Source organism: Homo sapiens, chromosome X, assembly GCF_000001405.40.
Source record: "Homo sapiens chromosome X, GRCh38.p14 Primary Assembly".
Taxonomy (NCBI): Eukaryota; Metazoa; Chordata; class Mammalia; order Primates; family Hominidae; genus Homo; species Homo sapiens.
The window spans coordinates 49,862,893-50,151,250 of record NC_000023.11 but is presented as its reverse complement, the minus strand read 5'-3'; the positions used below and the strand labels follow the sequence as shown (position 1 = coordinate 50,151,250).

Genomic DNA, 288,358 nt, shown 5'->3' with positions numbered 1-288,358 from the left:
TTAGAGGCCATCCCCAACAGGGGCTCTAGCCATGTGGCTCCCTCCATAGGCCCTCTCACAAATGGTAGCTTACTTCTTCAACACGAGACACTCTTTTTTAAGGACTCACCTGACTGGGCCAGGCCTGCCCAGGATGATCTTCCCTTTTATTAGCCCAAAGTCAATTGATTAGAAATCTTAATTATAGTGGCAGAATTCCTTCACCTTTGCCATACAGAGTAACCTAATTATGGGAGTAACTTCCCATCATGTTCACAGGTTCTGCCTACAGTCAAGAGGAGGAAACTCTACAATAAGTGTATACCAGGAACAGGAATATTGGGGACCATCTTAGGATTCTGAGAACCACAGAGGCCTAGCTCTGACATTTGATTTCATTAATTTATGGAATTATTGCTATGGATGCATTTACATCTGCAGTTTTGCTATTCCTCCCAAGTAGCTGGGGTTATAGGTGCCCACCACTATGCCCAGCTAATTTTTGTATTTTTAGTAAAGATGGGGTTTCGCCATATTGGCCAGGCTGGTCTCAAACTCCTGACCTCAGGTGATCCACCCACCTCGGCCTCCCAAAGTGCTAGGATTACAGGCGTGAGCCACCATGCCCGCCCAAGTTGCATACTCTTTAACGATCTATCTTTGAGTTCACTGATTCTTTCTCCTGCCATCTCAAATCTATTCATGAGCCCCTCTGGTGAAATTTCATTCCAAATATTATACTTTTCAACACTAGCTCGTTATATATATAATTAAGCACAACTTCCAATTAATCATAGGCTGATCATTAAGCTATGCTGACTCAGTGGCAACTCCTAGAAACCTTGGCTTCAATTTAAAAATGTTTAAATTTCTAGGGTTCAAATACGTTTAAAATAGTAGAAACTATGTTTAAAGAATTAAAGTATTATGACATATATATAGACTCTGCAAAATGAGTCCAAGTAAGCCACTATATTAGTCAGGGTTCTCTAGAGGGACAGAACTAATATATATGTAATATTATACAGATTATTATATATGGGGGGGAGTTTATTATTAATTTACACAATCACAAGTTCCCACAATAGGCTCTCTGCAAGCTTGAGGAGCAAGGAGAGGCAGTCTGAGCCTCAAAACTGAAGAAATTAGAATCTGATGTTCAAGGGCAGGAAGCATCCAGCATGGGAGAAAGATGTAGGCTGGGAGGCTAGGCCAGTCTCGCCTTTCACATTTTTCGACCTGCTTTATATTCACTGGCAGCTGATTAGAGTGTGCCCACCAGATTAAGGGTGGGTCTGCCTTCCCCAGCCCACTGACTCAAATGTTTATCTCCTTTGGCAACACCCTCACAGACACGCCCAGGATCAATACTTTGCTTTCTTCAATCCAATCAAGTTGCCACTCAGTATTAACCATCATAGCCACTAAAAGGACAAACAGAAATGATAACAACCACTGGGGACAGAAATCAGAATCTAGAGTTTGTACAATATATTATCTAAAATATCCCATTTTCAACCAAAATATGAGATTTACAAAGAAATAGGAGAGTGCTAACTATACACTATGTCATCATACTTTTCTTTAATTCTTTAATATTGTTTTTGGGTAGGATAATATTTTCCATGCTCCTCACTCAGCCATTCTGAAAATCCCCACAATGTTTATTAAGAAGTAGAAATTTTATATATATAAAAAGCATAATTATACATTATAAAGAAGTAGAAATTTTATGTATAAAATATAATTATGTATATAAATTATAAAACAGTAGACATTTTATATATAAAATTTCTTCTTTTTAATTTCTTCACTTCTTTATAATTTCTTTACAATTATATATAATTTCTATAATTTCTTAAGAAATTATAAAGAAGTAGAAATTTTATATCTAAATAAATTATGTATATATTTATATATTTATATATAATAATATATATAAAATTTCTATTTCCTTATAATTTCTACTTCTTTTTTTTTATACTTTAAGTTCTAGGGTACATGTGCACAACGTGCGGGTTTGTTACATATGTATACATGTGCCGTGTTGGTGTGCTGCACCCATTAACTTGTCATTTACATTAGGTATATCTCCTAATGCTATCCCTCCCCCCTCCCCCCACCCCACGACAGGCCCCGGTGTGTGATGTTCCCCTTCCTGTGTCCAAGTGTTTTCATTGTTCAATTATATAATAATATATATAAAATTTATATTTCCTTATAATTTCTACTTCTTTATTGATATTCTCTATTTGATGAAACATTGTCATCATACTTTAATTCTTTAAAAGTAGTTTCTACTAGTTTTTAAAACATATTTTTAAAAGCTGCTTTGAAATCTGTCTCCTAAGTCAACATCTGGGTCCTCCCAAGAAAGATTCTATTACTGCTTTTTCCCTGTGTACAGTTAGCACTTTACTATTTCTTTCTTTTTTTTTTTTTGAGATAGAGTCTGGCTCTTCTCGCCCAGACTGGAGTGCAATGGCGCGATCTCGGCTCACTGCAACCTCTGCCTCCTGGGTTCAAGCGATTCTCCTGCCTCAGCCTCCTTAGTAGCTGGGGCTACAGGCACCCGCCACCACACTCAGCTAATGTCTGTATTTTTAGTAGAGAGGGGGTTTCACCATGTTGGCCAGGCTGGTCTCAAACTCCTGACCCCGGGTGATCCGCCCACCTCAGCCTCCCAAAGTGCTGGGATTACAGGCGTGAGCCACCGCGCCTGGCTGCACTTTCCTATTTCTTTGTAAATCTCACATTTGGTTGAAAATTGGATATTTTAGATAATATATTGTACAAACTCTGGATTCTGATTTCTGTCCCCAGTGGTTATCATTTCTGTTTGTTCATTTAGTGGCTTGCTTAGACTCATTTTGTAGAGGCTATCTTGTCTGCAGTATGTAGCTACTGATGTCCGCTCATTTTTTTTTAAAAAATTGTATTCTTAAGCCTGGCTTTCTGGAGGTTACCACCGAGTCAGCATAGCTTAATGGTCAGCCTATGATTAATCAGAAGTTGTGCTTAAGCGTTTTTAGCCGCTAGGACTTCCACCATTTGCCGATTACTTCGTGTGTGGTTTGGTAAATGTGTTCAAAGTTCAGGTGGTTTACAAAACTGCCCAAGCTTTTGTTTTCTTTGTGTGCAAGACCTCATGTTCAGCATGGAATCAGTAGATGCTAGAGCCCTCTCTGTCTCCCCTGAGCAAGTGTGCTACCTTGTGCAAGCACACAGATTTACAGACCACCAGGGATATGTGAAAGCCCGCTATGCCTGTCTTGTTCCCCAGATGTCCTTGTTAAATTTCTGAATAGTCTGCTAGTCTGTTGCTTTCCCCAACCTGTAGAGAAACCTCAGATCAGCTGTGATGTTTGCCAGACTCCCACTGTTCTAATCAAGACTTCATGGTTTTTCTTGAATAACTGCTTCTCAATTTGTTGGATGCATTTGATAACATTTCTAATGTTGTGCTTGATCATGTTCCCTGGTTTTACTGTTGTTTTTTGGAGGGAAAATATTTTCCAAGCTCCTTACTAAGCCATTCTGAAAATCCCCACAATTATTTATGAATTGTTGATTGAGATTCTGTCTTCATGAACACAGATATTGAAATTTTCAAGTAGCCCCCAAAAATAGAGGCATTGCTATCTAAAATCATAAGGCAATATGAGAAATCGCTGTACTTTCCACTCAATTTTGCTGTGAACCTAAAACTGCTCTAAAAATTAAAGTCTGCTAAAAAAAATAAGATAAAGGTTGTTTCTTCATTTCTTAAAAGCACAAAACAAAAAAAATCTGTCAAAATCATTCTTTAATATTCAACTTATAAAAGACAAATATTAGGAGGCCAGGCACGGTGGCTCACCCCTGTAATTGCAGCAGTTTGGGAGGCCAAGGTAGGCGGTTGCTTGTACACAGGAGTTCAAGACCAGCTGGGGCAACATGGCAAAACCCCATCTCTACAAAAAAATGCAAAAATTCACTGGGTGTGGTGGCGCGTGCCTGTAGTCCCAGCTACCTGGGAGGCTGAGGTGGGAGGATCTCTCGAGCACAGGAGGCAGAGGTTGCAGTGAGCCAAGATCATGCCACTGCACTCCAGCCAGGTCAACAGAGTGAAACCCTGTCTCAAAAAACAAAAGCAAAAGCAAAAACAAAAACAAATTAGGTAATCTGATGGTTCTTGGCCACTGTGAGATACCTTCGTTTTCATGTTTTTGTCTTATAGATGCCTTTTGTTGTTGTTGTTTGTTTTTTGTTTTTTTTGAGACAGAGTTTTTGCTCTGTTGCCCAGGCTGGAGTACAATGGCACGATCTCAGCTCATTGCAACCTCTGCCTCCAGGGTTCAAGCGATTCCCCTGCCTCAGCCTCCCGAGTAGCTGGGATTACGCGTGCCCGCCACCACAGCTGGCTAATTTTTTGTATTTTTAGTAGAGACAAGGTTTCACCATGTCGGCCAGGTAGGTCTCAAACTCTTGACCTCAGTTGATCCACCTGCCTTGGCCTCCCAAAGTGCTAGGATTACAGGCAGGAGCCACCGTGCCTAGCTGTCTTGATTTTTTGATGCAGTCAAAATTATTTAGCACTCCACCCTGGGCAACAGAGTGAAACCCTGTCTCAAAAAACAAAAACAAAAACAAACATTAGGTAATTTGAAGGTTCTTGGCCACCATGAGATACTTTTGTTTTCATGTTTTTGTCTTATAGATGCCTTGTTTTTTGGATGCAGTCAATATTATTTATCTGTATCTGTATGTTTTATGCTTACCCTACCTCATGGCTTACAGCCCTCTCCTGTATTTTCTTTTTTACTTATACAATTTCATATTATATGTTCAGGCCTTTAATCTATCTAAAATTTACTTTTATGAAAATTGTGAGATGAAGATCTAACTTTACTTTTCCTAAACGGATAACCAGTTTTCCTAATACCATTTATTGAATACTTCATCCTTTTTCCTTTGTCGAAAACTGGACTCCTGTACATATTTGGATCTATTTCGGACTCCATTCTGATCCACTTATTTATTTGTAAAGCTTGTTCCATTATCACATCATTTTAATTACTAAACTTTTTTTTTTTTTTTTTTTGAGATAGAGTTTCACTCTTGTTGCCCAAGCTGGAGTGCAATGGCACGGTCTCGGCTCACTGCAACCTCTGCCTCCTGGGTTCAAGCAATTCTCCTGCCTCAGCCTCCCGAGTAGCTGAGATTACAGGTGCATGCCACAATGCCTGGCTAATTTTTTTTTTTTTTTGTATTTTTAGTAGAGACGGGATTTCACCATGTTGGTCAGGCTGGTGTTGAACTCCTGACCTCAGGTGATCCACCCACCTCAGCCTCCCAAAGTGCTGGATTACAGGGGTGAGCCACCACGCCCAGCCTCATTCTAATTACTGCCCTTCTATTCTAGGTTTTGAAATCTGGTAGGGTGAGTTTCCTCCCACTGTTCTTTTCTCAAAATCATCTCAGCTATTTTTGAATATTTTCTCTTCCAGGTGGTTTTTAGAATTACTCTGTTGGGTTCTATTTAAAAAAATCATTACAATTTTTACTGGGATGAAATTTACAGATTTTTAAGGTAGTTGACATTTTTACAAAAGTGAGTTAAATTACCGTGTTGAATTATAACACAGCTTTCACTTCATTCAGATACTATTTTTATGACCTTCAGTAAAGTTTTATATTTTTCTGCATCTAGATTTTGTACATTTACTACTAGGTTCTTTCCCTAAGCATTTTAGAGTTCTGGAAGTTATTGTGACTGAGATTTTCATCTATTACATTTTTCTGGTATATTATTGCTGATGTATAATATAAAAACATTTCTTTGTATGTTGCTCTTGTATTTTGCCACTTTGTTGAATTATATTTATTGGTTCTAATGGCTTCTACGTTAATTGCCTTGAATTTTTAACGTAAATAATGATAGTTTTAACAAATAATGACGATTTCATATTTTTCTTTTTAATATTGATATCTCTTTGGCCAAAGGTAATTTACTCATTCATTTGATATTTATTGGGTAGCTGCTGTGTGCCAGGCATTGTCCTACACTCTGGGGATACAAAACAGACAAGCTTTCCACCCTCTAGAGCTTATATTCTATTCAGGAGAAACTGACAATCTATGAAAGGTATAAAAAGATAAAAAGGTCAATCACCTTTGGCAAAATATTCCAAAACTTAGTGGCTTAAAATAGCAACAAGGATTTATTACTGGCTGGGAACCATGGTTCACGTCTATAATCCCAACACTTTGGGAGGCGGAGGCAGGAGGATTGCTTGAGACCAGGAGTTCAAGAGCAGCCTGGGCAACAAAGACAGACCTCATCTCTAAAAAAAAAAAAAAAGAAAAAAAAAAAAAACCCACGAAACTAACCTGTGCGTGGTGGCGCACACCAACTGAGGTGGGAGGATCACTTAAGCCCGGGAGTTTGAGACTGCAAGAAGCAGTGATCATGCCACTGCACTCGAGCCCCGGCAACAGAGCGAGACCCTGTCATAAAAAATATATATATATATATTTATTATCATACACAATTTATGCTGGCCAGAAATCTGGGGAAAGCTTAACTAGGTGATTCTGGCTCTGTTTCTTATGAGATTACAGTCAAGATGTCAATGGCATTTGCCATCCTCTGAAGGCATGTCTGGAGCTGAAGGATATATTACCAAGGTAGCTCCCTCATATAGCTGGCAAATTGGTGCTGCACATTGGCAGGAGGCCTCAGTTCCTCATAACATGGACCTCTCCACAGGCTTGCTTAAGCGTCCCCATCACATAGCAGCAGACTTTCCGCAGAAAGAGTAGTCCGAGAGGGAAATACAGAAGCCATAATGTCTTTTATGATCTAGCCTTAGAAGTCACACTCCATCACTTCCACAATATACTATTGGTTACACAGGTCAATCCTATGCAGTGTGGAATGGGGCTACACAATAGTATGAATACCAGGAGGGAGGAATTATTGGGGGCCATCCTGGAGGCTAGTGACATGGTTTGGATTTGTGTCCCCACCCAAATCTCATATTGAATTGTAATCCCCAGTGTTGAAGGAGGGGCCTGGTGGGAGGTGACTGGATCATGAGGGTGGATTTCCTCCTTGCTGTTCTTGTGATAGTGAGTTCTCATTAGATCTGGTTGTTTAAAAGTGTGTAGCACCTCCCCCTTCACTCTCTCTTCCTCTGTCTCATGTAAGATGTGCCTGCTTCTCCTTCACTTTCTATGATTGTATGTTTCCTGAGGCCTCCCTAGCCGTGCTTCCTGAACAACCTGCAGAACTGTGAGTCAACTAAATGTCTTTTCTTTATAAGTTACCCAGTCTGAGGTGCTTCTTTATAGCAATGTGAGAACAAACTAATACAACTGGCTACCACAGACTATCCATACATTTTTAGGGAAACGTAAGCCATAAAATAGAGAGTGTTAGCAGTGAAATGCAGAGAAATAGAGGCCAGGACATAGCCTCATGAAGAAGAAGGGAGGATTGTAAAGGAAGGAAACTCTAAGATAGTGATCCTTAAACACTATCCAACTTTTGATGGATAGTGATCCACCAAACTCAATGTGTTTTTATAGCAAATAATTTGTAACACCCTTTTGTTACCTTGAAGTGAAATTTGTGGATAAATAACCTACCTATCCATATAATTTGAAAAGATGAATGCTTGAGGGACAGTGAGGAGGCCAGTGTGGCTGGAGGGAAGTGAATGAGGGAAAGAACAGTAATGGAAAAAACAAGGCTAACAATGGGGATCAGCAGGTGGGAGAGCACCAGATCAGTGAGGGTCACCAGATCAGTGAGGATCTTGGAATCCAGAGTTAGCACTTCAGCTTTTCTAATAAATGAAACAGGAAGCCATCAGAGGGTTCTGAGTAGAGGAGTGATGTTACTTGTCAACTTATGTGACATATGCTTTAAAAGGAACATTCTGGCTGCTCTATGGAGAGACACACTAAAAGGAGTCAAGAGTGGAACAAGGAGTGCAGCTGGCAGGCTCTTGCAATCATCCAGTTAAAGGTGATTCATGGTGGCTTGCAGCAGAGCAATGGCCATGGGCATGGTCAAAGTGGGTTGAGTCTGGATAAATATTTTGAAGGTAGAACATTAGGACTCGCTGACAGACCAGATATAGAGTGTGAAGGAGAGAGCAAGCACTTACAAATATATGGACTGTTCTATAAGTTCACAAAATCCCAGATCTCTGTCCCTTTAGATGCCCTGACAGCACTATGCGTGTGACATATTTTAGTGGTAGGATTAAGGCAACCATCATGCAGTAGCCTCTGAACACTGGACTGCTTGGGAAACTTAAGCTAAGAGAAATCTGTCCAGTAGGCTGGTTAAATCCTTGTAGTCTATGCATATACATGTGTAGTGCCCATATAATATTTCTAGCCAATCCACATGTCTTGAACATCATCAGTTGAACATCATTCATTTCACCAAGGAAAAATCACTTGTGATTTTCCTTATGCTATTTCACAGCCTCTGGTGTCAATTGGAAATATCTTAAGTATTTGTGGCAGCCCACTGAAGTATGGGCTTCTTCAAAGAAACAACACATGGAGTGTGTATTCCTAATTAAGATCTTTTGGATGTTAACCAGATATCTGGTTAGTATTAACATCCTAGAAGCCTTGGATAACAAGGCTTAGCTATAACAAGGATATAAATATAAGTGGTTAGTGTATATATAATATATATTCTGTACAATATTATATCCTATTATCTATAATAGATTATAGATATTCTATAATATATTATGTAATTAATATATAATCAATATATTGTAATATTTATGTATTATATATTATAAATAATATAATAAGCTATCATATTATACTAGACTATATTAATATAATATATGTTATAATATTTATATATAATATAATTTTCTATAATTATATATCACATATAATACATTATAATATCATATTATATTTATATATTACATTATATATTATATAATATATATTACCTTAATATATTAAATACTATATAATATAATCAATATATTATGTAATATAAAGGTATGTTTATATATACATATAAGACAGAACATGTGTGTGTGTGTGTGTGTGTGTGTGTGTGTGTGTGCATCCCATTAAATTCTCTTTCTTGAAGTATTTAAAAGCAGGCTTCTGTAAAATTTAACTCCATTTGGCCTCACCTCTAAGGTACGGAAGCTCTCCATTTCTATGGACCTTGATGCTGTCACAAGTTGGGCTCTGAGAACTTACATTCTTGTTGGGAGGGTATGGGCCCGTTAACTGAACAAGGCTGCAATCCCTTCCCACTTTGTGTTAGTCTAAGGTCCAAGAGTTCTCAGAAAAAAATCCCAGTGATGTTTTTCTGCACCACTATCCCACCTCTGCTCCATGCCCATCTCCATCAGGGCTTGTTTTTCCACTTCCTTTGCAAGAGCCAGGATGAACTCTACAATGCATCCAAGGGGCAGCTGGCTGCCATTCCTCACTCCTCTCTGCTCACCTCCCTCTGGTGCCCTGCAGCTCTGCCTCTGGGCGGGAGGGAATGTGAAGGATGGGATGGATTTGCTTAGGTAAAGAGGAGAAAGAGCAATTTAAACTGGGGAAGAGCATGATCGAAGGCACAGAAGTGGAACCGTGAATGGGCCGGGAGAGGAAACAATCCCACAGGATTGGAGCTGAAAGCCCCAACAGAGAAGTGGGAGATAAGGCTGAAACAGAGGGGACGGCCATGTCATGGAGGGACCTGAAAGCTTAGCTAAGGTATTCGGCCTTTCTTTCAGTAATAATAGTAGTAATCTGCTTGTTGAATGTCTCCGGTGTGCCAATCTCCGTCCTGGGCCCTTTTCCTGCACTTTCTCATGTAATCTCCATATTAAGGTAGAGATTATTTTCCCAGTTTTACATTTTAAGGAAACTGAGGCCCAGAGAAGTTAAAATTCCTTGCTCAAGGTTACCTAGCTAGTGAGTGGTACAGCCCAGACTTGAACCTAGGCTGTCTGGTTCTTGTCATAATTTAAACGAGTCACTCTCCTGGTTAAGAACCTTTGAGACTTTGGAAAGCTGAGGCAAAAACTTGAATTGAATCTGAAGGTTCAGTGGGATGCTAGGTTGATGATCTCCCTCATCCTTAACAGCCACCTGCTTCTCTTCCTTCCCCTCCAGAAACTCTGGTCCATCCTGAGGAGCTACCCCAGTCCTAGCATTATTTCTGCATAACTGGGAGCCCTGAGACCTGCTGTCTCACCTGCACAACCTCACCTACCAGGGAGAGGCATTTCTGCCCAGCCAGGGTGGCAAGTACTATGTGTATTCCTAGGTCCACTTTACTTCAGTAGCAGGGATGAGGACAAGGAGCCCTTCCTGATGGACCAGCAGCTGATACAAGGCATCAATCACCGCACTGATTACCTCCATCCCATTCTACCTCTCAAGGGTATGGCCACAAAGTATTTGTCACTCAAGATTGGCCTACATGCTATAGTACAGTCGGACATCTTTGAGCTCAGGACTAGGGGGAGTTCTTTGTGTCTTTCTCATCTCCCTCTTTAGAGTTCCCGCACAGGACACTCAATCATTTGGGGGCTTTCCATCTGGCCATGTGATCAAGCTCATGGCCTGGAGGCGGGGAGTAGCCAGACTGGATCACACACCCTTCCTGCACTGTGAGCCCCCAGCATGAGAACTAAAAGATGTCCAGATGCTCAGATGCCAGCATCCAGGCCCACCAACTGGGGCTGGCCTGTGGATCCCCTTCTCAAGACCTCTCCCTCAGGAATCCAATCTATGAGGTCCTGAAAGCCCAGCATTGTCTGGTCTGCCTATGTAGAGCTTCAAGTCCAGAGGGAACAAGGCTGAGGAGAGAGATGAGGATGAAGAGAGGCAGGAGGCCTGTCCCAGAGGAAGACAGCAGTTCTCACCTGCATCCCCACTCCTAGGGCAGCAGAGCACAGCTGGGAGCTGAGAGCTACATTCTCTGGGAGTGGCCTATAAGACTGAGACCTCACTGGGTACCTCCTGTTGGCCCATGTCATGACAAGCCTACGTACCCTGTCCTTTTCTCCAGGGTACGAAGGGCATGGAAGTGGCAAAGTGAAGGGCAAAATAGCTATTTCATAGCAGGCAGTAGCACATAGATTCTGTAGAACAGGTAGATGCTGTTTGCTGAGGGAAGAGGACAAGTAGGTTCTTGCTGGCTCTCAGCTTGAGACTTGTGCAGCCCCTTGTGCACAAGATACAAACTTGTGCAACAGTTTGTATCTGTTATTCTTGATTATTTATATTAAATCAATATGTAAGGCTACTGAAAAGACTTTTGTTGGTGGTGGTCTTATTTGTTTGTTTGTTTGTTTGAGACAAGGTCTGGCTCTGTTGCCCCGACTGGAGTGCAGTGGCAGGATCTTGGCTCACTACAACCTATGCCTCCTGGGCTCAAGCCATCCTTCCACCTCAGCCTCTCAAGTAGCTGGGATTAGAGGTGCACACCACCATGTCCGGCTAATTTTTGTATTTTTTGTACAGACTGGGTTTTCCATGTTGCCCAGGCTGGTCTCGAACTTGTGAGCTCAAACGATCTGCCCGCCTTGGCCTCCAAAGTACTGGGATTACAGGCGTGAGCCACTGCACCCTGCCTAAAAAGACTGTTTGTCATTCCTTGACTCCTTCTTCTTACTTCACTATTTCCTAGTAAAATTGACACTGGCCTCCAGATTGTAAGCATTCCCATTGCCTTCATTGCTTCTGTAATTCTCTTCAGACCCCAGGTATCAACTTGCTACAAAGGCCCAGTCTTTTGCTTTGGTTTTTCCACTCAATACTTGAGCAACATGCTGGAACTGGGACCCTCTTGCAACTTTACTCCGGTCCCTGAGTTGATCCCCGATCCTCTGCCTGGCTCTCACCAAATTCTTCCCAAGTGGGGAGAATCCTGCTGCCATTTTTCCAGGGCTCTCCCGTGAGTGGGCCAATTATTAAAAACCCCAAGTCTAGCACCTACTTACCTTAGAAAGGAGATGGAATGAGGCCAGGCGCTGTAGCTCACACCTGTAATCCCAGCACTTTGGGAGGCTGAGGCGGGTGGATCATGAGGTCAGGAGATCGAGACCATCCTGGCCAACATGGTGAAACTCCATCTGTACTAAAAATACAAAAATTAGCCAGGCGTGATGGTGCGTGCCTGTTATCCCAGCTACTCAAGAGGCTGAAGCAGCAGAATTGCTTGAACCAGGGAGCTGGAGGTTGCCGTGAGCCAAGGTCGCGCCACAGCACTCCAGCCTGGTGACAGAGCGAGACTCCGCCTCAAAAAAAAAAAAAAAAAAAAAGAAAGAAAGGAGATGGAATGAATATCAGGATAGTTGTTTAATGGGATTTCCATGCAAGAAAACCACGATAAGAGGCATCTGAGAGAAGAAGACTGAAAAGATGGTTCATGACTTGGGCACAAAGTCTTAAGGCCATATTCCAGTGATAGAAAGTCCCTCTGACATTTGTCATGGAGGTGAGGATTAAGTTCCTTGAGATTTTATGTAAAGTAACTGACAGTCGCAGGTGCCTAACAAATGCTAGCTTCCTTCTTCCTATCTTCCCTATGCCTTCAGGTCAGGTCCAATATTTCCACCATCTATCCTAGCTTCAGCCTTGCTCTGCACAGTAGGACACTGTGTCTCAAAATGCCCAACCAGCTTGTAGCCTAATAACTCTTTTTTTTTTTTTTTTGGAGAGGGAGTCTTGCTCTATTGCACAGGCTAGAGGCTAGAGTGCAGTGGTGCAATCTCAGCTCACTGCAACCTCTGCCTCCCAGGTTCAAGCAATTCTCCTGCCTCAGCCTCCAGAGTAGCTGGGACTACAGGCATAAAACCACACTCGGCTAATTTTTATGGTTTTAGTAGAGACAGGGTTTCGCCATGTTGGCCAGGCTGGTCTCAAACTCCTGACTTCAAGTGATCTGCCTGCCTCGACCTCCCAAAGTTGTGGGATTACAGGCATGAGCCACCTCGCCCAGCCTGCAGTCTGGTAACTCTTGACCCAGTCCTACCCATTCAAAAAGTTCAGTGGTTAGCATCCTCAGCCCTCTTTGGCTTAGCTAAATTCAAAGAATCTGAACCTAATTATCATTATATTCTCTATCCCTATATGCTTTCAGTTTTGCAAAATATTTTCCCATCCATCATTTCATCACTTTTTCCTAGGAATGCTGTGAAATACCAGCTGAGGCTTTTCCCTGCTTGAGTGTAGTCTAAGAGGTATAGTGACTAGTCTACACTGTAGTTGTGCTGACAGGCAGTAGCAGGTAGATTCTTTCTGATAGTTTCAAATGTCCCAACTTAAGACCTTTCTTGAGTTTCATGTTTATGTGAGGGTTTGAATATTGATTTTTAATGAGATATCTTGTGTTACATTCTGATTGTTTAAAGCAGTACATGCTCATTGTAGGACATTTGCATACAGAACAGTATAAGGAAGAAAAATTTTTAAATCCCCCAGCATCCACCATTTGGACACAAGTATTGTTTCTTTCCAGACTTTTCCAGTAGCATGAATAATAGTTACTGTAATAAGTAGTGATATTTAGTGAGTACTTACTATATGCAAGCACTATACTAAGGGTTTTGCATTTATTATCTCATTTTAATCTTTACAAAAACCCTATGAGGTACATACATAGTATTATTGTCCTTGCTAAAACTGATGAATTAGGCCAGGTTCGGTGGCTCACGCCTGTAATCCCAGCACTTTGGGAGGCTAAGGCAGGAGGATTGCTTGATCTCAGGAGTTCGAGACCAGCCTGGGTTACATGGTGAAACCCTGTCTCTACAAAAAAAAAAAATAGCATGCCTTGGTGGCACACAGTTGTAGTCCCAGCTACTTGAGGAACTGAGGTGGGAAGATAGCTTGAGCCCAGGAAGTCGATGCTGCAGTGAAACAGGATCTTAACACTGCATTCCAGCCTGGGTGAAAAAGTGAGACCCTGTCTCAAAAAAAAAAAAAAAACTGACGAATTGAGGCACAGAGAGTTTAAGTTACTTGACCTAAGTTACCACAACTATTGACACTAGAGTCGGAATGCAGGAGATCTGCCCCAGGAGCCCTGCTCCTACCCTATGCTATGTGGCCATGTGTGTCAGACAGATACTACCTAGTTCTTCTTGCAATAAGGTAAGAAGGTCATGCAAAAAAGAGACTTGAAAGTATTCATTTACCCTTCTTTGCTACACCCATTCCTTTTCACCAGAGCCGCAGGGTCTCAGACATGTTCCCCTTCTAGAGAATAGGCTAGAAGCCATGAATTGCCCTGAAGCATGCAAGCATGCAATGGGAGGAGGACAGAGGAAGGAAATTAGGGGCTGCATGAGAAGGCCTGCAAGTTGAAGGAAACTGATAGCAGACAGAGTAAACCACAAGTAGCCCATATCTTCCTAGAGGTCACAGTCTGGAACAGACACTTTTGGCAAGCATTCTTCTTTCTCTCTTTTTTTTCTTTTTTTTGAGAGAGAGTCTCGCTCTGTCGCCCAGGCTGGAGTGTAGTGCCACAATCTTGGTTCACTGCAATCTTCGCCTCCTGGGTTCAAGTGAGCACGTTTGGCTAATTTTTGTATTTTTAGTAGAGATGAGGTTTCACCATGTTGGCGAGGCTGGTTTCAAACTCCTGACCTCAAGTGATCTGCCCACCTCAGCCTCCCAAAGTGCTGGGATTACAGGTGTGAGCCACCATGCCTGGCCAATTTTATTCTTCTATCTTCTTGCTAATAGCAGCCCAACATTGATCAAGTGTTTGACAGAGATCTCTTGATCTCAGGAGGTGAGTCAGCACTAGATGAGCCATAATCAGTTTACAACAGTTACAGCAGTGCTCTTCCCCCTCACCAGTGATTGATCTCAGTTCTGGCCAGTGAAGTATAAAAGGAGGTCAGCTACGGAACTTCTGGGAAAGGTTTATGTCCCCACCTGGTGACCCAGTTGACTCCTAGAAGACTTTCCTATATATCTCATTAGGGACACGAGGCTCAAAGTCAGCAGAGAACATAAAATCCTTGCAACTGTGTGAGACAGACTATAAACACTACTGAACCTGAGGTAAAGCCTCAAAGGGTGGGAGGAGTTAAATGGCCAGATTATGGAGAGGGAGAAGGATTCCAAAATGATGCTAAATGGAACAAGCATACTGAGCTTGGCCAGGGTATGAGGTACTATGATCAATCCAACTTGGATCATGTGTCCACCACTCAGAGCCCAAAGAATAAAAACTATTACCAGAAAAAAAGAACAGGTAGCAGGCAGGCAGGAAAAATAGATGGCCATTATTGGGATCCTCCACTATTTCTGTCGTCATGCCTTCTCATACATTATCTGCTTTGGGGGGGTCTGCCAAGCCCCTAATCCCCCTTCTCTAAGAACCAGATCTCTCCCAGCCACCAGCCACAGGGGTGGGTTCCTGGCAGCTGTGTCGCAACCCTGACTCCTGGGTGGAACTGATTGAACCACACAGCATCCCTGATCTAAACTGGGACAAGCAGATTCTACCCTGAAAATTTAGAATTGGATTCAGAGATGCCAGTCAGCACTTTTGGTCACTTAAACCCAAGACTTATAAATCCAATCGCTGTGGAGAAGCTATATTTAGTCAAGGTCATGGAAAAGCAGAGAAATCAGGATCATGAAGAGACTGGAGTGGATATGGATAGACAAAAGAACACACAGACTGAGAGGGACAGAACTGCCTTGATTCCTGGTGAGTTTCCAGTTCATGGCTTTAGTCCCTCCTGACACATGGCTACACTTACTGACCTTGTGTTCCATGAAACTCCTTATATCCTATAATAAGCCTTCCTATTAACTAAGCTAGCTCAAGTAGGTTTCTGTTGCTAGCAACCAGAAGAGCCTTGATTGAAGATACTATATTATTTGGTCCTCAGATCAAATGAAATCAAAGTAGTCATCATCCTCATTGTACAGATGAAGAAACTGAGGACCCCCAGAAGTCAGCCATACAACAGAATATGGTTTCCAATGAGGTATGCCTCATGGAGGCTGTGCAACATTGGGCAACTTCCAGAACATCATCGGACCTATGTCTGAAAATGCCTGTGAGTAATCTTTACATTGCTTAAGCACCTGAAATTAAAAACCCATGTAAAATCTCAGGAATATGCTATTCAGGTTTTTGTCTGATGGAAAACCTCCCATAACAAGAGTTTGACGCCATTGGATCCTACTCTGTGTACCCAGGGCCACCTATGCTTCTCTATTATAGCACTTCTAACATTGTATAGAAATTGCCTGTTTACTTGTCTGTTTCACCCCCCAGAGAGTGATTTCTGGAGATCATTGTGTAGCTGTTCCTGGCACAAATCAGGTGCTCAAGAAATTTATGTTGAATGAATAAAAGAACAAATATCAGCTTTTGTTTGGTTTCCTTCCTGACTACATCCTGTCTGAATATTGCACATGACACAGTTGGACACTTGGGAAACAATGCTTGTTGGTAGAAAGAGCATCGAAGGGACACATGGCTTCCAGGGTCAGCTCTGTCACAAATGAGAGAGGTGTATGACATTAGGAAAGTCAGTCCCCATCTGAAAAACCAGGGGGTTGGATTTTATGGTCTCTGGAGTGGAAATTTATCATTTTGTGACATCCTTGAGCCCTCTTCCTTTGTCTGAGCCCTCTGCTACTTTATGAGCTCACAATTTCCCAAAGCAGGAACCAGACATCTGCATTCCTGCTTCCCTTGCCAACAGGTTACAAGCATATGACTTAGAGCCTACTGAACCCAATAGAGATTTGGAAGAGAATTCAATTTGGAAGAGCATGCCATGAAAGAGGCACTGCTCAGAGTCCACTGTGGAGGATGTGGAGGAGAGACAGCCAGCTTTCACAGGCAGTGGTGCTAAATTGTGTTGCAGTGATGCATCAGGCCTGCATTGGTGTTGAAGCTACACCAAGCCTACCTACAGAGAGCAATAGTGCCTCTCCCAGAGGAGCTCAACTGGGCTATTGTTTTTGGAGACAAAATTTATTTGGTTCTGTGGACAATTCAAATTTTCTGAGTTACTTAATATACTTAAATTCTTATTTTTCTACTAAAACTAGCTAGAGTGAGTTCTATTGTTTGTTTGTCACCAAGAACCCTGACCAATAGAGTCTTTGAGACTCCTACTAGCACTAAGATTTTTTCCTAGGCCCTCTCTCTTCAGAAATGACCCTACAAGGCCGGGCATGGTGGCTCACATCTGTAATCCCAGCACTTTGGGAGGCTGAGGCAAGAGGATTGCTTGAGCCCAGGAGTTTGAGACCAGCCTGGGCAACATAGCAAGACCCCATCTCTACATAAATAAATAAATAAATTAATTAATAAATTAATTAATTAATAACCCTACAAGTCCCCAGTGTTTGGCCCAAGAGGTAGAGACAGTTGTACTAGTTAGGGAAACTGTAAGCAGTTCTGTATAACTAGACAGGAAACTTCTAGAGGGCAGTGGTAAGGCCAATGAGTAGGCAGGCATCAGATCAGAAAAACCTTAGTAAGCCTTGGTGCTGAAGGATTTTGGAGTTTATTTTTCAGAACAGCAGTTTTCAAACGTTTTGTCTTTAGGACCCTTTCACAGTAAATGCCTAAAAATTATTGAGGACCCCCCAGAAGCTTTTGTTTATATGGGCTGTATCTAGTGATTTTTACTACATTAGAAATTAAACTGAAAAAATTTTTAAGTATTTACTTATTCATTTTAAAATAACAACAATGGGCCAGGCATGGTGGCTCACACCTGTAATCCCAGCACTTCGGGAGGCCGAGGCGGGTAGATCACTTGAGGTTAGGAGTTCGAGACCAGCCTGGCCAACATGGTAAAATCTCGTCTGTACTAAAAATACAAAAATTAGCTGGGTGTGGTGGCATGCCTCTGTAACCCCAGCTACTTGGGAGGCTGAGACAGGAGAATTGCTTGAACCCAGGAGGCGGAGGTTGCAGTGAGCCTAGATTATGCCACTGCACTCCAGCCTGGGCAACAGAGTGAGACACTATCTCAAAAATAAAATAACAACAATAAACTATATATTAGCTATATTTTAGCATGAATAGCATTTTGTGAAAAATAACAATATTTTCTGTTTTCCAAAACTGAAAAGTAAGTGAGAAAAGTGGTATTGTTTTACATATTTCCAGATCTCTTTAATAGATGACAGTTGGATTCCTATATCTGCTTCTAAATTCAGGCCAGGTGTGGTGGCTTATGCCTGTAATCTCAGCACTTTTGGAGGCTGAGACTGAGACGGGTGGATCACTTGAGTTCAGGAGTTCAACACCAGCCTGGCCCAACATGTTGAAACCCTGTCTCTACTAAAAATACAAAAATTAGCTGGGTTTGTTGGCACATGCCTGTAATCCAAGCTACTGGGAAAACTGAAGCAGGAAAATCGCTTGAATCTGGGAGGCGGAGGTTGCAGTGAGCCGAGATTGTGCCACTGCACTCCAGCCTAGGCAATAGAGCAAGACTCCATCTCAAAAAAAAAAAAAAAAAAAAAGAGAAAGGAAAATAAATAAATAAATTCAATCTGTTGCATTATGTTGTTTTCGTTAAAGTATATGAAAAAGAATCTGGCTTCACACAGATAGGTGGTTAGAAAAAGGAGGACCTTGTGGACCTGCTTAATGAATCTCAAGGACTCTCAAGGACTCTTGGATCCTATTTTGGGAACCCTTGGTTCAGAGTTATAGGAATTCAATAAAAGCTTCTAAAAGAGAGTGGCAAGAGTGGATTTGTTTTAGGAAAGTGATTCTGGCCGCAGGGTTGCCGGGACAGCACACATTGTATTCTATGTGAATGGTACCCCCAGTAAGATCATAGCCTTGACGTAAGAGAATTAGAGGGAAGTCAAGAAGGACAATTAAGAGGTCATTGTGTTAGTCCAGGAAGGAGATGATCTTGCCTTGTTTGGCTGTGGATATAGAGAGTAGGGGACAGAAGTTGAATTCAGATCCCTCTGACTTCAATACCCATGCTCTTCTCTCAATACCAGTGACCTCCAAGCACAATCAGTTAAAAAATATTGAGAAACAAATTGAAAATATCTCAATTTGAAATTCTAAAATAAGATAAAAATGAAATAAATATTATTTTTAGAGGTCTTAACTATCATGATAGCTTCTTACTGTCAGTAACTGATAATCTTGAGTTACAAAATCCAAGCACTTAGGGCAAGATTTCTTTCTAATGATCATGAGTGTATATCCAGATTTCAAAACATCTTAGAAGTGCTGAATGTATGCCAAGTTTTCATAATGACAAAAAAAAAAAAAGGCTGAATGTTGGGGTCAATGTCTTGTCAGATCTCATTAGATTATCAATGCCCTTAACTTGTAGTGTGACTGATAAAGTTCACTTAGTAGGAGTTTAAGTGCCAGCTCTTTGACCTGATTGGTTGTTTTGGGTTTTCTTTGTTTTCTTTTGTCTTGCATGAGTTTACATTATTATCATTATTATTATTATTATTATTATTATTTTGAGATAGAGTTTCACTCTTCTTGCCCAGACTGGAGTGCAATGGCGCGATCTCGGCTCACCAAAACTTCCGCCTCCTGGGTTCCAGCGATTCTCCTGCCTCAGCCTCCCAAGTAGCTGGAATTATGGGCATGCGCCATCACGCCAGGCTAATTTTTGTATTTTTAGTAGAGATGCGGTTTCTCCATGTTGGTCAGGCTGGTCATGAACTCCCGACCTCAGGTGATTCACCTGTCTTGGCCTCCCAAAGTGCTGGGATTACAGACGTGAGCCACCACGCCCGGCCACATTATTTTATCTTTAATCCATAGCTTCTTTGCAGGTCTCTTCTGAAGCAATTTGTCCATTTTGTGAGCATTAGTTTTAAAAAAACCGAAGTAAATAAATAAATCCATAATTCCACTTACCTGAGCTCATGTGAATAGAAAAATGTTCCCAAAAAATCAGAGAGAGTATGGCACTCTTAATCCCTACCCCCGTTGGAACTCCCACTCTTTTCTGAAGATACCTCACCTATAGTACATAACAGGTCACCATCCTGCATAAGGGCTGAGTAAAAGTGCTACTATCAATCCTTATATTAAATATTAATAATGTATAGTTTCTTTTTTATTTTTTTACTATATTTTAAGTTTTAGGGTACATGTGCACAACGTGCAGGTTAGTTACATATGTATACATGTGCCATGTTGGTGTGCTGCACCCATTAACTCATCACTTAACATTAGGTATATCTCCTAATGCTATCCCTCCTCCCTCCCCCAACCCCATGACAGGCCCCAGTGTGTGATGTTCCCCTTCCTGTGTCCATGTGTTCTCATTGTTCAATTCCCACCTATGAGTGAGAACATGCAGTGTTTGGTTTTTTGTCCTTGCGATAGTTTGCTGAGAATGATGGTTTCCAGCTTCATCCATGTCCCTACAAAGGACATGAACTCATCCTTTTTTATGGCTGCATAATATTCCATCGTGTATATGTGCCACATTTTCTTAATCCAGTCTATCATTATTAGACATTTGGGTTGGTTCCAAGTCTTTGCTATTGTGAATAGTGCCGCAATAAACATATGTGTGCATGTGTCTTTATAGCAGCATGATTTATAATACTTTGGGTATATACCCAGTAATGGGATGGCTGGGTCAAATGGTATTTCTAGTTCTAGATCCCTGAGGAATCGCCACACTGACTTCCACGATGGTTGAACTAGTTTACAGTCCCACCAACAGTGTAAAAGTGTTCCTATTTCTCCACATCCTCTCCAGCACCTGTTGTTTCCTGACTTTTTAATGATCGCCATTCTAACTGCATAGTTTCTTGTACTTTATTATTTATTTCTTATTCTTTATAGATTCAAGTTAAAACTGAATATTAAACAAATTCTAATATTTACTCACTACAATTCAATGAATTGCCTTGAACTCCTCAATTTGGAACCCTCTGTTATGTGCTATTGTAAACTAAAAGTAACATCCTAAGCCCCTCAACTGACTGAACAGACCTCCTCTTGGCCAAGGGAGCCCCAGAGAAAAACAAAAACTGAGTTCCTGGCCATGATAGGATGGGAGGTCAGACTTGCCGCATTACACCCCCTCCCTTTTATGGTTTAGACACAACAGCTGACCAGCATTAATGTTAAAATAGAGATCATAAGACTGACAGGACAGGCTCTTTGTGACAATAAGATACCAAATTATAAACAGGACCTAAGGCCATGCCAGGCAAGGGTGAAGTCATGTACTCCTCACACTTAAAGAATAAACTCTGTTCTCACTGCTGCAAGGTTTTTCTTTTTCTCTAGCAACTAAACAAGCACTGGCTTCAAAATAAGCAATATTAAAACAATTGCAGCTAATCCACCACCAGACACTGACTGACCCCTTCTTCCACAAACCATAATTACAGCTTATTGAACAACGGACTGATTTCAGTAACTTTCTCCTGATAAGAGACCATTAGCCATAGACTGGTTCTGGCTGGTTTACAGAGGCTGCACACTTGAGCACCTCCATGTCCCTGGTTCACCTTTTCAAGTATGGGGCCTAATTATAATACATTTAAATGTTGTCTCCACTCCAAAGTGACCATGGATTATATGTTATATACATGGTTTGTTCAATACACATGCATCAGGACCACCTTCATGAATATTCATAGCTCTTCATGTAACCTGCTAAATATGTATACTTGGCCAACTTGTTCACCTTAAATTCCTGTACAAACCCTTCTCCTTTGAGGTGCCTGCCTCTGGTCTTTTCCACAGGCTATGTTTCCCAGCCTGTGTAATGACCACTTTGCAGGCTGTAATCCCTTATAAAAAATAGTCTCCTTTTCTGGCCAGGCGCAGTGGCTCACGCCTGTAATCCCAGTACTTTGGGAGGCCTAGGCAGGTAGATCATTTGAGGCCAGGAGTTCGAGACCAGCCTGGGCAAAATAGCGAAACCCCATCTACAAAAAATACATATATACAAAAAGTAGTCGGGTGTGGTGGCACATACCTGCAGCCCCATCCACTTGGGAGGCTGAGGCACAAGAATCACTTGAGCCCAGGTGGTGGAGGTTGCAGTGAGCTGAGATCACACCATTGCACTCCAGCCTGGGCAACAGAGGGAAACTCTATCAAAAGGGAAGAAAGAAAAGAAAAGAAAAAAAGAAAGAGAAAGAAAGAAAGAGAAAGGGGAAAAAAGAAAGAGAAAGAAAGAAAGAAAAAAGAAAGAAAGAAAGAAAGAAAGAAAGAAAGAAAGAAAGAAAGAAAGAAAGAAAAAGAAAGAAAGAAAGAAAAAGAAGAAGGAAGGGAGGGAGGGAAGAGAGAAAGAAAGGGAAAGAAAAGAAAAGAAAAGAAAGAAAAGAAAAGAAATGGATCTATCGTGCCTAGAATTAGCATTAGTTCTGATGCTTATTTGTTCTACTACAAGTGCCTCTCTCACCAGAGATTTTGTTTTTCAGACCTACAGGTATTCTCCCCCACTGACACTGATACTGAATTCAGAAATTAACAATCTTTTCAGAGGTACCTGCTTATCTTTGAGAACCAAAAGCAGCAAAAGTCAATGTGGGTTTCCGAATAAAACACATACGTACTTGTTCTGTGCTTATCATTTGCTCTAGGCATTTTCACACACATTAGCTTTAATCACACACCTTTAATCTTTGCAACAGGTCTGTGCAATAGATGTTCATAGCACACACACAGTACAACACAGTTCTCCTAGCACAATGCCTGGCACAGGTGAGTTCTCAACAAATATTTGTTGACTTAATCTTTCATTCAAATGTAAAGTTACCCTGCATGAGTAAGAATTGGAAGAATCAAACAAAATGCATGAGATCAGTAATCTGCAGAAATAAACTCTTTCTCAGAAAGTGGTACAATGTTAGTAGCTTCTACAATGGAAAGATCCAAAATAATGGTGGCTTCAATAAGATGGGAGTTTATTTTTCCCGCACATAAAGGTCTAAGCCATTACGGTGGCTCTACTCTTTAAAATTGTCAGGGATCCAACCTGCTTCTGTCTTCTTGCTCCATCCACTCTCTGACATTACTCTCATCTTCATGGTCAGATTGGCTCACCACTTACCTTCATTCTAGTCAATGAGAAGGGTGAAAGCTGACATGTATAAATTGTGGGAAGAAACACCCTTAGAGTGGAGATGGCTGCATCAGGATCGTAGAACTTGATAATAATCTCAGATCTTGTTACACAGCTCCCTTTGTTTACTACTGTGGAACAGAAGCAGCATTTGAGATTTCCGAAGTCATCTTTCTTTTTGAGGAGAGAATACACTGAACATTCAATCCGTAGGTTCCACTGACTTCGCAGGTGTGTTCCCCAATATTGCACCTTGCTCTGTTGGGCAGTCTGTTGGGATTTTACCCAGTGCAAGTCAGGCTCCCAGATCTCTTTTCTCATTCATTCATCCATTCATTCAACCAATATTTAATAAGCATCACCTATAGGCCAGGTGTTGTAGCAGTCACTGGACCACTCTGGGATTGAATGAGAGCATTGAATTCTTAACCCACCTAGCTGAAGATGGAGCTCAGCTTTTAGTGATCACTGAAAGCATGGAATTTTTTGGGATTTGGTACAGAAAGAAAGATCCATCAAGCTGGTGGCATTGACTAATTGTCACATCCACAAAGCACAGCACTTAATCCACTTCTAGTGGAATCCTTGTGAAGGGTTCTAAGCATCACCTTCTTCATACCTCCCAAAATCTGAAAGGTTTTAATACCTTCCTCATGTTATGTTTAAATAAATAAATCTGTGGCTCATCCTGTAGTCCCAGCACTTTGGGAGGCTGAATGGCCAGGATCACTTTAGCCTAGGAGTTCAAGGCGGCAGTGAGCCATGATCGCAGCACTGCACTCCAGCCTGGGTGACAGAGCAAGACCCTGTCTCAAATAAATAAATACATTTGTGAAAGCCATTTTAAAATGATACACAGTTGCATCCCAGATAACTTAAGGTGGCACTTTATAGTATCAATTTTAGGAGATTTATTTGATGCATTTAATACAACTGGTAACTGCAAAATCTATTTTGTCTGTGTAAGTGAAAAATACAAGCAGTTATCTGGTTAACTCTATGAAACTCTATGCACATATTTAGTGTATAATCTATCTTCATTACATCTGGCAAGATATTCTGCCTTAGCACTCAATTATATTCTTTTCCTCTCCTTTTCTATTTGCTATGCTTTAATTCTAAGGACCATATGAGAGTGGAATATATTACCTTTTTGAAATGACAAAAATCTGTGTAGGCAAATTATTTCCTTAAATTGATGACCAAATGTTTTTTTTTTTAAATATCATTTATAATCTTGTCACAGTCCACTTAGCAAAGTTTGGTTGGATTTTAGTAAGGATTATCTTCCAGAGTAGACCTATGTTTCCTCTCACCCTTGGATAGGTGAGGAGTAACCATATTGGTACAGAATTTCATGCACATGAGATGTGCCAAACAGTGAGATAATTTAAGATTTTGTAAACAAATGGACAAACATACTCCTGGTTAGATCAAGACAGCCTCTAGGATCCAGTTTCTTTTACTAATTTACTGATTAGTAAATTTTACCAATCTTTTGTTACACGGGAGGAAGTCCTGACTTCGCCACTTATTAAGAGCAAAAATTGCCTACTTACCATAGGCAAGTAACTTAACTATACTTTGCCTCAATTTCCTTATCTGTAAAATGGGGATAATAGTAGTGTCTCTTGTTAAAAATAAATGAGATAATGCATGTAAAGTGCTTTGCACAGTACATGATAATGAGTAAGTACTTAATAGATATTAGTTATTATTATTATTGAGTTTTCAGCAAAGGGAATCTAGTTGATTGCTAGATTCGAAACAGTGTGGAGCTGTTGGTCATATATAATAGGACGAGGCAGACTATCCCTATAGACCACTGGGAATGACAACTAAATTAACAAACGATTTTAGCACTCTAAGGAAAGGATGTGTCAACAGAAGATGAGGGGCCAGCATAGAAAAATGAGGGTTCCAAAAGATAAAATAGATTGGGTGTTTATCCAGTACTATCCTAGGGAAAAGAGATGCTGGATATAGGAGATAAATGTTTCAATCAGTGTGCTGGTTTCTCAAGAGCCTGAGTGACAGAGCCTCTCCAAATGACTCCTTTTCTCTTGTTTTGACTCCACATTGACCAAGCAAACTTCTGATTTTACTTCCCAAGTAGCTTGATTCTAGTTTGGGGAATGGCCCTGGCTAGGGCCACAAACACTGTGGTAACTACAAGTGGATCTTCACAACTGTGGAGTAATAAGTGGGTATTCAGGTTTAAATAACCTGTCTAGTGTTAACAGAAGCCATCACCAAAAGTATAAGAATCTGTGAATGTACTGAAAATATATTTGGGGGTGGAGGAGTGATGAGAGATAAAAGACAAGACCCTTGGTTGATAACAAAATTGGGGTGCTGCCCTTGGGTGTCCCAGATTAAGTGACCATCCTCCCCCTTGAAAAACAATAAGATGATCTGTACTAGGAAATGTCTGCCTCTTAAGCACCTGAATAATGAGGGCTACCTATGAACAACACTGTATTCTGATTCATTTCAGGTCAACAAATATTTTCTGAGTGCCTACTCTATGCCAGGCTGGATACTTAAACACTAGGAATACAAAATTCTTGAAGGGTGACCAAGAATTTCCCAGGCAATAAAGGGCTGTAAAGGTGTTCCAGGCAAAGGAACAACATAGGCAAAAGCATGGAAGCATGAAACATCATGCAGGGTGCTAGGGAATTACAAGCATTCTAGTACCTGCACTTATAGGGTCCGTTCAGTTACTCACACATTGGGAGCCAGTGTGGTGCAGCAAAAGGAGTATAGAATGCACCTGCATCAATGAATGATGTTGGCAAGAACCTGCCCCTTTTGTGAGCCCGTTTTCCTTATAAGTGAAATGAAGTTGAAAATCCCTCCCTTAAAGGATTGCTGTGGGTGTGCACTAGAGGTAATGTATGCCCAACACGTGCCACATAGGGGGCACTCAATAAATATCAATGATACTGGTTTTTTAAACTTGTCCTGACTTTTTTATATTTGAGCTTTACTTTTTTATTGTAAATAAGGAACAAATCTACTTTACAAGCACTTAAAGGGCAGTTTTGGCCTCTCTATTAATCATTATTATTATTTTTTATTATTAGAGACGAGGTCTCCCTATGTTGCCCAAGCTGGTCTCAAACTCCTGGGCTCAAGCGATCCGCCCACCTCAGCCTCCCAAAGTGTTGGGATTACACCATGCCCGGTCAGCCACTCTAAATTAAATATAAAGGCACTGTTGAAGGAGATCTTTGAGTTATAATGGGATAGTTCTGAAAGTGGTTGCTCAGTTCTGAAGAGGTCTCTTAGATACAGTAAGTCCCACTATAATGGGACATATACAGTCCTCAAAATCATAATGCTATGCAGATTTGTGCAATACAAACCACAGGGCTTATGGGGGAAAATAGGGTTAGGGGTACAGTGCTCAAAGCCTTCATCCATGATATGCACAAAAAGATAAGAACCTAATAAAAATGGTAGCCCAGTTTCACATAGGTTAAATACTTGAGAAATAAGGAAGTATTGCTAGTAGCCTCGAAAGTTTGCTTGTGGAAGCAGTTGTTGAAGGGGTGCAGTTTGTGAGCTGTGAAATGGAAAAAGAAAAAAGGTCATCTGAAATGAGAAGGAAAGTTGTAATACCAGGTGTAGGTGTTATCTTCCCTCCCTCCCCTGTACAGTATCTTTGTATAGTTTTTGGTTTTGAACTGTTTTGTTTTTGTTTGTTTTAACTTATTGCTCTAGGGATCACAGTATATACGTAACTTGTTACATCCTCCTAGTATTGATATTTTACCTCTTCAAGTGAAATATACGTCCATATAGGTTCTTTTCTGCTCCTACTTTATCATTCACTTATCCTAAATATTTCCTTTACCTACATTGTGAACCACATCAGACAACCTAATTTTGCTTTCAATAATCTAACATAGTCTTTAAAGCTCAAGAGGAGATGGCTAGTCTATGGTATTTACATGTATTTTTGCCCATTCTGTTTATCTTTCTTCATTCTCAATGTTTCAAGCTTTCTTTCATTGTCATATCCTTTCTATATGAAGGACTTCTTTTGGTCATTCTTTTAAGGCAGTTCTGCTGGTGAAAAATTCTGCTGATTTTCCTTTATCTGAGAATGTCTTTATTTCACTTTCATTCCTGAAGAAAACTTTTGATAGATAAAGAATTTTAGGCAGCTGGAGGCCATCATCCTAAGCAAATCAACGCAGGAACAGAAAACCAAATACTTCAGGTTCTCACTTATAAGTGGGAGCCAAACATTGGGTACTTATGGATGTAAAGATGGAAACAATAGACACTGGGGACTACTAGACAGGGGCAAGGGTAGAAAAACGACCTATTGAGTACTGTGCTCACTACCTGGGTGACAGGATCATTCATACCCCAAACCTCAGCATCATGCAATATACCCTTGTTACAAACCTGCACGTTTTACCCCCTGAACCTAAAATAAAAGTTGAAATTTTTTTAAAAAAAGAATTCTGGGTTGACAGTTCTTTGCTTACAGCACTTGAAAAGTTTCGCGCCACATCCTTCTGGTTTCCATGATTTCTGATAAGAACTCCACTGTCATTCGAATCTGTGTTCTTGTGTAGGGCTGTTTTTCAAGATTTCTTTTGTCTTTAATTTTCATAAGTTTTAGTATGATGTGTCTGGAATTGATTTGAGTTCAACCTGTTTGATTTTCTCTTGGCTTCTTGAATCTTCTCTTCTTCTTGAATCTTCTTTACAATTTTGCCAAAATTGTAAAAATTTCAGCCATCATTCTTTGAATATTTTTCAGCCCGATTTTTAGCTTTTCCTTTGGGACTCCAATGATGTGAACGTTAAATCTTTTATTATTGTTCCACAGTTCTCTAGGCTCTGTTCATTTTTTAAAAAATCTGTCTTCTGTCTGTTAGTTTAACTGGATGATTTCAATTGATCTAGGATATTGACTCTTGCCTTTATTGTTGCCATTCTGCTATTCAGTCATTACAGTGAGTTTTAAATATTTTGGTTATCGTATTTTTCAGTTCCAATATTTCCATTTTGTTCTTTATATCTCATGTTTCTTTGCTTGAGACTTTCTATTTTGTCATTTGTTTTAAGACTATTTGCTGGCTGGACACAGTGGCTCATGCCTGTAGTCCTGGCACTTTGGGAGACTGAGGCAGGTGGATCACTTGAGGTCAGGAGTTCCAGACCAGCCTGGGCAGCATGGTGAAACCTCGTCTCTACAAAAAATACAAAAATTGGCCAGGTGTGGTGGTGTGTGCCTGAAGTCCCAGCTACTTGGGAGGCTGAGATGGGAGGATCGCTCAAGCCCAGGAGGTGGAGGTTGCAGTGAGCCCTGATGGTACCACTGCACTCCAGCCTGGGTGACAGAGCAAGACCCTGTGTCACAAAAAAGATACTATTTTCTGTCTACAAAAAAAGTCATTCCAAATCTAATCATAGGAGTAGGTTAGAAATAAATATATGGAAAAAGATTCACCAATCAAAAGAAAGCTGGCATTGCTATATATACTAAATGTCAGATAACATAGACTTCATAATGGACAAGTCCCTTGAAAAACACAAACTACCAAAACTCACCTGAGACAAAACAGATAATCTTAATAGTTCTATAACTATTAAAGAAATTGAATCAGTAATTTTTAAATCTTCAGAAAAAGAAAGATTCAGGCCCAGATGGTTTTTCCAGAGACTCCAACCAATCATTTACAGAAGAAGTGCATTAATTCTCTACATTCTCTCCAAGGGGAAGAGTTCTTATTCATGACATCAAAAGCACAATCCATAAAGAAAAAATGAATCAAATAAACATTTTTAAAATTAAAAACTTTTGCTCTGTGAAGAATCTTAAGTGGATGACAAACAAACCATCGACTAGGAGGAAATATTTGCAAATCCCAGATCTGACAAATAATTCATAATTACAGAATATATAAAGAACTCTTTAAATTAAACAAGAAAACAAAGGATGCAATTAGAAGATTGGCAGAAGGCTTGAACAGACATCTCACCAAACAAGATGATAAGGTTCGAAAAACACATGAAAAGATGTTCAGCATTACTAGTCATTAGTGAAATGCAAATTAAAACTACAATGAGATATAACTACATACTTAGAATGGCTAATATGAAATATACTGACAATACTAAGTGCTGACCAGGATATGGAGTAACTGGAATTCTCATACATTTCCATTGGAAATGAAAAACGAGAACGCTACTGTAGAAAACAGTCTGATGATTTCTTACCATATGACCCAGCAATTATGCTCCTAGAAAAATTTATCCTAGAGAAATGCAAACTTGTATTCATACACAAAAAAACTTGCACACAAATACTCATAGCAGCTTTATGTGTAATAGCCAAAAAACTAGAAACAATGCAATGTCCTTTAGCGGGTGGATGGTTAAACAAACTGTACATCCATACAATGAATTACAACGCGGCAATAAAAAGGACCAAACTGTTGATGCAGGCAACAACTTGGGTGAATCTCCAGAGAATTACGCTGAGTGAAAGAACGATAATCTGAAAAGATTACATACTCTGTGATTCATTCATACAACATTCTCAAAATGACAAAATTAAAGAGATGGAGAACATCTAAAAATAGAGAAGGAGCGGGAGTACGTGTATAAACAGCACAGGGAGTTCCTTTGTGGTGACAAAACACTTCTGTGTCTTGATTGTGATGGGAGCTAGAGCCATCTGTACATGTCGTAAAATGTAATGCAGTTATACACAAAGACATATAAAAATGAATGCATGCAAAAAAATGTAAAATCTGAGTAAGGGCTGTGGTACATAATTGTATTGAGTCACTTCATTTCCTAGTTTTGAAATGCACTTTAATTTCATAAGATATCACCCTTGGGGCCAGGTGTGGTGGCTCATGCCTATAATCCCAGCACTTTGGGAGGCCAGCGAAGGGGGATCTCTTGAGCCCAGGAGTTCAAGATCAGCCTAGGCATCGTGGCAAAACCCTGTCCCTATAAAAAAATTAAAAAAAAAAATTATCTAGATACGGTGGCACATGCCTCCAGTCTCAACTACTAGGGAGGCTGAGGTGGGAGGATCGCTTGAGCCTGGGAGGTTGAGATTGCAGTGAGCTGTGATTGTGCCACTGCACTCCAGCCTGGGTGACAGAGCAAGACCTTGTCTCAAAAAGTATATATATCCCCATTGGGGAAACTGGGTAAGGGGCCACAGCTCTATGCTAATTCTGCAATTTCTCATGAGTCTATAATAATTAAGAAATAAAAAGTTATCTCATTGTGGTTTTTGATTTACATTTTTCTGATGATTAGTGATGCTGAGCGTCTTTCCATATACCTATTGGCCATTTGTATTTCATCTTTGGGAAAATGTCCATTCAGATCCTTTGCCCAGTTTTTGTTTGCTTGTTAGCTTTGTATTTCCTATTGAGTTGTATGAGTTCCTTATATATTTTGGATATTAACCCCTTATTGGATATATGGCTTACAAATATTTTCTCCTGTACTGTAGGTTGTCTTTTATTTTGTTGATTTTTTCTTTGCCATGAAGAAGCTTTTTAGTTTGATGTAATCCCACTTGTTTATTTTTACTTTTGTTGCCTGTGCTTTTGGTGTCAAATCCAAAAAGTCATTGCCAAGACCAATGTTAAGGAGCTTTTTCCGTAAGTTTTCTTCTAAGAGTTTTACAGTTTCAGGTCTTATAATTAAGTATCTAATCAATTTTGAGTTGATTTTTGTGTATGGTCTAAGATCCAATTTCATTTTTATTGCATGTGGATATCCAGTTTTCCCAACATCATTTATTAAAGAGACTATCCTTTCCCCATTGTGTATTCTTGGTGCCTTTGTCTAAAATTAGCTAACTATATATATGTGGGTTTATTTCTGGGCTCTTTGTTCTATTCCCTTGGTCTATGTGTCTGTTTTTATGCCAGTACCATGCTGTTTTGATTACTATAGCACTGTAATATCATTTGAAATCAAGAAATGTGATGCTTCCAGCTTTGTTCTTGCTCAAGACTGCTTTAGCTATTCAGGATCTTTGTGGTTTCATACAAATTTTAGAATTGTTTTTCCTATTTCTGTGAAAAATTCCATTAAATTTTTGATAGGGATTGCAATGAGATATCACCTGACACCTCTTCAGATGGCTATTATCAAAAAAAAAAAAAAAACAAAAAAACAAAAGGTAAGTGTTAGCAACGATAGAGTACAGAGAACCTTTGTACACTGTTAGTGGGAATGTAAATTAGTACAATCTTTATGGAAAACAGTATGGAAGTTCCTCAAAAAATTAAAAATAGAATTACTGTGTGATCCAGCAACCCCACTTCTGGGTATATATCCAAAGGAAGTGAAATCAGTATGTCAAAGTGGTAGCTGCACTCCCATGCAGCATTATCCGTAACAGCCAACATATGGAAACAACCTAAGTGTCCATTAACAGATGAGTGGATAAAGATAATGTGGTGTGTATATATACACAAGAGTATTATTCAGCCTTAAAAAAGAAGGAAATCCTGCCATTTGAGGCAACATATATGAACTCTGAGGACATTATGCTAAGTGAAATAAGCCAGACACAGAAAGACAAATGCTGTTACGATCTCATTCATATGTGGAATCTAAAAAAAAGTCAAACTCATAGTAACAGAGAGTAGAATGATGATTACCAGGGATTTGAAAGTGGTTGAAGGTGGAGAGACTGGTCAAAGGGTGCAAGATTAATATGTACTAGAGACTTAATTAATGTACAGCATGTTGACTATACTTAATAATAATGTACTGTATATTTGAAAGTTACAAAGAGAGTAGATCTCAAGTGTTCTCACCACACAAAAAGAAAAGGTAACTCTGTGAGGTGATGGATATATCAATTAGCTTGATTGTAGTAATCATTTCACAATGTATACATATATCAAAACGTCATGTTTTACACTCTAAATATATACAATTTTTATTTGTCATTCATTCCTCAGTAAAGCAGGAAAAAAATGTTAAAAAAAAGAGAAGAAATCTACAGCTGGCTAGTTAAAGCTATCTCCTAGTGTTCTAATACTCATTTGGCCCTTGTTTCCCAAAGAGTATTAGCCCAAGGGTGGCGTTCAAGGGCATTAACCTTCCACCAGTGTCTCAGTGTCCCTAGAGAACCTTTGATCTTGAGGCACTACCAGACTGAAGAAATTGAATATTGAATATTTGGGCAGGTTCTTCCCCCTAAGATAAGGGTTCTTAACATTTAGTCCATAAACCAGGCTTTTCAAGTCTGTCGATGACTCATTTGATGTTTTAGAACGGTGTTTTGGTGTTTATTTAAAAGTTATTCAGGCACATGATAAAATATTTGCAAAGTACGGGAAGTTAAAATTTAAAATTAAAAGCTCCCTGGTCCCAGAACTCTAGTCCTTCTACTCAAATATAATTTTACTTTTGACAGTTTTTGTGTATTCTTCCAGGAAAAAAAAAAAAGACACAAATGGTTGTATGTTATATTCAGTTTTTTGCAGTTACACTTAACAGTGCATCATTGAGATCATTCTACTTCAGCACTACACTCTGCCTCTTGCTTTTAAATAGTCCTTAATGTTCTTAATATTAATGGATGAACTGTGTTTTATTTAACCAAACATTTTATTTTTTTTGAGACAGGGTGTTGCTCTGTTACCCAGGCTGGAGTGCAGTGGCACAATCATGGCTCACTGCAGCCTCGATCTCTCAGGCTCAAGTGATCCTCCTACCCCAGCCTCTCAAGTAGCTAGGACTACAGGCATGCACCATGATGCTGGACTAATTTTTTAAAATATTTTGTAAAGACAGGGTCCCACCATGTTGGGCGGGCTGGTCTCAGACTCCTGGGCTCAAGCGATCCTCCCACCTCAGCCTCCCAAAGTGCTGGGATTACAGGCATGAGCCACCAAGCCTGGCTTAACCAAACTTTAATGATGGACATTTAGTTTTTGCCATTATGAAAAAATTCTGCAGTAAACATCCTCACATGCTTACATCATGACATGCTTTTGAGCATATATCCATACAGTAAACTCCTAGCAGTAGTATTGTTGAGTCAAAGATAAATACATGGTAAGTTCTGATGCACACTGCAAAATTGTCCCCAAAGAACCTATACCAAGATGAGCTTCTTCCAACAGTAGAGGATAGCATCTATTCCTCCTCATGCTTTGTCAAACACAAGCATTACCCAACTTTTTTGTTTTTTACCATTCTGGTAGGTAACAAATGGCATCTCCTTGCTTATTGCTGGAGATAACTAGCTTTGCATGATTATGATTCTTCTGTAGCTCCTCTCTAATCTTTCCTATTTGTTGTCTTTTATTTTAAAAGAAATAATTGTATTGCTTTTTCTTACACAAGTAATAAATAACATTCATTGTAAAAAGAAAAGTGATATCGAAGTATAAAGAGTCAAAAAGGGAAAGCCCTTTATCTCCCCAACCCTACAGTCTCACTTCCCTCCTTAGAGCTGCAGAGACACTGCTGTGTGCCCGAGTGTCACTCTGCTAGAAACACAAGCACCAGGCACTCATTCTGTTTCCTCTGAGTCATGATTGGGATGCTTGTGACAGGGGCATGGCTAAGGTTCAGCTTTTACAATATCCAGGAAGGAAGGGTTTGCCGAGCAAATCAGCAGTAATAAAGACTGCAAAGACCTATTTACAATAGCAAAGACATGGAATCAACCTAGGTGCCCATCAACAGTGGAATGGATAAAGGAAGTCTGGTACCTACACACCATGGAATACTTTGCAGCCATAAAAAAATGAAATCATGTCCTTTGCAGCAACATGGATGCAGCCGGAGGCCATAATCCTAAGCAAATTAATGCAGGAACAGGAAACCAAATATTGCATGTTCTCACTTGTAAGTGGGAGCTAAACATTGGGTACACATGGACATAAAGATGGCAACAATAGACACTGAAGACTGTTAGAGGTAGGAGAGAGGGAGGGGGTAAGGGTTGAAACTATCTATTGGGTACTATGTTCACTACCTGGGTGATGGGATCATTGTGCCCCAAACCTCAGCATCATGCAATATACCCATGTAACAAACCTGCACATGTAACCTTTAAATCTAAAATAGTAATTGAAGAAAAAGACTGCAAAGAAAATGACTAAGCAATTTATATGAACAAAATGGCTTAAAAGTCCTTCAAAAGCTTTAAAGGTACCATTTCCCTACAATCAACATGCAAACTATAAATAATGTGTTTATGAAATCAGAATCCAGAAACACTTCAAAGAATCAAAGCTTAGTTAATGTATTTCCTATATGCTTTGAAAGTAGTAAGATGGTATTTAAATAGGGAGAAGGAGAAGGAATCAGTAATAAAAGACAAGGGCAGAGTCCACATATCTAGAAACATACTGGGATAAATTATTTGAGCCTTAGTTTCCTCACATCAATGGGAATAATTATAAGATATCTAGCTTATAGGGCTACTGTAATAAATAATTATCTATGCAAGTGCTTAACACAGAGCTAGGCATGGAATAAGTACTCAATAAATAGTAGTTACTCTTAGCTATTGTTAAAACTCTTTCCTGGAAGAGAGAAGGTACTGTGGGTGGGAAGCTCAGAATGAATCAAAGTGTCAATTGTGAATTGTAACGGCCCAATGAGTTTATTTTGCCTGCTGCCCAGATACAGCGGATTTATCAAGACAGGAGAATTGCAATAGAGAAAGAGTTTAATTCACACAGAGCTGACTGAATGGGAGACTAGAGTTTTATTATTACTCAAATCAAAAATTTGGAGACTAGGGTTTTTCAAGGACAAAGGCAGGGGGCTACGGAGTGGGGAGTGCTGCTTGGTCAGGTCAAAGATGAAATCACAGGGAGTTGAAATTGTCCTCTTGCACTGAGTTGTTTCCTGAGTGGGGCCACAGGGCCAGTTGCCAAATCCAGGTGGAGCGGTCAGCTGTCAGAAATGCAAAAACCTGAAAAGACATCTCAAAAGGCCAATCTTAGATTCTACAATAGTGATGTAATCTGCAAGAGTAATTGGGGAAGTTGCAAATATTGTGGCTAATTTGTTAGTCCTACAAAGGTAGTCTGGTCCCCAGGCAAGAAAGAGGTTTGTTTCAGGGAGGGGTTGTTATTGTCTTTGTTTCAAAGTTAAACTATAAATTAGGCAAGACACAGTGGCTCATGCCTGTAATACCAGCACTTTGGGAGGCTGGCGGGTGGGTCACTTGAGGTCAAGAGTTCCAGACCAGCCTGGCCAACATGGTGAAACTAATAATAAATAAATCTCGACTAATAATAAATAAATCTCTATAATAAATAAATCTCTACTAAAAATACAAAAATTAGCCAGGCGTGATGGCACATGCCTGTAATCCCAGCTACTTGGGAGGCTGGGGCATGAGAATTGCTTGAACCCAGGAGGCGGAGGTTGCAGTGAGCCAAGATTACACCACTAAACTCCAGCCCGGGCAAGATGGAGTCAGTTAGATCAGATCTCTGTCACTGTCATCATTTTCTCACTTATAATTTCTGCAAGGGTAGCTTCAGAATGAGGATGGTGTACTTAGAAGGACAACAGTAAGATGGGACTAGAAGTGGAAGATTCATTCACGCAGTAAATGGCAAATGCAATGATTGTGGAAAGATACTAAAGCAGTGTGGGAAATGGAGATGTTTTAGGCAAAAATTAATGTGAACATTGGGCAGAACAGTGTAGGGTGGGGAAATTGTTGGGGTAGGGGGCAGTAGGAGGCTGTTGCAGTACAGGAGAGAGCTAGAGGCTATACTAACAAAGGAGGAACCAGATCACAAAAACGTTATGAATTAACAGTCCCCAGGCCTTGATGCCTGTCTGTATGAAGTAGGAGAAGAGAAGGAAGTAGAAAAACCTGTATTTGTTTGTTGAATGGATAGAGTTAGTCGGAGGGGCTGGTTTTACTCTTACTCTAGGTGGAGATCTGAGACTGTGTTACCCGTGGAGGGTGTCCAGGTTCTTGTTGTTTTGAACAAAGAATTGGACAAAATGCACAAACAAAGCAAGGAAAGAATGAAGCAACAAAAGCAGAGATTTACTGAAAACAAAAGTACACTACACAGGGTGGGAATGGCCCGAGCATAGGGCCATTACAGACTTTTCTGGGATTTAAATACTCTCTAGAGGTTTCCCATTGGTTGCTTGATATACACCCTATGTAAATGAAGTAGTGGCCCATGATCAGTCTGATTGGTTGTGGAAAGCAACTATCAGAGGCTGAAATGAAGTTACAAAGTTACACACCTATGCAAACGTCTGATTGGTTGCAGAAAGCAACCAATCAGAGATATTTTCAATTTTCCATCTGCCAGGCAGAATACTCGGAGAGGGGGATAGGGTGGGGCGGTGCGTGGAGTAGGGGGAGGTTGCAAAAGGAGTAGCCTCGCATCCTTTTGTTACTTAGGTGCGGAAAGTTGGGGTTTTCCTTTTAATTTAGTTCTAGGAAGTCAGCATTAATTGGCCTTAGGTTCCCTGCTTCCAGGCCCTATTCTCCTGCCTCAACTGGAAGTCTGTCCCCTACACATTGAGTATGTGTGGGGTGACTGCAGAAGATTCCAATTAGTAAGGCTTGACTAGAGGTAAACCAACAAGGCCAAGGTCTCTGGATCTCCTTTTCAGAACTCCTGGAATCAAAACAGTTCCAATTCAGAATGGCTGACATGGCTGTTACATGAGACGTCCCTTTAAACTCTCTTTTGTTATGAAGTAATCACAGATGCTAATTTGGGAACACTCACTACCTCCCAGTAAACCACAAATAAAATTCTAAGGTCCCCCAACCATCTGAATGGACTTTCTCCTCAGCCAGGGCACTCTTTTAAAATTTAACCTGAGAGACTGGTTCAGGCCATGACAGAAAGTGAGGGGGTTGGACATGCCTTATTATACCTCTCCAGCGTTAACATCAACAGGGACCTTTAAGTCTGATAAGAAGCATTTACAATCTATTCTCTCTGAAGCAGGCCACCTGGAGACTTCATTTACATGATTAAACTTTGGTCTCCACAACTTCTTATCTTAACTCTGACATTCCTTTCTATTGATCCCAGGTCTTTAGATAAACTCAGCCAATTGTCAACCAGAAAATTTTTAAGTCTACCTAGAAGCCCACTTCCCCCACCCCAGCTTTGAGTTGTCCCGCCTTTCTGGACCAAACCAATGTATTTCTTAAATGTATTTGATTGAAGTCTCATGTCTCCCTAAAATGTGTAAAACCAAACTGCACCCTAGCCACCTTGGGCACATGTTCTCTGGATCTCCTGAGGTCTGCGTCATGGGCCATGGTCACTCATATTTGTCTCAGAATAAATCTTTTCAAATATTTTACAGAGTTTGACTCTTTTCATCAACATTTTTTTTTTTTTTTTTTTTTTACCTAAAGAGTCAGACAATTTTTTTTTTAACCTACAGATTCAGCACTGTTCTAAATCCTCAGTCCCATGCCTATTGGAACGGGAGCTTGCTACATCAAGAAGGCTGCTTCAAGGGCCTGACTCCAATATGGCTACTATTCCAACCTATGGCCTCTGGCTCAGACTAGTTACAGTTCAGAGAGCTAGACCCTTGCTGCCCAGAGTGTGGTCCAAGGACCAGCAGCACTGGCATTACCTGGGAGCTCATTAGAACTGCAGAATCTTAGGCTCTACCCTAGACCCACTGAATCAGAATCTGCATTTTAACAAATCCCCACATTAAAGTCTAGAAATACCAACCTAGAGCATGGTTTTGAATTAGTTTTTAATTTTTTTTTTCGTTTTTTTTTTTAGTGAGGAAGAAAAACAACTTTAAATGTAAATGTAAAGTGATGGTATGATGAGTCCCAGTTTCAGAAATTAGAAAAATAGTAAATCATAGAATTGAGGAAACATGGTAGTTATATATTCAATAAATCAATTCAATAAATCTATTACTTTTAGGCTGGGCATGGTGGCTCACACCTGTAATCACTGCACTTTGGGAGCCATGGCAGGAGGATCACTTGTGTCTGTAAGTTTGAGACCACCCTGTCTCTACAAAAAATAAAATAAAAAATTAGCCAGGTGTGGTGGTACAGGTACATGCCCATGGTCCCAGCTACTTGGGAGGCTGAGATGGGAGGATCACTTGAGCCTGGGAGGTTGAGGCCACCGCGCGCCATGATCACGCCACTGCACTCAAGCCTGGGTGACACGACGACACCCTGTCTCAAAAAAAAAAAAAAAAATTCTATTACTTTTGTAACACAGGTAGTGATGATGATGATAGTTAACATTAACATTGATTGAGCACTTAACTTTGTCTCAGGTACTATACTAATTGCTTTCCAGATATTATTTCATGCAACCTTCAGAAATATCTATAGCCTAACAACAAGCCTATAAAGCAGGTACTATTATCATCCCCGTTTAATAGATGAGGAAACTGAGGCATGGATGCTTAATTGACTTGCCCAAGTTCACAAAGCTATTAAGTATTGGAGCCATGTTGTCAGTGCAGTATATCTGACTTCAGAGGCCACAGGCTATAATCACTATGTTGTATGGCCAGCTGAGATCTCACTGATCTTCAGAGAGTTTGGTAAAATCAGATCAAACACCCTCTTTACATGCCCTTACAATTCCTGCCCCACTCCCCTATCATTGGTGTTTTAAAGTGCCCTCACCCTCAGGTCCCTTCATGTAGCTCAGGCTTAAAATACACCCTCCACCACTTGAAGCTCCAATTGCATTATTTCTTTGAGATGTTCTATATATTTTCTGTCATTCTTAATGTGAAAAGCAGGCTGTCTTTTAAAAGCTATTCTGTTTTTTAAAAAGTAATTCTTTCAAAGAATATTTAATGAGATGGAAAACACAATGGAATGTTAATGTAACCATTCCTCAAGAAGTTTAGAGCACTACAGTCCCACTTTTGTGTAACCCACGCATATTTTTGCTGAAGTTGAAATCACAGCTAGGGTATAATTTGGTGCCTCACTTTTGGCATTTCTCATTGGATCATTATTAATCTCAGACGTTTGTCATCATCCCAGAGTCCATTTGCATTCCCTTGCTCCTTCCACGCAAATCATATAGCCTATGGTTTGGGTTCTATTGCTGTGCTTTAGTAAAGGAGAACTTGAGTCTGTGATTTGTGGCAGTCACAGGTTCTAGTTCACTTCTTCTACCTGCTCCCCAGAGCCATCATTTCCTCTTACCTCCCTGAGGGAGTTTGCAGGTGAAAACAGAGTTGCTGAGAAAGTCACATGGCCTGGGGAACGTCTACAAGGACAGAGCTCCTTTGGGCTTAGAGCCAGGCCCTGAAACAGGCTGGAGCTGGCTCAAAACAGGCTGGAGATCAGGAAGTCAAAAGCCTAGGGGAGAAATCATTCTGAAGGAAAAGACATCTGTGGAAAGCAATTCGCTCCAAGAAATGTTAAATGAGAGGAAAAAAGAATATAAGGCACTATGGTTCAGCATTATTCCAATTCTATTTGTGTGTGTATATACACTGTCATATATAGAAAAATAATAAAAATAAATTTACCCAAATATTAACCATGGTATCTCTGAGTGAAGGAACTGCAGGTAATTTTACTTTCTTCATTATGATTTTGAAACCTTTTAGAACTTTTCTTTAAAAATTTCTAATTTTTTCTTACAATAAACCTACTTTTTATTTTTTTTGAGATGGGGTCTCACTTTGTTGCCCAGGCTGGAGTGCTGTGGTGTGATCATGGCTCCCTGCAGCCTTGACCTCCCAGGCTCAAGTGATCCTCCTGCCTCAGCCTCCTGAGTAGCTGGGACTACCAGTGTGCGCCACCACACCCGGCTAATTTTTTTTATTTTTAGTAGAGACAAGGTCTCACTGTGTTACCCAGGCTGGTCTCAAACTCCTGAGCTCAAACAGTCCTTCCACTTTGGTCTCCCAAAGAGAGGCAGAAGAACAGGGCCTGGAGGTAAGGAACCTATGGACTTCCTAGAACTAAATTAAATGGAAACACTTTACCTATGACAGGAAATATCCTCTTCATTTACACAGGGCGTACACCAAGTAACCAATGGAAACCTCTAAAGGGTATCTAAACCCCAGAAAATTCTGTACCGGGGCTCTTGAGTCTCTATGCTCAGACCCGCTCCCACCCTATGGAATGTACTTTCATTTTCGATAAATCTCTGCTTTTGTTGCTTCATTTTTTCCTTGCTTTGTTTGTGCGTTTTTTCCAATTCTTTGCTCAAGACGCCAAGAACATGGACACCCTCCGCCCGTAAAAAAAGTGCTGGGATTATAGGCATGAGCCACCATGCCTGGCCCAATATGTTTATTTTATAATCAGAGAAAAATGAACACAATTGTTTTTAAATTCAGGTTCCTTCCACGTGTCCCAATGTTATCTGTTGAGCAGCTGCAAACTGAGAAAAGTGGGTTTTGATCTGTAGATTATAATGGCTTCACCCAACAAAGATTTCTTAGCCTGTTCATGCTGCCAAAACCAAATATCATAGGCTAGGTGACCTAAATCACTGGAATTTATTTTCTTAGAGTCCTGGAGGCTTGAAGTCTGAGACCAAGGTGCCAGCAAAGTTTATTTCTGATGAGGGCTCTCTTCTTGGCTTACAGATGGCTATCTTCTCACTATAGAAACCACCTTTGCAAAAATTATAACAGTAAGAAAATTATGACAGTGAAAGAGATCCGATCTAACCAACTCCATCTTACCTCTAACCTCCAAACTGCCCTTGGTTATTCCTAGGCATGGGCCAATCTAACTTTGGAAGAAATTTATAGTTTAAATGATAACAGCCCTTCCCACAAACCAAACCACTTTTGTAAAACAAATGAAAGACAACCAGATTTCTGGAGGTCACAAGATTTGCAACTTCCTCAATTACTCCTGTAATTAACATTACTATTGTGGAACCTAAAACTGGCCTTTTGAAATGTCTCTTCAGGCTTTTGCATTTCTGATAACTGGATGGCCCCACCCTGACCCTCAACCAGTCCTGTGGCCCTCACCTAGAAGCAGACTCTACACACAAGGACCATTTTTCACACCCCTGCCCTCCAAACTGCCTTTGAAAAACCGTAGCCTCCAAATTTTTGAGGAGGCTTATTTGAGTAATAATAAAACTCTGGTCTTCCATTTAGCTGGCTCTACTTGTATTAAATGCTTTCTCTATTGTAATTCCCCTGTCTTGATAAATTGACTCTATCTGAGTAGCAGGCAAGAAGAACCCACTGGGCAGTTGCACCACGTCCTCATGTGGCCTTTCTCAGTGCCTCCATGGGGTGGGGAGGGGGGAGGGAGAGAGAGAGAGAGAGAACACAAGAGTGAGGAGTGAGCATGTACTCTGATGTCTCTTCTTATAGGAACACTAATCCTATTACATCAATGACCCCATCCTATGATCCCATTTAACCTTCTTTCTTTACTCCAAATACAGCCACACTGGAGGTTAGGGCTTCGTCATATAAATTTTGGTGAGGCACAAACATTCAGCTCATGACAGAAGGAAAGGGAAGGGATATGCATACTGTAAACCAAAAAGTTTACACCTGAGACAAGTCTCAATCAACTTAGAAGTTTATTTTGCCAAAGTTAAGGACATATCCATGACACACCCTCAGGAGATCCTGACAACATGTGCTCAAGGTGGTAGGGCTACAACTTGGTTCTATATATTTACGGAGACATAAGACATCAATCAATACATGTAAGATGTACATTGGTTCAGTCCAGAAAGGTAGGACAACTGGAAGCAGGAGCTTCCAGGTAATAGGTGAATTCAAAGATTTTCTGATTGGTAATTTGTTATTATCTAAAGACCTGGAATCAATAGAAAGGAATGTCTAGGTTATGATAGGGGGTTGAAGAGATCAAGGTTTTGTCTTGCAGATGAAGCTTCCAGGTAGCAGGCTTCAGAGAGAATAGATTGTAAATGTTTCTTATCAGACTTAAAGAGTCTGTTCTATCAGACTTAAGGTCTCTGTGTTGATGTTAGTGCTGGTCAGCTGTGCCTGAATTCCAAAAGGAAGGAGGGAATAATAAGGCATATCCAACTTCCCCTTCCCATCATGGCCTGAAGTAGTTTTTCAGGTTAATTTTGGAATGCCCTTGGCTGAGAGAAGGGGTCCATTCAAATGGTTGGGGGGCTTAGAATTTTATTTTTGGTTTACAGTACCTATTATATTTCAGGCAGCTTCACACATAATCTCATGAAATTCTCACAGCCATCTCATAAGATAGGTGTTACTGTTTCCCATTGTGTATGTTGTAATAGCAATAGTAAAATTTATTAAGCACGTACCATGTGGCAGGCACAGGGCTATGGGGGATCCTTGTTAAGTAGTGGAAAAACACTTACTGAAACTGTTGCCTGCGATTATGTGGAAAGTAGAGTGTAGGTGATGAATGTGGTTATTTAGTTAACAAGATTTCCAAGCAAAGTGTTGAAGCTGTGGGCTGGTTTTTTCTTGATGCTTATAGTAAAATGTGAGAGGAGAGACATAAATTGAGGGAAGCACTTTTAAACCCAAAAGAAATCAGTACTTGATTCTTAGTCTCTCCAGATGGCAAAAGATGCTAAAATTAAGAAATGGCTTCCAAGCACTGCTAGGAAAGCATGGCATAGAGAAAAAGCCAACAGCAACTGGACAATCTTTTGTTAAAATCTCAGATCAAAGGATCAGAGTGGTATTCAGTCACACAAAGGGCCCTTTCAAGAGATTAAAGGTGTGGCTCCAAGAACCTCTCAAACAATAGGGCCTCTTAGGAAACGTAAGAGTTGTGTACCTAAGCCATCACAGAAGGAGTCCAAGGTAAAGAAGGGCTTATCTCAAACAGATCTGTGGGTATGTCTTTTTCTAATGGAGCAAACTCCAGTTAAATCCACTGAAGATTCGAAAGTTTTGGAGGAAGTTATTTAAGCAGAAACACTGTTAGCTTGGATGGAGACAGACAGCATACAAAATTAAAGATAGCTGCTGGACCCCTAAAATTCTACTGGCAGGGAGCAGTCTGATAAACTACTTAGCTGCACACATGTGCTACCTTTTGTGGAAAAGGAAGGACAATTCAGAAGGCAGAACCAAGAGACCAAACAGGACTTAAGAACTAATGAAGGAACATCCAACATTTGCCCAGCTGGATTTCACAATTGTCATGGACCAGTGCATGCCTCCCATTTCCCCGCTCCTTTTCAAATGGAAATGTCTATAGCAGTTATCTTAAGCCTTCCCAACATTTTATGTTGGTTTTATGGGAGGTAGATTACATGTCTCTTTCATTTTACAGATCAACAAATTGAGAAGAATTTTGCCTAAAACATTGCATCTTCACCTGGACCTGATTTAGATCATGAGATTCTAGACTTTAAGCAGATGCTACAATGGGATGAGATTTTGAGGAATATTGAGAAAGAAATGAATGTATTTTGCGTGTGAGAGAGACATGAATCATTGGAAGTCAAGGAGTAGACTGTGGCAGAAAGACTCTAACATGGCCTGTGTGATTTCTGCCTCCTGGAATTCATGTTCTTGTGTAATCCTCCTCCCCTTGAGTGTGGGCAAGATGCTGTGATTATGTTACATAATCTTGCAAGGTGTCTCTTGTTAGGAGACTCACTTCCTTGCTTCATCTTCCTTTGATGAAGCAAGTGGTCATGTCGGGGAGGTTCACTATGACAAGCATGTTGGTAAATTTTTTTTTTTAGTTTCCCACATTACACTGATGTAATGATGGTTAATTTTATGTCAATGTGGCTATGTTTTGGTACCCAGATATTTGATCAAAGTTTATTCTGGATGTTTCTGTGAGGGTGGTTTTAGATGAGACTAACATTTAAATCAATGTGCTTTGAGTAAAGCAGATTTCTTAATGAGGGTGGACTTCCTCCAAACAGTTGAAAGCCTGAATAGAACAAAATCCTGACTTCCCCAGAACAAGAGTGAATTCTGCCAGTTCATGGCCTTTGAACTTGAACTGCAACACCAGTTCTTCTCTGGGTCTTCAGCCTGCCAGACCACCATGAAGATTTTGAACTTGCCAACTTCCATAATTACATGAGCCAATTCCTTAAAATAAATCTCTCAATATACACATGCATATGCATACACACATGCACACACACACACACACACACACACACACATCCTAGGGATTCTTTTTCTCTGGAAAACTCCGACTAATACAGCAAGAAACTGAGTGGCAACAGGTCAACAGCAAGCTAGGAACTGAGGCCTTTGGTCTGATAGCCCACAAGGAATTTAATGCCACCAACAATCGTATGAGCTTAGAAGTGGATTCTTGCCCAGTTGAGCCTCTGATGAGAGACCGGCCCTGACCAACACCTTGACTGCAGCCTTATGGAGGACCCAGCTAAGCCATGCCAAGACTCCTGACCCACAGAAACTGTGAAGTAATAATTATGTGTTGTTTAAAGCTGCTAAGTTTCTGGTAATAGTGTTACCCAGTAACAAATAACTAATACAAGAAGATATGGAAACTTGAGGATTCCTGTCTATAAACTGAGTTTGATTGGCCTTTACTTTTTCTTTCAAGGGCTCTCCTAGGTTCCAGCAAGTCAGCCCTGTGTAATGCTTCCTTTGCAGAAATATCCCGTGGCAATATTTGAAACATTGTGGTATTGTAGAAAACAACTCAGGAGTCATACAGCTCTGGACTTGAATGCCATCTCACCGCTTACTATCTGTGTGACCCAGAGCAAGTCACTTCACCTACCCACTGGCATACACTTCCCTTTCTTTATCTAACATAAACGGGTTTAATAACAGTATCTACTTCTCAAGGTTGTTGTGGGGGATTAAGCAAAACCATGGAAGTGAAGCATGAAGTCTAGTGCTTGAAACAGAGCACCCAACACACAGAACTTTTAAGAATAACTTGCAGAGGATTCCTAAGCCTGTAAAACTCCAAGGACAAACATTGTTCTCTCTGCCTGCGCCAGATCCAGGGCCACTTGGTCATCTGGGGCAACGGCTGGTAGTGGTATGATAAAAGTCTGGTTGCCATAGTCACCATTTTCTCAAGCTAGAGAAAGCCTAGAATCCCCAGGCCCAATAAATATTTGCTGGAGGCATACAGGGAAAACAAATCAACAAAAACTTCACTAGACTGCAAGTACTGTGAAGACAAGGCCCGTGTCTGTGTTGTTATTTGCTGCTATATTCCCAGCACTCAGCACAGTGCCTAGAACATAATATACGTTCAATAAATAGCTGCTGAATAAGTGAACAAATGAATGAATGAATGGCTACCTCATATATGGAGCATGAAGAGAAGTACACTGGGTGTTTATTTCCAACAAGGGGCACCTCCACCTGAATGGCTCCTCAGAGATCCTTGATAAGAGAGCACTGCAGTAAGCCGGGGGCTCCCCTCAGGCCAAATTATTTCTACTGCTGTCCTGGAGAACTGCTAATTTCCCCCAAAGAGAGGCAGACAGCTGTGAGAAGAGGGGCTTTGGTTATCTCACTAGAGTGAAGTAGAAAGGGAAATTCCCTTTTTTGAGAACCTACTGGGTACCAACCAGGCACTGCTAAGCTTTTCACACACATTACGTGTCTTATTTATTTCTTACCACAGTTCTCTGGGTTAGGTATTAGTATCTCCATTTGGCAGAAGAGACAATTGAGAGACAGAGAGGTTGGGTGCTTTGCCCAGACCACACAGCAAGTAAGTGGCAGAGCTAGGATATGAACTTAGGTCTGTCAGACTCCAAAGCCCATGCTCTTTCTACTACACCAGTATTGGAACCTAGCAGGAGCCACAGCCTTTTAGGAAGTCAAAGGGGAGGAAGCCTATCTTATTAGACTATGTGCGTCAATTTCTATCACAGTAGCTGTTCAAATAGCAGAGACTCAATAAATGTTTAATGAATGAGCCCATCAGTGAAGAATTCTTCCCATTCACTCAATACATATTTATAATGTTTATAGTGTGTCTGGTAAGTCTAAGTAGAATCTGGGGATACAAGGGTGAAAAAAACCTATGGAACTAGCAGGGTGTGGTGGCTCACTCCTACAGTCCAGTCCCAGCTACTTGGAGGTTGAGGTGGGAGGATCGCTTGAGCCCAGGAGTTGGAGGCTGCAGTGAGCTATGACACCACTGCACTCCAGCTTGGTGACAGAGTAAGACCCCATTTCTAAAACAAACAAACAAACAAAAAGCCTATGGAACTTACATTGTAATTGGGGGAAGATATACTATAAACAAACAAAAAAAATATCAGATAATGATGACTTCTCCAAAGAAAAAAATGAGCATGATGCAATTAAAAATGGCTGGGGGGTCAGGGAAGCCCTCTGTAAGAAAAGACATTTAAATTGATTGACAAGAAGGAGCCAGTCATGTGAAGGTCTGGGGGAAGTACATTTGAGAAAGCTAAAACATACAGTGCAAAGATCCTGGGGTGGAATACATTTGGTGTGTGTGTGTAACTGAAAAAAAAAAAGATACTGTGCTGGGGGCAAGTGAGAGAAGAGGGTGAGTGGTAAGAGAGGAGGCGTGTTAGTTTGCTGGGGCTGCTATAACAAAGTACCATAAACTGGGGGCTTCAACAAGAGAAATGTACTGTCTCACAGTTCTGGAGGCTACAAGTCCAAGATCAAGGTGTCAGCAGAGTCGGTTCCTTCTGGGGGGCTAGGAGGGATAATCTGTCTCACGCCTCTCCCCCAGCATCTGGTAGATTTTTGGTGATCTTTGCTGTTCTTTGGCTTGTAGAAGCATCACCCCATCTCTGCCTTCATCTTCACATGATGTTCTCCGTGCATCCAAATTTCCCCTTCTTATCAGGACAAGAGTCATATTGAATTAGGGGCCCACCCTATGCCAGTATGACCTCATTCTAACTTAATTACATCTGCAACAACCTTGTTTCCAAATAAGGTCACATTTAGAGATAATGAGGACTTCAACATGAATTTTTGGAGGACACACTTCAACACATCAAGTTAGCAAGCCATACCACATGAAGGACGTGGAAAACCTGAGAGACCAGGGGAAGGGGTTGGATTTGCCTTGGATATAATGGGAAGTCACCAAAAGGTTTCAAATCCAGCAAGTGACATGATCTGATTAATGTTTTAAAAGGATAATTCTGGCTGCTGTGTTAGATTATGAGAGAAAACAGCCCCCGATGCCAGCATGAGTCATATGGCCCCCCCGCTAGGGATGGAAATTCTCATCATAACATCCACTTACTGGACCTGAGGCTTTAGTTTTCATTGTTCATCATTAGTTCATAGGAAAAACAAATTTAGCTTCCAATTGATGAGATGAACACATCCTTATAATCACATATAAAAATATTATTTCCTTTCCTGGATCTTTACTTTACTTGTAAAAAAATAATAAAAGTAATACAAGCTCTTGGTAAAACTCCAAATAATACTAAGGGAGGCAAATTAATAAATACAGGACTCCAGACACTGCTCCTCAACCCCCACCCATTTCCACTTCTCAATTTCTTCACATTCACATTTTAAAAGAAATCTCTTTGGAGATCCCCTTCCTAGAATTGTTTCTAATCATCTATATGTCTCTATACAGATTCTTACCCACAGTAAATTTTTAACACCAGGCCAACTGCCCAACTTCACCAGGCAAGCTTCTGTTACCTTCTTCCCATAAATTGGCCTGAAAATGTTCAGGATGAACAGGAGCACTGAGCCACAAAATTAGTAGTAGATCATTGGGCTTGGGGTCAAAGACATTGAGTTCCAGTTTCTGTTACATCACTTCCTGCCTCTGAGTTACTGAGCAAATCACAACCAAGTCTTGGGTTCTTCATATTTTGCCTATATCACAGGGTTGTAGTAAAGTTCAAGGATGTTTGTGTAATAAAGCACTTCTGGTATATTATTGCTAATGAAGACAACCCTCATTTCCACATACACACAGTCATATCTGTTGGTATCCACTTATAGACAAGGGAGTTTTTATTTTGTAACTAGAACTAGCAAGAGGCATCATGCTTGAGGACAAGGTGAGGGCGGATGGGGTACAAGGAACTTTGTCAGGCTGGGTGATCTCTGGGGCAAGGGTTTTCTGAGTGTCTTTGTAGGCTCAGATGTGGCCAAATGGGAGTTGGAACAGGGAGGAATAAAGTGAGTGTGTCCCTCTTGAAAACCATAAATGACAAGACTGGTTTGAGTGTACCTGGGATGCCCTGATTTAGTGACATATTCAGAGTCTCAAAGGGAAAAATAGTCAGGAAACATTGTGGTGGGAGAGGTTCCAAGATTCTGTTAATATAAAGGAGAGGCTGCCAAGCCCGCAAACATTGGACTTGAAGGGGTAAAAATATCTTATCACTAGAAAAGACTGCTGGCCATCACTTTGGGAGACCAAGTCAGGTGGAGCTCTCGAGCTCAGAAGTCTGAGACCAGCCTGGGCAACATGGTGAAACCCCATCTCTACAAAAAATACAAAACTTAGCTGGGTGTGGTGGGGCATGCCTGTAGTGCCAGCTACTCAGGAGGCTGAGGTGGGAGGATTGCTTGAGCCCAGGAGGTTGAGGTTTCAGCAAGCTATGATCAGCCACTGCACTCCAGCCTGGGCAATAGAGCAAGACCCTGTCTCAACAACAAAAAGACTGCTGGTTTATGCCATTCAAAATGGACTATTTTGGATTGTCATGCAGGGAATGGATCTGTTTTTTCCTTTTATTGTATCCCTAGTACTTAGTATAGTACATGGCACTGAGTAGGAGCTCATTAAATATTGGTTGAATGAAGTGACTATTCCTCATACATTAGCTCTTTTAGCTCACAGGACCAAATGAATAACAATGATGTTCATATAGCCAATTTGTAAAGCCCAGTGAGTACCTACTTTCAATTTATCATCTTGATGGTCCAATGAGGCAGGTTTTATCATCATTCTTAATTTGCAGATGAGGTTACTGAGGTCCAGAAAGGTCAAGTCATGTGCCTAAAATCACTTGGTGAAGAAGTAAAAGAGCCTGAAATAAGCATGCCCTCCATCACTCACACAGGGTTGTACTTCAATGGTGATGATCAGGTTGTGACTTGTAATGTAAGAGCCAGAACCCCCTGTGGCCGGGTAAGTGTAGTGTGCCCAGAAGGTGGTATACAACCAGGTAAGAGACATATCTCCAGGCAGGAAACAGGAACTAAGCAGTCCAGCTTTGCACCACCAGCCAGTGTTCAGCAAGCACTGTATTCTCTGAGGTCCTGCTCTGTGCTAGGCACTACACTTGATGCTTGGGATACAATAGTGAACAAGCAGAAGGACAAGGAGTTCTCTCAGGTGGTGGCAGGTGTTAAGATGGTGCCCACACACAGGAGGCTGATATGACTTTAGGGTGAGATGAAGCCTGGAATGCTCTTCCAGGGTTTTCCAAATACTAGCTCAAGGTCTGGAGCCAAACTGTCCAGGAATCTCTTTTTTAATACCCAGATGATTCTGATGTACAGCTAGGTTTGGGAGCCACCAATATGGGTGAGCTAGGCTGATTTCATGGTACATCACGAAGGCTCTCTCCCATTTTTCCCAAACTTTTAGATGAAAAGTTCTACTTTCAGCTCAGCTGGGCTCTGGAGGCACACTTGAGCCAGAATATTAAAAAGGGGATGATCTCCACCACACCCCTAGGCCAGTGAGGTAACTAGGAAAACTGCCTCCAAGGCAAGGAGAATCTTGTGGAACACAAAGCCATACTGTGAGATGCAGAAGCCCCTTTTCAAGAGGAGGCTGTTCATCCAAGGCCAAACATAGAGATCCTGAGTTTTGTTTCATCAAGGAAGGTAGCTGGTCACAGTGGTTCATGCCTGTAATCCCAGCACTTTGGGAGGCTGAGGTGGGAGGATCGCTTGAGCCCAGGACTTTATAGATCAACCTGGGCAACACAGTGAGACTCTGTCTTCAAAAAAATAATAAAAGAAAGGTAGCCAATTCCTCAAGGTAGTAAACCTTGAGTCCAGGTCCTCTGGCATCAAATCCTATGCTTATTCCCTCTTCTCTACCTTCTCTTCTATCTGCAACCTCTGGAATGAAGATGCTCAAATGGTCGATTTAGAGACACTAGCAGTGGGCAACATATAGGTATAGAAAATCCTCAACCTGGCAGCTTGAGGAGGCCCCAGTGAACCTCTTACCCTGAACGTTGCTCTCTTCTCAGAGCTCTATTTTTGTTTTTGATATATGAATTTTTTACTTGAGGTTGTTTGAGCATTTCTCTTATCCCACAACCCAGTGGCAGTTGAGAGGGCTTATTATGAGGGAGGAAAGAGAGTCCAGGGGAGGGGCCTTGGGAGCTCAAGGGGAGGGCAGAGCCTGAGATGCTAGGAAAAGAGCTTGGGAGGCCTGGAGCTAGACTCCAAAGGACAGGAGCTGAAGATCCCTGAGGAACAGAACCACCGCACTTCTTGGTTGCCCTGGGAGAGTCCTAGTTTATGCCTGTTGTCCCTCCCACTGTCAAAAGTGCCCCAGTCATACAGCAAATGATATGGCCACCCCTACTGAGGGAGGAATTAGAGCCCTTCTTTCCTCAATGTTTTCACCTGGGACATTGCTTAGAAAAAGAAACTACAACTTTCAGATACCAGGACAGTAAGCTCCTTACAGGCAGGGACTGCCTTGTGGTTGATTTCTTTAAAAACAATAAGAAAAGCATAAAGTGTATTATATACATTAAGAGAATGTCTGATAAAGGAAGAAATACTCATATGATTGAATTTTGCATTCCCAGCACCGAGCTACATATATGAATTAATGCTTCCTGCCCTGCCTACCCCTCACAGTTCCCCTCCGGCCAGACCTCAGCCACATCAGTATTTTAATGATTGCACTGACATCTGGTGGTTATTTCCAGCTTTTTCTCTGGGCTGCTCCTGTAAGAGATGATGGATAGGTCTGTACTTCATACTCCATCAAAGCACCTTTTATCTGAGCTCTACAGTGACTAGACATGACACTCTGATTCACAGCAAGTTGTTGATAGCTGGTAACAGATGTAATGCTATTTCTTAAAAGGTATAGAGATTAGAGGCAGGAATGACGGTAGTGTGGAAGGGGTACGGTAAAATGATAAATAACATCAATAACTGAAATTTTGTGGGATTTTAGGCTTATGAGGGAGTCATTTTCACACAGAGGTGTCCTTCCTGAAATGACACCAACTAGGCCAAAGGCATTAAAGTTCTCAGTAGCAACAAGAAATCAAGTCAACACCAGTGCAGGTGTGATCAAATGTCAACTAGGGAAATTCTTAAAGTAAAACTTGGACACATGGTACACTGTCTTCCTAGTACTGCCTGGCTAACAGAGAGCAGGAGTGAGTGGGGGAGTGAGACACAGGAAAAATAGAGTGAGAAAGTAGGAAAGCTGTACTTCAAAGTGTAGCTTTCCGTGTTCCAGCAAGGCATGAAAATGTCCACAGATACAGCAACCTCCCCATACCTCACCCCACTTTAATCTACAGGGTAACTTCAGAGGATTTCGTACAGAAGACATTTTAATCCCAATACACCATAAAGAGGGTACTAAGAATCCTAGTATTCATGGGAGGACCGTTTTGATTACCCATCCTCCTCCTTGTACAAAGTAGCTGTAGGCAAGAGGCCTGTCAAAGCCCACGACCTTACATCATTAAGAGCTCAAAGAGAGAGAAAAATACAGCTCCCAGCCAATTCTCACATCATCAGGAAAGTATCACCAATGTATGAGACAGGAACATTTAAGTAGCCACAATGAATGAGGTATCCGGGTATCTGGAACATCTCCAAAAACGCAAGCTGCCTCTTATTTGCCTCCTTATGGTAAAGAGTATTACTGAGTCTGTAAATGTGAAAATAACTATTTAATAAATCTTTTTAAGCAGTGGGCCTGCCAGTAGGGGTTTGCAGTTGTGTTTTGTGCTACCCTCCCCTGAACCTTCCACTCTGCCCCTGTGGTTTTCTGATCAGAAATCAATAGCTACCAAGTTTAGGGTCTTTAGAAACACACCAGACACCAGGGTGGATAAGGCTGTGCTTTATTACATGCATAATTACAAATCTGTGCTAAGTGAAAATGTATAAAGCAATGGCGACCTGGGTTTAAGCCACACAGAGAAAGGGCTGGACAATCCATTAACCCTTCTGCCAATGTCCATTCCATTGCTTTTAACATGATTGTTTCCATTTCTTACAATTTGCATAGCACTTACTTGTCAACTTGCTTTGAATTCATTGTCTCAGTTTATCCTCACAACAACCCTGTGAGGTAGGTAGGGCAATTAACACTATCCCCATTTTGCAGATGGGAACACTGAGGCACAGAGCGGTTAAGATCTCGAGGCTAGTTAGTAGAAGCATAGGGAATAGAAATCAGGTCTCCTAACTCCCCAGTCCACATCTTCCTTTTTAGACTATGTTGTTCCGCATGACTAGGGAGTAGAATAAAGCGAGCAGTGAGCCATAGCTCTGGTTCAGGCTATGCCTAGGAACAGGCGAGAATAAAGCTAAGAAAGCATGGCTAAGGGCTAGCAACACTCAGATAAACAACTGCTCTGGACAGCTCAGCACCAAACTTCCTGCGGAAACTTGGGCTCTATTAGCTTTGGTTGAAGCTACTTTCTGGATGCCTAGTTACTGCTGATGTCTAGACATTAGCTTCAGCTGAACTTTCACCAACTCTCAGGCATTAAAATGTCGAGTCAGACAGGTTTTCTTTGGCTACTGCAGTTGGAGCCAGCCCTACAAAGAGCTTACTACAGAGAAATTCAAATAGTGGCCCATGGGCCGGAACCCAGCCCCTCTGATCTTCCTGGCCTCATTGGCTCACTCAACAGGTGGTAGTTTTCCCATAGCCAGAAATGAATGGGCAGAGGTAAGAACAGGAGGCTGGCCTTGGTCAAATGAAGAAGAGTCACCCACATGACATCACTGTCCCCCTTAGCTGACGTGAGCAAGGTACTGACTGGGCCACCTCCTTTCTGGCCTATACCTGGTTAGCAGCATAGCTTCAAAAGAGTTTAAGAGAACAAAATATTAAACACATCATTTTAAAATCCTGAATGGAATAAATTCTTAATCATCACAAAGTCCCAAAGGACCAAATATATAATAAAAAGTAAATACATACTTATAAAAAAAAGCTGAGTGCTAAAAAGCCAGGAAAATGGGAGAGAAAGGAAGAAGAGGGGACAAAGTGAAATGGAGGAAGGAAAAGGAACACACTGGAAGGACCATGTATTTTGAGGTACCCTTAATGTGACAGTGAGGCTGAACATTCCCCTCTCAGGCCACACTCTCTTCTCGATTTTGCCAGATGGCATTTCACTCACCAAATCTTAGACTGCCCCTGAATTCCAACAGATTTGTACTAGTAAGTAATATAGTTTAGCAGTAAATACTTCATATGTCTGCCTTGAGATGCTAAAGCCCTCATCACCCCCGACAAGTATCAATGGCTTTGGCCCTCACAGAGGAGCAAAGCCCTGTTGGTCCCATCAACTCAGACGTATCTTCCAGTTTCTGTTCTCAGAACAATCCTCTCCCTCCCACAAAGTCCACATTCAAAACAACATGCCTATAATAAAAGAAAGAGAAATCTGAATTCAGCGCATGGTGAGGGGAGAGAAAGACAATGAGACAGACAGCAAGGTGGGACGAGGCAGAGAGAAGAGAGGCAGAGATCTTTTTTTTTTTTAAACTCTCATATTTTTATATTATCACATGCTGTTTTTCTTCAAAAGGCCAAACTTTAGGCAAAGCATTCATTCAATAAGTGTGCACACAGAGGCTGAAGGCCCTTTGGCAGGAACTAAGAGGTAGGAATTTATGACTGTAAGACTGGGCTGGGTGACCCGATAGGTCCCATCCAAGAAATGCAAACTCCACACGTCATATACTTTCTTTCTTGGGTGATTTGGCAAAATTAGACTACACCATGGAAAAACCAATTTTGTTCCCTACATCTATTCAAACCTTTACCCAGATCCAGATGTTTAGAAATGAGAATGTGGCCAGCAAACGTTTGGGGAGTAACTTAAAGTTGCTAACACCCATTGTTCTCAGAAATTCTCTCCTTGGAGCAAGCAACTGAAATATGAAACAGAGCAGAGTCAGCGATCACCCCAGGACAACTACACTGATTGAACTTCAAATTGACACAGCTACTGAGCTCTGATCTGAGGAACTCTTACTTTTTTTTCCATATATAAGGATGTACGAGGAGGCAGAAATATAAATTTAAAAAAATTTGCTATCAAAATTCAAGACAATCTATCTAAACCTTATAGTTTAGGAAATGGCAACAGATGCCACATTTCTTCATGAGCAGATGTCTTGGGTCGGCCCTATCCATAAAACCAGACTGCCCTTGAGCCAAACACTGCTTTGAACCACTCATTTGCTTAGAAAGCCTGGCCTTTGAAGCATTGCTTGACTTTTTCTCCCCTTGAGGCACACAATCAAGCAGTTTATAAATGCCAGAACATATGTTGTAGGGGTGTGGGATGGCTTTCCTTCCACCATCTTACACCATTCAAATATTTTCTTACCAGGGCTTTTTCTATGGCCATAACTTTTAGTTTCTTCTCCAAAGGGAACCCAGGCAATCCCAGAGGTGGCTAAAAAAATCAAGGTTTGGCTGGGTGCGGTGGCTCACACCTATAATCCCAGCACTTTGGGAGGCCGAGATGGGTGGATCACGAGGTCAAGAGATCGAGACCATCCTGGCCAACATGGTGAAACCCCGTCTCTACTAAAAATACAAAAGTTAGCTGGGCATGGTGGTGTGCGCCTGTAGTCCCACCTACTTGGGAGACTGAGGCAGGGGAATTGCTTGGACCCGGGAGGCAGGAGGCAGAGGTTACAGTGAGCCGAGATTGTGCCACTGCACTCCCACCTGGTGATAGAGCAAGACGACTCCTCAAAAAACAAAAAAACAAAAAACAAGGTTTTAGGACACTTAAGTTCAGACTACATATTTAGACATCAATTCTTTTTTTTAAAAAAGGACTCAATATTCTACCTCCCACTTACTTTCTAAATTCCTAATTTTTCTCCGGGTTTTTAAGAGCTCAATGTTCTATGCACCACCCAAAAGATGTTTTCCTGCTTCCTCTGAACTGATGGGTGGCTTGCATTTGGCTCTGATCCAGTGCAGGGGACCCAGTTCCTCACAAGACAGTGTGGTCAGTCATCAGTAAGTACTTTGGCAATATAAAATATGCTGGCTGTTTCAAGTTCTCACCATTGTCTTTGCTATCATTATTAAAAACTCAAGTTCAAAGATTGCACTGTTCATTATTTAAAAACAAAACAAAACAAAACAAGAGATAGTGTGGGATAACAAGTGCATCTTCCTACTTATCACCTAACAAAATAAACAATAATCAAGACTGAACCACAACAGGTGATTGAACTACTTAAAACATATAGCAGTGGTTAATTTCTATAATGGACTCTATTGCACACTAAGTTTTTGAAAACATATTTGCCCCCCTCACATCTGAATGCGTTCATAAGATCTTGGTTGTGAATTACTTCACGGCCTTAGATCTCACTAAACCCTGGTTACTTCATCATGTTCAAACAGAATTGAAGATCTGCTAAGAAATGTATAGTATGCTCTGCTCTTCCTGTAAAGGGTTTAGATTCAGCCTCTGGTGTCAAAACAATTCAACTGCTTTTCAGTTCAATCACAAATTAATCGTTTGCTTCACCAGCTGGTAAATTCAAAGTATCATCAATGTCAGCTTATCTACCAGAGGATATCTGTTCTGTGGATCTTACCACCTCTACTCCACAGCTGGGCTGAGCCAGGATGCTGTGGCCAGAGAAAGAGGAGAGCATTGGAATATGTTTCTAACCAAACATCCACGTAGAAATGATCTTTAAAGTTGCCATTATTTTGTATTATCAGTCCCCTGCTTTTTCCCTCCAATATAACGAATCATGCATTAACTGTTTCAGGTTCTTTAAATTCTTTATATTGAAGATTTGAAGATACAAAATATAGCAGTTTTACTTTTACAAATCTATAGACTCTCGTTCCTTTTATGGCTGGATGGCTACCAGCTACTCTTACTTGGAAAATCCTAACTCTGTTGAAACACTAATTGGCATTCTTTTGTAAACCCTTCCCTTGTGTTAGGCAATTTTCTCATTTAATACCAAAATAGTCTCATCTCGACTCATTAATTTTTAAATCACAAACCATCTAGTCTTTTGCCATTGAGGTATGTGGCCATTTGATGCTACTGACAGTCCTCCCTATACTGGCTGTATTTGTTGCTTAAGCATGTCCAACTGTTAAAGTGGCAATGGCAGAAAGAACATTTTCCTTCTCCTCAAGACAAGAAACTTCAAATGTCAAGGTGCTGAGCTAGCAGTTGAGAGCTCTAGCTGCAATTAGCCAACCTTTGAGCCAAACCATAGGACTGGACATATAGTGGATACCATATACCATAGCTACTTCTAGCATACAAGCTACAAGGATTCCTGAGAAGCTGAGGTTAATGAATGAGATTGATCAGGAGTGAGGTATCAAAGGGATATTGTCATTCTCTGGAGGGCCAATCGGTGCTTAGCATCTACAAAGTATACCTTGGCACAGTGTTATCTGATTTCTCTAATTTATTCTCTGAAGTAGCACCTTAACACTGGCTCATCTGTCTAAAATCAAGAACAAAGCCTAGAAGAAACACAAAAGCAAACTTGAGACACCCTCCTTATCGCTACTGCACTATGAAATATGACCAAACCTTTCATTGTCATTAAATACCAGAAATAGTAACATTTTCTGTTTTGCAAACTTTAGTGGGGAAGGACAACTAATAAGACAGGTATTGGACCAGAAATGTACAGATAAGAACTTTGATTTCTACACAATATACAGGGTAGTCAAGCCAAATAGTCTCATATGAAGGAATCAGTGACATGGAAAGGACAAAATATGTGGTTACTGAGCCATTACTATGATACAACATACCCCAGAAAGATTTTTTTCTTTTTCATTAAAATGCTAGAGTGATCTATTCACAAGGAGAAACTCTAGCGACTGCCTTGATTATTTTAAAGATAAAAATAAAATAACCCTTGGCTACCCAGTTCTGAGCAAAAAAAAGAATTTCAGATTTTGGAAAGACAAGAACTATGGGTAAAAACGTCCTAGAATCAGGGATCAGCAACTCTTAAAATGAGGTACACTGAAGTGTTTGGGGGTAGAGGGTTGGTGGGAATATGCAGAATGACCGCTGATTCTGGGCTGGAAGGATGATGAGAAGTGCTAGGAACAGAGCTATAAAATCATCCAGGCTGAACTCTTACCCCGGCAGTGAAATCTCACTGCCGTAGGCATCCAGTGTGGAAATGGAGGCATGGCAGCAGCAACTGGGCCACATGGCAAAGGAAATGGCTGTGTGTCACCTCTGGTCCATGTGTTGTGAGACTGCTGAGCCTTGGTTTACAATTTAACTAGCCCTGGGAGTTATTTTTTTTTGTAGTAGGAATGATTAACCAGGAGCAGCGCTCAATCCCAAACAGAGGATTTGGTACTAAGGAGTAAGAAGTGGAACAGAATGGAGGGGGAGTAATTGCACACAGGTAAAACTACAGAAAATGAAATAGTGGTTGGAATGATGATGGTGGCTCTGTAATTCCACCAAGTGTCCCCAGAGTGTGATTTTTTTTTAACTGCAATAAAGGTGGTATGAAATTGAGACAGGCACCTTTTCAATTGGATACAAGCACCTTTGGTGTCACCAGGCCTTGTCCATACCCCTGTGTCTTAGGATGGCTCTGCATTTTATTTAGAATTCTAAGGACTCTTGAGGGAGTCACAGCTGCCTATCCTGTTCCAACACCTTGAATATATTTGGAAGCATCCCAAGCCTAATTCATGATCATGGGGACAACACACTGGCCTGTTACACATACTTATCGCTGGGAGGTACAATGAGTGTCCAGTTATTTTAGTACTGGTGGTCTTTACAAAGGAATGCATGAGGATGCATATGCAGTTCTGAGTCTTCCCTGGTTTACCAGTATGCAGTCTAGACTTGGTTCCCTTTGCTGTTTTTACATATTCCAGAAGCCTAAAGCACCATCATTCATGGAGGTGGCATCTGGGTAAGAGAATTAGTTAGGACCTCACAAACATGTGAAACTCCTAGTCATTGACTTTGCTTAGAAGTTTACTAATTATTCATTTCAAGGAAGCTGGAAGAAATCATTCCTTGCTACTAACAAATTCACGGCAAAGTCCTTGTCTACCAGCTAACAAATGCCACCTGGAAAATTACCGTTTTTGCAGACAAGGAGAAAGCTCTATAACTTATCTTTGTGCACTTCAAAAGAGTACCAGCAACAAGCAAGCTATAAAAGTCAATCTCTCTAAATTCATTTAGAAGAGATTAACCAAAGCAGCATTGTCTTATAATCAGAAATTAAAATTAACATAAACATACACACATAACAAACTAATAATGCTAAATATTGTAACAGGAACAAGGATAACATTTGAACTGAATCTTCACAGTCTAGAAAATACCATTACTCTTTTCCTTCTGGCTTTCCTTTCTCTGGTTTGAAAAGCAAAGCCCCTTAGTTTACACTTCGTCTTCCAGTAACAACAGTTAGATCCCAAAAGAGTGACTTTTTCGTCGGTTTCCTACAGGTTATAGGTCAGGACGGTTGGAATTTCTCTTGCATAGTTTTCAGTGATTGCATATTGGCTAACTACTTTTTAAGTTAAAAAAATCTTTTAAAAAGCAAATATAATTAAACCATAGCAATCTTATTTATTCTTTCATGATATCTTCCTAATGTAACATCATGGAAGCCTAACTATAATTTCTCCTAAAGAGAAAATTAATTTCCAGAGATTATGTAGTGCAACTGGTTAACTTGTAGGAAAGAGACAACACACTAATGTGACTTCACCATCCAAATATGGAAAATGTGTTTTGGGTACCCAGTTAATACAACATATCCATGGTCTGTAATGTCCTTCCCGCTTTACATCCAGAACTCTATGATTCTAGTTGAAGAGAATGGAATCAGGATCTTGGTTCGCCATCTGTGCTATATGCTTTAACACATCCTTTTTGGTAATGATTCCAAGCAATCGCCTAAAAGACAAACACAATACAAAAAAACAAAAATAAATCTGTAGTTAAAATAGCATTCCCAAAGGTGATACTTGTCCTCCTCAGTCCTTTTCAACTTTGTCTTTGATCACTAGCTGCCCTTTCAGTATGAGATCACAGGAGTAGGACATGTGCCCCAGGCAAATAGGATGATGTGTGGATTCCTAAATGTATGCAAGTGTTTCTACCTCTAGGTCTCAGACCCTGCGATTTCCTCTGGTTTAAATACTCTTCGCTACATATCTGAATCTTATCTACTGCAGCCCAGTTCAAACGCCCCTATTCCAGAGCACCTTCCCTGATTCTATGAGCCAGCAGGAACTCTGCCCTCCTCACAGCAACAGCATGCACATTCTTTGCAGGCCTCCTCAGTGGCACTTGTCCTCTTTGCTATTGTACTATAACCACTGCTAGGTTCTTGCCTTCCTTAAAACACTGTCTGCTCCTTGAGGGCACAGAAGGGTCTTATTAATTTTTGTGTCTCCCTGGAATCCAGTGGAGTACCTTCTTACATGGAGCAGGGATTCAGCAGATGTTGAATGAACCAGTTAGGGAACTCCCCTTACTGATTTAAATCCTGCAAGGCATCTGTTACACCATTTAGAAATTTCAGATGTGAAATTCTTATATAATTGCTGGATTAACGTAGCATGTTTGGGAAAAAAATCCACCCCTCTCCTCAACCTCCTTTCTTTTCCAATAAAAATAGAAGGGTTCCCTTTACTGGATAAGAACTATCCCAGGAAGGAAAGAGCCATGGGCTTGGGAGTCAGAAGACTTGTGTTTAAAGCCTTTCTCTACTATTTATTAGCTGGAGAACTTTGTATAAATCTCACCTCACTGAAACTTGGTTTTCTCATCCTCAAGTAATAATAAGGAGATTGTAGGGAACAAACACCCAGCAAATACACTATTACCTGATGCTACTGTAATTTCAGTGCTGCCTATGCACAAAACACAGGTGTTTCCTTTGTCAGGGAGGAACTGGGTTATTTATAATATGCAACCAGCAGTTCACATCTCTCAAACACATGTTCTTTCCCAAACTCCCTTTACATTAATTATGATTTAAAAAAACCTATCCACTTTCATCTCAGAGCTTCAAGAAGTCCTAAAAGTGCTACTAATGTTCATTTAAACTGGGTTCTACTTCTTTCTACTTCTTTCTATCTCTGCATTCTCTTTCTCCCACAATTCAATTTGACTTCACTCAAGACTTCTTACCCGTTGTGTGTAACCAGGCACTGCCGCAGTCCCAGCTTTCGGAAAATATCCACTACGATCTCCATGGGTGTAAGGTCAGTCACAGTGAAGGGGCTGAGATCGAGGATGTTCCGAAGCTTTAGAGTGGGTGGAGTGTATGGTGGCAATGGAGGAGAATGCTCCGTGAAATAAATGATGGAAGTGCTAACAACCCCATCCTGTTTCTTTCGAGCATTTTCTATTCAAACAGAAGGAAAAAACAAATTGAAGATGGACGTGCTAGCTCTATCCTTCTGGCTCCTAACCAGTCCCCCCTTCCCTGTCTTCCCCCATTTCAGGCATATTTATTGAGTTCCACAGTGGATTCCACTATCCCCTTTCTGAAATCCTTACCAATTGAAATAATGAGATCTCTTCGGAGGACAAAGCCCACAAGTCTTTGGGACTCCCGGGATACCACCACTGGGAAGCCACTGTAAGTGGTTTCACTGATTATGGTCTCTACATCTTCCACAGTCATACTGTCCTGAGTAAGGACAGTCAACAAAGGATCATTTCTCCGGGGTTTCATCACATCCATTGCCAGGGTCTTATGAGCAAACTCTTCTTTGGCTTCAAGAAAGGGGTATCCATTGAGACGGATGTGGGCATCATAGATGCCCTCCCGCCCAAGAGCATCTGCCACCCACTTGCTTGTCATGGCTGCAGCCATCAGAGGCACGATGTATTCTAAGCCACCAGTCAGTTCAAACATTATGACAACAAGAGAAACAGTCATCCGAGTCACCCCACCTGCAAAGAAATAGACACAGTCTACTCAGGTAGGCAAAATACAGGATTCTTACAATTATGGGCCTTTCCAGGAAAAGCTGACCTACCAAAAACAATGAGGTCTCACCTACAACTGTGCAGACCCCAGAGATTGCAAGAAAGCAAGGTCACAATGGAGACGATTCAGAGTTCTCAAAATAACATCTACAAGAAGCCTTCTGTTTTTCTTTTTTCTCTCTCTTTCTTTTTTTGAGACGGGTTTTGTGCTCTGTCACCCAGGCTAGAGTGCACTGGCATTATCACTACTAACTGCAACTGCCATCTTCCAGGCTTAAGTGATCCTCCCACCTCAACCTCCTGAGTAGCTGAGACTACAGGCATGTGCCACCACACCTAACTAACTTTTTATTTTTTGTCGAATTGGGGTTTCACTATGTTGCCCAGGCTGGTCTCAAACTCCTAACCTCAAGTGATCCTCCCACCTCTGCCTCCTAAGTAGCTAGGATTACAGGTGTGAGCTACCATGTCCAGTCCAAGATGCCTTCTTGTTTCTTTGTTCTTTCATTTTTCTGTTGCTTCTTTTCCCTAATTAGAAAATACATGCCATTGTGGAAAATCCAGAAAATATAAAAGAAAGTCATTATCTATTAGCTGACTGCCAATAAATAAGCAGAGTAAAAATTCTGAATGACTTTTTCAAGTTTTTTTCTATGCAAAAACATATGTTTTTAAATGAGTGAACTCACATTATATGTTTAATTTTCTGCCATGTTTCCCCCTCTACTTTATGTTGGGAACATTCTGCATATTATTACAAATTTATATAACATCATATTTTAAGATGTTAAACATATTAACAATTAACATCACATTTAAAGGCTGCATTGTATAACATCATATGGATGTACCATAATTCATTTAACCAGTCCCTCAAGTGCAAATTTAGGTTGATTCTAATTTTTTGCTCTTATACTATGATACATATTCTTGTGCAGATATCTTTGTCTAAATTTCTGATTATTTCCCCAGTATGAGAGTAGAATTCCTTTTCTTTTTTATTATGATTTTTATTTTTATTTTTTTTAGTTTCCTCATCTGTATACCAGATGCTTTCTTAATGTGCTTGGAAAATGGCAAACCTAACTGGAAAGGGATGGGCATTTAAATTCTCCTACAGTCAACTGTGTTTAATAAACTCTTCTGTTGTATGTCACCTGGGTAGCAACTTGAAATTAATGCAAACACTACTCACCTAAGCAGGCTGCAGCCCCAACCATTGCATAAAGGCCGGGGGTGATGCAATCAGCTCCCTGACTACACCAGCTATTGAAGACGGTCCATTCCTGGTGGTAATAAGCCAGCTGTTCCATTCCTACTCCTAGAAGTCGACCTGCTATAGCACCAACAGCCATGCTAGGGATAAAGAGGCCAGAAGGGATCTGCAAAGAGAAACCAATAGATGGTTAGTGAGAAATGATGTGATTGCTTGGCACATGGTAAGGGCTGGAGGACTGACCCTCTGCAAAGCAAACAGGCCGATGACAATTTAACTATGCACTATGCTAGCAAGTGGCTGTAAAGGTGTGTGTAACACTACAGGGACTAGAGGTTCTCTGGGACGTGCAGGCAAGGACGACTGCAAAGAAGCTTACCCTGATTCGGGGTCCATCAGGCAAGAGCCTGAACTCTCCAGACCAACACAGAACTGGAGGCAGAAATTGGGCCTTTCCCAAAGAAAAAGGAAAATAGATGGAGTTTCTCATATATGCAGACATTTCCACCAATTTTGAATTCTTATCAACAATGACTACCCTTTATTGAGTACCTACCATGTTCTATGCTGGACGCTCTACATGCAAGATTCATGGGTTCTTTATAACCCCAGGAGGCAGGCATTATTATTCCCAAATGCCAAAGAACCTAAGGTTCAGAGAGGTTAAGTAACCCACCCAAGGTCAAGATTTAGTAAAGACTGGTGCTGGGATTTAAATGGAATGCTCATAACCATGCTCATATATTGAATCTTAGCCCATTGCTCACACAAAAAGGATATAGCACATGAGGTTTCAGTCTATTTTGTAACAGTATCAAGAAAGATTAAACAATTAAAAAATTGTAATGAGATCATGACTATGGTTACAAGATTAACCAAAAAAGTAAAGCTCATCTATCTCCCCACTCTTTTTCTTGACTCCTAGGATACTATAGTAAATTCTTAATATTCTGTACTGAGAGAGGGAAATGATGATAAGGATAACCAAAACAGCAGATTCTTTTAAAATAGCCTGTGTTTGATTTTGGAATGCATTTGAATCTGGTGTTCTGATGGTTTACAAATTCCCTTTAAGTGAAAGAATGCAGGCATGAGGTGAAAATTAACTCAAGAAGCACTGCAAAATTTCTCAGGGTCTCCATCCCTTCCCTGTATTGAGGGGATGGATGGCGTCATCTTAGAGATTACAATAATGCCTAAACTGAGTTGCTATCTCTTCTGGCTTGAATCTCCATTTCTCTAGAGAATAGAGGAAAATAACTTGGTAGTTAGGGTGCTAAAGAAAAGAAAGAAACAAACAAAAACCTAGAAAGGAGGAGGAAAATACCTTAACAAATTTTCTTTTCTGGCTTCTTCTGAAACGTGGAAATGGTAACAGGTACCTAAAGTAAAACGTGCCAGCCTGATGTCCACTTTTGATAGCTTAAATATTAACTAAGGATCACCTGTGAAGTGGATCCCACTTCTTGACAACTGAACATTGATACCACTGTAAAAAACTATATTTAGCTATATATTGGGTTGAACCACAGGAAATTGCCATTTTAGCAGTCAAAATGGTCGAATCCCAGCAACTTCTTTGGTTCAATCAATATTGTGCTTTATTGGTAAACTCTAAAGCCACCCTATAAGGAGTAACACTGTGGTGGTCAGATATCATTTTAATATGAAATGTACTGGAATAAATACTTCACCATCATTTTTGAGGGGCAAAATATGTTTTCCACAGAAAAGGAGCAAACATTCTTCCTAAAATTTCATCACTGAGGCTGGCATTTGGACAACTCAAGGCTTGGACAATTTGAGATAGAGGTACAAGTGTCTAGCAAATTATGAGAACGTGTGGGGTAAAAGAGGCTTTGGGGGTGGGGGAATAATGTGAGGGGGATTTGAAAGCACCATATGAGCTATCAGGATTGTATGATACCTGGGCTCTGCCCTCCAAAACCCACAGCTACGCATGCAGCCACTGAGTCCCAAAAGAATTCCTCACCTTCATGCCAAAGGTGAATATAGTAATGACAATTTTCAGTATGAGTGTTAAAGCCAGCTGCCACATTGCACTGTAGACTCCCACGCCAGCCGGTCTGTCAGGCAGTTCACCCCCTTTGCTTGTGTTGAAACGGTTCTCATAATCACAGAGCTTGGAGGAGTCCAGAAGGCCACAGTCATTAAACAGCTCAGAAATGAGCTCACTTGTGCTCATCCGAGTGTATTCATTGGGGAAAGCCAGGATGGCAGTGATGGCTGTCACGACGAGTACCTCTATAACAGGATACTTGCCCAACTGGGTGGTCTTTCGCTTCCGACACCAGGCAATGTTTGTGCGGATAAACAGTGCTCCCCACAGACCACCAAATATGCCCAGCAGAATGAATGGCACGAGCTCAAAGAGATGCCATGGGGTGTGAAACTCCACATAAAATAGTACCAGGCGGCTGTTCCCAAATGGATTGATGGAGCGTAGAGTGAATGCTGCCACCAAGGCAGCAAAGAATGAACGCCACAATGTTTTGAGGGGAAAATAGTAGCTGACCTAGAAGAAAGAAGGTGAGAAAGCAAACTCAGTCAATACGCAGAAACTATTTCAGGTGAAATGTTGTGCTGCAGGCATGAGAGTCAACTAATGGATGAAAACTGCCGACTGGATTTCTAGTCACATGGTAAAGCACCAAGTTGGGGAGAGCACTCAGGGACTGGGATATACACAGATATTGTACATTATGTACAAAATTATTGCGCTGCAATGTACAAAATTCCTGACACAAAAGCATGCACATGCTGTACAATGAAAAGTTGTTACCTCTTCAAGGCTGAATAATACTCCACCTATAGGTGCTCCAAAGGCTACAGATACACCAGCTGCTGCTGCAGCCGACAAGACCTAAAATCCAAAACTCAGAATTAGTGACAGAATAATGCTGCTTTCCTCAATCACTCAATCACATTTTTAGAAGAAATGTTAGTAGTTACTGAACATTTAAAAATACCTCTAGATGTTCCATATCATCAAAAACAAAATTCAAACACTGTATGCTGAATTTTGAATACACATGCATAGTTCACATGCTTGACCAGGTAAGAGGACCTTTCCTTTGTAATTCATTTAGCCATGTGTTTTATTCTAAATTATGCACCGCCCCCCCGCCCTTATCTCCCATACTCCCAATTCAGTAACTGCATTTGAATTTCTAGGCCTATTTGTTCACCATCTAAATGATGTACTTACAGTGATGTATTTATTTATATGGAACTTTGCAAAGGAATGCTTTTTAAATGAGATGTTCAAGAAGGCTCTAATGACATAAAACTGAAGTCACAATTGGTTCACAGTTATTCAGCAGCTGCAAGTATTCATGCAATAGGTATTTAGAGTCTCTCGTACCCTGTGTCCTACTCCATGCCCAATAACCTATGGACACAGAAATAGGGAGGTGACTAGATTTTTAAGGGAAGACTTAAGATATGGCAAGGAAAGGGACTAGGAGAGAGTGGGAGAGGAAGAAGGAGCCAAAGGGAAAAAGTGATAAAGAGAGAAAGAATAGTGATACTTAGAGACCTCCACCTCTGTGTAGGTGTGTGTGTACATGTAAAATGTACATGACAAACACTAATAATGGCAAACAAACCAAAATTAATAGATGGACCAAGTCCTTTCATTGGATTCTGGTTGCTATGGAGAGAGATGATTTGAAGAAGTAAAGAAATATTTTAGAGAAAGTTGAACAAAATTACGAGTTTTGAAGAATAAAAAGGTCCTTGGCAAAATAAGCATATAGGATTATCTGGAAGAGTAGGATGGCTCAGGAAAATGATGGGGAGGAAAGAATGGAATCTCTGGTGCTAGCTGGAAGGGCTTTGAAATTCCTAGCTACAATGGCTTTCATTTAAGAAAGATGAGGACAGCCAACATGCAACTTGAGAAAGGGGATTTCAGTGACTATGTTTAGGATGAATCAAGAGACAGAAAGAATCGGGGTAGCTAGTTTGCTTTAATTTTATATTGTAGAGTGGAGTCTGTCTACACCCTTCTTTCTCAAGTCTGTTTTACTCTCAACCATCTGCCCACTTTGACAAGGCCATAAGACAAAAAAGGTTGCCGCTGATGATGAAAGCAACAGGAAAAAATAACTGGAAAGTCTAAATAAGTGCTAGAAAGTAAATTTAAGATTCAAATACTAGCCGGTTGTGGTGGCTCATGCCTGTAATCCCAGCACTTTGGGAGGCTGAGGCAGGAGGATCACTTGAGCCCAGGAATTCAACACTGGCCTGGGCAACATGGCAAAACCCAGTCTCTACAAAAAAATTCACAAAATCAGCTGGGTATAATGGCATGTGCCTGTAGTCTTAGCTACTGGGGAGTCTGAGGTGGGAGAATTGCTCAAGCCCAGGTGATGGAGGTTGCAGTGAACTGAGATCACACTACTGCATTCTAGCCTGGCCAAAAGACTGAGACCCTGTCTCCAAAAAAAAAACAAAAACAAAAACAAAAAAAACCAATTCAAATACTGTCACGCACCACGTAACAACGTTTCAGTCAATGATGGACCACATACAACATGGTGGCCCCATAAAATTATATTATATTTTTACTGTGCTTTTTCTATGTTTAGATGCACAAATATTTACCATTGTGTTACAATTGCTCACAGTATTCAGTATAGTCGCATGCTGTACATGTTTGTAGCCTAGGAGCCATAGGCTATATCATAAAGCCTAGGTGTGTAGTAGGCTAGACCATCTAAGTTTGTGTAACTTCAATCTATAATGCTTGCACAGTGACGAAATCTCCTAACAATGCATTTTTCATAACATATCCCTGTCATTGAGACATGACTGTATTCATATGAGTCTAACTGGAGAAATATATGGCATCTGTAGAGAGAAACAGCCAAATCGAATTCCCCTCTTATTTTATTAGAAACTATTTGAACAAAAATGCCAATTTTTAGAATGAAAGTCCCCAGCAATCTGTAGTTTCAAATTCACCTTCATCCATGCAAAACCAGCAACAATCACCACTTCACTCTTAACCATTATAATATTTTTTTAAAAAAATTTCAAACACAGAAAAGGTGAAAGAATAGCACAAAGAAGTCCTACATATCTTCATGTAGCTTCTGTAATTGCTACCATTACTGCATTTGTTTTATGATTCTATTTTTTTCTGAAGAATTGGAATTTCACTCAGAAAAGTCAGTTGCACATATAAGGCTCATGTACCCTGAAATGCTTCAGTGCATGTAGGATATAAATGCTTTTATGTCCTAAAAGCAAAGACAGTCTCTTCCATAATCACAGTTCAATGATCAAAATAGGAAATTTACACTAATAACTGTTATTTGATCTATAAATCTCATTCAAATTTCATAACTGTTCTAATAAAGCCCTTCTAGAAAAAAAATGTTTTCTCAACTCTTCCCTTCTGTTGAATGTCATTCCCATTTAACAACCTCACCAACTTAACACTACCTTTAAGTCCCTCTACTGCATGACAGGTAGTTAAACAATCTACTCATATTTCCCCATCTTCTCTCCTGCTAGCTTTCCTCTCCTTTCTAACAGTGCCAGGACCTTTCTCCCTTGAACCAACAAAATTTATTCTATATTTGAAATCTCAATATCTTTGAGTTTCCTTCTGGGTCTTGTGGTTAATTTTTTTTTTTTTTTTGGTTTTCATAAGAAATCATTAGGTTCCTGTTTTGTGAAAAATCCTTTTAAGTGAAATGACCTTAGTCTTGACCCATTCCATATGTGACTTCTTTGTAATTCAAAGAAAATAAAGCAAGAGCCATTATTCTCTTAGGCCCTTAATTATAGCAAGAAAAAAGTAAACCAATGACTTGGAACTTTTTTTTAAAAAAGTCCTTCCTCCTCAAAACAGCATACATTAACAACTGCATAAACATGACAGCCACTACAGAGGTGCCATGGCGGGACTAATTTAGCTGGGCTGAAACAAAAGGTAGAGAGAGGTCCAATACAGAGAGAAACTAATTCAAGTATAGTGTTAGATAGAAATAGAAAGTGAAAAAACCGACATCTGAAACATACACTGCACTTATATGTACTATTCCATAGCAATAAACAACTTCTTTTAAAATCTATTCTTTCTGTAACTTATTTTGTAAGAGAAGCAATATATACTTGAATAGAATTACATACAATAAAAAGTTAAAATCCTTACTTCTCCTTCACTACCCCTCACTCTCCCACTCACCATAGATAAACATTTTTAACAGTTTGACGTGAGCCAGGCATCGTGTCTCATGCCTGTAATCCCAGCACTTTGGGAGACTGAGGGAGGAGGATTGCTTGAGCGCAGGAGTTCGAGACTAGCCTGGGCAACATAGTGAAACCCCGTCTCTACAAAAAATACAAAAATTAGCTGGGTTTGGTGGTGCGTGCCTGTAGTTTCAGCTACTTGGGAGGCTGAGGTGGGAGGATCATCTGAGCCAGGGAGGTCGAGGCTGCAGTGAGCCGTGATCATGCCACTGCACTGCAGTCTAGGTGACAGAGTGAGACCCTGTCTCAAAAAAAAAAAAAAGTAAAACCAGTTTGGGGTAAAACCACCTTCCAGACATTTTCTATCAATAAGTGCATGTACACTTTTAAAAAATATGAATTATATTATATACATTACTCAGAAACTGGCTTTTAAAATCAAATGGTGTTTCATAGCCAGAATTCCAAGTCAATATATAAAAGGTTATCTCATTTAATGGTTGCAAAGTATTCTACAGTATGAACAGAATAGTATTTATTAGATCAGTTCCCTATTGATGGACATTTTTGTTGCTTCAGTTTTTTACTATGTTGACAGACGCTGCACTATCCTTATACACCTTTGTGCACACACATGCTAGGATATCTGTAGGATAAATTCCTACAAGTGGAATTGCTGGGTCAAAGGGTGTTTGCATTAACATTGGTAGAACTCTCAAATTCTCACCCCCTAAGATTGTATCATTTATGCTCACAACCAAAAAGAGACTATTAAGGCCATTCATTATTACCTCTCTGCGCTTGGCTTCATTCTTCCTGTATTTGTTGAAGCAGTGGCACAGGATGTTCCCACAGCAGCAAGCCACGTGCACTAGAGGGCCCTCTTTGCCCAGGCTCAAGCCAGATGACACTGCCAGCACCAAGGTGATGGTTTTGATAACCAGAGTCCACTTACCCAAATAGCCCCTAATAATGAAACCACTCAAGATAGTTTTTATCTGCAGGTTAAACACAGAAAGATTGAATATAGACTAAGGAAGTCAACAAGGCTAAGAAGCAAAAATCTGGACCTCATTATAGAAACTGCACCTTTTGAATAAGTGACATATAAATGCTTGACCTACAGTGATCCCTGTTTGGAAGAGAGCCCAGGAGCCCAAGAAAGCAAGAACTGTTCTTTAAGCTTTCATGTTCCCCCTTTTTAGGGGGAGGGGAGTGATAGCTGGGCAAGGATGTATTGTAAGTATGAGAGTGTGCATATATGAAGGAGGAGCTGGAGAGGGAGGGATAGGTGTTTTCCTCATGTTACAACGTGGTAGCCCAAGAGGCATGTTTTGAGAGGACAAGGCTAATGTCCCTGAAACAACCTTAAAGGTTAGGTATAGTCTTGATTCCCTGGCTTAAAAAAAAAAAAAATTGTGACTTATTACCTGGTCAGGAAACAGGGAAGGGCAAAGTCATCCTGGTAACCTAAGTCTCAGTGTCTTTAGTCACTGTCAAGCAATCTAAGCCAAAAGTAGTTAGAAACAGGGTTTTAACCATCCCATGTAGCCTAAATCATATTGTGGGAAAGGTACCAAATGATTTTCTTTCTTTTGCCCTGAAAAAGCTGACAATAACACTGCTTTTTCAGGTCAGAATCTTGGGATATACTCTGGAAGCTTTTTGGATAGGGAACAGGGGAAGTTTTCCAGAGCCTGGCTCAACAGGAACCCTCAGGAGGCTAAGAATCAACTCCCTTTAATTTCCTGGTAGCCCAGGCTGAGAGGGACTTGTGGAAAGACCTAGGTCTTAGATGGCCTCAGGATCTGATCCTGTTTAACATTCATCAAATTGTGGTATGTGCTGGAATACATATTAAGAGATTTTAACCAAAAAGTATTCATATTGTAACCATTTATAAACCATTTTAAGAGACTCACCTCAGGGATTCCAGAGCCACAGGCATAAGGCGCAAACACCTTGACAAGAGATACGGCAAGGAAGGCAAATAGGAGAGCCCAGAGGACGTACATGAAATAATTGACTATGTAGGCAAAGGCTCCCTGGAACAGGGGGAAAAAGAAGCTTGTTTTAGCCTAGACAGCTTCAGTGAGACATGCAGCTCTTCTGAGTAATGTTTTTTCAGGAAAAAAAGTCCAAAAAAAAAAAAAACCACCGAGATTAAATTGTTCAAGACTTTTCTTTCTGAATTGTCAACTACTGAAACACTGTCAGGCCACTTAGTACTGAAAATGAGATGCTTTGCTACACCCAAAGGAAATTTACCATGGATTCTAAGGATGAACAAGGAAAAGAGCAAACGGAAAACCATGAAACAAAATTCTCTTTCTATATGAGTGCTTTGATGGGTTTTGTAGTCAAATATATATGATTCCATGTCATTTTACCAAGAGTCTTAAGAGCACCCCCCCAGCTTTTTTGGAATGGCTGAACCTTGGCTTCACATCTGAAGTGAAGAGCGGATCTAAAGTTCCACTAAATTCACCTTTGGCTACTTACCTTGGTGTCAAATTCTCATAGTTTATAGTAACAAAATTTTGGGTGTTTGGCTTTTTTCTTTGCTTTTTAAAATTTTTTTATTGTATGTATTTAAGGTGTACAACATGATGTTTTATATATATACATATAGCGAAATTGTTACTACATTGAAATAAACTTACATGCATATCACCTTCCATAGTTACCTTTCTTTGTATGTGTGGTAAGAGCATCTAAAATATACTCTTAGCAAATTTTTAGTATACAGCATTATTAACTCTACTGTACATTACCTCTCTAGACTTATTCACCCTACCTCACTGCAAATTTGTACCCTTTGGTCCACTTCTCCCCATTTCCTCCTCCTCCATGCCCCAGGTAACCACCATTCTGCTCTCTGGTTCTGTTTACTCAACTTTCTTTTTTAGAGTCCACATATAACTACATCTTCAAGAAAATTTTGGTACCACAGACTCAGGAACAACCATATAAGTAGAAAGTTTTGGACCCTGGTGGTACCAGATATAAATAAATAAAATGGAAACAACTATTTTTTAAAATAGAAAGAATATACTTTTTGAGACTATTCCCCTGTGATAAATGAAGCATGCCACAAAAGAAATCTAGCTTTGACCAGCAGGAAAGATTCATCCATATTAAAGGGCCTGCAAATAGTCATGTCTTACAAAAAAAGCAATTTTGATTAGGAAGTTATGCTTGCTGGTAGAAATATTAGGAATTGCAACTCACTCAGTAAATACAAAACCCAATGGACTTTTGACTTCATAACACAAAACACTATTAAAGTAACTCACTGACCTAGACAAAGAGAACCAGAATGCTCAGGTTTTTTCTGAGTTGTAAATTTGACACAGGTTTTCCATTATCTTAGGCCCTCAGAGGAACACATGATTGCTATTTCTTTGCCTTTCCAATGTAGCTAAGGAGGAAGAAGACTGCAGAGGTAGGAAATGAAGAGGGTAAGGGAGTGAAAGGAAAAGTAACTCAAACTGGCCAGAGGCAGAGACCAGGAGGGCAATTTCCTGGCATTTGGAGAAGGCTTCTTAAAACCTAGAGGAGGCCGAGGCGGGCGGATCACGAGGTCAGGAGATCAAGACCATCCTGGCTAACATGGTGAAACCCCGTCTCTACTAAAAATACAAAAAAATTAGCCGGGCGTGGTAGCGGGTGCCTGTAGTCCCAGCTACTTGGGAGGCTGAGGCAGGAGAATGGCGTGAACCCGGGAGGCGGAGCTTGCAGTGAGCCGAGATCGCACCACTGCACTCCAGCCTGGGTGACAGAGTGAGACTCCGTCTCAAAAAACAAACAAACAAAAACCAAAACCTAGAGGACTCTTTCCCCAGGGAAGGATTTCGTTCATAAAAAGAAGAGCCAGAGAAATCTGTCACTAGAGCAAATCTCAAGCTCCAGTTTGAAAGTAACTGTTGGAATGCTTACACACATACAGCTATAAAGGGGCAGCATGAGGCAGCCCTGCAGTGATAGAACAGTTCTAAATCTTGACTGTGGTGGTGGTTAAACAAATGTCCACATAGGACAAAATGGCAATGAACTATGAACTACATGCGTGCGCGCACATACACACACACAAATACATACATAAATCAATGTGTGTAAACTAAATGGTGAACTAAAGTCTGTGGATTGTACCTATGTCAATTTCCTGGTTTTGCTATGGTACTACATTTATGCAAGCTGTTGCCATTGAGGGAGGGAAGGCTGGGGGAAGGGTACTGAGGACCTCCTTGTACATTGTTTTGCAACTTCCTATGAATCTGTAATTACTTTTGTGTGTGTGTGTGTGTGACAGGATCTCACTCCATTGCCCAGGTTGGAGTGCAGTGGCACTATCATTGCTCACTACAGCCTGGATCTCCTGGGTTCAGGGAATCCTCCCACCTCACCTTCTGAGTAGCTGGGACTATAGGTGGTTGCTACCACGCCCAGTTTTTTTATTTTTAGACACAGGGGTCTTGATATATTGCCCAGGCTGGCCTCAAACTCCTGGCCCCGAGGGATCCTCCCTCCTCAGCCTCCCAAAGTGCTGGGATTACAGGCATGAGGCACACCTCACTCAGTCCTTGGAGGAGAGGATTTTTTTTTTTTTTTGAGATAGAGTCTTGCTCTGTCGCCCAGGCTGGAGTGCAGTGGTGCGATCACGGCTCACTGCAACCTCCGCCTCCCAGGTACAAGTGATTCTCCTGCCTCAGCCTCCTGAGTAGCTGGCATTACAGGTGCTCACCACCATGCCTGGCTAATTTTATATATATATGTGTGTATATACATGTTTTTTTTTTTTTTTTTTTTTTTTTTTTTTTTTTTTTGTAGAGACAGGGTTTCACCATGTTGGCCAGGCTGCTTTCAAACTCTTGACCTCAGGTGATCCACCCACCTTGGCCTCCCAAAGTGCTGGGATTACAGGCCACCGCGCCTGGCCAATTACATTTAAAATAAAAGAATCCCCCCAAAAGCAAGGGAAATACACACACACACACACACACACACACACACACACTCTCTCTCTCTCTCTCTCTCTCTCTCTTTCACACCCACCCTAAGTTGTAGGACTTCTCAAACTTTTCTACCTAAGTTCTCCTAATCTAGGAGAGAGTAAACAAAGGCATCAGAGTATGGGACAGGGTACCCGGGAGCAGAGCTGAAAGATTTTTTTTTTTCTTAACAAGTATGAAATTTTGCATTCCATTTTTAAATGATTATTTACATATAATTTTTGAAAAAAAATTCCAAATATTCAGGAAAAAGTAATGCTCTGGGAAGGCAAATAATGTTTGTCCTATAGTTTCACCTACCCTCTGGCACACTGACCTTACCCTAGTTTGAGAAGCATAGACCTAAACTCTCTCAAACATACGGCATGTATCTATCCCTTTTATTGAACCCTTTACCTAAGCCAAGATGCATAGTCATACATGTATATAAACACTCCTATTTCTATCTTTATTCTTTTTCTATCCTCCTTTTCCCTGGACTGTTTGTATTTGTGTATGTGTGTGCACATGCCACCTCAAATTGTTTGTAGACCAAGGAGGGTAATATAAATGTTTAAAAGTACAAACATACATCCTAGTCTTGTTTCCCTCACTAACAAAATAGATGAGTAGTGAACTAAGATGGTACCTGTCTTTGTTGGTGGAAGTCAGGGTGGAATTGGGAGTTGAGAGTTTTTTGCTTTGTGTGCTTTTGTTTTCAGTGGGAGAGATCAAACATATAACTGAGTGGTAAAATAAAGGTAAGGAACTGAAAAATAAGCAAAGTTACCTTGGCATCAAAAAACATATGGTAGGCCAAGCACAGTGGCTCATGCCTGTAATCTCAGCATTTTGGAAGGCCAAGGCAGGAGGGTCACTTGAGGCAAAGAGTTCGAGACCAGCCTAGGCAACATAGTAAGACTCCATTTTCACAAAATAAATAAATAAATAAATTATCTAGGTGTGGTGGTGCACGCCTTTAGTCCCAGCTACTCCTGAGGAGGACTGGTGGGAGGACTGCTTGAGGCTAGGAGGTTGAGGCTGCAGTGGTGAGCTATGGTCATGTCACTGTACTCCAGCCTGGGTGACAGAGAAAGACCCTGTCTCAAGAAAAAAAACAAAAACGTATGCTAGAAGACAAGGACAAATGAAAATATTGATTTGATTACAAAATGGGATGATAGGCAATTTTATTCCTGGGTTTCTGTTATTTTGACATGGAATGCATTGTACTTTTTTCAATGTTCTAATGCAATGCTCAGGGAAAATCACTTTTCAAATCCATATACATAAACACATTTTTAACTCACTCTGTCCTTCATTAGAAATTATAGCTCACCTGTTGGCTGCCTCTGACACTTCTTTTGAAATGATTAGAAAAAGAGAAATTCAGTCACACTATGTACTAGTACCTAAGAAGAAATACCAGGCTTAGTAAAGCAAACAAAAAACCATTTTAAACATAAGCGTCAAATGACTCTACACATCAGCAGAGATGGAAATAGAGCTGCACTTAAACCACAGAGAAAGGCAGCTGGTACTGGTTCCCCTTTCTGTGGAAAGGAAAATAAAGGAAGATTCCGCAATTGCTGTGAGCACAGTATAAGAAATAAAATAAATGTAAGAAGAAAAGTCAATGGCTCATAAAACATCACTACATGTTACCTCATCTGTGCTGATGATAAGCTGGGACCAACTATTCCACTCTGGACATTTGTCTCTCTCTTCAAAGGTGACATGCTCAGAGTTCCAGCAACAATGTTCATGGTTAAACCAGAATCCCCCTGTGCATATACCTTCTTTTAAGTCTGTCATCCAATGAGCAGAGATGTCTATCAAACCAGCTAACGAACCTGATTTGTGGGGAGGGAGGGAAAGGCCAAAGTTAAACTGAATCTCGGAAACTGTTCTTTGGTCATCAGAATAAGCTTTGTCAGAGAAAATGAGGGGAAAGGAATCAAAGTAACAGATAAGCACATACTTCCCCATTCCACCTGTAACCTCTTTCTCATTGTGTGTTTGCTTGATTTTCACTTATTATCTCTGCACTAAACACTGCCATCTGTGGAATTTCTACATAGAAGGGACTTAGGGAAAGCAAAATGGTTAAGTGGGAGCAAGGGGCTAGTGGGCCTGTCTTTAAGCTGAACTAACAGGGCAAAAACACTATTTTGACTTCAACTTTATGAATACTGATCCATAAAGAGTCAAGTTTATTAAAGATTCTTTTATTCTCACATATATATATATACATATACATATATACATATATACAAGATTCAGAATATGTGAATTGCCCAACATTGAGGAATATTCTATGATGTTTATTTGAGATTGCTTAGAGAGGAGAGCTGACGAAGATTATGGGGAGAAGGGCTAAGCCTTAATAGTAGGATTGTGCTCCATGGACAAGGGAATTTGAGCAATGGCAGGAAGGCATTCTAGGCTAAAGGAGCTGAATCTATCAAAGCACAAACTGTGATGTGCATGGAAGGTGAGATGAAGCTATAGACATGTTGAGGCCTCCTGAACCTAGGACATGAACATCCTGAAGTTTTCTTACTGAGAAAGAGCAAACAGTATTATACACAGAACATTCACCAAAGAAAATGATGGGAAATGGAATCGTGAACTGGGGACTTAGGATGCACTGTGGCTAATAGACTGATAGGGTTAAGACAGTTATAGTAATTTAGATTCTGGCCTTCTCATCATTTCTGTCATCCAGATGAAGAAACTCTGGCATAAAGAAATTAAATGGCCCAGAATCATGCTTTAGGGAAATAGTAAAGCCATCACAAAATTCACAGCCCTTGAATTCCCAGACTGTTCCAGCATTCAGACACACTGCTTCTATTGTTGCTCTCCAATGCTTAAAAACAAAATACCCTGTGTGTACAAGGGAAAGAAAAATATTCACTGACCACCTAGTGACAAGAAATACATTAAAAAGTTGAGGATATTATGCCTACATTCCAACGGGCGGGAAGCCATGTCGTGTATGTTTTGGTAGGTGCTAAAAGTGTTAACACAGGTTACTTACATACTTGAAGAATCTAGTCAAATCTAACACATTGTTTGACACCTACTCTTGGCCACTCCGGTCCACAATCTTCTCTGCCTTCTATCTGTTACTGCCTGGATTCGGAAAATTACCATGATGTTATACAGTTTGGCTTATTCTCTGGTTGTCTCACGTGTACATGTCTTATTTCACCTAACACTGGTACCCTCAATCCTGTCTTCTCCTTCTACCTCTCCTCCTCCCCAGAGTCAGTTCTTTCTTCTCTGGTTACAAATTGTATTAGGTTTCCCCTACCCTGAAGAATAAAATGCTGTCCCTTGTCCTTGTTATCATTTCAAGCCTTTACCCTTCCTCTCTCTCCTATGACTACCAAAACTTCTACAGTGGTTGCCTTCCCTTGAAATCTATTAGGTTGGTGCAAAAGCAATTGCGGTTTTCGCCATTAAAAGTAATGCAATTACTTTTGCACAAACCGAATAGATTTAGCTTCTAATATTTTTCTGAGATGGCTTTTCAAGGTAATTGCTGTGTTCCTAACTGCTAGGTCATATAATCTTTTCTCAGCCATCTTCCTTGTCCTCAGCCTCTCTGCAATACTTAGCATTACAGACCACCCAGTCTATTATTAGGCAGCTCCAAAGAGCCAGACCATGTTCTCTCTCCTGTAAGAGCCAGAAGGGGCAGAGTTAACACCCTAGGCCATGGGTTGGCAAACTATAGCCCAAGGACCAAATCCTGTCTGTCTCCTATTTTTGCAAATAAAGTTTTTCTGGTCACAGCTGGGCTTGTTTACCTATTGTCTATGGCTGCTTTCGTGCCACATCAGCAGAATGGAGTGGGTGCTAGAGAGAACACTTGGCCCACAAATCCTAAAATATTTACTATCTGGCTCCTTTACAGCAGAAGTTTGCCAATCCCTGCCCTAGACAATTTTTTAAAACCCAGCTATAGATAAGCCATTCTTCATTTGCTACAGTCACATTCTACTCCATGGCTCATGAATTATTCTCTCTTGGTAACGGCAGCAGCAGCAGCATTAACAACTGTCTGCTGTGCTTAATAAGTGCTATTATGTGCTATATCTCATTTAATCCTCACAGCAAACTTCTAACATAGGGACTTTGATTATCACCATTTTACAGATCAGTAAACTAAGGCTTCCAGGGGTTAAGAAACTTGCTCAAAGCCACAAAACTAGCAAGTGGTGGGGCTTGGATTCAAATCCAGGCAGCCTAAAACTAGAGCCTCTACTTGCTGTTAACTACCACTGTATACCTTCCACCTCCAGGTTTCCACCTAACTTCTCTTTCAGCTCAAGATTACAGATTTGCCTAGGCCCTATCCTTTAATGCCATAAGGACACACCTCTTACCATCTCTACCTAGTGTCCTTGGCCCTCTCCTCTCCCCACCGGGTGAGAAACCTTCTTGGGAACTTGGTTGAAAGCTGTATTTGTACAGTAAGTATACCATTTTTAGTGAGACTGTATATTATATGGAGTGGCAGGGAAGGTTGAAGGAGTTTATAGGGCAAGGTGGCACCATTCCACCCCCAGCCACTATGAAAGAATGAGATCATAAGCTTCTTGGGAGTACGAGCCATATCTTACATGCTTTTCTGCATCACCAAATGAGAGAGTAGATGTTTAAGAAACACCCACAAAATGTCTCAGGAAGTCCTCTTCCACATCTTATCTCCTAAAACCCATGCAGTATGTATTAAAAAAAAAACTGTCTCCAACAGAAGGGCTCTTCCTCAAAACAAGCACCAAAGGGCTAACATCACCTTAAAATGGATACAGTATTTTATAGTGTACAAAATGCATTTAAATGCATTTCCTCATTTATTCAAGGTAAGAATTGCAGGTATTAGTACCCTTTACAGATGGGGACATTGAGCTTCTATAAGGTTCACCAGCAATTCATTTAAGGTAGAAAAACAGGAAAACACAGTACGTGACTCAGCTCAGGACTTACGGGAGAGACATACCACAATTTTAGGAGATTTGTTTTGAAAACTAACAGTTTACCATACCTGATAAAAGCCCAATAAGGAGCATCAACAACCAGCCGGAAAAAGCATCACTCACACTGTGAATTAAGGCCCATGTTGACTCTTTGCTTTTATTGGTAATCTAGGGGAAAATGAGAAAACATTGGTACACTCTACACACACCATTTTTTCACTTAAAAACTGTTCAACAAAGAAATACAAAGACAAATCACTGGAGAATAGAGACCAATTTAGAGCTACTTTTCACATAATCTTTAGCTGAACCAGTTTCACTAACAACTTTGAGGTTTACCGAAACCCCACCTTCATCTACAGTATTGTAATGCCCACAAGTTCCTTATTCAGAGCTTCCTCCCAAGCCATCATTTCTTATAGCATCAACTTGTTTTGCTTATTGCAGTGGTATCTTTCTATCCTGGACATCAGATATTCCAAGGGCAATCTCTTGACTCACAGCAAATAGTTTCAATGTTTTTCAAAGAATAAATAAACACAGGCTTATTTGAGTGATAAAAGTACAAATTGAGGCTTACTACCTGGGGGCTGTGGTTCAGGTCAGGCAAATTCCCAGACTTCATCCCACAAACGCCTAATTGTACAGTGGTCACCGATACTAAGTGATAGCAATGATGTATCTCTTTTCATTTTCAACAACCTGCTGGTAACATCAAGGCTATCAGGAGGTGCAGAAAGTTTTATCTTTTAAGTCCTAGACTTGACAATTTAACCCTTCAGGGCCTACATTTTAAAAATCAACATTCTGACAGTTTTGTCACTGGTACCTCCCCTTTCTCTGTACCTCTATTTCTTATCTTTGAAATGGCAACTTAGTTACCCCACCTTATCTACAGTAACGTCACAGACAATAAATTATTCTGAGAATTTCAAAAGCATTTTTTTAAATAGTTTTGACCTATGACTCTAAGTTTCCAATTTCAGTGCTGAAAAGGAACAAAGTTACATTTTTCCCTGTGACAGTGTTTCCCTTCTGATAATGAACAGTTAATGCTATAAAACAAAAAGCCCCCTTGGGCTATTTGATAAACACACTTTAACTGGTTTTGGATTACTAATTGGCATAATTTGCCTCAGATGCAACCATTAATATAAAAGGAAGTGTGCACTTGTCATATCACAGGTGACTCTCATAATCTGGATAACATGTTGAATATGCAACTGATGACAAACTGGTAAATTACAGATGGCAGAAATTCTAAAGCCCGCCTGATGAATTGATACATACGATAGAAAGAATATGTGTATATGTTCCCAAATGGCAGAAATCTTATGAAAAAACATGAAATGCTTTATAGTGATCAACTTTTCGAGTTGTGACAAGAAAACTCGGTGGAATCACCAAATATCCATGGATTAAGAAGGAATTTCTCAAAACCTGTACTTGGGACAACCTGACTCCTGGGTTCAGGTGGTCGTGAGAAAACCAGTCAGGAGCTGGAAAGGCTTAAGAACGAAAGTCAATCTCCACCTGACTACTCAAGAGATTTGCTTGGTTCTAAGAGGAGGAAATCATGAACTTGGGAGAGAATGGGGCAGCTTAAAAAATCACATTTCAAATCTGGAGTCCAAGCAGAAATAGTAAGAAAGAAAAAAAAATAATACCTATTGTGGGTTGAAGAAGTGACTCACCAGAGGACCACCTACTGAGAATCTCTGGGGTTGGACAACTATTTTTTTAATAAGCTCTCCACGTGGCCCTTATACAAACCAGAAATTGTGATTCCCTAATTTAAATGATACACAGCAACAAGTTAAAGGCAAATGACCTTGGCAAGTCTCTCTGAGAAGTTTTCACGGTACTTCAAAAAGAGAAAAGTGGGGAAATTCTCTTGCTAAATTCAAAAGAACCTGTGCCATAGCCATAAGTACCATCTATTACCTATCACATTAAGTTAATGTCCCCAGTTTGAATTTAACTGGTCTTGTGGTTTTGTTGGAGTTGAAAGCATAAGTTTACTTTGGTTTTATGGTTGTACAAGATCAATAATCACAAGGAGTTTACTTTGTATGCTTCAGTAAACACTAGGGCTCTGAGATTTTTTTCTTTTATTCCTTTAACAGAAAACCATTTACTTTTCTTAGTTATGAATATCCTGCATTAAGGAAAAAACCATAAAAGAGAGATTATATGGGAAAGGAAGATCTTTGACATTTATTTTGCCACCTTCCTCCAAGTTTGTTTTCACCTCTCTTCAGAGGCATTTATATCCCTTTTAGCTGTGAGGATCCTTTGCGACTATTTACTATAGTAAGATAAATCACTAAATACAATTTTTTAAATTTAGGATAAAAATTATGTGCAAGCACCAACATGGCACATGTATACATATGTAACAAACCTGCACGTTGTGCACATGTACCCTAGAACTTAAAGTATAATAAAAAAATTATGTGCAAGATGTCTTCAAAAATAAATTTAAAAATGAAACTCTATATTGCCAACAGAAACCAGATTCAGTCACATCCAGGGCTGAAGAAAGGAAAGAATAGAAAGAATATGTATCTTCAATTTCTTCCCCTGTATTTCCTAACACTTACCCATGTGCCATCTTTTGTCTTACCTCTCGGTGCCTATCCCGGTCTCGAGACTTCTCTCTCACCCAATCAATTGTATTGAAATCATCATAGGTCCCTACACCAGGGATTGGCTCCTCCAAGAAGTCCATGATCCTATTTGAAGAACCTATTCCTCCACCATTGTACGACTTGTCCTCTGTATTGAACAAGAAATAGACATTAGTACTTCAGAAATTCTTAACATTTTTAATACATTCTTTTTGGTTCCAAAAGGCGGGCCCTTAAACTATCAGATGACTACAGTTGGGGTTGATAAAGAAATACAGTCACCTGGTAGGAACATCCATTACATTCAGAGGTTTCTGTGGTGTAGGCACAAAATGATGAGTGGCTAAAGGCAGTGTGAATGGAAAGCAACAGATGAGAGTGACAGTACAAAGAGAGACAGGAGTTGATGTGCAATGGGAAAGGATTTATGAAACAAAAGACAAAAAGGAGGTTGGAGCAGCTTAGGTATTTCAGTTTATGGAAGGGAGACAAAAGGGTCAAAGGCACTTGCAGCCATATCACATCAAGAACCATTTTACATTTATAAGGCAATAATTCAATCCTATGAAGTGGTTTTTGCCTGGCTGGGGACTCCAAATAAAGCATGTGGGCCTCTTCACGAGTTAAGTTGGCTGGAATGTACAAATTTCCCTTCAATAGGTATAAGACTTGATCTCTGATGTAACAGGCTTGTAGGAACTCTAAGTATGTCAGCACAGTCTAAGATTTACAAGCAGAGATTTAAAGAACAGTGTATGATTCAGTGATGAAATGTCCCTCCCTGATCCTTCAACTGCAAGAAACATATCCACCTGCCCACCCATCATAGTCCCTTATCTACTTTGCTTTGGGTACTTCTATTACAATTACTTTTGTGCATGCTTTATCTTCCTTTCTAGACTACAAGCTCTTTGCTGGTAGCCTGATGTCTGATTCATCGTTCCCTTCTCTACAGTGTCTAGCACATATCCAAGAATCAGTATATATCAGCTGAACCAAAATTTGTTTGATGAACGGTGGGAATGGGGGAGAAAGTTTTAAACTCACAAGCTATACTCACACAAGGCTTAAACTTGATTCAAAATATTTCAGCAACATCATCTGATGGAATAAGATTTTGCTATTAAACACAAAATACAAAACAGTACTGAGGAATCTATGCAAATGCACACTGGGGAAAAGTGCAGAGTAATGCCATCATTTAATTCACCCAGCCAAAGCTCACATTTGCAGCACCAACCTTGGCAGGGACAAGGCTTCCTCCAGACTGTTTGGTAATGAATCCCTCTGCAGAGGAGGCCAAAGTGGGCCTGAGCTGACTCCCTCTCCTCCCATCTGCATCCCCATCTTCACTGTAAACTCCAAACAGACAACTTTAGCAATGTCATGGGGAAAGTTTGAAGGAACACCCCAAGCTGTACTTACAATTGGTTTACCAATTGTAAGTCTTCTGAATACCTAAGTCAGCATGCCTTTCACAGGCAAGGTGCACATTTGAAAGAAAAAGCTCTGCAGAGTCCAAATCATCTGTAGGGTGGGGGCGGGGTGGGGGTGGAGTGGAAAAGGTGAACAAGTTAATCTTAAACCCCAACCAAAGTCCTTTCCATATCTTCATTCGTACCTGACTGTAAAATGGATGGCTGCTGAATCACCAGCCCAGCATTTCCTATCATGTCAGTGTCATACTGATAAAGATGAAAGCTGATGTGTTTCTTGAGAGCTTAGAGGGAAAAAGCCAGCTAGGAAATGAGGGCAGAAAGAGGATAAAGTATGTGTGTGTGGAGGTGGGGGAGGGCAAGCTGTTTCAATTCTCAAGTCCAATGCTGACATGAACACATGACACCAAACAACCAGATATTTACTTTTTAAGGCAGGTTAATGCTCCAGTTGAATTTGCTCTGGTTTAAGAGTTCTCCTTTCAGAAGGGGAAAAATAGGATTTTGTGAAACTGATTTTAAAAATCATCTGATAGCTATCTAATGATACACTATATATCAAATGAGGCCCCCACCTTTAAGGATATTAAGGCAAAATGAAGATCTGCAACAGCTTCTAGCAGGAAAGAAAGAATCCTATTACATCACTAGGTAACATGAGCACCGCATCATCCTCCTTTGTAGTCTGGTTTCCTTAGAAACGCAATTGTCAGGCCCCTCTCAAAGAGCAGGCAGTGATTAGAATCCTACAACAGACTGCTTGCAATTCTCCAGATCCCCTGCTCCCGGGGGGCATGCTTCAGTCCTTGGTCAGGCTCAAGTCTGCTTACCTTCAATCACAGTTTTCTTTTTTTCTGCCTCAAGGAAGAAATAACCTTGGCAGCCCGCATTTGGTCATTCAGGTTGGGGAGCTTTTACAAAAGAAGCCCCAGTCTGAAGTGCTTTAGAAGGGCACTTGCTGCATTCTCTGCCTTTCACAGCAACAAACGCCACCTAAAGAACTACCAGTGTTCCCTGGCGGTCAGAATGTGATGTCACTGTTGGAGTCACGTGACCAGACCTTTGGACCAGCCTGGGAGAAAGGAAGATTTTTAACCGGGCACAGAAGCCTTAAAGATGTAGTCTCATCTAAACAAATGCCATCAAACTGCGGGCAGTCGGGTCAGCTCAGGAAACCTGGGTCCAGACAAGTCTTAGTCTTCATTTAGCAGAAAGTCCAAGAAGGCAAAGTAGAAATATCCAAAAGAATTTAGAGTTACAGGGGTCCTAAGTATAAAAGGGAGAAAGGCAAATATAAAAAAGGTTTTTTAAAAAATACACTAGATAGCAGCAACGTGGGTAGTCTCACAAACCTAATGCTGAGTGAAAGATACCAGACACAAAAATGCACAAAACATTCATTACGATTCTATGCCTCTAAGTTCAAAAACAGGCAAGCAAGTTATATCATTTTAGAATACAAATGTAAGTGATTACATTTCAAAGAGAAGCAAGGAAATGGCAAAAGTAAAGACAGAAGCTACCCAGAGTAGAGGGCTGCCATGTGGGAGGGGCACATGGCAAGGGCAGGGCTTCTGGAATGCTGGTCATTTTTCTTGATCTGGGAGGTGGTTTACCTGAGTGTTCACTTAATAATTATTCTTTAAACTGTACACATGTTTTATGCTTATGTACAAATCATAATTAAAGGAAAACGTGAAAAACTAAACTTCATATGAACTTACTATACAAGGTCAGTTCTTTAACAGCACCTCATCACTTTGAAAACCCAGAGTATAGTCAAGAAAATGAGTTGTTTCTGAGTAGTAATGCTCTACGCAGAAAGCAACAACAACTCTGGTACTCATTAATCCAACCTGGATGAAAGTAGCTATTTTAGCCTGACAATAAATTCACTATGATGTTTCCATGGTTTTAAAGGGTTGTGAAGGCTATTTTAAAGCAGGTCTTAATTAATTGTGCAATAAGGTCAGTCCGGTAAAGAAAAATAAAATTGCTATCTCCCAACTCCCTAAATTGGGAGGATTCCCTAAGGGAACCCAAAGGACAGCCACTGTTAAACATTAACCCAGTCACAGTGTGCTGTAATAACTGGACCCTATGTGTAGAGCTTTGAAATAGTATTACTTGCATCAATTCTTAAGGTTCGATACACCCTGAAATGTTAATACAACAAAACCTTATGAAATGTGAGGCACTGCATGGGACCTGTATGCTTTCAGTTCATCATTGTTATATTATCTCACTCACTTGATGAACTAATCTAGCATTAAGGAGGAGGATTGAAAATGAAGTGGCAACTGACTGTATTAAGTGGCCATGAGCTACATTGCTGTAAAAAGCAAAAGCCATTTGTGGCCCAACTGTGACTGTCTTTTTTTTTTTTTTGCTCTGGAATTTCTCTTTCTTTCTTTTTTTTTTTTTTTTAATTATACTTTAAGTTTTAGGGTACATGTGCACAATGTGCAGGTTAGTTACATGTGTATACATGTGCCATGCTGGTGCGCTGCACCCACTAACTCATCATCTAGCATTAGGTATATCTCCCAATGCTATCCCTTCCCCCTCCCCCCTCCCCACCACAGTCCCCAGAGTGTGATATTCCCCTTCCTGTGTCCATGTGATCTCATTGTTCAATTCCCACCTATGAGTGAGAATATGCGGTGTTTGGTTTTTTGTTGTTGCGATAGTTTACTGAGAATGATGGTTTCCAATTTCATCCATGTCCCTACAAAGGACATGAACTCATCATTTTTTATGGCTGCATAGTATTCCATGGTGTATATGTGCCACATTTTCTTAATCCAGTCTATCATTGTTGGACATTTGGCTTGGTTCCAAGTCTTTGCTATTGTGAATAATGCCGCAATGAACATACGTGTGCATGTATCTTTATAGCAGCATGATTTATAGTCCTTTGGGTATATACCCAGTAATGGGATGGCTGGGTCAAATGGTATTTCTAGTTCTAGATCCCTGAGGAATCGCCACACTGACTTCCACAATGGTTGAACTAGTTTACAGTCCCACCAACAGTGTAAAAGTGTTCCTATTTCTCCACATCCTCTCCAGCACCTGTTGTTTCCTGACTTTTTCATGATTGCCATTCTAACTGGTGTGAGATGATATCTCATAGTGGTTTTGATTTGCATTTCTCTGATGGCCAGTGATGATGAGCATTTCTTCATGTGTTTTTTGGCTGCATAAATGTCTTCTTTTGAGAAGTGTCTGTTCATGTCCTTCGCCCACTTTTTGATGGGGTTGTTTGTTTTTTTCTTGTAAATTTGTTTGAGTTCATTGTAGATTCTGGCTATTAGCCCTTTGTCAGATGAGTAGGTTGCGAAAATTTTCTCCCATGTTGTAGGTTGCCTGTTCACTCTGATGGTAGTTTCTTTTGCTGTGCAGAAGCTCTTTAGTTTAATTAGATCCCATTTGTCAATTTTGGCTTTTGTTGCCATTGCTTTTGGTGTTTTGGACATGAAGTCCTTGCCCATGCCTATGTCCTGAATGGTAATGCCTAGGTTTTCTTCTAGGGTTTTTATGGTTTTAGGTCTAATGTTTAAATCTTTAATCCATCTTGAATTAATTTTTGTATAAGGCATAAGGAAGGGATCCAGTTTCAGCTTTCTACATATGGCTAGCCAGTTTTCCCAGCACCATTTATTAAATAGGGAATCCTTTCCCCATTGCTTGTTTTTGTCAGGTTTGTCAAAGATCAGATAGTTGTAGGTAAGCGGCGTTATTTCTGAGGGCTCTGTTCTGTTCCATTGATCTATATCTCTGTTTTGGTACCAGTACCATGCTGTTTTGGTTACTGTAGCCTTGTAGTATAGTTTGAAGTCAGGTAGTGTGATGCCTCCAGCTTTGTTCTTTTGGCTTAGGATTGACTTGGCGATGCGGGCTCTTTTTTGGTTCCATATGAACTTGAAAGTAGTTTTTTCCAATTCTGTGAAGAAAGTCATTGGTAGCTTGATGGGGATGGCATTGAATCTGTAAATTACCTGGGGCAGTATGGCCATTTTCACGATATTGATTCTTCCTACCCATGAGCATGGAATGTTCTTCCATTTGTTTGTATCCTCTTTTATTTCCTTGAGCAGTGGTTTGTAGTTCTCCTTGAAGAGGTCCTTCACATCCCTTGTAAGTTGGATTCCTAGGTATTTTATTCTCTTTGAAGCAATTGTGAATGGGAGTTCACTCATGATTTGGCTCTCTGTTTGTCTGTTGTTGGTGTATAGGAATGCTTGTGATTTTTGTACATTGATTTTGTATCCTGAGACTTTGCTGAAGTTGCTTATCAGCTTAAGGAGATTTTGGGCTGAGACGACGGGGTTTTATAGATATACAATCATGTCATCTGCAAACAGGGACAATTTGACTTCCTCTTTTCCTAATTGAACACCCTTTATCTCCTTCTCCTGCCTGATTGCCCTGGCCAGAACTTCCAACACTATGTTGAATAGGAGCGGTGAGAGAGGGCATCCCTGTCTTGTGCCAGTTTTCAAAGGGAATGCTTCCAGTTTTTGCCCATTCAGTATGATATTGGCTGTGGGTTTGTCATAGATAGCTCTTATTATTTTGACATACGTCCCATCAATACCTAATTTATTGAGAGTTTTTAGCATGAAGGGTTGTTGAATTTTGTCAAAGGCTTTTTCTGCATCTATTGAGATAATCATATGGTTTTTGTCTTTGGCTCTGTTTATATGCTGGATTACATTTATTGATTTGCGTATACTGAACCAGCCTTGCATCCCAGGGATGACGCCCACTTGATCATGGTGGATAAGCTTTTTGATGTGCTGCTGGATTCGGTTTGCCAGTATTTTATTGAGGATTTTTGCATCGATGTTCATCAAGGATATTGGTCTAAAATTCTCTTTTTTGGTTGTGTCTCTGCCTGGCTTTGGTATCAGAATGATGCTGGCCTCATAAAATGAGTTAGGGAGGATTCCCTCTTTTTCTATTGATTGGAATAGTTTCAGAAGGAATGGTACCAGTTCCTCCTTGTACCTCTGGGAGAATTCGGCTGTGAATCCATCTGGTCCTGGACTCTTTTTGGTTGGTAAACTATTGATTATTGCCACAATTTCAGCTCCTGTTATTGGTCTATTCAGAGACTCAACTTCTTCCTGGTTTAGTCTTGGGAGAGTGTATGTGTCGAGGAATGCATCCATTTGTTCTAGATTTTCTAGTTTATTTGCGTAGAGGTGTTTGTAGTATTCTCTGATGGTAGTTTGTATTTCTGTGGGATCAGTGGTGATATCCCCTTTATCATTTTTTATTGTGTCTATTTGATTCTTCTCTCTTTTTTTCTTTATTAGTCTTGCTAGCGGTCTATCAATTTTGTTGATCCTTTCAAAAAACCAGCTCCTGGATTCATTGATTTTTTGAAGGGTTTTTTGTGTCTCTATTTCCTTCAGTTCTGCTCTGATTTTAGTTATTTCTTGCCTTCTGCTAGCTTTTGAATGTGTTTGCTCTTGCTTTTCTAGTTCTTTTAATTGTGATGTTAGGGTGTCAATTTTAGATCTTTCCTGCTTTCTCTTGTGCGCATTTAGTGCTATAAATTTCCCTCTACACACTGCTTTGAATGCGTCCCAGAGATTCTGGTATGTTGTGTCTTTGTTCTCTTTGGTTTCAAAGAACATCTTTATTTCTGCCTTCATTTCGTTATTTACCCAGTAGTCATTCAGGAGCAGGTTGTTCAGTTTCCATGTAGTTGAGCGGCTTTGAGTGAGATTCTTAATCCTGAGTTCTAGTTTGATTGCACTGTGGTCTGAGAGATAGTTTGTTATAATTTCTGCTCTTTTACATTTGCTGAGGAGAGCTTTACTTCCCAGTATGTGGTCAATTTTGGAATAGGTGTGGTGTGGTGCTGAAAAAAATGTATATTCTGTTGATTTGGGGTGGAGTGTTCTGTAGATGTCTATTAGGTCCGCTTGGTGCAGAGCTGAGTTCAGTTCCTGGGTATCCTTGTTGACTTTCTGTCTCGTTGATCTGTCTAATGTTGACAGTGGGGTGTTAAAGTCTCCCATTATTAATGTGTGGGAGTCTATGTCTCTTTGTAGGTCACTCAGGACTTGCTTTATGAATCTGGGTGCTCCTGTATTGGGTGCATATATATTTAGGATAGTTAGCTCCTCTTGTTGAATTGATCCCTTTACCATTATGTAATGGCCTTCTTTGTCTCTTTTGATCTTTGTTGGTTTAAAGTCTGTTTTATCAGAGACTAGGATTGCAACCCCTGCCTTTTTTTGTTTTCCATTTGCTTGGTAGATCTTCCTCCATCCTTTTATTTTGAGCCTATGTGTGTCTCTGCACGTGAGATGGGTTTCCTGAATACAGCACACTGATGGGTCTTGACTCTTTATCCAACTTGCCAGTCTGTGTCTTTTAATTGGAGAATTTAGTCCATTTACATTTAAAGTTAATATTGTTATGTGTGAATTTGATCCTGTCATTATGATGTTAGCTCGTTATTTTGCTCATTAGTTGATGCACTTTCTTCCTAGTCTCGATGGTCTTTACATTTTGGCATGATTTTGCAGCAGCTGGTACCGGTTGTTCCTTTCCATGTTTAGCGCTTCCTTCAGGAGCTCTTTTAGGGCAGGCCTGGTGGTGACAAAATCGGTCAGCATTTGCTTGTCTGTAAAGTATTTTATTTCTCCTTCACTTATGAAGCTTAGTTTGGCTGGATATGAAATTCTGGGTTGAAAATTCTTTTCTTTAAGAATGTTGAATATTGGCCCCCACTCTCTTCTGGCTTGTAGGGTTTCTGCCGAGAGATCTGCTGTTAGTCTGATGGGCTTCCCTTTGAGGGTAACCCGACCTTTCTCTCTGGCTGCCCTTAACATTTTTTCCTTCATTTCAACTTTGGTGAATCTGACAATTATGTGTCTTGGAGTTGCTCTTCTCGAGGAGTATCTTTGTGGCGTTCTCTGTATTTCCTGAATCTGAACGTTGGCCTGCCTTGCTAGATTGGGGAAGTTCTCCTGGATAATATCCTGCAGAGTGTTTTCCAACTTGGTTCCATTCTCCACATCACTTTCAGGTACACCAATCAGACGTAGATTTGGTCTTTTCACATAGTCCCATATTTCTTGGAGGCTTTGCTCATTTCTTTTTATTCTTTTTTCTCTAAACTTCCCTTCTCGCTTCATTTCATTCATTTCATCTTCCATTGCTGATACCCTTTCTTCCAGTTGATCGCATCGGCTCCCGAGGCTTCTGCATTCTTCACGTAGTTCTCGAGCCTTGGTTTTCAGCTCCATCAGCTCCTTTAAGCACTTCTCTGTATTGGTTATTCTAGTTATACATTCTTCTAAATTTTTTTTAAAGTTTTCAACTTCTTTGCCTTTGGTTTGAATGTCCTCCCGTAGCTCAGAGTAATTTGATCGTCTGAAGCCTTCTTCTCTCAGCTCGTCAAAATCATTCTCCATCCAGCTTTGTTCCATTGCTGGTGAGGAACTGCGTTCCTTTGGAGGAGGAGAGGCGCTCTGCGTTTTAGAGTTTCCAGTTTTTCTGTTCTGTTTTTTCCCCATCTTTGTGGTTTTATCTACTTTTGGTCTTTGATGATGGTGATGTACAGATGGGTTTTTGGTGTGGATGTCCTTTCTGTTTGTTAGTTTTCCTTCTAACAGACAGGACCCTCAGCTGCAGGTCTGTTGGAATACCCTGCCGTGTGAGGTGTCAGTGTGCCCCTGCTGGGGGGTGCCTCCCAGTTAGGCTGCTCGGGGGTCAGGGGTCAGGGACCCACTTGAGGAGGCAGTCTGCCCGTTCTCAGATCTCCAGCTGTGTGCTGGGAGAACCACTGCTCTCTTCAAGGCTGTCAGACAGGGACATTTAAGTCTGCAGAGGTTACTGCTATCTTTTTGTTTGTCTGTGCCCTGCCCCCAAAGGTGGAGCCTACAGAGGCAGGCAGGCCTCCTTGAGCTGTGGTGGGCTCCACCCAGTTCGAGCTTCCCCGCTGCTTTGTTTACCTAAGCAAGCCTGGGCAATGGCGGGCGCCCCTCCCCCAGCCTCGCTGCCGCCTTGCAGTTTGATCTCAGACTGCTGTGCTAGCAATCAGCGAGATTCCGTGGGCGTAGGACCCTCCGAGCCAGGTGTGGGATATAGTCTCGTGGTGCGCCGTTTTTTAAGCCGGTCTGAAAAGCGCAATATTCGGGTGGGAGTGACCCGATTTTCCAGGTGCGTCCGTCACCCCTTTCTTTGACTCGGAAAGGGAACTCCCTGACCCCTTGCGCTTCCCAGGTGAGGCAATGCCTCGCCCTGCTTCAGCTCGCGCACGGTGCGCGCACCCACTGGCCTGCGCCCACTCTCTGGCACTCCCTAGTGAGATGAACCCGGTACCTCAGATGGAAATGCAGAAATCACCCGTCTTCTGCGTCGCTCACGCTGGGAGCTGTAGACCGGAGCTGTTCCTATTCGGCCATCTTGGCTCCTCCCCCCGTGACTGTCTTATTCCATTAAACTTTTAGAAAAGTATGTCTATCTCATTCAAAGAGGGTAATGTGCCTAACCTCTAAAGCCTCCTTCCAAGTTGTTCGTTAGTAAACACAATTTTACCTGTAACAGTATCTGAAGACCACTAAAGAATTCACTTATATTATCTAGTATGATTTACATTATCTATAAGATTATTTCACACTTTAGCAGCTATAGTATTTAGCAGTCGATTTAGCAAAGATACTATCTTTTTTGGTACATAAAAATATATAGTTCCTATGGATTGCATAGCTGGTGCCACGTTATTGACTTTTAATGAAAGTTCATGTGTTTTTCAAATGCTTTATCAGCACTTCCAAGGAAGGGACTTTTTTTTTTATTCCATGTACAGTTACTTCCTTTGAGAACTAGAGGGCTGGTGGCTATGATTCAGTCCTCATACTAAAACAAGATTTAATGACAATTTAGATTAAGAAATGAGGCACCAGTATCAGAGTTTGACATGCTTTATTTCTTTTATTCTTTTCTACTCTCCATTCCTTCTCTGGCAAACTTACCATCTTTAGTGTGTGTTCATTATACAGACTGCCCAGTGTAGGTCAATTGATATTATTGTGAAAATAAGATAAAGAAATTCTTACCAACTTTTAATGCATCCTATGATAAAAACACAATAATAGACTATTTTGAGATAAGCAGAATTCTTTCTGAAACACTGATCTGACCAGATCATTTCCCAATTTTTACAATGCCAGTGGCCCCTACAGCAATATTTTGAAAACTTTTAGCACATGAAGACCTCTAAATGGTTAACTGACACAAGTGTGGACTGTGAATTTAAAAATATTCATCATATTTTTAGAATAAGAAAAACAATATATTTTAAAATGTATAACAATGATGATGATGACAGCCATTGCTACTATTTTAGGTTTCATCAGTGAAAAGGTTTAACTTGTTCACACACTTTCATCAAGATATCTATAGCTGACTTGATGACAAACAGCTTAAGTCATTGGTCATATTCCACATCTAGCTGGTTTCTTTTCTTAGCATTTTTAAAACTTAATAGAAAGAAAATAAATTTTTAAAAATTAACTGTCAAGAATGGCAACAGAAATGATCTACCCATTAACTAATGATGCACAAAGTAACAAAATGCAAAAGGCTTTTCAAAAAAACAATGCATTAAGAGCTAAGCTTCTGGCATGTAAATATGCTGCCAAGGAAGGCAGAGAAAAATTAAACAATGAGCCTACACATCAGGTTGGGGTACTTAGGTGAGTCTAGATTTTTGTCTCTATAAGAAAAAAAAAAGTAAAACTTATCTCAAATTTTGAAGGCATAGTGAATGTTATATATAAAATAACTTAATGTTCTAACAAAAATTATTCAAGTTAAAGTACAATTAGATCTCAACTTGAATGATAGAACAAAAAGCCCCCAAAAGGCTAATTTGCATTGCCTGAGTCCAGGAAAAACATACAGTAAACCAGTCAGAGAAAAAAGTCAACATTGAAACAGCTTTCCCGTTAGGGTTATACTCGGATCTAAAGACTTAACAACAGGTCTCTAGAAACACACTGCTTGAATGAGGAGGCATATAAATGAATGTATTTAACTCAGTTCTCATTATGGAAATCACTGTCTAATTTTTTTTTCTAAAAATCACATGATGCTTTAAACTGGAAAACCCCTTAAAATACAAGAAAAAAAAAATCTGTTGAGAATAATGTTTATTTAAATCCCTAACCAATATGCCATTAGAAATTTACCTAGGGGGCTGAACAGTAACTGATTAAGTGAACTAGTTAAACACTAACAAAAACACAAGAGGAAAAAGAATAGGAAGAAATCTCATGCACAGACCCTGAAGTACTGCTTTAGTAATATCACAGCTGCATTAGGGCTCACTAATTGGCAACAACCTAAAGAAATAAATAAGCATTCAAAGAAATGGGGCAGGGCTATTGGTATATATCACAGGACTTGAAAATAGTCCCTTTAAAAAATGTATTTCAGTTTTACAGCGATATATTGTATTTTTGCAAGGCTGGAACCAAATGTACAAAAAATTCAACATTATGCCTAACACACATCAGCAGATATTCATCCTGTGGTCATTTAAACTTTACTTGCATTCAACAGCAAATACTAAGAGCCTATTATATGCCACTTCTTACTTCCATACCCGCATCCTGCTTCCCTTCTTGTACTGGTTCATCCATTCTAGATCTGCCAATAAGTCACATAAACTCTTTCACATCCCATTTCACCTATTTGTCTGATAGTACATTACAGCGGAAGCCCTGATAATTAATCAACATTTGTAGGAACTTTCTATCTAGCAACTTGTGCCTTCATTTTGCTTCTATTTTGTTTTCCCACTCAATTAAGTCCAGTGGCCAAGAAGCAAATGTAGTTGGAGTAGCCCTCCCATCTAAGAAACTATCCAGGAGAGTCCTGGATAGTATCTATCCAGGAGAGTCCTGGATAGTATCTATCCAGGAGAGTCCTGGATAGTATCTATCCAGGAGAGTCCTGGATAGTATCTATCCAGGAGAGTCCTGGATAGTATCTATCCAGGAGAGTCCTGGATAGTATCTATCCAGGAGAGTCCTGGATAGTATCTATCCAGGAGAGTCCTGGATAGTATCTATCCAGGAGAGTCCTGGATAGTATCTATCCAGGAGAGTCCTGGATAGTATCTATCCAGGAGAGTCCTGGATAGTATCTATCCAGGAGAGTCCTGGATAGTATCTATCCAGGACCACATTATGCTTTAGTGTACTCTTAGTTTGACCCCTGGGACACTTATTCAGGGCAGCTATTCTGTTGATATGCATCTGTATGCCATACCAGTTTGCTAAATACTGAAATACTTCAGTAGCTACAGATAAATAACCACTTTTTCCTCAGGACTCTCCTCCCCCACCTCACCCTACCCTAGAAACTCCTGAACTTACCCATGATCCAGCGGCTGGAATACCAGGAGGCTCCAGGACACTGCCCCAGTGCTATGTCTGACAGCCAATATCACTGGGCAGTGCCTGCATTGTTTTGAATCTCATCCCTGCACTCATTTCATTTAGTGATCCACTGCTTTGGTTCCTGTTCACAGCAGGTTAAAACTTGAAGGTGTCTAACACGCAGGAAGGACAACAAAGAAGAAACTCTATCCCGACTCTGCTGAGAGCTAGACAATAAAAGGGGTGGTGAAGGATGTGGGAAATGGAACTGCAAGAACTCCAACAAATCTATGATATTGAAATGAAGTTTGAGAGTTATGAGAAAAAAACAGGAAGGTTGGGCATGGCAGAAAGGCATAGGGAAAGCTGTGGAGACAAGCATGAATTCAGATTCTAACACCTCCTTCTGACTCTTTACTCCCAGTGGATACAGCTCCATCTTTACTGGGTTGTGGCTATTTTCTTGGGGTGTATCTCTTGTAGTCCTCTTATTCCCAGCATCTGCTCAAATCTGGAAGTTCCTGACTCAACTCACTTTCATGACCAGTGGAACCAGGGTGCTAACTGACAGAGTTATCAAAGTAACCAAAACAGCATGAGGACTTTGGCTTGGTATCTGCAGGCTCCCACTGGACTAAGATGCCACAGAAAGCAATGTGGCAATGAAGTAAAGGGGCTAGATTTGACAAAGTTGCTGAGAGGGCTCCCCACAAAAAGTAAACAGCGCCCCACTCCCTTACTTGTTCTTCATTCCTTCCTTCTCAATTGTACACATTTATGGGACTGACAAGAGAATGGGGAATGTGATGGGTAGGGAGACACTGCCCTAAAATGCATATTACATACCACAGTGTTGGGAAATCCTTTGGGTAGCACGATCCTGCCTAATAACTTCTAATTGTTGTTTTAGAAGCAGCAATTCTCCAGTTCTTCTGTCCTAAGTCTACATTGGTTTCTATTAATTTCCAGAAGGAAACTGGGCACACAAGACTAGCAATTATTCTTTAGTGGGGGGAAAATTTCAAGACAGAAAATACCAATTGTGAGATTCTCCTTGGATTCATAGGAATTGTGTGATGTCATGGACAGAAAAATAAGTTTCAAAAAAGCATATATATATATATCTATATATATATATCTCATGTGGGAATTACTTAAAGACACAGTTGCACCTGTGCACACCAATGTATGTGTGTTATTCATTGCAGCACTGTTTGTAGTAGCAAAAACCCAGAAACAATGAAAGTATCTAGTAATAGGGAAATAGTGCAAGCAAAGAAGTAGACTGATGTGTACTGAAATAGAAATGTATCCCAGACATATTATATGAAAAAAGCAAGTCACAAAATAAGCAGAATATGTCTTTTTTTAAATGTGTGTCTGTATATGTGACTGGATAGAGAAAGAACTGGAAGGATCATACTGAATTCTTTTTGGTGGTTGTCTCTGGAGTGGGAAGAACAAGGGAGACTTTCACATTTTAAAAACCTGTGTATTGTTTGAATCTTTTATAGTGAGACATATTTATGTGTTATGTAAGTGATTTTGAAAAGAAAAAATACTAGCAATGCAACTGGAAGAACAGAGACAGGACATTGCAAGGAGCAGACTTATGTTCTGGGAGGCAGATTACTGGGATACTTGTGGACAAAGTAGGTGATAGTTTCTGGTCAACACTAAGAGGGAAAGCCCTGAGAGGAAGAACGCTTATTCAGTTTTTAAATAAGAACAAAGTGTGATCAGACCTATTATCCTGCAGTGAGAAGATGTGGATTCCAATCCTAGCTCCATAACTCACTAGTTGTGTCACCTTGGGCAACTGCCTTAATCTCTGTGGGTTTACAGGTTTTCCATCTGTAACATGAAGGTGTATTAGTAAATATAATGTTAAGGTCCCTTCCAAATTCATACTGTATCATTTTAGCGATGATTTTTTGTTTGGTCACTCATATATTGGATTGAATGACTTCTGAGAGGCCCTTATCTTTGAAGAATTCCAAATGATATTTTGATTGCATAGCTAACTGAGAATGTTCTACTGGCAAGATCATAAAATGGTGCTACCAATCCTTAGAAAAGCTCATCAGTGAGGTACAGGACAATCTAGTATCTCACTGAGACCCAACATTTCTGGCATGTGGTTAACTACACAGAGCTATACTCATACGGCTACAGTATCTCTGGATTACCTGTTAGCCCCAGATCTTAGAAACATATGGCACATACCCCCTGAAGCATTACAGCAACTGCTTCCTCTACCACGTGTCATGAATTGGAACAAAGTGGAGCCGAAAGTATATTTCCTTCAAGAAAGGACCAAAGTGGTTTTATTAAATGAAAATGGGGAACCTCTGGATTCAGCTCCTGCAAGCAAAGAACTTAGAAGTTATTGCTCTCACCCTTACAAGAAAAGGTTGGATAAACCAAAAAAAATCAATGATCTTTCTTGGACTCATTGGAGAACTGAGGTTGCAGAGGAAACTGCCACCCCAAAATCTGAAGAGAGAAGCTTATTCAAAGAGACACAGCTGAGATCTGCTTACCTGGAGTAGAAATGGCTGGAGCTGGTAGAAACACAAATGGCAACTTGAACAAGCTGCTGAAGGCTGAGTGTGGACTGGCGTGAGTACAAGAAACTCTTGGGGACCACGGTCTTAGGGGAGCTCCCACACCAAAGCTCTACATCCAGGAACCCCACCAAGTTCTCACAGTGAAGATCTAAGAATCCCTCCTGGCTCTGACAAGGGGAGGGAAAGAGAAATCATTGTGAAACTTGCCAGATATTTCTCCATAACAAAGGCCTCAGGGGAAAATACTTTGCCTGAGCCTTATCCCAGTTGGGAGAAGGACATTCCTCCCACTCCCATCCCATCTAGCCTTCTTATCTCACCTAAAGCAGGGGAACATACTCAACAAGGTGCAGGGCTTCAAGTAAACACATTGGGAATGCTGCAGTCAAAGAAGAGAGTAGAGGGCAGGGAGGACAAAAAGTATACTACTGGAGAAAAATGTATGAAGGTCACAGCCACAAAACACAGTTCCATCAAACAGTGACATTTAATCAGAGGATTATAAAATTACCACCTCCCCCATACTTCACCACCACCTCATCAGGGCTCCAGTATAATAATAGTGGATCACAGTTGAAAGAGCTGCAAGACACAGACTCTCTAGAGGAGTTGTCCTCAGGGAAACTCACAATCAAGAGGAGAGACAAAAACAAGCACACTAGAGGAATTTGAAGCCTCTGGCACCTAGATACACCAAACATGAAATACAGCCCAAGTCCTAGCCAGTTTGCTGTAAATCCTAACACAATGGAATTGAGCTATTAATAGAAGCCAATAACAGAAAAATAGCTGGAAAATCCTCAAATACCTGGAAATTAAACAACATATTTCCAAATAACTTGTAAGTCAAAATGTCTCAAGACAAATTTTAAAATATTTTGAAATAAATGAAAATATAATATATGTGAGAAGTAACATTGAGGGATGCAGCAAAATCAGTGCTTAGAGGGAAATTTATAGGCTTAAATGTATATATTAGGAAAGAAGATCTAAAATCAATAACCTAAGCTTCCATCTTAGGGAACTAGGAGAAGAAGAGAACAATATAAGCCTAAAGCAAACCAAAGACAATAAGAAATTTAGAACAGAAATCAATAAAATTGAAAAAATAGAGAAAAATCAACAAAAGCAGGTTCTTTGGAAGGATCAACAAAATTGATAGACTACTATCCAAGCTAACCAAGAAAAAAAAGAGCGGAGACACAAATTACCATATCAGAAATGAAGAAGATGTCATGACTCCCGGTCTCTCAGACATTAAAAGGATAATAAAGAAATACTATGAACACAAATTTACTAACAGGTGAAATGGACCAACTACTTGAAAGACACAAACTACCAAAACTTACACAGGAGAAACAGAAAAATCTGAAGAGCCCCACATCTATTATTATTATTTTTTCACTGATTAACTGAATATAATTGACATTTATCAACTTCTTCATCCAACAACAGCAGAATACACAGTCTTCTCAAGTTTACACATATTTTGTAAGATACACCACATCCTGGGCCACAAAACACACTTTAAAAAGATTAAAAATCATACAAAGTTTGCTCTCTTACCAAACTGGAATTAAACTAGAGATTAATTAATTAAACAAAGAGAGCTAGAAATCCCAAAATACACAAAGCTTAAACAACCCACTTCTATTTTTCCTCCACCTCTATGAAGGTACAACTGACAAATAAGGTGTACACGTTTTTATATACGTATACACTGTAAATTATTAAATCAAACTAAATACATTCATTATCTCACATGCTTATTTTTTGTGGTGAGAACATTTAAAATACATTCACTTAGCAATTTTCAGGCATACAATACCTTATTATTAACTATCATCGTGTTGTAAAATAGACCTGCAGAACTTAAATGTATTCCCTATTATTATTATTGAATCAAAAATTAATAACCTTGCCAAAAAGAAAGCACCAGGCCCCCATGGTTTCACTGGTAAGTTCTACCAAACATTTAAGGATAAAATTATACCAATTTTCCCCAATCTCTTCCAGAAAACTGTAGCGGAGAGAACACTTCCTAAGTTACGCTATGAGGCCAACATTAAACGATATGAAAACCAAACAGAGACATTACAAGAAAGGAAAACTACAGATTAATACCTTTCATGAACATAGATGTAAAAATCCTTTTAAAATATTAGAAAATTGAATTCGACATTGCATAATATCAGTTATCTCCAACCAAGTGGAATCCCAACCAAGTGGAATTTATTCCAGGTATGCAAAGCTGGAGCAACATTTCAAAAATCAATGTAATCTAGCATAACAATAGGCTAAAGAAGAAAAGTCATATGATATCCATTGACAACAAAAAAGCATTTGACATAATTCATAATTTAATATCCATTCATGATTAACTCTCAGCAAAGTAGGAATAAAGTATAATTTCCTCAACTTAATAAAGAACATCTACCAAAAAAGGCCCTACAGCTAATATCACAGTTAATAGTGAGAAACTAGACTCTTTTCCCCTAAGAGCAGGAACAAGGCAAGGATGTCTTCTCTTACCATTCATCTATTCAACATCTTAGCTAGTAAAGTAAGACAACAAAAGGTAATAAAAAGTATACAGGTTGGAAAGAGAGAAATAAAACTGTCTTTATTTGCAGATGACATAACTGTCTATGTAGAAAATCCCAAAGAATCCTAAAAAAATCCTGAAGGGGAAAAAACCCAACCTCTTAGAACTAATAAAGACAACATAGTAAGACTCCAGGATATAAAGTCAATATACAAAAGTCAATTGCTTTCCTTATACCAGTAATGAACTAGAATTGCAAATTTTAAAAAGCAATACTATTTACAATAGTCACCCCACCCCACTCCAAATTAAATACTTAGAGGTCGAAATCTAAGAAAATATATACAAGATCTATATGCAGAAAACTACAAAATACTGATTAAAGAAACTAAAGATCTGAATAAATAGTCAATGTTCATGGGATGTAAAACTCAGTATTATTGAGATTTCAATTCTTCCCAGCTTGATCTATAGATTCAACACAATCCCAACAGAAACCCAAGCAAGTCATTTTGCAGCTACAATAAACTGATTCTAAAGCTTCTGTGGAAAAGCAAAACATCTAGAGTATCCAACACAATGTTGAAGCTGAACAGTTGGAAGGCTCACACTACCTCATTTCAAGATTTACCATAAAGCCATAGTAATCAGGACAGCATGGTATTGTCAAAAGAAAAGATGCATAGACGAAGAGAACAGAATAGAGAGCCCCAAAATAGACCCACACAAATACAGTCAATTAATCTTTAAAGAAGGCGCAAAGGCAAATCAGTGGAGAAAGGACAGTGTTTTTAACAACCAGTGCTGCAATGACTAGGCATAAGTATGTTAAAAAGATAATCTAAACAAAGACTTTCCTCCTTTTATAAAAATTTACACAAAATGTACCATTGACCTAAATGTAAAATGCAAAACTATAAAACTTCTGGAAGATATCATAGGAGAAAATCTACATGATTTTGGATTCAGTGATGACTTTTTATATACAATACAAATAGCATGATCCAGGAAAGAAAAAAAATTAATAAGTTAGACTTCACTAAAATTAAAAATTTCTGGTTTGCAAAAACTACTGTAAAGAGTATAAAAAGACAAGCCACGGCCAGGCGCAGTGGCTCACGCCTGTAATCCCCGCACTTTGGGAGGCCGAGGTGGGCGGATCACGAGGTCAGGAGATGGAGACCATCCTGGCTAACATGGTGAAACCTCGTCTCTACTAAAATACAAAAAATTAGCCAGGCGTGGTGGCAGGCACCTGTAGTCCCAGCTACTCAGGAGGCTGAGGCAGGAGAATGGCGTGAACCCAGGAGGCGGAGCTTGCAGTGAGCCAAGCGAGATGGAACCACTGCACTCCAGCCTAGTCAACAGAGCGAGACTCCATCTCAAAAAAAAAAAAAAAAAAAAGCCAAGAAGACAAGCCACAGACTAGGATAAGACATTTACAAAATATATATCTGATAAAGGACTGGTATCCAAAATACAAAGAACTAAAACTCAACAATAAAAAAAATCCCAATTTAAAAATGGGCAAAAAACCTGAACCTCACCAAAGAAAGATGTACATATGGCAAATAGCACGTGAAAAGATGTTCAACATCATTTGTCATTAGAGAAATGCAAATTAAAACAATGAGATACCACTACATACCTATTAGAATGGCTAAAATCCAAAACACTGACAATACCAAGGATGCAAACTAACAGGAACTCTCATTCATAGCTGGTAGGAATGCAAAATGGTATAGCCACTTTGGCACTTTGGCAGACAGTTTGGTGGCACTTTTTTTTATGAAACAAAACAAAACAAAACATAGTGTTACCATATGATCCAACAATCGCACCCCTAAATACTTACTTACTTGATTTGAAAATTTATATCCACATAAAAACCTGCACACAGGTGTTTGTAGCAACTTCATTCATAATTGCCCCCAACAGTAAGCAACCAAGATGTCCTTCAGTAGATGAATGGATAAACAAACAGTAGTATATACAGACAATGGAATACTATTCAGCAATAAGAAGGAATGAGCAATAAATCCACACAAAGACATGGATGAATCTTAAATGCATATTGGTAAGTGAAAGAAGCTAATCTAAAAAGGTTATATTCTGTATGATTCCTTTTACATGATATTATGGTAAAGGCAAATTTATGGAGACAATAAACAGGTCAGTGGTTGCCATGGACTCAAGAGAAGAAGGGATTGAATAGGTAATGCACAGGGGACTTGTTAAGGCAGTGAAACTATTCTACATGATACTGTAATAGTGGATACACTATATATTTGTCAAAACTTATAGAACTTCACAGCACAAAGAATGAACATAATGTATGCAAATTAAAAAAATCATTTAGGAGACTGAAGATCCCAGGATAGAATGCAGCATGTGAAAAAAGAATCTAACTGCATCACAAATTTATAAAACAGCCTCAATGAAAGGGATAAAGGTGAAAAGTGCTGACCCAGGTAACTGTGAAAATGAATAAAATTTGTAAGATTAAAGCAAAAGGAATGATGCTGCACTCTTGATAAAGTTGTCTCTTATGGAGGGTATGGGTTAACAATTCTGAAACCACTATACATGTACAGTCATGCATTACTTAATGATGGGGATACATTCTGAGAAATGTGTTGTTAGGTAATTTCATCATCGTGCAAACATCATAGAGTGTACTTACATAAACCTAGATGGTCTAGCCTACTACACACCTAGACTGTATGGTATAGCCTATTGCTCTTAGGCTACAAACCTGTACAGCATGTTATTCTACTGAATACTGTAGTCAACTGTAACATAATGGTAAGTATGTGTCTAAACATAGAAAAGTACAGTAAAAATTTGGTACTATTTATACCACAAACTATTAAAACGTGGTATCATATATGCAGTCTGTAGTTGACCAAAATGTCATTATGTAGCATATGACTACATACCAGAAGTAAACAGTTAAGTAACAGATTGTGAGTGGTAGGAACCAGGTTTCTCACTGTTGGAGTAGGAGGTTATAGACAAGCAAAGGGAGGAGGCTAGAGTGATCCATGTGGTAATAGATTAGAATTAGAGACATGAGTATGATCTCATGTTTAGCTTACCGTAGATACAGGTGGTTACATATACATATATTCATAGATATATGTATATGTGTGTATATATGTATGGGTCAGAATACACATATTTCCTTACTGCATTGGCTAACAGGGCCTAGAAGCAACAAATGCCTCAGTAGAAAGGAGCATACCTAGTATCCATGTATCCATATCATGGCTTCTAATACCATTTTCCAATAAAAGGAACCAGGGTTCCTTGGAGAAATGGCTGATTCTAGCACTGGGGCAGGAAATATATAATATGAGCCTAGAGCATGTTGTAGTGCCAAAAAATAAGGATATGCTCAAAAAAGACCCCACAATGATAGGAGTTTGTCAAAGGGAAATGGAGTCAATTGAAAGAGTTCCCAGTAGCCAAAGCTGGAACAATTTGACCAACAAAATGTAGTAATGGATTATAACTCAAAGCACAAAATAAATGAGTCCATACTGATATAAATGATTTAATAGATAAATAAATGGGAAAGAAAAAGACAAATCTCCCATGTAAAACAATTCCAAATAATTTCTGTAGATATTTCACCCTCATGGAGGTGAAACCTAACTTCCTAGTCCTACGTGTGAGCTAAACCAGGGGGTCCCCATCCACGGGGCCATGGACTGATACCAGTCTGTGGCCTGTTAGGAACCAGTCCGCGTAGCAGGAGGTGAGCAGAGGGCGAGCAAGCATTACAGCCTGAGCTCCACCTCCTGTCAGATCAGTGGCGGCATTAGATTCTCAGAGGAGCACGAACCTTATTTGTGAACTGCGCATGCGAGGGATGTAGGTTGTGCACTCCTTATGAGAATCTAACTAATGCCTGATGATCTGAGGTGGAACAGTTTCATCTCAAAACCATCCTCACCCCCCACCGCCGGTTTCGTTGAAGATGAAATTGTCTTCCATGAAACTGGTCCCTGTCCCTGGTGCCAAAAATGTTGTGGACCGCTGTTCTACGCAGTGACTTCCTTCCGAAGAGTACAGTATGGAAAGAAGAAAAAATAGTTTTACAGTGGATAAACCTGGCAAACATTACACCTCAGCCAGGTGATCAAGGTCAACATCAACAGTGATAAGTCATATTGATAGTATGTGCTCCTTAATAAGACATAATGAGAAAGACACTCCACCTCTGCGGTCTTCATCTCCAAAATTCCATTGTAATCTTGAGAAAAACATCAGACAAATCCCAATTGAGAGACATTCTACAAAATACCTGACCAGTACTCTTCAAAACTGTTAAGGTCATCAAAAACAAGGAAAGTCTGAGAAACTGTCACAGCCAAGAGGAGCCCTTAGCTCCTTAGAGACATGAAGAATATGTAATATAGTATCCTGGATGAGACACTTAGGTAAAAACTAAGTAAATCTGAAGAAATTATGTACTTTAGCTAATTAAAAAAAAAGTAAGTGGGGGAAAAATTAGAGGACATCAATTCTAAAATTTGGCCGTTTTCCTAATTAAGTAACCTAAATGAACCCTTTAAAGCCTGTGGACATCATCATAGGTTTCATTTTAAAGATCCAGCATATTACATTGATGTGGTTTATAGCCCTGCAGAGCTTTCCATATGGGCCACTTTTTTTTTAAGTTCAAAAGGCAACAGTAATGTTTGCCATTCTTCCAGGCTAAGTGTTTAGGGACGTTCAAGTGTTATAAGAATGATTAATTTCAAAATACCTTTTCTTTTCGTTCCCACACAATCCACACAGTTGCTCTAGTCAGATAGCTTGAGGGAAGCCTAACTGAAGTGATAATAGTAGATTTCTCCATGAGCTGGAACCCAAGATATTTTACTTTGTTTTCAGTTTCTCTCTGGAGAAAAACTATGACATATTTTTACAGTGTGGCAAAACAAATAGAAATGTTTTGCAATTTACTTGGCAAATTTCAAGTACCCTCAGGTTTTTTATTCTATCACATTTGAGTATTAAGATTTTTTTTCTTCTCCTGGATTTTGGTAGGTTATGTTGAAACTCAGCAGGCAGTATGGGGGAACACAGCCTACCCAATAATATGCTTAGGCTTTGAAGTCATCCCTGACTCTTTTCTATTTTATTTCCCATATCTAATTGGTCCTATCAGTTCCCCCTCTGAAATTTGTCCAGAACTTATTTCTTCCTCTACATTCCTGCTGTCTTCATTCAGGCCTTTTGATCTTTTGCCTAGATTACAAAAAAACAAGTTTCACTCACTGGTCTTCTCGTCTCCAACCTACACTACTCAAGCCACCCTCCACACTGCCAAAAATTCTCTAAAACTCAAATGTGATCATATCATTCCTCTGCTTTTAGTTCATTTGATGGTGCTTTGGTTACAAATGAGGTCGAAAAGTGTACACAATCTGGACCCCACCTAGATTTCTAACTAGATCTCCTCCTACCCTAGCCCCTGCAGTCTTCCTTCTTGCTCCAACTGCCACCACCCTTCCCACCCCAGGGGGCCTCAGACCTCAAACCCACAGACTCTGTTTCTTGAATATAAAAGGCTCTCTCATGCTGCTGGACCTTTATCTGTGTTGCTCTCCCTGCCAGGAATGTCTCTTCATTCAACAGTTAGGGAGTAGCAAGGCACACTAGGTAGAAAGACAGGGAGGTGAGGAAAAAAGGGGAATCGAAGAGCATTACTAAAACAGCACAGTGCTAGGCTCATATCTGGGTGTTCCATAAGTATCAAATGAGTAAGTGAATGAATGAATGAATGAATGCACTGCTGACCATAAGGTGCAGGCTGCAGAGGCAGGCAAGTGAGAACAGATGGACTATGAGAACAGTCCTCCGTGTTTTTCTGTTACTCAAACTCTTTTTCTATTCCCTCCACCTTCTTTCACATCTCTATGTTTATGTTTCTTCTAATTTACAAACTACTATAACACTACCTCAGATGCATTTAACCATGCCATGCATAATTTATTTATTCATTCCTCATAAATCAAGCCCTCTAGCCATCTGGAAAACAAGAACCACTTTTATTGCCTTTCAAGCCCCTTCTCACTAATCTTTTTAGTACGTGCTATTGTGCCTGGTACAAAATGTAGTATTTTATGCAGTTTCACCTCTGAATATCAAGGACATTGTGACCTTTTTGTTGTCGTTGTCTTTATTAGGAAATCCCATGTGAAAACATTAAATAAAGTAAGAGCAATTAGAAAGCAAAGCAAGAAAGTTATATCACTACAGAGTGGGCTATAAGTGGGCTGATTTTCGTGTTTGTCTCATGAAAAGCAGCCTCATTATTTTATGGTTAGACCTTGTAAACTAGAAGCAGTAGTTCTCCTGTAAAGGCTAATGAAAAGTGATGAAGGACTATTCATGTGAAAACACATTCTACAATCATAGGTAATGTCAAAATCTCATTCTGCTTCAGTTTTCTAGTCTATGAAATGAGAATAATACATAGTCACTTGCCCCAATCATCTACTGAGAGCAACATGAACACACAAAGTACTTTGCAGTTATAGATGATGGATACCATTTTCTATTAGAAGTAACAATGATTAACCACTCTGGTTTAACCAGAAGACTTTAAGTAGAGGTAGCCAATGTAAGCTTATGAATCCCCCTAACTGACCACTTCACTAAAGTCAGTGATTGGTGTAACTGACTCAGTATGGTTATAACTACACATAAGCAGAAGCAATATGCTAACACAGTTCTCTTTGGTAGAAGTAGGCAGATGACCACTAACTACTATACCATGAGTACCCTTCCTTTATGAACTTTAAATTCAGGGGCCCTCTCCTACTGTCCCTTTCCTGACATATCTTCCCAAGGCAAATTCCTTGTTATTCTTTTTAACCTGTGGCTTTTATACTGGTATGTTCACCCCAAATTAGTCACCTCCTCAGAGAAACCTTCCCTGACCTTCCTAACTAAAGTATTATTCCCCAGTTATAATCTATTGTCATTCAGTTTATTTCCATCCTAGTACTTATCATGATGGGTAATTAACTAAGTAATCTTTTTACTCGTTTACTGCCCTCCCCAGCTAGCTCTAAGTTCTAGGTCAATATTTGTCTTAATCCCACCACTGTATCCCCAGTGCCTACAATAGAGCCTGGTTCACAGCAGGTGCTCTAAAACTATTTGTTGAATGAATTGATGAAGGAGTTTCATCCTTACAGTGACAATAAGGTTAATTAAAACTTATTAGCATGACATTCAAGGCCCGACTGTAAGATCCTTTGAGGTGGCCGCACAATGGTCAAGCCATTGTGACATTCCCCTGCCCTTGTGATAATGTACTTTGTGATATTCCCCATCCTTGTGAATGTACTTTGTAACATCCTCCCTGCTCTTGAGAATGTACTTTGTAACATCCATCCCCTGCCCGCAAAAAATTGCTCCTGACTCCACCGCCTATCCCAAACCTATAAGAACCAATGATAATCCCACCACCCTTCACTGACTCCTTTCTCGGACTCAGCCCACTTGCACCCAAGTGAATAAACAGCCTTGCTGCTCACACTAAGCCTGCTCAGGTGATCTCTTATACGGATGCACATAACACCAACTATCTGGACTTACATTCTGCCTTTTTATATCTCCATATATTCTGCCTGTTGATATCTCTGTAAAAGCATACTTTCTGCCTGAAGTGTTCTTCCTACCAAATAACTAATCTTTCAAGACCTCGCTCCAAAACATCTTTTCTATGAAATCTCCAGTCCTTCGCAGAAACACACCCACACATGAAATGCTTATTCTGCTAAATTCCTATAAAAGCTATAGAACTTATAATACAGGGTTGTAGCAATAATAATAATAAAATAATGATACTGAACATGTTATTGAGCACTTAACTGTATGCCAGGTATAGTTATAAGCACTATATATGTATTATCTCATTTAATCCTGAAAATAACTCTAAGGGGTAGGAACTATCATAAGTATTTATGTGGCTATTTAGCTAGCTATAATCAACTTCATGAAGGCAGGGATGGTATCTTCAAGCCTTGCTAATTCCCAGAGCTCAGCAAAGTGTCTACAATGTCTTATGTACTTAATATGAATTTGCTGCATAATGAATTTGACAGCAGTTCCTTGTCCTCTGTCTACTTTTACAATGGCAATCCCAGTTAAAGAACCAGACAGAGTTTTAAAGTAATTATACAAATGTAATCTTAAAGTGATACTGTCCTTTCTAAGTACAATAAGGAATTCAGAAGTCATAAAGGAAAGGGGCAATATACATGGCTATATAAACATTTTAAATATCTGTAAATTTAAAAAAAAGTTAAAAGAGACAAACTAGAAGTGGATAAAATACATTTAACCTACATCAGACAAAAGAGTAATAATAGTATATGAAGGGCTCTGGTAAAGAAATAAAAACAAATAATCAGCCTATTAGAAAAATAGGAACATCACATGAACAGGAAACTTTCAGAGAAAGAAACTGAAACGGTTTGTAAACATATAAAAATATGCTCAACCTCATTAATTAAATAAATGAAAATTAAAATGAGATTTATTTATCCTATCATATTGTAAAGATGAAAAAAGAATGGTAATGTCAGCACTGCTAAGATTGTGGGGAAATAGGCATTCTCATACACTTATGCGACAAAAATACTCTCATATGCCTAGAAGACATAGATGCAAGGTTGTTTGTTGCAGCATTGTTTGTAACAGCAAAAGATCAGAAAAACTGAAATGTGCATCAATAGAAGCTTGGTTAAATAAGCCATGGCACAAACATACCATGAAATTGTATGCAGCCATTGAAAAGAATATGCAGCTAGGTAACCAGATAACCAAGGAGGGGGATTTTAATTTTACGAATGCATTCCAGTTAATAAAAAATCCAATTATAGAAAGAGGAAACGATTTCAACATATACTTCATCAAACAGTATATAAGGTGGGCAGATATGCACATGAAATGCTATTCAACGTCATTAGCCATTAAGGAAATTAAATTGAGACAATGATGAGATAACACTACATACGTATTATACTAGGATGGCCAAAATACCAAGTGCTGTTAAGGGTGCAGAGCAAGTAGAACTCTCATACATAGCTAGTTCAGATGCAAAATGGTACCGGCACTCTGGTTTGTCAGTTTCTTATAAAGTTAAACACATTTACCATATGACTAAGTGATCCTACTCCTGGGTATACTACTCAGCAAGAAGAAGAAATGAACAACTTAGATATATCTCCAAGGCATTAATCTGAGTGAAAGCAGTCTCAAGGAGTGACATACTATGTGATTCCATGTACATGACATCATTGAAAAGAAAAGAAACTATAAGGACAGAGAAAAGATCACTGGTACCAGGGGTTAGGGAGGAAGGAGGTCTGACTGCAAAGGAGTGGCAAGAGGGAATTCTTTAGGGAGTTGAACTGTTCTGTATCCTGTCAGTGGTGGTAGTTACAATAATCTAGCCATTTGTTAAAAACTCACAGGACTGTGTGCTAGAAAATAAAATTAAAAAAAAATAAAATTTTATTGTACATAAATTTTAAAAAATTAAGATAAATTATCATCACCAATAATGATACCTCCTACTTCTCGGTCTAAGGGAGGAACATCATCTCTCATGGAGAAATCCATAGCGGTTGCTGGAATGTCCATCAGGTCTTCATCACTGGAGCTGTTCTGGAAGCTACTAAAACTCCCCTGCTGAAAGCCTCTGTTATCCATGGCACCTGTGCAGAAAGAAAAATAGGAGGCTTATAACAATGATCTTCAAGTCCCTTACACGTAACATTTGCCATTTGAACCATTTTGAAGTATACAATTCAGTAGCATTGAGTACACTTACTATGTGCAACTATCACGACTATCCATTTCCAGAACTATTTCATCATCCCAAACAGAAATTCTGTACCCAACAAACAGTAACTCCCCATCCCCCAGGCCCTGGTAACCTCTATTATACTTTTTGTCTCTATAGATTTGCTGATTCTGGATATTTCATATAAATGAAATCACACAATATGTGACACTTTGTGTCTGGTTTCTTTCACTTAGCGTAATATTTTCAACATCCATCCATGTTACAGCATGTATCAGCACTTCATCAATTTTTATGGCTGAATATTATTTCACTGTATGGATAGACCACATTTTGTTTATCTATTCATCAGCTGATGGACATCTGGGTAATCTTCACCTTTTGGGTTGGCACTTAGTCTTATGTCTTCTTTCATGCTCTTGCATGAATATATTCATGCAAACTAAATATATTCAGTTACCCTCTAGATATAATGTACCTCTAGCATTACCATGTAGTTGATGGCAATATTTGAGAACCATTCAAATGAGTATAAAACCAAATGAGGGCATGTGTACAAACATAACAGTAGTTCACAAGTAATCAACTGAAATAAAAACTAGACATCAGTATTGAGAAATGTGCTGGCCATTTGAGAATGGGGAAAAAAAATTATCTTATTCTTCTGACTCTCCCAGACGTCTTAATACAGTGTATATGCACAGAAATACTAGATGACTGACATGGGGAAAAGAAACATAGTGTGCCATTCAATGCTGTTCTTAAGAATTTAATATTAAAGATGAAAAATGTTCTTCATCCCAAGTGTAATTTTTCAGATTGTAAATTTTACTTAAAAAATATTAGTATACTGATTTATTTAGTTTTTAAAAGCATTATGGCCAACTTTATGTAGGCCCACCCTCCCTATTTCTTAAAGAAAATCTTAGTCAAAAATCATACCCAGAAAAGTTCTACTGAATTACACAAATATTATTTGTTTTAAACTTTCCAACTCTTTAAAGAAACTTCTTTTCCTAGGTTGTCAGAACTAAGAGTGATGAATGTGGTAAAAAACAAATAGGATAAATCAAGTAAGAGGCCTAAAAAGCAGGCCTTAAATATTCAGCAAAAAGGAGAAAGAACCAACATTTACCAGGTACATGTCAATTTCTAGGCACTGGGCTATGTGCTTAAAATGAATTATTTCCTTTAATTTTTCCTACATTCCTATGCTATGGCATTATCACTCCTAGTGTAGATAAGGAAACTGAAAGCTGCAAAAGGCTAACTTGCCCAGTTAGTGTTGTTGTTGTTGTTGTTTTTAAAGTTAAGGTCCAAATCATGTGTTCAATTTCACAATACCTCATTTGTGATAAAGAGACCAGCTTGACCGAAGTGTGAGTGACATTTATGAACACCTACTATGCATGAATCATTGTGGCATAGTGGGCCAGATACAAAAATGATGCTGGATAGGCCAGATGAGATGAAGATTGATTGGCAAAGACTTGGGAGTTAACAACATCAAGGTGATGATTGAAACTAAGAGAACAGATACCCCAAGGGAAATTTCCTATATAAATGTTTGAGGTAATGGATATGCTAATTACTTTGATTTGATCATTACACAAAGTATACATGTATTGAAACATCACACTGTACCGCATAAATATGTACAATTATATGTCAATTTAAAATAAAATTTAAAAAGAAATGCAATCTCAATGTTCTTTAGCATGCACAAGTAACTTGAAATCTGTGCAAATGTGAACTAAATAATAGGTTATTCTGGAACACTACCATGCATACATGATGATATATGGTCAGGTAGGGAAGGATACAAAGTTACCCCAAGGTACTAATAACGTACAAAATTATTGACCATAAAACAACTTCCTCAGCTACAAAAGTTAACCTTGATGTGTGGATCAAATGGGTGCTGGGATACTAAGAAGCCATGTTTTATAGCCTCAGCCAAGCTCCCTTGCTGCTCACCAATCCAACCTTGCTGGACTTTTCTGCCATTCATTATCCTGCTTTCTTCAATCCCTTTCTCCGGAGAGGACTCCCTCAGTAAAGGACTCACACAAAATCCTGTCTCTGCTTCTGCTTCTAGGGAACCAGGCCTAATACAGGATTGTTAGCAGGTTTTTCCTATTACCAACAACAGACGAGAAATTGACTCTGTCTGTCTTCCCTCCTGTCATTCAGGAAGAAGTGCCTTTACTTTTTATTTAAGAAAAAAGAAAATCAGCCGGGCATGGTGGATCACACCTGTAATCCCAGCACTTTGGGAGGCCGAGGTGGGTGGATCACCTGAGGTCAGGAGTTCGAGACCAGCTTGACTAACATGGTGAAACCTCGCCTCTACTAAAAATACAAAAATTAGCCAGGCGTGGTGGTGTGTGCCTGTAATCCCAGCTACTCAGGAGGCTGAAGCAGGAGAATCGCTTGAAACCGGGAGGCGGAGGTTGCAGTGAGCCGAGATTGTGCCACTGCACTGCAGCCTGGGTGACAGAGCAAGACTCCATCTCAAAAAAAAAGAAAAAAAAAATTCATTCTGTGTTGATGTTGGTCAGATTAAGAGTGCATCCAAAGCATCTTTACTTGAGCTTTCGGGCACATGCTGGCTCATAGAAGTTTATTTTGTTTTTTAATGATGAAACTATTTTGTCTGCTTTACAAATAACTGTACCTTACAGTGAACATTGCAACACACAACATGTATAAGATCAGGAAACATTGTTGGGTAATATTTAAACATTTGGATCTCCTAAGCAAGGTTAAACAACACCACACAGAATCACATGACAAAACTGCCAATATAAGGGCCTATTTCACTTCTGAGGCTTGTTATTTCTTGGAACACCACTCAGGATCTATATAAAGTATACTATGCATATAAACGTATTACTATTTATCTTTTGTGGGTTGGTTGGTTGTTTGTTTTTGAGACAGAGTCTTGCTCTGTCACCCAGGCTGGAGTGTGGTGGTGCCACTACTGCTCATTGCAGCCTTGGCCTCCCAGGCTCAAGCAATCCTGCCACCTCAGCGTCCCAAGTAGCTGGGACTACAGGCGTGCGTCACTGTGCCCAGTTAATGTTTTTTTGTTTGTTTGTTTTGTTTTTTGTACAGATAGGGTCTCACTATTTTGGCCAGGCTGGTCTTGAACTCCTGGGCTCAAGCAATCCTCCCACCTCAGCCTCCCAAAGTGTTGGGATTACAAGCGTAAGCCACAGCACCCTGCCTACTATTGATCTCATTGGTAGAATGACTCACTGTTAGCAGCAGACAAGACCATGGACATAAACATACAACATGTAACAGCTATAATCAAGGTTAACTAATTAAATCATGACTTTCTCTCTTATAAGCCCCTGGACCTCTTCCTGGAAATGTTGACCTCAACCTTTGACTCTATGCGTCAAAGTTTTCTGTTCTTGCTTTGAATGTAACATCAGCAGATTCCTTCAAACCAGTAACATTTCTATGTTGATTGCTAATTTGCTCCCACTTTCCAAATTTCTCAACTGACTTTTGGGGAGAATCAAAATTTGGAAAAACATAAACTTCCTGAAAAGTGCTGGAAGGAATACCCATATGTAATTGCTACTTGGAACAGATCCTGTTCCGGGATTATGAGGTTCATGATCTTGACACTCTTGAAGATTACAGGCTAATTATTTTGTAGACAATATCTCAATTTTGGTTTGTTTGATGTTTCCTCACAAATAGACTCAGGTTATACATCTTTGACAATAATATCAGAGAAGTGACATTGTGTTCTTCTATTTGCATCCTGTTAGAGGGCACATACTTTTTATTTGCCCCACTAATGATGATACTTATTTGATCACTTGATAAAAGTGATATCTTCCAGGTCTTTACATTGTTAATATATCATTTGTCTCTTTGTAACAGTGATTATTTTATGATGAGGTACTTTGACACTAAGTAAAAAAACCATTTCTTATAAAAACATTTTCATTCAATCAACTGAATTCATTTCATTCAATAAAATTATATTCAATTTATATATAAATAAATCCTAATTTTTTCAATGGGTTATAATCTATTGCTATTGTTTTCATACTCAAATTTTCCAAACTTCTCCAGTGGGAACTTTTTCAAGCTGGCTTCTATGTTCTTTTGACATATCCCCATTATGCTTTGAGAATTAACTTAATTTCTGTCACAAAAGACATTCCAGACTCATCTTGTATTTTCATGCTCCATCTCCAATATCAGCCATTTCTTCCAGGAACTCTGAGTCCTTTTAGTTGGGGGTGGTATTTAAAAGACATGTTCTGGGTGCTCATTGTTATTCGGGTTGCTGCTCCCCAATGGACATAGGTAGGGAACACACACACACTTTCACATATATTTTCACATCCACCTATATATATTGACAACATGTATGTTTTACATATATCAATATTTACACATGTAAAAAACATAAGTTTTCACTTATATCTGATTCCAATCCAACATAACAAGGCTCAATTTAGTCTTTTCTCTTCCTATATATGTACCTTCCCCTTCATTAACAATGAAAAATCTTTTAATTTTTTTACTTTCTTGAACAATCCTCCTGTATATAACCAGTCTCCTATCTTTTCCTCAACTCTTCTCTGCACAGATGATCTCCTCATACCTGTCAGGTTGACTCACACAACTGAACTACTACTCCATGTAGATTCCTTCTTTACCCTGCTCAGCCTCTGACACCCACAGCAAGCCATATATCCATGTGGAAGTCCAGATGTCATCTTCAATGTGTTTAAGTTCTAGTATTCAAGCCAACCACCTGAGTGGGTGCCCTTCTCATATCACTTGGGCTCTGACTCCCTAAGCAAGGCCACCTACATGCACAGATGTCCTCTTTAAACAAACAAAATAAATACAAAGAAAAAAGAAAACAAACAGCCCCTCCACTTTGCTCTGGATCTTAGCTCCTATGTAACTCAGATAACAGATATTTCCCAGATTTAACCTGATTTATTAAGGAAACTTACTATTTCTAGCTCTCATTTCTCCCTCAAGCTACAGTCCTGAATTACCAAGAACTCCAATAGACACTTTTATTGCTACTTTAACCTTAATAGCAGGACAAGGGAAAAAACAGTGAAAATAATATTAACCTAAACACAAATAATAAAATCCAAACAAGACAAATCATCTTTCCTTTATAAATGTAGGCAGCATCAGAGTCAATATTTATGGTTAATGTTTGTCTCACTCTGAGATTTACATTTGACAAACCTACAAAAAGCACTCAACCTCGCAAGCAGGCACTCAAGGTTTCTACAAATCTTAGCTAAAAACAAGAACCATTTTAGCTGATGAGAAGAACTGAGGCTAAGAGAGTAGCACAATTCAGTAAGTTTTCTTTTAGTGTAAATTTATTAAATGTCCATGAGTCCCATATGGTGACTAGCACAGAAAGAAAAAGCAAGAAAATTTGCAAAGTAATGCAGAATTCCTTTCCCTCTCTCTCCCCTCGCTGGTTATGTTTCACTCAGGAAGTGATTTAAAATACATGGTTCCAGCAACTCTACATTAGCCAAACAAATCATGGGAAGTAAAGGTACAGGGAGTCCAAAAATAACTTATCTCTGGCTTTGGAATGTGTCCTGTAGTCATAGTTTCAGATGGGTGTACCTATTGTTCTGGGAATTCATTAAAACAAAATAATGACACTATAAGATGAAGACCCAACAAAGGAGAAGCTGGAAAACTTTTTAGTTTCCTCATTAGGCACCTTACGAACTTCTTCCTGTAACCCACTGACAGAACAATCCAGCTAAATTGAGCTGCCTCATTTCAAACATTTCCTGCAGCAGCTATCTGGTTCACTGTTTGGGTTATAAAGCGTCCTTTTAGTAAATGCATAGAAAGAAAGGGTCAACAAAAGAAAATTGGAAGAAGCAAGTAAATCAAGCAAAACAGATGTTATGAATATAATCAGTAAAAGTGAAAGTGGTACTTACCCATGGTGCAAGTGATATTGCCCATTTTGATACAGTCTTTAGAAGAATGTTCAAGAGAAAAAATTAAAGCTGCAGAGTAATGAGAAACCAATTCAATGTTCCTTAGAGTTGAGATTTGAATCCATATATAGTTGAACTCCAAGCCCAGTGCTCTTTCCATAACACACTGGGGCTTCACAACGACATGTCAGTCTAGAGAATGGCACATCTGGAAGAAATTAAACTTCTAGATGGCCACAAGCCTGAGGTCAGCCAGAATTTGGGGTAGGCCAGGAACAAATGTAATGGGATTTGATTTATTTTCCCAACTAGAGGATTACAGATAGGACTTGCCATGCAATTGAGAGCTAAGAAGGACAGCAAACAGGGGAAATTGTTGTTTGGCTGATATTTGTGTTACAAAGCTTGTATGCCCTTTGTCACTTTCTTGCTTAAAATTATAAGCTGGTTCCCCATGCGTAGAGAGTTAAGTTTAAAACTTCTTTGTATGGCATTCAGTGCCCTATCAAATCTGGATCCCATCCACACCAACAGACTTATCTCTTGCCACAAATTTGTTATACCCTACCTAGGCCACGTACTTTCAGGCCTCCATGCCTGTGCTCAGGCAAGCTGCCCTATGTGGAATCCCACCCACCCCCACCTCCATTCTTTTTTCAGTATGGTAAAACCCCATTCAACATACCTAGGGCCAGCTCAAATAGGCTTTCCTCTCAACATTCCCTTTGTTCACATATCTATGTTGACTGCATAATCTCTTCTACTTGAGTCTTGTGACTACACCATGTCCTTCTCACTTCCATTGTTCTGGCAACTCCAGTGTTGTCTCAGAGTAGGTGTTCAATAAATGCTTACTGAGGAGTATTCCAGTTGGGGAGGAAGGGTTAAGAGGTAATCAACATATTTATATGGCTGACACTCAATAAATCTTTACCTTGCCCTATGAGGGAAGGGAATTAGGGAGATAAAAAGAGTTTATTACTTCATCATTACTCTCAAGGAATTTATGATCTAGTTGGGAAGAAAACCTTCACACCATGCAATTACACAGCAGCTAGGTGTTAAATTGTTACAATTGGCATTCAGAAAATGGAATGGGAGATTGCTAGCTAGAGACTTCAGGGAGGAGAGAGGGTATTCCAGGACCAAGAAACAAAATGGCCAAAGACTTGAAGATGAGAATGAAGGTGGCATTCGTGCTTGGCTAGAAGACAAGGAAGGTGTCTATGAACAAATGGATAGAGACAGGTCATGAAGGACCTGGTAAGTCAATGGAGTCACTGAGGTTTTTGAGGAGCAACATGATAAAAACATCATTTTAGGAGGTAAGTGTGGCAGGAGTAGTCTGGAAGAGAAGAGGAGGAAAGGGCTGGTAAGGCAGTTTGCCATTTCCAATTTCAATGTAGGTGATTTAGGTTGGAGGAGAAAGAAGGAAAAGGGAAGGAAGAGTACACACTCCCAATAATTGTACTAAGATCAAGGCAAGGGCCCTTGGTGGGGGTGGACAGGATGGTGCTAGTTTGTGGTATGGCTTACTGGCATCCTGTTTTACTAGTGACATTGACATGTGTTGGTTCAAATAAATTAATACCATCTCAACTAACCCATTTGGCAAAAACAAATGTATAAAACAACAGGTGGGCTGACACACACGACCCCACAAATGAAAATACAAAGCATGTCACATATTTCACTGCTAGCAAGCACAGAGAAACAATAAACTTTTCTATTTCTTTCTTATTTTTGCTCCACAAAAGTATCTGTTGACCTATACATGGCATTCTGGGTAAGTAATATATGCCGGATACTGCAAACACAGAAAAGGGAGAATGCAAGAGGAAGAAGGGGATTAGAGATGCATTATACAATTAACGAACATACAAGTATTGTCATATCATTTAAAATAAAACATTAAGACAATCCGAAGTAAAGCAGCGAAAGCAATAGGAGCTGACACACACATAAAATCACCTTCTGTCTACCCACTATACTTTGAGCTACTCAAGGACAGAGTTACTGAAATCTGTGCTCCCAAGTGCCTGACACAAAGCGAGGGCTCAGAAAATAATCTAGCTTATACTCCATTTCCAGTTTTAGTTACTTTATTTTGAGAAATGGAAATCAAATGCAAATCTTGCATGTTAATCTCTGAGTGCCATAGAACGTGCTTATTTCAGAGGCTTGGACTAATTCTTAACCCATAGCACTTTCTCCACCTGTTAGAATTTCAGACATTTCAGGCTAGAATTCCAGGAGGAAATAGTAGTGCTTCTTCTTACAGAGTAGTCTTCATCTGGGAGTTATTCCTACAGACGAGTAGGGGTTATGAGAAAAAGGTGAGGACTCTGAACAGACAATACCAGAGCAGCAGTTCTCAAACTTTTTGCTCTCAGGATCCCTTTAGTCATCAAAATTACTGAGGACCCTTAAAGAGCTTTTATTTATATCGATAACATCTATAGATATATATTGTATTTGAAATTAAAATGTTTGAAGTCAGGTAGCGTGATGCCTCCAGCTTTGTTCTTTTGGCTTAGGATTGACTTGGCGATGTGGGTTCTTTTTTGGTTCCATATGAACTTTAAAGTAGTTTTTTCCAATTCTGTGAAGAAAGTCATTGGTAGCTTGATGGGGATGGCATTGAACCTATAAATTACCTTGGGCAGTATGGCCATTTTCACAATATTGATTCTTCCTACCCATGGGCATGGAATGTTCTTCCGTTTCTTTGTATCCTCTTTTATTTCATTGAGCAGTGGTTTGTAGTTCTCCTTGAAGAGGTCCTTCATGTCCCTTGTAAGTTGGATTCCTAGGTATTTTATTCTCTTTGAAGTAATTGTGAATGGGAGTTCACTCATGATTTGGCTCTCTGTTTGTCTGTTATTGGTGTATAAGAATGATTGTGATTTTTGTACATTGATTTTGTATCTTGAGACTTTGCTGAAGTTGCTTATCAGCTTAAGGAGATTTTGGGCTGAGACAATGGGGTTTTCTAGATATACAATCATGTCATCTGCAAACAGGGACAATTTGACTTCCTCTTTTCCTAATTGAATACCCTTTATTTCCTTCTCCTGCCTAACTGCCCTGGCCAGAACTTCCAACACTATGTTGAATAGGAGTGGTGAGAGAGGGCATCCCCAAAACAGCATGGTACTGGTACCAAAACAGAGATATAGATCAATGGAACAGAACAGAGCCCTCAGAAATAACGCCGCATATCTACAACTATCTGATCTTTGACAAACCTGACAAAAACAAGCAATGGGGAAAGGATTCCCTAGTTAATAAATGGTGCTGGGAAAACTGGCTAGCCATATGTAGAAAGCTGAAACTGGATCTCTTCCTTACACCTTATACAAAAATTAATTCAAGATGGATTAAAGACTTAAACGTTAGACCTAAAACCATAAAAACCCTAGAAGAAAACCTAGGCAATACCATTCAGGACATAGGCATGGGCAAGGACTTCATGTCCAAAACACCAAAAGCAATGGCAACAAAAGCCAAAATTGACAAATGGGATCTAATTAAACTCAAGAGCTTCCGCACAGCAAAAGAAACTACCATCAGAGTGAACAGGCAACCTACAAAATGGGAGAAAATTTTCGCAACCTACTCATCTGACAAAGGGCTAATATCCAGAATGTACAATGAACTCAAACAAATTTACAAGAAAAAAACAAACAACCCCATCAAAAAGTGGGCAAAGGACATGAACAGACACTTCTCAAAAGAAGACATTTATGCAGCCAAAAAACACATGAAAAAATGCTCACCAACACCGGCCATCAGAGAAATGCAAATCAAAACCACAATGAGATACCATCTCACACCAGTTAGAATGGCAATCATTAAAAAGTCAGGAAACAACAGGTGCTGGAGAGGATGTGGAGAAATAGGAACACTTTTTCACTGTTGGTGGGACTGTAAACTAGTTCAACCATTGTGGAAGTCAGTGTGGCGATTCCTCAGGAATCTAGAACGAGAAATACCATTTGACCGAGCCATCCCATTACTGGGTATATACCCAAAGGACTATAAATCATGCTGCTATAAAGACACATGCACATGTATGTTTATTGCGGCACTATTCACAATAGCAAAGACTTGGAACCAACCCAGATGTCCAACAATGATAGACTGGATTAAGAAAATGTGGCACATATACACCATGGAATACTATGCAGCCATAAAAAATGATGAGTTCATGTTCTTTGTAGGGACATGGATGAAATTGGAAATCATCATTCTCAGTAAACTATCGCAAGAACAAAAAACCAAACACCACACATTCTCACTCATAGGTGGGAATTGAACAATGAGAACACATGGACACAGCAAGGGGAACATCACACTCTGGGGACTGTTGTGGGGTGGGGGGAGGGGGGAGGGATAGCATTAGGAAATACACCTAATGCTAAATGACGAGTTAATGGGTGCAGCACACCAGCATGGCACATGTATACATATGTAACTAACCTGCACATTGTGCACATGTACCCTAAAACTTAAAGTATAATAATAATAATAATAAAGAAATTAAAATGGAAAAATGTTTAAAATATACAATGATTTATTTAAATGTCACAATACTCAAATGTCTGGGTTAATAGAGGATTACTGGATTCTGCTTAACATATTCTACTAGTTCTCAGAGGAATGACATCTTCACCCATACTACAGTCTGCAGAAAATTCCACTGTATATTCATGAGAAAATGAGTAAAAAAGGCAAATAATATCTTAATATGAAAATAGTTTTGACCTTAAAGACCCCCTAAAAGGGTCTCAATAACTCACAGACTATACTGTGAGAATGTCTGAAGTAAAGAAAGAACTCAGCATGGACAAATTGTACTTGGGCAACACCCACAGTTGATGAGAAAGAGGAAGAGGACAAACCAGTCAGAAGAGACCATGTGGACAGCTGGGAAAGTGAAGCAAATAAACTAATATTTTCTGTAAATTCGCCCAAAGGAGTAACAGCCTATAGAGAGAGATTGTTTGAATCATTAAAATTGGATTCTAATAGATGAATAGGCAAAATACATTGGTAGATAATTTGTTTTTTAATGGCTTTAAAAATTCAGGTAAATTAAAATTAAAACAATAATATGCTATGTTCCCTTAGCTAATCAGCTTTTCTTTGGTGCTATCTCAGAGATTCTTCAGATATGATAAGAAATACCCTGTTATACAGGCTTTCAAGAGTGTCATAAATGTGAAGTGTAGAGAAGCACCCTGGAGGATCAAGGACAAGGGTCTACCAGGCCTGACGAAGACAACACTAGAAATGTAAAGATCACTTTCACTTTGGAACATACATGCAAAACTCCTAAATAAAACTTTAACAAACTAAATATAGCATCACCTTGAAAGATTTGCCTGCTATATATAAGAAGGAATTATTCCAGGAATGCAAGACCGGTATCACATGGGAAACTACCAACATAAGTTATCAGATTAACAGATAAAAATTTTAAATCCATAATTATCTTATCTCAACAGATGTCAGGAATTGATTTTTAAATTTACAGTCATTCTGTATTTAAAAGTTTAAAATGTTCCATGTAGAGGATTTCTTTCTTGACATGATGTAGAATATCTAAATTAAAAAACCAAGAAGCAAATACCATTCCCCTTAATACAGGAAGGCATGATACTTCTTGTTGCCAATTATATTTAACACGGTACAAGAAAAGCTTTAAAAGGACAAAAATGAGGAATGCGTATAGAAAAGGAAGATATATGGTATTCCAGTTTGGATTACATGAATGCATACCTATACAACTACAAAAATACCAACTAAAAATAGCCAAAAGTAATATATGAACTCATAAATTAGGAGGTAAATCTACTAAAAACTGCATTCCTACATATAACCATAGAACTAGAAAATATAATGATAAAAGAATTCATATATGATGGAGACATACTGAAACACAGTATTACTTTAAAATTTATAAAAAGACAAATAAGAATGAAAAAAGGAAGATATAAATCAACAGAGATGTATTATGCTCTTGATTGGAAAGTCTAAATATAGCAAGAATGAAATAGACTCTAATTTGAATTATGTTACATCTATATATTAATCTAAAGTCCCCGTGGCATCTTTTATATAACTTGACAGACTGGTAGTGATATTCATCTAGAAGAATAAGTAGACACAGATACTAGTATATGTATTTCCTTAAATGTAAATATGGCAAATTTATCTGTAGATTTTGGTCTTCTACAAAGAAGCAATCATCAAAACCTTATGGCACTGGGGTAAGAATAGAAAGTTATTGTGAATAGTGCCGCAATAAACATATGTGTGCATGTGTCTTTATAGCAGCATGATTTATAATCCTTTGGGTATATACCCAGTAATGGGATGGCTGGGTCAAATGGTATTTCTATTTCTAGATCCCTGAGGAATCGCCACACCAACTTCCACAACGGTTGAACTACTTTACAGTCCCACCAACAGTGTAAAAGTGTTCCTATTTCTCTACATCCTCTCCAGCACCTGTTGTTTCCTGACTTTTTAATGATTGCCATTCTAACTGGTGTGAGATGGTATCTCATTGTGGTTTTGATTTGCATTTCTCTGATGGCCAGTGATGGTGAGCTTTTTTCATGTGTTTTTTGGCTGCATATAAATGTCTTCTTTTGAGAAGTGTCTGTTCATTGGAACCAACCCAAATGTCCAACAATGACAGACTGGATTAAGAAAATGTGGCACATATACACCATGGAATACTATGCAGCCATAAAAAATGATGAGTTCATGTCCTTTGTAGGGACATGGATGAAGCTGGAAACCATCATTCTCAGCAAACTATTGCAAGGACAAACAACCAAACACCGCATGTTCTCACTCATAGGTGGGAATTGAACAAAGAGAACACATGGACACAGGAAGGGGAACATCACACACCGTGGACTGTTGTGGGGTCGGGGGAGGGGGGAGAGATAGCATTAGGAGATATACCTAATGCTAAATGACAAGTTAATGGGTGCAGCACACCAACATGACACATGTATACATATGTAACAAACCTGCACGTTGTGCACATGTACCCTAAAACTTAAATAAAAAAAAAGAATAGAAAGTTTAGCAATGGATCCAAACTATTTGAACTTAATAGTTGCTAAATCAGAAGCAACACAAATATAAGGAAATACTCACTTTTTAGTAAATAGTTGAGGAATCGCTTGGTATCGAAATGGGGAATATAGAATTACAACATGTACCACAGTGCAAACATTCCAGATGGGTTTTTTAAAAGTTGATTTTTTAAAAAACATAGAATAGTATATTTGTCCCAGATGTGAACAGACAAAATTAGTTCTGATCCAGAAAGACAAAAAATTGATTAATTCATATATACTAAAATAAAGAAATAACTTCTTGCATCAGGGAATGTATGCAATAAAATGAAGTGAAAGGAACAGAAAAAGGACATATCTGCATCATCACTGATAAAGGCTAAGGAAAAGGTGGATGCAAATATCCAAGTAAAAATCAAAGTATGACTTCCAGTTTCAAGTCCACTGTAAAAGAAGCTTGGAAGTCATCACTCCCATCCCCACAATACAAACTGGAAATCAACAACTCTTCTCAGCTCCATCAGAGAACTGAGATCACAGGGCAAACTGCTTCCCCCAAAATTAGAGAAAGAGACAGATGGATACAGACTCATAGCTTACATGAACAGAAACCTCCATAGGAACACAAACAGAAACTTACAGTTTAGGTTCTCTGGGGTAGGAAAACCTAACTATAACTGAGGAGGCTGAGTGTGGATAAGCTCAAAAGCTTAAAAACTCCAGGGAGCCCAGTCTTAGGGGGACCTCACACTTTGAAGAGTTTTACCTCCAGGAGTCCTAAAACATTCTTGTTCTTACAGTGAAGATCAGAGAAAAAGCTCTTTCTGCTTCCAGCAGGGGGAGGGGAAACAGTCATTTTACAATTATAACCAGAGCATTTGGTTTTTCTTATAAGGCATACCTTCATGAAAAACTATTTTACCAGGGCCTAATCAACTTGGGAAAAAGTCAGTATCTAATTCTATCTCCCACCAGCCTTTCTATCTTACCTAAGTGGGGAAAAAACAAAACGAAAGGGAGAAGCACTTTTCAAAGTCATAACTGAGGGCACAGGCTCACTAAAAAACTGAAACCTAATCATATGACTACAGAATGCTTCCATTCTCTCAACATTTTATCATTACTTCTATAGAGATCCTGTATAATAACAGGGGAATATGACTGAAAGAACTGTACCTTTTAAATTTAGTTAAGAAGTCTCTAGGGAAATGGAAACCCAAATACACAACAGTCAAAAACAGACACTAGTGGAAATCTTAGCCTCTGACACATTTAGTTACAACAAATGTAAACACAGCCTAACTCCTATCCAGATAAACATAAACCTTATACTAAAGGTCTATTTACCTCAGTCACTTTTACCTAGTATATCATGTCTAGCTTTCAACAAAAAAATACAAGGTATACTAAAGGACAAAAAAAAAAAAAAACACTGCATGAAGATAAAGAGTCAGACATGGAAGGAATGTTGGAATTATTATAACAGCAATTTAAAATACGTTTAATATGCTAAAGGCCCTAATGGAAAAAGTGGACAACACGCAAGAGCAGATGAGTAATGTAAGCAGAGAGATGGAAATCTTAAGAAAGAATCAAAAGGAAATGCTAGAAATCAAAAACACCATAACAGAAATAAAGAATGCCTTTGATTGATTCATCAATAAATTGGACACAGCAGAGAAAGAATGAGCAAGCTGGAAGAAATAGCAACAGAAACTTCTGAAACTGAAATTCAAAGAGAAAGAAAATGGAAAAGGAACAGAATGTCCAAGGACTGTGGAACAATTACAAAAGACATATAACTGGAATACCAGAAGGAGAAGAAAGAAATACAAGAAGCCAGGCGTGGTTGGTTGCTCACCCCTGTAATCCTAGCACTTTGGGAGGCCTAGGTGGGCGGATCACGAGGTCAGGAGTTCAAAACCAGCCTGGCCAACATGGTGAAATCCCATCTCTCCTAAAGATACAAAAAATTAGCCAGGCATGGTGGTGCGCACCTGTACTCCCAGCTACTCAGGAGGCTGAGGCAGGAGAATCACTTGAACCCAGGAGGCAGAGGTTGCAGTGAGCCGAGATTAAGCCATTGTACTCCAGCCTGGGCAACAGGCCAAGACTTCGTCTCAAAAAAAAAAAAAAAGAAAGAAAGAAAGAAAGAAATAGAAGAAATACATAAAGTAATAATGACTAAGAATTGTTCCAAATTAATGACAGATACCAAACCACAGGTCCAGGCAGGAAGCTCACAGAACACTAAGGAGGATGAATACAAAAAAATCTATACCTACGCATATCATATCCAAACTGCAGAAAATCAAAGGAAAAAAATCTTCAAAGTTGCCGGGGTAAAACAAATACCTTACCTTTTACCTATGGAGGAGCAAGGACAGAATTACAGCAGACATCTTCAGAAATCTCTTCAAGAATACAGAGATAGACATAACATGCTACTACTAGTCAAAACAAATGTGGAGTAGGTATATTAATTTCAGACAGAGCAGACTTCACAGCAGGGAAAATTATCAGCGATAAAGAGGGGTACTGCATAATGATAAAGGGGTCAATACTCTAAAAACACATAATAATCTCTAATAAATAAGCACCTAACAACAGCGTCAACATATGAGGCAAAAACTGATAGAGATACAAGGAGAAATAGATGAATGTACTATTATAGTTGGAGACTTCACCACCCCTCTATTAGTAATTGACAGATACAGCAGACAGAAGATCAGTAAAGACACAGGTAAACCGAACAGCATCATCCATCAACTAGATCAAGTTGATGTCTATAAAACACTTCATTTAACAACAGCAGAATACATATTCTTCTCAAGCTCACACAGAACATTCACTAAGACAGAAAACATTTGAGCCATAAAACATACTTTAACAAATTTAAAAGAACAGAAATCATGCAAAGTATGCTCTCAGAGGACAATGGAATTAGACTAGAAATCATTAAGACAAAGCTTGAAAACTCAAATACTTGGAGATTAAACACTCTTCTAAATATCACATGGGTTAAAGAAGTCTAAAGAAAAATTAAAAAACATTTTGAACTAAATGAAAATGAAGAAACCACTTATCAAAATTTGTGGGATGCAGTGAAACCAGTGCTTAGAGGGATATTTATAGTATTGAATGCATATATTAATAAAGAAGAAAGATCTATAATCAATAATCTAAGCCTCCACCTTAGGTAACTAAAAAAATTAAAAGAATTGAATCCAAAGTAAGCAGAAGAGAAGAAGTAATAAAACTTAGAGCAGAAATCAATGAAACTGAAAACAGGACATCAACAGAGAAAGTCAACAAAACCAAAAGCTGGCTCGTTGAAAAGATCAATAAAATTGATAAACCTCTAGCCCGGTTAAGTAAGCATGAAAGGCCTGCCGGTGGTGGGAGCCAGAGAACTCAGGAGGGGAAAAGGAAACGGGATGACAGAGAGAGAGAGAGAAACAGAGTGCAAATGAGAGAGAGATAAATAGATGGAAAGAGTAAGTAAGAGAGAAACTGGAAGAGACAGAAATCAAAGAAAGACACAGAAGGTGAAACTACGAAAACGAAGAGTGTAAAAGGAAGGCAGAAAGTTAAGGCATGTTGAAGATTGTGAAAGTTGTAAGAAAAGTTATGAAAAGGGGCTAATGTAGGGGGAGGAGCCAAGATGGCCGAATAGGAACAGCTCCGGTCTACAGCTCCCAGCGTGAGCGACGCAGAAGACGGGTGATTTCTGCATTTCCATCTGAGGTACCGGGTTCATCTCACTAGGGAGTGCCAGACAGTGGGCGCAGGCCAGTGTGTGCGCGCACCGTGCGCGAGCCGAAGCAGGGCGAGGCATTGCCTCACCTGGGAAGCGCAAGGGGTCAGGGAGTTCCCTTTCCGAGTCAAAGAAAGGGGTGACGGACGCACCTGGAAAATCGGGTCACTCCCACCCGAATATTGCGCTTTTCAGACCGGCTTAAGAAACGGCGCACCACGAGACTATATCCCACACCTGGCTCAGAGGGTCCTACGCCCACGGAATCTCGCTGATTGCTAGCACAGCAGTCTGAGATCAAACTGCAAGGCGGCAACGAGGCTGGGGGAGGGGCGCCCGCCATTGCCCAGGCTTGCTTAGGTAAACAAAGCAGCCAGGAAGCTCGAACTGGGTGGAGCCCACCACAGCTCAAGGAGGCCTGCCTGCCTCTGTAGGCTCCACCTCTGGGGGCAGGGCACAGACAAACAAAAAGACAGCAGTAACCTCTGCAGACTTAAGTGTCCCTGTCTGACAGCTTTGAAGAGCGCAGTGGTTCTCCCAGCACGCAGCTGGAGATCTGAGAACGGGCAGACTGCCTCCTCAAGTGGGTCCCTGACCCCTGACCCCCGAGCAGCCTAACTGGGAGGCACCCCCCAGCAGGGGCACACTGACACCTCACACGGCAGGGTATTCCAACAGACCTGCAGCTGAGGGTCCTGTCTGTTAGAAGGAAAACTAACAACCAGAAAGGACATCTACACCGAAAACCCATCTGTACATCACCATCATCAAAGACCAAAAGTAGATAAAACCACAAAGATGGGGAAAAAACAGAACAGAAAAACTGGAAACTCTGAAACGCAGAGCGCCTCTCCTCCTCCAAAGGAACGCAGTTCCTCACCAGCAATGGAACAAAGCTGGATGGAGAATGATTTTGACGAGCTGAGAGAAGAAGGCTTCAGACGATCAAATTACTCTGAGCTACGGGAGGACATTCAAACCAAAGGCAAAGAAGTTGAAAACTTTAAAAAAAATTTAGAAGAATGTATAACTAGAATAACCAATACAGAGAAGTGCTTAAAGGAGCTGATGGAGCTGAAAACCAAGGCTCGAGAACTACGTGAAGAATGCAGAAGCCTCGGGAGCCGATGCGATCAACTGGAAGAAAGGGTATCAGCAATGGAAGATGAAATGAATGAAATGAAGCGAGAAGGGAAGTTTAGAGAAAAAAGAATAAAAAGAAATGAGCAAAGCCTCCAAGAAATATGGGACTATGTGAAAAGACCAAATCTACGTCTGATTGGTGTACCTGAAAGTGATGTGGAGAATGGAACCAAGTTGGAAAACACTCTGCAGGATATTATCCAGGAGAACTTCCCCAATCTAGCAAGGCAGGCCAACGTTCAGATTCAGGAAATACAGAGAACGCCACAAAGACACTCCTCGAGAAGAGCAACTCCAAGACACATAATTGTCAGATTCACCAAAGTTGAAATGAAGGAAAAAATGTTAAGGGCAGCCAGAGAGAAAGGTCGGGTTACCCTCAAAGGAAAGCCCATCAGACTAACAGCGGATCTCTCGGCAGAAACCCTACAAGCCAGAAGAGAGTGGGGGCCAATATTCAACATTCTTAAAGAAAAGAATTTTCAACCCAGAATTTCATATCCAGCCAAACTAAGCTTCATAAGTGAAGGAGAAATAAAATACTTTATAGACAAGCAAATGCTGAGAGATTTTGTCACCACCAGGCCTGCCCTAAAAGAGCTCCTGAAGGAAGCGCTAAACATGGAAAGGAACAACCGGTACCAGCCGCTGCAAAATCATGCCAAAATGTAAAGACCATCGAGACTAGGAAGAAACTGCATCAACTAATGAGCAAAATAACCAACTAACATCATAATGACAGGATCAAATTCACACATAACAATATTAACTTTAAATATAAATGGACTAAATTCTGCAATTAAAAGACACAGACTGGCAAGTTGGATAAAGAGTCAAGACCCATCAGTGTGCTGTATTCAGGAAACCCATCTCACGTGCAGAGACACACATAGGCTCAAAATAAAAGGATGGAGGAAGATCTACCAAGCCAATGGAAAACAAAAAAAGGCAGGGGTTGCAATCCTAGTCTCTGATAAAACAGACTTTAAACCAACAAAGATCAAAAGAGACAAAGAAGGCCATTACATAATGGTAAAGGGATCAATTCAACAAGAGGAGCTAACTATCCTAAATATTTATGCACCCAATACAGGAGCACCCAGATTCATAAAGCAAGTCCTGAGTGACCTACAAAGAGACTTAAGACTCCCACACATTAATAATGGGAGACTTTAACACCCCACTGTCAACATTAGACAGATCAACGAAACAGAAAGTCAACAAGGATACCCAGGAATTGAACTCAGCTCTGCACCAAGCAGACCTAATAGACATCTACAGAACTCTCCACCCCAAATCAACAGAATATACATTTTTTTCAGCACCACACCACACCTATTCCAAAATTGACCACACAGTTGGAAGTAAAGCTCTCCTCAGCAAATGTAAAAGAACAGAAATTATAACAAACTATCTCTCAGACCACAGTGCAATCAAACTAGAACTCAGGATTAAGAATCTCACTCAAAGCCGCTCAACTACATGGAAACTGAACAACCTGCTCCTGAATGACTACTGGGTACATAACGAAATGAAGGCAGAAATAAAGATGTTCTTTGAAACCAAAGAGAACAAAGACACCACATACCAGAATCTCTGGGACGCATTCAAAGCAGTGTGTAGAGGGAAATTTATAGCACTAAATGCCTATAAGAGAAAGCAGGAAAGATCCAAAATTGACACCCTAACATCACAATTAAAAGAACTAGAAAAGCAAGAGCAAACACATTCAAAAGCTAGCAGAAGGCAAGAAATAACTAAAATCAGAGCAGAACTGAAGGAAATAGAGACACAAAAAACCCTTCAAAAAATCAATGAATCCAGGAGCTGGTTTTTTGAAAGGATCAACAAAATTGATAGACCGCTAGCAAGACTAATAAAGAAAAAAAGAGAGAAGAATCAAATAGACACAATAAAAAATGATAAAGGGGATATCACCACCGATCCCCCAGAAATACAAACTACCATCAGAGAATACTACAAACACCTCTACGCAAATAAACTAGAAAATCTAGAAGAAATGGATACATTCCTCGACACATACACTCTCCCAAGACTAAACCAGGAAGAAGTTGAATCTCTGAATAGACCAATAACAGGCTCTGAAATTGTGGCAATAATCAATAGTTTACCAACCAAAAAGAGTCCAGGACCAGATGGATTCACAGCCGAATTCTACCAGAGGTACAAGGAGGAACTGGTACCATTCCTTCTGAAACTATTCCAATCAATAGAAAAAGAGGGAATCCTCCCTAACTCATTTTATGAGGCCAGCATCATTCTGATACCAAAGCCGGGCAGAGACACAACCAAAAAAGAGAATTTTAGACCAATATCCTTGATGAACATCGATGCAAAAATCCTCAATAAAATACTGGCAAACCGAATCCAGCAGCACATCAAAAAGCTTATCCACCATGATCAAGTGGGCTTCATCCCTGGGATGCAAGGCTGGTTCAATATACGCAAATCAATAAATGTAATCCAGCATATAAACAGAACCAAAGACAAAAACCACATGATTATCTCAATAGATGCAGAAAAAGCCTTTGACAAAATTCAACAACCCTTCATGCTAAAAACTCTCAATAAATTAGGTATTGATGGGACGTATTTCAAAATAATAAGAGCTATCTATGACAAACCCACAGCCAATATCATACTGAATGGGCAAAAACTGGAAGCATTCCCTTTGAAAACTGGCACAAGACAGGGATGCCCTCTCTCACCGCTCCTATTCAACATAGTGTTGGAAGTTCTGGCCAGGGCAATCAGGCAGGAGAAGGAAATAAAGGGTATTCAATTAGGAAAAGAGGAAGTCAAATTGTCCCTGTTTGCAGACGACATGATTGTTTATCTAGAAAACCCCATTGTCTCAGCCCAAAATCTCCTTAAGCTGATAAGCAACTTCAGCAAAGTCTCAGGATACAAAATCAATGTACAAAAATCACAAGCATTCTTATACACCAACAACAGACAAACAGAGAGCCAAATCATGGGTGAACTCCCATTCACAATTGCTTCAAAGAGAATAAAATAGGAATCCAACTTACAAGGGATGTGAAGGACCTCTTCAAGGAGAACTACAAACCACTGCTCAAGGAAAGAAAAGAGGATACAAACAAATGGAAGAACATTCCATGCTCATGGGTAGGAAGAATCAATATCGTGAAAATGGCCATACTGCCCAAGGTAATTTACAGATTCAATGCCATCCCCATCAAGCTACCAATGACTTTCTTCACAGAATTGGAAAAAACTACTTTAAAGTTCATATGGAACCAAAAAAGAGCCTGCATTGCCAAGTCAATCCTAAGCCAAAAGAACAAAGCTGGAGGCATCACACTACCTGACTTCAAACTATACTACAAGGCTACAGTAACCAAAACAGCATGGTACTGGTACCAAAACAGAGATATAGATCAATGGAACAGAACAGAGCCCTCAGAAATAATGCCACATATCTACAACTATCTGATCTTTGACAAACCTGAGAAAAACAAGCAATGGGGAAAGGATTCCCTATTTAATAAATGGTGCTGGGAAAACTGGCTAGCCATATGTAGAAAGCTGAAACTGGATCCCTTCCTTACACCTTATACAAAAATCAATTCAAGATGGATTAAAGATTTAAACGTTAAACCTAAAACCATAAAAACCCTAGAAGAAAACCTAGGCATTACCATTCAGGACATAGGCGTGGGCAAGGACTTCATGTCCAAAACACCAAAAGCAATGGCAACAAAAGACAAAATTGACAAATGGGATCTAATTAAACTAAAGAGCTTCTGCACAGCAAAAGAAACTACCATCAGAGTGAACAGGCAACCTACAACATGGGAGAAAATTTTCGCAACCTACTCATCTGACAAAGGGCTAATAGCCAGAATCTACAATGAACTCAAACAAATTTACAAGAAAAAAACAAACAACCCCATCAAAAAGTGGGTGAAGGACATGAACAGACACTTCTCAAAAGAAGACATTTATGCAGCCAAAAAACACATGAAGAAATGCTCATCATCACTGGCCATCAGAGAAATGCAAATCAAAACCACTATGAGATATCATCTCACACCAGTTAGAATGGCAATCATTAAAAAGTCAGGAAACAACAGGTGCTGGAGAGGATGCGGAGAAATAGGAACACTTTTACACTGTTGGTGGGACTGTAAACTAGTTCAACCATTGTGGAAGTCAGTGTGGCGATTCCTCAGGGATCTAGAACTAGAAATACCATTTGACCCAGCCATCCCATTACTGGGTATATACCCAAAGGACTATAAATCATGCTGCTATAAAGACACATGCACACGTATGTTTATTGCGGCACTATTCACAATAGCAAAGACTTGGAACCAACCCAAATGTCCAACAATGATAGACTGGATTAAGAAAATGTGGCACATATACACCATGGAATACTATGCAGCCATAAAAAATGATGAGTTCATATCCTTTGTAGGGACATGGATGAAATTGGAAACCATCATTCTCAGTAAACTATCGCAAGAACAAAAAACCAAACACCGCATATTCTCACTCATAGGTGGGAATTGAACAATGAGATCACATGGACACAGGAAGGGGAATATCACACTCTGGGGACTGTGGTGGGGTCGGGGGAGGGGGGAGGGATAGCATTGGGAGATATACCTAATGCTAGATGACACATTAGTGGGTGCAGCGCACCAGCATGGCACATGTATACATATGTAACTAACCTGCACAATGTGCACATGTACCCTAAAACTTAGAGTATAATAAAAAAAAAAAAAAAAAAAAAGAAAAAAAAAAAGTAAGCATGAAAGACAGAAGGCACAAATTACTTTTTGTATTTTGGTATTACAAAATAATACCGTGATCTGATTGTGATACATTGTATGTATTAAAATGTCACTGTGTACCCCACAAATATGTATAATTACATGTCAATGTAAAAATAATTAAGGAAAAAATAAAATAGAGACCATCACTATCGATCATATGGTCATTAAAAAGATAATAAAGGAATATTAACAATTTGATGCCCACAAATTTGATTAATTCAGATGAAATGGATCAATTCTCCTTGAAATACACAATCTACCAAAACTCATGCAAGGAGAAACAGATCATGTGAAAAGACATGTATCTATTAAATAAACTAAACTACTAATAAATAAACTTCCAAGACAGAAAGCCCTAGACCCAGATGGATTCACTAGTGTATTCTACCAAACATTTAAAGACAAAATTGTACCAGTTTTCTATAATCTCTTTCAGAAGATAGAAGCAAAGGGAACCCTTCTTAATTCATTACCCTAATACCAAAACTGAATGGAGAGATTACAAGAAAGCTAAACTACAGACCAATATCTCCCATGAACATAGATGCAAAAATCCTGAACATATTAGCAAATTGAGCACGAGAATATATAAAAAGAATTATATGTACATCATGACCAAGTGGGATTTATCCCAGTTATGGAAGGCTAGTTCAACATTCAAAAATAAATTAGCGTAATCTAGCATATTAACAGGCTTAAGAAGAAAAATCACATGATCATATAAATCAACATAGAAAATACATTTGACAATACGCAACACCCATTCACGATAAAAACTCTAATTAAACTAGGAATAGAGGGGAACTTCTTCAACTTGATAAAGAACATCTACAAAAACCTACAGCTAACATTTAATTGTACAAGACTCAAGACTTTTCCAGCAACATTAGCAAAAAGCAAGGATATCCCTTCTCACCAACCCATTTCAACATCATACTGAAAGACCTAGCTAATGCAAAAAAGACAAGGAAGGGAAGTAAAAGATACACAGAGTGGGAGAAAGAAATAAAAACTTTTTTTTCACTGATGACATGATTGTCGATGTAGAAAATCCAAAGAGTCAACAACTCCTGAAACAAATGAGTAACTATAGCAAGGTTGCAGAATATAAGGTTAATATACAAAAATCAACTGCTTTCTCATACACTAGCAATGACAAACTGGAATTTGAAAAATCAGAACACAATGCTATTTACATTAGTTCTAAAAATCAAATAATTAAGTATAAAACTAACCAAAATATGTACAAGACCTACATGAGGAAAACTACAAAACTCAGATGAAACAAATCAAAGATCTAAATAAATAGATATTCCATGAACTTGGATAGGAAGACTCAATATTGTCAAGAAGTAAGTTTTTCCCAACTTGATCTACAGGTTCAGTGCAGTTCCAATCAAAATTCCAGCAAGTTATTTTGTGGGTATCAACAAACTGATTCTAAAGTTTAGCCAGAGAGACAAATGACCCAGAATAGCCAACACAATTTTGAAAGAGAAGAACAAACCTGGAAGACTGACACTATCCAACTTCAAGGCTTACTATAAAGCTACAATAATCAAGACAGTGTAATAATGGCATAAGAATATAGATCAATAGAACAGAACAAATCCAGAAATATACCCACAAAAATATAGTCAATGGATCTTTGACAAATGAGCAAAGGCAATACAATGACACAAATATATTCTTTTCAATAAATGGTACTGAAACAACTGGACATGAACATGCAAAAAAAAAAATGAATCTAGAGGTAGGTCTTCAACTTTCACAAAAATTAACTCAAAATAGATGACTGACCTAAATGTAAAACACAGAACTATAAAACTCCTAGAAAATAATGTAGGCTAAAATCTAAGTGATCTTAGGTTTGGTGGTGACCTTTTAGATACAACACCAAAAGCATGATCCATGAAAGAAAAAATTGATAGACTGGACTTCATTATAATTAAAAACTTCTGCTCTGCAAAAGCCACTGTTAATTGAATGTAAAAGCAAATCACACATGGGAAAAATATTTGCAAAAGACATATCTTAGAAAGGGATTGTATCTAAAATAAGTAAGAAACTCTTTAAGCTCAAGGATAAGAAAACATTCCTATTAGAATGCCTAAAATCCAAAACACTAACAAAACCAAATGTTGATGAGGATATGGAGTAACAGGAACTCTCGTTCACTGCTGATGGAAATGTAAAATGGTACAGCCACTTTGGAGGACAGTTTGGTGGTTTCTTACAAAATTAAACATAGTCTTACCATATGATCCAGCAACACTTCCTGGTATTTTACTTAAGTGAGTTGAGAACTTATGTCCATACAAGATCCTGCACACAAACGTTTATAGCAGCTTTATTCATAATTGCCAAAATGTAGAAGGAACCAAGCTGCCCTTCAGTGGGTGAGGATAAATAAACTTTGTGCCTCCAGACAATGGAATACTATGCAGTGATAAAAAGAAATAAGCTGGTTACTATATGGGATAAATGGGGAAAAAAATGAAAGAAAAGAAATGAGCTATCAAGTCATGAAAAGATATGAGGAGCCTTAAATGCATAGTGCTAAGTAAAATAAGCCATTCTGAAAAGGCTGCATAATGTATGATTCTAACTATATGACATTCTGGAAAAGGCTAAACTATGGAGACAGAAAAATGATCAGCGGTTGCCAGGGGTTTAGGGTGGGGGAGGGGGGATAAATAGGCAGAACTCAGAGGAATTTTAGGGCAGTGAAACTATTCTGTATGATACTATAATGGTCATGCATGTCATTATACACTTGTCAAAACCCATAGAGTATATAACACAAAGAGGGAACTCTAATGTAAACTATGGTTTACATTAATAATTATATTTAAACTATTATTTAATAATAGTTATAATACATTATAATTATACTATTATTTAATAATAATGTCTCAACATTAGCCCATCAATTTTAACAAGTGTACAACACTCATGCAAGATGTTAATAGCGGAAACTGGGGTGTCTCGAGAATATATAACAACTCTATACTTTCCATTCAATCTTTTTGTAAACCTAAAACTGCTCAAAAAAGTCTATGAATTTTTAAAATATGAAAAGAAACTAAAAGAGCCATTTACACATAAGGAAATTTTGATGCTAAAAATCATCCTGTGTAACACAGAAATCCCCCTAGTAATGACAGAATAGAAATTTTAAGTCATTTAAACCAATGGTTCTCAAACTTCAGTGTGCATCAGAATCACCTGGAGGGCTGTTAAAACACAGATTGCTGGGCCCCACCCCTGACTTTCTGATTACCTAGGTCTGAGGTGAGGCCTGAGAGTTTATTTCTAACAAGTTCCTGGAGGATGCTGATGCTGCTAGTCTTGGGCATCAAGAGAGGTATAAAGTCTGATAAAATAAGACTAAGGCTGAGCAGTAACCAAAATGAGATTTTAGAGTATACAAAAGATAAGGAGCACATATTAAATAACCTGAATCTTTACTGCAGGTTAGATTGGGAGAATCTGGGAGAGAAGAAGGACCAAGGATCAGAATCTATAAGTCCCAAATGTTTAAGAACTTGAGGACTGAAATGGAGTGTGTGTCTCTTTCTGTCTCTGTCACCACTATTTATAATACTGTATTGCTACGCTGACCTGAACACTATAAATTTGCAATGGGCAATGAGCAAAAATGATAAGATGGGGAGGAATGAATAGATCAGCTTAGCTAAGAAGAGAGTAACAACTGAAGAATACTGCTGAGGTCACAGTAGAAAGCACTCAGGCTCAGGCGCTAAGGATGGGAGGAGGGGAGTGAATCAGATCATGGGCACCTGTACTCCCTAGGTGAGAGAGAGAGAGAGATGGAGAGACGGACAGAGAGAGCGATAGACTGAAACAGAGACATGTATAGTCCATCTCTATTTGACTAAAGTAAGGTAATATAAAGATATAGGCTGTTCTCATTTCCATATTGTGTGGGGTGCATACAAGATCAGCAATAAGAAGGGTCCCTTGCTCTTCACCCCCTCTAATTCAAGAAGAGTCTGTAATAGACATCTAAAGGCAGCTCACAGTTCTACTCAGGATGTCCTGGAAGATAAAGGGCAGCTTATAAGCTCAAACTCCTATACATTCTGTAAGTGTAAATCTTCATGAATGTGTGCATCTCCCTGTCCTCAGAGGGGACAGAGTGGGGGGAATAGGAAGACTCTCTCTTTGGCCCCCATCATTTGTGCCCGTCTGAATTTTTCTTCTAAAGCTGCCCATCAGAGAGCACATCCAGTGATTTTGACTCTCGTTTGTCACTGCATCCTTAACACTAAAAAGAGTATCTGTCACACTCTAGAAACTCAAGATATAGGAAGGCAAGAAAAGAGACATATATGCACTCAGTCCATATATATACATATAGGTAGGCAAGGCTCCATCTCATTGAATCCTTGGCTTAATACTTGAGACAGCACTCACATCTAGGTTGGAAGGAAGTGAGGGAGCAAATCAGAAGGCTCTGGTTCCCGCCCACCACCCTGTGTGTGGACAGCAGGTGGGGAACACAGAGAAAGCTCACTGTCTCACTCTGGATACCTGCATACATGGACATTATTTAATAAGGACATTTATTCTAATACACAGACAAGCCCACCAGAGCACCTGAAGTCCCTAACTATTCTGTTCTGTGCTTCCCCAACACACACCCATCACTCAAAAACTATGACAGGGGAGGGTGGGAGGGGTGATGTCTAGGCTCTCTGTCCTTCTTGGTACAGTTGAGCTCCCCCTCTCTGAATCCTTGCCCAGGTGCATTGCATTGAGCCAGCACTAGCACCCAGATAGCAAGGATTAGAGAGGGGGAGCAGGGCAGAAGGCTTGGGCACCTGCCGTGCTCGAAGCAGAGAAGGTTCTCTGTTACACAGCTCTGTGTGAGAACAGGAATGAGAGTCTTGCATTGTGTATATGTTGGGAGAGGGTGTCAATAAGAAGTCCCATGTTGTGGCCCACACTAACTCAGCACGTGCAGGAATATTAGGTGACAAAAAGTCAAGTCTCCTACACATATTCTTTGAGGCAAGAACCAAGTCCATCTTGTGTGATACCATATGCCCACTGCCCTGGCAGCACAGCGTTAGCATGTACTAAGTGCTCAATACTTGTGAAAGGGAGGTAGAGGGGAAGGAGAGGGAGGAGGAAGTGTGACTCACAGGCACTTTGTCTGTCTATGGGCAGAAAAAGGCCCCTCTGAGAGTCCTGGAATAGGTGCTGCACTGAGACAGCATGCACATTTAGGTGGCAAGGATACAAGGGGAAGCAGAGCAGCAGGCTCAGGATGTGCACACCACATATATTTGCACAGGTACCCATGTCTGTGGGAGGGAATAAAGAAAAGCCTGATTTCTGGCACCCTGAGCCCATGTATTCACAGGAAGTTGGATGACATGAGGATGCTTATTCTCCATGAGCCTGCTAGACAGTAAGGTCGGCATCTCTGACAGGTTAGTTTACTGTGGCATTCCCAAACAGCAGGAATTCAGTAAATTTGTTAAAGGGATGAATAAATGAATGGACCAAAAACATGCACACACAAATGACTGACTGAAAGAATGAACAAAGGAAAGAGAAGGGATGGACAGGCTCTGTCCTACACATAGGCAAGGCTCACAAGCTGGTATCCTTGCACAAGCCCATTGCACTGCTAAGACAGCACTTGTGCCTAGGCTGCAAGGCTAGGAGAGGGCAAGCAAAAATCAAAGTCCAGGCACCTGCACACCAGGCATGCATCTGAGTGTGTGTGGCAAGGAAACTTGCAGGCAAGTTTAGATAATAAGGCTCCTTCCTTTCAGCTTTGTACAGAAATGTTTCTACACTTACACATGTGTGTGTGCACATGCATGCACAATGTGAGCATGTGTATTCATAAGAGAATGAGAAGGCTCAATTCCTGACACACCTGTGTCTGTTGCCTAGGCCTGGGGAAGTCTAGGCACCTAATACCTCCACTAGATAGGAAGTCCCGGAGAGAGACACTGTCCATTATTTAGCAGGGTACTCCCAGCACAGCTCATGGCACATCAAAAGTGCGCAATAAACACGGGCTACTTGGATTGTTCAGCAGAAGATTCACGATGACAAGGCTCACCCTCCTGTAATCCATGCACACAGGAGGTGTTTTGAGAATTCACAACTCCGATATGCAATGGGTATGGGAGAAGGAGCAGTTCATTCTTCTGCACATGGGAGGGGGGTGGGGGAGGAGAGAGAAAGAAAGACAGAAAGAGAGAAAGAGAGAGAGAGGAGAGAGATTGATTGATTGATTGAGAGAGAGACAGATTGAGATTAAAGTGTCAGGTGCACGCCTGGAGAAGCAGTGCCAAGTCTATTCCCTAATAAAGTACTTGTTGTGTGTTCACTTAGCCTCATGTGCTCACTGAATGTGTGGTTATGGAGGAGGTGGAGACAGTAATGAAATGATGGCTTCCCTGCCACAGTCTGCATGGACTCGGCATTGGGAACGTACATGAGCAATGCAGGAGCTCATTCTCTTCCACCCTTCACCTGACTAGCTTATCACTGCCCCTAGCTAGCACTTATACTAAATCAGTGATTCTCAAACTTAAGTGAGCATCAGAATCAGTTGAGAGCCTTGGTAAAGTACAGATTTCCATGGTTTATGGTGTAGTAGGTCAGGGATGAGCCCAAGAATTGGCATTTTGAACAAGCTCCTAGGTGATACAGATGCTGCTGGCCCAGGGACCACACTGAGAACCACTGCTCTATACATAACTTAAAGAAATGAAATAATGGGACATAGAGGGGTGATGCAAAGACTCTACACTTTTAAACATGGATGAGATTCCCTCTCTGAATTTTTGTACAAGGCAATGGACTGGAATAGCATTTGTACCCAACTACGAAGAATGAAAGAGAGGGACAACCTGAATAGAAGGCTCGAGCATCTTCAAATCCATTGTGTTTGTGTGTATGTACAAAAGAAACAGCACTCTCTGGCTCACAGGTGATTTTCCTATGACCATACAAAGGTGAAGTGTCTTTTCTTCATATGCATGTGTGAGATGACTGACAAGTAGGGCCACTTTCCTTCAAGCTCTGGTGGCATAAGCAGCAAGTAGAAAGCCTATTGCCTTGCACACCAGACATGAGTGAGAAGATGCTGCTAATGACACTCATTATCCTATGCACACTGTGGCTGCAGCTCTGTGTAAGGGGAGACACACCTTTTGTAGTTCTCTAGCTGAGCACTGTTGGGGGGTTGGAGAGGGGATGATGGGAAGACTCACTCTCTGCTACATACGTATGCATGAACAATGTGGGCAACGGAAGTTCCTTCTCTTAAACATGCTCACTAGGCATGTGAGTATGAGTTCTGTGTCTTTCTTGACCACCCTGTCTCTCCATGTCTGGTGCATGACAGGAGCGCCACCCCTGCTTGTTAAAGGTGGGAATGAATGAAGGATGGGGATTATAAACAGGTGTTCTTCGCTCTATGCAGAAAAGGCTCAGCCGTGGAATGCTTGCCTGGGTGCACCGCATTGACACAGCACTTGCATCCAGGTACCAGGATTCAAGAGGGGGAACAGGACTGAAGGCCCAAGCAGCCATACAGAGTATGTGTGTGTGCACGTGTGCGTGTGTGCACATGTGCTCACATGGGTTTACAGGGAAGGCTCACCGCATATAGTGTGTTCATCTGTGACTGTACAGAAAAGTAATGAAAGGATCTCTCCTATACAGAGCAGCAAGAAGGAAAGTAGCAGTAAGAAGACTTCCCTCATTTAATCCCCATCTATAAGGGAGTTAAGGAAGCTCACTGGCTTGCACGCTGAGAATGGGAGAGAGGAGAGCACAACAGGCTCCATCTCCTACCCTTTCAGTAGGTGGGGTTCTCTGCATGCAGGGCCATGTCTCTGAGTGTGTCTGGTGTACAAGGATTGGGGACATTTGAGAATTTCACTTGAGCAGAACCTGCACATGCTTGTGCATGCAGACTGGGTAACAAGGAACATATAGATCTACTTCATTCTTTTGAACAGTGGCCTATTCATCCACAACATTTATGTATAGTGTGTTTATGAGTCCCTACCAGAATGTAGGGTAGCAACCTGTCCATTTTGATCCCTGCTATATCCTTGGTGATGAACATAATACCTGCTGTCTAATAGACACTTGAGTATCTGTGGAAGGAAGAGGAGGGAGAGTTGATGTGCAAAAGCTCTGTCCTTTTAAGTGTAGACAAGGCTTCTTCCCTTGGAATTCTTGAAAAGGGACAGTGAGTCAAGGCAGTACTGGCACACAGGCTGAAAGAATGTGAGTGATGCACCAGGTCAGAGGGACCACTCTGTGAGGACATGTCTCTGTGGATGTAACCAAGTCAGGCCCTTTCTCTTGCACACAGCGTATTTATGTGTGATTGTACTGAGGTTTAGTAGATTCTCCAACATGTATCTGTACCCCACCCACCCTGTACCCCACCCACCCTCAGGACATGCAGATATAATGAATGAGAAGGAGTCCATTCTCCTCCCTGAACTGTACACTCCATGAAGGTAGGGAACCAGATATGGCTCATTCTCTTGTGGGCCAACTGCCCAGGACAGCACCTGCAATAGAGTAGGTAGGTACTCAACAAATAGTCATAGAAAGGATGGAAGGAGGAGGTAGAAGTGCTCTGTCCTATGCGAAGATGTCACTCCCCCTTGCAGAATCCTTGCCTGGGTGCACTGCATTCAGAAAGCACTCTCACCCAGGTAGCAAGGATTAGAGAGGGGGAACCAGGACAGGAGATTCCAGTACCTGTACACCTCACATGTGCATCTAACAAGAAGGCTTGCTGTTCTTGCCTAGTGCATTAACCTTGCATTGAACTAAAGTAGAGAGAAGTTGCTTCGACAAGTATCAGGCTGGGTGCAGTGGCTCACACCTATAATCCCAACACTTTGGGAGGCTAAGGCTGGTGGACTGCTTGAGCCTAGGAGTTTGAGACCAGCTTGGGCAACATAGTGAGACCCCATCTCTACAAAAAATAAACACAAATTAGCCAGGCATGGTGGCACAAGCCTGTGGTCCCAGCTATTTGAGAGGCTGAGGTGGGAGGATCGCTTGAGCCCAGGTGGTTGAGGCTGCAGTGAACTGTGATGGTGCCAGTGCACTCCAGCCTGAGCAACAGAGCAATACTCCATCAAAAAAGAAAGAAAAGAAAAGAGAGAAGAAAAGAAAGGAAAGGAAAGGAAGGAAAGAAAGAAAAGAAAGAGAAAGAAAAAGAAAAGAAGGAAGGAAGGAAAGAAGGAAAAAACAAGAAACAAGTATCAATGTGACAGCAGGAATGAGAAGACTCACACTTATGGGTGGGTTAAGGTGGGAAGAGGGTAGATAAGAAGTTCCTATGTGGCCCACTCACCCTCAGTATATGCAGGGGCAATGAGTGGTGACAAAGTCCATTCTCCTCTCAGGCTATAATATCCAGGAAGGCAGGGGCGAAGTCTGCCTTGTTCATTTCTCTGTGTCCAATGCCCATCATGGTGCCCAATACATATTATTTGTGGAAGGAAAGAATGAATGAGGGTCAGAGAGCAGGCAGGCAAGCAGCAAGCAGCTGAGAGGTGACATACAGATCTTCTGTTCTCCACGCAGAGGGGGCTCACCCTCTCAGAATCCTTGCCCGGGTGCATTGCATTCAGAAAGCACTCTCACCCAGGGACAAAGGATTAGAGAGGAAGAGCAGAGCAGAAGACTCAGGCACCTGCACCCTGCATGTATATCTCCATATATATTTGACTTTCATGGTCCCATTCCTGCAAAGTATCTCTGTGTGCATTTGCTAAGACAGATGCCTCTCCTCAGGGATAGCATATGTATTCATCCCCCTGCACAAGGCCACATGGACATGCCCTCTCAGACAAAACCTCAGACTAGAATGAAAGATATGAGTGGCATCTTTTTCAGATCACACTTGAGGGTCTGCAGGTGCTGGATGTATTTGGGGCCTAGCAAGGAGGTTGGGACAAACTGTATGTGGGCACACATGTACATGCACATGTTGGAAGATGGTACAGAAAATTGGGATACTTCATTCTCTTCTGTTTCTCTGGTAAACTATAAGCTCACTGAGAGCAAAGACTGGCTGTGCAAGTCTCATCACCCAATGTGTGTTTCCCCATTACAGTATCTGACACATAGTAAGCTGGGAGTAAACAGAAAGCTCATGCTCTCAAAGAGGTGTAAGCTTGTCCAGGGCAATGATGAAGTTCATTCTCCCACAGGTGCCCTCTACAGAGCCCAGGGACCTTAGCTGTCTTATTTACCGTTGTATCTCCACCACCCAGTGCAGGATCTGGCACCGCATAGCAAACACAAACATGTGAAAGAAGGGGACAGGTTGTTGGTCCTTCTACATGTAGACAAGGCTCAGCCTCTTTGAATCCTTGAATAGGTGTGTTGCACTGAAATAGCACTCACACCTAGGTTCCAAGGATTCAAGAGGGGGAGCAGACAAGAAGGCTCTGACACCTGCCCTTTTTGTGTGTTTGTATGTGTGCATGTGTAGCTATAACCAAGTCTCACTCTCATGTATATACAGTGTCATTTACTAGGGACTTTACAGAAAGGCAGAGAATCTTTTCTCCTGCAGAGTTCCATGTGAGATCAGAGAAGATTCATGCTTTTGTGTATGTTTGTGGGTGACAGTGGTAATGAGAAGTCCACTCTGTGGCCCACCCACTCTCAGGGCATGTAGGTGTAATGGATGATGAGGAATTCCATTCTTCTTCCTCAACTGTAGCTCCATGAGGGTAGGGACCAAGCATGTCTTGTTAGCAACTGTATGCTCATTACTCAACTTAGTATCATATACAGAAAAGGTGGTCAATAAATACTTGTGGAATGGATGATAGGAGGACAGAAAGACGCTCTGTCCTACACGAAGATGAAGCTCTCGCTCTCAGAATCCTTGCCCAGGTGCATTGCATTCAGACAGCACTCTCACCCAGGTAGCAAGGATTAGAGAGGGGGAGCAGAACACAAAGCCCTGTGAATGTTCAGTGAGAGGGCTCATTCTTCTTCACACAAGGTACTTACTTGTCATGATATAGAAGTAAAGAGAACAGTTCTTGAGCTTTGCATTAAAGATGTCTAGTTAAACACACATTTTGTCTGTTCTCTCAGATAGTAACAACAAAAAAGTATAAACCTATAAAGAGACTGGGAGGAGAGAGGAGTGTGAAAGGGAGGAAAGAGAGAATGAATATAACGCCAAAGCTCATGATCCCGCAAATGCTTTGTGTGACTATGCAACAAGAAGGCAGTACAGTTTAGCACAGTTGTTCTCTAACATGCACCAGAATCATCTGAAGACCTGGGTAATATACAGGTTACAGAGGTTTCTGACTTGGTGAGTCTGGGGTGAGACCCAAGAATTTGCATTTCTAACAAGTTCTCAGGTGATACTGATGCTACTGGTCCAGGGACTACACTGGGAGAATCACTAATGTAGTGGAAAAACCAGGCACTTTGGTATCTACGAACCTTGGTTCAAATGCACGCTCTACCACATATTAGCCTAGAGAATCGACCTGATTTTCCCAAGGTCAAGTTAAACACTTTTGAAGAATGAGGACAATTTAAAGCCTACCTCTTAAATGGTGTCAAGAAAATGAAATAAAGTATAGTACCTGGCACACAGCCGTCAATATTTTTACCTCTTACTCTCTATTTTTATGTATATATGTGTTTGAATGAATGTGCATTTTTAAGGGGGATGGTGAAACTCCTGCATGCAAGGGACAGGTGAGAGAGAAGAGGTCCGAGTATCTGTGAGTGTGAGTGCCTGCACAAGGGGATACACAGATTCATCCTCTTAAATTCCTCACGTGTGAGTTGATGAGGTTCTCCTTCAATCTCCCTAGGTCAACAAAGTTCACGCCCCTTCACATAAGGGATATGAAGGAAAACATCAGAAGTTCCACTCTCTCTGTGTGTGTGTGTGTGTGTGTGTGTGTGTGTGTGACAGAGAGAGAGAGAGAGAGAGAGAGAGAGAGAGAGAGAGAGAAAGAGAGAGAGAGAGAGACAGAAAATGAGTAAAGATGGGGGCATCTGGCCCTGTGAGTATAATCAAAAAGGCTCCTGTCTCTCCTGTCCCTGTATGCTCACATGTCTGCATATGCTGGGCACCCAGCCACATGTGGGCCTCCCTTGCATGCTCATTCTCCTGTATGCCTTGCTTGTGCACATGTGCATATACGAGTATTTGTGTATCTGTGATTGTGAGAGAGAACATTAACAAGGAAGTGCATCTTCATTCAACAGCTACCTAAGGGAAGAATGCCGAGACAGCTCACTGCCCTTTCTGGGAGGGCAAAGAGAGTAGAGTTAGGGCAGGAAGGAACCACCCACTGCTTACCTGATCAGTGGGACTCCGTGTATACAGGTCTACATCCCTAGATGCCTGACCATCCTGGGGGACAAGGTGGGGTGCTTGGGGGGTGGGAACTAAAGTAAATTCATTCTCCAGTATCCCCAGCATGTGTGCACACCTGCACAGTGAGTACAAATGAGCTTTATCCTCCTATATGTGCTAGCTAGGCAGTACACTCAGGGGACTGTGGCTGTACTGTTCTCTTCTGGCTCCCTACAGGAGTAAATAATACTGGCAGGCAGCAGGAGAGGTAGGCGATGTACAAGGGCTCTGTCCTTCCATCTGCAGCTAAGGCTCACCCCATCTGAATCCCTGCCAAGGTGCATTGCATGTGGAGAGCACTAGTACCAGTATCAAGGATTAAAGAGAAGGAGCAAATGAGAAGGCTCAGGCACCTGTACCCCAAGGATAGCATGGGAGTTAGGAAAGAAAAAGCTCCCCTTTTCCAGCCCCTTGAACACATGAAGGCAGGCTGAATGGGAATGATGAACTGTGTTCTCTGGCACAAGCTCACCCCACAGTAAAACCAGGGTCCCTGATGCTCTTGCCACTATTGGATCCCCAAATCCAACAGGCATTCAAAAAGCTCTCTGAAAGGAACTAGGAGAGGTGACAGGCACTCTCTGCTCTGTGCATAACATACCATCTGTGAGTCCTAGCCCAGGTGTACTGCACTGGGACAGCACTTGCATGCGGATGCTACAGATTAAAGAGGCAGTGTCAGCATATGTACCCAACTCATATGTGACAAAGAGGGAAGAGAGGGCTCAGTCTCCTACTCCTCTTTCTCTCACACTTCACATGCAATGTATCAGTAAACTCAACTGGCTGTAACTTTAAAATATAACCACTTTTTACTACCTTCACCACGATCACCCTGATGTAGGCCTCCATCCATCTCTCAACTGAATTATTTCAATGGCCTCCTAACTGGTCTCCCAGTTTCTGCACTTTCTCCTCCTATTTGCCATACAACAGTCAGAACCATACTTGTGAAGCAAAGACACAGAAAACTGTAATCCTGATTTTGAATCAGAAGTATAATGGAATCATGATGTATTTATCTAGAAACAAGAAAACACAAAAACAAAACATTTTTCTGTTCTGATCATTGTAGAAGCCTAAATACAATGACCAATCCAGAGGCAAATATGGTCTTTAAATATCATGTCTGATTAAAAGAAACCAGGGCTTCTTGAAGACATGGCAGATTCCAGGCCTGGGGAAGGTATCTGCGATGAGCTTTGTACATTTTTTTCATCTCTGAAAGCGGAGAAGCTATCAGATAACTACGGAGGCATGTCAAAAGGACTGAGGAACCAATTTGAAGAAGCTCCTACTGGCTAAAGATGGGGCACTGGAGCTTCACTGAAGGCAAGAACTGCAATGGATTAAAAGTCCAAATATATTTAAATCTATGAGTTTATTATAATAGTTTTTTTAAAAAATCCTCTTTAGAGTAAGCTAGTGAACCAACTCATTATTCTGAGTACTGATAAATAAAGAGAACCAAACATTTATCCTATCTTGCCTATAAAGACGGCAACACTGGGTGATCAAATAGCAGATGAAGGGAAGTTTTTCTTTATAGAAGTATTCCAGCTAATAAATCAAGAGAATAATGGGATTAGAATATCATCATTTTGCAACCCCTAATGAAATAACGGCTCTAAGAATTGAGCATCGGTGGCAACTAACATCACAGAAAGATGATCATCAGTTATTTTGTGCCTCTTAATGGAAGTAGTTCTGCTCCCCCTTCCTCAAAATTAAGCCTGAATTTGATCAGGCTTCCAGATGCAACTATCAGTTTACAGGAAATACAAACAAGGAGAAGGAACATGTAAACTACATCACAGGGATGTGATCACAAAAATCCAGACTATGCAAAACTGTATAGGATGAATGGCCCACTTTCTTCCAACAAATAAATTATAAGGAAAGAAAAAATATAGATGGAAGGGAAAGATATAATTCAAAGGGACTTAAGATACATATCAACCAAATGCAATGCATGGACCTTATCTGGATCCTAATTTATGATATTTCTGAGACAAGTGGAAATGGGAACAACAGATATGTGATGATATTAAAAAATTGTTGGCAATTTTTTTTCTTTTTGAGATGAAGCCTCGCTCTTGTCACCCAGGCTGGAGCGCAGTGGCACGATCTTGGCTCACTGCAACCTCCGCCTCCCGGGTTCAAGCGATTCTCCTGCCTCAGCCTCCCGAGTAGCTGGGATTACAGGCACCTGCCACCAGGCCTGACTAATTTTTGTATTTTTAGTAGAGACGGGGTTTCACCATGTTGGCCAGGCTGGTCTTGAATTCCTAACCTCAGGTGATCTGCCTACCTTAGCCTCCCACAAAGTGCTGAGATTACAGGCATGAGCCCCTGTGCCTGGATGGTAATTATTTTTAAGTGTGATAATGGTATGATTTTTTTTTTAAAAGCGGCCTTAGATTTTAGAGATACATAGTAATTATCAGCTTTCCCTTTTTCCATTGTAACTTACTACTTCCCAGCCCTATGCTTCTGCCACAATGGCTCTTTGTTGTTCCTAGAACACAGTAGGCCTTTCCTGACTACCCTATTTGATATCGAAACTTCTCCACCACCATCTATGCTGTAACTACCCCCACCCACTCCTTGTCCCCTTTTCCTGCCTTATTATTCTCCAGAGCACTTATCAACAATTGGCACACTATCTATTACTTACTTATTTTGTTCACTACCTGCCTCCCCTCACTAGGGCAGGGATTCTTGTCTTTTGGTCACTGGTGTATCCCTGGTGCATAGGGGAGTACCCAACACACAGTAGCTGCTCGATAAATATTTGCTGAATGAATGAGTGGCTCACCAAATGAATCGGCTGCAAATCCTGGGTCTGGGGAGATAACAGAGAAAACTCACAATCTGACTCATATCTACATGAGTGTCTAAGAAGACAGATCTTCACACACCCTCTTGAGCAAACAAGTGTGCATATGGAAAGGCATGGCACAGTGAGTGGATTCTACTTTCTGAACCCAAAATGTGTGTGCATATTACATCTTTGCATATGGTTATGATATAGACACAATTTTCCTCACAAACTGGGTTTGTGAGAATTAGCTAGAAGACTCCCTTTTCATCATGCCCCATGTACAGGAGTCCTGAGAAGGTTCTCTCTCCTCCTCTAGGTGCCGCTAAGACAGAACCAGGTCAAAAGACCCCCCTTCCTTCTCTAGGCTGTGCCTATCCCTGAGTATGAGGGGCTGCACCATGTGCAAGAGAAAGCTAAGAGAAGTCTCCCTCTCCTGCAGGATCCATGTAAGACTGAGATGGGAGAAAGGACATGGCTGAGAGTCATTCTCCTTCCCACCACATGGGTGTGTGTTTTTCTTTTGGTGAAGGAGTGCGTATGTGTATATACACATGCACAAGAGAGCAAGGAAAGCTGAGGCTCGCCATCCTGCAAACCCTGCATGTGGGAGGGGTTTTCAGAAAGCTCACCCTCCACCATGCAAGGGATGTGAGAGAGGGAGCAGGGAAGGGCTTGCTCTCTTGGCACGACATATGGGTATGCTCTAGGAGGCAAGAGGCACTGGCCTGGGGGGTGCAAGTGGGCAGCAAGATAGCCACAGGAGTGCTGATGGGTAAACTAGGAGCAGTGGCCATGGAAGCAGGACAGTCATCCAGATGGGATGGCTGCTAACAGTGTACCCCACATACAGAGCACGTAAGAGAGGGTCTACCTCCCTTTGGTGTACCTGTCCATGTGCTCATGCCTATGCACTGGAGAGGGAAGAGAAGGCTCGCTCTTCTGCAAGCCTTGGGTGTGGGAGGGTAATTAAGATGCCAACGGTCCTACACTCAAGGCATGGAGGAGAGAAAGCAAGTCGGGAGGTCTGCTCTCCTGTATACTGTGTGCATGCGTATCCCAGATGCCTTGGACTTCTATGACTGTGCCCCAGACATGCTGTAATGAGAAGGTGTGCTTGTGTACATTCACATATGTACCTTCAGAAATGTTCACTATCTACAACATATTTGTTTTCCTTCCTTCTTTCTTTTCCTTTATTTTTATTCCTAACACCAGTATAGTATTTACATTTGCAGAGCACTGTTTTAAGTGCTTTTCACACATAGCTCATTTATTCTCATAAAATATCCATGAGGTGATCATTATCCCTATTTTACAGATGAAATAACACACATACGAGAACAGATGGTAAGAAAGCTTAGAATCTGGCATGCAGGTCATTAGAAAGAGGACTCAAAAAAGGAGGCTCAAGCTCTCAGCCACCAACCACTTTGTGTCCACACACACACCACACACACACACACACACACACACACACACACACAGAGAGAGAGAGAGAGAGACAGAGACAGAGACAGAGACAGAGAGACAGACAGACAGACAGACGCAAGAGAACTTGCACTTGTCAGCCCAGGGAAAAGCTGGATTAGTGTGGAAATAATAGAGGAAGTGAGAAGTATGAGAAGTGGCTGTGTGGTCAGATTAGACATGTATTTTGAAAGTAGAGCCAACAAGATTTGACAGCAGTTTGTATTTGGAGAATGGAGGGGAAAAAGTGTCAAAGATGAATCCAAAACCTTTAGCTTATTAAAATTCTCCATATCCTTGGCATATGCAATTGGGAAATGCTGTTTGCTGAGTTGGAGAACACAGAGGGAGGAGTAGGGCTTTTTGAGAGGGGGAGGAAAACCAGGACCTCAGCTTTGGATGTGTTAAAGTTTTGAGATACTTATTAGACATTCGGGGCAGATGTCCAGTACATAGTTGGACATAGGCATCTGGAATTCAGGAGAGAAGTCCAGGCTGGAAATACAAACACAGAAATCATCCACATAAAATGGTACTTAGAGTTGCAAGACAAGATGAGAACAGCTGAGGACTAATGAGAAGTTAAAAAAAAAAAAAGAAGTCTGAAGACTAAGCCCTATATCTCTTTAATACTTAGAATTCAGGAAGAGGAGGAGAAACCATCAAGAGACTGAGAAAGAGAGGCTTGTGAGGTAAGAAGACAACCTCATGAGTGTGGAATCCTGGAAAGCAGGTAGAGTCTCAAGGCAGAGGGAGTGATCAACTGTGTGTTGATCTGTCAAGTAAGATGACAACATTGCCCAGTAAATTGGGAAATGTGAAGGACACTGGGGACCTTGACCAGGGTCATTTAAGTGCTGCAGGTTACAGTTTTACATGGAGGGTTTTCAAGAGTAAATGGGACTAACATTTAAGTCTTTAATCCATCTTGAATTAATTTTTGTATAAGGTGTAAGGAAGGGATCCAAGGACAGAAAACCAAACACCACATGTTCTCACTCATAGGTGGGAATTGAACAATGAGAACACTTGGACACAGGAAGGGGAACATCACACATCGGGGCCTGTCATGGGGTGGGGGGAGGGGGGAGGGATAGCATTAGGAGATATACCTAATGTAAATGACAAGTTAACGGGTGCAGCACACCAACATGGCACATGTATGCATATGTAACAAACCTGCATGTTGTGCACATGTACCCTAGAACTTAAAGTATACATTTAAAAAAAAGAGTAAATGGGAGAAATAGAAGTAGAGATGGAGTACAATCAGCTCCTTCAAAAAAATTTTTTTTTTTTCTGTAAAGAGGAACAGAGAAATGAGTAGAAACTGGAGGAGCTTTTTGGGTAGAGAAGGTAGTGCTTTTTAATTTTTAAAATTATTTTTAGACAGGATATGTGGCAGCACATCTAGATATTGGTACAAACACTCCAGTATACAAAGAACAGTTGATGATGCAGTAAGGAGAGGGGGATCAATTGCAGGAGCACTGTCACTGAATAGGTGACAGGGGTTGAAATCTAGTATACAAGTGGAGGAACTGGTCCTGGCTACATGTGCCAGTAATTCATCTACCATAATGGGGAGGAGCTGACACTTAGGGACATGTGCAGGTAATGGAGGAGAGGTCAGAGGAACTTCAGAGGGTCCCTTCTGATGGCTTCCATTTTCTCAAGGAAGAAGAAAGCAAAGTCAGCAGCTGAGAGTGAGGAGGAAGGAAGGGAGGTGACACTGCAGATTTGAGGAAAGGAAAGAATTATGAAACAGTCATCCAAGGCAGTACTTCCCAAACATTTTCAAATAATGGGACCAAGCAGCTTAGGTGTGAGTTTTCTTCTATGGAGAATCAGTTGCTCCAGGCAAAGCATATGGATTAAGGAAGTTTATTACATGTTAATCCCAATACATGCGTCGCCTCCTTCAGTGCTTATTACAAACCTATATGGTTGGCACAATTAGTTATCTCATTTTCATGTTGTGGAAATTGAGACACAAGATAAGTCACTTGTCTAGGATCACAAAGCTCATTACAGATCACGCCAGGATTCTACCACAGGTAATCTGACTACCAAGACAGTGGGCCTAACCACTGAACCCTAAAGCTGTGTGTACCCACATGTGTATGAGAACTGAAAATGATAAGGACCCACTTTCTGGCACATCCTTGGCACACACATGTGAGATGAGGGAGGAAAAGGAAGAGAGAAAGAGCAAGGATGGAGAATAAGGAGGCTCAAGCTCCTATCATAAATGTGTGTGGGGGCATGCACAGAAAAGGGGTAATAAGGTGGCTGACACAGTGGTTCACACGCCACTGTGGCCCAGCCAGTGTGTGCATTGGGAGGTTGTAATAACCTCCCAATTGGGAGGTCAGTTTTATTTTAGGTTAAGCCATGCGTGGGGTAGGAGAGTGGCAGCAATAGAAGGCTCACAGTCCTGCGATGCTGGATGCAATGGGGCAACTCAGGTGTCTCCCTTACATGCATATCATGAGTGTATGCACATGAGAGAAAGAAAGAGAAAAGCAGGATTAGAGAGAGAGGCTGCAAGCAGGAGGCGGATGGGGAAACCCACAGTCCAACAGGTTTGGGGAAGCATATTTAAAATAAAAAGCTCACTGTAGTTCTGTGTGGTCAAGGTGGGATGGGATAGCTTGAGAGGCTTGCACCCCTGCATGGGGCAGGAGAGCTGGGGGAGTGGAGAGCAGAGACAGGGCAGATATAGGAAGAATGCTCACTGATGAATCCTAGCAAATTTTTAAAATATCATAAATTTCATACTATTTTTACAATGTAAATAACTGTCATTCAAACAATGCTCCACAACCTTTAAAACAAGTAAAAAAAGGGGCTTTTAATGTACAGACTAAGAAAGCAAATGTATTCGTTGTAGCACAATTCTCATATTCTATTCCGCAGGTATCAGCTGCTTGACAACACCAACTATAGTGAAAAGAGCCAAATATGTGTTCACACTGACACTTTTTCTTTAGTCTTTAAACTTGCTGGCCAACAGAGTATAGCTTAGAAACTGCCCACCATCCTTAATGGATCAACTGCCATTTCTGAACTTATTTTTCCCCTCAGCTAAAAGGGGCAGATTATTTTTTTTATTCCTCAACACATCTACCATACAAAGCAAACACTAACAGGCCGAAGGATTCATCTCCCTCGTGGTGTACATGTGTGTACACATGTGAAGGCACATGTGCCTGTGCCAGAGCCAGTTTTTTTAGGCCCACTATCCTTCAAATACTTCAACTCAGCAAGTTAAAAAAAAAAAAAAAAAGCAAAGTCCACTCTCCAATAATGCATGCTTGTGGGAAGAGCACTAAGAAGGCATGCTGGGTTTAAGAGGCAGGGCACAGCTCAGAAAGCTTGCACATCTGTAAACCTCATGTGTGGGAGGGAACTGAGACAGCTCACACCCCAATGTGTGAGGCATGTGAGACAAACAGGTAAGGAGTCACCTCCTCTCTCCCTCACAGACAGAGGATGTACACAGACGTAGGTCTAAGGAGGCGTGGGGTGATCAGGAGCCTCATCATCTTGTACTCCTGTGTGCATCATCTGTGTCGGGGGTGGGGAGGGTGTCCCATAATAATGCTCACTCTTGCCAACAAGGCCTGTAAGAAGGGCACTAAACAATCTCGACTCTGGATGCTGGGTGAAAAAAAGCAAGGGGGCACATAGCCTATGGCGGGGGGGTGGCACTAGAAAATTCACTCTCCTGTAAGTTGTGTATATAAGAGTGGAATTAAAAAACACACACACTACCATTCAAGGCAAATGGGAGGGTGAACACATCAGATGTCTCAGACTGTGTGTGTGTGTGTAGAAGACTCAAGCCAGCAAACCCTTTGCAGTGTCATGCATGGGTGAAGGAGAGAAATAACAAGAAGGCAAGATGGCTTGCTCTCCCACAGACTCCACAAATAGGAATGGGATCAGGAAAGCTCTCTCTCCTACAGTCAAGACATATAGACGAGTGGTGGAGTCAGCAGGTTCTTCTTTCTGGCACTCTGAGTGTGAGAGGGAAGGAGGGAGGGAGGGAAGTAGAGAAGGCACATTAAGGTTCATTTGCCTGCAAACTTAAAATGTGGGAGGGGGATTGTGAAAATCCACACTCTGACACTTTGGGCCCGAAACGTACCAAGCAGGTCAGAAAGCAGGCGTGCTGCAGGCCTGAGGTAGAAGGCTTGTTTATCTGCACATTTTGTGTGGATCTGCTCAAAAGGAGGCTCACTTTGCAGCACTACGTCTATGTGGGTGCCCACAAAATGGCAGGAGCAGAGGGGGTGGTGAGAGAGTAAGTGAGAAGGGTCCAGTGACCGTACCCCATTAAGTATATATTCCTGTGCATGTATGAGCAGGAATATGCAAACAGGAAATGGGGCTCAGGCTGCCATACACCTTCTACACCTGTGTCGTTTGAGCAGTACAGTATAGTCTCAGCTTTGGAATGCCTGGTTCTGCCATTAACAGCTGTGCCTAATCTCCCTATGCCTGCATTTCATCATCTGTAAAATGGGGAGGGCGGGAGTCCCTGATTCTTAGGGTTGTTGCAAGGATTAACCAGGACACTATGACCAGTGCTGAGCTCAGTGTCTGGACACTGCCAGTGCCAAATGTTAACTATCTTTGTTAGCATCAGCAACAGGAAAATGGGCCTCTCTAGGGAAATATCACTCAAAGATCCTCATGAATGCCCCTGACCCCAACTGTTTAGCTTCTCCCTTGTCTGAGGCCAGAAAGGAACTGCTAAAGAGTAGTGAGTTCCAGACTTTATGTTCAACAACTTGGGGCTAAGGGTAAAAGAAAGAGAGAACTAGGGAGATAGACACAGATGGGATCTTCAACAAAAAAATGTTTATTATTGGCCAGGCATGGTGGCTCATGCCTGTAATCCCAGCACTTTGGGAGGCTGAGGCAAGATGATCACTTGAGCCAGGAGTTTGAGCCCAGTCTGGGTAACATAGTGAGACCCCATCTCTACAAAAAAAAAAAAGGCCGGGCATAGTAGCACACATCTGTAGTGTCAGCTACTCAGGAGGCTGAGGTAGGAGGATTGCCTGGGCCCAGGAGATCAAGACTGCAGTGAGCTATGACTGCACCACTGCACTCCAGCCTGGGCAATGGAGTGAGACCCTGTCTCAAAAAACAAGAGTTTATTATTATTTGGAAGTAAAGAAGAAGGTAACAAAATGGATTGAAAACTAGGAAGACTGAATGTATGAGGTCAGGAGGTGAGGAGGTATTGAGGTAAGGTGTGAAGGGTGGGAACTTACAACAGGGACAAGTGGGGGGCAAGATAATAAAGGTATGACTTTGACATCTCTGGTGGAAACACTGCTGATCAGCAGAATGAGCTAGATAAATAACTCCTGAAAAATCCTGAAATAATGGTGTATTCAATGACTTCTGGAGTAAGAAAAACCCTAAAAGAGAGACACACATTTGGGGCTTGATAGGAATAATGTGATTGCTGTCCTCAAGGAGCTTCAAGGGTCTACATCAAGTAAGAGTCCTATGAAAAGTTCTCTGAGATACATCTTAACTCTGACACTGTATGATACAATGAGGACAGAATTAAGCCAGATAAAATGAAAATGCTGAACTACTGATACAAGGCAGTGATGCAAAATGCAAGAATTTAGAGAGGGGGAGGCACTGCTATAGATAAGATGAGTTGGAGTGAAGAGTGACCAAAGGGGATGGAAAAGACAAACACAGATCAGGAGGAGGAGGAGGTAGAGAAAGGTATTTCAGAAGCTAAGGAGAATATATAAAGTTACTACCTAAGGAGGCCACAAAGAAACCAGTTTGGCTGGAGTGGAGAGTTCTGACAGAGAGAAGAGGGTGAATAAGGTCAAGGCCATGCTGTGGTCCTTAAATGCTGCAATAATAATAATGAGGTGGACTATCAGTGTGGTGAGCAACCTCTTAGGAGAGGGAATTTTAGGTGGCCCACCAATGTTGTTCCTCTTACTTAATGTGTCCATTTGACTGTAAAGAGGAATACATTAAAACTAACCCTGACTCATGTTTGCATGGAGTTTATTGCTTGCAGTGAGGCTACATGTTTTAAAATACATGTTTTAATATTTAAAATGAGCTGATTTAAAAGAAGATAACAAGTCCAGATGGACATGAAGACTGTGAAGACAGTAACGCATATCATGGGGTTCGATGCTGCAAAACAGAGCTACAGGCAATGGGCAGTTACCAAAGTTTTATAAGTTGGAGAGTAAAATGCTTCTTCAGGAAGTTTAGTCTAGCAGCAAGTGGAAATATGGATTTGCACCAGGGAAATCAATTTAAAAGCTCAGCTCTCACAACTGACAGATGAGAGAGTTCAGGAGGGCCTGAACTAGGCTGAGTAGAGGTGAGAACAGAAAGGAAGTAATGGGGTGTGGAGTGAGGAGTGATTCAATAGATTTCAAGAGCAGAAACTGGTAATTCATCCTATGTGGTGTTTTATGAAGATGAATCTTACACAGTCTTCGGCACAAGGGTTGAATGAGTATGACAGCTGAGCTGATAGATGAGATAAGCACAAGGGACACTTTGAACAATCTACAGAACTTGGGTAATCAAGCTTGGGCATGATTATGTCAGAAAATGCCAAGGATTCCAGCACTAACACAGAGATAGATAATGGCTTAGGCCAAGACTTAGGTATCTGGAGTCTTAGCACCCTTCACTGAAATGGCCACACTGTATTGCAAAGCACTAAACAACAGAATGCCATATGCCACGTGGATAACAAGGCATTTATTTTGCTACTCTTCATCCTGGGCAAGCTACCTATCCTGTGCTGGTGCTCCTAATATGAAACTCTCATATTTCCCAACCCCTCCAGCTCTAAAGCCAGTACATAACACATGATAAAACTGGCAGCTGAATGAATTTTACTTTATTGCTCAAGGGAAATTTAAACAAAAATGACAACTTGGAAGGACTTTACTCATGAGCTCAAGTCCCCTGTAAAAATAGACACAGTTACACTATTCATTTGCTACATAAACTTATTACGTCTTACCATTTGGTAGATTGGCAGAATGAATAGGTTCATTATCTCTTCATTGATGCTTTTCTTAGGAGCTGTCAAGCCTTTACACTCTACATTTCCTCCAAGAACCCACTCTAAGAATGTCTCTGCTATGACTCGCTCACATAGCACTTAGACACATCCTGCCTTGCATTCCAGTTACTTGCACTGTGCTTTATCTCTCCCAGAGGGAAGGGACTGACTTTACCCTTGCTCGGAAGCCTCAGCTACAAGGTAGAAACTCCGTAACTATTTTCGAAAGAATTCTGTTTGCTTGGTTTAGTACAGCTACTCCCATTCTGTTTGAAGTATTGCCATTTCACGGGCCCAAAAATGTCTTATCAGCAGCTATCCAAATTACTTCCCCTTCGCCATTATTGTGCAAGAATATATGGATAAAGTGACTTACTAATTCAGGAAGATTTCAGGGCGTGTCGGGTTTAGGGACACACACTCCATCCTTCAGTCACTGTTCTGCCCAACCACCCACCTAAGGTGTGGTGACTACTAGAATGACAAATGCCGCCTACACCTTACTCTGTAATTCTAAAATGTAAGCTTAGGAATACGTCTTGATCTGAATTTAGGTCCAGGAGGCAAGATATATTGAGTTGAAGGTTAATCTTTATTTTCTCAATGGGTTAGAGAAGAAAAAAACAAATTAGACAATCTGGGGAACCGGATTATAGTTCCAACCCCATTTCACTGACTTGAGTTGAGCCTCAAGAGCGAGAGGCTAATGTTTCTGCATCTTAGTTGCATCATACCAAAGTTGATATGAATATTTGTTTGGAGGGGTAAAAAGCCTGCTGAAACTTGGTGGAAGAATTCACCCAATCGTGTTTAACTGCTGTGACCTGCTGTATATCTGTTAAGAGAATATGCATAAACTTCTATCTTATGCTGTCCCTAGGGTTTATGCAGCAGAAGAGTCATGGATAAGATGCTTCCAGGAATATCTATCCTCTTGGAATAGAGCACAAAACTGAATAGGAGTGTATCAAATTCTGTACTATTGCAGGTTGTGTTATAATGAGATTCTAACTTTGCATGGCAAATGGGCTTAATATATACTAGACTTTAATACAGCTAAAAGGATTTTTAACTTCCTACTCTCCTCAATTTCTTCTTTTGGCATCTGACATAAGATGACTCCCTAATTCCTGAAATGCCCTTTTTAGCTTATATTATATGGTACAGTATTCTGGTTCTCCTACTACCTCTCTGATCCTTCCTTCAATATTTGTTGCCACTTCTTCCTTCCTCAAGGTTCCTATTGTGGCTAGCCCCCCACCACCACTCCACCTTGCCCCACCATACATCTGTCTAATCACCTTTCTCTGAATTCTATTATGGGTTACAGACATCATTATTCTCAAATAACTTCCAAATTCTAAAAATCTATTCCTGCTCTCCCATTCAAGCCACAGCATATTTTAAATTACCACCAAATAAAAAGTTTGACACTTGAAAAACATACCTAAACACATTACTGCTCCCCAAAGCAGATTTCTTTCTCCCCAAATTCTCTGCTATCACAATTGCTATTTTGATGTCACCTACTTAGAATGTCGATTCTCTTTTGCTCCCTCCTCTTTTAACCCCGGTATTTAATTTGGTACCAAGTCCAAACTTTCTTGTTTGCAGTATTTTGTATTTATTCCTTTACTTTCTATCCCTATTTTTCTCACTGATGTCCTGGCCTTTTCCTTAGGTTATTACTCTCCAAGGCCATTCCCTGTGGTTGGCCACATTCCATCTCTAACTCCCCTGCCCTGCTTCCCAGCTGCCCCACAGATCTCTTCTCAAGTCAAGCCAATTTCCTCATGGTCAGCCCCCACACCCACCTCTAACCAGACTTGTGTTACTGGGCCAGACTGGCCCAAATATTAACTGTCTTTAAAGGCTAGCTCAAGTCTCACTTCTTTCATGATATTTTCCCTTTCCTAAACTCCCTTAGGACAATGCCACTCACTACTTTATTGTGTTCTCATTGAATAATAAGCACAACAGAACCAGGATTCAGGCAAATTTACTCAGACCCTCCTTCACAATGCTAGATACACAATAGTTGCTCAAGAAATGCTTTTGGATTATATGATGATTACCATTCAAACTATATTATTTACTGTAAAACCTCTGCTCTTATTTCTCTCCCTAGTGATTACACATTGAATCTGGAAGAGCCAACGAAAGGACACTCTGGACCCCCTCCCTACTCCTGTCCTGGCTTTGGAATTTAGCACATGAAAAACACATATCACAGGATACTAAAAGTCCACAATTTTAGAACTTTAGTAACAAAAGAGCACAAAATCCAGCTAGATACTTCCCTTATATGTGGAAAAACTGCTTTTTCCCCCTTGAATTCAGGTTTAAACAAAGCCCTTAAATTAAAAAGCAAGGACAACCGGAAACCCTTCCTCTCCAGGTCTCTTAGGAGATGCTGCTCTGAGGTTGACCTTGGTGGTGGAGAAGGTGGGTGTGGGGAGGAAACCTTAAATGCCTAGAATCCACAGCTCAAGCCAAGGAAGGAAGAGACCCAAATCCACTGGGGCCAGCACATCTCCCTCTAATGCCAGAAGTTCACAGGAGTCTCACTTCCTAACTTGTCCTGCTGGATTCTTAAATCTGCTTAAACTATTGTATTGCTTAACCCATCACCCAGCCACCAAATAACAAGTTCTCCCTAGTTAGCTCAAGGAAATGACAGCACACCAGTTACACACCCTACTGTACTCTGCCTAACAGTAACTGCAACAGTTAGATTTTTATGGGTCAGCAGAACTTTATAAACTACTTTATAAACCAAGGAAAAATTATAGCTCTACATATATGCAAACCTTTATAATGGCAGTATATCCCTTAATTAATCATATGGGTAAGTAAATTACTTGCATTAAAAGCATCCTAAAAAAGTTCTTGGCTTGCCTCAAGGTTAATGGAACACTGAGTTAAGAAATTATTGCTAGGGGGAAAAAATAAAGAAAACAACATGCCGAACACTCAGCATATTGTCCTAGCGAAGTGTTAGTTAAGCTGCAATAGACTTTAGCAGTGTAAGCATTTTTCTCCTCAACACAAACTGTAAGTACAATATTTAAGTATTTCTTCTCTTCTTCCTTTTTATTCCTAAACTTTGGTTTGGAGATTCTGCCAGTGATGCACCTGGACAGTCACTGGGAATTTTAACAGGGGTAATGATTAAAATGTCAGCCCTACAAACCACATAGGGCTTTTAAGGAGAAAACAGGCAGATTTTCTAGCCATGGGTACTTTATGAGAGTTGTGTATAATCCTAGGGTAGGACATGAAACTGCATGTCAGAATTCATCCCTTGAAAGCTGAAAGAAAGCAGTAATGGTGGGAAAATGGGGAGCTGAGAACATTTTTGTTATTTTTCCAAGCTGAAATTTGGAAGGCAAAAAAAAAAAAAAAAGAAAAAAAGAGAGGGAGAGACCCCAAGAGAGAGACCCCGGGACCGTTTTGCAGATTCTATGGCACAACTCAAGAAGATGTAGCCAGCCAGCTCATAAATTTACCACTAACCACAACTAAATATAATTCAAAACACCTGGAAAGCTTTTTAAAAAAATAAATGAACTGAAAGACCCTATAGATTTGGGCTGTTGTCAGAATTTGTGCTGCCAGACAGATGGCGTCAATGCTCTCAGGACAATGAGACAAGTCAAAGGCTTAATTCATTCAACTGAGCAGCACCTCTGCACATGGATTACTATTTACACTTCATAACATACACACCCACTAACGCCATATGTTTAAGAAGACATCGCTGGGGCTGTGAAAGAAAGGAAAGAAAGTTCCCAGTGAAATTCTCACCACCCTTGGATACACGGGTGTCTTCACTTTCTGGTAAATCATGGAGCTGTAACTGGATTTGCACACTGTTTTGTAGGTGTGTTATATGTTAACAGGAAAGTTTTAAAACCCCTTGACATCCTTTGGCTAAACTTGTAGCATTATTAAACACCTTGCCAGAAAAACTCTTCTAGACATTGGCTTAGGCAAAGAGTTCATGACCAAGAACCCAAAAGCAAATGCAAGAAGAACAAAGATAAATAGATGGGACTTAATTAAACTAAAAAGCTTCTGCACAGCAAAAGAAATAATCAGCAGAGTAAACAGACAACCCACAGAATGGGAGAAAATTTTCACTAACTATGCATCTGACAAAGAACTAATATACAAAATCTGCACAGAACTCGAACAAATCAAGAAAAAATAATAATCCCCTCAAAAAGTGGGCTAAGGACATGAATAGACAATTCTCAAAAGAAGATATACAAATGGCCAACAAACATATGAAAAAATGCTCACCACTAATTATCAGGAAAATGCAAATCAAAACCACAATGTGATACATCTTACCTCAGCAAGAATGGCCATAATTAAAAAATCAAAAAATAATAGATGTTGGCGTGGATATGGTGACAAGGGAACACTTCTACACTGCTGGTGGGAATGTAGACTAGTACAACCACTATGGAAAACAGTATGGAGATTCCTTAAAGAACTAAAAGTAGATCTACCATTTGATCCAGCAATCCCACTACTGAGTATCTACCCAGAGGAAAAGAAGTCATTATATGAAAAAGACACTTGCACACGCATGTTATAGCAGTACAATTTGCAATTGCAAAAATATGGAACCAGCCCAAATGCCCATCCATCAACAAGTGGATAAAGAAAATGTGGCATATACATATATGCCATGGAATATTACTCAGCCATAAAAAGGAACGAAATAATGGCATTTGCAGCAACTTGGATGGAGTTGGAGACCATTATTCTAAGTAAAGTTACTAGGAATGGAAAGCCAAACATCATATAGTCTCACTTATAAATGAGAGCTAAGCAATGAGGATGCAAAGGCATAAGAATGATATAATGGCTGGGTGTGGTGGCTCATGCCTGTAATCCCAGCATTTTGAGAGGCCGAGGCAGGCAGAACACTTAAGGTAAGGAGTTTGAGACCAGCCTGGCCAAAATGGTGAAATCTCATGTCTACTAAAAATACAAAAATTAGCTGTGTGTGGTGGCGGGTGCCTGTAAGCCCAGCTACTTGGGAGGCCAAGCCAGGAGAATTGCTTGAACCTGGGAGGTGGAGGTTGCAGTGAGCCAAGAATGCATCACTGCACTCTGGCCTGGGTGACAGAGCCAAGACGAAGACTAAGATGAAGAAGAAGGATACAATGGACTTTGGTGACTTGTGGGGAAGGGTGGGAGGGGAGTGAGGGATAAAAGACTACACATTGGGTACAGTGTACACTGCTCAGGTGATGGGTATACCAAAATCTCAGAAATCACCATTAAAGAACTTATCAAGCCCAGCTACTTGGGAGGCTAAACCAGGAGAATTGCTTGGACCCGGGAGGCAGAGGTTGCAGTGAGCCAAGATCGTGCCACTGCACTCCAGCCTGGGCGACAGAGCGAGACTCTGTTAAAAAAAAAAAATTATCCACATTACCAAATGCCACCTGTTCCCCCAAAACTATTGAAAAACAATTATAAATAAATAAATAAATGAAAGGGGAAAATACCCACCTTGCCATACAAATGCTTATTCCAGGAATTTGGAATAAACTCACTGGTTGAGATGGAAATGCCACTGCTTATTAATTACCGACCCTGAAACTAAGTACATAACGGAGAAATGATTCATTGATCAAGGAGTGTGCAGACTGAACCACTTAACCTGAAACAGGTTAATTCAGCAATTTCCAAATTTTGGGCAACTGTAATACTCTCTTAAAGGTTCCTCTAACCTCTAAAGAGAAAAAAACATTGCATGGCATGTGAATATGAATGTTAATGGAAATTGGGGTAAACAGAAAACAATTTTTAAAGTTTCACATTCTCAACATGTGACACTCCATGGAACCATAAAATCAGATCCGGCAATAACTGGTCTGAATAAGCAGAAAAATGACTATGAAAGGCACTAAACCAAAACCTGTGCCATAGTCAGCACCATACAGTAGCCAAAAGGTTATGTCACAGGGCAATGTTGGAAAGTAGGTGCTCTGTATGTTCCCAGACTATAACCAATCAACTTAATATACTTTTTAAATAAATGTTTTAATGAAGTGCCTACTATGTATTATAGAAGACACATCTTTTGGAGGAGAGAAACATATTTTTATTTGGATAGAAGATTCATTTATTCATTTAACGAATATGTATCAAGGGACTTAAAAGGCTAGGTGCTAGGATATAATACGTTTTTTGTGGGAAGGACACACACTTTATACCCTTTAGTATCTCAGGCTACTTGCAAAGGCATTGAGTGGGTAGGACTAACAGAGATGGAACAATTATAGAAAAATAAAAATATGAGCCTGGGCAACATAGGGAGGCCCCGTCCCTACGAACATGTTTTTAAAAAAATTAGCCACATGTGGTGGTGCACACCTGTGGTCCCAGCTTCTCAGGAGGCCAAGGCAGGAGGACTGCTTGAGCCCAGGAGTTCCAGGCTGCAGTGAGCCACGATCATGCCACTGCACTCCAGCCTGGGCGACAGAGAGAGAACCTGTCTCCAAAAAAAAAAAAAAAGAGGTATGATATTAAGTGTAAGTAGAGCAGCAGGAGTTCAAGGAAGGGGTCTATTAAGTATAGCCTTGTATAGTTGCAGCGTGAACCCACCTGGGGCTCTCTAGCATGGGCAGGTGAGGTTGCTGAAAAAGACAGGGCATTCCAAGCTAGGACAGGGAGAGTCCAAGCAAAAGGCAAGGCAGTGTGAACGAACAGGCGGCAAAGCTGTGCTACTCCTAGTATGGCACAAGGACAGGTGCCAGCCCCCACACTCCATATTATCAGTGTTTACAGAGATAAGAAAGGAAACTAATAAGCATTTAGGGACTTTTATACCAATTTGACAGAGTAATTTTATGTTCATTAATCTAATAAAAATGAAGCTTATATTTTATATGGCTTTATAATTTTCTTCTTCTAATGATTTTTATTGTACTTTGCAAAAGTATCTGTCTATGACAGTTTACAAGTTAAAAAAAATTAAAAGAGCAGGTCTTTCAGCACAGCTGCCTTGAGAAAGAGTGGTGGTACTGTCATTCGAGGGGCTAGGGTGTGTATAGAGAGCCGGGGGAGGTAAGGACGGATAAATGAGGTGAGGCAAGATTACCAAGGACTTGAAATCCAAGCACACAGAAGAATTTATACTGGAGCCAATAAGCACTGGAAAGTCACCCTAGGTTCATAAATAAGGAAGTCACATAAAGAATGCAGTTATTTTATAGGGCAGAGTCTGGCAGCAGTTTCTTGCGTTTGATTGGAAGGGAGAACAATCTCTCAGGAACTAAAGGGATTAGAGTAACTTGGAAATAGTGGTGAGGAGGCTGAACCGGAATCACCCCTGGCCTGGGTGATGGACAATATAGCACTGGAGAACAAGGGGCAAAGCTTAGATACGCTAACTTTCTGGGGGTAAAAAAGGAAAAACAGGACTCTGAGGTTTCTTGCTGGAGGCCAGACATAAAAAGGCCTTGCTTCTCTAAAAGAGAAACTTAAGCCTTGACAGAGAATGACAAGAAAAGACAGACTACTGAGGAATGCAGGGGACTCAAAACACTGAATTATTTGGAGGATGGAGGAGTTTTTCGGCAGTGTCAGGGGGCCTAGGGGTATAACCATAGAAAGCAGGAAAGGGTGTAAAAGCATCACTTTAAATGCCAAAACTCAAGTCTGTATAATCTGCAAATGAATCTATCACATTTCTACCCTGGGATTCCTTTGCACTGTAGTGAGCATATTAAAATAGCCGCTTGCACAGGACCATGGTTGAGGGGAGGGCCATTCTGTAAAGGTCTAAACAGCAATGCTTCCCTGGGCTTCCCTTTCACAGGCACAGGCAACAGAAATGTTACCCAAGATTTAATAGAGCCTAATTAAGATGCCCCCTCTGTTTAGGGGACTTCCAGGAAGAATGTTTTATTATGCCTTGAAAACACCATCATATAAAGTTGACAATTACAACACCAGTGGTCTGTGAACATTCAGTTTGTGGCACATAAGTACTTCCAAGGGTATCTTATAGGAAGGAATATGGTTTTTCCCCCTTGCCATACTTGTACCTGTCAGAGGTTGATTCTTAGGGATTTAATAAGCAGTATTTAATAGACTTTTTATACAAGTGTGTTGCTATTAGTAATTTTCTAAAAGAACATACAGATAAACTTCTCCCCAAATCTGATTGAGAGATGGTCTTACTGGATAAGATACCATCCACCTTCTATGAGAAATGTACTGCTTACTCTCCAAAGGGGTTATCTTGACCTAAAGGTGGGGGGACTACCAACAACTTTGGACAAGTTTAGAAGATAGCAAAAAACTATGTGGCTGCAGTCTCCTAAAAAGAGGTCATACTTCTAGAAATTTCAATAAACAGGTGATGTCAATGGACTTTGGCCAATGAAATATTTTAGGAATATAAGGTGGGATGGGAGTACCTATGAGAATAAGAATATGTCATTTCAAAAAATGTGTTGGGCAATATAAGCTAATTCCCTCATCAGCATTCTGATGCTTTGGGCTTTTGGCTTATTCTACACCTGCGTTAACTGTTCCTGAACATGCCATGCATTTTTCCTTATTACATAATCTTCTGTTTTTGAAGATTATCAAGTTCAGCAGCCTCTTCTAAATAAAAGCAAGTATATATACCTTACACCAGCATTTTCTAAACTGTGAATTATGTAACACTTGGTTCTATAAGAGGTTTCTATGTGTTCCTTAAAAAATGAAGTATGATTGTCCCATGATCAAGAAAAAATTGGGGAAACATACAAATGGATTAAAAGCCATGAGAAGTCCCACAGTAAAGAAACATTAATTTTTTCATTTAACTCATCATTTTGGAAATAATCTACTAGTGGAAAGAGGAAGGTAGATTCCTAAGAATTTTCTTCAATAACTGACATTTTTTGTATATTAAAAATGAGAAATGATGGAAAATTAAGCCATACATACAAAGGAAACTCTTAATCATCTGAAAGTTATACAACTTATGAATGTGCTAAATATCATATCTGCTAACATAAAGATTGAAAGACCCAAAAGATTTTAGAAACTTAGACAAATAAATCTTTATATACGTTCAGCTAAGGAAAAAACAATTTATTTTCATGTCACTGAAAGAAAATTTCATGTAGGCGTTTTTAAAACATGTTAATTGTTACTAAATAAAGAAAATGACTTAAAAAAGTAGTACAAGAAGCCAGACATCTGGGCAGATGGCGCCTTTGAAATTAAATACACCATTTTTTAAAATCTGGAAGAATAACAAGGATTATTAATAAAAAATAATCACGATAGGACTCAATTACTGTAATTGTTTAAGAAGTAAGCCAGGTCCAATTTTAAAAGCTTTACAATACTAGAAGTAGATAAGCAAAGTCACCATGATAGGGTGAAGAGAGCATCAATTAAGATAACATAGGAAAGACCACAAGAAAAACAAATAGAATAAGATGGACGGCCTAACAACTACCTAAGAAAGACTACAGTTCTATGGCAAATAACCAATACATTATTACAAATAAAAGAAAGTGTTGCACACAGCACTAAAAGGAATCAAAGCCACAAGATAAATTAAGAAATTAAGGTTATCTTTTCATATCATTAAATCATCCCTCAAATTTACTAGAGTATGAATTTAAAAAGAAAAGTTCACTGCTAAGTTAAAAATGTAAGATAATTATAATGCTAAATTTTATGTATTAAATATTAATTAGAAATTGGATTAATAAAATCTGACTCTAGTTATAAAAATACATGTTTAAAATGGTTACTCTCTCTTTGAACTCTAGGTATTTGAAAAGTAAACAAATTAATTAATTAAATGGTTACTCCCTTTAAGTTTGTTAATGCAAATAAAAAGAGCAAGATATTAGTCACAGAATCTGAAAAAAAGTACATCTTAAACCAAAGCACAAGGACACTATAAAATGATAAAGGAAACAGGAAGTGATTTTTTAAATATCCAGTAAATTTTTAAAGATCTAATGATTTTTTATAAAACAAAAAACTGATCAATTCAATACGACAGAGACAAACACAATCCTAGAGATTATTCCATTAGCTGAATGAGGAATCAAATTAGCAACAAAAACAACAATGAAAGAATTCAGTATATCTAAACCAGACAATACAATATAATCATCAGGTTTATATGATTTGATTCATGTAAAAATATTTGGGAAAATGTTCTTTCTCACAATAATTTGTCATATAGTCAAACACAAAGACATTCTCAATATGAAATGGCAGGATTTCTACACAGCACAAGACAGTAAGATAGGAAATGGGATATAAGAACACAATCCAACCACATAGAAATCATAAAAATATCTTTCTTAAATGGCAACTGAATAAAGAACTAATTAAAATACAATCAAGGAATCAAAATGTATCCATAGCTCTACACGCCTGTATTAAGAAGTTTGAAAAAACGAATAAAATTGATAAACTGCCAGTACAATTAAATAAAGGAGAAAAGTAGACAAATTATTCACCTTAAAGATATATTTTAGTTATACTTACTAAAAAACTATTTAAATCATTAGGGAATTCCATATGTAAATATGCCACAAATCACAAAAAGGAGTAAGTTTCTCAAACAACAACAGCAAAAAAAAAACAGCCCAAGTACTCAAAATGAGAGAAAGAATCTAAATATACCAAAGAAATAAGCAATATTGCCAGGCACGGTGGCTCACCCCTCTAATCCCAGCACTTTGGGAAGTCAAGGTGTGAGGATATTCGAGCCCAAGAGTTTGAAACCAGCCTGGGCAACATAGTGAGATCCCGTCTCTACAAAAAAAAATTTTTTAAATAGTTGAGTGTGGTGGTGCATGCCTATTGTCCTAGCTGCTCAGGAGGCTGAGGTAGGAGGATCACTTGAGCCCCAACGTTTGAGACTACAGCGAGTTATGATTATGTCACTGCCCACCACACTCCACTCTGGGCAACAGAGTGAGACCCTGTAGAAATAAAAGAAAAAAACAAAAAAGAAAAGAAGAGAAGGAACGAAAGAGAAAGAGAGAGAAAGAAAGAAAGAAAAGAAATAAGCAATATTATCAACAAACTTCAAAAGAAACAAAAAAGACACAAGCAGTTCAAATATTAAATAAATAATAATCTTACAGTACAAATGGTTCCTAAAATTGTTCTATCAAACTTATTTTCATGAAACTAAGGTCAGCTTGATTACTAAACCTGATCTATGGCTAAAATCTCACAAGGAAAATTATAGATTGTTCCTATTTCTGGACATTGATGCAAAATTCTAAATACAATATTAGCAAGCTATACATCAACACTTTAAAAGAATTGTTTGTCATGATCAGTTGGATTTTAGTCTGAGGTTGCATGGCTGATTTTAAATAAAGACAATTCATAAGAAAAACAGTAAAAACACAATTAAGTGAATAAATAGGGTAAAAAATCTAAAAATTCAACATTTGTTTCTAATTTTAAAAGTAGGATTTTTTATTATCACAAATATGATATGTCTGAAAGAAGTCAATGTTATTAAGAGAGACACATTAGAAGTAGTCATCTAAAATAAAGAAGAAAAACCCCAAAAAGATATCCAATCATCATTCCTAATTAACTGTGTTAGAAAATGTTGACCATTGTAAGCAAGTAGGAAAAATAAATGAGTAATGTAAGAAGATAAAATAAAAACAACACCATTTGCACAATATATAAGTAATTACATAACCTAAAAGGCCAAGATGTTTGATAAACAAAGTTAAAAATAATGAGTTCAACAAAGGCGCAAATTATAAAACCACAAAAATCTATTGCATTCCCACTCCAACAATAAATATCTACTGAATACAATTAGAAGGGCAGAAATCCCTTTTACCACAGCAGCAACCACCAAAGTTTTATATTTTTAATATATATTATATTATGTATATTAATATATTTTATATTATTTTATAATACATTATGTATATTAATATATTTTAATATATCTCATATATATTTTACCCTGTATACATATACACTGTGGAGACTAAGCATGGCAAAGAGGACAACAGGTTAGGCCTTCCTTTCCACCTGGACACTTGCTGAATCCTGTCAATGTTACCTCTGTAGTATGACAATATGACACACAAAAAGCTTCCCATCTAAATACAAAGTTAATGCCAGTTCCTCAGAACAAGAGGTTAGAAGCAGATGGTTTGTATAAAAGGAATGAATAAAATGAAGCACAAGTAAATGAGTATGAAGTACCATATTCACTCATCGTGTTAGTAAAAAAATAAAGAGAAAACCAAATAACTGTGGGGCTATGTGGATAATGAAGATACTCAAACTGTTTATACTACAGCATATACCAACTGTATTGTTCTGAGCTAATACTCCCAGTTCAGAGAACAGTTGTCCCCCCAAATAGACCTCTCATCTTCCATCTTGTACAAAAGATGTTCCTCACAGCTGTATTCATGATTTATTTTTAAAATCCCAGAGATGTGATTGAACCAACTCTGATGTAGCATTTATTCTCCTCACTCACTGATCATTTGTTTTGAGTGATATGCACGTGAACAAAACATGCAGTCTCTGCACCAAATTGTAATGTTAATTACGTGCAGTCTTTTGTATACCAGTTATACCACAATAATGCTGGGGGAAAAACATCCAGTCTCTGATCTCAAGGAATCTATGTGATATTATTTAATTTAGCTATTAAAATAAGTATTTGTAGCACACTAATACATGGAAATGAATGTACAAAATAACATTAGTTGGAAAAGTCTATAATAACAAAAAACCGTATCCCAGTGATAAAAGCAATGTGAAAATATTTTCTCTCTACACACACACAAACAGAAACAAAGGAGAAAGACAAGAATTTGTAAGAGATGGACAATAATATATATAGTTGCCATTTTAAACGTGTAAAATAGTTTTCCATACACGCACACAAGCTTGCACTGCATCTTTTAGAATGCTTTCAATAGCAACGTTTGGCATTATTTAGTTGCTTCTATTCTAGAGCCGTACCTCTTAAGAGGGGGCTAGCCTTTATGTGTATGTAACTCAGTATACTCCTCTTTTTTCTCTCTCCTGTGTTTCTCTTTTAATTGCCAATAACATAAAACTGAAGTACTTCTTGTAAATTACTTGCTGCATTTACTGAAAAGGGGGGTTTATGTTCTCTTTTCCTAATTTTAAAACCAGATGAATTGAACAAGTTCTATTTCTTTACTTTGTAACAGTTGCTTTTTTCCCCCTCAGCAACCTTAATTGAATTTTTTTCAGCGGGTCAGTGGCCCTTGATTGAATTAAAAAAAAAAAGAGTTCTTCAGTCTGGTTTTATATGATGCTATTTGTTGGAATATAAAAAGAAATCCTGAAAGAAGACATTACAAGTCTCCCATCAGGGGCAGAAGGCTCCTCTACATTTATGCTACCCTGGGCCCTTCAAGTCATTCAAAGGGATTTTATAATGTTTATTCTTAAAACTTCCAACTGTTTTTTTTTTCCCCTAAATGCCACCTGCATTAAAAGCAATGTTTTGTCTCTGTTGCTGCTTTGCAAAACAGCATAAAATTAGCAGGGCAAAACAGAGGACGAAATGAGCAGGGTTGATAATGGCAGTAAAAGGGAAAAGAGTAACTGCCACTAAAGCCAGGATAATCGCCCCCAGATCCCCTCCAATACAGACTGACTGGCTCTAGTCAGAAGCATTACAAAGTCCTAAGACTCAGAGGCAAAAGTACACTGGGTGTGAAGACTTAAACTGATTTCCTTAATGATGCCACTAAGAGTCTGATGAATTGAATCTTGAGAACCTTTATTATATTGGTTTCAGCTTCATATTTAGCTTATACACAATTAATTGTAGTCCAAATACATTATTCTCTGAGTTCTTTTGCTTTTCACTCTCAAAAAAAAAAAAAAAGGTTCAATGGCTGCTGAGTCTGGCTGCTAGTAGTAGAAAGGAATAAATTTAGTAATATTTAGATTTAAAGGCTGAATCTTGAAAGACTTGACTTTAATACTTTAAAACTTCACTTAAAAATAAGTAAATAAATATAATTAAAAACCTGCTAAGACTGAGATGCTAAAGCTGAGGCATGGAAAAATGAAAGAAAATATCCATAGTATTTTCTGATGCAATTTCAACATGTAGTTTTGTTTGTTTGATCATCATTTTGTGGTTGGGGTGTAGCATAAGGGTTGGATTTCCAGATTAAAAAGTAAAGAAAGACATGTGTAAGGCTCAGAGACAGGGGAATGCATTAACCATGAAATCAGAAATTAGAATAAGATTCAAGCAACTTCAGCTGTGTGGGAGAATGGACACTGGAAAAAGAATTCACATAACCTTTTTGGATTATAGTGTAGAGAAATAACGGCTCATTGGGGAAAAAAACTTTTAATAAATGTTATTGGGGAAACAATTAAAATTCATTCCAGATGAGTCAAGGATTCAAGCTTTTTTTAATTATGAAGAACTGTAAGAAAATGCAATGTTGCATTTACACTCAATGTGTGAGAGAAATTCATTAATACCAAAGCAAAAAATGAAATGGTCACCTATGCGTGATGAATATGACTACATAAAGTACATTTTGCAATTATAGAGGCAGTACAATAAAAGTACATTTAAAAATTAAAAAGTTTAAAAGGAAAGCAATATAGATAGAAGTAGCCATGATTTTGATGGAGAAATAACTTAATATAGAAAATAATAAAGTTCTGATACACCCTTATGGTTAATACTACTTTCCCCTAGATAAGTGGTTAAAGATATAAAAACATTACACCAACAAGAAAGGAACACTAGAAAATGTTCAGCCTTATCAGCAATGAAAACCCTGTACACCTATTAGCTTCCTAATAAAACTAAATGGTATGTCATATTTTATTTTCCTGAAAAGCAATACCAGTTATTAAGGATACAGTACTCTATTGGCTCTAGATGAATTGGTCAAAGAAACAAATACTGGAGAGAAAACTCCGTATTTTCAGTCATTGGCATTTTATATACTGGTCATTTCCATGCACCACTAGGACTGCTTTGTAACTTTCAATGCATATTTTCAGCAGTTCAGTTTCTTTCAGATTTTTTTAAAATTTCAGATTCATTTTTAGTCATTTATGCCTAATCTATTTGTTAGGCAACCTTTCATACATTTTTCTCCATTTTATTTCAGCCATTAAGTGAAACTGCTTTTGGAAATTTGGCTGATATTAATGTTTCCAATCACAAGTCCATTTATCCATAAATAGTTTTTGTATACTTCCTTGTTATTTTACAGTATTTAAAATATACTTTTAAAAAAGCATTTTGGGCTGTTTTAAATTATTTTGCTTCACTAAAGCCAATATAGGCTTTAGTGAGAAACAGAGCTTTCAACAGAGTTGAGGGAATGGCTGAATTTTTTGTTAGGTATTCCTAAAAGTAGGATTAGATTTAGATACTATTTTAACACTGTAGTGTAAAATTAAGGGAGACATATATAGACATATAATTCAGCATTCCAATAATCATAGGTATATTTATATCTTTAACCCTAAATACATTAGACAGTACTAGATTTTTAATATGATTAGTTAGTATTTATAAAAGTAAAGTTGCTTCAATATGCAGGAATTATAGAAAAAATAAAGCAGAGAAAGCAGAGCTTAAGGTAAAGCCAGCAAGGCAGCAGAATTTTTTTTTTAAATCATGTTGGTCAAAGGATACAAAATTTCAGTTAGATAGGGGAAACAGGTTCAAGAATCTATTGTACAATAATGGTGAATGTTCTCATCACAAAAAAGCATATGTGAAGTGATACATATGTTAGTTAGCTTGATTTAGCCATTCCATAATGTACACCTTTCAAAGCATCATGTAATACATGTGAAGTGATACATATGTTAGTTAGCTTGATTTAGCCATTCCATAATGTATACCTTTCAAAGCATCATGTAATACATGATAAATATATATAATTTTTATTTCTCATTTAAAATGAATCACCTGAAAGTTTACCTAATATTGGAGGAAAATTTTAAATTCCAGGAAGACACTGACAAACAAATTGAGTTGGCTGTCAGAAAATGAATTATATTTTGTTAAGTAGGAAGAATGGACAGAAATTATTCAAAGCAGGTAAAAAGCTTCAGAACTACCCTGTGATACACAGAAATGAGCAATATACGAGACTTATAGACAAGTTCATTCTTTCAAACAAATCATCTTTTTCTCAAATGTTTTCTCATTGATCAGTGATCAAATAAACTCTGGTGTATTTGTGAAGGACTAAACTCTAGCCATCAAAAGTGAAAAATGATCAATGTGTGTCATATGGTGGGGAGTGTGGGAGAGGTGGGCTATAAGCAAGACTTTACTAAAATAAAGGGAGAAAAGAAACATCTTTTTTGGTAAAAACAACAAGGATACAAAGAGATTACAGAGTTGTATAAATAGTAGGTACTTTGTAGGGAAGGTATTCCCTTCTTTCTTTTAAGGTATTTCAGCATACAATTAAAAAATCATGGTATCTTCAAGCTATTTTTGCTTATTTCAGAGGATGACATTCCCTTTATCCTCTCCAAAGTTGGCCCCCATCCTGTGTTTTGATTATCTTCTTCCTCACCTTTGTGGAGGTTGTGCTTCAACTGTCCCCACCAGACCTCTACATCTCCAGTGATGTATTTAAAACAAGACCACAACACCCCTTTAATCATGCTATCCCCTCCGGCAATCCCCCACCCTTCCACACATACTTTGTTCCTAACTTTATCTTCCACATTGGTTTTTAAAAAGTCCACCCTCTTGGGAGAGTCTACAGGCCAAACCTACCCTCTCTCAACATTACATTCACTAAATAAAAGGCACACTTAAAATAGGTTAGAGGTTAAAATCATTCTGTAAGAATTTTCAAAAAGAGATTTTAAGACTAGCAGGCAGCAGCTACAAGAGAGACAATTAACATGGACATGTTTTTTAAAAAAATCAAAACTGTATAAGAAAGGAAATGAAGCCTTACATTATGTTTTCCAAAGTGTTTTCCTATTGGTTAGGGTCAAGGAAATCTTGTAAGTACATTGTATTTGTAGAAGAAATCTTAGACATGCTCTAATATAACACTTTTATTTTTATAGATGAAGACACTGATGCCCAGGGCTGTGTTAATGCTGGCTACTGAGCCCATGCTCTGTGCCAAGCAAGTGCTTTACATGCATCCTCTCATATAAGTCTCAGGACAATCGCCATTCAATGGTTGAGGAAACTGACTCAGAGCAGTTAAGTAATTTCCCAAAGGCAGTATGGGACAAGCTACATAATCTGTGGGGCCCAGTGCAAAATGAAACTGTAAGGTCCCTTACTCAAAAACTATTAAGAATTTCAAGACAGCGAGAGCAGAGGATTAAACCCTGCACACACAGGCCCTTCCAAGTGCCCAGCCCTGTGAGACTGCACAGGTTGCATGCCCATGAAGTCCACCCTGGGTATATCATTAGTAAATGTGGTAGAGCTGGAGCTTAAACCTACTTCCCTCAGATCTCAGCGTCCTTACCTGTACTCACTACTTTATTCTGCCTCCTGGGGAATTTAAGGGATCCGCTTACCCAAGGTCATACCGTTGGTTTGCAACAGAGATAAAATCTGAACGCAGGCAGCTTGACTCCAGTTTGCCTGTGGCCACAAAAGACCCTTTTGCGCCCTGTCTCTCTCCCAGGTGATTGAGATCAGCTAGTTATGGGCAGCTGGGTAGGAGCAGCTGTCACCATCACAGCTGAATCGGCTTGCTGCTGCTGGCTAGCCCAGCCCTGCCCACCACCTGCTCTACAACTCTAAAATCGGCCTGTGTACAGCCTGGGCTTCTGGAGGGGGGAAAGAAAAGACACTAGGAGATGAGAGGGTGAGTGCTCTTTTATTCTTTTTCTCACTCCAGAGGTCCTCTATGGGAGGAGTCTGAACACAGATATTTCGAAAAAGTCCCCTTATGGTCCTCATATACAACCTTGGGTAATGACTACATATTAGTCTGATAAGAGAAATGAAGGAGTCTCAGATACCTCTAAGAATGTGACAACATATGGCAACTGTGTCACTGTGGAAATTACACTAGATTTGGAGGGAAACATACCAGGGTTTAGAATTCCCCTCCAGACACTTATTTGATGTCAGACTTTGGCCACATTGTTTCACTTCTTTGAGCCTCAATTTCCTCATTTATAAATTGCATATACACCATCGATTTCCCTGGGCTGTGAAGTGTGCACTGTGCTTGACACATATATATTCACAAATTTTGAAAAGACTGAGAAAAAGTCCCCTATGCACAATAACTTTTTTAAAGGGTATATTCAATGTTAGGGAGCACTGCCCTAATATATTCATTTTATAAGGGAAACAAATCCCTAACCTCAGCGCCTGTTTCAATTCCCCCTCCCTCAAAATAGATACACTCTAAAATCCCTCCCTGCTCTTCAACTCCACTCAATAAACAGCTTCTTTAGCAAATAATCCAACCCAAAGGAACAATCCAAATAAAATCTGGGAACCACAGGGTGGCTCTGAGATACCACTTTGGATATCTACTATTTATGATGCAAGCTTATTCCGCTAAAAGAGACCTTTTCTTCCACATTGTCTTATCTGTGTCCTTGCTTCCTTAATGAGGCTTAAGAAACATTTCTGTACCGGAGGGGTTTTTATTGCTTTCTTCTCAAGTAACCAAAATTAGCCTAAGTGCATCTGCCTTGCTTTTCCTAGAAATTCCACCAAACAACCCTCCCCTCAAGCAGAACAAACTTACAATGGGATCAAGTTTATCTTTGCTGCCATGTCAAAATGCTGTCTCCTGCTGTCGTAACCTTTGAAAACGCCTTGGTATTTATTGTGACAGCAGAACACTCCACTGTAAAAATAGTTATGTACATAGACAAAGCCTGGAAGAAAACACAAAAATAATGAGAGCTGCTGTTTTAGAGGGATGATAGTCCTGGCATGCTATTCCCACATGCCTGACATTAAATAGAAATTTTAAAAGCAGTTCTTTTGCATAGATGAGTACAAATTAAAAGCTTTCAGCACCCCCTCCTTGCACAAACCCATCACTTTGTAACAACATCATCCTTACCTCCTTCCATTTCAGGAGTCTTAACTATTAGTGGCAGTCTCCCCCATCTTTGCCTGTTCTCATATCTAGCAGTATTTGATACCAATGATCCCTTCACCCTGGAAACCATCACCTCCTGTGGATTTTTTCTGACATTATCCCTCAACCATTTCTGTGCTGGCTCCTCTCAGAGTTCTGGTGCTGGCCTTGTTACCAACCAGATTTTTCACTTTAGGAGCAGTTCTCAAACTTTAACCTGCATCATAATCCCCTGGAGGGTTTGTTAAAATAAAGTGTTGGGCCCCATTCCCAGAGTTTCTCCTTCAGGGATTTGGGGGTAGGACCCTAGAATTTTCCTAACAATTCCCAGGTAATGCTGCCACGGCTGGGGGCCACACTTTGAGAATAACTGCTTTAGGTAAGAGAGAGCTAAGCAAGATTAGGCCAGGATTTCTAGGACCTCGACACTACTAACTTTGTTGTGGGGGGCTGTCCTGTGCACTGTAGGATGGTTAGTGTCATCCTTGGGCCTCCACCCACTAGATGCCAGTAGATACCCTAGCCAATTTTGACAATGAACAACATCTCCAGACATTATCAAGGGTTCTTTGGAAAAGCAAAATCACCACTGGTTAAGAACCACCAAGTTAGACTAATGACCAAGCTCTCTTTCCATGAAGCGATGAAGCCTCTTCCACTTGTTCAAAGGATGCAGGTCTTTCTCATTATTTGGTCCTTTTTGTTTAATCACTCATACATCCATCTCACTATGTGTCAGGCACTGTGGGGATACTTGGATTGATGAACACGTCCCAACTCTTAGAATACTCACAATTAATAGATGAGACCGTGTGATCAAGTAGGCCCAAGAGACTATGGGGACATGGAACAGGGGGTCATGGTAAGCTTTCTGAAAAATGATAATAAAGATAGGAAGGAGTTGGCTAGACAAAAGGGATGGGAGATCAGAACTCCAGGAAGAGGGCAGGGCATATGCAAAGATGATAAGAGGATGAGAGTCAGAAAACTGCCAGCTGTTCCATGTGGCTGCAGGCAATCCTATTTTCCTCCCTTATAGGAAGAGGGTAAATGGAGGAAAAAAATATTATCAACTCTTTACTTTCCTATGAATGACTTTTAAATCTTTTTATCTCCTATATCCATCTCTGGTAATTCTATGTCCCACCTGTACTGTAAGCTATGGCTACTTTGATTTTCTTTCTACTAGCCTCAGACCCTTAAAGAATCACTTTCACTAGATGCTTCAATTAACCCATTTATGCCTAGTGTTCCATTATTGGAACGCTAAGGATGTAGGAGTTATTTATATCCTACTACTCAAGGTCATTGCCAAGGTCTGATTTTTCACCCATGCAAAAATTTAAAAAAATTGCAAACTCTGGTAATGGGTTAAATCCTCCTCCTCTCCTATCATGGCACCCATTACACTTGATTACCATTGTTTTGTCTCTCTGCCTTACTAAGACCACAGGTTCCATTAGGGTAGTGACCATGGCTATCTTGTTCTTCAGTGTATCTCCAGCATCCTGTACTGTGCCTTGTATAAAGAAGCCAATGAAATATCAGCTGAATGAATTATGTCCTCAAATTCCATTTGTCCAAAACTGAACACTCACCAACTCCTTCCTTCCCCAAACCAGGTTCTAACTTTGTATTCAGTATCTCAGTTATGGTACCTACCATCCTTCCACCTCTTGCACAACCCACTCCTACAGGCTCATCAAAATCTTGGCATCATCTTTCACTTCGTTTTCTCCCTTCACACCTCCATCTTTGATGTCTCAAGTGAGAAGCAAGGTATGTCCTCTGAACTTCAATAAGCACTTCATCTGGGAGACAGCCTATGGAAAGAGCTTTGGAATCAGATAGAGATGGGCTTATCTCACTTCTGCCTCTTAAGGGCTGGGTGACTTTGAATAAGTTAGTTACACTCTCAGAGCCTTATTTTCCTCATCTTTAAATGGGTTTCATAGCACCAACCTCATAAGGTTGTTACAGAGCTAAATGTGCACTTCAATATTAGTCAATAAATGTTTCCTTTCCCCAGAGCATCCCTGGCAGGAGTAAGAAGTGGACAGGAAAATAGGCAAAAAAAAAAAGGCCAGTAAAGAGCTAAATAGGAAGGTCAATAAAATGGAGCAGAGTGAGAGGAATAACATGGAAGGTGAAAAATTCCATCCCCTCCAAGAGCCACACTTACTTTTCTATTGTTTTTCTCTCAAAATTTAACACATGGCATTTATACTAATCTAGGAACATAGTTCTACCCAAGAGAAATGAAAGCATATGTCCACCAAAAGACTCGTACACAAATGTTCATATCAAATAATAGCAAAAGAGTGGAAACACAAATGTCCATCAACTGGTGAATGGATAAACAAAATGCTGTCTATCCATACAATGGAATATTATTAGGCAATAAAAAGGAATGAAGTACCGATACATGCTATGACATAGATGAACCATGAAGATGCTATGCTCAGTGAAAGAAGTGAGACACAAAAGAACACATGGTTTATGATTCCATTTGTATGAAATATCCAAAATAGTCAAATCTATAGAAAGAGAAAGTAAACTGATGGTTGGCAAGGCTGGGGGGTGACTACTGATGGGAAGGGAGTTTATTTTTGGTAAGATACAAATGTTCTGAAATTAGTGTGAATCAGATGCTCCTCAACTTATGATGGGGTTACATTCCCAACAAACCCATAGTAAGCTGACAATATCGTAAGTTAAAAATGCATGGCTGACTAGGAGCTGCACCTGGCTGCCACCAGCCAGCACTGCAAGAAGAGTACTGTTTCTACTGATTGCTACTGCTTTCACACCATCATAAAGTCAAAAAAAAAAAAGTAAGTTGAGCCATCATAGGTCAGGGACCATCTGTATACTTAAGATCATTGAATTGTACACTTTAAATGGGTGGGTTGTATAATACGTGAATTATATCTCAATAAAGCTGTTAAGAAAGAAAGATACCAGGGACTGTTGTGGGGTGGGGGGAGTGGGGAGGGATAGCATTAGGAGATATGCTAAATGACGAGTTAATGGGTGCAGCACACCAACATGGCACATGTATACATATGTAACAAACCTGCACGTTGTGCACATGTACCCTAAAACTTAAAGTACAATAATAATAAAATTTTTAAAAAATACATTAAAACTAAAAAAAAGAAAGATACAGAGAATAAAAAACAGAGAAATGGCAAAAAATACTAATTATTTTCTTCCTATATTCCATTATCTTGTATATTCCACCCTGAAGACTGCTGATTTCAACCACAGAAAAATCATCTGGTATAAAGTCTCTCTGACACTAGCCATGACAAGAATTCATGAGCATTGCCAGAGAGATGGGTGAGGGGACAATCAGAGCCAGGTTTGTGCAGAAGTGAAGAGGAGGTGCTCTAGAGGAGTGCTTCGCCAACTTTAGTGCATATTCATTACCTTGGGGTCTTGTTTTCACCAGGTTATTGTGGCTCTAAAATGAAAGAATGAATTACAATGCACTGTAATCAGTAAAGCACCATATAAAGGTTGCTAAGCAGACAAGTCAAACATTTCTGAGGATGTATGGGGGTTATGATTTTGAGTGAAGGAAGAGAAATGACAGTAAGGTTTCCTTTTTCCTACTTTGCTTAAGGGAGGGTTTAAGAATGATGATCACTTAACCTCACTGAACCACGATGTCTTCAATTCTGTATGTTGGAAGCATCTGGCACAATTTTTAGAATTATATGATCTTAAATTGCCTTAAAACTCATAAAGTAGAAAAGTCACATGTAGACAGCTGAGAGCTTACTCAGCAAGGTAATTTGGTATGGAAAGAGTACAGACTCTGGGGTCAAAAATCCTGGGGTTGAGGCCCATATCCAACACTTGTTAATCAAAGCTTTATATCTTTAGTAAATTCCTTAGTGTTTCTTCATATGTGATATGAGTAGGGAAAATAACTCTTGCCTGTGTCATGAGGTGATGGCAGGATCAGCTGAGCTGATACAGCGAAAGCATTTTGTCAACCTCTGGACCGGTTGCTTCATAACTTTTTATCGCACATGTCTGTCAGTAGAAAAACATTTCAACATTTACTCCCATGTATGTACCATTGTACTAATATTACGTACAATATAAAACTTACACAAAAACAGAGGGAGGAAGGATAAAAATAATTTGAAGATTAGAATTTCTATGGTAGAGAAGATAATCAATGTTAAATTTACTGAAATTGATAACTGTACTATAGTTGTGTAAGAGAATGTCTCTATTCCCAATAAATACATACTCAATTATTTGGGGGTAAAGGGCCATGAGGTATGTACCTTTATCCCCAAGTGTCTCAGAAATATGTACACACACACACACACACACACACACACACACACACACACACACACACCAGAGAATGCATATGATAAAGCAAATAGGGTAAAATGCTAAAAACAGGTAAATCTGAAATCTGAGTAAAGGGTGTAAGAGTGTTCTTTGTACTTTTTTGGGCAAATTTTTTATAAGTTTGAAATTATTTCCAAATACATTCTTAAAAATTAGTCCTAATAATTGACTGAGAGTTCCAGAATGGAAGAGTAAGGAACCTGGCAGATTCTCTCCCTCGTAAAGCAACAATTTAACTGGCAAAAAATACTTGTTAAAGCAATCATTTAAAGTTTCTGGAAATTATCCTAAGGGCATACAGCAAACATACATTCAACAAAATCTGCTAAATCTTAGCACGAACAGTAGAGCAGGTGGTATCTGAGCATTGAACTACTTCCTTACCACTTTCCCCAGCTCTGGGTTACAGAGGCTCCTCCATGGGTAGCCAAGAAAATGGGAGCTCCTCCCGCTAAGTCTCCACTCCAGGTGCAGCAGGCCAAGGACACTGGGTCCTGATCACCCTCATCCCAGTTCACTCCCAGGGCAGAGGCTGCAATATCCTTTCATGATAAAATCACTCAGTAAAGTAGGAATAGAAGAGAACTTCTTCAAACTGATTAAAGACCGTCTCTGAAAAACCCAGAGCTAACATAATAATTAATGGTGAAAAATTGAATGCTTTCCACCTAAAATCAGGAACAAGACAAAGTGTACAATCTCACACCTTCTATTCAATATTGTTCCAGCCACGGTAATTGGACAGGAAAAAGAAAGAAAAGGCATCCAGATTGGAAAGTAAGTGAAACTATTTCTAAATATATATAACATGATTATATATATATATAAATATATATAAATAATATATATAAAAATATATATAAATATATATGTAAATAAATATATATTTATATATATATATATTCCTAAGGCATTCACCAAAAAACTACCAGAACTAATAAATAAGTTCAGCAAGGTTGGAGGATACAAGGTCAGTATACCAAAAAATCCATGCATTTTTATATACTAGGAATGAATAATCTAAAATTATGTTAAGAAAACAATTGCGTTTATAAATAATACCACCAAAATAGTATCATACTTAGCAATAAATTTAACAGAAGTACAAAATATGTACTGCAAAAACTCCAGAACACTGTTAAAAGAAATTAAAGACCTAAATCAATGGAAAGATATCTCATGACAGACAATAACAAGTGTTGGCAAGGACACAGAGAAACTGGAACCTTCACGCATTGCTGGTGGAAATGTAAAATGCTGCAGCTGCTTTAGAAAGCAGTTTGGCAGTTTCTCAAAATACTAAACACAGAGTTATCATATGACCCAGAAATTCCAGTCCTAGGTATATAGCCAAGAGAAATGAAAATATATGTCCACCCAAAAACATATGTGTGAATGTTCATAGTAGCATTATTTGTAATAGCCAAAAAGTGGAAGCAACCCAGATATCCATCAACTGATGAATGGATTTTCTTAAATGTAGCATATATCCACACAGAGGAATATTATTCAGCTATAAAACAAATGAAGTAATGAAGTACTGTTTGCTACCTGCTACAACATAGATGAACTTTGAAAAAAATTATGCGGAGACCACATACTGTATGATTTCATTTATAAGAAATTTCCAGAACAGGCAAATCCACAGAGATAAGAAGTAGATTAGTGGTGGTAGAGTGCTCAGGTGCGGGTAGGGGGAGTAGGGATTGACTACTAATGGGCATAGTGTTTCGAGGTGATAGAAATGTTTTTAAATTAGATTGTGGTGATGGTTGCCCAACTCTAAATATAATAAAAACCATTAAATTGTACACTTTAAATGGGTGAATTGTATGGTATGCAAATTATATCTAAATAAAGCTGCTTTGAAGTATAAATGGTGTAAAAAACCAATTAATAGCAGAAATTTGTAGACTAGATTTAGAAAACAAGAACCTACTAACTACATGTTGCCTACAAAACACCTGATTTAAATATAATGATATAAATAGGTTAAAAGTAAAAAGCTAGGAAAGGATATAGCACACTAACACCAATCAAAAGAAAGCTGAAATGTCTTTATAACATCAGAGAAAGAAGATTTTAGACCAAAGACTGTTACCATGAATAAAAAAGGTCATGTCATGATATTAGAAGGAGCAATTCATCAAAAGTACATAGTAATCCTAAACATGCATGCACCTAACAACCAAGCTTCAAATATGTGAAGCAAAAACAGAACTACAAGCAGAAATAGATAAATCCATAATCACAGACAGATTTCAACACCACTCTCTCAATAATTGATAGAAGAAAATCAGGATATAGAAGACTTTAAAAAATACTGGCAAACAATTTGACCCTACTGACATTTCTAGAACACACCACCCAACAACAGCAGAAGCCACGTTACTTTCAAGTGCACACAGAACAGTTTACTAAGATATACCATATTCTGGGCCATAAAACAAGTCTGAACGAATTTAAAAGAACCCAAACTATACATAGTCTGTTCTCAGGTGAAACTCAATGAAATTAAATAAACCAGTAACAGAAAGATAGCTGCAAAAGCCACTAAATATTTGGAAGCCATTAACATGCTTCTTAATAACCCATGAATCAAAGAAGTAATCAAAAGGAAAATTAGAAACTATTTTGCATTGAAAGAAAATGAAAACATACCATATCAAAAATAGGGATGCTACTTAAGCAGGACTTGAAGGGAAATTTACACCATTATTGAAAAGAAGAAAGGTCTCAGGCCAAGTGCAGGGGCTCATGCCTGTAATCCTAGCACTTTGGGAGGCTGAGGCAGGCAGATCACCTGCGGTCAGGAGTTCGAGACCAGCCTGGCCAACATGGCAAAACCCTGTCTCTACTAAAAGTACAAAAATTAGTTGGATGTGGTGGCATGCACCTGTAATCCCAGCTACTTGGGAGGCTGAAGCACGAGAATTGCTTGAACCTGGGAGGCGGAGGTTGCAGTGAGCTGAGATCATGCCACTGCACTCCAACCTGGGCAACAGAGCAAGACTTTGTCTCAAAAAAAAAAAGAAAGAAAGAAAGAAAGGTTTCAAATCAATGCCTCAGCTTGCACCTGAAGAAATTTAAGAGATGAAAAGCAAAATAAACCCAAAGTAAGAAAAAAAAATAAAATATTAAAGATCAGAGATATTTGTTTGAGTTCATTGTAGATTCTGGATATTAGCCCTTTGTCAGATGAGTAGGTTGCAAAAATTTTCTCCCATGTTGTAGGTTGCCTGTTCACTCTGATGGTAGTTTCTTTTGCTGTGCAGAAGCTCTTTAGTTTAATTAGATCCCATTTGTCAATTTTGTCTTTTGTTGCCATTGCTTTTGGTGTTTTGGACATGAAGTCCTTGCCCACGCCTATGTCCTGAATGGTAATGCCTAGGTTTTCTTCTAGGGTTTTTATGGTTTTAGGTTTAACGTTTAAATCTTTAATCCATCTTGAATTGATTTTTGTATAAGGTGTAAGGAAGGGATCCAGTTTCAGCTTTCTACATATGGCTAGCCAGTTTTCCCAGCACCATTTATTAAATAGGGAATCCTTTCCCCATTGCTTGTTTTTCTCAGGTTTGTCAAAGATCAGATAGTTGTAGATATGCGGCATTATTTCTGAGGGCTCTGTTCTGTTCCATTGATCTATATCTCTGTTTTGGTACCAGTACCATGCTGTTTTGGTTACTGTAGCCTTGTAGTATAGTTTGAAGTCAGGTAGTGTGATGCCTCCAGCTTTGTTCTTTTGGCTTAGGATTGACTTGGCAATGCGGGCTCTTTTTTGGTTCCATATGAACTTTAAAGTAGTTTTTTCCAATTCTGTGAAGAAAGTCATTGGTAGCTTGATGGGGATGGCATTGAATCTGTAAATTACCTTGGGCAGTATGGCCATTTTCACGATATTGATTCTTCCTACCCATGAGCATGGAATGTTCTTCCATTTGTTTGTGTCCTCTTTTATTTCCTTGAGCAGTGGTTTGTAGTTCTCCTTGAAGAGGTCCTTCACATCCCTTGTAAGTTGGATTCCTAGGTATTTTATTCTCTTTGAAGCAATTGTGAATGGGAGTTCACCCATGATTTGGCTCTCTGTTTGTCTGTTGTTGGTGTATAAGAATGCTTGTGATTTTTGTACATTGATTTTGTATCCTGAGACTTTGCTGAAGTTGCTTATCAGCTTAAGGAGATTTTGGGCTGAGACAATGGGGTTTTCTAGATAAACAATCATGTCGTCTGCAAACAGGGACAATTTGACTTCCTCTTTTCCTAATTGAATACCCTTTATTTCCTTCTCCTGCCTGATTGCCCTGGCCAGAACTTCCAACACTATGTTGAATAGGAGCGGTGAGAGAGGGCATCCCTGTCTTGTGCCAGTTTTCAAAGGGAATGCTTCCAGTTTTTGCCCATTCAGTATGATATTGGCTGTGGGTTTGTCATAGATAGCTCTTATTATTTTGAAATACGTCCCATCAATACCTAATTTATTGAGAGTTTTTAGCATGAAGGGTTGTTGAATTTTGTCAAAGGCTTTTTCTGCATCTATTGAGATAATCATGTGGTTTTTGTCTTTGGCTCTGTTTATATGCTGGATTACATTTATTGATTTGCGTATATTGAACCAGCCTTGAACTCAAACAAATTTACAAGAAAAAAACAAACAACCCCATCAAAAAGTGGGCGAAGGACATGAACAGACACTTCTCAAAAGAAGACATTTATGCAGCCAAAAAACACATGAAGAAATGCTCATCATCACTGGCCATCAGAGAAATGCAAATCAAAACCACTATGAGATATCATCTCACACCAGTTAGAATGGCAATCATTAAAAAGTCAGGAAACAACAGGTGCTGGAGAGGATGCGGAGAAATAGGAACACTTTTACACTGTTGGTGGGACTGTAAACTAGTTCAACCATTGTGGAAGTCAGTGTGGCGATTCCTCAGGGATCTAGAACTAGAAATACCATTTGACCCAGCCATCCCATTACTGGGTATATACCCAAATGAGTATAAATCATGCTGCTATAAAGACACATGCACACGTATGTTTATTGCGGCACTATTCACAATAGCAAAGACTTGGAACCAACCCAAATGTCCAACAATGATAGACTGGATTAAGAAAATGTGGCACATATACACCATGGAATACTATGCAGCCATAAAAAATGATGAGTTCATATCCTTTGTAGGGACATGGATGAAATTGGAAACCATCATTCTCAGTAAACTATCGCAAGAACAAAAAACCAAACACCGCATATTCTCACTCATAGGTGGGAATTGAACAATGAGATCACATGGACACAGGAAGGGGAATATCACACTCTGGGGACTGTGGTGGGGTCGGGGGAGGGGGGAGGGATAGCATTGGGAGATATACCTAATGCTAGATGACACATTAGTGGGTGCAGCGCACCAGCATGGCACATGTATACATATGTAACTAACCTGCACAATGTGCACATGTACCCTAAAACTTAGAGTATAATAAAAAAAATAAAAAAATAAAAAAAAAAAAAAAAAAAAAAGATCAGAGATATAAAAATCAATGAGATAGAAAACATTTAAAAAGGAAACATAAAAATGAAAGAAAAATCAAGGAAATGCTTAGCTAGTTCTTTGAGAAGATCCATAAAATTTATCAACCCCTAACCAGACAGAACAGACTGAAAAGAGAGACAACACAAGTTATCACTATCAGGAATGAGAGGGGACATCTCTACAGATTCTACAAATTTTAAACATGTAAGAAAATACCATGAAGAATTTTATCACAAATTTTAAAACATAGATGAAATGGACAAATTATGTGAAACACACAAATTACCAAAGTATACTGAAGAAGTAGATATCTTGAATATACTACATCTATTAAAAAATTGAATTTGTAGTTAAAAACATTCCCCTAAATAAAACTCCAAGTCCAGATGGCTTCACTAGAATTCTACCAAACATTGAAGGAAGAAATAATACTAGTTCTAGTGACAGAGTTGTTCTCCACCCATTCTATGAGACCAATATTATTCTGATACCAAAACCAGGCAAAGATGTCTTGAGAAAAAAAAACTGAAGTCCAATATCACTAATAAACATACATGTAAACATTTTTAACAGAATTTTAGCAAATCCAACAATATATAAAGCCGATAATCAAGACCCAGTGGGGTTCATCTCAGGAAGGCAAGGTTGATTTAACATTTGAAAACCAATGTAATTAGCCATATTAAAAGACTATTAAACCATATGATCACCACAATAGATAGAGAAAAACCATTTGAGAAAATCTAACATTTGTTTCTAATTTTAAAATACCTCTCAGTAAACTAGGAATTGAAGGGAACTTCCTCCAGCGGATAAAGGGCAACTACAAAAAAAACCTTCAGCAAATATCATTCTTGAAGATGAAAGACTGGATGCTTTCCCTCTAAAATCAGGAACAAGGCAAGGTTCTCACAACTTCTTTTCAACATTATATCGGAGGTTCTAGCCAGTGGGATTAGGCAAGACAAAGAAATAAAAGCATCCAGATTGGAAAGGAGCACCTAAATCTCGTATTAACAGGAGACATGCTCATCTATGTATTAAACCTGCAAAAACCATTACTAAAATTGATAAGTGAGTTTAGCACATTGCAAAATATAAGGTTAATGTAAAAAATGAATTCTATTTCTATATACTAGCAACAATCAAAAATTGAAATAAAAAATACCATTTTAAATAGCATCAAAACCATGAAATACTTAGGGATAAATCTCAGAGAAGATATGCAAGACCTGTATGTACACTGAAAACTACAAAATATTGCTGAGATAAATGGAATACAACCTACATAAAGATATCTTGGTATATTGTATATAATTATATCTCAATAGAGCTGAAAAAATTGATAAAAATCACATGTTCTCAAGGTGGAACAGAATCTCACAAATCATCAGACCCACCTTCAGCCCCTTTGTTACTCTGATGCTCCTGATTTTAAGCTGAGGAGGAGTAAGCTGAAGTGACACCATCTGTTCACCTTCCAAATGGAATGAGCTATACAAAACTGTTGACTGACTTATTTCAATCCTGCTGGGTGCCCTAGAGAGTACATATATTTTGTTGTACATGACACAATTTTCAGTCATTGTACATACTGATATAGTTCAAGAAAGGTTTTCCCCTGAACTTTGGAGACTTGGTCACTAACAAATTGAGGCAGAATAAAGGTATCCTATGTGCGGTCTGTAGGATTCTGCTGTTGAGGGAGCAATGGAAAAGAGAGGGCTTGTGGAACTGAACAGTGTGATGGCCGAAAGAATGAGCCTTGGAGACAAGTGCCTGGTACATAGTAAGTGCTCTAAAAAATTAGCTTAAAATAATATATAAAAAAAATAAATAGAATTCAGAATTTGTCATAATCTTGATTATAGCTGGGTAGAAAAAGATCTTTATATAGGGATAAATGAGTTTGATAAACAGATTAATAGCATAAACAAGACTTCAGAGGGCATGATAAATCCACTTAATTAACTTTATGGGCCACTCAGTAAGAACCTATTTGCAGCTTAGTATAGATCCCACAGATTGTGGAAATAGAGTCCATTCAAATCCTAACATCACAACTTAATAGCCACATAATCCTGGGCAAGACACTAAATCTCTGTGTGACTCAGTTTCTTCATCTATACAATGGGGTGAAAACAGTATCCACCTCATAAGGTGGTTGTGAGGATTTATGAGTTAATATTTGTAAGGTGCGTAGAATAAAGCCTGGCACACAGTTCATCCTATTTAAGTAAAATATAAATAATTAAATTGCTACTTGTTCATTACAGCTGTAACTGACAAAAATCTATTTCAAGCTACACTTTTCACTAACATGCAGTGACTTTACTTACAATTGGATAGAATTCATGAAGTTTCTTTACAAAAAGTAATCTCTTACCTACTGCTCCTGTGACAACTATTTCTGAAGAACATATCTTAGAAGTAGTTTACTGCTTTGATTTGAACAAAAGCAGCTCAATTTTTCTCGACATCGTTTGACATTTTCTGGCACATTGTTGGTGCTCAATAAATGGTTGCTGGACAAACATCCTTCCAGGCCAAAGCAACTGTACCATACTTAATATTGTTATTTATATAGTCAGAGTTAAAAATGCAACATGCATTACATCCAAATAGGGAATAAAGAGGTAGAGTTACCACCTAACTGGTTAACAAGCTTCAATGAATTTGCCCAAGATAAGAAAGGTGCTAGTTTACTTCAAAAACAGCAGAATTAAAGTTTTGGTTTCTGTCAAAATGATGATGCAGGCATTCCTTAGCTCTTCTTAGTGATAACAAGAAAAAAAGACAGACTTAAACCTGGTCCACAAACAGGAAGAACATATACTTACTATATCCTAAATGGCCTCACTAGAAAACAGCACAGGTCTTCAGAATAACTCTGACACGGAATTCACTGGTTGTCCCTCTTTTGCAGGGAAGGCTGATTTGTAATATTTGTCCTGAGATGGCCTTCTAAGGATGGAAATCAAATTCCCTTTTTCCAAATGTAAGGCCAGAATTAAGAAGGAGGAAATATCTTCTTGCTCTGAGTGGTCAAGGTGAGCAGAAGTTAAAAACATCTTCTCTCCAGATAACAAGTAAAGTACCTTCAAAAGAAGCTGCCTGGTTTATGTACACATATGTACACACATATGGATTGGGGTTTTTCAGCATAGAGCATGCTATAAGTTATATATGGTTACCACCCTGTCCTGGATACTGCTAGATATATCTGTTCCTCCTCTTTTCTAGACTAGACTAGTTTTCCATTACTATGATGGCCACCTGTTTTAATAGTATCTTCTGAAATCCTAATCAGCTTCTCCCTGGCCCTTAAACCACATACTTCCCAAAAAAGAGAGAACAAATGTAAAATTTCTTCCTCTTCGCCTCTCCAGTCTCAAAGGAAGGGCTCTTGTTTTAACATGACTTGTTCATTCTCGCACCCATCCTTTTACACAAGTCATCCTAATCTGCCCAGAGTCACTTGTTCTTACCTACCTCAATTCAAGCACTTCCTTAAAAATATGTTTCAAGCCAATTTATGTCTCTCACTTCTTTCACCTCTCAGCTCCTTCTGGAGTCACTGGCTGCTCATTAAGTCTGTACCCCTTTTACCACCATGTATAGGACTGACCCAGGTATGTCAATTCCCTATTATCATTCTAATACTGGATTGTTAGCTCATGCTACGGCCCCTAGGCTTAAGATGGCACCAGATCAGTCTGTTATTAGCACTATACCTGGACTGAGCCAAGAAGAGTGTGGGGGCTTTCATTTTCATGGCAGAAAAGATGGGACCGGGCCAGGCTTGAAATTAAATAGTTCAAATTTTCATTTGAGGGAAGCTCAAGGTGAGAATGACATTTAAAGCCTAATCAACTAAAGACCACCAAGGACAAGCCTGTAGTCTGATAAAGTCCGATCTGTTCACTCTTTCATAAGGACAACACTCCAGAGGATTCATGGAATGTGCTCAACAAGAAGGGGGAAAAAGCTTCTTGTGGGTTCCTGGTGAAGGATTCTGAGGAAGGCCTAAGAAATGCAGGGATCAGTTCTGGACTGGTTATGATTTATGAGGCAGGAACAGGAGAAGCAGGAATAAATTAGGGATTCGCCGCTGCTATGGGCAATTGCAGCTCAGCAATTGGGAATCTCCAGTAATACATGGGAAGAGCCAAGTGGGTCTTGAAGCATCATTGATAAGAAAGCAGTAGCCATTGAAAGAGGGTGTCTTCATGGCATTTTCCAGCTGCTGCGTGACGTTGGGAGAAGCGGTGTTTCCTGTTAACCTTGCAATTGTCTCAGCCCCATTAACAGCAGAAGCTGCCTTTTTATTTATCAGTCCCACTTGGATCCTTATGTCATGTACCTTTTTGACTCTTTCAATAAAATAGACATGGATGTTATGCATCTTTTAGTTTATTTTTATTCATGCAAATGTTTAGATCTGGGAACAAATTATATAACCAAGAGGGACCTGTACTGTATCTCTACTGACTTTGAAAGCTTAGGTAGAAAACTGAAGACTTAAAGGGCACATGGAAGCTTTTCACTGCTTCTTCCTGTTGAAGGTCATGACTTTTCACTAGGAGAGAAGATATGAGAAATGAATATCTTGCTACTTAGATGATGTCAAATAATAGGATGTAGTTTTTCTGGAGAATCACTTAAAATCTCAGAATGATGGACTTCTGGCCAGGGATGGAGAAAATTTCACAAAGAGCAGGAAGAAATGATTTCGCTGGAGATTCACTAACATGATAAATATGGACTGAAAGGGAAATGTCAAGAGAAGGAAAAAATACCACCAACTGTGACAAAGAAAAACCATATTGGAAGGGATATTCACTGCTTCTCAAGAGAAAACAAGGCAAAAAAGCCAGAAATCATACCTAGGGCTAGAGGAGTCTACATACCGATTTAGTACGACTGGTAACAAAGTTATTAGGATGCTTGAAACAGCAAAAAGCAAAAATAATCTCACAGTTATGATCATCAAGAGCTGGTGAGATGGCATCTGGCACTCGATTATAGAAGGCAATAGTGTAATAGTTAAGGAAGGTGCTTTCCAGCCAGGCTGACCAGGGTTCAACCCTCTGTGTTGCCTCTTACTTGTCATGTGATCTTGGTCAAGACATTTGCCCTCTCTGAACCTTAAGTGGCCCATGGATCAATTGGGTATTAGAATACTTACTTCACTAAGCTGTTAATGAAGATTAAAGTTTAGAATGTATTTAAATATCTATCACAGTGTATGTCACACAGTAGGTGGCCACTATCATCATCATCATCATCTCATCTGTAATAAAAAGGTAGCACTTCCTTATGGAATTTAACAAACCAGAAGGTAAAAACATTTGTCAATAATAAAAGCAGAGAAAGAAGTAATGTGTTACTGGATCACACTATGAACCACCCTGGAATAGAAGAAAGATGTAGCATCGAACTCTGTTCCTCCTGCTTCATACTTCTTTTCTCATCTAAACAGGCATGGGCAACCTGGTGTGCGTGGACACACACGTCTTCCCTCCTCTGTTTTGCGTGTCTTGGGACACATAATCCCACCTAATCTGAATCTGGAAGTCATGCTGACCTGTGAGAGGTCAGTTTTTAGTAGAGGGAAGGGTACAGAAGCCAGATTTCAAGAGCTGAAGACTGAAAGATAAGGAAGTATAGATGGCTCTTTTAACATACTTTGAAATAAAGTATGAGAAAAAGATATCCCATTAGCCTATGGGGATAGTATGATTAAAAAGAAGATTTTGGGGTAGGAAATGAAAGGGGGATTCTTGGATATGTCTGCAGGCAGAATAAAAAGCTCTTTAAGAAAAACACTGAAGATACAAGAGAGAGAAGGGAGATGATTAATGGAACAGAATATCTTAAAAGATGCATCAGGGGATAGGTAAAAAGGAAAATGAGGTTAGCCTTGGAAAAGATGATATTAAAAGAATGAAGATGAAAGTACCCATGGAAATAAATGTTTGGATGGGAAAGAGAAAGTTTGTGACCAATGGGCTCTCTCTTTTCTCCAGCTCCCCTCAGCAGGTAATCTATATAACTAGATTACCTGCTGAGGGGAAGCTGGGGATAGAGAGGACTAAGTTAGGAGGCCTGAGGGGTGTGGTAAGAAAATGGAACAGTTGCTGTGGGAATTTGGAAAATAAACCAACCAGGAATGTGTAAAAAAGGATTAGTGAACAGCCGTTGAGGATCCAGCTGTGGTTAGAAATCACAGTTTGGTCATGGATATAATCAGCATGGTGAGACAATTTTCCCTAGTACTTACTCAGCAGCCTGGGAACAGAACAGAAAAAAACAGATGCTGAAGTCCATCTAGGTCTGGAGATTGGCAGGGCAGGTGCAGTGGAACAAGAGGGACATGAGGGAATTGAGGATACTGTGGGAATTAATATCAAATGGTTGGCAGGGTCAAGTGGGGGTTAGAAATGCTTGCTGGGTGGGAAAGAACATAGAAGCAGGAGAAGGCTAGAAAACTTCCTGGGAGAAAGGGGAAGGAACTGGAAGTGATGATGATGTCAAAGAGGTTCTGTGAAAGTCAGGGAACAGGAGATGTGAAAGGCTGGAGGTTTTAGTCAAAAAGCTGAATTTCAGAGTTTAAGTATCAGAAGTAGAACAGTTCCAGATGGTGACATGATTAATAAGTGTGCCCCCCATATGAAGAGGTTGCTGAAGCAGAGTGAAAATGGAGGTCATATTATCGTAGGGCAAGGAAATATCATGCTGTGACATCTGATGATGCATCAGGGAGGCTACTGGCATGGTCTGGGATGATGCAAGGAGTCAGAGGAGCACAGAAGACTAAGCTAGGTTCCAGAGGTCTCATAGAATGAGAGCAAGTAACCTAAAGATAGGTCTGTGCCAATGAAAGGAATAGACATAATAACTGATAGCATGCACGTCAAAGAATAAGGGAAAAGGAAAGTTGTTGAACAACATTCTGGCACCAGAAGCTAGCTTAAGATTGAGGAATTATCGGCAAATGAGCAGGCTCCATTTAAGATGACTGTGGAGAAAACAGTGTCATCAAGGGAAAGAGTTCTGGAAAAAAAATGGCTGCGAATATATGGACATGCTTGATCAAGGAACAAGAGTTCTGGGAGGGCACAGGAGAACTGAGAAGGGAATGTCAGCCAGGAAATAACATGCTTATGAAAGGGGAAGGTGTGCGTTGCACTTATAAAAGGAAAATTCCATACTTTAGGATGCCGAGAAAGCAATGAGAGGAACTACAAACTTTGTAACTAAGTTTGACCAAGAAAGAAGAACTGATTGGTAAAAGTAGAAGTGAAAGAAACTTTAGGAAATATGGCCATGTCATTTTAAGTATTGTTGGGTAATAACCACAAACAAACAAACAAAAACAACAGGGAATGAAGGTATTCCCCAGATACTGAGAATGAGAATTTCTACAAGAGACCACAGTGAACCTTAAGTGGACTAATGTGTAAGAGGAATAAAATATTTGGGAGGATAGGTCTCAAAATATTATCAATCCCCCATGATCTTGAAGAAAAAAAAAGGAGAAGTGACTAAAGAACACAACATAAGCTGCACAGAAAACAAGCTTTTAGGCTACAGGAACTAATGTAGCTATAGCAGGTGCAGATTTTTCAAAGTAAGATCATCTACCCTAAGTAGAAGATATATGTGAACAGGTGACAGAGACAGAGCGAGCGAGCAAGCAAGTAGAATGACTCAGTTGCTATTTCTATTTCATCTTAAATGATAAGAATAATTTTTCAAACTGGAAACAGTAGCACAAATGTGAATAAGAGTTCATCACAGCCCAACTGATGTAGAGATAGTGAGAGTAGCAAGCAGTTTCAAATGAACTTGGACCTGTAGGCCCAGATAAAGTATATCTTATAGTATTGAGATAACCTACTGTCCTGATTGAGAGGCCACTGCTGGTAATCTCTGAAAAAAATCATAGCAGACTAGAAAAATTTGGCTGTTACTTGTAAAACTAAAAAGCTGGGGTATTTCTGAAATGGCTCTGAAAACAAAGACTGCTAATCTTGATGGGAAAAAAATCAGTTTATAATGAACTAGTAAACAGATGGTTATGAACAATGATCAGGTCATGAGAATCATAGACTGAGGTAATGGAACGAAGTGTTTTTGAGTTTCAGTAAGTCACTGAAGACATTTTTTCCCTATAGAATATGTTCATATGAGACAGGTATGTCCTGAACAAGTAGGATGATTTATGATTGATCAAATAACCTTACTCAACAAGAATGCCACTGGAACAAACTATTGCTAAATGCAACAACTGGGATGAATCTCAAATAAATTATGCTGAGTGAAAAAAAAAACTAATCTCAAAAGGATATATACTGCACAATTCCATTTATGTGACATTTGTAAAATAATATAATTATAGAGATGGAGAACAGATTAGTGTTTGCCAGGGATTAGAAATGAGGAGGAGGAAGGGATGTGGCTATATAAAGGGACAGCAAAAGGAAGTCTTGTAGTGATAGTAAAGTCTCTTGATCATAGTGGGGATGGTTACACAAAGCTGCATGTGATAAAGTTGCATGGAGCCTCTCTCATTTCTTTCTCTCTCCCTCCCTCCCCCCATTCCCTTTCTCTCTCCCTCTCCACCTCTCTATCAATAAGCCCTGCGGATTGTATCAATGTCAGTTTCTTGGTTTCAATATTGTACTATAGTTTGTAACATGCTATCACTGGAGGAATCTGGAGGAAGGGTACATGAGACTTCCCTGTACATTTGTTTGCAGTAACCATAATTATCTGAATCAATAATTGTTTTTAAAATAAAAAGAGTTTTTAAAGAATACCAATTAATGGATCAATGTCAGCCTCACAGAAGATCAACTTGAATGCTTCAGGGCTCTGTACTTGGCACTACTGAAATACCACCAAGTTAGAAAAGACAGCGGAAACATGATCATAAAATTCATGAATGATATAAAACATGGAGACACAGCCAATGTGTTTCAAATAGAGCTAGAATCCAAAAATACCAACAGGCGAGGCTAGGAACTGAAAGGTAATGGAGATAAAGGTAGAACTCACCATTGTATCCCCAGAATGCAACATAGTGCCTGGCACAAAGAAGACTCAAAAATTATCTAGTGAAAAAATAAGTGGATGCAAGTTTTAAAATGGTTAAAACAGTTTAATGGGACTTCATCTAAAAAGCTCTTCAGTCAACAGAATGATAATATTCCCTCAAACTGGCAGAATATTCCACTTCATTAACAAGGTATGTATTTTTTTTTCTTTTATAGAGACAGAGTCTCACTCTGTCGCCCAGGCTGGAGTGCAGTGGTGCAATCTTGGCTCACTGCAGCCTCCACCTCCGGGGTTCAAGCAATTCTCATACCTCAGCCTCCCGAGTAGCTGGGATTACAGGAGCATGCCACCACGCCCAGCTAATTTTTTGTATTTTTAGTAGAGATGGGGTTTCCCCATGTTAGCCAGGCTAGTCTTGAACTCCTGACCTCAAGTGATCCACCCGCCTCGGCCTCCCAAAGTGCTGGGATTACAGGCATGAGCCACCACGCCCGGCCACAAGGTATGTATTTTTTAAGAGAGGGGAGAGGTAAATATTATATTATTGTTGTGCTCTGTACTAGCTCAATTGCCTATACAGGACCAAGTCAATTCCTGAGGGCCAAATTTTAATGGAGACATGAATGAACCTGAGTATATCCCAAATAAGGCAACTAAGATGGTTAAATATCTGGAAATCATGTCATATAAAGAACGCTAGAAGGAACGCAAAGTATGCAGTTTTTAAAAGATAAGATGTGGCAGATAGAAAGGACAAGTTAGATAATAATTATAATGTAGGTTAAAATATAATGATAATATTAAATACCTTGTTGTAGGTAACACATCACTTTACAGCTTACAATGTGCTTTCATACATGTGTCCTTACCTGTCCCGTATCTGAAAGGCTAGCAAGTGGGGAAAGGGTTATACTTTCCTCTGTGCAGCCACAGTGGTTAGAGATAACAGAGACAGGTTTCAGCTGAATATAAGGAAGGATTTTCAAGCATTTCAATCTCCATGACAACGGAATAACAACAGCAAAAGCAACAACAATAGGCTAGTAGACATTAGTACTATACATTTATTAGCTGATTTAATGATCCCAACACTCCTGTGAGGCAGATACTACTATCCCCATCTTACAGATGATAAAACTAAGCACAGAGGAGTAAAATGTGGCTATAACCACAGCTAGTCAAGTGTCAGAGCTAGAATTCAAATCCAGGCAGACCCACTCCAGAGTCACTGCTTGTGGGGTAGCTGGAACAATCACCTGCTAAGGCCACTGCAGGGTGAGTGGCATGCCAGCCTTAGTCAGAGGCTGCACTAGATCAAAGGTAAGACAATAGGATTTTAAGAATCTTGGAAGATTAGGCCTGTTTGGATTCAAAACCCAGTGTGGAACCCTTCTGGAAGTGGCATGGCTCCAGTCTAAGGCTAATATTAGCTCTAATGTCCTAAAGCAGACTGGTCCTAAAGCAGAGTGAAGGCAAGAGAATCAGGCTCAAAGAATTAAGACAGACCTTTGGAATAGTGGTACAGTTCTATACAGATTGGGATTGGTTTTTGGCTTTCCCAGAATTTGTCAATTTGAAGATCCATTAGAAGATCAGTCTCATCATAACCAAATCACAAAAGTATCTGTGTACTCTTTACTATTCCAACCCCTGCCCCCATCAACTGATGAAACATATATTAAAATAGCAAAATTCACTACAGTTCGACAGTTTTAATTAACAAGTTCTCCCAGCTCAAACAACATAAATTGAGATTTCTACCTCTGGGGAAATAGAGCAGTAGGGCTTTCCTTCATTAAATATTAAAAAAAGAAAGAATCGTGCCATGTTGAAAGTCAGTTTAATAGTTGCTAGGTTGAACTGTCTTTGGAGTACACAGTAAGTACATCATTAAAAGTAAAGACAGAATGTAAAGATACTGAGTCAAATCTAGATGAATGTCTGAAAAATAAATTGAACAGTGGAAAGCACACGAAAGTCATTATAATAAACAAGGAGTATTCAAAAGCAGTCAAATTATCAGAGACTTTTACAGTGGCTATGCTTATGGTACCTCATGGGGGACTCATGGGCTGGGGGGTGACTAAACAGCTAATCGGAAGCTGTTAAAAAAAAAAAAACATGCCAACTCTGTAAAACACAAATACTTTGTTGGGTGTCTACAGATATGTGTATTCCCATCCTCAGGGTTCTGGTTGGAGCTTAAAGGGTACAGGTTTCAACTAAGGGCCATAGAGCTTTGACTGTTTTAGAAACAGAGGCAACAGTCAGTCCACAAGACGAGGCAAGAGGCTGAGGTCGACACTGCCTACAAGGGGCATAACCTAGAAAATGCAGCTAGTTGGGTGGAATGGTGGTGGCACAGGGATAGGTGGTGGGTAGGATTCTCTTATTTACTTAATTAGAGACTCTGAGAGGTTAAGTGACCTGTCCTGCACAACACATGAAAGGCGAGTTAGTAACAGATCCCAGAGTTAAACCCAGGTCTATCTGTCTAAAAAAAAATCAGCACTACTCTATCAGTCATAAGAAACAGCTCTGCCACTAACCAGCCCAGTGACTCTGGACCAATTACAGCCTAAGGCTCAGTTTCCCCATCTACAAAAGAAAGGGGTGGCATTTGGGGGAAAAGTTAGTTTTTTGATCTCATCTTATCCCAAAGGAAATGCCACAAAGATTCAATCTTTAACTGTAACTAAAATTATAACTATTACTATGAGAAATAGGTCCATCCCTAATATTTACAAGGCCAGGGGCAAGAATGTAAGTATAGGCTCTTAATTCTCCTTCCTTCTCTCCACTACCCCACTCCTTCCTACACAGCTAGGAGCCTTGGCCGCCTGTGTGTAGACCACTCAGTCCACACAGCCAAGCTCCATCCATACACTTCTCCCACCAAACAAGCACCCCCTTAGACCCCTTAGACCTAGAAGAGCTCACACATATGGCACAGTCTCTCCTTGAGAGGACAGATCCAGGGCAGAGGCCCTCGCAAGCCCTGGAAGCACATTGAATAGAGATTCCTCAGCTTCCAAGTACCTAGAGTATGGTCTAGAACAGGGGTGTCCAATCTTTTGGCTTCCCTGGGCCACACTGGAAGAAGAATTATCTTGGGCCAGACATAAAATACATTAGCGATAGCTGACGACCAAAAAAAAAAAAATCTTAAAATCTCATAATGTTTCAAGAAAGTTTATGAATTTGTGTTGGGCCACATTCAAAGCTGTACTGGACTGCACGTGACCCACAGGCCGCGGGTTGCACAAGCTTGGTCTAGAAGAAACAGGCAGGTAGGCACATCTCCTTGGCCCTTAGAATTCCTTGCTCTGTGGTGAGATATGTGTAAAGTACAAACCATAGAGGAAAAGGCTGATACATTTGACTGTATAAAAGTGGAAAACTCATGGACATTAAAAATAAATCTATTACAAAGCAAATATCAAAACTGAGAAGCAACCTGTGCAACATTATGAGAGTCACTATCCTTAAAAATAACTTATAAATAAATTTAAAAGTGCCCAATAAAGAACTGTCAATAATATAAGCATATGAAGAAAGTCCAACATCGTCGTAACTAAAGGAATACACTACAACAAAAAGCCCTTTTTGACTTACCAAATTGACAAGCATTTTCTGAACGAGAATACACAGGATTGGCAAGAGTTCAGTTGACTACTGGGGATAGTATACATTGATCAATCTTCACCCTCCTACCTATCCAATTCTACTTTTTAGAATTTATACTAAACAAACATTAAGTATATACAGAAAGATTTAAGTATGAGGACATTCACTGTAGCACATGTAATGATAGGGAACACTGGAAACAACTTAAATATCCAATAACAGTGGATTAATTAAATAACTCGTGGTACATCAATAAAATGGAGTAGTCAAGTGTTATTGTAGGCTGGGCACGGTGGCTCACACTTATAACCCCAATGCTTTGAGAGGCCGAGGCAGGAAGACGGCTTAAGTTCAGGAGTTCAAGACCAGCCTGGGCAACATAGTGAGAAACCATATCTACAAATAATTAAAAAATTAGCTGGCCATGGTGGCCTGCACCTATGGTCTCAGCTATTTGGGAGTCTGAGGTAAGAGGATGGCCTGAGCCCAGGTGGTCAAGATTGCAATGAGCTGTGATCGCACCACTATACTCCAGCTTGGGCGACAGAGTGAGACCTCGTCTCAAACAAAACAAAACAAAAACACAAAAAAGTTATTGTAGATGAAGAGGTGTCAATATAGAAACATATCTACAATGTAAAGATGAAAAAGATACTTTACAAAATGATGTGATCCATTTTTTATTAAAGTTACACACACACGGCCGGGCACAGTGGCTCACGCCTGTAATCCCAGTACTTTGGGAGGCCGAGGCAGGCTGATCATCTGTGATCTGGGAGTTCAAGACCAGCCTGACCAACATGGAGAAACCCTGTCTCTACTACAAATACAAAATTAGCTGGGCGTGGTGGTGCATGCCTGTAATCCCAGCTACTCGGGAGGCTGAGGCAGGAGAATCGCTTGAACCCAGGAGGCGGAGGTTGCGGTGAGCCGAGATTGTGCCATTGCACTCCAGCCTGGGCGAGAGTGAAACTCCGTCTCAAAAAAAAAAAAAAAAAGTTACACACACACGTCTAGAAGTCTATATGCATGGGTGTTAACAATGGTTCTCTCTCTTTTTAAATCTGGGATGTTAAAATTTGTTGTTTCTTATTTATGTTTTCTAATTTTTAAAACTGGTTAAATACATATTACAATAACATATTACATTTATTTTTAATTTTTTAAAGAGAAGAGCTACATTACCATTTTTAACTAAGGGATTTGGCTACTGTAACATTCTATAAGAGTATCCATTTGTAGCTTTAACATTTTAGAATTCTATAAAAGGAAAAGCCAATTAACTGTACAGGTGTCCTCTGGAGAGCAGGAAGGAGTCACTGAATCATATTCTATGTTAATGGGGCAAAACTCTATTAGCATAAAACAAACAACTGGAAAAAAAAAACCCACCTGGAAGACAAAGTCAGCCCGTCTGCAAATATAGACTGGAGAGTCCTTCCTACTTAAGGGTATAGGTTCTTTTCTTTCCAGGTTTTATCTTGAAAATAATAGTCTTTTATTTCCCTTTTTTTTTTTGTAAAGCCAAATGACCTCCATACAAAACCAAACCAATCCATTTGACAAGTAATTGGTAGCTGAAAGGAAAGGCCAGACTTGAACATAGTGGTACTGGTGGAGTGAGGAGAGTATTTTTTTCCCCCACTGTTCCCACTTCAAGGTAGAGATACTTCTGTTAGAGTAACATTCCCAGCCTCTTTCTGCCCCTTTCTTTATTCTTCCCCATGGTAGGAGCTACAATTATTTGCCCAAGAGATTAGACAAGAGAAATTCAAGTTAAATCTAAATTTCAAGATGGGGCCATTTTAACTACAGTTTAAAAACAATTTATCTGCCTGCCCATTCATCTATGCATAACTAGAAACATATGCACAGGCATATGTGTGTTTCATCACTTGCTGCCTGGCTGATCCAGGATGTCAGAAACCAAAAGACTTAGATAAGCAGTGTATTCTATGATTGGAAATTTCTATGTATATGCAAGACAGGGGTCTGATGAGGAAGGCATATCAACATAAATGGGCCCTTAAAAAACCCACATGTCAAGGTATCTGACCTCTCTCCATTTTGTGCCACACAGAGTTTCCGTTTGGTGAAGAGAAAAGCATGTCAGCTCAGTGACCTGTCACCTAGTTCTGCATGTTCCTTTGAGTATAGAGGGGACCTCTACTGAAATCCTATCCATCTTTCTCCAACCAGCTCAAATGTCACCTCCTTCCTAAACCTTCCACCCTCATGCTAGCTGCAAATAACCTCTTGTACTCTTAAGATTCTAAGCCCTTTGTTTCTACCACTCCATTATATATGATTTTATGTACAGTTGTGTGTGTACATGTTCTTTTACCACATTATAAGCTCCTTGATGGCAAAGTCTAAGTCACTGATTTTTATATGAGCCACAGTATCAACACAATGCCTTACACAGTTATTCAACAGATGTGTATGGGACTAAAACTCTAGAATGTACCTAAGTTTAAAAGCTTCCTTGTTCCTTACCCCTTAATAATGCAAACATTAGAGAATAGGCCTAATGTCACCTTAGAGACTTAATGGCTACAACAGCAAACTTTAATCCAATGTATTTAATTTTTTGGCTTCCTCAGCCTTTAGTCTCATGTACATGATATAAGGATGAGATATCACCCACCTCTAGAGCAGTGCTGTCTAACAGAAATATAAAAATGTGAGCCACATATGTAATTTGAAATTTTCTGGATGCCACCTTAAGAAAAGCACAAAGAAATGGGTCAAATTAACTTTAACGCTCTAATTTATTTGACCCAATATATCCAAAATATTACTTCAATGGACATAGATAGTAAAAGGGTGGTTACCAGAGAATGGGAAGGGTAGTGGGGGACTATGGGAAAGGTAGGGATGGTTAATAGGTACCAAAAATAACTAGAATGAATAAGGCCTACTATTTGATAGCACAACAGGGTGACTATAAGTCAATAATAATTTAACTATACATTTTTAAAGAACTAAAAGAGTATAATTGGATTGTTTGTAACACAAAGGATAAATGCTTGAAGGGACAGATACCCCATTCTCCATGATGTGATTACTATGCATTACATGCCTGTATCAAAATATTTCATGTACCAAAATATTTCATGTATCAAAATATTTCAAGTGTATATAAATATATACACTATGTACCCACAAAAACTAAGAATTAAAAAAAGCAAAATATTATCATTTTAACATGTAATCAATACAGAACATTGTTGAGATATTCTACATTTTTTTATCATGCTGTCTTTGAAATCTGGTGTGTATTTTACACTTACAGTATATCTCAATTCATACCAGGAACTACTTATTAGCTGTGAAAGCTAGTTACTTAATTTCTCTTTGCCTCAGTTTCTCAACTTTAAAAGGGGGGTAATATGGTATTTACCTTATAGAACTATATTGAGGTTTAATAATATGTGGAAGGGCTTAGTACCTGATAAATTGTAAGGATTCAATAAATATTAACTACCATAATCCTCCACCATATCATCTACCTATGAAAAAACTTGAGCTTAAAAAACCAAGTGTATTTCCCAATTTCATAAAGCAAATCAAATGCTGGTTCTACTCCCTGTCTTTTACATAGTTGTCTATTAAACCATGCAGGGCAGCTGGGAGCAATGGAAAATCATATTTTTTACCCATTTAAAATTCCAAAGTGCTAGCCAGATGGAGTTTGGGAGTCAGTCCAAAGAGCAACATTCTTCAAAATGGTAGCTTAGAGAAATGCCATCCAGCTGTGTTATACTAACGGTCCTTTCACCCTACCACTTCCTTTAAGCTCTGTCCCCATTTGCTGTAATATTTCATCCATGTCACCAAGTGAAAAAGTAACATAACTTCTTGTGTTTTACTCAGCATTATTTTGGGTTATTTTGTTGCTTTTTTAAGATGACTGGTAACATTGAATATTCTTGCATAAATGTGCAAAACATCCAGCACCTAAGATCATTCAATTTTTGACATACTTGATTCTGCTCTTCAGGAGACTCAAAGCAGAAAAGATGTTATACAGAAGCCATAGCCAAATTGAAGGAATAATGGTCTGGGAATCAAGGAATCTGATTTCTGGCCTTGGGTCTATGAATAAATCACTACATTACCTAAGGCAACTCATTTACACCCCTGAGCTATATCACAGTTTAAGATACATTCACGTACAGTATTTAGGACTAAGTATTAATATGCAATAACTCAACATAAAATTTATCAAGTCTCAACATTTTTGTCTGTCGCTCTTTAAATGTTCTGGCGGTAAGTTCCCCTTGAAAAAAAATCAGCACTGAAAAAGTCTGGGGATAATTTACTTTAATAGTCAAATAACCAGAACACCTAGAAAAGAAAATAAATTGTCCATCTATCTGATATGTATGCTGTTATTAAAAGCCAAACAATTGTCATATCCTCTAGCTTTCAACTAGGTAGCAAGGTTAAGAATTACAGGACATCAGCATTAATACAAAGGGGCATCAATGGTCACCGCCATGGATCTCCTGCCCTACCCAAAATTCCCTTCATCAAGGTTCCTCAACTTCAGCATTACTGATATCTTGGGTCAGATAATTCTTCATGGTAGGGAGTTGGCCTGTGCATTGTAGGATGTTTATCAGCTTACCTGGCCTGTTCCCACTAGATGCCAGTAACACCTCCCCACAATTGTGACAAACAAAAATGTCTCCAGACATTGCTAAATGTCCCCAGGGGGTAAAATTGCCCCTAGTTGAGAACCACTACTATGGATCCTGTCCATGATTATCCTAAATTTCTTTGGAATTAAGCTTTTACAGAGACTGGCAATTTTCAGTGTGTAACTGCTTATGCAACACAGCCTCATTAATACAACATGCAATGATACACTCTCATTGGCAATCTTTCCAATTAATTTGCATTTAATACACATATAGTAGAATATACTTTTGCAAAATGACCCATTACACTGCAGAGATTATCCATGTATCTTTTTCAGAGCCAAAACAATGTTTTCACATGAACAGTGATTTTGGTAGCTAATATTTTAGATTAAGATATTTATATTTTACAACCCATGATATATTTAATGTTAGCACCCTGGCTTTAATTTACTGACCAAAGTTTTCAATATACTACCCATCTACCACCCCATTCTCCTTAAGCCCCCATACTTACTGTTACCTGCTGAATTGCTCATGTGTTCTGGTTCCCAGTGATTAAGCCCTATACTCAGCCACCCACCTTTTCATCTAAAGTACTGACAGAGGGTTATTCTATTTCCTTGGGTCTATGCATATAAGCAAATTGGGAAGGAGTACTAATGAGAGGTTATCAGCTGCAAAATAACAGAATCAACCAAACATGTAAGGAATATCTACCGTTTAATGCTATGGAGACACAAAAAGAAATAAATATAAGACATGAAAGAACCACAGAATTAAAAAAAAAACACATCAACCATATGCCCAAAGTCATTCAGCTAGCTGATTTTATATGCTGATAGTGGAGCATCCAAGTAAGGGTATCCTGATTGCAGCTATCTAGAGTTTAGAGCTACCTTTATAGATCTGGGACTCAACACCTGGAGAAAGAACACCAATCCGATAATGGTGGTTACGTCTGAGGATGAGGTTGAAGGGGCATTTTCACTTTTTACTCTAGATGCATCTATATTATTTTTTAATAGGAACATGTAATTGTGTGTTACTTCTATAATTAAAAACCAAAAAAAAAAAAAAGGTGAAGCCAGGAGTGTAGATGAAATCTCTGAGGCAGTGAGTATAAAGAGAAAAAAGGTAAAGAACTTTACACCCCTGAATATGGACATAATTAGGAGGCAGGAGGAAACAAAAGTAATGGAGAAGCAGTGACAGAGGCAGGCAGAAAGGGAACTAGAGGAGTACAACTCTGTGGCCAAGGGAGGGAAGTTTCAAAAAGGAACTGAACAGTCAACACAACCCAAAACGGGAAAAGGTAGAGAAATAAGATGGCAGAACAGAATTTAGGTCAGAAAGAGGCTTCTTAAAAATCATAACCTCCTCCCTACATCACGTCCCTCAATCTCTGAGGAAATTGAGGCCCAGAAAAATTAAGTGGCTGACTAGATAGGTACTGGTAGCTAGAAGATACAGCAAACGAAGACCAGAACATGTTTATGGACGACAGCGAATGGGTCCAGTGGAAAGGAAGAGAAGAAGAAACCAGAAGAAAAGAGGTATAATTGAATAAGTAGTATCTACAATAAACAGAGAAGGGACTGAAGCAGAAGTAGACAAAATAATACAGCTTTTCCTCTGAGGCTGGATAACTTGTTTCCTTTTTGTTTGGGTTGCTATATAAGGAGGTGAGGGAAATCCCTCAAACTGAGTACCTGGATTTCCCCCAGAATTCTACCCTTGGCACCTTTTCCCTCTCAAAGTATACTCATATCCTAGGCTTCATATATCATCTATACATGAAGGATCCCAAATCTCTACTCGAGCCCAGACCCTCTCTATACCCCAGGCCATGGGGAAATGAACATCTCTAGGTGGATATCTGATAGGCACCCAAATTCAAATCATCTCAACTTTGCTCCCACTCCAGCACTCTGTCTCAGTGGAAGGCCCCACACAATGAATGACTTCAGGCAAACTACTGAACATCATCTCTCATTTTATCTTTGTAAGTAGATGAAAAAACATTTGGTGGATGACAGTAAAGTTAGAGTCACAGCTGTTAGAGCAGCCTTACCCAAGTGAGTGTTTGTTGATGGATAACAGTAAGTTAAAAAGTCTTGGCCAGGCGCGGTGGCTCATGCCTCTAATCCCAGCATTTTGGGAGGCCAAGACGGGCAGATCACCTGAGGTCAGGAGTTCAAGACCAGCCTGACCAACACAGAGAAACCCCATCTCTACTAAAAATACAAAATCACATGGTGGCACATGACTGTAATCCCAGCTACTCGGGAGGCTGAGGCAGGAGAATCGCTTGAATCCAGGAAGCGGAGGTTGTGGTGAGCCGAGATCACGCCATTGCACTCCAGCCTGGGTAACAAGAGCGAAACTCCATCTCAAAAAATAAAAATAAAAAAAAAGAAAAAGAAAAAAAGAAAGTCTTCAATTAGCCTGATTCAGAGCTATGCCAAATATAGCAGACAGACCATAAGGTGACCCCCAATGACGCCCACCTCCTGGTATTCATGTCCTTGTTTAATCACCTTTCCCTGAGTATGAGTGGGACATGTGAGTAGGTTCTAACCAATAGAATATGGCAAGGGTAATGAGAAGCCACTCCCATGACTAGGTATATATGTGTATATTATTGATTCCTTCTTGCCATTGTGAGAGACAAACTGAGACTTTATCCCTCGCTGGCCTTGAAAAAGCAAGGTGCTGTTATATGAACTGCCTATGGAAAGACCATGTGACAGGGAATTGCAGGCAGCCCCTAGGATCTGAGGGCCTCAATCCCACAACCACAAAGAACTAAATTCTGCCAACAATCACATGAGCTTGGAAGAGAACCCCGAGCCTGAGATGAGACCACCAGCTCTGCCAACACCTTGATTGCAGCCTGTGAGACCCTGAGCAGAGGACCAAGTTGAGCCACGACCATCTCCTGACCCATGGAAACTGCAAGATAATAAATGGTTGTTGTTCCGAGCAATTAAGTTTGTGGTAATTCATTATGCAGCAACGGAAAACAAATATAGCAAACAATGTTTTATTAATTACTTGGACAAAGATATTTATGAAAAATATGTGATAATAAAGCTAAAACTAACAAGAGGAACAATAAATCAAAATTTAATTACATTGATATTTAAGTAAAGGCATAGAAGGGTTCTTGTTTAAAAAACTAGGCTGAGCACAGTGGCTCATGCCTGTAGTCCTAGCACTTTGGGAGGCCGAGGTGGGCGGATTGCTTGAGCTCAGGAGTTCAAGACCAGCCTGGGCAACACAGTGAAACCCCGTCTCTACTAAAATACAAAAAATTAGCCAGGCGTGGCAGCGTGTGCCTGTAGTCCCAGCTACTCAGGAGGCTGAGGCAGGAGAATTGCTTGAACCCAGGAGGCGGAGGTTGCAGTAAGTGGAGATCGTGCCACTGCACTCCAGCCTGGGAGACAGAGCAAGACTCTGTCTCCAAAAAAAAAATTGAAAGGGCGGCCGGGCACGGTGGCTCATGCCTGTAATGCCAGCACCTTGGGAGGCCAGGGCGGGCAGATCATGAGGTCAGGAGATCGAGACCATCCTGGCCAACATGGTGAAACCCCGTCTCTACTAAAAATACAAAAAAAAAAAAAAAAAAAAAAACTAGCTGGGCGTGGTGGCGCGAGCCCATAAATGCAGCTACTGGAGAGGCAGAAGAATCGCTTGAACCAGGGAGTCGGAGGTTGCAGCGAGCTTAGATCACGCCACTGCACTCCAGCCTGGTGACAGAGTAAGACTCCATCTTAAAAAAAAAAAATCGAAAGGGCGCTTATTTCAGCAGCACATATACTAAAATTAGAATGATACAGAGAAGATTAGCATGGTCCCTGCACAGGGATGACATGCACATTTTTGAAAAAATTAGAAGAGAAAGGGACAGACAGAAACTTGGAGGAAAAAGTGGGTTCTGGGCTCATTATGAGTTCATACTAAGAAATAATTATCCAAAACCCAATACTATTTGCGACCATATTAACAGGGTATAATGTACAAAACAAAAAGTCTTATTGTGCCACATGAACTGGTTAAATCAGATCAATAAATACTTCCTGGGTGACTCTACTTAAGGAATTAGGAGGAATAGAGGGATGTATAAACTATGTTCCTATCTCTAAAGTATCTTCCACTCTACTGGGGAGCTAACATAAACATATAAGAAAGTTAAACCATAATAAAGAAGTTAAATAACAGTTTAAGACAATGGCAGAAAAGATGTAAAGCTGGCATTACAATTTATCTAGCAACTAGTTAAAGGTAATAACAGACGCAGGAGTTCAGAAGAGGGTGATAACATATCACATGATAAATATTATGACTACTTTGCAATATGATATAAAAGTGGGTGTATTTTAGACCAATATCCCTGATGAGCATCGATGCAAAACTCCTCAATAAAATACTGGCAAACCGAATCCAGCAGCACATCAAAAAGCTTATCCACCACGATCAAGTTGGCTTCATCCCTGGGATGCAAGGCTGGTTCAACATACGCAAATCAATAAATGTAATCCAGCATATAAACAGAACCAAAGACAAAAACCACATGATTATCTCAATAGATGCAGAAAAGGCCTTTGACAAAATTCAACAACCTTCATGCTAAAAACTCTCAATAAATTCGGTATTGATGGGACGTATCTCAAAATAATAAGAGCTATTTATGAGAAACCCACAGCCAATATCATACTGAATGGGCAAAAACTGGAAGCATTCCCTTTGAAAACTGGCACAAGACAGGGATGACCTCTCTCACCACTCCTATTCAACATAGTGTTGGAAGTTCTGGCCAGGGCAATCAGGGAGGAGAAGGAAATAAAGGGTATTCAATTAGGAAAAGAGGAAGTCAAATTGTCCCTGTTTGCAGATGATATGATTGTATATCTAGAAAACCCCATCATCTCAGCCCAAAATCTCCTTAAGCTGATAGGCAACTTCAGCAAAGTCTCAGGATACAAAATCAATGTGCAAAAATCACAAGCATTCTTATACACCAATAACAGACCAACAGAGAGCCAAATCATGAGTGAATTTCCATTCACAATTGCTACAAAGAGAATAAAATACCTAGTAATCCAACTTACAAGGGATGTGAAGGACCTCTTCAAGGAGAACTACAAACTAATGCTCAACGAAATAAAAGAGGATACAAACAAATGGAAGAACATTCCATGCTCATGGATAGGAAGAATCAATAATGTGAAAATGGCCATACTGCCCAAGGTTAATTTATAGATTCAATGCCATCCCCATCCAGCTACCAATGACTTTCTTCACAGAATTGGAAAAAACTACTTTAAAGTTCATATGGAACCAAAAAAGAGCCCGCATTGCCAAGTCAATCCTAAGCCAAAAGAACAAAGCTGGAGACATCACGCTACCTGACTTCAAACTATACTACAAGGCTACAGTAACCAAAACAGTATGGTACTGGTACCAAAACAGAGATATAGACCAATGGAACAGAACAGAGCACTCAGAAATAATGCCACATATCTACAACCATCTGATCTTTGACAAACCTGACAAAAACAAGCAATGGGGAAAGGATTCCCTAGTTAATAAATGGTGCTGGGAAAACTGGCTAGCCATATGTAGAAAGCTGAAACTGGATCCCTTCCTTACACCTTATACAAAAATTAATTCAAGATGGATTAAAGACTTACATGTTAGACCTAAAACCATAAAAACCCTAGAAGAAAACCTAGGCAATACCATTCAGGACATAGGCATGGGCAAGGACTTCATGTCTAAAACACCAAAAGCAATGGCAACAAAAGCCAAAATTGACAAATGGGATCTAATTAAACTAAAGAGCTTCTGCACAGCAAAAGAAACCCCCATCAGAGTGAACAGGCAACCTACAGAATGGGAGAAAATTTTTGCAACCTACTCATCTGACAAAGGGCTAATATCCAGAATCTACAATGAACTCAAACAAATTTACAAGAAAACAAGCAACCCCATCAAAAAGTGACCGAAGGATATGAACAGACACTTCTCAAAAGAAAACATTTATGCAGCCAAGAAACACATGAAAAAATGCTCATCATCACTGGCCATCAGAGAAATGCAAATCAAAACCACAATGAGATACCATCTCACACCAGTTAGAATGGCAATCATTAAAAAGTCAGGAAACAACAGGTGCTGGAGAGGATGTGGAGAAATAGGAACACTTTTACACTGTTGGTGGGACTGTAAACTAGTTCAACCATTGTGGAAGTCAGTGTGGCGATTCCTCAGGGATCTAGAACTAGAAATACCATTTGACCCAGCCATCCCATTACTGGGTATATACCCAAAGGATTATAAATCATGCTGCTATAAAGACACATGTACACGTATGTTTATTGCGGCACTATTCACAATAGCAAAGACTTGGAACCAACCCAAGTGTCCAGCAATGATAGACCGGATTAAGAAAATGTGACACATATGCACGATGGGATACTATGCAGCCATAAAAAAGGATGAGTTCATGTCCTTTGTAGGGACATGGATGAAGCTGGAAACCATCATTCTCAGCAAACTATCGCAAGGACAAAAAAACAAACACCGCAAGTTCTCACTCATAGGTGGGAATTGAACAATGAGAACACTTGGACGCAGGAAGGGGAACATCACACACCGGGGCCTGTCGTGGGGTAGGGGGGAGGGGGGAGGGATACCATTAGGAGGTATACCTAATGTAAATGATGAGTTAATAGGTGCAGCACACCAACATGGCACATGTATACATATGTAACAAACCTGCACATTGTGCACATGTACCCTAAAACTTAAAGTATAATAATAATTTTTAAAAATTTGCCTAGATAAGACCATCAAAGGAAAACATACTCAGAAAGTCAAGACAAGCCTTTATTAGCTGGAAGAGTTCACAGTATTAAGTGGATATCAATTGATGTGGGGAAGATTCTATACTCATTGCCCTACATTATCCATCAAAATTTCTTTGCTTTACTTCCTGGAGTACTAGATATGAATTTGAAAGGACATTTTAATTCAAACAAGTATTTCAGATTAATTCAACAAGAATGCCACTCGAATTCATTCTAATTTAACATTAATCAAGATTAAAAAAAAGAATAAATGGTGTTCAATTTATTGAGTTCAAAACTGGGGTGGGGGATACAGAGGCAGAGAGACTCCAGAAATGCCCTGACTACTGTGCCACCTTGAGTGCCCAGAGAAGTGCAGGTGGCAGTGGTTGTGAATGTGTGTATTGGGTGGGGCAGGGAAACACACAGCCCCATTCTCCTGCAAAAAAAAAAAAAAAAAAAAAAAGATACTGATTGAGAAAGATATATCATTGGGCAGGTAAAAAAAAGATATTGATTGAGAAAGACATAATAGGGCAGGTGGTAGAGACTGGAGTAATGGGAACAATTGTGAGAAAGGAAAAGGCTATGTAATTTCAGGCTGTAGAAAGACTGGAATCGGGTAGAAAGACTGGAATCATAAATAATGCAACTTTTGAGATATTTTTTCTGGTTGTGGGAACCAGAATATGAGGAGCTGCCTGGAGTTTGGTTTGCAGTTGAACCTGGACCTGGAGGTTATGTCTAGAGAACGAGGCAGAAAGATTCTTATCTTTGCTGGTGATCACAGAAGCTGTTAGAACTGGCCTCAGCTTGGACTGGGCATGAAGGAGGGAAGAATTGGGAGAAGAAACCAGACATCCTAGAAAGACAGAGAAGATGCTGAGCTCTGATTGGGCTGGACTTTGTATGTGATCAAAGCCTGTACTTGACTGCCCTGCACGGAGGATGTTGCTTACATTTCTCATTCCATAATAAAGTATTCTGAGTTGACTGAGGTCAAGAAAGAGAAAAGAACCAATAATAATAGCTATCATTTATGAGTACTCACCATGTGCTTTTTTTTGAGACAGAGTCTTGCTCTGTCACCTAGGCTGGAGTGCAGTGGCATGATCTGGGCTACTGCAACTTCTGCCTCCTGGGTTCAAGCAATTCTCATGCCTCAGCTTCCCAAGCAGCTGGGACTACAGGCATGCACCACCACGCCTGGCTAGTTTTTGTATTTTTATAGAGATGGAGTTTCACCATGTTGGCCAGGCTGGTCTCAAACTGGTCTCAAGTGATCACCCGCCTTGACCTCCCAAAGTGCCGGGATTACAGGTGTGAGCCACCACACCCAGCCTACCATGTGCTTTTAAAAGTGCTTTACATGGATTATCTCATTTAATCTTTCCAGTAATGGTATAGCAGATAGGAACTGAGGCATAAAGTGGTTGGGTAGTATTCTGAAATTGTAACTGGTAGAGCCTGAGTCTGAGGCAGTCTGGCTCTAGAACCTGTGCTTTTAGTTATTCTGTATTTCTAGGACCATAGCTCCCAGAATCCCTTCTTCACTGCCACCCCCAATCAATCAAGGTAATGGCCAGCTGTGAAAGAAATTTCCTATTAGAGTACTCTTGCTGTGGCCCTAACGAGCAAGTGAAATCATTTCAAGGGAGTGAGAAAGCAGAGGCTTGAATAAAGCCCGTGGGTAAGTGAAATACAATCCTGTAGCCAAAATGCTATATTCTTTCTAAATTTAAATAAGTGATTTTGTATCTTCTGTGTGGAAGACACTATTAGGTATTATGGGTGGGACTAAGAAGATTCAGAAGCAGATACCGTCCTTCCAAAAGCTAGTCTCTGAGGAAGTTAAAACATGTGCACTAATAACCATAACCCAAACTTATGTTAGAGACATGGTTAGAGAGTTGTGGACTACCACAGAAGTTAGACGAAGGTGAGGAGGTAGCATCTGAGGAAGACCATGCAGTATGGGTAGGTTCTTCTGTAGCTGGAGATGTCAGAGATATGATTTCAGTCAGCAAAGTACCAGGTACATTTGAGGGAACATGAAAGTGTCATGCCAGGCCTGTTATATTTATATACATTGTCTCATTAACTCTTCGTAACAACCCTTTATTGACCAAATGATTTAATTGTCAAAACCAGGACACTTTGGAGAGTGGAGTATGAATCAGATGGAATAGGAATAAACAGGGGCCCAGGAAAACCAGGACCTATGAGGCAGTTGTTATTATTCCCATTTAACACGTTACAAAATGAGGCCTCACATCACATAGCTAGGAGTTGGTGGAGCTAGGATTTGAATCCAATTCTGGCTTCAAAACTAAAAGATTCATACTTCATTCCATATACAGTGGGATGCAATTGAAGGGCTTTGGGCAGAGAGCTGTCATGGTCAGAACTATGCAGGACAGATGGAAAAAAGAGACTGGAATTGGGGTGATGAGTTAAGAGATTGCTGAATAAGATTCATGTAGAACATTCTAAGTACCTGTATATAAGATGCTAACTTTGGAATTTAAAGGAAGTGATAAATGTAAGAGATACCACAAAGCACAAAGGAATAAATGACAAAGTTAGACTACCGGGCAACTTTTTTTTTAAGTTTTAGGGTACATGTGCACAATGTGCAGGTTTGTTACATATGTATACATGTGCCATGTTGGTGTGTTGCACCCATTAACTCATCATTTACATTAGGTATACCTCCTAATGCTATCCCTCCCCTCTACCCCCTACCCCACGACAGGCCCCGGTGTGTGATGTTCCCCTTCCTGCGTCCAAGTGTTCTCATTGTTCAATTCTCACCTATGAGTGAGAACATGCAGTGTTTGGTTTTTTGTCCTTGCGATAGTTTGCTGAGAATGATGGTTTCCAGCTTCATCCATGTCCCTACAAAGGACATGAACTCATCCTTTTTTATGGCTGCATAGTATCCCATCGTGTATATGTGTCACATTTTCTTAATCCGGTCTATCATTGCTGGACACTTGGGTTGGTTCCAAGTCTTTGCTATTGTGAATAGTGCCGCAATAAACATACGTGTACATGTGTCTTTATAGCAGCATGATTTATAATCCTTTGGGTATATACCCAGTAATGGGATGGCTGGGTCAAATGGTATTTCTAGTTCTAGATCCCTGAGGAATCGCCACACTGACTTCCACAAGGGTTGAACTAGTTTACAGTCCCACCAACAGTGTAAAAGTGTTCCTATTTCTCCACATCCTTTCCAGCACCTGTTGTTTCCTGACTTTTTAATGATTGCCATTCTAACTGGTGTGAGGTGGTATCTCATTGTGGTTTTGATTTGCATTTCTCTGATGGCCAGTGATGATGAGCATTTTTTCATGTGTTTCTTGGCTGCATAAATGTTTTCTTTTGAGAAGTGTCTGTTCATATCCTTCGGTCACTTTTTGATGGGGTTGCTTGTTTTCTTGTAAATTTGTTTGAGTTCATTGTAGATTCTGGATATTAGCCCTTTGTCAGATGAGTAGGTTGCAAAAATTTTCTCCCATTCTGTAGGTTGCCTGTTCACTCTGATGGGGGTTTCTTTTGCTGTGCAGAAGCTCTTTAGTTTAATTAGATCCCATTTGTCAATTTTGGCTTTTGTTGCCATTGCTTTTGGTGTTTTAGACATGAAGTCCTTGCCCATGCCTATGTCCTGAATGGTATTGCCTAGGTTTTCTTCTAGGGTTTTTATGGTTTTTAGGTCTAACATGTAAGTCTTTAATCCATCTTGAATTAATTTTTGTATAAGGTGTAAGGAAGGGATCCAGTTTCAGCTTTCTACATATGGCTAGCCAGTTTTCCCAGCACCATTTATTAACTAGGGAATCCTTTCCCCATTGCTTGTTTTCGTCAGGTTTGTCAAAGATCAGATGGTTGTAGATATGCGGCATTATTTCTGAGGGCTCTGTTCTGTTCCATTGGTCTATATCTCTGTTTTGGTACCAGTACCATACTGTTTTGGTTACTGTAGCCTTGTAGTATAGTTTGAAGTCAGGTAGCGTGATGTCTCCAGCTTTGTTCTTTTGGCTTAGGAATGACTTGGCAATGTGGGCTCTTTTTTGGTTCCATATGAACTTTAAAGTAGTTTTTTCCAATTCTGTGAAGAAAGTCATTGGTAGCTTGATGGGGATGGCATTGAATCTATAAATTACCTTGGGCAGTATGGCCATTTTCACAATAATCAATATCTTAAAGTAAAACCTGTCTTGTGTTCTACCACCTATCTCCTGGCTAAAACCCCAAATATTAGAGAAGCAGGGTCACTTAACACAGGATAGTGACTCTTGTCTCTGAACATCCACAACTGGGTGAAGGAACTCTCTTCATTATGCCAAACCAAGAGGACATTCTGACAGACAACCCTTTGACTTCTTGTATCTCAGACAAAAACCCTCTTTTTGGGGGAGACTGAGCTAGAAGGGGCCTTAAGAATTTGAAGATTTAACTTAATCCAAACATTATCAGGTAAATATTAGGTAATTTATATCTTCTCTACTTCAAGCATAAGATTATACTTGCATTTTTCCTCAGGTCCTTAAGTAAAAAGCTCAAGAAATTGTAGCTTAGCATTCACTTGCAACATTTAAACAAATCAAACAAGAAAAACAGCTATTATTCTACACATTGAAACATTTAATTTTTAAATTGTAGTCTGGAATACAATTACTATGCTGTTTAGTTATTAATATACCCAGAGATCAAAACTAATGATATGATTACAACTGTTTCATCAAAAAACTAATAAAGTAATTTTTACCCAATTTAATCTTACTTGTTTTCTTAGCATTACGCTTTAACAAAGCAACATCTCTCCTAAGTCCTCTGGCCACAGAGGTAGCTTTTAGAGGCCCTTGGTTTTATCAGAGTCAGCCTCCTTTGCTTCAGACCTGATCTCTCACCTCAACCACTAATATTCCTTTTATTTCTTAGTATAAATTGTCGAGGAAATAATCTAGTGAGGTAAAGTTTTTATTTAAATTTTAGTATTTAAAGGTTTTACAGGTTGTTGTAAACAAGTCGAGCAGTGTACAGAAAGGTGTCAAGTGAAAACTAAAATCCCTAGCCTTGCCACCTCTAATCTCCAAGGTAACTGACAACTGTTTCTTGTGCGTCATCCTAGAAATTTTCTAAGCATATGCAAGAACACATATACACGAATTCTTAAATAATACCTCCCTTCTTTGTGTTGAACAAGTGGGATCCTATAATATATACCATTCTGCACCCCTTTTTTCACTTAAAAATTTATCTTGGACACCATTCCCTGTCACTATATGTACATCTACTTTACTGTCTTACTCTATCACCCAGGCTGGAGTGCAGTGGCACAATCACTGCAGCCTCAAACTCCTGATCCCAAGTGATCTTTCCACCTAAGCCTCCTAAATTGCTGGGATTACAGGCGTGAACCACCACGTCCAGGCTACTTTACTCTTTTAAATGAAATGAACAGCATTCCATAGTATGTAAATATCATAATTAACATGACTGGTCTCTCATGCTGTACATTAATAAGACTGTTGATAGTAAAAAGATGGCAACTAGAAGGCAACCAAGATCCTTGTAACAAGTGACCTTCATGCAGTTCCTTTTGAGAAGATTCATTGGGACAAAAGTTGTACAAGTTACATTTTGAAAAAGTCTTTCAAAGTGCGCTCTAATGGATTCTACCAACTTATATGCCTACCAACAGTGCACGGAGCTGGACTTTTCAGTCAATCATCTGAAGTTCTTGCAGTTTAAATAGGGAACAGATATTTAACATAAAAATAGCAAAACACTGATCATTTTGTTATGTCTTTTAACAGTCTAGAAAACCAAGTGCCATAATTGGTACCAACCACATCCTGATATGATTAGCCTTGCCCCATCCAAACGCAAATTCAAAGAATGCTATTCCTCAGTATTAACCCAGCTCCTAAATAATGAATTATTATAGGTTGAGAGATTTAGAAGTAGATTTAGCATAGAAGAGAAAGCTATACTGCTCCTGGCACCACTACCCATAATTATCTCTAACACCAGGAGTGCCACAAAATGGTGTGATATAAGGGAGTTTCCACTCACCCATAATTAGTTAAAGGCATTGATCAAAGAGACACATTGAATATGTAAGAACACAGTACATCAGCATGTTCATGGCATGGGATGAACTAATTGAAAGATTTTGCTAGTTTAACAGAGAATGGGGTTGGGGGGATGTGGTTCCTAGTGACAGTGAAGACCTATAAGCATCACTACATAGAATCTAGTGAATTATTTTGCAAAGCACCTTAGCATACTTTATCTCATTTAATCTCCATGGCAATCCTGATAGGAAGGCAAGGCAGTTATTACTCATTAAAGAAAGATTCAATGAGCACATACTATGTGCTGGGCACTCTCTGCCAGGTATTTGGTATGAGAAGATGAATGAGACACTCCCCATTCATTCACTGGTCACTCTGCCATATCCAATCTATCTCCAAGGCCTTCATGTTACCAAGTTAGGGTACTTGGTAACATGGCCTATAAAACCCTGTGTGGCCTGTCCCCTGCCCACCTTTCCAATTTTATCATGTGTCCCTTTATGCCTCATTCACTATGGTCCTGCTGCAATGGACCATGCTGGGAAAGGACCCAGGGATTCTTCCCACCTCAGGGATTTCCACCTTGTCTCCTCTGCCTGGGATGCTGTTCCCCCAACTCTTTGCGTGGATAACTCCTCCTCATCTTTCAGGTCTCAGATGAACTTGTCACTTCCTCCCATTCCCTTCTTCTCTCTATAAATTCAGTCTCTACTATTCTTTTTCATAGGACTTGACTTTTCTAGTACTCACAACACTTTATAAGAAAATATCTGTGTATTTATTTGCACTCCAACTCCCCCATGAGACTGCAAGGCTTAAGAGGGCAGGGATCATGACTTTTGTATTCACTGCTTTAACCCCAGCATCCACCCAACACAGTGCCTGCCTGGCACACAGCAGATGTGAGAACAAAAATATTGAACAAGTGCAGTCAATGCCCTCAAGGACCATACAATAGAGCCAGAAGCCAATTTTACCAGAGGATCGGGGAGGCTTCAGGAAAAGCTCATGGCTGAAAGATAAGCAGGTAGTTGCTAGGAATGTTACCAACTGAAATGATCTAGGCCAGCAGGGGTGGACTGCAGGTAAGGGGGAGCAAGAAATGCATGGTGTCTCTTAGAATTTGGGCTTTGACATCTGGGTCCATGGTGGTACAATTATTCAATACAGAGGAATGTAAGATAAGGAAACTCTGTTATTATTGTGTATTACTGGGGTACAGGACCCAAGGAAAAGAATAGCTTGACAGAGTTGAGAATTTGGATGGCAGGAACTCTCTTGCCTACCTGTCTCTCACCATTCTCAAAGCTAAACAGGAAAGATCATGATTTCAACCTGGGAATATTCAGTGCTGAGTCACAGGTGGCCACAGGTAAGGCCAGACCAAAGGGAGGGCAGTGGAAGGGCCAGAAGATTTAGCATAGACAGAGCCAGGGTTTTCTTTTGCATCTGAACACGTTTTTTGGCCAGAAGATGTCAACGATGTAACTTATCGTGCTTGTCTTTGGGAAGGAGGGACACAGAAGAAAAGAAAGAGAAAACTTCAGTGTCTAGTATCTCACATGCCTAGTAATATCGATTTCATTTCCACTGGATGGTCCCTGTCCTGCATTTATTTCTAATTGCTCTATGTTTTAATTTCTGTGTTGTTCTATGTTCCTCCTGGATGTAGTCAGGGCAGAAATCCTAAATAAATATAATAAATTGCCACCTAATGCCAGAATGGTATTGGGTTGAAAATCATCAAAATATGACATTACTAAGGGAGACACTTCATACTATTAACTCCTCAACAGCTTCTTTGGCCTGACCATGGGTCTATAAATACTGGGTAGTTAAGAGAAGGTAGGAAGGAAAAGAAGAAGGAGAATCTGGCATTCGTAGCCACCAATAATGAAACTTTCTAGTCCTGCCTCCCCCAACCCTTGACACACAGAACAGCATTACATGAAACAGGAAGCTGAATCATAATTCTGGTTAAATAATAAGAATTTATAGTTTATTTCATAAGCTAACATAGTGAGAAGAAGGGGAAAAAAAACATCCTGGAAGCCTCAATGGAAAACCTATTTTTGAGGGGAGAAAAAAAACTAAACGTTTCACGGTAGCAGTAAAGCATAGTAGGAAAAGACTAAGATTCAACAGAAAACTGTAAGATACCCAAGCCTGGGGAAGGCAGTGCAATGCAGTAGGACCAAATAGGTAGACAGATTGACAGAGAAAGAGCGGGCTGGGCAGCACTGATTATCAGGAGCCCCAGGGTCTAGTCCTGGCTTTGGGTACGATGTGACAGCTGTGTGGCCTAAAATAAGTCTCACTGGGCCTCAGTTTCTTCCTTTGCAAGATTATACATCTGAAACAGATCACCTCTGAAGACCCCTTCCAGTTTAAAAATCTCTTTAATAATATACCTAATTTTATTTTTCATGCCAAAACTTATAATCCAATCAGAACAGCTATAATGGACCAGGCATTCTGATGACTGACTCTCATCTAGAAGCACGTGCAGTAAATATTATCATAACCTTTCACATATTATAAAGGCCAGCATGTGCAAGTGCTTTGCTGCATTTGTATTCACTCACTACACTACATCCTCCCAATAATCCTGAGTAGGTATTAGTATTAACCCCATTTTACAGATGAAGAAGGTAAGGCACAAAGAGATTAAATAACCTGCCCAAAGTCACATGGCTAGTAGTGACAGAGCCAGGATACAAATCCAGGGAGTCTGTCTCCAGACATGACACTTGACCCCGGATGTGACAATTGAGGCTTCTGGAGTTTAAATAACCTTGGCTACCAAATGGCAGACCTGGGTTCAGATTCAGGTTATCGCACTCCAAGACCTGTGCTCCCTCCACAACTGTGTGCTTGGGAAAGAATAACTGACTCTTAGAGAATAATTTTTTGAAAGGTTGTTTTCGTTTACCCTCTATTCAATGACTTCCATCAGAATCCATTCCCCACCAATTTCTCCCCACTGAAGAGTTATGGAAAGGCAAAAGGTGAAGAGAGACAAGGAACTCATTTCTTTTTAAATTTTTTAAATTTATTTCTTTATTATTTTAATTGACAAAGAATTCGCTTCTTGAGTACCTGCTGTAGGTGAGGCACTGTGCCAGATAGAGGAAAAGGGGCTGGGGGTGGAGGCTGCCTGCTTCTTTATTCCTGCTCTAACAACCTGACTTTCTTTCAAGAGTTACCTACTTTTGTTTCGGTCAACAAGCAGGACCAGATGGCTTCTCTTAGGTGATAGTGGTCCAATTAGCAAGCCACATGGCTACCCAGATTTCACACTAAAGCTTTCTCGTCAATTCACCCACTGCTTTGTGAGGCTCCCTCTTGCTCCCCACCTCCCATGTGTTGGCTAAATCACCAGAGTGTTTACAAATACACTGCAATGTGCCAAAAAAAAATCTGCACAGTCAAAACATATACTTCCTTTCAATTTGAAGAACAGTTTCTCATTGCAACTATTTTATTCTGATTTTCCTCTGCCTTATTTTCACACTTAGCCTGACGTATATTTTGCCACCTCACCTTATTCTGCAACCTCTACATTAGATACAGTGTAATTTGCCATCTTTTGCACATCTTCCAAGAGTTTTTTGTAGTCAATGGGAGAGACAGCCAAAAATTACAAGAGTACTTGAGGAAGTATTAATAGCAAAAAACCTGTTCTAACCAAACCCTCAGGGGCCTGGTTTCTTCTCTTTTGCTCTTTTGCTGGAACGTAGAAGGGGACACAGAGTGGCTAAGCAGTTGTCCAGGGGGCCACACATGCTGCGCTCCTTGCTGCCAGGTACTTGTTGAGAGTCTACTGACTCTTATATCTCATTTTCAAATCACTTGTTTTCTGTTATAAAAGTTATACACATTATTGCATAAAAATTGAAAGTAAATAAAAGTATAAAAAAAGGAAGATAAAAGTAACTGTATCCCATCATCTGGAGACAGCCAGTGCAACAACTTTGGATCATTTCCTTTCTTTCTGTACTTATCTTCACTTCATAGGTGTATATGTAACATGTAAACACAGAGAGATACATAAACCCACACTTGAGTTAAAAAGAGAGAGATGGGTCCAGGCATGATGGCTCATGCCTGTAATCCCTGCACTTTGGGAGGCCAAGGCAGGTGGATCACTTGAGCTTAGGAGTTCGAGACCAGCCTGGGCAACAAGGCAAAACCCTGTCTCTACAAACACTACAAAAATTAGCCAAGTATAGTGGTGCGTGCCTGTAGACCCGGCTACTCAGGAGGCTGAGGTGGGAGGACTGCTTGAGCCTGGGAGTTTGAGGTTACAGTGAGCCAAGATCCTACCACTGCACTCCAGGCTGGGTGACAGAGGGAGTCCCCACAGCATCAGTCTTTTTTTTTTTTTTGAGACAGGGTCTCAATCTGTTGCCCAGGCTGGGGTGCAGTGGCGAGATCATAGCTCACTACAGCCTCAGTCTCCTGGGGTCCAGTGATCCCATGTCAGCCACCCGAGTAGCTGGGACGACAGGTGTGCACCACCATGCCTGGCTAGTTAGCAAAACTCTGTCTCAAAAAAAAAAAAAAAGTTTTCTTTTAGTAGAGATGGAATCTATGTTGCCCACGCTAGTCTTGAACTCCTGAACTCAAGCAATCCTCCTGCCTTGGCCTCCGAAGGTCCTGGGATTACAGGTGTAAGCCACCACACCCAGCTAGTCTTTATTTTTAATGGCCAGATATTATACTGTTTGGAACTATCATAATATACTTACATTCCCCTAGTATGAAAACTATGTCTTCAGTTTTTTCACTATAAATACCTTAGCATATAAAGCTGGGTACATATATCTGATATTTCCTTCAGAAATTATACTTTTTAAAATTAACAATCCATGATATTTACAGAAAAGTGGAAAGATACATGTAAGCAAAAATAAAGTCAACTATAATTTCTTTTTTAAAATACTTTTGCATATATCCTCTCAGACTTTTTTTTATACTATCCATACATGGACACAAACACATAAATTAAAATGGGATCATACTATTAATAATTTTTAAATAGCAACAATAATAATAATAGTTACCATGTATTGAGTACTTACCACATGACAGGCACTGTGATTTTCTCATTTAATCCCTTCAACAATCACCTCAACAACTGCTCGGCTTTCTCAAACTTGTTTGCACATTAGAATCACCTGGGGAACTTCAAAAATACTGTTCTCTGTCCCGTCCCCAGAGATTCAGATTTAATTGGCTGAGTGAGGCCTAGGCTTGGGAAGTTTGGAAAGATCACCAGGTGATCTTTGGGCACACTAGCTAGGAACTATTAGGTTAGCTACTATTTTATCCCTATTTTACTGATGGGGAAATCAAGGAACACTAAGACAAGTAATATACCCAACAGCACACAGCTGATAAAGGTGTAGCTGGGATTTGAATTCAGATTTAAGCCCAGAGTCCATACTTTTAATGACAGTTGACCCTTGAACAATACGGGTTTGAACTGCACAGGTTCACTTACACGCAGATGTTTTTCAACCAAATGCACAGATGGAAAATACGGTAATCTCAGAATATGACACCCATGAATATGGAAGGCCAAATTTTCCTATATGCAGGTTCTGTAAGGCCAACTGCAGGACCTGAGTATGCTAGGATTTTAGTATACTTGGGGTCTTCAAATCCCCCGAGCACATGGAGGGATGACTGTATCAACAGTTCGGAATCTGCTTTTCCCTGCTCCCCCACTCCCTGACCCCTGGGTTTAACATTATGTTATGAACCTATTTCTGTGTTACTAAATAGAACTCTACATTATCATTTTTGGTAATTACCATATTCCATTGTATGGATGCATCAAAATGCAAGTGTTTTCAATTTTTCCCATTATAGAAAATGCTGCAATTAATATCCTTATTGATACATCTTTGTGCATACCCTTAATTACTTCCTTAGGATAAATTCCAAGAAAATGAATTGCTGGGTCAGAAGGTAAACATATTTTTTAAAGCTTTTAATAAATATTGCCAAACTGACATTCCCACCACAAGTGTATGAGAACATCTGCTTCCTTGAGTCCTTGCCAACAGTGAGTTCTGTCATTCCTTTTTAATCTTTGCAAATTATACTGGAGAAAATGGTATGCCATTCTAATTCCCCTTTATTTGACTGCTACTGAGATACATGTTTACTGGCCATTTGCATTTCTTCTTTGATGTATTTTCCTTTGCACATTTTCCCTCGTCCTTTGTACATTTTTCTAGTAAAATACTTGTTTTTTTCTTATCCCCCTGTTAAGTCTTTGTGTTACAGATAATAAATCTTGCTGCAATTGTTTCTAGTTTTCTCATTAACTTTATTTATGGTTTGTGCAGAAATTTTAAATTTTCATATAACTGATTATATTAATCTTTTTCCTTATTATTCTACCTTTGATATTATGCACACAAATATCTTCCCTATCCCCAAGATTATATATATAGTCTTCCATATTTTTTGAGTTCCTTTATCATCGCCTTCTCCAAAAAAAAAAAAAACAAAAAACCTATATTTATTGCAGCAGTTCCAAAACAGGATTGTAATGCTCAGGTCTTAAGACTGAATCACAATTTGGGGGAATGGGGACCTGAGTAGGAATATTTTTTAAAGCACTACAGGTAATTCTGATGTCCCCTCCTTTATTAAGAAACATTATATTAACCCTTCTAAATTTATGCTGTCATTTTTTCCAAATTACTTCAGCATATGTGTTAAATAAATCATTTCATTAATTTGAAGTGCTACCTTTATCCTGGTTCTTAAGTTCCATTACAGTAGAGACCATACTTGTTTCCACTGACCATTGCGTCTCTAGGGCCCAGCAGAGTGCCTGCTGCACAAGTAGTGTTCAATAAATGTTAATGGAATAAATAAACAACACCTGACAACACAAGTCTCCAACCTCAAACTGGCTGGAGGTTATTAATGATAACCCTGAGTTATCAAAAATATTAAATTATGCTCAGTACACTGTTTAAAGTGGCCAGAAAATATATTAGAGGGCTCCATTAAGTGAAGTCAAAATAATGTTGGCCCCATTTAAGAGGTATGGGAATTCAGATCAAATTCTCCATGGAGGAACCAGACAGCAATGAGCCAAGAACCTAAGGAGATTTGGGCTCCTGTAGCCCTTAGGGTTCCTCAACAAGCTCTACAGACTGACTCAGAAGCTTCCTTGAGCTGAGAACAGACTCACACATTGCCTCTTCCATGAGCCCACGGAAAGAATACTGGAATAGGGAATTAGGTGACCTGGATTTTAATACTAGCTCTAGGATCAACTACTACCTGTTTGACGTTGGGCATATCACTTAACCTCTAGGAATTGAGCTAGATGTTTGTTGTTGTTTTTTGAGATGGAGTCTGGCTCTGTCGCCCAGGCTGGAGGGCAGTGGCACGATCTCGGCTCACTGCAAGCTCCGCCTCCTGGGTTCACGCCATTCTCCTGCCTCAGCCTCCCGAGTAGCTGGGACTACAGGCACCCGCCACCATGCCCGACTAACTTTTTGTATATTTAGTAGAGGCGGGGTTTCACCGTGTTAGCCAGGATGGTCTCGATCTCCTGACCTCGTGATCCGCCCGCCTCGGCCTCACAAAGTGCTGGGATTACAGGCGTGAGCCACCGCGCCCGGCTGCTAGATGTTTTCTAAGAATCTTTTCAAGTCTAAACTTCTACTTAAAGACCCAAACAGACAACCACAGGACAGGGCTTCCAAGGACAACCTAAAATTACCTCCACAGAACAAGGTCCCAGTCCCACCCCAGGTTATAAGAAAATAATAGTGATAGTAGTAATAACGGCTATTGCTAAATTTTACTGAGCACTTATTATATGCTACACAATATTCTAAATGTTTTACTATTATAATAATGGCATACACTTATATGGCATTTACTATGTTCCAAGTGCTCTGCATATATTAGCTTAATTTCTCTTCACACCAAGCCTATCAGGTGTTCTACTTTTCTCCCTTTTCAAAAATTGATATATAATAGCTGTACATATTTGGGGGGTATATGTGATATTTTGATACACGTATACAATGTGTAATGATCAAATCAGGGTAACTGGGATATTCATCACCTCTAACATTTATCTTTTCTTTGTGTTAGAAACATTCCAATTTTTTACTTCAAGCCATTTTGAAATATATAATTATTGTTAACTGTAGTCTCCCTACTGTACTATTGAATACTAAAACTTTTTCCTTCTCTCTAGCTGTATGTTTATAACCATTAACCCACTTCTCTTCATTCCCCAAACTCCTTCCCTTCCCAGCCTCTGGAAACCACCATTCGACTTTCTACCTTCATGAGATCCACATTTTTTAACTCCCACATATGAGTGAGAATATGCAGTATTTATCTTTCTGTGCCTGGCTTATTTTACTTAACATAATGACTTCCAGTTCCATCCATGTTGCTGCAAATGACAGGATTTCATTCTTTTTATGGCTGAATAATATTTTGTTGAATATATGTAACACATGTTTTTTATCCATTCATCCAGTGATGGACACTTAAGTTGATTTCCTATCTTGGCTATTGTGAGTAGTGCTGCAATATACATGGGAGTGCAGCTCTCTCTTCAATACTGATTTCCTTTCTTTTGGCTATATACTCAGCAATGGGATGAGTTATATTACTATCTCCATTTTGTAAAGGAGAAAACTTCCACACAGAGAGATTAAGTTACTTGCCCAAGGCCTCGTAGCTACCAAGTGACAGAACCAATGGAGTAGAACTCAGACCCACACATTTAACTATCATACCACACTGCTTCCAAACTATCATCGTACTTTGCTGGTTACTTCAGAGGTTAGCCAAAACAAAGGATAAGCTGCAGTTATCCAAAGAGCTTACTTATATAGAATACTCCCCTCTTCACTAATGCTGGAAAAATGAGGTTTCACTTCAATGTAATTTTAAGCACATCTGATTTCAGGGCCTGGGCTTGCAAAATACATTATTTACTATGAAAATATGACATTTTGATTAAGAGTTGTTAAACATTAAAATGTTTTTATTGTAAAATAAATCATTAACTAGTAATGACATTTCCATTAACTACAGAGAAAAAAATACAAGCTCTTTATGCATCATTAGGAACAAAACTTTAGATCCCCATCTGTGCCAATATCAGTTCTGTACTTTCAAAACTGTCTTTGAAACATTGACCTGACAGTACATAGGTGTCTCAACCCAAACAGGTCATCCAAATCCAGTGCACCACCCCCATGCCCATCAGCTGCCTCCCATGCTCCCCATCTCAGAGAATGGCACCAGTGGCCCCCAGGCACCCAAGCTGGTAGTTAATCCAGGCCCATTTCTTGCCACATCCAGTCACAGAACATTCTAGAATCCCATTCTAACCTTACTGCCCCTGCTTCTGCTCAGACCCTTACCATCTCTCCCCTAAACTATTCCAGAAACCTCCTGACTGACTCCCAGTTTTCATCATTTCCAGCTCAGCACTGCTGCCAAAGTAATCTTTCTAAAACAAAATCTGATTATGTTACTTCCCTGTTTAGAATCTTTGTCTTCAGGATAAAGTGTAAAATCCTTCCTAGAACATACAAGGCTCTTTATTATCTGGCCTCCAACTACCTTCCCTGCTTCATCTGAGGTCGCGCCCCTACACATCTCACATGAGGCAAACAGAGCAACTTGGAACTTCCCAAACAGTGCTGCTCTGTCTGCCCAGAATGCAATTCTCTCATTTGCTCCTACTCATTTTTTTAGACCAGCTCAAAACTCAGACTTCATCAAGCTTTTCTCGGGGCTTCCCTTGCTTTTTGTACCTCTCTATTCTAACACTTATTCAACATGGCAAAATTATTTGTTTGTATGTCTGTCTTTAGATGACAAGGAATCTTCTAGCATCCTGCAACTTATTCATCTCTGTATTTCGTTTGTTGAATGAAATAATGTCTCAGGATTTAAGCAAGAATATCCAAACTGCTCTTGATAAATGCCCATTGTGTGAGTCAAAGGAAGCATACAGGCCAAATCCCGTTTCCATAAATGTCTTCTCATTGATAATCTTTATACATGGAAACTACTTGTTACATTTGTGTGCCTACATAAAGTCACAACCAACACAATGAAACATTTTTAAAAGATACATTAGACCACCAACTAACCAACCTGCTGAATATTTCTAGATATTCAAGCTATTTCATTCCACTCCATTTAAGTGGTCTTTAACTTTTTGTGGGTCACAGGCCAATTTTGGTAGTGTTTGTCTATCATTTCTTAAACCCACACTCACTTTTGATAACAATAAAAATCCCACATACCCGTGGAGACTCCTAAACCCTCCAAAGGGCACAAACCGCAACTCCGCTCAAAATAAAACATAACTTTGTATGTGGTAGGAATTCACAAGTTCATGAGAGATGTAATACATCAGCTAAGATACTACTGAGCTTTGCTCTCAGGTAGTTCATATTATTAAAACAGGCGTTTTCCTTCTCAATGTTTATATTGTATCAAATATAAACACTGTAACATTAAATATGCTCTTTCAAACTGCATACATCACAAAGTTTTTATTGGGAAGATGAAGCTGGAGAGGCAGTGACATCTGTCTCCCCAACCTTATGGTGGGGAATCTTATGATAGAAATTTGCCAGAAACAAATGAAAAACACAAATGGGAAAAAATATCCTGTCTCCTGGCATATAACCCCCAATGATCACTTATTTAAATGAAGGGAGTTCTTTTAAATGCTGCTGGCATGGCATTTTCCTACTTCTCCTACAACCCCACTTTTAAATAATTTAAACTTATAGCTAGCAGCAGCTTCTTTTTAAACTAATGTGTTTTGTCCCTGCAAAGACAAAGGGTTAAATTAAAGAACAGCTGGCTGCCTGCCATTGGCTGGGTGGGGAACGGTTGGGTGAGGGTAGAGAATAGAGTAGGAGGAAAAACCAGTTAGAAGAATAAGTGCTAATTTCTTACCCTGCCACATGGCCATCTTGATCCTATCTTCACCCACGCTGGGGTCACAGGCTGAGTTTCCCAGAGCCTCTCAGTTTTGTAGGGAGACTTGATAGAAAGGCAGCTATGTGGCCCTGTTTTCTCCAAGGGGCTAAAGCCCCAAACCTGAAAATGTAAACAGAAAAATGAATACCTAAAAGAAACTATACACTTCAAATGCTTGAAAATTATCTCCTGCTCCTCTCTGAACCTCTCTTTCAAAGATATGCAGGCATGGGTAGTGTCAAGTTTCCCTCTAAGCAGCAAGGTATCTCTGAAGAGAGAGAGATCTGGAGTGAGTTAATGTTGCCACTCAGTGCTATACATTTCTGCATGAATCATTAGAGCTTCAGTAAATGAGGTCTGAGTCTCAGTTGATGAGTTGCTGGATGAAATCACCGTTAAGCACCTTTCCTACCTTGAAGTTTCATGCTTTGGAGACTGAAGAGCAACATTAATATCCAGTGCCCTAACCAACCCCCAAAATACCCAACTTTACATTTAAAAATCAGTAGAAGGAGAGGAAAGTTTATGAATAAAGTTTGGAAACAGATCTTGTATAGGGGAAAAAAAAGGAAGCGGAATAAAAAGTGAAGAGTGATGATACCCTTTGAGTAGTAGTTCTCTCTCCTTGTGTCATTATACTTTCCCACCCTTTGCAAATTTCCTATAGTGAGCGTATATTGCTTTTATAATCAGGGGGAAAATGAACCAAAGAAGAAGAAAAATGTAAAAATGGAATACCAGTTTAAAGAAAACCAAATTAATTCAGCTAATTCCTGTTGTTAAAACTTCAAATCCAGTCCTAGGACAATATTTGCAAAGATATTAAAGGAGTTAGGGGCCGGGTGCGGTGTAATCCCAGCACTTTGGGAGGCCGAAGCAGGCGGATCACCTGAGGTCAGTTCGAGACCAGCCTGGCCAACATGGTGAAACCCCGTCTCTACTAAAAATACAAAAATTAGCCAGGTATGGCGGTGCACTATAATTACAAGTGACGCCTGTAATCCCAGCTACTCGGAAGGCTGAGGCAGGAGAATCGCTTGAACCCGGGAGGGAGGCGGAGGTTGCAGTGAGCCAAGATTGTGCCACTGCACTCCAGCCTGGGCGACAGAACGAGAGCCGGCTCAAACCAAAAAAAAAAAAAAAAATAGGAGCTAGGAATGGGAGAAAAAATGAGAGGTCTGACGACTTAGTTTGACTTAGAGGCTTAACACTCTGCTTGCCCATTTAAACAAGATCTCAGTTAATAAACTGGTCTTCCCTACTTAGCATACAAGCCAATCTGTTTTTTCTAAAAGTCTTCACCTTTTTGACCTGGTGAACATCAAAGTAGATTGTTATTTCCATATCTTTTATACAACCAACACCTCCACCTCCTAAGTGAAAGTGCTAAAGCACAAACACTGAAGGCTAATACTAGCTTGAGAATCGTGTTGGCCTTCTTTAATGACAAAAGGGTTAATGTGTACACCAGTCCCAAAACACCAACAGAGAAAAGACAGTGCTTTGGACAAGGAAAAGTTCGCGAAGTCCAAGAAAACTAGGAACTCACAAACTCCTAGGGTGAATTCAGCAGGAAAAAGCGCTCCGATGACTTCTCTGAGACCTGGGACAGTCTGTTTTGATTTGCCTTTTTTCTTCTCCTATTTCGCGTGCAGTTAAGAAGTAATGATCATCGTCCCGTGGGACTAGGCGAAATTTAACATCCCTGAAGTTAAACCCGAGCAGTTGCTAATAAATGTATGAAGTTTATGTAAAGTTGATTCGTGCTGGTTTTTTATGCTCCAAACTTCTAGATTTCCCTCACTTACTCGGGGCAGCTTCCACTGACGTTATCGCACGGGCACAGGTACAACTTCACTGGGAACTCCAGGCAACTGATTTGCTCTGAAATGTTAATCAAAGGAAACGTGCGTCAATGTAAAGGCAAAGCTTTTCCCGTGTGGATCAAGGCGCTCAAGAGCAAGGCTCGAAAGTCTGGAGAGAACCAGCTACGCGCGTTAAGTGGCAAAAGGAAAACAGCGCAGCAACTACTTTTCCGAGAGTTTCTCCACTTTGCTAAGACCCATACAAAACCAGCGGCAAGTCCAGAGCCGGAGGGAGAAGAGCCGGGCCTCGGCTGAGCTTTGCCAGCCTAAGTCACCCTACCCCAGTCCGGGAAAGGGGACGCAGGCGGCTAAACACTCCGATTCAAAAGCGGGGCGGGCTTGGCGCCGCTCCGCAAGGAAACTTCGCTCGGGCAACCCAGGGACCATAACTCGGAGAACAGGGCTGGGCTCCCGGGAAGACGCCGCTCAGCACTGGCTGGAACTAGCCTGTCTACCTCCTCTAAGCGCCGGGCTGCCAACGCCGGGCGCGGGGAAGCCCCATCTCCGGGGGTCCAAGCCAGCGGGATTGCGCTTCCCCTGTGTCGCTGCGCTTAGGGGGTGCTCCGGGGGTGGGCCGGGGGCCAGCGGCCCGCCAAGGACCTGTTGGGGAAGGGACAGCCCGTTTGCCTTTACCTGTCGCCGAGGTCCGGAGCGGCGGAGCCCGTGTCCGCCGCCGGTGGGCAGCGCGCTCGGTCGGCTCTGGCGTCCAGGACACCAAGTTGAGTGAGCGCCCCACGTAGCCGGCAGAGCTTCATTCACACAGCCCAGCCGGGGAGGAGGGGGAGCGAAGCGGGCGCGCGGCTCATGTGACAGGGCGCCTCGCGAGTATCGGCTCAGCCCAGCCAGCGTCTGCGCGTGCGCGCCACGCCGAGCTCACACCCGGCACCTCTACCCAGCCGAGATGAGGGGAGGCCCGCCGGGGAGGAGCTGCCAGGAGGAGTTTCAACTTGCGCAGCCGCAGTACGTCGGCCCCGCTCGCTGCCATATTTAATGAGGACTGGGCGGGCGGGTCCTATCCCAGTGCTGGGCGTGTCAGTTGCCTTTGAAAACGCAATGCCCCATTGTGTTTCACTATTTCCAGCTTGCAGTGCCTTTTTTTGCTGGGGAGAAGGTTTGTCCTTAGAATGAAACTGTCTATCCTGAGCTTTCGGCCCACAGAGTAATTAGTAGTAGAAATCTAATACTAATAACATTAGATCACATAATTTGAGCTGCTTCTTATGTGCCAGGCACTCTCCTAACCCCTTTACTTTTTTCGTCTCATTTGGTGTTCACAATAACCCCGAGGGTTATTTCTCCATTTTTACTCATAAAAATACACAGGCACAGAAAGGTTAAGTAACTTGTCTAAACTCATATAATAGTAGGAATAGGAATAGTGATCAAACGTAGTGATACTTTTAACAGCCAACTTGATGTTTCCAGCAACGCTGCAAAAACTATACTGCAGTTGTTAGTACTGTATTATCTCCATATTAATCATTACAAAACAGAGGCTCAGAAAAGCTGAAGTCACAGGACTAGTACGTGGTAGAACTGGGAATCCAACCTAGGTCTAACTTACTCCAAAGCCCTTACCCTAGGTTTGAAAGAAACAGCACACCGTTTTGCAGAAGAGAAAACTTAGGCCAAATGGGGTGCACTGACTCACTTAAGATGATCCAGCTAATTAGTTCTTGGCAGACCTGAGACTGGAATCCATATAATCCAAGTAATCTAACTAGAACCAGGGTACTCTACTGCAGTGAACAATTTGGAATGCCTACTTTGGACAAGCTAAGTGGTCAGGGATTTAAAAACCCCTATCCTAGCCCAATCAGCATAAGGCTACCGGGGACAAATTTGTAATCCGACATAGTCAGGCTTTGACCCATTGCAATATGAGAGACTGCACACGGTAGGCATTTCATCAAACAGAAAAACATGGAGTCATTATAGGATTGGAGAGAAGAGTGGAGTTTAGGTGAATTTTAAACAAAGCAGTGTTTTTGGTAAGCTCAAAGCAAAGCAGTACTGTCATTTGGGGTCACCATCAGGTCTGAACTGCAAAGTGAACCCAGAGTTGTGTTTCCTTGGGAACCACAAAATAAAGATAGATGTGGAATGTTGTGTCCAGATACCCCTTATCTGAAGCTCTGCACCTGGGTTGGAAATTGAGGCTGCTTCTCTGTGTCAAAGAAACTTATGTCCTCCAGATGCATGTGGGATGTTTCATTCTTACTGATACGATTTCAAGCAGAAAAGTTTCTGATAATCTACGATTTTAGAGAACAAAGTCTCTCAGTGAATAAAAAAGTGGTGGTCACTGAAATAAAAACATCGTTACCACTTTACAGCTGCAATATGTCCGCCAAAGAAATATTGTTCTCTGTTAAATTTGCATCTGGTTTTATCTGTGTGTTATTCCGGCCTGATGAATGGCCGGATTTTTATTTTTTCAGTCCAAAATTTTTTTGCTTTCTGAGCTGGTAACATTCAGTCCCTTCCTTCAGGCACTCATGGTGTATGGGATAGCCACAAATAACTAGAAAATATCAGTACAGGCCTCTAATAAAGGTAAATCCAAGTGGAGGTAACACCGTTGGCAAAGGTGAGCAGGCAGGAAGTTATATGTGAGGACCCGTGAGTAGTCCTATGTGGTTGAAGTTTAGGGTAAGGAAGTACAGGGGAATTGTGGAAGATAATACCCAGAAGGTAAATTGGGGCCCAATTTTGGAGCATCCTGAATATTGGACTAAGATTTATACCTAATTCAAAAAGTGACTGAGAAAGAATTGAGGTTTCTGAGCAAGGCAATCCTCTTTTGGAATTCATCTTTTAAAAGGTGAATCTAGAGTAATTGTTCAAGGAAAGGTTTGATTGTTTGCTTGATTTTTTTTTTTGTCATTGAAGTAGAAGAAACTGGAGCTTATATGTAGGTCGAGCAGAAAAACTACTGGTGAAATCAATAATAAAGAGGCAAGAGGCCGGGTGCAGTGGCTCACGCCTGTAATCCCAGCACTTTGGGAGGCCAAGGCAGGTGGATCACTTGAGGTCAGGAGTTCGAGACCAGCCTGGCCAACATGATGAAACCCCATCTCTACTAAAAATACATGGCTAGGCATGGTGGCTGGCGCCTGTAATCCCAGCTACTCAGGAGGCTGAGGCAGGAGAATAACTTGAACCCAGGAGGCAGAATTTGCAGTGAGCCGAGATCGCACCACGGCACTCCAGCCTGGGAAACAAGAGCGAAACTCTGTCTCACATACACACACAAAAGAGTCAAGAAAAGGAGGGGATAACTAATGGAGTAAAATAATTGAGAGGCGAGAAATGAGATTCAAAACACAAACTAACCTCGGACACCTCTTCCTCTGATACAGGAAAAAACGGTTTGAAGGATGGCAGTCTGGTTGGAAGGAGACATGTCACGAAACTGCCTCTGCAGAGCAAACATATTGGCTTTACTTAAAGTACATACAGGTTTATTTGGGAGAGCTGGGGAGCGAGTAGGAGGGGTTGGGAGGGAGCAAGGAATTGGGGGGAATTGGGAGTTATAAAAGGGCTGCAGTACACCCAGTTTACCACTTGGTGTCGCCACTGACCGATGACAGCTTGGAGGGCTCCAGTTGGGGGACGAAATCTCCCCCTCCCCCCAAAAAATGTGCATTTCAAAAAAAGAACATTTTATCTTTTGCGAATTGCAAAACAAAACAGAGTGAGCTCCAGAGCCAGACTGCCTGGGCTCAAAGCCAACCATACTCAGACGCTTACTAGCTGTGTCACCTTGTTCAAGTTATCTAACTTCACTGTTTCGGGTTTCTTACCTATAAAATGGGATAATAGGAGTAAATGTATTAACAGGTGTAGAACAGTTAGAACAGATTAAGCACTCAATAAATGCTAGCTTGTATTACTATTGATAATGATAATGATGATAATGAACAAGGCTCCTTCAGCCTTTGGATCCCCAAGTTTTTCGGAAGCTATTTGTGTGGTGAGTATAAATGTCTGTACAATACCTTCCCAAGCGAAGTGGTGAGAGTGTGGTGCTAATGTGGCAAAATTAACAGTTCAATCAAGAGGTACAGATTCTGACTGTTAACTTGTTTTCTTTCCCATGGCTCAGACCACTCTCTACAGAAATCCAGCCAGGTGTCCCATGTGTTTGTGCCCATGGAAGTGAGTGGGTTTGGCCAAGAGAGTGAAGATAGATCAACATAATGAGTCCTCTGCTCTCCTCCCCCTACCCTGGACAAAATTGAAAAGATGTTCCCACCCCACCTCCCATGATGGTCAACAAACTGTTAACAGGTCAAGAGCCATTTCAGGTCTTACAGAGCAAAGAGTAAATACATTGTGATCTTAAAGCTTATTAAAAAAAAACGGAATTTCTCTGTATAACAAAAGGTAGCACTTCAGACTTAATATTGCAAAAGAAAAAGCTTTAGAACAATAGACCACAGTGACATCTAAACTATCATGTCTAAATGCAGCTTTAACTTTCATTTTAAAATTGGCATTGCAAATAGAGACAGTTAGATGAGTACGTAGCCATGTAGAGTGGTAAGTGAATGTTTCTTGTATGGTTCTTATTTATTTGTTTCACATTTTTTGAGCCCTTACTATTATGCTAGCCATTGTGCTAGCCGCTAGAAATACTGATTTTAAAGTAAAATTTCCCGAGTGCCTAAGAAATGCCTGGGATAGTTCTAGAACAAAAAATGGGGCAGAATAAAAGAAAATGAACAAAGTTCTCTAGCTCAGGGGATCTATCAAAACAGTAGGTTAGGAAATGCTGATGATAAAGTGATCTGAAGTCATTTGTAATTGCCCTGTGCCTGGAGAGCAGGGTATCAAAATTAACAAATGGCTTCTATACCAAAAATGGATAGCCAACCTCATAACTGGAGAAATGCTAATGAAAGCTACCATGAGATACCACTGGCAAAGTTTTAAATATTTATAATAGATTGTGTTGGCCGGGCACAGTGGCTCATGCCTGTAATCCCAGCACTTTGGGAGGCCAAGGTGGGCAGATCACTTGAGCCCAGGATTTTGAAGCCAGCCTGGCCAACATGAAGAAACCCTATCTCTACTGAAAATACAAAAATTAGGTGGGTGTGGTGGTGCATGCCTATAATCCTAGCTACTCCGGTGGCTGAGGCAGGAGAATCACCTGAACCCAGGAGGCGGAGGTGGCAGTGAGCCAAGATCGCACCACTGCACTCCAGCCTGGGCGACAGAATGAGACTGCTTCAAATAATAATAATAATGATAGTAGTAATAATAATACACTGTGTTGACAAAGCAGGGGTGGGAGGGTAAGTCCTCTCATAAATTGTTGGTGGGAGTGCAATTAGTCAATTGAGGGCAATTTTGCAATAACTATAAAAATTAAGAATATATGAGACTTTGATCCCAAAATTTAATTTCCAGAAATATTTCCTTCAGTTATGTTTGCATGGGTGTAAAATGTTATATGAACGAGGTTATTCACTGTAGCATTGTTTGTAATAATAAAAACTGGGAAGCAACCAGATGTCCCTCAATAGGGGACTGATCAAATAAATAATGGTGCATCTCTCCAATGGAAAAAAAAAAAAGAAAAAGAATGAAAGGCCGGATGCAGTGGCTCACACCAATAGTCACAGCACTTTGGGAGGCCAAGGTGGGAGGATCGCTTGAGCCCAGGGGTTCAAGACCAGCCTGGGCAACGTAGTGAGAACTTGTCTCTAGAAATAATACAAACATTAGTCAGGTGTGGCATCACACCTGTGGTCCCAGTTACTCAGGAAGCTGAGATGGGAGGATCACTTGAATCTGGGAGTTCAAAGCTGCAGTGAGCCTTGATTGCACCACTGCACTCCTTCCTGAGCAACAAAGTGAGACCTCATCTCAAAAAAAAAAAATGAGAAAACTTTTTTATGTACTTATATGCAAAATTCTCTACAATACAGTATGTGGATGTAGAGCTATGCACCTTCTCAATTTTGTGCCATGGATGTGTATTACCCATTCAATTATATATCTTTAAAAGTAATATAGAAAAACAAGAATAGTGTTTGATTGAAGGATAATTTTTGACAAGTGACCTTCATGAGAAATTTTACTTTTTAAAAATTCCACGTCAGGCCAGGTGTGATGGCTCATGCCTATAATCCCAGCATTTAGGGAGGCCGAGACAGGTGGATCATTTGAAGTCAGGAGTTCGAGACCAGCCAGGCCAACATGGTGAAACCCCCGTCTCTACTAAAAATACAAAAAAATTAGCCAGGCATGGTGGTGCACGCCTGTAGTCCCAGCTACTTGGGAGGCTGAGGCAGAAGAACTGCTTGAACCCGGGAGTCGGAGGTTGCAGTGAGCCGAGATCACACCACTGCACTCCAGCCTGGGCAGTAGAGTGAGACTCTGTCTCAAAAAAAAAAAAATCCCATGTCAGGCTGCCCTCCATGTGAGAGAAGTCCAAGTCTAGCTAGAGTTGCTACTATTCTATGGCAGCAGATATGAGGGTTTGTTTAGGGAATGTTTTTGAGGATTTGAAGATCTTTCACTTGTAAGTTCCTCAGCTCTGTATAGACTTCTGTTCCATAGAGGAGTTAAAGCACAGTGGAATAGTGGTAGTGGCGTCTCTGAACCACTCTGCTACCTGTTCACCAACTAGCCTGCAAGCTCCTTGATGGCAGGCCCATGTCCTATATTTTACTTTATATTCCTTACAGCAGTGCTTTTCAAACTATTCATAGGAAAAACTCATTTTCCCTAAAATATATCGTGTATCAATACTTTTATAAAATACAATACCAATAAATTACTAGAAAAATGAAATAAAAACAAAAACACAAAATACAAGTGCAACTCTTTCATGATTATATTCAACAGACATAAAATTACTCTGACAAATTGTTAAGGTTTTGGAACACTTTCTTTCCATTTTATCCCATTCGATTCAAACCAACAACAAACAGTTTGTGGACCAGCAGTGGGCCATGGACCACACTTTGAATAATACCACCTGACAGGACTACCGCAGCACCCAGCTCATTGTAGGAATTCGATAAATCTTGGGTTTAATACAGCATTCCTATAGAATGTTTTCTACTTTGTGTTTTCACATCTATTTCCCTCTGCTATCCTCACACCACTTCCAGAGTTAAGTGGAGCAGATTTTGTCATTCCCATTTGGCAGAAGAGGAAGTTGAGTCACGCGGATTAAACGATTTCCCTGATCTGAAACAGCTACTTTATGTCAGAACCCCAAATTCGCCTCCGACTCTTACTGCATCTTGTGGCAGTGGCACTAAGAAAGCCTCCCAGTCAAAGAGTCCCACCAATTAGAGTAAAACCTGCCTTAGGTTTTCCAAATAATAGCAAGTTGCCTGCCTGGTGCAATAGAAAGAGTAGAGACTCAAATCTGGGCTTGAGCCAGTTTTACCTGTAATCCTGTCTCCTTATCTTTAAAGGAGATAATAGCAAATTCTCCCAAAGCTGCACTAAGAACTATATGGTGAATTAAATAGCCAGGCACGTAGTTCAGAAAGAATGATTGATATTAATTTTAGGCTCAGTTTAGAAGCCCTGCCTTGAAGAGTTTGCTCCTTAATCCTCATCACATGGAATGTGCGCCATCTACTGGTAGAGCAGGGAACATGGCTCTAGGAAGAGGCTTTGCTCTCCGTAGGAATCATGCCCTTTATTTCTTTTTTTGCATTGGCTGCTAGAAAGCTTGGAGCCAAATATTTGGTATTCCCCACCCCCGGCAAGTGAACAGGATTTTACAGATTGCATTTTATATTAAACTCACCTCTAGTTTCATTTTATTTTTCCTATCTGAAACCCTCCCGTGGCTCCCAAGCCATGGCTCAAGCAAGAGCAAAAGTCAAAGTCCTTACCTTAAGACTTCCATGTACACAGCTATGCATGATCGGGCCCCCTGTTAGTTCTCTGACCTCATCACCAACTACTCTCTTCCTTGCTCATACTGTTCCATTTTATTTTTTTCTTGACCAGATTATCTCATTTTTAAATCCATTTTGTAGTCACTTTGAATACCCTTTAGATTATGTAGAATAGTGATTTACTAAACTGGATAAAGTTTGACAAGAATATATTCTATTTTTTGTTATTGTTGATCTGTTATCCTGGCAACCTCTGTAATCTAACAATAGATACAAGAGTAGATAAGTTAACTCTAAAATATAATGCAGATAAAATAATTAAAATTTAAAATAAATCTTTATGACTCCAAGCCTATGTAGATTTAAGTGGCCACTGCCAATAGTACTGGGACACCATAACCTGAGTTAAGTGATATATGCATTTATTTATGTGCTGAACACTTACTGTGTGCCATTCACTGTTCCAGGTACAGAAAACTCTGTATCTTGGCCTGGGTTTCTTGGGGTTTATTCTGCTAGGGGTTTGGTCAGTTATTGAATCTGTAAGTTGTCTTTTCTCAAATTTTGGAAAATTTTTGTCATGATTTCTTCAAATACATTTTCAGCACCACACTTTTTTCTTCTCTCCTGCTGGGTCTCCTGTAACATGAATGCTATATCTGTTGTTATAGTTCCACAGGCTCTGTTCATCTTTTTTTTTTTTTTCCCAGTCTATTTCTGTCTGTTGTTCAAACTAGGTTATTTCTACTGTCTTATCATCTAGTTCTATCATTGTTTCCTCCATATTCTCCATTCTGCTGTTGAGCCCATCCAATGAGTTTTCAAAGTTTAGTTATTGTATTTTTTGGTTATAAACTTTCCGATTGGTTCTCCTTTATATCACTTCTTTGCTGAAATTTTCTATTTTTTCACTCATTTTTCTATTTATTTCACTCATCATTCTATTTTTTCACTCAAGTCTGGTCATAATTGCTCTTTGAAGCGTTCTTATGTTGGATGCTTTAAAATCCTTGTAATATAATCCCAACATCTGTGTCACATAGGTTTTGATGGCTGTTGATTTTTTTAAATTTGAGATTCTTCTGGTTCTTGTTATGACAAGTGATTTTTGTTTGTATCCTGGACATATTAGGTGTTATGCAATGAGACTCTGGATCTTATTTAAATCTTCTGTTTTAACTGGCCTTCTCAGATACCCTGCCAGGAAGGGGACCATCATGTTATTTCCAGTTGGAGATGGAAGACCATGTATTTACCATGGGACAGGAGAGGCACCTCATTCCTATTGGGAAAGGGTGAAAATCCAAACTCTCCATTAGGCCTCCACTGATAGCACTCAAGCACTGTGCCATTCCTCAGGTTCCAAGGTCCCTGGTTGGTCTGCCTTCTCTTCATCATTCAGAATCATCGTGTTTGTTTTACATATAATCTCCAGGGTTTTTCTTAGCAGGAGGAATAGGGATGAGTGCATTCATTCCATCTTGTACACAATCAGAAGTTCCCTCTTTTCCATTTTCTTTTAAATGCACTCTTATCAAGCTTTCATCTTCCATGACTCTACCAAAATGGATCTCGTCAAAGACACCAGTGACTTCCACATTGCCAAATGTAATATTGTTCTCATTTTATTTAACCCATCAGTAGAATTTAACTCAGCTGATCTCTCTCTTCTTCTTGAAACATTTTTCTTCACTTGTTTCCAGGACACTGTTCTGGATTTTCTCCTATCTCATGGCTACTTTCTTAGTTTTCTTATGAGTTCCTCCGTGGATTCCTGATCTCCTAAGGTGGGAGTGCTCGAGGAATCAGTCTTGTCTTCATCTCTCCTCTCTCCCTTGGTCATTTCATCTGATCTGATGGCTTTAAACACCATCTACTATCAACTCTCAAATTTATATCTCTGGCCAAACCTCTTCTCTAAATTACAACTTGTACATCTAGTTGCCTATTTAATATCTCTACACTTGTATACCTAGTACATATTTCAAATTTTAATATGTTAAAAATGACACTTCTTATCTCTACCCTCCCCAGACTCGCTTGTCCTTCATTATTCCCAGTTTCTAAGGCCACAAGAGAGGTCATTCTTGACTTTTCTAACACCTTTTTCCAATCCATCAGCAAATCCCGATGTGCTACTTTGAAAATAAATGCACAATATGACTCCTTCTGATCACTGTCATTATTATCACCTTGGTCCAAGCTACCATGCTCTCATCTGCCTGCATTGCTGAAATCACCTCCTAACTGCTGTTTCTCCTTCTATCTTTGCCTTCCTGCTTAACATAGTAACCTGGGCAATCCTTTTACAAGAGAAGTCAGATTCTACCATCCTTTTTATGAAACCCTCCCATGGCTCTCAAGCCATGGCTCAAGCAGGAGCAAAAGTCAAAGTCCTTCCACTGGCTGTACATGATCGGGCCCCTGTTAGTTCCCTGACCTCATCATCAACTGCTAGCTTCCTCGCTCATACTGTTTCCACCACACCAGCTGTTTCCAGTCACGCCAGCATGCTTCCATCCAAGAGCTCTCCCACTTGCTTTCCCTTGACCTGGAATCCTCTTTCTCCAGGTACCTCCAGGAACTTTCACTTCCTGCAAGTGCTTTCTCATAGGTCACATTTTCAAGTGTCACTTTCCCTCAAGGCCTTCTCTGAGTACACTATTTTAATTTATAACTCTCCAGATCTCCTTATGTACATCTTCACAGCTTATTTTTTTTCATAGCATGTACCTCCTACATATACCATGTAATATTCTTATTTATCTTATTACTCATCTGTCTGTACTTCCACCCTTCCCTAGTGTAAGCTTGGTGAAGGCCTGAACTTTTGTCTTTTTGTTTACTGATGAATTTACTTTTCTTTTTTCTTTCTTCTTTTTTTTTTTTTTTTTTTTTTTTTTTTGATGATGGAGTCTCACTCTGTTGCCCAGGCTGGAGTACAGTGCTGCAATCTTGGCTCACTGCAACCTCCACCTCCCAGGTTCAGGCAATTCTCCTACCTCAGCCTCCAGAGCAGCTGGGATTACAGGCATGCACCACCACACCTGGCTAATTTTTGTATTTTTATTAGAGATGGGGTTTCACCTTTTGGCCAGGCTGGTACTGAACTGTTATGGAAAGTAGTGTTGCAGTTTCCTAATAAACTAAACATACATTTACTATATGGTCAGGAACAAGTTCCAGATCCTGTATGGGAAGAAATTGAGGGGGCCCATGACTGTCCTGTGCCCTGCAATGGCCACCTGGTGTCAGTCATCAGCCAGAAGAGCTTCCTGTGGATCCTGAGGGCCAGTGAGCCGACAGGCATGGCCTTGGTGGACACCAGCTATACATCCACCAGATGAGTAGCGTGAAGAACTTCATCTGGCTGCAGATGTCACTACCAAGAGGAGAGCAAGATACTGAGCCACATGTCCCAGGACGCCAAGTTCCTCAAGGTGTACACCATGGACTTCATGGCAGGCAGTGCCTAGCCAGTATCCTGGGGTCCAGCAGAGACCGCAACCTTATGGTGTACATGTACCCATCAGAAACTGCTAAGCTGGGCAGACTTCCATGTAGCCACCTGCGTGTACACATTCTGGAGGACCCTATGCCAGGTAGTCCCCCAGAGGCCCAGCAAACAGTCGGTGCGGGGGTGGGGAGAACACACTGGTTGGTGGTATTGGGCGTCTGCTGCTGGTGAAGAAAACCTCCCAGGGGCTGCTGATGCTACAGAATGCTCCAACCACCATGCTGCCCCACCTTGCCGGCCTCAACCTCCTGTGCCTTTCCGGTGCTGCACATGGACCATTGCATCCTAGAGAATACCAAGTAGAGTGTCCTCAACCAAGAACTGCTCAACCTTTGCCTTTGCCTCAGCACCATGGGGTGTGTGTGATTAGCTGATGGAAAAAATCCACGGCACGCCTGACATTGTCCTGAATGACTGTAGGAGGCATACAGTGTCACTGCCTCTTCTAGCCCATGGATGCCGCTGCTGCCCCTGTACATTGCTTCCCAACCCCTTATTGTACAAAACACAAGGAAAGTGGGAGAAAGAAAACAAATGATAGACACATACATTAACAAATGGATGTCAAGGATATTACAGTGAGTGCAAAAAGGCAATCTCAAAAGGTCACATATTATAGGATTCCATTTATATCATATTTTCTATTTGAGAAAATTACAGAGATGGAGAGCAGATTAGTGGTTGCCAGGGAATAGGGAAGGTGGGTGAGAGGGGAGTATGTGTGGCTATAAAGGGGTAGCAGGAAGGAGTTCTTTGTGGTAATGGATCAGTTCTGTATCTTGATTGCTATGGTTGTTACACAAACCTACATATATGATAAAATGGCATAGAATTATTCACACACATTGTACCAATATCAATTTCCTGGATTTGAAATACTGTAGTTTGTAGGATGTGACTATTGGGGAAATCTGGGTAAAGTTTACAAAGGGCCTCTCTGTACTATTTTTGCAACTTCATGTGGTTTATAATTATTTCAAAATAAAACGTTCAAAAAATGGGCAAAGAGAAATGGCAGAGATTGAATATAGAAAATTCTAGCGAGTAATTTTGCTGTAAAGGGGAGCGGAGATAGGGGCTAAATAGTGAGCAAGGGATGGTAGCTCAAAAGATGTTTTAAATTTTTGAGTGGGAGCAAAAATAGCATGGTTAAATCTGATGAGAAATAACCTGTTGGCGGCCAGGGTTGGAGGGGTGGGGGTGGGATTTATACTACAAGGGCAAGAGAGGAGGGGACTGCCAGAAGGGGATAGGATCTAGTGAACAAGTAGTGGGGTTGACCTAGCTAGGAGCAGAGACGGTTCATCCATCATAATGGGAGAAAGGGTAGAGTACACACACAGATTTAGGTAGGTGAAAAGATATGGTGGTAGAAATTTGTGGGCTTTGTTTTCTGATTGCCTCTGTTTTCTCAGTGAAACCGGAAGCAAGGTCGTGGGCTGAGAATGAGGATGTGTGCTGAGGCATTAGAGGCTTGAAGGGAGAGGAGAAGGTATAAAATAGTTGTCTAGGAAACCAGCAGAGTAAATGGACTAGGATAATATTATGTGATTTCCTGGCAACATTAAGTGCCCACTTGAGGTTTGTGGGCTTGAATTTAAAGTGAGAGTATCATTTTGTGTTTTTCCCCAGCCATATTCAGCTCTGGGGTTGGAGGAGAGGAGAAGGAGTTATTAATAAGGACAAGAGAGAGGCAAGGAGCTGCGACTAGGTGGAGGATGAAACTGGAAGCGGGGAGTTTCAAGGAATTGAGAGGATGAGATGTTGGAAGGATCAGGTATTGAGATATTAGGATCATAAAGAATTAAGACAAGATTAATTGGAGAGAGTGACAGTGAGACAGAAGCCAAAACTTTTGAGAAACTGGAGGGGCACTGATGTTCTATAAATAACAGCAAGGTAGGATGGTGGGTAATATACTCCGTGACAGGGAATTCAAAGATTGGGGATTTTTAGGGAGGAGAAAGGGAGAATGATCTGGAAGCAGCAATGAGGGGCCTCAGGATATGGGATAAAAAAAAACACTGCTTGAAAGGGCTGTAAAGTCCTTGGGGGGATCCAGATTTCAGTTAACTCAAGAAGGTGAGGGGAGCATTCAGCAAACAGGGAATGGATACAGGGGATTTCGCTGATGACTTTGGGTTCTAGATGAGGGGACTGTATAATTTATCATCCAGTCTTGGACACTCTAGAGAATGACAGAGGCAGGACAGTGGTACATCATGTGTAAACTGAAATTGTCCTGGGCAAACCAGGACTGTGGTTTTAGAGGACACAATAGAAGGATTTCAGGATCTGGAGAGGGCTAAGAGGTAAGAATAGGGAAATATACAAAGTTGTATGAGGATTAGAACATGAGATACACAGGTAGTGGCCAAGGAGTTCCAGGGTTCTTGTCATGACTGACATAAACAAAGTTGAAAGGTATAAAGGACTTAGTTCTGTGATCTTAAGGCAGATAGTCATGGCACCTCTGTGATTGTTGATGGGGAGGAAATGGGTGGGTGATCAAGGCTTGCTCTTCACTTCTGTTAATGGAAATGCAGAGTCCTGGAGAGGGGAGCTCTATTCCTAGCCAATAAAGACAGCAATGTGATCCTAAGCCCTGCTGAAGAAGATCTAGATATTTCTGAAATTCTTCATGCTTCCAATATGAATTGTTTTAAAAACTGGGACTGGACTGACTACAGGTGAGGAAATTAACTGACCTAGTTGTGAGAAGCTAAGGATGGCAGAAACAAGAGACTTAGTGGTGTTTCCCACATAAACTATAGGAAAACACACTGACATTGGCAAATGTAGAAAATACCAAGCTTAAGAGGAGAAAGAACAGGATCCATCACTTGGATCCAAAAAAACTAAGTGATCAAGAACAAAATGGTTCACATGCTGTTTAACTAACTACTCAGGGTGCTCAGTCCTTATTTGTCTTTTCTTTTCTATGTTCGTTCCTAAGATTACTTTATCCAGTCTCCTGGTTTTAATTACCATCAAGAAGCTGATGGCTTCTAAATTTACCTGTTTAGACCTAATTTCTCCCCTAAATTCTAGATCATATATCTAACTGCTTTCTTGACATCTCAACTTGGATGTCTAACAGATGCCTCAAACTTAACATGTTGAAAACTGAATCCTTAACTTTTCCTTAAAAACTTGTTCCACCCCTAGCATGCTCCATCTCAGTTGATGGAAAACTATCCTTGCAATCACTCAAGCCAGAATACCTTGAAACTACAGTCAGCCCTTATCCGCAAATTAACCAACCTCAGATTGAAAATATTCAAGGGGGTAAAAAACAATTAAAATACAAATAAAATAAAAAACACAGTACAACAACTATTACATGGCATTTACATAGTATTAGATATTATAGTCTAGAGATGATTTAAAGTATACGGGAGGACGTGTGTATGTTATATACAAATACTACGCCATTAAGACTGGAGCTTCCACAGATTTTGATGAGGGGAGAGCTGGAACGAATCCCCCATAGCAGATATAGAGGGACGACTGTATCAGCAAATCCCTTTGCTTTCTCCTCGGAACATATTCAGAACTGAACCACTTCTCACCTTCTCTACCACTGCCACACTGTTCCCAGACACCATGATCTCTCACTTTGTTGCTGCAATATTGTCCTAACTGGCCTCCCTGAGTCTACGTAGCCTTACCACCCTATATTCTATTCACAACACAAAAGTCAAAATGATCCTTTTGTAACACAAATCAAATTGTGTTACTCCTCTGTTCAAAACCCTCCAGTGGCATTCCCATCTTACTCAAATGAAAATCTATACTTCTTATGTCCTTATGATAGCTTACAAGGAAGGCCCTATAATCTGTTCCATGCATAACTCTGTAACCTCATCTTCCACCATTCTCCACCTCACTCACTCCTCTAGCCACAGTGACTTCATGTTGCTGTTTTTAGACCTGCCATGCTCTCTCCACCTCAGGGCCTTTGCCCTTGCTGCTTTCTCTGCCTGAAAAGCTATCCCCCCCTTACCCCCACCTTTGCAAGCTCCCCCACTTCACTTGGGTCTCTATTATATGTCTTCTCCTTTCCTTCTACCACTTACTCTAAAATACCACCCCTCTTTGTCCTCCATTTTTAAACTTGATTTATTTTTCTACAATGCTGTATATTTTTCTCATTTTATTTCTTATCCCCTTCTCTCACTAGAATATAAGTTTCATGAGGGTGGGAACTTTGTCTCATTTATCACTACATCTCCTAACAACAGTACTTGGCACATGGTGCGAACTCAAAATTTTGATTGAATGGAGATTAAAGTATAAATAATTAAATAGATCAAATACATTTTAGATGAGATCATTTTAATATATTAAGTAAAATATTACTTTTAGACTTATTCCTAGATACCTTATAGAGTTTTATTCTACTGCAAATGAGATCCTTCTTTAACAATTACATTTTATGTGCTAATTGCTACTATGTAGGAATTCTAATGATACTATATGAAATTCTTGTATCTAGCAACCTTGTTGAATTCTCTTATTCTAATAGTTTGTTTATAGATTCTCACAGATTTTATACATAAACATATCATCTGTGAATTATATTTTTATATTCTTTTTCTTTTTGTTTTCTTTTTGTCATTTTAGTGCATTCGTTAGAACTTTCAGTATCATGTTGGAAAATAATGGCACTGTTTGCCGTGGGTTTGGAGTAGCTATCCTTTTTCACTTTTGTGTCTGTTTTGTTGTTTGTTTTTAAATTATGAATGAATGTTGAATTGTAGTTGCTTTTCTACAGCTAACATAATCATATGGTTTCTCTCCTTTTTATCTATTAATGTGGTGAATTACATTAGCAGATTCTCTAATTAAGCCACTCTTGAAATAAACCTTACTTGCTTATATATTTTAAAAAACATTCATTAGGGAATAAATCTGCTTGTATTTTAGCTAGGATTTTTCACTTATGCTTACACTCAAGATTGGCCCATAAACTTTTCATGTGCTGTCTCAGTCAGGTTTGGGCATCAAGATCATTTTAGCCTCAAAAATATGTAACATTTTTCTATTCACCAAGAAAGTTGAGGTTAGATATTTTTTGAAGATTCGCTAAAAATAAATAAATAAATAAATAAATAACAAAACAAACAAACAAAAAACTATGATGAAGTCGTTTCGGCCTTCTTCGAGGGGATTTTTATTTTCTAACAATCTGACTTATTTAATGGTTACTAGTCTATTCAAATTTGAAAGTTCTTTATATAGTTTTGATACAAATCCTTTATATTGAGTATAGATTTTTAAATATTTTATACTAGCCAGTGGCTTGTATTTTCATTCTCTTAACTGTGTCTTTCTAAAAACGGAAGATTTAATCTAATTTATTAGTTTATTCTTTTATGGACTCTGCTTTTGGTGTTACATATAAGAAATATGTGCCTAACTCAAAGTTAAAAAAAATCTTCTACTATGTTTTCTTCCAGCGGTTTTATAGCTTTTGTTTTTTTCATTTAAGCCTATGACCATTTTGAGTTTTTTTTTTATTTTTTAAATTTTGTTATTTATTTATTTATTTATTTATTTTTTGAGACAGAATTTCACTCTTGTTGCCCAGGCTGGAGTGCAATGGCACAATCTCGGCTCACCGCAAACTCCGCCCCCCAGGTTCAAGCGATTCTCCTGCCTCAGCCTGCCCAGTAGCTAGGACTACAGGCATGCACCACCATGCTCAGCTAATTTTGTATTTTTACTAGAGACAGGGTTTCTCCATGTTGGTCAGGCTGGTCTCGAACTCCTGACCTCAGGTGATCCGCCTGCCTCAGCCTCCCAAAGTGCTGGTATTACAGGCATGAGCCACCATGCCTGGCCTGAGTTAATTTTTTAATATGGAAAAAGACATGCATCAAAATTTACTTTTTTCCATATGAATATTTAATCAGTTGAGCACCATTTGTTGAAAATATTATCACTTATCTAATAAATTGCCTTTCCATTCTTGTAAAAAATCAATTCTGTGGGCCTATATTTGAACTCTCTATTCTATTCCATTGATCTATTTACCTATATTCATGCCAGGACCACACTGTATTGATCACTGTAGCTTTATAACAAGTCTTGAAGTCAATTATAAGTATTCCAGTGTTATTCTCCTTTTTCAAAATTATATTTGACTATTCTAAGTTCCTGGAATTGGTGTATGGATTCTAAAATCAGCTTGTCAATTTCTACAAACAAATTTGATGGGATTTTGGTTAGAATTGCATTGAATCTATAGACCTATCTGGAGACAATTGACATGCTAACAATATTCAGTCTTCAGCTCCATGATCATGGTACACCTCTCAATTTATTTAGGTCTTCTGTAATTTCTTTCAGCAATGTTTTGTAGTTTTCAGTGCATAGATATTACACACATTTTGTTAGATTTTTATCTCTAGGTTTTTATATATTTTAAGCTATAGTAAATGGCATAGATTTTTTAATGGAATCTGATAATTCGTAACTAGTATATAAAAATGCAATTGATCTTTGTGCATTGATCTTGTTTACTACAATATTGCTAAACTCCTTTAAGAGTCCTAGCAGCTTCTTTTGTGAATTCCTTAGGATTCTTTACATACACTGTCATGTCATGTGACTATAAAGAGAGTTTTACTTCTTCCTTTCCACTCTGTATACCTTTTATTTCTTTGTCTTGCTTTATTGCACTAGCTAGAGCCTCTAGTAGAATAATGAATATAAGTGGAGAGCCCATATTCTTCCTTTGTTCCTGATCTTGGGAGCAGAGCAAAAATATGCTTTCACCATAAATATGATACTACGTGTAGATTTTTTCTGGATGTTCTATAATGGGTTGAAGAAGTTCTCATTTTTGTTTCCTAGTTTGCTGAGATGTTTTTTATTATGAAGGATGTTGGATGTCGTGAAATGCTTTTCCTGAATCTGTTGAAATGCCATATGGCTTGTTTTTTTTTTAATCTTTTAATATGGTGAATTATGTTGATTGGTTTTTTAATGTCACACCCTCCTGGTATGCTTGGATTAAATCATTTGTTCATAATGTATTTGATGATTTACTCAAATTTTGTTAAGAATTTTTGCATCTATGTTCATGAAGGATAGTGATCCATAGTTTTTGTTTTTAAATTTTTTGTCTCATTTGGGTATTAGAGTAATGCTGGCCACATACCATTAGTTAGGAAGTGCTCACTTCATTCCATCCTCTTTTATGTTCTGGAAGCATTTATGTAGAATTTGTGGGGTTTTTTTCATAAATGTTTGGTAGAATTTATTAGTGAAGCCATCTGTGACATGAGTTTGAGAAGGTTTGTAAATAAAAATTCAATTTCTTTTTTAGTATTGGGGCTGTTCAGATTATCTGTTTCCTCAGAGTGAGCTTTTGTAGTTTAGATCTTTCAGATTATTTGTTCATTTTATCCATGTTGCTGGATTTATTGACAGCATGTTATTCATAATATGCCTTCATTTTCCTTTTAGCATCTCTAGGATCTATAGTGATGTTCCCCTATTTCATTACTGAATACCAGTAAATTGCACTTTACTCTTTTTTTCTGATTAGTCTAAATAGATATATATGAATTGTATTGATTTTTTCAAAGAATCTACTTTTGGTTTCAATGATTTTTTTTCCTTGTTGTTTTTCTATTTCATATTATAGTGATTTCTGCCCTACTGTTTGTTTCTATCCTTCCGTTTAATGTATGTTTGACTTGCTTCTTTTTTTCTGGTTTCCTAAGATGGAAGCTTAGGTCATTTATTTGAGACCTTTCTTCTTTTCTGATGTAAGTGTTTAATGCTATAAGATTTCCTCTAAGGGATGTGAAGAAATAGGAATGCTTTTACACTGTTGGTGGGAGTGTAAATTAGTTCAACCATTGTGTAAGATAGTGTGGCGATTCCTCAAGGATCTAGAACTAGAAATACCATTTGACCCAGCCATCCCATAACTGGGTATATTCCCAAAGGATTATAAATCATGCTGCTATAAAGACACATGCACACGTATGTTTATTGTGGCACTATTCACAATAGCAAAGACTTGGAACCAACCCAAATGTCCATCAGTGATAGACTGGATAAAGAAAATGTGGCACATATACACCATGGAATACTATGCAGCCATAAAAAAGGATGAGTTCATGTCCTTTGCAGGGACATGGATGAAGCTGGAAACCATCATTGTCAGCAAACTATCACAAGGACAGAAAACCGAACACCACATGTTCTCACTCTTAGGTGGGAATTGAACAATGAGAACACTTGGACACAGGGCAGGGAACATCACACACTGGGGCTTGTCGTGGGGTGGGGGGTTGGGGGAGGAATAGCATTAGGAGATATACCTAATGTAAATGACCAGTTGATTGGTGTAGCAAACCAAAATGGCACATGTATACCTGTGTAACAAATCTGCACGTTGTGCACATGTACCCTAGAACTTAAAGTATAATAATAATTTAAAAAATAAAGTACTATTGACCATAACAAAATTTCCTCTAAGCACTGCTTTAGTTGTCACCCTCAATTTTTGATATGTCATAGTTTCATTTTCATTCAGCCCAAAATGCTTTCTAATCTCCTTTATGATTTCTTTATTTTAAAATCAAGAGGATTTTTTTAATTAAGATACAACAGGAAATATAAAGGAAAAATATGAAATAATCTTATTTTCACTGAAGATAATTAGTATCTGAAATATAAGTTCATAGATATCAAGATTCATATATTTTCATATTTGTACTCTTGGTATCTAGCATAGATTATGGCATGTGGCAAATATTTATGTTTAATGAATTAAAACTTTAAAATAGAAATGAGTTTATGCTTTACATATTAAACTCCACTCCTAAATTTTGCATGAATTTAAATGACTAATGACTTTCCCCCTCATTTTTATTATTTAATAAACATGCTGACCAGGCACGATGGCTCACGCCTGTAATCCCAGCACTTTGGGAGGCCGAGGCAGGTGGATCACAAGGTCAGGAGTTCGAGACCAGCCTGGCCAACATAGTGAAACCCCGTCTCTACTAAAAATACAAAAAATTAGCTGGGCGTGGTGGCAGGCGCCTGTAATCCCAGCTACTCGGGAGGCTGAGGCAGGAGAATCACTTAAGGTTGCAGTGAGCCGAGATCACGCCATTGCTCTCCAGCCTGGGGGACAGTGCAAGACTCATCTCAAAAAAAAAAAAAAAAAAACAAAAAAGCTAAATTAATGTGAGTTCTAAAAGAAATCAAGATTTTTTAAATAAGAAAAAATATATATTTATCTAAGTAATTACCTTTTTCTGTCCCTTTATTTCTTTATGTAGATTCACTGCTTTAAGTAGGTATTTATCTATTTTTTTTGTGTAGACCTGGTATTTTCCTTCTACCTGAAAGACTTCCTTTAGCATTTCTTGTGCTGGTCCACTGGTGATGATTGTTTCAGCCTCTGTGTGCCTGCAAAGGTCTCCATTTTTCCTTCTTTTTGAAAGTATTTTGGCTAGGTAGATAATTCTAGGCGGACAGTACTTTCTTTCATTCTTTTAAATATACCACTTCATTGTTTTCTAGCTTACATGGTTTCTGATGAAAAATATACTATCATTTTTGTCTTTGTTCCTCTGTACATAATGTGTATTTTTTTCTGATGCCTTTTAGGATTTTTTCATTATTACTATTTCTTGAGCAACTTGATTTTGACATCTTTATATTTCTTGTGCTCAGAGTCTGTTGAGTTTCTTATATTTGTGGGTTTATATATTTATCATATTTGGGGAAATTTTGGCCATCACTTATCCTAGTAATTTTTCTTTGCCTGCCTCTTTCTCCTCTCCTGGGAATTACACACATATAAGGCTGTTTGCAGTCATCTTACAGCTCACTAATGTCCTGTTCATTTATTTTCAGACTTTTTCCTGTTAATGTTCTTTTTTGGATGATTTTTATTGCCATGTCCTCATGCTCACTAATCTTTTTTTATTGCAGTGTCTAATCTGCTGTTAATCCCATCCAGTGTATTTTATATCATAGACATTATATTTTCATCTTTACAAATTCAATGTGGATCTTTTTTATATCTTCCATTTCTCTTCTTAACATGCTTATGCTTTCCTCTACATATCTGAAATATATTTACAAGTTGTTTTAATGTCCTTGTCTATGAATTATATCATCTGTGCAATTTCGGGGTCTGCTGCTATTGATTTTTTTTTCCTTATTATGGGTCATTTTCCTGTGTCTTTGCATACCTGATCATTTTTTGTTGGATAGTAGATATTGTGAATTTTATATTGTTTGGTACTAAATTTTTTATATTTCTTTTAATAATTATTAGCTTTTTCTGAGAAGCAGTTAAGTTACTTGGAAAGAATTTGATCCTTTTGAAGCTTGCTTTTGATCTTTGTAAGATGAAATCTGGAAGAGTAAACAAAAATAAAATTGAACTTTTCTTGTTGCCAAAAGAGAAAGAGACCTTTTCTCTCTCCCTTTTCGGTAATATTTCCTTGAGAAACTTCTCATTTGTGAATCCTTCTTCTGTCCCTTTGATATGTATGTAAATCTCTTTAAAGACTAAATAAGCCTCTTGCCAGCCTTATAACTCAGGAATGTTTTTCTTAAGGGACTGGAAGCCATCTCTTTGAAATGTAAACATCAAGGAAGATAGCAGCCCTATATCTCCCTGTCATCCTGGGAGTTTAGCCTAGGTGCCTTGCTCTAAGCTGTAAGCACCTGCTTGTCATAGAGATATGAGAAGTTTCATATTTCCTTCAGATAAAGGCAATTAACTACCACAGATGGCTACTCCAATTACCAGGTGAACTTAGGATGAACTATAAAAGAATGTATAGCAAACAGTGCTGTCAAGTTCTCTTACATAAGAACAATTTATCATTTATCTTAAGAACATGTTTATAATGGATACATTGCATACATAAGAATGGGGTTATTTTTGTTTTTGCAATCTCATTAGCAGATTGCCTGTGATGCAAAAGAGTCTGGTTTAATGCTCATTCAATATAACAAAACTGTTTTCTTTCTTTTCTACCATTCATGGAGAGAATTTCATGGGTTGGCAGGAAATTTTACTTTTAATTTTTCCGTAACAGATTAAAGCAGCAGTTTAAGGCTAATATTGCCCTCCACTGAAGCAGTACTTCTTTGAGTACTCAACCCAAAGCCCCAGCCCTATTTGAGCTCCAAAACGTGTCCTCCATGCTCGTCTTTTGTGATCCGTTCCCTGGCCTTGGGTAATTTTCCCACATGCATGTGCTGACTGGCAATCAGCTAAAGATTCAAGGGGACTCTGTGCATATTTCCAGAGTGCTCTCCTTCACCCCCTTTCTTTCTCTTCACCACCCACATCCTATCCTGTGAATCTCATCACTTTGTCCACTTTCTTGAATTTGCTTTTTTTCTTGCTTTTCCCCCAGCTTTATTGAAATATGACTGACAAATAAAAATTGTATATATTTAGCATGTACAACATGATGTTTTGGTTTTTGTTGCTGTTGTTGTTATTCTTTTTTTAAATTTGTGTTTTAATTTTTCCCTGCCCCCTCCCATGCACCTCCTCGCTGCGGGCAGGGAGGGAGTGGGAGAGTGGTCACACCATGGGAACAACATGATGTTTTGATATGTGTGTATGTTATAAAATGATCGCTGTAATAAAGCCGGTTAACATATTCATCACCTCACCGTGTGTGTGTGTGTGTGTGTGTGTGTTTAGAACACTTAAGATCCACTCTCTTAGTAAATTTCAAGTAAACATTACTAACTATTGTCACTATGCTGTACGTGAAGTCTCCAGTACTTGGTCACTTGTGTCTCCTTGACTCAGGGAGTCCGCCAGATTCTAGTTAGATTCCCCATGCCTGTGCTGTGACCTGAAAGTGAGCTGAGATGATCATAGGGCTTACTTTGTTTCCATTCTTTCAAGGATCAGTGTCCTTTGCTGCCTGATGTCCAATGCCTGATAACCATTGTTTTATATATTTCATCCATCGTTTTTAGTTGTTTAAGACAAAAAGATAAACTCAGTTCCTTTTGCTTCATCATGAGCACAGGAGAATGTTCTTGTGTTTTATTTTAACCATATTTTATTCTCCCACCACCCTTTCTTGACTCTCTTGGTTTAATCACATTTTCAAAATCCCTGCCTATTTCCCTAATGATTTTGAAATGATTAATTATATGCCCTTTCTTTTAGACATGACTATTTTTCCATTTATTGTCCTAAACAAATGGTGAGCTTTCTTGCTATATTTCTGGCCCTGTGGGTGAAACTTTACCAGTTTTCTTTGTATAAAAGGGTGGCTCATGGCTTAATGGATGGAACTCAGTTCCTGCTTTATGGCCTCATTGTTTGTCTCTGTGAGCATATTAAAACTTCAGCCCCTAAAATGTAATCGTTCTCAAACTTAAAAATTACTGGGTTTTGTTCTGGGTAAAATGAAGTGAGCAAACTGCACAGTGTCTCCCTCACTAAATACAGCTATAAAACATAGACAGAACACATGGAGCAGCTATTTGAGTACTTTGAAAATAAATACAGAAGACTTAATTTATTTGGAGAAGACTGGATTTGGAGAAGACTAGATTTCATAATACTCTAAATTATCAGTGAGTTTACCACTTTATTTTTTCATGAGTTCTTTTGAACTCATGGCAGTCCCAAATCCAAAAGTGTATAATAAAAACTACAAAATGCTGATGGAAGAAATCAGTGAATACCTAAATAAATGGAGGGACATATCAGGTTCATGAACTGGTAAATTTAACATAGTAAAGATGTCAATTCTCCCCCAAGTTAATGTATATACTTAATGCAATTCCTGTCAAAATCCAAGCAATATTTTGGTCAATATTAACAAGGTATATTAGTCTGTTTTCACATTGCTATAAAGAACTTCCCTGAGACTGGGTAATTTATCAAGAAAAGAGGTTTAAGTGACGTACAGGTCCGCATGGCTGGAGACACCTCAGGAAACTTACAATCATGGCAGATGGGGAAGTAGGCATCTTCTTCAAAAAGCAGCAGGAGAGAGTGTGAACATGTGAAGGAGTAACTGTCAAACACTTATAAAACCATCAGATCTTGTGAGAACTCACTCACTATCATGAGAACAGCATGAGGGAAACCGCCCTCATGATCCAATCACTTCCCTTCCTCAATGCATGGGTATTACAGGTCCTTCCCTCCACACATGGGGATTACAATTTGAGATGAGATTTTGGTAGGAACTCAGAGCCAAACCATATAATTCCAGCCCTGGCTCCTCCCAAATCTCATGTCCTCACATTTCAAAACCAATCATGCCTTCCCAACAGTCCTCCAAAGTCTTAACTCATTTCAGCACTAACCCAAAAGTCCAAGTTCAAAGTCTCATCTGAGACAAGCCCCTTCCACCTAGGATCCTGTAAAATCAAAAGCAAAATAGTTACTTCCAAGATACAATGGGGGTACAGGCATTGGATAAATGCTCCCATTCCAAATGGGAGAAATCGGCCAAAACAAAGGGGCCCCATGCAAGTCTGAAATCCAGTTGGGCAGTCATTAAATCTTGAAACTCCAGAATAATCCCCTTTGACTCCATGTCTCACATCCAGGACATGCTGATGCAAGGGGGGGCGGCTCCCATGGCCTTGGGCAGCTCCTTCACCAGCTGGTGTTGAGTGCCTGTGTCTTTTCCAGACACACATTACAAGCTGTTGGTGGATCTACCATTCTGGGGTCAGGAGGATGGTGACCCTCTTCTCACAGCTCCACTAGGTATTGCCCCAGTGGGGACTCTGTGTGTGGGCTCCAACCCCATATTTCCTTTCCACACTGCCCTAGCAGAGGTTCTCCATGAGCACTCCACCCCTGCAGCAGACTTCTGCCTGGACATCCAAGCAGAAGGTGCCAAGTCTTGGGGCTTGCACCCTCTGAAGCAATGGCTCAAGCTGTACCTTGGCCCCTTTTAGCTAGATCTGAGCATCTGGGATGCAGGCTACGAAGTCCCAAGGCTGCACAGAGCAGCAGGGGCCCTGGGCCCTGCCCAGGAAACCATTTTTCCCTCCCAGGCCTCTGGGTCTGTGATGGAAGGAGCTGCCACGAAGGTCTCTGACATGCCCTGGAAACATTTTCCCCATTGCCTTGGTGATTAACATTTGGCTCCTCATTACTTATGCAAATTTCTGCAGCTGGCTTGAATTTCTTCCCAGAAAATGGGTTTCACTTTTCTACTACATCATCGGGCTGCAAATTTTCCAAACTTTTATACTCTGCTTCCCTTTTAAACATAAGTTCCAATTTCAAATTACCTCTTTGTGAACACATAAGACTGAATGCTTTCAGAATACTCCAAGTCACATCTTGAATGCTCTGCTGCTTGCTGCTTAGAAATTTCTGCTGTCAGATACCTTAAATAATCTCTCTCAAGTTCAAAGTTCCATAGATCTCTAGGGCAGGGGCAAAATGCCGCCAGCCTCTTTGCTAAAGCATAGCATGAGTGACCTTTACTCCTCTTCCCAATAAGTTCCCCATTTCCATCTAAGACCACCTCAGCCTGGATGTCATTGTCTTCATCACTATCAGCATTTTGGTCAAAACCATTCAACAAGTCTCTAGGAAGCTCCAAATTTTCCCACATCTTCCTGTCCTCTTCTAAGCCCTCCACTCTGTTTCAACCTCTGCCTGTTACCCAGTTCCAAAGTTGCTTCCACAATTTAAAGTATCTTTATGCAGTACCCCACTCTCTGTGGTATCAATGTACTGTATTAGTCTGTTTTCACCTTGCTATAAAGAACTTCCCTTAGACTGGGTAATTTATAAAGGAAAGAGGTTTCATTGACTCACAGTTCCATATAGCTGGGGAAGCCTCAGGAAGCTTACAATCACGGTGGAAGGGGAAGCAAGCCCTTCTTCACAAGACGGTAGGATAGAGTGTGAGAGTGTGAAGGAAGAGCTGTCAAACACTTGTAAAACCATCAGATCTTGTGAGAACTCACTCACTATCATGAGAACAGCATGGGGGAAACCGCCCCCATGATCCAGTCACCTCCCTCCCTTGACACGTGGGTATTACAGGTTGCTCCCTTGACATGTGAGAATTAAATTTGAGATGATATTTGGGTGGGGACACAAACCCAAACCATATCACAAGGTGATACCAAAATTTATATGAAAAGACAAAAGAATGAGAATAGCTAAAACAATTTTTAAAAGAATAAAGCTGAAGTAATGAGACTACCTGACTGTAAGACTTACTATGAAGTTATAGAGTCCAGAGAGTGTGGTGTTAGTGAAGGCACACACATGTAGATCAATGCAGAACAGAGAGTTCAGAAATAGCCCCACACCAGTATGGACATTTGATTTTTGATAAAAGTGCAAAGGCAATTCAATGAAGAGAGGATTATATTTTCAACAAATGAATGAATGGTATTGGAACAACTGTACTTTCATATACAAAAAAAAGAACCTCAACCTTAACTTTACACCTTATGCAAACATTAATTCAAAATCAACAACATATATAAATGTAAAATATAATAGTGTGAAACTTTTAGCAGAAAACAGGAGAAATATCTCTATAATCTGGGATTAGGTAAAATTTTTTGACATGACGCAAAAAGCATGATCTATAAAAGAAGAAAGATTATAATTTGGACTTCATCAAAACCAAAATCTTTTGTTCTGTGAAAGACACTGTTCAGAGAAGGATATGAGAAGCTACAGATCAGGATAATATACTTTCAAATCACATATCTGACAGAGGACTTCTATCCAGCATGTATAAAGAACTCTTACAACTCAGCAGTTAGAAAATTTAAGCACCATTTTAAAATGGCCAAAAGACTTCAACAATCACATCAACAAAGAGTGTATATGGATGAAAATAAGCACATGAGGCCAGACACAATGGCTCACGCCTGTAATCCCAACACTTTGGGAGGCTGAGGCAGGAGGATCGCTTGAACTCAGGAATTTGAGACCAGTCTGGGCAACATGAAGAACATCTCCCTCCAATAAAAATATACAAAAATTAGCTGGGCATGGTGGCACATGCCTGTAGTCCCAGCTACTCAGAAGGCTGAGGCAGGAGAATCACCAAATCCCAGGAGGCAGAGATTTCAGTGAGCCAAGATGGCACTGCTGCACTCCAGCTTGAATGACAGACTGAGACCCTGTCTCAAAAAAAAAAAAAAAGAAAGAAAGAAAAGAAAAAATGATTATCAATATCAATAGCCATTAAGAAAATACATATTAAAACCATGATGAGATACTACTACACACCTATTTAAATGCCTAAATTAGAAATACTGACAAAACCAGGCCAGGTGTGCCTGTAATCCCAGCACTTTGGCAGGCTGAGGTGGGTGGATCACTTGAGGCCAGGAGTTTGAGATCAGCCTGGCCAACGCGGTGAAACCCCATCTCTGTAAAACAAACAAACAAACAAACAAAAATACAAAAATTAGCCAGGTGTGGTGGCAGATGCCTCTAGTCCCAGCTACTCGGGAGGCTGAGGCAGGAGGATCACTTGAACCCGGGAGGCAGAGGTTGCAGTGAGCCAAGATCATGCCACTGCACTCCAGCCTGGGTGACAGAGCAAGACTCTGTCTCAAAAAAAAAGAAAAGAAAAGAAAAAAGAAAAGAAAAGGAAGGAAGGAAGGAAGGGAGGAAAGCAGGAAAGAAAGAAAGAAAAGAAAGAAAGAAAGAAAGAAAGAAAGAAAGAGAGAGAAAGAAAGAAAGAAAGAGACAAAACCATTGTTAGCAGGGATGCAGAGCAGCTGGAACTCTTACAATGCTCTTCAGAATGCAAAATGGCACAGCCACTTTGGAAAGAAATTTGGAGTTTCTTAGGAAATTAAACATACACTTACCATATGATCTGGCAATCCCACTCCTGTGTATTCACCTTGGAAAAATGTTCAAATGAAACCTGTACATGAATGTTCATAGTAGTTTTATTTGTAATAGCCCCAAAGTGGAAATAACCCAAATATTCTTCAATGGGTGAATGGATAAATAAACTGTAGTAGCACTCAGAAATAAAAAGGAACTATGGATTCACCCTACAACTTGATTGTATCTCAAAGGCATCATGCTAAGGGAAAGAAGAAAGTCTCAAAAGGTGACATATTGTATAATTCCATTTATATGACATTCTCAAAAAGTTGTAACTATAGTGATGGAGAGCAAATCAGTTGTCAGGGCTTAGGGTTGGGGTAAGGTGTGACAATGGAACAGCACAAAGGATTTTGAGTGTAATAGAACTGTTCTTTATTCTGTTTGTGGTGGTGGTTACATGAACATATGCAAGTGCTAAAATTCTTCAAACTGCATGCCAACAAACTCAGTTTTACTATATGTTAATTTTAACATAAAAATAAATTATTTTGAACATCCTAAAGAACTTTTGTTTAGGTGGGTTATATCTATCAATATTTGCCATAATAGAACTTAAAAGTGATAAAATTTTTAAATATTAATTTGTTAATTCATTTAAAATAATACTGAAAACATGTTACATGTTACATAAATAACATACTTTTAGTGAAAAATAAGTATATATTCAAATATGCAAAACATTTAATTGCATTGTTTTACATTTTTACAAATCTGGCTGGATTCTCATATCTCCTTCTATATTCAACCTGTTGTAATATCATAGCCCCAGGAAAACTGCACTATGTACTTAATAAAGAAATCAATAAATTCAAATAAAATCTCGGTATTATTGTGAAAATAGTTTTGACTTTGTGAACCCCCAAAAGGTTCCCCCCCGGGGTCCCCAGAGCTCCCTTTCATTATTACTGCTAGTATATACCGAAGTGCCATACCCTCCTTAGGTGGTTCAGCTTCAGCTCAGGGTCATTGATCTAAATTTGCCTTCCCTTTTTGTCCCTGGTACTCATGATCTCCTTTCTTGACTGAATGTTGCTATACCTATCTTATTTCTGTTACATTTTATACAGAATTTATTTATTTGGGGTGAGATGAAGGGTTTCTATTTGGGGTGAGATGAAGGATTTCTTTATTTGGGGTGAGATGAAGGATTTCTCACACCAGCTTTACCTACCTTATAGGCTGTAGTTCTCTCTATAATTACGGTGCTATTTGCTCTCTTCCATTTTGTTTGGTGTGATTTTCTTGAGCTTTTTCACAGTGTATCTATTTTTTTAGCTGTGAGGTTTGTTTATTTGTTTGCTTCTCATGTGGCTTTGTAATTTATTTTTCTTTTCTATTTTGTTCTGAGATTTACAAACTTGGTTAAAATATTATCTTAATTGTCTTCTTTGAGCTCTTATATTTCTTCATTATGCCCTCTGACCCATTATGATAGTATGATATCTATACACCATCATGATATTTATAATACTTCCAGTGTTTCCTTGGGTAAACTTTGCCATTTGCTCTTTGATTATGTTCCTTTCTCTTTCGTCATTTTCTCCCAGTTTCTACGCATAGGTATTGAACTGGTCCTTTTCCAATTCCCACTCATAATTTGATGGGCTGGCTACCTGTTGAAAAATACTATAAACTGGTCCACATCCTCAACATAAGTTTCTTATATCAAGGCTGGGCACAGTGGCTTGTGCCTATAATCCCAGCACTTTGGGAGGCCAAGGTGGGCAGATCACTTGAGCCCAGGAGTTTGAGACTAGCCTGGGCAAAATGCCAAAACCCTACCTCTACAAAAAGTACAAAAATCAGCCGAGCATGGTGGCGCATGCCTGTAGCTCTAGCTACTTGGGAGGCTGAAGCAGGAGGATCGCTTAAGCCCAGGAGTTCGAAGCTGCAGTGAGCTGTGATGGCACCACTGCACTTCAGCCTGGGTAATAAAGTGAGACCCTGTCTCAAAAAAAAGTTTCTTGTATCAAATACTCTGTCCACAAACTGTGTGAAATAATTCATTTCACCAGTAATAGTATTTCAGACCTAACCCAGTCTTCCACAAAGATGGTGCCACAATCCTAATATCTTAGTACCAGGATATGAGAGATTGGGTAGGGTGTGGGGGAAGGGAATCAGTCTATAATCTTCTGATTAATTATCAGTCTTTGAGTGTGCCTGGGTCTCGGGGGTTGTAGCCTACACAAATGGTTCCATCCTTCCTTCAGGAGCCTAACTCATCTCCCTACTCCCCTTCCTGATTGCAGCATTTCCAATCTATTTCCCTTAAGCCTGTTCCCTATTTACTGTTTTTTTCCCTTTAGGTGATACGGAAAGCCTGGAGCGGAGTGGAAATCCCTTCTCCAGGTGGGATAAAGTTTCAGTACTACTTTATGATGAAGGATCCCGGAACCCAAGAATAGACTTTTGTTATGAAGAAGTATCTAGGGGTTACGCAATAGCTACACTTCCCCCTACATCAGCCAGATCCTCAGGGGGATTTTTCTCAGATCCTTATCATGAGAACTTGGTGAAGTTATTGCAGGGAAAGCCCTCAAAAGTGTGAACTTCTCCTATAAGTGTGGCCTTCAGGTATTTCTCAGTCTCATGCTAGTCCTCACTCAGTTTCCAGCAACTTGTCAAAACCACTAGTCAAGTAAGTGGTCCTACCACTTATGGCTGTCACCAGCTTTTATTCTAGGTAAGCACATCTCAGGTGCTGAATCTCTTTGGATCTCCCTGTCTCTCCAGATTTCAGGGTAGTAATTTGCCCTGTGACTTCAATTCTCTGATGGGTCTAGGAAAAATAATCTATTTTTAGTTTACACTACCTTCTTACTGTAGGGACAGGCATGATGATTTCCAAGTTTTTTACATGTTGGAGCTGAAACCAGAGCTGGTTCTAGACCCCTTAATTTTATTGTTGCTGTATACAAACTCATTCTTCCTGTCTCTGTGGATTTGTTCCATTTTAAATTCCCTTTACTAGCAAATTAGTGAGGTATTGAGAGAGAGAAAAAGCTAATGTGAGATTCAGCCCTCCATCTTTAACCAAAAATTTTAATAAACTTTCTAACATTAAGCCATCCTTGTATCCCTGAGATAAATATAATTTGGTCATGATATAGCTTTTTCATATACATTGGTAATTCAGTTTGCAAGTATTTTTAGGGTTTTTGTATCCAGGTTTATGAGACTGGTTGAAAATATTCTTGTCTTGTACTATTCTCACCAGTTTTGATGTAAAGATTATATACTAATTGCATAAAATGATGTGGAAGTATTTCCTCGTTTTACATTTCCTAGAACAGTTTGTATCAGGTAGCTTTGGTAGATCTCACCTTAGAAACCTTTTTAAAAATTTTCTGGGGGAGAGTAGATTTTTAGTTATTGATTCAATTTTTAAAAATATACATCTTTCAGTCTTTCTAATTTTTCTTAAATAAGTTTTGCAATATATATATATATATATATATATATATATATATATTTTTTTTTTTTTTTTTTTTTTTTTTTTGAGATGGAGTCTTACTCTGTCGCCCAGGCCGGAGTGCAATGGCATGATGTCAGCTCACTGCAACCTCTGCCTTCCGGGTTCAAGCAATTCTCCCACCTCCGCCTCCTGAGTAGCTGAGATTACAGGTGCACACCACCACGCCCAGCTAATTTTGTATTTTTAGTAGAGACAGGGTTTCAACATGTTGGCCAGGCTGGTCTTGAACACCTGACATCAAGTGATCTGCCCGCCTCGGCCTCCCAAAGTGCTGGGATTACAGGTGTGAGCCACTGCGCATGGTCCCCTCTATTCATTCTTAATATTATTCACTTGAGCCTTTTAAAAAAATTTTCTTCTTCAGTTCTCACAGAATTTTGTCTTCAAAAAACCAAGTTTTAGTTGTATTGATATTCTCTGTTTTTTTCTTTCTCTTTCTTTCTTTCTTTCCTTTTCTTTCTTTCCTTCTTTTTTTATTATTAAACAGAGTCTCCCTCTGTTGTCCAGGCTGGAGTGCAGTGGTGCGATCTCGGCTCACTGCTACCTCCACCTCCCAGTTTCAAGCAATTCTCCTGCCTCAGCCTCCCGAGCTGGGATTACAGGTGCCCACCACCATACCTGGCTAATTTTTTTTGTATGTGTATTTTTAGTAGAGATGAGGTTTTGCCATGTTGGCCAGGCTGGTCTCAAACTCCTGACCTCGAGTGAGGCGTCAGCCTCTCAAAGTGCTGGGCCTCACCTTCTGTTTTCTATTTTATCAATTTATGATCTTATGTAGATTATACCTACTTTCATTAGGCTTAATTTGTTGTTGGTTTTCTAACTTCTTTAATTAGATGTTTAAATCATTAAATTTTAACTTGCTTTTTAATAAAAAAAATTCAAGGCCATACTGCTCCCTTTAAGTTCTGCTTTAGTTCTATCTCACAACTTTTATAGCTATATTTCTATCATTCAGTTCTAAGTATTTTCTAATTTACATTATGACTTTTCTTCAACCCTTGAGTTACTCTAATTTTTCAATGCTTCTTTATTTTTCCTCTTCTTTCCTGCCTTCAATTTGATTGATGGAGTTTAACCCCATTTTATCCTTTGGTGGCTTGGAAGTTATATATCTCTTATTATCATTCTGTTGCCCCCCTCTGCTAGTGTGTAAGTTAGGACATTGTGCCCTCTGTTTCTATTTTTTAATGGCTACTTCAGAAATAACAATATGCATAATTTACTTACAAAAGTCTAAAATTTGAAAAAAAAATTCCTTTACCCTTCTTTTAGATAACTCAATAACTTAAAACTCATATGCTAATGTTATCTTGTATTTCAAGTCTCCATTGCTTTTTCAAATCCCACTAGCAATGATTGTGATTATTTTATACTTCAGTGTTTATTTGCATTTGTCCACATGTTTACCATCATCTTTACTTTTCATTCTTTCACCCATCACAGACCTTCTACTTGGGATAATTTTCCTTCTGCTTTTTACTGAATTTCCCTTAGTGAGGACCTGCTGATGAAGAATTATCTCAATGTTTGCCTGAAAATGTCTCTATTTTACTCTCATCCTTTATAAATATTTTTGCTGAGTATAGAATGCTAAGTTAACAATAATCAAATTGAAGATCATTTCATTATTTTCTGATTGTTGAGAAGTCAGCTGTCAGTCTAATTGCTATTCCCATGAAATGAGCTGTCATATTTCCCCTGGCTCCATTTTCTCTTTCTCTTCGTTTTTCTGCAGTATCTGGGTGTAGATTTCTTTTTATTTATCCTACTTGGTATTTGTTGGGCTTCTTAAATGTGTGGATTGATTTCTTTCATTGGGTCTATTAAAATACTCAACCATTATTATTATTTAATATTAACATTGTCAACTTTTGAATTATTGAATATTAAGTATATGAATAGTAACAGTATTTCGTAGTCATATTATCTTCCTCTCATATTGTAATCAATGTATGCTAGATTTCCTAATTACATCCTCCACATCTCTCCTCTCTATCCCATATTTTCATTTCTTCACTTTTAGAAGTTTTTCCCCCTCTTTTCCCCACAATATGCCATGTCACTTTTTATGGGTTCCTCTTCTCTGCAGATATTTTCAGATTAATAATCTATTTCTTTAAACATAGAACACATGGTCATTTTAAAATGTGTCTAATAACTCTGTGATATGAAGCCTGAGCAAGTTTGTTTCTATTGTTTCCTTTCCCTGCTGGTTCTAAGTCAAGTTACCTTGTTTCATTATGCAACTGACTATTTTAGCCTGCTTTCTGATCATTGCCTGTGACAATTTATTTGTGGCGGTTCCCTGAGGCCTGAGATGGATTTATTCTCCTCCAGAGATTTTGTATTTGTTTCTACTGAGCACCTTGGAGTGCTACCTGTCTGGCAGCCACCCACAACTAAGTTCATGGTTTGAAGTTCTGTAGCTGACCCAGGCCATGGATAATAGGGGAGTCAATCTGTCTGAGGGCTGGAGTGTGGCCTCATCTTCTCAGGAATAGATTTTGTAGCCTTCTTTTTAACCCTTTCTTTTTTAGCAAGAGAGCTCTACTTAGCACCAAGGCAGACTTCGGTATAGTTCTCAGGGAGTATTGGGAACAGAAGCTCCTACTATAACTAAATCTATAATAGGCTTAGTTCTGGATGGCCCTCAGGCTGCAGAGATAGTCCCTTGGGGTCTCAGGTTAATGTGGAGAGGGTTCCCTATTAAACTCCTACCTTGGGTTGATCCTGAGCCTTGCCTTCTTTCCCCCAATCCTGTGTGGCCATTGAATCAAAGCTCAGGTGGGCAGTGTAGGCAAATGCCCTTAAATCAAATTGGCTTTGATGCCTCTATATTCTGTTTACCTGTTTGGTTGCAGCTGTCATCCAAAAGTTGGCCTGGAAGTTTTCCTTTGTCCTCTCAGCTCTTCAGTGCTTTTAAAGTAGTTTTGAAATATTTTATTCAGCATTTCTTCATTAATTCAATAATGAAGTCAAATCAAATAACTAATTCTGCCATTGCCAGAACCTAGAAGTCCATACTCTTAAATGGTTAAACATTCATACTTGACTTAACAAGGTCTAAATTCAGGCAATATCCCTACTGTCTTTCCAAACAATACAACCACCTTAGAATGCTTTAAATATGAATAGTGCCCTGCTGTCTTACATGTTTATTTTTCTTTTTATGAATACATAATAGTTGCACATATTTATGGGGTGTGTCCTACATGTTTTTGTGTGCTTCTGTGTTTTTAGTGCCAGCTTGTTTTTATACTCCCATATTCTTTAGCATTATTATTGCCTTATATAATTAATGCTCATTTAGATTTCCCCACGTTTACAATTTTTGTTCACTGTTCCTTGCCTCCTATTCACCCCTTCTCCCTACTTTCAAGTTCCTCCTTCGTGAAGTATCTCTTGTGGTAGTTATTCTTGTGAGAGGCTATTATTGCTAAATTTTCTTAGTTTAGTTTTGTTTTTTTTCCCTGAAAATTTCCTCATTTCACTCTCAAAAAAAGAGTAGCAGTTCTTCTCAGCAGTATTTCTTGGGGGTACTAATTCTCCTTATGGCAACTGGTGACTCTCCTTCATGGCGTATCATTTATATGCAAGGACTTGATTTTTATTGTTGCTTATTTCTGAGCCCATCTTCAGCAGATCCTTTCTTTTTCTGTGGGGTTCCATTACCCTGGATCATAAAAATGTATTGCATTTGCTTTTGCTGAGATTCTATAGGTTTCAATGGTTCTGTCCCAGCTTTTAATTTTTCAGCATGTGATTCCCATACCACACAGTAAATTTTGACCCCACATCCACATAGAACATAGGCCTGGGATTTTTATTTCTCCTTGTGGTTCCAGAGACAACATAAGCCCTTTCATTGTTTATTCTTCAACCCCCTTTTAATGGACAAGAGAAGTTACTAAAGGCTTTACCCAGAGGTTTCACCTATAGCTCCTCTGCCTGTGGTGGACCTGAAGCTGTGTTGTCAGCACCTGGATGGGTATTGGACTCCCAGCTCCAAGTCCCTAGCCCTCAGGGCCTGATATCTGGAACCAATACCACACAGGACACTGCAGTGTCTGTTTACAACTACTACACTGCCTTTTGTTTTTCCTTTTGTTTCCCTAGAGATTTTGATTTTTATTTTTTAAAGCTCAGCTAGAAATGTAAATTTTTGTTCTAGTTGATCTAGTGTTAATCTATGTTTGTAGTGGGAACGAGGCACTAGTTATATCATCTTAGTGTGCTGTGTTGCCAGAAGAAACCATGTTTTATACACACAATTTGGCACCTTTTTATAATTAAGCATTCTTCCTTATCATTTCCATCCTCATAAATATCCACTTCTTTAAGTTCTAAAGAAATTAAGTCTCCCCTCAGGACCATCTAGATTGTGAGTGCACATGAGGCCAGGCCTCTGTAGCAGGCTGGATTACTTTCCAGACACACCACCAGGTCGTTTAAGTATATCATTCCCCTGGGGTCTAAAATTTCTTACCACAGTGAGTTTCAACTTTAAAATAGTTTAGTAGCAGAACCCTTTCTGCAAGTATTACCTGGAACCCCCAAATACCAAACAAATAAGAGGAGAGCTTCTCTGGTTGAAGTGGGGTTGAGAGTTCTGATCTCACCAACTTATTTTCCTTGCTCCCTGCAGTGCTCTCCAAGGTGCTCCCTGGGCCATCTTCATAGACTCCTTGGACTCCAGGAAGGTGAGATAACGAATAGATCAGTGGTTCTCAAAGTGTGGTCCCAGAACTAGGAGTATGGGCATCACCTGGGGATGTGTTAGAAATGCAAATTCTCAAGCCCCCATCCCAGATCTACTGAACCAGAAACTCTGGGGGTGGGACCCAGCAATCTGTGTGTTAATGAGCCCTCTTGGTACATGAGGACCTCTGATGCATATTAAAGTTTGAGAAATTACCAGAATATTGCATTCAGGAGCTACTGGAACAAGGCTGAAGTGTTGCCCAAGATTAACATTTCTTGGGTGCTTAAATTAACCCAAGCTTCTTTGGAAGGTTATTTTCCATCCACCATTTTCTTTTACCTGAGTGATATTACAGACACTCTTGAGACACTTTCTTGTACCTGAGTGAGATTATAGACATTCTCAAGGCAAAGACACAACTTTGCAATGGCCTGAGTCCCTCCGAATTGATTCAATATCAGGAGGCTGAGGTGGGAGGATTGTTTGAGCCCAGGAGGTCGACACTGCATGATTGCACCATTGCACTCCAGCCTGGGTGACAGAGTGAGACCCCATCTCAAAAGAAAATAAATAAATAAAACAAACAAACAAACAAATAAATCACAGGGACGAGTAGGGATTCCTACTCTTAGTTCATTAGACAGAAATAATGAAGTTCCTCCTAATTTTTCTTGACAAAAAGACTTCAGGCTGATCTCATTTCACAGAGGCCAGCCCACTCTCTCCTCTCTGAGAGGGTATTACTTTAAAAAAAAAAAAGACTCGAGGTCTGAAGTTCATAAAATGACTATCGAACAAAAGAAGCCAGACATAAAAGAGTACATGCTGAACAACTGCATTTAGAGAAGGTCTAAAGACAGACAACACTAATCTACAGTGAAAAGAAGTTAAGATAGGTGTCTTTGAGTTCTGGGGAATGTTTTGTTTCTTGATCTGGATGCTGCTTACAGGGATATGTTTACTTTGTAGAAATTCATCAAGTTATAAATGATATGTGCACTTTTCCTGTATATTTGATATACTTCAATATAAGAGTTTAAAAATGGCACTGGGTCTCACCTGCAGAGCAAGTGTGTAATGACACACTGTGGTGAGTGCTGGGCTACATACTTTCAGAGGATCTGGGCCTTCGTTTCTGGGTGTGAAACATACATTTGGAGGAAACACAGGTTTCTGGCACCAGGTCTACTGGATTTGAAAGTAAGAGTTGCGTGGGGGCCACTCTGTTTCTTGATCGGAAAAAGGCCTTTTGGTTGATGGCGTCCCTGATCAGAATTCCCTGTAGACAGTGAATAAGTGAGACAGTTACCAATGTGACCTGCAGGCCAGAGTCAGTTTTAGCATCTGGCTACTCCAAGAAATGGTAAATGGCAGGGTCCTGGATTTCTAATCAAATTATGCCACGAAATTGTGGGAAGAAATGTGTAATGGGTGACAGGGCAGTATCTCATTGTTTGGTACATGGTTCTGAACTCTGTGGGTGGTTAATGCCCCCAGTTGTGAGCACCCATATTTCACCTGTGCCCCTCTGAGTCCAGATCACAAACCTACATACGAACCAAGTCTCCCAGTCCTAACAGTATGTGGATGTAAATGAAGTCTCTGCTAAAGAATTAGCTTAGCTGGGCGCAGTGGCTCACACCTGTAATCCCAGCACTTTGGGAGGCCAAGGCGGGTGGATCACCTGAAGTCAGGAGTTTGAGACCAGCCTGGCCAACATGGCAAAACCCTGTCTCTACTAAAAATACAAAAAATTAGCTGGGTGTGGTGGTGGGCGCCTGTAATCCCAGCTACTCGGTAGGCTGAGGCAGGAGAATTGCTTGAACCTAGGAGGCAGAGGTTGCGGTGAGCTGAGATCACGCCATTGCACTGCACTCCAGCCTGGGCGACAGAGCAAGACTCTGTCTCAAAAAAAAAAAAAAAAAAAGAATTAGCTTAAATTTCACTGGTTCTTGTCCCATCTGCTCATCTAGGAACTCCAGCCCACATGAAAAATAACCCAATTGTGTCTGCAAGTCCCCAGTAGGTTACAAACCAATCCGTTTTCACCATCTCCCATGTTCTTTCTTACTTATTCTGGGCCCCTATCTTTGTGTACTCTGACCATGAAGCTGTTTGAGAACTAGTTACCCCTTCCCTCCCCACCCCTGCCACTGCTGTATTTGTGCTCACCGTGGGAACGTTAGTGAAGGTGCCAAGGGTGCTACTTCCTGATACCCCTAAAGGCCCTAATCGTGGAGGTGCCTGACCATGTGCCAGACATTCTCAAACATGCCTGGATCTCAGTTTGAGCTCAAGGTTAACACATACCTGCTGAATACATGATGCCTTGGGTTCCACGATGGTATGATCTGAAGGCAGGCTCTGGCTGCTGTTACATTCCATTGCTCAATTTGGGGGTTAGTGACTCGTAGGGGCATAGGACTGGCCTTGAATGGCTGCCCTGTTGCTAAGGGACAATGCTGTTTTCCAGATATAGGAGGCATGAGGTTCAATTAGAAAGTGCCCAGCACAGCTGCTCCCCCTGGCGGTCTGTGCCTTCCACCAGCCGAGACAGGGAGGTCAGGTTCAGCATCTCTTGCCATTCATAGCTCTCAGTGAGTTCCTCTTAGAACTATGGTTGAGTGCAGGGTATTTAAAAGGGTTTTCTGTATCAGACAAACCCAAAATGAGGAATGTGCTATTAAAAATGTGAATGTCATACAAGATGAAGAAAGGTTGTGGAAATGTTCCAGATTAAAGGAGGCTAAAGAGAGATGACAACTAAATGCAATACTTCACCCTAAACCAGATCCTGCAATAGAGTGGGAAAATGCTATAAAGGACCTTACTGGGTCACCAGACAAAATTGGAATACAAATCGTAGATTAATGTATTCTATCAATGTTAAATTTTCTGAAGCTCTACTGTAGTGATGTGGGGAATATGCCTATTTTTAGGAAATGCACACTGACATATTTAGGCATGGAGGGCCATGATATATGTAATTAATTTATCTTCATATCGTTCAAAAATACACACCCCCATTTATAAAAGAGTGCACATGTGCAAATGATAATACAAATGAGGTAAAATTTCCCAACAGGTAAATCTGGTATAGAGCATACAGATGCTCTTTATACTATTTTTTATAACTTTTCTGTAAACTTGAAATGATTTCCAAATAAAAATGTTTAAAATTTTTAAAGGTCAGTTTCTGTGCAAGCAGTCAGGATCTGGTGGCACAGGCCTGCCTGGACTCTTCCCCTGGCAGAGATGAAGAATGAGGACATGGCTGTGTTCTTCCAGGTAGGGATACCAGACCCATCCCAAAAGGTAGTCAGACACCCTGCACGAAGTTGCCAAGTGCCATCCAAAGTCACCCATCTCTTGAGCTCCCCCATCCTACAAGACACCAAAAATAACAACTTTTTACATTTTCTCCTGAAAATTATGAGCCCTAGGTGTTAATGAAATCTCGGTTATGAAAGGAAGGTGTATTGGTTCATTAACTCATCCATCCATTCATTCATTCAGTAAATGTTTTGAATACCTACTTACCATGTGACAGGAGCTAAGGGAATGAGAATGCATCCCAAGGTACAAGAGGAGACACAACTCCTGTCCTAAAAAAGCCTATAAGCTAGTTGTGATGCACCCACAGCCACGTAAATAAACATATATTTCCAAATGAGTTGACCATGAAGTAGACTTGGGAAGCAATGGGGAGCCCAGCCTTTTACCAGAGCCAGTGGATCCAAGCCCCATGGATGTGATACGCATTCAATTTCCCTCCAGGATTATCTAGGTAACAATTACTTTTGTACCTGATGCTGATGAGAGAAGGACTCATAGTGCTTACCCCATCCTGGGTTCATCCCATCTGTTTTGGCTTAGCTCTCTGCAGGCTGCTCTGCCCTCTGACAGTATCAGGGAAGGGGCCAACAAGCCACTCTATCAATATCCCTGGGCTGATGGGCCAGTGAACTTTGGAAAACAGTCTTTCTACTGATCTGTGCCTGTGAGTAAACATAGCAACCGAACCCATAATGTTTTTAGAAGACGAAGACCACCAAATTCCCTCGTGTGCAAGCCTGGCAGCCTACTGGCCATGAGAGTCCCATCACTGGGATCTGAATCATGAAAGCAACATGACTGTCCTCCAAAAGGACAGAATAATGACCTTATGGGACAGCTGTGGTCCTTTCCACCCCCAATCCCAGGTGGCACCCACTGTGATGCCCTGCACACAAGGGACAAAAGTGGAGTTCATTGCCTTGGTACTCTAAATAGACAGCATTGGGGAGGGAGTTGTGGAGAATGTGTGTGTGACTGTATGTGACATGATGTGTGTCCCTTCTGTCCAGGGGTCTCAGGCAGGACTGACCCCCACCTCTGATGCATTCTGGGCCTGGTCCAAAGAAGTTTCAGGTTTGGATCCAACAAACGTTTACTGAGTCCCTACAAAGTTCCAAGCCTTTTACTTTATACTTTGACACATTTTTATATCATTTTATCTTTAACAATAACCCTTTAAGGTAGGAATTATCTGCATTTTACAGATGATAAAACAATCGCAAAGAGGTTCATTGATTTGCTCAAGTATATCATACAGCTTTTTTTTTTCTTTTTTTTTTTTTTTTTTTAACACACACACACTATACTCTTAGCTGAGGCCTGTCTGCGTTGGTTGCTTATCTTACAGCATTTCTTGTCTTCTCTACTTTTGGAGCGACGGCTCCCCTTTTACAAGCCCCCTTATTTCCTCTCCTTTCACTAGCCCAGGTGGGCTTTTCTTGTTTTAATACTGCATTTAATAGCACAAAAAATCACGAATACAAAGAAACTGGCAAAGGTGTTTGTCAATGATATCCCTGCCTCCTCCACTTTTCTGCTTTCATACCCATATATGTAATGGGCTACATTTTTTAGAAACTTTTCTTTTTCCCCCCAAACATATAACTGTTATGTGATTGGTCAATTGAAGCTGAAACACCCATGGAGAAAGATGTTTTACGGTTACAAGGGCACACTCCCCCCCCACCACCCCCCTCCCCCCCACACTTTCCCACACAATCTTTTGGAGGAATATAGGATATGTACCAGTGTCAGCATTTTCCTGCTCCTGCCTTCCTCACCCAGAGTGTTTCTACCATTTAATTTCCCTTTCATCAACTGCTTAGACTAGAGCCTCTTCTCCCTCCCCTTCTATTTCTCTTCCAATCAGGACCTTTTGGACACTGGGTACTGTTCAATTCTTACTCTGTCAGGCCCATGGGCCATGGTCAAGTAGGTCCTTTAGATCTCGATGCCAGTTGTAGTATTGGTGTCGTCATCTTCCATTGCAGGTAGGTCTGTGTGTCACTTCAGTAGGCTTGTGTGTTCATTTCTTTCACTTTTTCTGACTCATGTTCTAGCACCTGTTTGTGATAGAACAGTAAATACCCTTCACTGTCCAGTACGTCCTTAATACTGGCCTTAGTGATGACGGCATCATCACACTTGAACCACTGGTCCTTGTGGTGCCGGATGAAGCTGGTATAGTGGCCACTCTCCAAGGTTCCTTGGTGATTAACCACAGCAAACAAGGAATACTTATTTTCGTTGTTTCCACTATTGGTTGGCAGCTGCAATTGTCCATTCATTCTGCTCTCTTTACTTGAGGCCATAAACGGCGTCATATCCAGCTCCAGAGGAAAGGAAATGTATGTAGTGATCTTGCGCCTCTGTTTCGCTGAATGTTCAAACCGTTTGAAATGAAAACAGGCAACGACAGGTAATTTATTCATTGTGAGCTGTTTGGTAGATTCCTGGTAGCTTTGGCAACTACCACATTTGATTTTGGCACTGCTTCCTAAGTGCTCTGGCCTCGTAAACCTCCGCAAGCAGTCCGTGAGGGTGGTGATTCCTGGTATGTGGCTTTCCCCGTTCACACTGCTCTCCCTCCCTGGGCTCATGGGCCAGAAGGAGGTGCAAGAGCCAGGCAAGTCCAAACTAATGTCCCAGCATGGGTCTATCGTGGTGGAGACGCCATGGCAGGCTTGACAGGTGACATCAGACTGCAGGCCACCTGTGAAGATTTGGTCTATGATGCAGTTACAGTGGTTGGGATTGTTGGCCGCCTTCCCGACATCATCACCTTTGCAGTGCCTGTGCAGGACATCTAACGCTGCAATGAGGAACTCGTGGGCATCCTGTTGCCTGTACCCTGCTAAATGGCGGGCATGTATCCACACCAGGTGCAGTAACTTATAGGGCACATGAGGAGACGGGTTTCCAGAATACAACTCCCGAAACAGCGACGACATCTCACAGACCAGACACAACTCGGGACTCGGCATCTCACATCGGTGCCTGTCAGAGAGAAAGAAATCTCTCAGTATCGGCGTGTGGGTGAGGGCCTGGACAATGCAGTTCATAAAGCACGTGTTGCCAAGATTGATGAGTCCTCTTAAACCGATCGTAAAGCTGGAGGTGATTCTTCTTCTCCTCGGGTTGTGCCCCAGCAGTTCTAATTCTGGTTTGGTTGTTTCCCAGGTTGGGAATTTCTCACCAAGGCCTGGCACTGAACACTGCTGGTGAGAAACCTCTGTTGAGGTGGAGGCTTGTAATTTCAAAGCTTCTCCTTGCTCTTCTTTGGCAATTTGCTCAATGTCTTTGTCATATACATAGTCCTTACACATAAAGCAGTATATACCTCCGTAATACAGGTCTACTGCTAAGTTGTGTTGTTTCGTCTCTGCGTGCTCGTGAATGTGTTTCTCCGTGAAGCAGCCAAAGAAGACACAGGAAAGGCAAGAGTGGAGTCTGTTCAGATGGGTGCCACACACATGGCAGATGCAGGACTTTGCCTTGCTTTTCCTGGTCTCTGGGGTTCCACACCACACGAAGCACTGGTAGATAACCCGCAGTTCCTGCCTCCAGTTCTCTCCCACCTTAAAGCTGTTCACGTGAGAACAGCCTGGTGGCCCCACGGCAAAATCCACATCCAGGCATCCGCCCCCAGGGCCGCGCCGGGGCCGGGGCCGGGGCGGGGGCCGGGGCCTAGGCTGCGGCGGGGTACGGAGCCGGGTCTGGGGCCGGGGCCGGGGTCGGCGGCGCGGCGCACGACTGCGACGCGGAGAGGGATCGGGGGGCCGCGGTGGATCGGAGGGAAGGGTGGGGGGAGGAACCTCGTCGCTGTTGCCGCCACCGCCGCTCCGCGCTGGGTTCTCATCCTCCAGCTCCTGCTTCGGCTCCTGCTCCGCCTCCCGGACCGGCTCGGGTTCGGGCTCCAGCTTGAGCTCAGCCCGGCGGCCCGGACCCTCCGCCGTCTCCACCTTCCCAGCGGCGTCCACCTTCCCCGCCGTCTCCACCTTCTCGGTGGCGTCCACCTTCCCCGCCGCCTCCGCCTTCCCCGCCGCCTCCGCCTTCCCCTCCACCTTCGCCTCCGCCTCCACCTTCCTCTCCGCCTTCTCCGCCGTCTCCGCCTCCTCTACCTCCTCCGCCTCCACTGGCGGCGGCTCCTCCCCCTGCTCGCAGGGCTCGGGCGGCCACTGGGCGTGGCGGCGCGGGGGCCACGCAGACCTGGGGTGTCCCCCGCCCGGCCTGAGGGAGCGCGGTGGCTGTGGCAGCTGGACCCAAAAGGGACTTTCACTGAAGGAGGCGGCGGCGGAAGCAGGCGACGCCCCCGGGAATCCTCCCGCCGAAGCCCCCTAGTGGAGGCTGCTTCTGCAGCCAGGCCCCGTTTCCTTTAATTCAGTATTTTCCAAACTTGCTTGTTCACGAGAATCACGTGGGGAGCGTGTTAAAATTACAGATTCCTTGGCTCCACCCGCAGGCCTACTGAATCAGAATCTCGAAGGGAGGTACTCCGGAACCTGTATCTCTAACTAGGGCCCCAGAGGCTGCTTATGATCAGGCAAGTTTGGGAAACACAGCTCTAATTCATTGAGGCTGGCGGGAAGGGGGGCGGGGACCGCGCAGTCTCTTTAAGGCGCTTCCAGCTCTCGGCTCCAATCGCTGCTCTGACCCCCTTCATCGTCTCCTCCCCTCTCCTCGTCCTTCCCCTCGTCTATGCAGGCTTCCCTCGGCCACTGCGGGGCTGGGGGCCGAGCGGGTGCCAAGTCCAGAAATGTTTCTGAGGCTGTGAAATGTCCCCTCTGAGGGGGGTCCTAGGGAGCGCAGGCAGAAGCCGTGACAGGCCATCATTTCGGCGGCCGAGCCTGCCTCTAGCCTCGTCCCTGTCTCCCTTCCCACGCCAGGTCCTGCGCTTCCCGAAAAGGATGAAGCTCCAGCTGCAGTTCTGGGGAGGCCTGGACCCCAGCTCCGGGGGGGCCGGGCTACCAAGGCCGCTGGGCCTGGAGAGGCGCGTCCCTGGCCCATCTTATCAGCGCTCTGCAGGGTCTGGGCCTGCTGCTCGCGTCCTCCTGGGCTCCCAAGGCCACGGGTGGGTTAATGGCTTGACAGCCGGCCTCCTGGCCCAGCAGACGCTGAGCAGCCCGATGGCACAATCCACCTCTTCTCTCCAAGGCCAGCTGGAGGGACGAGGCACGACAAGGCCATCCCTACAGCTGGCACTTCCCCTACAGCTGAGAGGGGGCCTAAACTACAGGACACACTCCCAAGACCCTTAAGCCCTGGCAGCATCCCGGGGGAGGGGGGCAGCAGGTGGAAGTGGAAAGAAGCCTGTGGAGCTGCCAGCAGGGAGAGGGAGTCGGACATGAGGCTGAGAGGCCTCTGGGAACCCCTGTGCCAAGGGGCTGCTGGCACTGGGCAGCAGCACCCCAGAGCCCACGAGGAGTGTGCCCAGAGCAAGTGGCTCAGACCTGGGTCATGGCTCGAGGGTGTCGGGCTGTAGCTGCTGGTCCCAGAGAGTGCAGCCCAGGGCAGGCATCAGGACAGGAGTAGGAGGAGAAAGAGTGTTCTAGGAAGAGTCTAGTCCCCTAATCCTGGTGGTGGCTGGCTGTAGCCTAGTGCACGCTGTCTGGCTTGTGTGGCTGTGCTGCCTGAGTATACATACCCTAGCAACATTCTCCTTGCTCAGCACTGGACATCAGCTCTCCACCTGGCCCCTTCCTCTAGGGAGGGGATGGGGAGGCCTCCTAGGGTTAGCAGCAGGAGTTGGGCCTCAGGAATCAGGAGCCCTTGAAAGGAGGATGCGTGGTTCCCATAAAACTGAGGGTTGCCCTGGGCCCTACCCTTCCTGAGTCAGCTCTTGCTTCAATTCCTTGAAGCACCCCAGCATCCTTTCAATAAATGCCTGCCCTTTGTGGCCTGCAACCAGAGGAACTGCAACTAGCACACTCACTGAAGGAATCCTGCTGCTGCTGCTGCTGCTAAAAACAACCGAGGTCATGGATGAGGGGGTGGAGGATACTCTCATCCCACCTCCAGACTGACAACAAAAAGACCTAAAGATCTCTGTGTACCTGGGACTGTCTACCATTGAAGATTAGCCATGGTAACTTGTTGACTTAGTGATCAACTTCCTGCAGAAGCCCATAGGTCCACCTGGACTCTGCCCAGGCCAGCGTGTTCTGAAAATGGAGGGCTCTGTCACCATTCACTCAACAAATGTTTATTCTGCACTGACCGAGGGCCAGATGTACCAAGAGCTGTGGACACAGCACTCCAACTTACTCCAGGGCTACTGAAATCAGGGATGGCTTCCCCAAAAGGCACACTAAGGAAAGTCTATGTCACTAGCAGAGAAGAGGCACCAAAGACAAAAAATCAAAAAAGAAAAAATACCAGAAACAGTTTGACATTTGATTTTTTTTAAGTAGTCCTCGTGGGAAAAATCAGAACTTTGTTGTACTTCCTTACATTCATTTCCTGATTACATGATGCTTTTGTTTTGAATCACGTGTGGAGGGTGTCACCAAAATCTTTAGATGCTTTGTCCTTATGTGGATCTGGACCCAGATCCTAGCAAATGTTACCATCTCTGCCTCACAAAGATCTGACAGAATGCAGGCAGTTGGGGCTATCCTTAGGAGAGACAGCTCTCCTTCGCAGTAGATGCACCTGGGTGATAAATCCAACTCTGACCACAAGGTGGCAAAAGAGTAAATGACAATTCCTCATATATGTTTTGTATGTTTATATAAAACTATTGGTTTATATAAAATGCTCTCTAAAAATATTAAGAAAAACGTGTGCTCCTTCACACATTTTTGGGTTGATGTCTGATATTTTGCATCACAAATGTCAATTGGCTACAAATAATGTAATTTGTGACAAATGTTAATATTCAAAAATAAAACTGTTATGTCACTATTTCACATGAATCCGGTGAAACCTAAATACCTTAGTGACTTGAGAGCCACCATCATCTGTTTTAAAAATGTATAACTGAGCTCTTCTTTGATACTTGGAAGTTGTACATTTTCCCTTTTCTCAGCTCTTAATTCCATTCTGTTTTTCCAACAGAATTTTGTCTCAATAATTGTCTGTTTTTTCACTTGAAATGTTTTTGATTATCCTATCGTATTTCTCTGCAGCAAAAATGTGTATATATTTTTCAATTTAAATGCTCTTTAAATGTTCCTCTGATTATAAGGCTCTAAGTGTTGTTTAAAAATTTGCTCTTGTTTGAATTATCATGACAATTAGTATTAGAATAAAATGGATCAAAACATTGTGAATATATTACAAATTTTGATAGGTAATTATTAAACGTAAAACAAAAGTTCATTGTAGATAGGGCTTTTTTAAAAAAAATTAATGGGTGTATCCATGGATAAACATTGCTTTTTGCTAGAATGAGATAGGCTTCAGCATCAATTCTCTTCCTATTTTTTGTTTGGTTAAATGTTAGCACACAGAAACCTCATTTATATGAATAAGTGAATAGGAATGGACATTTTGTTTTAGCAATGCACGCAAGTCTTTGAATTCCTTTGGAGATATATGGGGGGAAATTACACAATGATTTATCCTCAAAATTATTTCTCATGATTTATCAGCTGATAACTTCATAGGTTTTTTCTTCAATTCTACTGGAAGCAAAGAATTGGAAACCATCTGAGTTGCAAAAGGATTTTATCCCCATTCATTTGTTAGAGCAAGTTGTTTGTTTACCATCGTCAGCATTGTTCGGAATTGTCTCTCCTGTGCCCCAAGGATTTTACATCACAGGGCAGCGCACCCAGGTTAAGATTCAGGATAGGTAAAAGATATGCTTTTTCTTTTGTAAAGTGCAAAAAGGACCATTGTGAAAGGGGAGATAGAAAAAGAGAACCAGTTTGATTCCTACACTGCAAGTATGTTCTCTGGCAGGTCAATTTTAAAAGACTACACAGGAAATTTGAGGATATAGAAATTGATCCCCTTAAAACTCCTGTACTCCAGGGTGATGCACATTCCACTTTAAAAGTTGCTAGTTTATATTTATTATTATAAAAGTAATATATACAATATTCGTGTTTTTTTAATAACAAGGTATACAAGGCATAACATGAAAAGTTAAAGCTCTTCCCTCCCCCGCCAATCACACCCATTTTTATTCCCCTGAGATAACTACTTGTTAGCACTTTCACATTTAGCCTTTAAGAAATTGTCTATGCAAATACAAGCATGTTTTATACATGCAGTTGTCCCTTGGTAATCCGTGGGAGATTGGTTCCAGGACCCCTGTGGATACCAAAATCCATAGAGATTCAGGTCCCTGATATAAAATGTTGTGTAGTATTTGCATATAACCTATACACAGCCCCTCATATACTTTGAATCATCTCTAGGTTACTTTGAATCATCTCTAGGTTACTTTGAATCATCTCTAGGTTACTTTTTGTATCATACCTGATACAATGCAGATGCTATGTAAATAGTTGCCGTACTCTATTGTTTAGGGCAGCGATCCCTAACCTGTTTGGCACCACCAGGGACCCGTTTTGTGGAAGACTTTTTTTTTTTAACGGCGGTTGGGAAGGGATGGGGGGCTTCAGGGGCGGGGAGATGGTTTCCGGATGAAACTGTGCCACCTCAGATCACCAGGCATTAGATTCTCATAAGGCGCGTGCAACTTAGATCCCTCGCATGCACAGTTCACAATAGCGTTCATGCTCCTATGAGAATCTAATGCCGCTGCTGATCTGACAAGAGGCGGAGCTCAGGCCATAATGCTGGCCCGCCCGCTGCTCACCTCCTGCTGTGCGGCCCGGTTCCTAACAGGTGGCCCCCCGGGTTGGAGACCCCTGGTTTAGGGAATAGTGACAAGAAAAAAAGTCTGTACCTGTTTGGTACAGATGCAACCATCCTTTTTTTTTCCTGAATATTTTCCATCTGTGTTTGGTTGAATCCCATGACTCGGAACCCACGGATATGGAGGTCCAGCTGTATTTTTTTAATGAAATATAAATTAGACTGTAATATATAGAAGTTCTCTCCAAATTGATCTACACACCCAGTGCAATGCCAGTAAAAACTTCCAATGAGTTTTTTGGGGTAGACTTTAAAAAGTGATCCTTAAATTACTATAAAAACTAAAAGGCATTTTCCCCCTTCCTGATTTCTCTTTCTCCTTTCTGGAAATGAGGATTTAAAGGCTATAGCTTATAGCCATTTTGCAACCAATCATGATGGAAAGACCAAAAAGCTGATCACCTCTGGACCTATCCTTACATGAGAAAAAAATATATCATATTTTGTCAACTCTAAGAGGTACATCTTAAATGAAAATCATTTAAAGATTTTCAACATCCCTGAAATCTTTAAATGACAATTTATGATTATATTTGGCAGCATTTTTTTTTCTTTCTTGGTGGCACATAATATACTGGAGTGTCTCACAGGCAATAGTGTCTTAAGATCAGTGTAATGCTCAAAATGTCATCCTATTTAAGTCTTTGTTATTTGGAACCTGGTTATATGTAGCTGAATACAATATTCCTAGGTGATAGCAAGCTTCTTATTTTCACTCCTGATGGAATTTCAAGTTCTTTTCCTGGCCTTTAAGGCCCTACTGATTCTGGCCTTAGACTCTTAGACCTCACTTTCTATCAACTTAGCATTGCCTCAAACAAACTCGATTTATTGCTGTTCTTTGAATAAGCTAAGCTGGCTTCTGCTTCCAGGCCTATGCCCTTATTGTTTCTTCTTCTTCTTCTTTTTTTTTTTTTTTGGAAAGCTCTTCCCTTAAACACCATCACCACATGATATGTTAAATCACCACCACATGATATATTATATATTACACACACACACACATAATCAATATAAACTCCATGAGAGTAAAATGTTTACTATTGTATTCCCAATGCCTCCTTGGGACTTAATACATATTTAAATATTTGTAAAATGAACAAATGTATGTTTTTCATTGTGCATGAAATCAACCATATTTTCTTATGTTTATTGATCATTTTGTATTACCTTTTTTGCAAACTGCCTATTGACATCCTTTGCCTATTTTTCTTGTGGCTTCTTATTAATCATTATCATAAGTAACACTTGTATGGTACTTGAAGTATGCCAAAAGCTGCTCTATTAAATTATTTAAACCTCACCACAATTTTGAGAAGTAGGTGCTGTTATCATCCCCATTTTACATGTGAAGGAACTGAGGCACAGAGAGATTGAGAGACACCCAAGAGGTTGGGCTGTTAGCTACTAGCCCATTGTGTGTCAGAGTCTAGTGTACATATGTGTTTTTCCCATTTATCATTGGCTGTTGTATTTTACTTTATTTTTTACCATATGATGTTTAAGATTATTATGTAAACAAGTTTCTGAAACTTTTATTTGTGGATCCTGAATTTTGGTGTTGTATTTGTGAAAGTTTTTTTTTCCTGATTATAAAAGTATAGAGCAAGGGAAAAGGGCCCGAGACAAAAAAAAAGGGTGGGGGCTTGATGATTTCAACAAACGAAAATAAGGCCAGAAGGGCTTGAGCTTAGTGACCAAGAAGGAGGAGAGTGGCATAAGTGGAGGATGAAGATAGAGGTGCAGGCAGGGGCCAGATTACCTGGAGCTTTGTAGACAATTATATAGAATTTGAATATTGTCTCAATTGCAATGAGAATCATTTGAAAGCTTTTAAGCAAGGAAATGACATGAAATGATTTATGGTTTACATACAATAATTGTAATCAAATCATAATAATAGTAACTAACATTTATTAATTGCTTATGATATGCCAGGCAGTGTTTTATAAGTGTCTTATCACACCCTGATGGGGTAGGTACTAATATTATTCTCACTATACAGATGAGGAAACTGAGGCACAAAAACCTTAAGTACCTTCAATTTGCCTACGCTTACTTTTTGCTTCTATGCCTCTTCCTATTCAGAATATACCTAATTTCAACAACGAGATGTCTGATGCCTACTTTTTCCATGCCACTGATGTCTCACTAGTGGCCTGCAAGTCTTTACGCAGGTAAAGAAAAGGGAAAGAGCAAATCCATTTAGCACCAGGGCCCCTAGGTCTAAGAGTTGATCAGGTAGGCTCCTCCCATCCATTTGGACCATGCCCAACTGCTTAGGAATAGCCATGCTGCTGGCCCATTCATGATTACCAAGGGAGTCAGCTCAGCAACCCCTGCTACCAATGCAGCAGGACTAGGCCTTGCATCCTGTACTCCTGTAGCCATACCAGCAATCAGGGAACTGAGGAATGGGGTCATCAGGATCTACCACAGGCTTCCAGGAGATTCCAGCCCTACAGAGGGAAGAAGCAAGGCTAGTGGTGTGGAAGGGGCAGGGAATGGAGGAGCCCAAGCCTTCCTTCAAGCACACATCTAGCCCTAGGTAGCCTGCACCCATGTGATTCCAATGGCCCAAGCCCTTCTCTGGCTGAAAGAAAGGAAAGGCTCAAAGAGACAGCAAAGTCAAGGTTATAAGAGATGACAGCAATGATGTAGATTATACTGCATCATACCATGACCAGCTATTTCCCCAGTTTTCACCACATAGTGCCCCCAGCTAGTCTGTTTCTTAGCACCCCTCAGTCTTCAGTACCTCTGACTGTACCCCTTCAGAATGATGGCCCATTTGACTTATACTTTTGATTCTCTATCTATCTGCATTACATGGGCTCTGTACCAGCCTCCTGCATGCTGGCACAACACCTGGCAAACTGCCTATCTATCTTGCCCCTGCCTTTTAGGAAAACCCTGGAATCCCCAAATCTGTGTCCAGTGCTGGAGTTAGCCCTGTGGGATATAGCTGGCCCTGGGCCTGAGCTTAGACAGAAGCACCACGAATAACACATTCTGCAATTTTACTCACCGAAGTTTGGAATCTGACTTCTTGTGCTTGTCCTGAATGCCTCTTTCAAGCTTGAAGAGTGGGGAAGGGTATATTGCACCCAAATTGGCAGATAAAAATCTTAATCACACTTTTAATTCTTTTTCAAAATATTAATCCTTTTAAAACCACAAAAAGCAATACAAATGAAATTATATAACCTCAATAGAAGGAAATTCAGCAATGTCTCCACAATTACATGTGTATTCACTATTTGACTCAGTAATCCCACTTCTGGGAATCTGACCCAAAGATACAAAATGACATATGCACAAGGTCATTCATTGCAGCACTATGTGTAATAACAAAAGACTGGAGGAAAATAAATGTCCACCACTAAGGGAGTAGTTGAATAAATTGTAGTGGAGCCATGAAATGAAGTATTATGGAATGAGACAGATTTCTATATAGTGAGATTAGGATTAACAGCTGGAATATATTGTTAAGTGGACAAACCAAGTACAGATCATTGTATATAGTATGCTACCTTTTGGGTAAGAAAGTTGGGGAAATACAAATATTTACAGAAACATTTACTTACATCTTAGAAATAAATGGTACAATGGAATGTAAATTAACTTAAATGGTTACTTATGGGGGAAGGAGGAAATAGGGTGGAGGGAATAGGCAAGAAAATGAGATGTTTCTAAAGTCCCTTGTTTTACAGCTTTGACTTTAGAATCCTGTCAATTAAAAAGAAAAAAAAATCTCTAAAAGCAAACTGAATCAAATGACCCTAACTGTGTAGCAAATTGATGGTATAACCACACAAAGAAAATGTTTATTTCAAGTAACTTAGAAACAATGTTCTGACTATACATCTCCCATGGGATATACCCCAAAGAAAAAAGGAACTGTGTTCAGTAGTCTTTTTCTAGTAGTATTATTGGTATTATTATTTTGAAACTGTTAAATGTATGTTGTAGGATAAAACAAATAAGTAATTATGATAATGTTGTCAGGAATCAAGATTTTTAACATAAAGTAAGGAAAATCATGCAGTTATAAAATTCAAAAAGAAAAAAACTCTGTAGTCTTACTTTTAGAATACAAATATCCACGTGAACTTATAATTTATTTTTCTTTTTCTAAAAAGTACATATTTTCTAGTTCTGTCCACTGAAAAGACATAGCAGAATGGTCTCTACATATCATTTCCTACCAAAAGGAGCCAATCCTCCTTGGAGAAATGATGTTTCCAGGTCTGTAACAGGAAAAATACAAAATGAGTCTGGAACATCTTGGTTTGCTAGAAAGCAAATGAGATATCAAAGACTAATGGAGTTATGCCAAAAGAACACAGGAACCATTATGAAAGGGTTCTCACTTGCCTATATTGGGACAATTAAAGATGCTGCAGTTCATGAAGCATCAAATGTATAAAATACATGAGTTCATAATGACATTTAAAAACATTGGTCACCCCTGAGTGATACTAGGGCAACAAATCATTATTGCAAAAATAAAATAAAGAGAAAAATCAAGAATTTATGTCACCTTTCCAGTATGAACTGCATTTCAGGGTAACCAAATACTTAAAGACGTTCTTTTATATGCAACAATTTCAAACAGAAAATGCAGGAGAAATTGTAGAATTAGTATATCCCCCTTTGCAATCCCTAATGAAATAATAGATCCAGGCCAAGGTTGCTTAACCCTGGCACTATTGACATTAGTGGCTAGATAATTATCTGGGGGCTGTCCTATGCACTGAAGGATTTTTAGCAGCATCTCTGGCACCTATCCACTAAATGCTAATAGCACTCCCCCATCCGCCACCCCCCAACCAGTCATGACCATAAAAAAATGTCTCCAGACTTTGTCAAATGTCCTCTGGGGGACAAAATTTCCTCTAGTTGAGAACCACTTATCTAGGGCAATGATCATGAACAGATAAAAAAGATTAGGTAAAATAGCTGTTGGAACTTTACAAAGGAGGGATCAGGTTGATACCAACTGAACCCACCAATCAATTTGAGCATCACTGAGTGGAAGAGCTACATATTAGGTGCCTCCTGATGTGATACAATAGGAAGCATGCAGCATCACCTGTGATGTATTGATAATGCCAAAAGTAAAAATTGAACCGAAATCTAATCAAATGTCTAGCTCTCTAACTCCCAGTTTATGGTGAATATAGGAGATAGAAGAACAAGTTTGATGTCACCACTGGGAAACAATCAGCCAAATCCAGAACGTGGGATATTTTATAGGAAAAATGACCTGATTAACAACCAAATTAAATGCTACATTCAGTTTGGATCCTATTTTTTTTTAAATCAGCTTTAAAAGTACTTCTTGACACAATCATGGAGATTTGAATATGAATTGGTATTTAATTATATTTAGGAATTATTAATTAAAAAATTGTGGTAATGGTATTGTAGTTATGTAAAAGAATTTTCTGTTAGAGATGCATACTCACATTAAGTGAACTCATATAATATCTAGGATTTGCATTTAAAAGACTCCCACAAATCTTAGGGTGGGGAGGATAAATGAAAGAAGAGTCGCAAAATGTTTAAAATTGTTGAAGCTGAGTAAACGGGGTTCATTTTACTTATCTCTCTACTTTTTGTGTATATTTAAATCTTTCCATGATAAAATGATTTTTCCAAACAAAGCAATAGAATTTCTGTTTCCAGAAAGATGTGGTAGGTGTACTTTTCCCTTTTCTACCTGCTAAGTAAAGTTATAGACCCTGGACATTGTATAAAACATAAACATAAGAAGACTCTGAAAAGTAGATAGTATAAGGCAGATAGCTATAGACCTCAGAATGACACAGGAATGACACAGCAGTGAGTCCCCTGAGGATGTTTTTCCCTCGTATATGCTGGACTGGGTGCTGGAGAAGCTGATAACCTGGAAACACCAATGAGCATAGACAAAAAAGGAAAGAAAGAAAGAAAGAGAGAGAGAAAGAAAGAAAGAAGCTTTAAGGCTTAAAAAAAGCCTACTCTCTCTAGGCAAAGGAACAGGAAAGGGGCAACCTTTCATGACAGAAGAGTTTTAGGTAATAATCACCACTCTACTCCAAACCAACACCACAGAAAAAATTGCGGTACCACCCATGCTAACAGAGGCCAAATGGGAAACTTGGACTTCCACCCTTGGCAGGCTGTAACAAAGTGCCCAAATCCCCCATCAGGGAGGCGTCAGAGAAAGGCAAGTTGGGAGCCAAAACTTATTAGTTCTGGGCAATAACAAGCCCCCTCTGACACAGTGCCAGTGGAGACTACATAGGAAGCCTGGACTTCCACAGCCACCTGGAAATAAGGAGGGGGTCCCTCCTCTTTTACCCACTGGAGTGGTATCAGAGGAGGTCTAGTGTAAAATCAGCACTTTCACAACCAGCCAGCAGTTACAAGCACACCCCCGACCATTACCACCATGGTGTTAGTGGAGAGCATAAGGAACCATAACAAGGCATCCCTGCCCCTCTTGGCCTGTGTGCTATCAGCAGAAGCATTGTGGGGAACATGAACTCCCACATTGCCAAGGAGTAATGGGGAGACCCTCCTCCCAGTATCAAAGGAGGCTGAATGGAGAATCTGGACTTCTACTCCACCTGACCATAATGAAGTGGCGCTCCCCTTTTCCTGTCAGACCAGTGTCAGAAGGAGGCTGATAAAACAGAAGATCCAGAGTCTCATAACTTAACACTCCAAATATCCAGCTTTCGATAAAAAAATCACTTATATCAAAAGCCAGGAAAATCTCAAATGAGAAAAAAGACAATCAAGAGACACCAACCACAAGATGACACAGATGTTCATAAAGATGCTTTGACAATAAATTACAAACATAAGCAAGACAAATGAAAAAGTATAAAGTCCCAGCAAATAAATAGAAGACATAAAAAGAACTAAATGGATTTTTTTGGCGGGGGGGTTGTTTGTTTGTTTGAGATGGAGCCTCATTTTCTCTCCCAGGCTGGAGTGCAGTGGTGCAATCTCAGCTCATTGCAATCTCCACCTCCCAGGTCCAAGCGATACTCCTGCCTCGGCCTCCCAAGTAGCTGGGATTACATGCTCCTGCCACCAGACCCAGCTAATTTTTTTTTTTTTTGTATTTTTAGTAGAGATGGCCAGGCTGGTCTCGAACTCCTGATCTCAAGTGATCCGCCCACTTTGGCCTCCCAAAGTGCTGGGATTATAGGAGTGAGCCACTGCACCCGACCAGATATTTTAAAACTGAAAAACATGATAACAAATTGTAAAACATAGTAGATGGATTCAATAGCAGAATAAAATGGACAGAGGAAAGAATCAGTGAACTTGAAGATAGAAAAATAGAAATTACCCAGTGTGAATTACAGAGAGAAAACAGTCAAGAAAAAAAAAATAAACAGACCTGGGGAACGTGTGGGACTATAATAAAAGATCAAACATTTGTGTCATGGAAGTTAAAGAGAGGAGAAAAAAAGATGAGGCTGAAAAAGTATTCAAAGAAACAATGGCTGAAAATTTCCCAAGACATAAACTTACAGATTCAAGAAGTTGAATAAGTCTCAAATAGGATAAACACAAAGAAATCCATACCAGGACACATCATAGTCTAACTTTTGAAAACAAAATCTTGAAGGCAGTAAGAGAGAAACACCACCTTGTCTATAGGGGAAAAACAATTTCGATCACAGAGAATTTCTCACCAAAAAACCATGGAGGCAAGAAGTAAGTGGCACAACATTTTTCATCTGCTGAAGGAAAGAACTGTCAATCCAGAATTCCATATCTAGCAAAAATATCCTTCAGGAATGAAGGGGAAATCAAGATGTTCTCAGTTGAAGAAAACTGAGAGAATTTGCCACCAGCAAACCTGACTTAAAAGAATGGCTGGGCCAGGTGCAGTGGCTCACGCCTGTAATCCCAGCACTCTGAGAGGCTGAGGTGGGTGGATCACCTGAGATCAGCAGTTCAACACCAGCCTGGCCAACATGATGAAACCCCAACTCTACTAAAAATACAAAAATTACCCAGACATGGTGGTGCGAGCCTGTAACCTCAGCTACTTGAGAGGCTGAGGCAGGCTTGAGCCTGGGAGGCGGAGGTTGCAGTGAGCTGAGATCATGCCACTGCACTCCAGTCTGGGCAACAGAGTGAGACCCTCTCTCAAACAAAAAACAAAACAAAAAAATATAGGTAAATATAATAGATTTGTCCTTTTCCTCTTGAGTTTCCTAAATTATGTTTGATAGTTAAAACAAAAATTATAACACTATCTGATATGGTTCTCAATGTATGGAGAGGAACTATTTAAGACAATTAAATTATAAAGGAAGTAGAGTAAAGAGAGGTAAGGTTCTACACTTCAACCAAAGTGGTAAAATGTCAACACCAGTAGAATGTGAAGAGGTCTGTATATATATTGTAATAGCTAGAGCAACCAATAATAAAAATGATACAAAGAGATACACTTTAAAAACACTATAGGTAAATAGAAATTCAATTCTAAAAAAGAAATGTTCAAGTAACTCACAGGAAGGCAGGAAAAAGAATAGAGAAACAAAAAACAAAGACATCAAACACAAATAAATAAATAAAATGTCAGACTTAAGCCCTAACATATTAATATCAAAAACTGGAAACAAAATTAGCCAGGTGTGGTGGCACTGGCCTGTAGTCTCAGCTACTAGGGAGGCTGAAGTGGGAGGATTGCTTGAGCCCAGGAGTTCAAGGCTGCAGTGAGCTATGATCACATCACTGCACCTGCACACCTGCAGTCCAGCCTGGGTGACAAACCCTATCTCAAAAAAAAAAAAAAAAAAAAAAAAGCCTGGAAACAACCCCAAATGTTCTTTAATAGATGAATGGTTAAACATATTGTGATACATCCATACTATGGAATACTATTCACCAATAAAAGGACAAACTATACACACAACTTGAATAGGTCTCAAGGGCATTATGTTGAGTGGGGACAAAATCCATTTGCAAAAGATCACAAACTGTATGATTCAATTTACATGACATTCTTGAAGTGACAGAATTACAGAGATGGGAAACAGATTAGTGGTCACCAGGGATTAGGAATGGTAGGTGGGAGGGGAGTGAGTATGACTACAAAGGGGCAGCAGGAGGAAGACCTTTGTGGTGATGGAACAGTTCTGTATCTTGCTTGTGGGATCTACATGATGAGATGATGTAGAGCTATACACACAACATTGTTCCAATGCCCATCTTCTGTTACACAAGATGTGACCATTGGGGGAAACTGAGTGGAGGTTACACAAAACAAAACAACTGTAATCTCTTGAAAAAGGAATGTCAAATAAAAATAGGAGGAAATTGAATTCTCAGCAGTAATTGTCTACCATATCATTTTCAACTAGAATGTCAAGGGTTTTTGTTCCCCCTGAATGCAGAGGTTACCAAGTATCTCCAGAGGTTCCAATAAGACTGATCCCAGAGGGGTCAGTTCTATGTGACACTATGTCCTTTGCTGTTCCCCTGGGCAATATCGATGGAAGCCCAGGTCTTCATCCAGGACCACAGCTGTTGGAGTGTCTTAGTCCATTTGTGCTGCTGTAACCAAATACCTGAGACTGGGTGACTTATAAATAATAGAAATTTATTTCTTACAGTTCTGGAGTCCGGGAAGTCCAAGATCAAGGTGCCAATAGGTTTGATGTATAGTAAGGGTCCTCTTGCTGCATCTTGGCATGGTGGAAGGCAGAATGGCAAATAGGACCTAGGCTAGTTCTCTCCAGACCTTCTATAAAGCATTAATCCATTCATGAGGGCTCTCTCTGCCTTTGTCACTTCCCCAAAGACCCCATTTCTTAATACCACCACAATGAGGGCTAAGTTTCAACACAAATTTTGGAGGGGATACATTCATAACATGGCAGGAAGTAGCCCCAGGTGCCCTATGGGCTCTCACTAGATGTATCTCCAAAATAAGGAGACACAGGGTCTGTTCTGATCTCCTTTAGACCACAGGCCTCCAGCTAGATCATAGTTAAATCCCCTTCCACCCCAGCCTAACTAGTGGCTGGTGAATACAGATCTTTTCATGTGAACACACTCCTTTATTCACACAAGACTGATTTGTATAAATTAAATATAACTTCCACGTTCGGCTATCCTGGTCGGCCCTGTGCCATTTCCTGACACTAAACTTGAAACTAGATTCGAGAATTTCTTACATTCTATGTAAAAATAATAAATAAATAAATAAAACCCAACCACTAATACTAGCAGGGCTTTCAATGTCTCCCAATTTTTTGATGCAGATAAATTGAGCTCTGTTTTATCTTCTGTCTTCAGATTGGACACTTACCCCATACTTAATACTACTTCAAGTGTGGGAAAGGCCACCATTCTGAGGCTTTTATTTTATTTGCACTCAGAAGAAAAGGTCCTCCAGCATAAGGACTTAATCTTTTTAGAGGGCAATGAAGAATTATAAGTCACAATTTTCTGCTTCTACTACTTATATAAAATAACAGTGAGCATAATTTTCACCTTTGCTTTTAAGGGAGATGTGCTCATAGGCATTTCATCCCAGAATTCATTGAAATGGACATGATCAAATACTTATTTGGAATAAATATAAACTATGTATCAATACAGTGTAAAAATCTAAGTGATTTCACTGAGTGTTTAATGTTACCTGAATTCTTGAAAATGTGCATCACCAATATTAGAACCAATTACACCAAAAGGTAATTCATCCGATTCAAATTTAACAATACCCTCATATTTCTCTGATAACACAAAAACTGATATTTGTAAGGTCCTATTAATAGTAGTAGTGGTAGTACTAGTACTGGGAGTAGTAGTTTTAGTAATTGTCGCACATTTAAAGTGACTTAGATTAATTGAAAAAGTGGATTATAAGTGATTAGAGACTCATATTAAATAATGTTATACCCATTGAAATAATGTCATACCCATTGCAATAATGTCTATGTGAACAATAAATATGACTAGGAGAGTACTTTTGAGCCAGTTATATAAAAATACAAAAGCAGGGGATGGGGCCTAGGCCTCACTAACTTTTAAATTTTTTTTTAGAAATAGTATCCTGTTCTGTCGCCCAGGCTGGAGTGCAGTGGCATGATCATGGCTCACTGCAGCTATGGTCCTGGGCTCAAGGATCCTCTCGCCTCACCCTCCCAAGTAGCTAGGGCTACAAGCATGCCCTACCAGGCCCAGCTGGCCCTCACTAGCTCTGTCCTCCTTTTTGGATTCTGCCAAATATCATGGGATACTTCGGGTGTTGAGCTAGGAGGTGAAAAGACCTGGCTTACCTGGGACTCACACACACTGATGTAATGTTCACTGGCCCCCGTTTTTGCAGGCAACAACAGACTCCATCATTATTGAAGAGTTTGGCACCTGGCTCACTGTCTTCCAATCCTCTTCTATTTTTGTCATCAATCCTGGTGACTTCACACTCACGTGGATGACCAAAATGGAGGGAAAGTTTCTTACCAGTGGCCAGGAATGAGGAGATATGCTTGAGAGAGGGATTGGGACAATTTCTATCATTTCTTTTTTCCATACACACAACACTTGAGCTTCCTTTATTTTTCAAGTGCCTGGTTTAAAGACCTAGTTATTCACTGTAACGGTGGCCCAGGGAAAAATAAACAGGCAGTAAATTATTGAACACAATTGTTATACGAGAGGTCACATATACAACATACAGCAAAACAGGTGAAGAAAGACGGCATAGGTCAGCCTGGGTTATCAGAAAAGCCCCATAGATGAAGTAGCATTTGACATGGGACCAGAAGAAAGTGTAAAAGTTTGTGAAGCAGACAAGTAAGGAGTTTGGGAGAGGGAAAAGCAAGTGAAAATCCCTGGTCATGAGAGACCTTGGTGGGTATATTTTAAGAAATTGCAGATAGGTCAGT

At 40.0% G+C, this 288,358-nt stretch overlaps 2 protein-coding genes, 1 long non-coding RNA gene, 8 other non-coding genes and 2 pseudogenes across 20 annotated transcripts, besides 7 other annotated features; 3 read left to right on the top strand and 10 right to left on the bottom strand.

The window, feature by feature from the left end:
* On the bottom strand, positions 52,021–228,655 carry CLCN5 (chloride voltage-gated channel 5). Of its 10 annotated transcripts, NR_199781.1 has the most exons (16): positions 228,459–228,655; positions 227,510–227,844; positions 225,937–226,080; positions 108,789–108,935; positions 83,491–83,926; positions 81,221–81,372; positions 78,663–78,762; positions 75,269–75,456; positions 70,535–70,657; positions 69,404–69,610; positions 65,191–65,271; positions 64,381–64,923; positions 62,367–62,553; positions 60,737–61,135; positions 60,365–60,581; positions 52,021–59,122 (listed from the first exon to the last, which is right to left on the bottom strand). NR_199781.1 is itself a non-coding variant. In NM_001440757.1 (15 exons), exons 3-15 carry the CDS (start codon positions 225,950–225,952, stop codon positions 59,032–59,034), a joined length of 2,463 nt encoding a protein of 820 aa, NP_001427686.1. In that variant the 5' UTR covers positions 225,953–226,080; positions 227,510–227,844; positions 228,459–228,655; the 3' UTR covers positions 52,021–59,031. The 10 variants fall into 10 exon arrangements, 9 of the variants coding, with proteins under 9 accessions (NP_001427686.1, NP_001121371.1, NP_001427685.1 ...); NM_001440757.1 differs by lacking the exon at positions 83,491–83,926 and having other exon boundaries at positions 108,777–108,935; NM_001127899.4 differs by lacking the exon at positions 83,491–83,926.
* Positions 60,212–61,411: an enhancer, noted in NCBI's record as "BRD4-independent group 4 enhancer chrX:49854497-49855696 (GRCh37/hg19 assembly coordinates)". NCBI's record gives its function as "activates an origin of replication core promoter dependent on BRD2, P300/CBP, MED14 and CDK7 cofactors, and independent of BRD4, by STARR-seq in HCT116 cells {active_cell/tissue: HCT116}" and the evidence as "EXISTENCE:reporter gene assay evidence [ECO:0000049][PMID:35650434]".
* Positions 106,145–106,730: an enhancer, noted in NCBI's record as "OCT4-NANOG hESC enhancer chrX:49809130-49809715 (GRCh37/hg19 assembly coordinates)". NCBI's record gives its function as "activates a minimal SCP1, AML or CMV promoter by ChIP-STARR-seq in naive H9 embryonic stem cells {active_cell/tissue: H9 hESC(naive)}" and the evidence as "EXISTENCE:reporter gene assay evidence [ECO:0000049][PMID:30033119]".
* Positions 136,568–136,653, bottom strand: MIR502 (microRNA 502). Its single transcript, NR_030226.1, has one exon. It is a non-coding gene; the product is annotated as a microRNA 502 (primary transcript).
* On the bottom strand, positions 137,914–138,010 carry MIR660 (microRNA 660). Its single transcript, NR_030397.1, has one exon. It is a non-coding gene; the product is annotated as a microRNA 660 (primary transcript).
* MIR500B (microRNA 500b) lies at positions 140,501–140,579 on the bottom strand. The gene has a single exon (NR_036257.1). It is a non-coding gene; the product is annotated as a microRNA 500b (primary transcript).
* MIR501 (microRNA 501) lies at positions 141,446–141,529 on the bottom strand. Its single transcript, NR_030225.1, has one exon. It is a non-coding gene; the product is annotated as a microRNA 501 (primary transcript).
* MIR362 (microRNA 362) lies at positions 142,223–142,287 on the bottom strand. The gene has a single exon (NR_029850.1). It is a non-coding gene; the product is annotated as a microRNA 362 (primary transcript).
* MIR500A (microRNA 500a) lies at positions 142,737–142,820 on the bottom strand. The gene has a single exon (NR_030224.1). It is a non-coding gene; the product is annotated as a microRNA 500a (primary transcript).
* On the bottom strand, positions 147,663–147,748 carry MIR188 (microRNA 188). Its single transcript, NR_029708.1, has one exon. It is a non-coding gene; the product is annotated as a microRNA 188 (primary transcript).
* On the bottom strand, positions 148,013–148,103 carry MIR532 (microRNA 532). Its single transcript, NR_030241.2, has one exon. It is a non-coding gene; the product is annotated as a microRNA 532 (primary transcript).
* Positions 205,809–205,915, top strand: RNU6-421P (RNA, U6 small nuclear 421, pseudogene; annotated as a pseudogene).
* Positions 228,344–228,393: a silencer, noted in NCBI's record as "silent region_20849". NCBI's record gives its function as "represses an Ori minimal core promoter by ATAC-STARR-seq in GM12878 lymphoblastoid cells {active_cell/tissue: GM12878}" and the evidence as "EXISTENCE:reporter gene assay evidence [ECO:0000049][PMID:35858748]".
* CPSF1P2 (CPSF1 pseudogene 2) lies at positions 238,870–239,662 on the top strand (annotated as a pseudogene).
* Positions 240,564–240,673: a silencer, noted in NCBI's record as "silent region_20848". NCBI's record gives its function as "represses an Ori minimal core promoter by ATAC-STARR-seq in GM12878 lymphoblastoid cells {active_cell/tissue: GM12878}" and the evidence as "EXISTENCE:reporter gene assay evidence [ECO:0000049][PMID:35858748]".
* USP27X (ubiquitin specific peptidase 27 X-linked) lies at positions 268,693–271,767 on the bottom strand. Its single transcript, NM_001145073.3, has one exon. The coding sequence runs from the start codon at positions 270,941–270,943 to the stop codon at positions 269,627–269,629; it is 1,317 nt and encodes a 438-aa protein (NP_001138545.1). The 5' UTR covers positions 270,944–271,767; the 3' UTR covers positions 268,693–269,626.
* Positions 271,416–271,495: a silencer, noted in NCBI's record as "silent region_20847". NCBI's record gives its function as "represses an Ori minimal core promoter by ATAC-STARR-seq in GM12878 lymphoblastoid cells {active_cell/tissue: GM12878}" and the evidence as "EXISTENCE:reporter gene assay evidence [ECO:0000049][PMID:35858748]".
* Positions 271,536–271,945: a silencer, noted in NCBI's record as "silent region_20846". NCBI's record gives its function as "represses an Ori minimal core promoter by ATAC-STARR-seq in GM12878 lymphoblastoid cells {active_cell/tissue: GM12878}" and the evidence as "EXISTENCE:reporter gene assay evidence [ECO:0000049][PMID:35858748]".
* On the top strand, positions 271,895–274,527 carry USP27X-DT (USP27X divergent transcript). Its single transcript, NR_026742.1, has 2 exons — positions 271,895–272,160; positions 272,504–274,527. It is a non-coding gene; the product is annotated as a USP27X divergent transcript (long non-coding RNA).
* Positions 275,887–276,387: an enhancer, noted in NCBI's record as "H3K4me1 hESC enhancer chrX:49639467-49639967 (GRCh37/hg19 assembly coordinates)". NCBI's record gives its function as "activates a minimal SCP1, AML or CMV promoter by ChIP-STARR-seq in naive H9 embryonic stem cells {active_cell/tissue: H9 hESC(naive)}" and the evidence as "EXISTENCE:reporter gene assay evidence [ECO:0000049][PMID:30033119]".

Bases quoted from the DNA above. Each gene is read 5' to 3' on its own strand.
- CLCN5 (NM_001440757.1), bottom strand. The intron at 65,272-69,403 runs GTAATAATGAAT...TTTGGATTTTAG, and splicing joins ATGAAGCCAAGCGCAGAGAG to GTCTTGTCGGCTGCAGCAGC. The intron at 59,123-60,364 runs GTAAGAAGTCTT...TTTGTCTTTTAG, and splicing joins TGCCTGGTTACACACAACGG to GCGATTGCTTGGAATCATTA.
- USP27X (NM_001145073.3), bottom strand. From the start codon at position 270,943: ATGTGTAAGGACTATGTATATGACAAAGACATTGAGCAAATTGCCAAA.